Raw genomic sequence first — 288,358 nt, forward strand, 5'->3', positions numbered from 1 at the left:
CAGTGTTCCACTCCTTGGGGACTAATCATTCAAATATTTGACCCCATAGGGACCATTCTTATTCAAACCACTATGGAAAGGTAGCCATATCTGGATTGCCCCCACAGATGTCCCACTCTCAAATGGGTTGCATGTCTATCACTTACAGCAGGGCACATGCAATTGCTCCTCTTAACCCCCCCCCCCTTTTTTTTTTGTTTTGTTCCATCTGTCCCCATTTAGGAGACAATTACATTTTGTGACTTGCCCTGGGAAGACACAGACAAACATGAATTCACTTCAAGCTGAGTAGCAAAAACCGACCCAATAAATGAGTCTATCCAAGCCTAGCCTGGTGAACCAATGGGATTACCAGGGTTATGTGCAGGAGCATGAATAGCTCAAAAGCAGTGTCACTGCCACGCACAAAACTGGCAACACTGGTGTTCCCCACACAACTTATAGGCAACTCCACTAAAGAATCCCCTGTTCTCAGTAATTGTTTACTGCTTTTGTGACCTCAGGGTGGGGCCATGTGGGTATAGTAATATTCTAAGCTTCCTGAACCTTGTAAGTTTCATTAGCTTCCTAAATCTTCTGAGTTTCCCTCCTCTCTTCAGTAGTGAATGCTTCCATTTGGAGCTACACAACATCCTCAAGTAACGTGTAATATCTATATGAAAAATATTATTCCTAACACTCAAAATACACCAAAAGTTGCCAACTTATAGGCTGGACAAGGTGGAAGTAGTGGGGGATGAGTAGAAGTTAAGCATCCCACTGCTCTCATGGACACAGGAAGGAAAGTTGAAGGGAAAATGATAGTGCACTTTGATGTGCTCGTGATGTTGGGATGGAAGAAACACTTAGGGAAACAGTGTGTTAGACGTTAACTTGGCAGGACACAATGGGAGTGGTGAAAGAAGTATTTTGGAAGGAGGGGACAAATAAGACTCATGTGACATAAAGACTGGCGGTTAAGACGAGGTATGAGGGTCAACGTGGTAACACGGGGATGGAGAAAGAGAATTAACGTAAACAAATATTGTTTGAAAATGCCATTATGAAGCCTAATACGGTGTGTGCTAGCTTTTAAGTCTGAAACTAAATAAATAGAAGAAAAATGAAGTTAACCCAGAATTCAGTAGGTACTTATTTGACTTAGTTGTGAATGATTATGTAAACAAAGAAACCTAAGTCAACCACTAAAATGTAAAAGCATGGTAGAAATTCCCAAGCAGGTCTTTATAAATTGAAATGAACAAAAGTTTGATCAACCTGCAGATATAATAAGGGGTGGAAAAAGAAGTTCAAATACACTTAAAAATGGAAGGCATAAATTAAGAATGGCTGCTCTCTCACTAAAAGTAAATAGACTACATTCTGCCCTTTAGTTAAAGAGGGCACATCAAGTATTGTTTCATAAGAAATCTAAAGAGTAAGGAGAAAAACACACATACTTTAACACCTACTTTACTTTCAAAAATATCTCCAATATGCCTCACAATAATTCACGTACATTTCTAGCAAAGCACCTAGATTTAAAGCATTTTAGTTTTGAGTGTGACTGTCTACATTCTGGAAATATAAGAAAATTATGTATTATTTATACTGTTTCAGAGTAACAACTGAAACCTAGAGTTCAGCACAAAATTTCACACACACACACACACACACACACACACACACACACACACACACACATATACCTAAAAGGTAACAGCATAAAGAACAGAGATGATCTTAGCCCACACTGGAAACTCAAATGCTTGACAATTTCAAAATTGAACACTTTCATATGACAAAATATTCTAAAGCTCAGAAGGAAATGTTTGCAGTGTAGATGGTAAAGATATAATAGTTATGCCAAACAAATAGCTTTTCAAAACTTAACAGCATTTGCAACACCAGAGTGTAGAATCGTAGAAAACTTTGTCTAAATGGAAAAGAAGCATTCAGGAGAAATAATCATTTAAAAAAAGTATGCCCAAAAAAGCCAAAGCTAGTATTTTGTATCCATCAGGCTAGTAAAATTTAACAATGAGCTGTAACTCTTGGACACTTGGCTGAATGAAGGGAAAGATTGCTTTCAGTATTTTCAGTGGGAATGCAAGTCTAGGATTTCTTGGAAGGCTCTCTGGCAAGATGGATTACACTTAAAAATGAACATCTAATTTCACCCTAGTTTTCTTCAAAAAGTCCATCCCAGCAAGATAGAAGTGCTGTGGTGCCGAGTCAGTGTGAATAAGTTGTTGTAAATACACCTTAGGGTCAGACATTAGGGTAAGTGAAGTGCTGATGACCACAGCAAGGAGTGATTGAAAGGATCACATAAAACGTTTTAAGGATACTACAGTAGTTCTATTTGGAGGCTTCTGAGCAACCTTGTAATATTTTCCATGATCGTACTGTTGCATTAGCATCAGGAGTATAAAAAGGTAGCGTTTCCTTTACATCCTCCTCAATACTGTACAAGCATTTTTAATAACAGTCATTTGAATAGGCTTGTCTCATCATGATGCATATTACTCAGATGATTAATGATGTTGATTATTTTTATGTGCATTTTTTGTTTTAAAAACCAAGCCCAGGACCTTGACCATACTAAACACACCAGCAGCTTGCAATGTTTTCAATGGACTGTTTGTTTTCTTAAGACTAAGCTGCTGGAGTTACTTACACAGTTTGAATAGTAGCTATAAGAAGAAGAGTCATCTACAGATATTTTCTTCCATCTCATACATTTTATAGTCCATTGATCATTTCCTTGGCCACGTAGAAAACTTTAAACGTGATACAATCCTCATTTGTCTATTCTTGCTTCTATTGTCTATGCTTTTGGGATCATATATGAAATTAAGAAAAGAGGGAGTGGGGGAAGGGATTGTTCCCACTGATGTCATGGTGGTTTCTCTTGTGTTTTCTTCCAGTGACCTTAAGCTTCAAGTCTCCCATTTATCACTGTGATCTGTTGGAGCTGATTTTGCCTTGTGAGAAAAGGGTCCAAATTAATACCTTTGTGTACTACACGGAGTTTTCCCAACTCCTCCGTTTACCTGCCCTGACTGTCTGGTTTTTAATTATTTATTCATTTTTGAGTGGTTGATTATCACTGTGTCAACTCATTTCTAGGCTCTCCAATGATGTATTCTAACACAAAGGAATAGCGTTAACCTTAAAAAAAAAAAGAAGAATTCTGCCACTGGCGTAATATGGACAAATTCGGAGGATCCTGTGGTAGGCAGAACAGGGTGGGAATAGGAAGGCAAGCATGCACAATCTACAGGGAACCCCAAAATTCCAAACTCATCAAAAAAGAGAGTAAGACAGTGTGTCATCAGTCAGGAGCTAGCTAGGCAGTACTGAGATGTAGATCAAAGGATACACGAAGAGTAGTTCTATACCTCTAATATGCATCACAGCAATTAGAGTTAAAAACAAAGTATTACACACTGTAATTTTGATTTGTGATGTAGATCCTGTTTTTTCTCAGTATCCACAGGTAAATATGTGGATTGATGGCTGTGTTAGTAATGACATTATAGAAGTTACTTTTCAGTGAATACATATATCAAAGCATCACATTACACATCGAATATATGTAGTTTTTATTTGCCATTTCATGCAGCTGGAAAACCTGCATGGAAAATGAAAACATTCAACTTAGAGAGTGTGATTGCTTTAGAAAAACGTGTCAGGGAGTGAACGGGAAGAGGGAACTTTAGTTCAGAAATCTGAGACAAATATAAGCAAAATATTAATGCTGATTCCAGCACTGGGTACATGTGCACTAAATTATTTCCTATTCTCTTCCTTCTTCCTTATGAAACTGACTGAAAATGTGTTTATTATGAATGACATAACACGTGTGATGCACATTGGATTCCCAGCCCTGGTTTAAATTAAGGGAGAGACACTTAACAGCACAGTAGAGTCAACTCTTCTGATGAGAGGCATTCCAGAGAAGCAGAGAAATGAAATTTCAGTCTTCCTGCCCACCAGGAAGATGGAGAGGTGAGCTGACCATTTTTCTTTCAGGAGTGCAATTAAAGCATAGAGTAGACATTCAAATAACCATTGAGTTAATTATTGATTAAAATGTCTTTCCCCTATCTTCATTCCAAATCTCTACTAGTAATGCACCCAGATGTTTCTCTAGAGCAGTGGTTCTCAACCTGTGGATCATGACTCCTTTGGGGTTGAACAACAATTTCACAGGGATCACATATCAGATATCCCGCATGTCAGATATTTACAGTTCATAATAGTAGCAAAATTACTGTTGTGAAGTAGCAACGAAAACTATTTTATGGTTGGGGGTCACCACAACATGAGGAACTGTATTAAAGGGTCACAGCATTGGGAAGGTTGAGAACTACTGCTCCAGAGCCTCTGGTATTCATTCTTTGTTTTCCAACCCGCCTCTTTTGTTCAGGGAGGTCATCTCCTGGAGTTCTGTTCTGCTAATTCAGACTCAAGGATATCTTTGCTGACCGCCAACCCCTTCACTTTCTCCAGCAACTTATCGTTTCTTATCCTGCCTCCAAACACCAGTCCTTTTCTGTCTTCCAAGGAAACGATCGCGGAATGTGACATTCTGGTTCTCAGATAACAGGAGCATGTTAGTTTTAGATCTCTGAGAAGCAGACACAGACAGAGGCGTAGACATGTAAGAGAGAATGGGGCACAAATGTTTCACAGGGTAGATGGAAAGGACAATGGAGAAGAAGCCCTCGGGCTATAGGGAAGATCTGACTCTTGTGAAGGTGGCCTGTGTAGGGAAAGGCTCTGGGAAAGGCATATAGTTCTCTTCATCCTTGAGACAAAGTTACTCTTCAAGAAAATCTCAGTCCCTCTGGCTGTGGACCCTTCATTGGCGTCCAGCCATTGGAAAAGAGACTTTGAGGGAACCTTGGGATCAATGCAGAGGGATGGGGGAGGTGTAAAAAACCAAAGGCCCTCTGGCAGCAAACTCTGAGAGGTACATTTTCACATTGGCCATGGGGAAAGAATTTATAAATGTTCCTTTAGTGTTCCTGTCCTTGCCTTGGTAACAAATGGACATTTTCTAGTGCTCTTTGGAAGCGAGACTCGCTCTTGTTTACCCTTGTACCTCCCAGGCCTTTCCTTGTCTTGGCACACATAAGAAATGATAATGTATCAACAGCGTTCTGCAGTAATTGGGAGGGGCTGTTAAAGACTCAGGAGCCAAGCTATGAGGAGGAATGATGAAAGCCGACTCAAGGCTCTTTCCCATTTTCAGCACTTGGTAAAGTCAGGGTCTAAGGCATTTGTTACTTTATAAGCACTTTATTGGTTTGTCTATGAAGTTATTTTCATATCCAGCTGAACACTAGAATCACATGAAGAATGTCTAAATTATTGCTTCGGCCCTCAGTCAGACAATTCAAATTCTCCACAGTGGACTTTCCATATTCGTACTGAGTTTTTTTTATTAGTCAGGGCTCTCTAGAGTAACAAAGCCTATGGAATATATCTCTATTTATAGAAAGGAGATTTATTAGAATGGCTTACAGGCTGTCATCCAGCCTGTCCAACAATGGCTGCCTGTGAATGGAAGGTCCAAGAATCCAGAAGTTGTTCAGTCGTGAGGCTGTATGTCTCAGCTGGACCTCAGCTGGAATCCTAAAGAAGTGGATTCTAGTATCACTGAACATATGGACTTGCTAGGGAGGGTAAGGGCAAGCAGGCAAAGAGAGAGAAAGAGAAAATTTCCTCCTTCCATGTCCTTTAAATAGGCTGCCAGCAGAAGGTGTATTCCAGATTAAAGGTTTATCTTCCCACCTTGAAGAAGATTCAGGTTAGAAGTAGGTCTTCTCATTTCAAGTGATTTAATTAAGGAAATATCCCCCAAAGCTGTCCCCAGTCATTTGGGTTTTAGAGAATTCTAAATATAGTCAAATTGACAGCCAAGAATCGCCATCACAATTTTCATGTATGAAATGTACAGCTCGTGTTCAGGTGTCCATTAAAACGGAGGGATAATGGGAAAGAGAACATAGATCGGTCTTTAAAACTCACAACCTTCATCTTAGTTAAAGGTAGCCCTACTTAGTTAAAGGTAGTTCATCTTAGTTAAAGGTAGCCATGCTATGATAATAATGGACATGAGGAGAATCATGGTTTTCACTATCTTTTCTTCCTATTCTCCCTTTTTTTCTAGGTTATGCATGGTATAGGCAAGCTCGGTTCCATAATGGGACCACTGCAGTTGACTTTCACCTAATATTTCAGGAATGAGTTCATGTGGAATAACATAGACCCAGAGTAGTTAACACGATACTGGGAATGTCTTGTAGCACTATAAGTCTACATTACACCATGGAAATTGTCAAACAGTGCAAACTAACTTTTAAAACCACCTAATTTAATGGCTTACCTACTCTGTCAAGTAATTTCTAAATTCCTCCTACTTACTTTTTTTATTTGTAGCTTTATTCAATATTTTTACTATTACATTTACTTATTTACTAATCAATTTTGTTCTTTGATAATTTCATACATACATATAATATATTCTGGTTACTCTTGCCCCCACCTTCCTCTTAAAAACAATTTTTTTTACATACCATATATTTTGAGAAGTCTCCAACCCCTCCCAGATCTTCCCTACCTTCCTACCCACCCAACTTTGTTATTCCCATCCCCCAATAATACACACAAAAAAAAAATTCCAAAAACACCAAAGGTCATAACAAACAAAAACCAAATAAGGCAAGACCAAACCAAAACAAAATGAAAAAGTGGACAATAAAACATAGAGTATGTTTTGTGTTGGCCAACTACCCTTGAACGTGAGGCCTGATCTGGAGTGTAATTGATTTACCCAGGGACTCCACTGGGAAAAAAAAATGGTTTTCGCTTTCCCAGCAGGGATCAATTGCAAATAGCTTCTTGGTTAGTGGTGGGACTTAGCGTCTCCACTTCCCCTTCTCTGTGCTGGAATTTTGTGTGGTTTGAATCTGTGTAGGTCTTGACCCCATCCTCTGTTATCTCCCCCCAACCCCATCATGTCTCCCTCTTCCCTCTGCACCCCTCTCCTACATTCATGTCTTTCTAACGTTTTAAAATTTGCAGTTTATTCATAGCAAATAATTTTTGGCTGTTTATAATATAACATTGTGTGGTTTTAATAGTTATTTCCCATGAGTACCACAATAAGGAGGAATTGAATTAGTGGTTCTCATTTGCTTTGTGATTTGTCAGCTCATTAAGGGTTCCTGATTCAATACTTCCTCATTGCCAAAGCTGGGGCACTTCCATAAGAAAAAAAATTCTCTTTATCTACCATGTGCTTTTTTTTTTTTTTTTTTTTAGGGGTACTGTGTTATAGGAAAGGGAAAACGTGTGTTCAATTATGTCCTTCGTTCAACAGTTCTCAAGACAATGAGTTTTATAGCGTCTGCTCTAATGCGGCCACTCTCTGGTGTTTTAACATTATTAGAACTTGTGTTGTCAAGTGTCTCCATGCAATGCAGTCATCTTTGTGGATGTTCCATCTTCGAGCGGCAGAGGATACTGAATCCCTTTCACACAATTCTAGTGCTTGATAGGTCCATTGCCGCCTTGTAGGATTACAGGTTCCAAGCCCAGTTTATACATGGCCCCCTTCGGAACTTTCAATCATTCTAAGATACATTCCTTTTCCTGAGAAGTATTATTTAAGGCCTATAATCTTGGCTGGGAGGCGCTGCTTTACTACTGTTTATTTCTAGGCATTTTCAGTGAATAGAGATACAAAATATAAATTAATTCTGACAAGTCCAGTACAAATTCAGAACTGTGTTTTTTCACAAGTAATCAACTGCCTTTTGGTTACAGGGGTTTTCACTTTTATCTACCACCAAGAATTCTTTTCCAAGACATTGGTAATTCTAAAATATAAACATTACATAATTATTCTTCTAATTTAGTTCACTTGCCCCACAGAACACTATTACATACAATTACTGTAAACAAACCAAAATGCTTAATAGGCTCCTTTTGACTCTGTATGCTCACTGGAACTATATTAATCACTGCATTTTAAACTTATTTCAGTGATATTGTTGTACCACCAAGTGGTACATTTTCCAAAATATTTTTGATATAAAAGTTTTGTTCATTTAAATTTTATTTTGTAATCATGTTGAACAACATACATACGTAGTTCTAAAATCAAAGCCACAAGTAGATAATATATTCAAAGAAATATGTCTCCTACCTGTGTCCTGTATACAGCATGTTTTTGATCCATTTATTAATAATGACTTAAAGTAATTAAGATTCATTCTTCCATTGTCCTTTAAAAAATATTAGGTATGCCTTCATAGCCAAATATTCTCCTTTCTATAAACAATAGCATTCTAGCATATATTGTTCTACTTTGTTTTTTTGCACAGAAGTCTTGTAGATCATCCCACAGACTGTAAATACCATTTCTTCATTTTTGCGCTCATGAAATAATTCCATTGTGTTTCTTTGCACGGTCATTTTGATGCAACACTAAGGTATTTCCAGTCTCCTGCTGCAAGATGACTCTGAAATAAACACGTTTTTTCTTGTACCTTTTGGTAGTGTGATGTCATAATGCTGAGTTGTGAAACTGCCGATTTAAAGGGTATATGCATAAAAGATTATGTGAAGCATTGACAAAGTCCCCAACACAGCCATTATTTCACTCCCACAGGAGAATGCAAGAGTACATGTTGATGCTGCCTTTCCAGCCATCCAGATTGCCAGTTCAATTTCCCAGCGTATCTCTGTAAAATTTCAGTACTCACATCTCTTTTGAAAGTAGTCTTCTTCCTCTTTTTATGTAAGAAAGAACTATATCTATTTCTTCTTATACGACCTGTCAGTTTCTCTAGCCTTGTGTTCTACAGAACCTCTCTTCCTTGTTTTTCTGTAAGTTTGATGTATTTTTAAACTTTTCTTTGTTGCATAAATGGAACAGTGTAGGTTGAAAAGATATCAGAAAATAAGATCCCAATTATACTTTGGCTAATGGTGATGAATGATGCCCAGAACATCTTTACCAATATAGTTGTAGGCCTCCATCAGACCATCTTTTCAGCTGTCAATAAAATAATACACACTTATTTTACTACAGTGGCATGTACAGTTTTCTGAAGCCCTGGGGGAGGGATGTTTCTTCTCTTAAGAGATCCAAGATGCAAAATTCCTATTCATTTTCTTCTGGTTTTCAATATTACTAAAGTTACACATTTTATCTCCTGAATATAGATACCTGCTGGTGGAAAAATTACACCTTTAAGGTGCTACTTTCAAATCTTTTCCAAATCATGATGCACATAGAATATTATAACATGTATATAATATACTAACAAGATACAAGTGGTTTGGGTGCACTTATGTAGGATTGCTGATATTATCTTTATGTTGGCACAAAAACATTAGAGATAAATGTGCTTTGTGTTCAGCTCCAAAATTAAGAATCTCAAATGTGTGAAACTTAACCTTCCTTTTGTGAATGTTACTTTTTAAGGTCAGTTTGAAATAGCAACATAGAATTCCAAACCTTCAATAGAGATAACTTCATTCATTAAGTGAAGTGACTCAAATATTCAGAACTCATAACCATCTAGAAATTTCTACTTGAAATTAGGCAGACTCCGGCTTTCACCTCTTCCATTGGTAAGCGTAATATGAAATGTCCTGTAATTGGGGGGCATACTATTACAGAGGCATCACTGGTGCTGCTGCTGCAACCAATTGATCCACCCAAGCTTCCCTGGGCAGCTAACCTTGGCCTTCAGATCTGAGCGCCACCAGAGGCTGGGCACTGGCTTCTCTGAGACCAGTTGCTGAAGCCATTGTCTAGAGAGTCGATTGACAGGTTGGCTTCACCAGCTACATCACCAAGGGGCCCTGAGTGCTAGAAAGAAATGCTCGGAGTGGCTCATCACCCTTTCCCTTTCAGGGAGAGGAAATGATGTCTTTGAACCCTGTGCCACTTAGCTGCAACTTGAGGACCATGGTCAGAACACCTCATCAAGGCCTCATGCTATGCTGATAGCTGAAAGGCACCCACTAAGAGTTGTTACCATGTCCTGTGAATAAAATACATCGAGAGCAGATGCAGTAGCTCTATCTACCATCCCAGATACTCCAAAGAAGGAATATTGCTTAAGCTTAGGAGTATGAGATCAGCTTGGACAACATAATTAGATACCATTTCCGTGTAACAACAACCAACCAGGAAAATAAAATTAAGCTAAACACACACACACACACACACACACACACACACACACACACACACACACACACACCTGAAAGGAAGTCCAGTTCTACATATTTCCTTACCACTCTCTGGGTAGCAGGGGAGAAACAAAAGCATTGAACAAACTGTTTTTATATGGAATGTTTGTGCAACCCAGTGCAGATTGTATCTTACTCATTTGAACGGAAGAGAGAAATATTAGGTAGAAAAAATATGCATGTGAGAGCTGTATTTCCCAGATTCCTGCACACTTTGGCAAACAGCTACATAAAAATGATCGCAGGCACATGCAGATTGCAAAACGCACCATGGCCTTGCACAGCATTCAGTTCCTTACAACTACATTGTGATGGATGCCACTAAATGAAGCAGTCATCTGCAGAGGGTAGACACCTGAAGTCACACACCTTCAAAGTGACTTTTCCTTTACTTTCAGCTGAAACTTTATGGCGCATGCTGAACATGCCCAGAAGCACTCCTGTCCATCCAATGACATGACTTTGAATTCGGCATACATTTTAATAGACCATCTTTGGCATGAATTTGGGCTCCAGGAGTAGAACCTCCAGGCTTCCTTGGAGGAGGGCGTTGCTTTGGCAAGGATTCAGTCCTCTCCTTGCCGCTTAGATGGTAAGTCTTTCACCACTCACTCTTTTGTCTTTGCACTGCTGACATTGGCTCTGCACTCACCATGTTGTGGACCTCCTGCATTCAGTCACATAAAACTAAAGGGGAAGTACAAGGAGCATGAGATTACCACATCTGAGTTTGTCCCTTTCACAAGAGAGGTGTCTGATTGTCTAGGATGCTATAATGTCTGCAGAGGGAACTATGGAGTGTTACCCCTTAAATGTGTGTAGAAACTAGATGGCCCACAGACACAAAAACCATTGGAGATTTATGGAAAACAAGAAATTTAATTTTCTGGGTCTTTAAGCAGATCTAAAAAATAATGTAATGAGACCGCCCCCATTTTGGGGGTGTGGTATATGTAGATTATGAGAGAGCTGGTAAGTAGGCCAACAGGAAAGGAAATGTAGTGAAGATGGTGTGGAATAAGAGAGAAGGAAGACTAAATCAAGTAAAAAGTGATGTAACACGAATTACTAAACAGTCTTATTAATAAAAACAAAACAAAACCTGGAGCCAGATATTGGGGTGAAAGCTGAAAGATCAGAGGAATAGAACAAGCTAATCACAAGTTCTTACTGCTAGGAAATCCTCAGCCCAAGAGAGTTACTTCCTTCACATCTTATACCTTTCTATGCCCTGCCATCTTACTGCCTCTCTCTGCGCAGGTACATCACTTCTTCTTTCTGCCCGGCTCTATCACTTTCACCTCCAGACCACTATATTTAACTAGTGCTGAGATTAAAGTCATGTGCCACCATGCCTGGTTCTGTTCCCAATGTGGCCTTGAACTCACAGAGATCCAGATGAATCTCTGCCTCCCAAATGCTTGGATTAAAGGCGTGTGCTCGCACTGCCTGAACTCTATGTTTAGTATAGTGGCTGGCTTTTTCCTCTGATCCCCAGGCAAGCTTTATTTGTTAGAGCACAAATAAAATATCACCACAAAGTGGAATTAACAGAAGCATGTGGTTACAGATACAGACCATCATTACAGAAACAGAACTAAAAGCTTATAAATTATTATTTAATTTCATAAAAATATGAAGTGCCTATTGTAGTAGGAGCTGGAATGCAGAACTAAGCAAGACTAGACAAAATTTTTCCCGTTCATAGTCCATGTCCTAGAATAGTGGTTCTCAACCTGTGGGTCATGACCCTTTTGACAAATCTTTATCTCTAAAAAGTATTTACATTATGATTCATAAGAGTAGCAGAATTGCAGTTATGAAGTACCATTGAAAAAAAAAATTTTTTTTCAAGACAGGGTTTCTCTGTGTAGTTTTGGTGCCTGTCCTGGATCTTGCTCTGTAGACCAGGCTGGCCTCGAACTCACAGAGATCCACCTGGATCTGCCTCCCGAGTGTTGGGATTAAAGGTGGGCAGCACTACTGCCTGGCTCATCTTTCCTTTTTATGAAGAGAGCATATAAAATCCACTCTCAGCAGATTTCGACTATATCCTATATTATTACCAATTGTAATCCCATGTTGTAGAATAAAGTCAGTGACATAGACACTTGTGTAGCTAAACCTTTATTTCCTTCAGCCTACATCTTTGCCCTCCCTGCTACTACCTCCCAGCTCTGGTAACCACCATTGTGCTCAATGTTTCTGTAAATTCATTTTTTTTATTACATGTGTAAGAGAGACCATGCAGTATTTAGATTATTAGATGTCTGGTTTATTTGACTTAGTATGTTATTCAGGTCATTCCTGCTGTCAGAAGTGACATGCTTTTTAAAGGTTGAATGTCTTCAGCTGTGTATATACATCACAACTCTTCATCAACACTTATGTTGACCCCATGTCTTGTGAATCTTATTGTAAGCAGAGGGTTTCAGACAACTTTTCAATTTAGGCATGGCTTTTTGTGTGGCTGAGAATTGAACTCAGGGCCCCATAGATTCTAAGTGCAAGCTTTACCACTGAACTACACACTTAGCCCCCCACATAAAGACTATGAACCCAGAAGTGGTGTTACTTCATCACAGAATGGTTGTGTTTAGTGTTTTGAGGAGCTTGTCATGGTCAGACCAAATCACATGTCTAACAACAGTGACAAGTGTGCCTTCTTGTCCACACCCTCTGAGCATTTGCCAACTCATCCTAAAGGCATCACTTCATGATGCTAACCATCCTAACAAGTGTGTGCTTTGCCTCTTGTAGTTTTAATTTGCATTTCCATGATGTTGACTGCCAGGTGTGTTGAAATTTTACTTTATTTCCAATCTTGAGAAATGTATAAAGAATGAAAGAGCATTTAATTTAAATGTCAATTTAAAAATAGGCAGTGATTTCTTTTTTCAGGCTTGAGGCTTGAACCCTGAGCCTTGCATATACAAGGCAAGTACATGCTCTCTTACTGAGCTACCACTCAGCCCATGATGATGTTGAAAAGCAAAGAACAGAACAAACAGCTTCATGAAAAGTCATAAAGAAAAATTCATCTCTTCATTACTATTTCCCGCTGTCATTTTCAAGAGTGATTTTGAGTTCTGTGCTTTCAAGGAGCCCATTTTAAGATTGTCTCCAGTCCTAATATGTGTAATTCCTTCTTAAATTATAAAGCCATACACAACGGGCAGGGCAATTTTATCCCGCACTCATTATACTTGAGGAAACTCCCCTGGGCTCTCTGAAGCCTGACTCATACCAAGTTAGGCTACACTGAAGGCCATGCTCTTGATCATTAGTAAGTGGAATAATGAGCTAGGGGTCTTGTTGGAATAACAATAACAAAGAGCTACAGGAACTACGAGAGACAAGTCAAAAGTTTATCCTGAAGGTCTTTAATGCAAGATGTCTTCTTCCAGGAAGTACCAATTTCTGCCAATTCTAGATAAGTGCAGAAGTAGAAAGCACCCAGGACCTCACATTTTGTCTATTCATGTAGTTATATGGGCCTGCTTAGTTGCTCGTTAACCTAGAGGAACTAATGTGGGTTAGTGAAAGACCTGGAAACCCAATGTTTATACAAATGAACCAAGTCATACCATGAGCCTGTCCTGCTAGACACTCGGGTCACGAATAAGGGACTCCACAATTTGTATTACGGCTGCTGCTGTTGCAACTATGGTATCAGAACCTAAACACACCCCTCTCCCACATCCCTCCATGCTACCATGGCCCACTCTCCAGATTCAGAACCTCTGTCTTCGTGTTTCATTGTAAAACGTAGTGAGGCTCAAAATGGATGCCATACAGCAGTATTGGATGACACATCACCAAGCCCATGGGAAAAGGCCAAGGCATTGCGAAGTCGTGCATGCTGTCTTTCTCTCTCGGTCGTGAGCTGGCCCTTTCCTTCTTTCCTGCTTTCAAGTCAGAGTGAGACTGTAAGCTGCTGAGAGCCCTATAGTAACTCCTCAAGGGAGGAGAAGGAAATAATGGAGTAAGTGCTACATGTTAGTTTTATTTTTCTCATTAATCTTAATAATAACTGCATGTATCATTATTTTTTAATATAAATAATAGTTTACAGATGAGCAAATGAAAGCTCAGAAAAATGAGTTGAATCTCATTTGCTAATACATGGGCACACAGAATCCACATCTAAATGGACCCAGGGCCAGAGAATATGCATGTATGTATGTATGTATGTATGTATGTATCTTTTTCAGGGGCTTTTGTTACTAAACCACTGGTCTGTGGATTAGACTATGCTTTTTGGTATTGGACAAAGTCTATGTTTAGAAGCTGTTTCCTAAGGCTGGTAAGATGGATCAGTGCATGAAGCATGTGCCAGGAAAGTGTGAGGGCCTGAGTTCAAATCTCCAGAACTCCCCCTCCACACACAAAACAAACAAAAACAACAGCAAAACAGGCATGGGGACATTTATCTGTAATCCCAATGCTCCTACGGTGGAATAGTAAGGGGGAGATGAGAAGGCCCAGAAGCTTGCAGCCAACCAATCTGACTGAGCCAACCGGGAGTAGCAAACAAGTAGGAGGCGAGGCTGATATACGACTTCCACATGAACATACTCTCTCTCTCTCTCTACACACACACACACACACACACACACACACACACACACACACACACACACACACCCCTAATGTACATACATACACACAGCTTACACACATAAACACAGAATAAAAAACTTAATATCTTATTTCATTTATCTGTGGGGCGGTACTACAGTGTGTCATTGTGCATCTATGAAGGCTAAAGGACGACTTTTGTGAGTGAGTCATCTTTTCATTTCACCCAGGGGGTCCCAGGCAATCTGACTCAGGTCTTCAGGCTTGGCATCAAGCACCTTTACCCAGTGAATCATTTCGTTGGCCCCTGATTTTTTTTTTTAAACCAGGCTCTGTCACTTTCCAGTAAGTGATTATAGAGTAAATATTCTCAACTCTTCCATGGAGATAACAGGAACACCTACTCATGGGATCGGATCGCTGTTAGATTGAATAAAACACCATGCCTGTAATCAGGGCAATGGGATCACCAGAGCAGGGTGATTCTACCTGAAACAGTGCTTGCTTGAGGGGGCAAAGCATTGCTATTTAACTTTTCATGGTCAAGGGTCCTCATCCTGATTTTAAAAATATGAGCCCATCTTACTGCTCTGAAAGGTCACAGTCTCCCTATGGATAGTTCTTTCTCCTCTGAAAAAGGCAGTCTTCGTCATAAATAACAGAACTGCATAGGCTCAGTTCTGTTCTAATCTTAGCCACACCAAACAATAACACAAAAATGTCCATTTGTCAAGGGCGATGACAGCTCTTGAATCTCCCTATTCCATGGTGAGTTTGTTTGATCCTTTTCTTCTACAGCCATGGCAGCCAAAACAAAAGCTCTTCACTAGGATATTTCTGGGCTGGAGAGATGGCTTTCGGGGAGTAAAGAACACTCACTGTTCTTAGGTTCAGTATCCAGCCTTCATATCAGATGGCTCACAAACATCTGTAACTCCAGTTCTAGAATCTCTCTCTCTCTTTCTCTTTCTCTCTCATTTTTCTGGCTTCTGCACACATGTAGTGCATCTACAAATACTCAGCACACAAAAACACACATAAAACAAAAGATTAAGTAAATCTTTTAAAAATTTAAACTATAGTCCTGAAAAAAAAAAAACCAACAAAATAGGATTTCATTCTGAAGGCTAAGGCATGGAAAGAACTCAGTTTTAAACCTGAATAGAACTTTTGACAAATTTTGAAGCAAGCTTTATCCTTCTTTTTTTTTAAACATTTAGGTAAGCTTGAGTGGATTTGTATGTACTTTCATCTAGCAAGGACTTTCAATGGTATTTTAAAATTCACCGCCAGAGAAACTTTTCGTGAGAAACTGAGGCTCAGGCTTTGGTATTTGTATTAGATCTTCATAGATATGGGGAAAAGAGAAGATGTATGAGACCACTCTGATGTGGAGATGAGATCAATTCTGAGACTCTCTTGCTGTCAAAAGCCAGAGGGGTCACCTTTAGGAAGCTTCTGTATCTGGCATCCTGTCCTCTTAACAAGCATGTCCCTACTCACCTCCTGAAGTGAAAGGGTTGTCTATGCACCCGATGAAAGATGCTCCATTTGGTGTCCTTGTATTTCCAGCATGCTACTCAGCAAGATAGAGATTAGGAAGGGAAGATGAGGCCAAAGGTCCCCCTGTGATCTATTATCTATCTATGGGGTTGGTGAGTTGTTTTGTGGATAAAGACACTTGTCTCACAGATCTGATGTGAGATCTTCTGAACCCTCAAAAAAGGAGAAGGAATGAACCAACTCCATTATCTTGTACTCTGACCTCCACACCCATACTGTGGTGCATGCATGCCTCCTCATACACACAACACATACACTCAATGATAATGAATAAAAATTTAAGTAAGATAATTTATTATTAATCTATTTGATTGTTTGCTCATATTTTTGATAGACTTTCTCACTAGATAGTCATTGTGTAGCCCATGCTGGTTTTGAATTCATAGGTACTAGGATGATAGGATTGAACTACCACACTCAGGCTATGCTCTCAAGGCAGGACTGAGCAACCTTTGGACATTGTAACATAATGTTATTTTCTAGAAAGTTCAGGCTCAAGAATCATGCACTTGAGTTTACAGAAAGAAAAATTTAAGTAAGTATGATTCTGTATCAGGCTATGTTCATAGCTAGCCTAGGGTACACATGGCCTGCAGCAATCATTTAGACATGACTGCTAGGGATTTTCACTCTAGTTGAATTGAAATTATTCTGGAATTGCAAGATCCGTTCTTTAAAATCAACACTACTGCCTGCTACCAAGACAAATATGTTTAGAATTTTGGATGATAAAGCATGGGCATAAGAAATTAATAAGGGGGATGGAGGTGGATCAGTGTTAAGCAAATCCACTGGAGTCTGTCAAGAGTACCAAGGTTTCTCCCTATCCTCATGATGTCTCCCTCTATATGATATCTCTTTCATTGTTTTCCCACTCCATTTGTTCCAGCTCGACCATCGCATTTCCTTATGTACTCATCCCCCATCCCCTACCCTGTATTGCATCATGGGGATAGGGAGAAACCAGGTGCTAGGGAAGTTCCCAGGAATGCACAAGGATGATTCCAGCTTAGACTACTAGCAATGATGGAGAGGGTGCCTGAACTGGATTACCCCAGTAATCAGATCGGTGGGTACCCTAACTGTCTTCATAGAGCCTTTCTCCAGTAACTGATGGAAGCAGATACAGAGATCTATAGCCAGGCACCAGGCTGAGCTCTAGTAGTCCAGTCGAAGAGAGAGAAGAGAGATTCTGTGAGCAAGGGACATCAAGATCATGATGGGGAAACCTACAAAGACAACCAAACCAAACTAGTGGGAACTCATGAACTTTAGATCAATGGCCATGGAGCCTGCATGGGACTGGACTAGGCCCTCTGCATTGTGAGACAGTTGTGTACCATGACCTGCTTGGGGGGCCCCATGGCAGTAGGATCAGAGTCCATCCCTGGTGCATGAGCAGGCCTTTTGGAGCCCCCTTCTATGATGGAACACCTCGCACAGTCTTGGGACAGGGGGAGGGGCTTGGACCTGCCTCTACTAAATGTACCTCCCCATGGTAGGCCTTAACCTTCTTGTAGGAGGGAATGGGGGGTGGGTTGGGAGAGGGAGGCTGGGTGAGTGGGAGGAGGGAAGAGGGGGATCTTTGGTGTGTAAAACAAATAAAAAAATTTCTTAATAAAAACAAGGTATCAAGTATTTATTAAGATATAAAATGGGGGGAAATATACTCTTGGATACAGAACAAAGTAAACAGCTATTGTCTTCTTCCATTCTGCCTGGGACGTGAATGGAACCAGTCTTTGAGTCTCCGAAAACCCAGAGAGAGAGAGAGAGAGAGAGAGAGAGAGAGAGAGAGAGAGAGAGAGAGAGAGAGAGAGAGAGAACATGCCCTCTCCTCAGTTTTAAGCAGTCACATACCCAGAAAAACCACACCTCTATTGCACCAGACACTCCAAGGTCACTGGAGGAGTAAATTCCCATAACGGATCAGTGAGTAAATTGCTTACTGTGCAAACATGGGGGCTGATTGTGGACCCCCGGAACCTACAAAAAGGCTAAGCATCGCTCCTTGAGTCTTCAGTCCCTATACTAGTGAGTAGAGACAGGTAGGTCCCAGAAGCTTTATGGCTATATGGTCTAACCCAAACCATGAGCACCAGATTCAGTAAGCAACCTTGTGTAAACCAAACAACAACCATAACAATACCAAATAAGTTAATAGTGTGTGTTACTGCTCTACCAAAGGACCCACATTTTGCTCCCAGGACCCACATCAGGTAACTCACCGGGGCTGTAACTCCAGTTCCAGGGGTGCCAATGACTCTGGCCTCAGAGGGCACCTGTACTCACATACACATACCCACACACAGATGCCCATGCACACATAATTAACAATGAGAAAAAAATAAATACCAAACCACAACAAATTTAGGGAGTGATTCAAGGAAACACCAGATCTCTGGCTTCCATGTAAGCCTGCATGCACAAGCATAACTTCACATACAAATGTACACATGCATACACGCCCCCCACACCCACACCCCCACAGAGAAAGAGAGAAAGAGAGAGACAGAGACAGAGAGAGATATGAGTGATCTATTCACTCAGATCAGTCAAGAAACCTTAGCTTTTCATACCATTTTGCCTTTAATTTTCTAGGTTATCTTACCTAATCACTTAATTTTTTCTAATCTTTAACCTGTTAATTGAGCCTTGATTAAATCATCTTTTAGTCTCTTCCATAAATGTGTTTTTACAATTCTGAGTGGAGATAATAAATCAAGGCAACAGAGTCCACTGGAAAGGAAGACTAAGTAAGAGCATAGACCCCATAGACAAGGGCTGGTCTTTACTGTACACTCAGGATGCATCTGTGATGACATAACAAAATGGACCAATGGTCTAACAGAGAGGAAAGAGTGGAGCTTGAAATATACCATTGATTTTATATATTTTACTTACTAAGGCACTAGAGAAAGTCAAAAGACCTCCCACAAACTCATTGCTTCTTCTTGACCTAAACTTCTATTTATTATCTCAATATACATGAGATAATATGATAGACACTCTCTCCCAACTTCTCCTCCTATATATATCTGTGTGTATATAGTGATATATGCGTGCACATACATATATCCATATATACATCATGCATGACAGACATATTGCTTTTTAAAATACACTAACCCATGTTACAGATGACTTCAGAGAACTGCTGAATTTGTTAGGATTTTTCTGTTACAAGCGATGTAAACAGATTCTTGACCATGCATGGTGAATGTGAGTTTGTTTGTTTGTTTTTTGTTTTTTAAGTTGCTAGTGAGGCCAGAGTTGAAGGGGAAACAGTAGACCAAGGCTAAAAAAAAGTTCAGGAAGTTGTAACTCTGGGGGTTTCTGTGGTAACAAAACGTTCCATTGACTTCATCATTGAGCCATCGAAACTCAAGGGTGTGAACTCCAACTGTCTTTTCTGACGTTAGACTCAAGATTCCAGCAGAGAAAAGCCGACTCGTGTGGCTTTAGCTTTGTGCTTACCTCCTGACAGGCTGAGGCAGCTTGCTTTTCGCTCTGTCAAGAGGGAAGATGGAGGCTGTCTCAGTTACTGTTCTAGGGCTATGATAAGACACCGTGGCCAAGACATCTTACAGAAGGATTTATGAGGGTGGGGGTGCTTACAGTTTCAGAGGGTTTGTTCATGACCATCCTGGTGGCAAAAAGCATGGGCAGCAGGCAGGCAGGGATGGTGTTGGAGCTGTAGCTGAGAGCTCCTCTTGGCAGGAACCCTGTGTCGTAAGTTCCTGAGGATGGATGGCTTTTTATCCGTACCTTCCTTTTGGAATCTCAGAGGCAGGAGAATCACAACTCACACTCCCTTTATAAATCAGAAGCCTAAAGTGGGGGTGTGGGTCATGAGTTTTCAGTTTTCTAGTTGAAGTAGATTGTACCAGGCCTTTGTCTACTGTTCTGCTTCCTTCAGGAATTCGCTGTTACAACTTAGCTCGGTGGGTTCCCCCCTTTCTTCAGTTGCTTTCTCCTGATGTCGTTCATAGTTCAACCAAACCTGAATGCTGCCTGGAGGCTCCATTAAAAGGCTTTCTTTTCCACATAGAAGCACACTGCCCAACACAAGTCTTTTCATAATTTTATCTCCAGACATGCACACTGCTTTCCACAATGTTTTTTTCAAGTTGCTCTGGTTTCAATTGTAACCGCTGCATTGTCCTGACCACCCACCAGTTCCTTGTTTTTCATACAGAATACATGTTTCAGCCAGCATTTCTGATGAAGACTCCTACCTCCTAGGGAGGAAATTGGGTATTTTTGCATTTTTTAAATTGGCCATTATGCATAGACATTTCAATGGAAGCAGAGAAGCAGGTGCTATGACGAGGTGCAGGTGCCCAAAGACAAGTTTCCTGTAAACAAGGAAAAACAGAAGAAGAAAGACACCCCAGGAAAACATCATCAATTGAGGGAGGGTTTTGGAGGGCATATCCTTTTTATCCTGAAACACAGAGGCAGCACAAAGAATTTTTAAAGAAATTCTGGGCATTTCTGCTCCCTAAACCAAGAGGCTATTTCAAGAGGAATGTCATCATGTCTTGGCAATGACATGTGGTATAGGGTTCCCATTTTACAGTATTCAAGGTTCACAATGACTCATACATCAAGTGACTGCAATTTACACATCTAAACACCTTGAAGAACCACAGATAAGATTTTTCTCTCAGTAGCGTTTCCTCATGATCAGCTGTCCCAAGTTCTACACCCTCTTAAGAGAGAGAACTAAAAATTAAAAAGAAGAGTCAGTTTAATGCCACTTTCCTGAAGTGTTCCAGTGTGGCCCAGTAAGACTTTGCATTAACGTTATATACTACCTTGCTTGTGGCAATTCTTTTTTAAAACAAAATTTTAGGTTTTTGTTTTATGTATAACTATCTTCTACATTTTTTCTCCTGGTATTTGTATTTTCTACTAATTCCGAAGGAGGGCTACTCAATGTGGGGGAAGCCATTTACACAGCAGTGGATTCTGGAATGAGGAGGTGAGGGGAAAGGACAAAGACAGTCTGTCCTGAAAACAAATGATGCAACCTCAGAGCACATGTGAGCCGCCTCTGGCTATAAGAAAAGTGTGCTGGAAGCCAGAGAGCAGCCTTGGCTAAGCAAATAATCCATGAACAGTATACGTGTGGTTTGAATAATAACAGTAAGAATCATGTTTGCATAGGGAAGGTCTTTATCCTCACTGCAAACCAGGGATTCTATGTTGATGTCAGGATTTGGTTAATCTCTAGTTCAAACACACACACACACACACACACACACACACACACACACACACACACACCCTTTGCTTTTTTCAAATACATGATTGGGGGAAACAAAAACCAACCCAAACCTTCCCTAAGGAATAGTTTAGTGGGCTCACTACACTGTGATATAAAGAAATAGAATAGAATAAAATGCCGTCCGGGTCTCTTTGAAGAAAAGAATGCCTGCCATGTCTTCAGCAACTCACTTGGTTCAACCAGCTCCAAACCTGAGAAATATTTTATCTCCAGCTTCCGCCTCAGGATCCAAGTTCCCTGGATTTTACTTAGAGCCCCAAACATCATTTAGATTCAGGAACTTGAGAAGTACCAAGTAGTTAAAACAAAATAGGCATCTCATGGGTCTGCCTTCTAAGCAGCAGGCTTCATCCTTCCTGTTAGCTCTGTCACCTTTGACCTCCCATCTCAGACAGGATCGTTTTATCCCCTTACAGTCTCAGTATCGAATTGCATTTAATTTGCTCATGAACTGTTAAAACGCAAGTCATTGTGTTTAATGAGGATTATTCATCTGCAATTTGTTGCCTGCAATGTTTGCGGTTGACTGCGTGCTGATAATTGTATTGAGGTGACCTAGCTTTGTAAAGTGAGTTGGGACATGGTCTCCTTTCCTTGGTTTTCAGGTAGAATTTGGGTAGGATTAATGTTGTTTTAAAGTGTTGAACAGAACATACCAATCAAGGCACATAAGCCGAGGATTTTCCTTGTAGAAAGCATTTTAACTGTGGCTTCATCATTTTTAGTTGATGTCGACTGTTCAGATTTCCTGTTTCTTCAGAAATCACCTTTGCTCCTTCTCCCTTTGGTTTTATTGTTGGTCTGTTTTGTTTTTGTTTTGTTTGGAACAGGATCTCACTATGGAGAGGTTGGCCTAGAACTTACAGAGAGCAACCTGACTCTGCTTCCCAAATTCTGGGATTAAAGGCATATGTCACCACACAGGCAACTGTTTTTTGCTTTGTTTTTGTTTTGACAAAACAAGACTTTGGTAGTTGTTTTTTGTTTTGACCTTTGATGGTTGTTGTTAAAAATTGTATCCATTTGCTCTAACAGTACAATTGCCCTTCAGTTATGTTCCCTTCTGATATCTTCATTGATATCTACTTTTTTGTATCTTCTGTTCTGTTGAGATGGTGATTAATTTTAGCTTTTTTATGCCCTAAACTAGAAGTTGACACAGTCAGTTCTAGCTTTTCCTATCTATAAAAATAAATATTGAATGGTGGCACGCACCTTTAATTCCAGCACTTGGGAAGCACAGGCAAACACATCTCTCTGAGTTCCAGGCCAGCCTGGTCTACAAAGTGAGTTGCAAGACAGCCAGGGTTATTACACAAAGAAACCCTGCTTGGAAAAAAAAAAAAAAGAATTGAATACCACAAGTTTCTCATGAACTGCTTAATTTCATTATACAAATTTTAATATAAAATATGCTAATTATCAATCATCTCAAAGTATTTTTAAATTACTTTGGTTTCTTTTTTGACTAATGAATACTTAAAACCATGCTGTTTAACTTGCAAATACTTGGGCGATTTCCAGATATGTTTCTGTTTTAAATTTAAGCTTCAGGGGAACACGTTTTTGCATGACTTCAATCTTCTTATATTTGTCAAAAACAGTGCTGTGGCCTGCAGTCTCTCCATAGGTGTGCCTGCTCAGGTTTGAAAAGTAAGTTCATCATGCCATTCTGTAGCATCTTCAACATGTGTCAACTGATCGGTAGTGTTCAAGCTCTCCACACTTTTCAGGAGGTTATTTTCTCTAACAAATACAAAGAGGGATATAAAAAAAAAAATCTTGGATGGCTTCAAGTGTTATTATGTCTCCTTCTAATTCTGCTAATTTGGCGAGCTTTGTTATCATGTAGATACACATTTAAAATTGTTTTTGGAATGACTTATAAATGGTTTTGAAATACTTTGTATTTTTCCAAAAGATATTCAATATGTTGATAGCTTTTAAATCTTTTTAAAAGTTACATTCATTTTATTTGGTGTGTTTGTGTTTGTGTGTGTGTGTGTGTGTGTGTGTGCGCGCATGCGCTCGCGCGCGCTATAGACGCAAATATGTCTTGCTTTTTTCTGATACAATTTGACAATCGCTGCTCTGTCGGGCTCTGAGAACTGTTCCCCCCTCTGCTAGGTCCATGGGTTAAAATATTGGCACAGATGTCATTTTTTACATCTTCTTGCTCAGCATTGCCTCTTCATATAAGTGGAGTTCACAGGCTTCAGGCAGGGCTGTCCAGTCAGCCCCAAGCTGGTAGTTCCAAACAGTAACACATTGGTTGCAAGGTTGAGGCGTACTGTTGACTTTGAAGAGCTCAACATTTTGCCAGTACTGCGTAAGGACTCTGCATTCTCTCTTGCCGTGGTTGGGAGCATCCTGCACTTAGCACCTCTATTATGTTTCAACAATATAAGCATTTCCATACTGCCATCAGTACGGAGGATCTTTTCAGGCCTTCCATCTTAAAATTAGAAAGGAAATACGCTGACCTTTTAAGAAAGAAATTGAGAGGAAGAATTTATGAACACATTGGAATTAGTTAACTCATTTGTTGGCAGGTACTGGTGATTATTTTAAAAATAAAGAATATGATGAAAATTAATTCTAGTACTTTTATTAGCAGTAATAATCACTATAATTTCTTTTACACCTATCTGTGCCAGACTATATAGTTATCAGGTGCTTTAGTTATATCAGCCCTTCCAATTATTGTTAAAAAAGGAAATTTTACTTAACTCCCCAAAAGCTGATTAGTAAATAAATAAATGAAAATAAAGGTAAATAAATAAATAAAGTGAATATTGGCTTTAAATATGAGCACACATGCAAAACCAGTATTTCATTGACAGGCTATCCTTCCGATTTAGAAGAAACACCACCAAATACCGCTTATGAGTTCTGCATACTTTATAACTCAGGACATTTTAGTTTGCTAATAATTAAAAATCAAAATTCCTAATTTGTTTGCCAATCTATCTCCAAAGATTAAACACAAAAGAACACCACAAAAAATGCTTATTTTTTTTTTACAATAGTCCATTAAAAGAAAATGTCTCCTTGAAGAGACAATAGCAATTTCAAGCATATTGGAAGAACAAATTTAGTCCTTATGCAATACAGTTTTGCACCATGTCAGCATGAGGAGACTGACCTCCTCAGAAGGCCTACCAGCAGTTGAACAACGGTCCCCTTGAGCTCTCCTGGGATCAGTTCCTCACTCAGCAATGGCCTAGGCCTTGGTTGTAAGAGTAAAACTTCGTTGGGTGTAGCTGATCTGGGAAAGGGAGATTCATATTCACTTAGGGAAATCATAAAAACACAACCACATGTTCACAGACATGAACTTTATTAATCCTGGCAACAGCTTTCACTTAAATCAATGACCAGATTAAAAAAAGGTGTTTGGATTTTTACAGTCAATTTTATTAAATTTCACACCATGTGGTGTGTGGATACTAACAAAGTAAAACAAAAATTGATTTGCAGTATAAATGATCATTTCTTTGATGCTGGTCATATTTTCAGAGGGCGATGAGAAACTGATAGCAATGTTTATTAATACAGCATAATTTAATTAACAAAAATCAGTATGGACACAGTTTAATTTCACAGTAAAAGAAACCTTTTTAATGACACTCATTTCAAAAAACATTTCATTGGTTGAATCAGCATGGTTTATAGATATAGTTGCCCACATCCAAATCCTCTAGCATTTTTCCATGTAAAAAACTTTTGTTCCTGAGACTATTAGTTCTTCCCACATGAGAATCACAGGATTGCTTTTACTTTGTGTGTATGTATATGTATATTATATGTATATATAATATATAATAAATATATACAAATATATATATGTATATATATTTCGAGACAGGGTTTCTCTGTGTAGCTTTGGTTGAAACTTGCTCTGTAGACCAGGCTGGCCTTGAACTCACAGAGATTCGTCTACCTCTCCTTCCTGAGTGCTGGGGTTAAAGGCATGCGCCATTACCACCTAGCCAATTAATGATATCTTATTGCTTGAAACAGAGCTTTAGTTATGAATTTAATGGTAGGTCCCCTCTTACACTATACACCTTAAAAACATAACTGTTTGTTCTGTGGTACATTTCAGTAGACTACAAAGCAAAAGCTTTCATTAGGAATAAGGCGTTGCTTGCTTTTAATTCTATAGAATTCTACTTTCTCATTTACCAGGTACTGTTACAATCACTCCAAATATTTAATGAAAGCAAATGGCAATGCACAGTAAGGATCAAAGAAGGGAGTTCAAATGTTTTCCATGTTTTTTCAGAATGTGTGTGTGTGTGTGTAATAACTTTCAAAAGATGTATCTAATGAAACCTTTTTAAAGAGAATGAGAACCTTACAGAAGTTATAACACAGATGAAATGTGAAGACATTATACTAATGAAATAATAAGATATAAACAGCTAATTATTGTACAATTTCCTGATGTGAGTTTCAGGAACAGACAGAGGCATGGAAACAAAAAACAGAATACAAATCACCAGGGGTTGGAAGAGAGAACGTCAATGTATGATTTTAACTATAATTCAAAAAGCTATTTTGAAACACTTCAGTAAAAACAAGAAACTATAAAATAACTGTGCTACATAGGTAGCTAATAGACAAAGAAAACTGGAGAAATCATAAACAAGAGTTGCATTATTTGTCCTATTTGTTATGAAGACAGTTTATATAAAACTCAGAAAAAGTAGGCTCTGGAGATGGAGTTAAGCTCAGATGTACAGAACACCCACTTCACCTAGCTGTGTGTTTGTTCTCTGAATGTGGAAGCACTCAGCCAACCAACTCTGTTGTCTCCTTAGAGATCACAGCACACATCCCAAGTCGAAGTGGTATGTCCTTACTCCAGGGTGGGTCGGCCAAACCATGAAAATTTGAGATGGCAAAATCTTTTATACCACAATTTTAGGAATGCAAGCTACCAACCATTTCTGTGCTGAGAATATCAAGACATGAAACAGAATCACAACATCTAACTCATGAATTAGTAAGTACTTTTGCCTATTTGTTCTGTTAGTGAATTTTGCTTTCTTCACTCAAAGGATCTGAGGTTCTTTTTTTTTTTCAATAGAAAACCTGATTCTCTTTGGAAATTACTAATGATCATTTCTATTATTTCTAAACTTCTGCCTTGCTGATTACTTTTCTAACACTATGAAAACACAACAATCAACAAGGCTGGGTAGCATTTATTCCAACCTATAGATACAGAGCTGGACCAAGATGGGAGAATCTGCACTTGGAGGCCACTGAGGGAGTAACACAGCTTGTGTTTACATCTCTGCTTCTGTTGCTCTCAAGTGCAACTCTCCTTATAGGGCCCTCAGTTCTACAAGAGCCCCAAGTTCTTCACCGATTCTACTAGCTCTGGTTTGCAGGCCCTCTCAATTTCTTACTTTCTGAGAGCTCTATTGCATTTCATAAGCAGCTACTCTTTGTGAATCATTTCGAGCAAAATTGATTCCACGTAGCCTTTCCTAACCATTCTCATCTCTCCTTTAAGAGTCCAGTCTCATGTTTTCAATCACATTTCTTGGCCCGGGATTGTGCTTTCTGTTTCCAATTGTTCTGTCTCTGGCAGACAATTTAAACAATAAAATTAGCTTCTTCAAGACCAGCAGAGAGAAGATATGATTAAAACCATTATTAAAGAAATGAAAATGATTAAATTCTGGCCACAGCATGGCAAATAGCAAATGGATAATCAAAGATCCAGTTAGAAGTTAAACATGCATGAAATTTTAGGGGGGAAAAAGGGTTCAAAGATCTTTAACATGTAGATCTTTAAAATGTTTCTAAATTTCCATGGTGTAAATTTTTCTTTCTGAGAGAAAAAACAAAAGAGAAGGGGGGGATTTTATTTTGTTTTTCTTTTTAAATGTTTGTGTGTCTGTGTGAGTATATGATAGTGCTGACATTAGCCAGAAGAGGGAGTCAGGCCCCCTGGAGATGGAGTTACAGGCAGTTATGGACTGCCTGATAAATTACAGGGAAATAAAAAGGGGTGCTCTGCAAGAGCAGGGGTACTCTTAACCACCGAGCCGTCTCTCCAGCCCTATGATGTGAATTTTACAGTTTTGTCATTTGTTTGCTTTTTAAATCCAACAAGGACTATAAAGCCAGACCTTTGGTGAGTTTTTTTCCCCTCTAAATGCTAATAGAATTTTATAAGCTGTACACATTTTTGTGATATTTGCTAGGATTTTTAGAAATACGAGCAATTTGCCGGTTTTGATTTTTATTTATTTTGCATTTTCTGACAGAAACCTTGGCATAGCACTCGATTATTTCAGGATCATTTAGCAATATTGAAGTGAGATCTAAGAAAAGAAGGCTGTGGCGTTGCAGTCCTGTAATGCCAACACTTGGGAGGCTGAAGGAGAAGGAGTCCAAGTTCAAAGACAGACTTGGTTAGACATTTCCTCTGTTGGGACATTTCCTCCATCCCATCTTTTTGCCCCAGAGCATTAATACTTTGCATCTTCCTTGGAAGAGCAAAACATGTCTACTACACTCCTCAAGAAAATGTTTCATTGGTTGTTTTTCTATTTTAGAGATAAATTCATTGTAAAAAATTGATTATATCAAATTGTCTATCTTCTTTCTTGTACATTTGTCTTAATTGGCAAATACTAATTGCTTATATTTATAGGCTTTAATATTATTTTTTTAAAAAATTTTTCTCTTGTATATTTTTAATTAAATTTTTTAAATTAATTTTACACACCAATGAAAAATCCCCCTCGTACCTCCTACCACCTCCAGCCTCCCCCTCCAGACCCACCTTCCACTTCCCCTCACAAGAAGGCAAGGCCTCCCATGGGGAAGTCCAAGCCCTTCTCCCTGCCTCAAGGTAGCGAGAGGTGTCCCATCATAGGTAGTCGGCTCCAAAAGGCCCGCTCATGGGTTGGATTCTGATCCTACTGCCAGGAGGCCCCCCCAAGCAGATCAAGCTACACAATTGTTTCGCCATGCAGAGGGCCTGATATATTTATATACATATATATTAGAGATTGTTGCATTAAGAAATTACAAAATCCAACAACTTGTGGCCTTTTTTTTTTTTGTCAGTAGGGGCAAACTTTACATTTTTTTCAATCTGTGTATTTGTGTATGTGCATGCAAGTGCTCAAGTGTGAAGGTCAGAGGTCAACCTTGGCACTGTTCCTTAGCAGACCTCCACCTAATTTTTTTGTGATGGAGTCTCTGATTGGCACCTGGAACTTGACAAATAGGCTTGTCTTGCTGGCCCACAAGCCCAGAGACCCTCCTGTCTCTGCCTCCCAAGAGCTGAAATCACAACTGTGCACCACTATGCCTGCTTTTTACACAAAACTGGACAATTAAACTAGGTCCTCTGGCTAAGATACCTTCTCAGCCATGATCTGCTTTTAAATAATTTTGAAATAAATGAACATCATTATTTCGATTGCCATGCTGTGCAACAGACCTCAAAAACATAATCTTAACATATTCCTCCCGGTTATCTGAAATTTGTGAGTGTTGGTCAATGTTTCCTAACATCCTCACATCTAGCTTCACATAGTCTAGGGTGTAGAGTTCCATGAGTTTGATTGTTTTTAGCCTTCTTATACATGTGGGATCATGCAGTAATTTTCTAAAAGAAAAAAAAAGGAAATTTTAATAGCACTGAATTTGGAGGACATTGCATTAAAGGAAATTAGCCCAGCTCATTTTCTCATGCTACTTATCATGGTTTCTGGCTCCATCATTCTGCCCGTATTGCTGTTGGAATTACTAGGGAGATCTCTGTGTCAGTATCCAAGCGTCCTCCAGTCTGACCTTGCCTTGCTAACAATGCCACATCCTTCTTCCTTCTTGAAATGTCTTCTACTACCCAACTCCTACTTTCCCAGGACTTCCTTCCCAGTCTCCTTTGCTACTTCATCTTTTTTAAGTACTTACATGTTCCATGACGTGGTCTCAGTGCCTTTATCGTCTCTATCTGTGCCTATAGATAGAGTATGACTCATTCCCAGCCCATGAAATGTCACCTGTATGTTGATGATTTCCCTTAAGCTCCAGAGAGAGGTGCCAATGATCTCTGTGGTTTCTATAGACATCTACAGGCAACTAACTTACCTTCGGCACACCCTTAGTCTTCCAAATCGCTCTTCCTCCCGTGTGAACTCCCATCTTATCTGTGGAACTCTTCTAGTCTAAAACATGAGTGTTCTTTTTCGTCCGTCTCTTTTCTTCAGGCTCCTGAATCCAAATCATCATGAATCCAATCACCCCCACCTCTAAAATCCATCCAGAACTGGGTCATCATTACCATTCACCAAAAATAAAGCAGCACCTACCAAAGTATTCATGCTGTTTGTTAGTCAGGGTTTTCCTGAGAAACGGGACCAATAGGATAGGGAGAGAGGAGAGGGGAGGGGAGGGGGAGAACAGGAGTAAGGGGCAAGAACAAGAGAGCAAGGGGTGGATATGGAGGGGAGAGAGGGAGAGAAGAGGAGAGGAGAGGGGAGGAAGGGAGGAAGGGAGAAAGTATTTGAATTGGTTCATGTATTTTTGAAGTCTGTCTAGAAGGCTGGAGACACAGAAGAGCCAATGTTATAATTGGCCTATGAGGTTGTCTGTTGTAAATATAGGGAGATCTGATGTTGTAGAAGCCTAAAGAAAACACACACACACACACACACACACACACACACACACACACACACACATTCAGTTGATTAGAGGAGAGCCACTTTTATAGAGGACAATCTACTTTAAGTCCACTGATTTAAATGCTAATCTAATAAAAATAATACCTTACCAAAAACATCCATAAAAATGTCTAGCCAAATATCTGGGTAACCTGTGTACCTATTAAACTGACAGGTAAAATTAACTGTCACATCATGTTTTTAATTATTGCCGTTTTCTCATCTGTCCTCAATTGAGTACACAATGGTCACGTCCTCACCTTAATACACAATGGTCAGGCCCCTGACGGAATCCCTTTGTAGCACACCACAGAACTATAAATAAAATTCTAGTCTGTACACAGACTTCCAAACTTTTCACTAATATAAGCCTGACCTCTGCTCTCCATCCCTGTTGTCTTCAGCTATGCCTGCTTCCTTTCCACTCAATGAGCATACTATTTTCCTTCCTTATGTATTTTCAGTAAGTAACAAGGAATGCTCGACCCTAAATCGAGGCACAGAGGGTTCTGCCTTGTGCAGAAATCTAACCACCTTGCTCACTCAATTTTTTGTAGGCGTGTCATTAAATTGTCACTCATCATTCTTGGAATTTTTTTTTCTGTTATTCTAAACACTGGCTGCTTAGTTTAGTCTTGCTAATTCTGTGGGTTCCTAATACATTCCTTTAAAAAAAAGGAATATAGAATGTGCCACAATATCTCTACATCTAAAGTTGGCTTGTTCACTTCCATAAATACACTTTTGAGCTGCATAGTTCTAAAAGAAATGGCACGAAGTTCTTTGCATTGAAGACCGTGCCTATTCTTTTAAAATGTATTCATTTCTCTAGGTGGGGAAAAATCTCTCTGGTGTTAAATTCTCCACCAGGAAGTCTCATACAGAAGACTTTTGTATTGGTCTCACAGTGTTAGCGTCAACTCTAATTTTGCCTGCTCCTGTAGGAAATTTGATCTCTCCTTCCTCCTTCTTATTGCCATTCTCTCCTACCCACCAGACACATGCTTCCTATTTCCTGGGTCTCTAGAGGACTACTTCATTTCAATTTTAAGAAGAAAACTTGCATAAAATCAAATCAGCAAAGCAAATATAATACAAACTAGTATTCATGCCCATGCTTGTCCTTCATGGGTCAGTCTTATGACTGTAATCATATTTCAGTGGACTATCTGCTGCTCAATATTTTGGAAATAATAAAAATACAGTTTTTCACATAAAATAAATAATTTCAATTGTAGGTGTAATCAACTGTCTTATTAAATAAGAAACACAGAACCAATGCAAAGAAGAAAGCCAAGATGTCAGAGCTAAGAGCTAAAACCTTATTCTTCCTCCTGCGGTGGTCCTACCTCTCCGAAAGAGAGCTACTTCCTGTGTTAAAGTCTTTATAAAGACTTTCGGTTCTGCCTTCTCATTGGTTGTAAACCCAACCACATGACCACCTCGTCACTGCCTGTCTTTAAAGACTTCCAGGTCTTCTATGGTTGGTATTGAGATTAAAGGCGTGTGTCTCCAGTGCTGACTGTATCCCTGAACACACAGAGATCTACCTAGCTCTGCCTACCAAGTGCTGGGATTAAAAGCATGCACCACCACCGCTCAGCTTTCCTATGGCTTGCTAATAGCTCTGACCCCCGGGCAACTTTATTTATTAACATACAAATAACATTTTAGTACAAAATAAAATATCACCATATTAAATGTTTTGAATACTTTTGATAACCTATTACATGTTACTTTATTTATTCTTTTTTTTTTTTTACATTTTAGCTTATTTATTCTTGACACAATAGTTCTAGCATTAGTTAAAAGCAGTTTAATCATATTCTGATAACAGGCAAGCCCAAATCTTATTAGCAAATAGCATCAAATCATATGTGTAACTTGTACAGTTTTCCCTAACATTTGGCTAGAGTACCTGCTACATACACTCTCTGCTCTGGAATCCAGGCTGACAGTATCTTGCCATATTCTAGGACAGAAGCAAGACAAGAGAATGAAGTGCACTCTTATAAACTTTAGCCTACAATGATGTGTGTTAATCACATTCTTTTTACTAAGGCAACACATTATCATGTCTAAGCAGTCAAAGAAGGAAAAAAAAAGACAAATTCTGCCATTTGAAGAGAAGGGAAAATAACCCCCCACCCCCTGGGAAAAAGTCCTTATGACTCTCATGGTTATAGCATTTGGAAAGGTTTGTGTGTGATTCCAGAAACTGATAAGAATTTGCTAACCCTACCTTGTCTACGTGATGTCAGGCATAAAAGGTTCACATACTTGTCCTACAGGGATAGGCGAGACAAAAACCATGACTCCTCGAGCTTACCTTTCCTCTTCATACATCTCTGACCTCATCGTTGGTGATAAGTAATCTTCACTGTCAACTTGACTGGATTTAGAGTTCCCATGGATACACAATCTGACTGCGTCAATGACGCTGTTTCCAGAAAGCTTTAACCGAGGAGGGAAGCCCCACCCTGACTATGGGCCTCGAGTGGGCTAGAGCCCTTGAATGAAAAGGGAGCAAGGCAAGCGGTACATCAGCATTCATTGTTCTTTGCTTCCTGCTAGCTGATGTAATGTGACCAACTGCCTCACGCTCCTGTAATGTACTGTACCCCTTCTTACATAACATATTAAAAACACCCTTCTTTCCTTATGTCACTGTTTGTCAGGTACTTGGTCACAGCAACAGGAACACTAACAGCCATTTCCAATGGCATCATGTTTTTTTTATCCTACCCATGTTGCACAGCAGCTGCTTATCCCCTTCTCTTGCAAAGGTCTTCTCTAACACCATCCGTCCTGATGAACCCCTGTAACATTTCTTGACTATGTGGCTCCCTCAAGCTAAAAAAAAAAAAAAACAGCCTAGATGCAAATGTTTGAACATAAATTTGGCTGGTTCAATAGATCTCACAGCATTCAGGCAGACTCCTATCTTTAGCCTAAGAAACTTCTAATACCAGTCAGCCCTTTATCTCCCCATCAACCTCTAAATTCCCTGACTGCAGCTAGAGTATTTGCTAAGTTTCTGGAAAAATGTTTTCCTATTTTTCATTTTCTCCTACACAATGGCTAAAATTGTTCCAGTGTTCTTAATTTTTACTGTCGATCTAAAAGTCCCAATTCACTATGGAAATTCATTCTGTAAACAACCATTCAGGAACTGGACATTGATTTCAGATAAACCATCAGAATGAAATGCTTGTTCAGTTAACAGTTACTTCATTCAAACACTTAGAAGTTCTAGGTAGCGTATAGTTGCATATGCTAGATGGAGAGAGATCTCGGACTTAAAGTGTTTAATTTGAACTTTTGTATTTTCTCTCTAAACCCATTCCTCACTAAATACTCCAGATTCGCCTAGTTGTATGGGTCTAAACCACAAATTGTATTCCTTTCTTTTATACTTGATATGCAATTTTTAGAAATGCCTCCCAAATTCAATTACTTTCATTTCTACCTCCCTAGTTAGAACCATCCATTGTTGTCTCTTGTCTGGATTGTGCAATGGCCAGCTAAGAAGTCTCCCTGCTCCCACTTTTTGAACTACTTTGTGTCTATCTCCTGTAAATGCAATCTTGTTCTTGTCCATTCAAAATCACCCAATGACTTCTACAGGTGAGGAAATAAAACCTTCCACCCCCCTTACTAAGTTCTGTGACTCAGTTCCCTGAATTAGACCTTAATAATAAAAGTTAACAACAACAACAACAAAATGTGCCTCAGGACTTACCTATTCATACAGAGAGAACATGCACAGAGGAATAATTCAAAGGTTAGAATTCGGGACTTATATCTTGCAAAGGGTGATACATTTGTTCAGAGTTGACAAGCAAGGGGAAAGATGTTTGAATTCCTAGAGACAGTGAATTGTGGGAAGGCAAATGTCTGCAGGGAAATGGATGGAAAATAGAGCTATTGCAGTAAACTTGGTGCAGGCATATCAAGATGCTTATTCTCTATCCAGTGGAAAGAGCTGTTTTGCCCCTCCCGATATAGGGGAAGAAGGGAAGAGGGGGGGAGTGTGTGTAAAAAATTATGATCTGCTATTGGGTAAACAGGTGGAGGACAAAGAGTTATCTTTGTGTTTGCTGCTTCCTAATTGTAATCTTTATATCAAAGTAATCTTTATGCCGAGTTGGCATTCGGGGGCATCCCATTCTCAGCCTCTTTACTAACTTCTTGTGCAGTAACCTGCTGACTGATCTATTGGCCACAAAGCTGTTCTCTGGCTCTTCACACTCTTAGATCTCATTTGCTCTTCCCCCTCAAGCCAGACTTCCACTTTATTCTCCTTGCCTGAAACACTCTTGCTCTACATAACTGTGTCGACTTCCTACTAATTCAGGTTTCTTAGTGAATGACATCAACTGGAGACATTCCCCCCCCCCCACCAAACATTTAAAAGAAAATTTCAGCTGTCATTTTTATTTTTTTTCCAGCCTACATTTCTCACCTAATTATAAGGACTAGACTTGCACCATCTAGTATGACAACCCTAACCTAATATAGAAGTTGTTCTTTTCTTTTTAATAGGAAAGAAGAATCCTGGAAAGAGAACCAAAAAACAATGCTGTCTTTGGAGTATTTGAAGATTGAGGAATGAGTGAGAATCAGCAGGTGTGTACAAAGAACAGTAAACAACCCGGGACCCAAGCTCATATTCTGGGTGGATAAATAAAGATTTACAATAATTTATGTATAGGATATAAAATCCATATTGTTGGTTGTTTTCTTACTCTTTGTCTCTTTGGGGGCCTGCCACCTGGCTCCCAAATAAATCACACATGGTTGCTTATTCTTAATTATGTATGTCCAGCCTTAGCTTGGCTTGTTTCTAGCCAGCTTTTCTTAACTTTAAATTATCCCTTCCTCCTTTTGCCTCTGGGCTTTTCCTTTTCTGTTCCTGTATACCTTTCTTTGGTTATTACTCCGAGGCTGCTCCCACTTTTTGAACTACTTTGTGTCTGTCTCCCGTAAATGTGTAGCTGGGTGGCTGGCCCCTGGAGTCCTCCTCCTTCTCTGGCTACTTCTCTCCTTTCCTCCCAGATTTCTCCTTCTATATATTCTTTCTGCCTGCCAACCCCATCTATCCTTTCTACTGCCTTGCTATTGGCCACTCAGCTCTTTGTTAGACCATCAGGTGTTTTAGACAGGCACAGTAACACAGCTTCACAGAGTTATAAAAAAAAATGCAACAGAAACAAAAGTAACACACCTTAAAATAATATTTCCCAACATCATATGAACTGTTTGGTTTATGTAATTGCCTATGATAATTTGGAGTTTCATTTGTGAAGTTGTAAGAAGAGATAGGTTAGCAAGCAACTGAAGATGTGTGGCCACTAACATTAATTAGCTGTAGATCAGCAGCATCATTTAGAAGGCAGCTAGCTTCTCTAGGTATCTCAATGGGTCAAAACTGCTATTTGACCAAAATGTAAGAAAGAGCACTGTTAAATTTCCACGTGACAAAATAAGTGCAACATATTGTGATGGTTGATGGCGGAATCAATTTTCAAACCGATTTCTCCAAACTGATACATTAGATCAAATGAAACAAAATAAAACAGGTTGGGTTCCCTGTATAGGGATTCACACAATTTACACAGTTACCTGAGATTTCTGACAGTTACATCAGAACACTTGGGCCCACAGTGATGGACAGACACAAGGTTACAGTATTATTAAAGCCATTCAGCATTTAGCCTACTGTTCCTTCTGTGATTCTACTAATTAGTTTAAAATGTGAACTTGTTACAACTTAGAATCATCTGAGAGCCTGGTTTGAGGAATTGCCTATAACCAGTTCGTCTATGGAAATTATCTTGATTATTAATTGATATAAGAGGGCCCAGCCCATTGTGGGTCACACCATTCCTCATATAGGTGATCCTGAACTATATCAAAAAGCCAAATGAGAATAAACCTTATGGCCATGCAGAAAGCAGGATCTTTCACTCATCTGCAGTAAACTTTGTGCAGGCATATCAAGATGCTTATTCTCTATCCAGTGGAAAGAGCTGTTTTGCCCCTCCCGATATAGGGGAAGAAAGGAAGGAGGGGAGAAATGTGTGTAAAAAATTATGATCTGCTATTGGGTAAACAGGAGGATGAGCAGAGCTTCACTCATCCTCCAGTCTGTGATTCTTTAGCTATGAAGTAAGTTCCTCACACAGGCGTAATGCTGTTTGTAATAGCAAGCAGCCTTCAAATTCCTGCCTTGAGTTCCTTTACTGATGGACTATGACCTGGAATTTTAAGTCATTTCCTCTCCTAAGTTACTCTTGGCCAGAGTGTTTTACAACAACAGAAATGAAGCTATAAGAGGTATATAGATCCATTTTAAATTTCAGTTTCCTATTTTCAAAGTGGGAATACTAATTATCTACAAAAAACCCTTGATTTTGTGAATTCACAATATTTCTGAGAGATTAATTTCATCCACATTTATTTTCCCTTGTTTTTCCTTGATCAACCTTATAGCTGATGCATACAGAAAAAGGTAGGAAGGAAGGAAGGAAGGAAGGAAGGAAGGAAGGAAGGAAGGAAGGAAGGGAGGGAGGGAGGGAGGGAGGGAGGGAGGGAGGGAGGAAGGAAGGAAGGAAGGAAGGAAGGAAAGAAGGAAGGAAGGAAGAAAGGGAGGGAGGGAGGGGGAGGGAGGGAGGAAGGAGTGGCTCCTGAGAGTTTTGAACCTGCTCTCCTGCCTCAGAGAGAGATCCATTGATTGGTTTTGGAGGGGTCAGGCTGATGAAGAAAGACATGGGCCATCAGGGAATGGATAGATTACCTGAAGACCCTCACTGGCCATACTGTACCAATTACTAGTGATATCCGTACATACAGGCAAGTCAATTATTAGCTTTCTTTTCTCTTCCTTGCTGGAGAAAGAAATAAACTTGGTGAAAAGGGAGGAGATAAATTGATTATCGAAGAATAGAAGATCTAGAAATTTCCAGTTGGGTTTGAATATTTATAAGTTATGATACATGTCTTGAAAAGTCACACTTATGAAAAAAGTTTATATATATATATATATATATATATATATATATATACCAATTTATTATGGCTATTTCTGCTGCATTTTTATACTTCTTCTCAAAAAGTCAACAAGAGCTGAGAATTATATGTAAGAGTTATACCCAGTACAGGGAATGTAAGAATCCCATAGTTATGGTGTGTAAACCACTCTGCATACTTATCACTGATGTTGGTTTAGTTGAAGACAGGGAAGGAAAAAGCCAGACATATAGTGAAAAGCTGGGCATTAAATGGTTAAAATAAAAACTAGAGCTGTGAACGCTGAGTCCAGGAAGACTGGACATGGAAATGATCACTGCCTTCAGACATCTGAAAGACTCATTGTGAAAGGCAGAATGTCCCTGCTATGAATGGATGTTAAAGACAGGAATGTTTAAGTCAATCAATAGAAAAAGGAAGTTTCTCACAGCCAAGTGTTCATCAGCATTAAGGATTTGAACAGATGTCCAAAATTCCTTTTGTCTGGAATGCCATCATAGGATTCCTGAACGCAGAGGAATGTGGTCCTAGCAATTTCAGTTTGAGGATGATAGGGTATGCGGAGCAGACAGTGTAAGTGATACCACCAAATTCTGGAAATCACAGAGTGTTCTATGTCCTTAGCTTACTGAATCTGACTGAAACATAGTTACCCTTATTTTATAAATTGGGATAAACTGCAGAAGTCCACAGTGATAACATACTGTTTTAACATGGGCTTATTGCATTAAAAGACTGCACTTTGCATCATACACTGTTTCCCTCACATGCTCTTCCAATGATAAAGAACAAATCCTTTTTGTAAGAAGAGATTTCAAAATATACAGACAATCCTAATATACTGGCCAGTGGCCAGAACACTGGAATGTCTTAGCGGTGATTCACATTTCTCTGTAGAAACCTCAATGTGTGAATTATGCAGTAGCACATAATAGCTTCTTCTCTACTTGCTAGAATAATGTCACCTGGTTTTGTTTAATGTGGGGATTAATTTTACCTGTTAACTTTGTTTGGTCAGGCACTCAGATATTTGTCACATATCATTTTGAATGTGCCTCAGAGGTTGGTCTGGGGATGAGATTAACATTTAAGTCAGTTTTCTTTCATGACATCTTCTAGATTCATTGGTGTTCAAAGTGGAAAATTGTCCTCATTTTACCCATTGTGTGTGTGTACTACATTTTCCTTATTGTGGTGGTCTGAGTGAAAATGGCTCCCCTAGGTACACAGGGAGTGACCCTTTTGGGAGACGTGGCCTCCTTGGAGTAGGTGTAGCCTTGTTGGCGGAAGTGTGTCACTGGAGGTAGGCTTTGGGGTTTCAGAACCTCAAGCCAAGCCCAGTGTCTCTCTCTCTTCCTGCTGCCTGTGGATCAGGAACTCTCAGCTCCTTCTCCAGCACCATGTCTGCCTGCACACTGCCATGCTTCCTGCCATGATGATGATGGACTAAACTTCTGAACATGTAAGTAAAGCCCCAAGGAAATGATTTCATTTATAAGAGTTGCCATGGTCATGTTGTTTCTTCACAGCAAAAGAAACCCTAACTAAGACAATTATCTATTTATCTTTTGAAGGACAAAGACAATTGGCATGTGGTTTCACAATATGGAGAATATAATGCCGACACTCAAAGAGGTAGGGAGTAGGATGATGGTTGCCAAAGGTTAAGGATCAGTGGAAATGGGAGCTGTCAATCAAAGGGAACAACATTTCAGTTAGTAGAAATTCCTCCCCCCTCTTCCACATTGTTCTTTGAGCCTTAGAGGTGATTATATATATATATATATATATATATATATATATATATATATATATATATATTATATATATATATATATATATATTATATATATATATACCTTGTTCAGGCTGGGCACTCACCTGCAACTTGTTCTCAGCACCTTACACAGCCACAAGTCTCTGCATTCACCACCATTCTGTTCTGCAAAATTCATCAATGGAAAAAAAAAAGGTTCTCTAATAAAGGCTGAGAGTGGCATTTGTCTATGGATATTAACATAAACATTTACAGCGCAGTTTGATGTTATGTCAATTTAGCTAAATAACAGTATTAAGTTTCCCCCCTAGGGTCCATGACCTCCCAGTCATGGATTTTTGACCAGGTTTACAGAACCAAGCATGGATTCCTTCTATAGAGCACGCCACAGATCCCATCAGAGTGTTGTTACCCCCATAGCAGGAATGCCACTATTGCGTAAGTCAGCACATCCTGTCTGGAAGGTTGGTCTCCTATCAATAGACATACATGGATGGAGGAGGAACTCAGGAGGCACTACCACTAATTTAGGAGGCACTGCCTCTAATTGCTGAATTATTTGATACTGATCAATTCAAGGAGTGCGGAGTCATCGCTTTTAATTGTGACCCCACAGTCTCCAATGGATGGTTTGAATCCAACAATCACACAGAGGGCAGTGGGTAAAGGAAAGGGGTCACAAAACTAAGCCAAAAGACGTGGATCTGGGGACATAAGAAGGACTGGGGTTGGTAGGGATGAGAGGGAGATAAAAGAAGATGAGAATAATCACTGTCAAAGAATAATCAAAATAGAGTTCTGCTTCATTTTACATACCAACCACAGATCCCCCTCTCATCCCTCCTCTCCCTTCCTCTCTCATCCCACCCTCCAACAACATGTAAGTTCTCCCATGGAGAGCACAGCTAAGCCTAGTACATTCCGTTGAGGCAGGACCAAGCCCCTCCTCGCTGTATCAAGGCTGAGCAAGGCGTCTGGCCATAGGCGATGGGATCCAGAAAGCCAGCTCATGCACCAGGGATAGATCCTGATCACATTGCCAGGGGCCCCTCAAACAGACCCAGGCAACACAGCTTTCATTCCTGTTTTGATTACAGTCTTATTGGACCTAAGCGGCGGCACCCAGTTTCTAGACCCACCAAACTGTGAAATTATGTTGTTTTGAAAAGTTCTGGGTGGAACATGTCATATATCCTTGGGATAATCTGGTGTCACAGAAGTGGACTTGAACTGAGAGCCTGTGGGGCTGAGTCTCAAGTCCTGGTCTTTTCTGAATAGTTTGTGCAGACTAGGCCTCATTTCCCCACCTGAAATACTAAAAGGATCTCAGGTTTTTTTCAAGTCTCTATTAATTCTACTGCTTCCCCCTCCCCTCCATTAAAATAAATACTGATAAAAATCACAAGAACACACACTGGCCCCAAAGTGGTCTGGATTGCTGGCGGCCTTCCAGCTTCCTCTTTCTTTGCCTGTAACTGTCTGTCTTCAAATGCTGTTTCACCTCTTTGCCCCTCTACCCCAACCCTGCTCTACCACTAGCCAATCAAGGTAAATCTGCTTTTGCGGCATTTGTATGTGTTCCCACACCACCACCACCACGCAAGCAAGCAAGCAAGCAGGATCATTCTCTGAATGTGTCTCCGAGTCTGAAAAGGCCACCTCTAGCATTCAGTGAATTTACTCTGGCAAGGCACAGTGTGAAGGGACCCTCTGCCCGAGTGCTTCCCCCTCTTTTAGCAAGTGGGTGTGCCAGGTCCCTTGCAAAGCAGCTTCCCTGCAAAAGCATTGCCCAGCTGTCGTCATCCAACTTAACTTTCCCTAGTGAGTAGTTGAATTTGCACTGGTAAATTAATTCCGCTCAAAAAGAAAAGAAAAATTAAAAAAAAAAAAGTAAAGCAAGCATATTGCCCCAAACCTCCTAAGCCCTCCGCCCCATTAATATTTTAATATTTTCCCCCTTTCTTTTCCTCTTTTCTCTCTCTCTCTCTCTCTCTCTCTCTCTCTCTCTCTCTCTTTCTCTCTTTCTTTCTCTCTCTTTCTTTCTTTCTTTCTTTCTTTCTTTCTTTCTTTCTTTCTTTCTTTCTTTCTTTCTTTCTTTCTTTCTTTCTTTCTTTCTTTCTTTCTTTCTTTCTTTCCTTCTTTCTTTCTTTCTTTCAGAAGGGGGAAGGAAGAAGAGGAGAGCTAAGAAGAGAAAAGTAAGAGGCGGCCTGGGTGCTTGGCTGCAGGCAGAGCAGATGCCCACTTGTGCCTCTGCATTCCGAGCTCCTCTCCTTCACCCAGGCAGGCTCTGAGGGGTTCGGCGGGCGCTCGCGGCAGGCGGGTGACCTCGGGGTCAGCGGGGTCCCCTCCCCGGAGCTGCGCCTGGCCTTGTGCCAGTCTCCCAACCCCGCCGCCCGCGCCGGTCCCGCCCCGCGTGGCGACTTCTCTCTTTCCCTCTGCCCTCGGGTGGCCGGCCCTGGGTGGGGCAGCTTGAGCCTTCAGGACTGTCCTCTGCCTCGGACCGCCTAGAGCAGAGGCCACCTCGGGCGGAGTAGAGGGAGGGAGTTGCGCGGAGCCGCACCTGAGCCCCAGGGGGGAAACTGAGGCCGGCGCCGCGCCGCAGGCTCTGGACCTTGCAGGTCGCACCGGTCCAGCCCGGCAGGCTTGGATCGCCCGCCTCCTGGCTCGGCTCGGCGGAGCACTTCGCCCCAACTATTGGGAAAGTTCTGCGCCGGGCGGAACCTGCCGCCGTCGGCCGCGCCCCTGCGCGCGGGACCCGCTCTTGAACTCCGCGGCGCGCGCCCGGGGTCCACCTTGCGCCGCCCCGCGCGCAGCCGAGGAGCAGCTGCCGGGAAACCCTATGAACTCTCCAGAAAGGGCGTGACGTGACGAAGGGTCCTGCGGGGCGCGGTCCCGGCCGCCCGGGTCCCCCTTCCGTAGAGCTCACGGGCGGCAGAGCAGAGGAGCGGTGGAGGATGAGCGAGCAGCCTCTGGGGACCTCCGCGCGGTAATGCCAGCATGTAAGTCGCCTCCCAGCTCCGAGTCCATCGCACCTCCGTCTGTGTGTGTGTGTCCCCTTCTCCCCTTAGCTCAGCGTTTCCCTGAAAGGTACCAACTGCGGTAACAGGAGCTTCAACGTGCTCCTCGGGGTACCGGGGACTGGCCATTGCCAAAGGGAGCTGGGGCGTGTGTGTGTGTGTGTGTGTGTGTGTGTGTGTGTGTGTGTGTGTGTGTGTGTCTTGCTTTCTCCCTTTCTCCCCCTACAGAGAGGTAAACTTCACTGGAAGTCCGTGTAAGGCAGAGTAAGAAGGAAGGGCTGGGCTTCAAGTATGGGGAGAACGTGGTTTTGATTCAAATTAAACAAGGACTAACCGACCGCGCAGCTGTTCGCAGGGCTCTGGCGCTGCCAAGCCAGCGCTCCCTGGATCAACACCTGGGGCCTGGGAAGGTACTGCTGAGCGGGGGAGATGTTGGCTCTGCGCTGTCACCTTTGCCTGTGGAAGTCGTTGTTCTTAGATCTCTGAGATATTTAAATGACTTTTTCCCCCCATTGAAACTTCCCCAGCCCTGCGCCTTTTTCTTTAAAGAGCCCAGGAAAATGTTCCCAGTGTACTATGTAGATTAAAAAGTAATTAAGGAACGTGATAGGGGCTTCTGGTAGAATTACAAGTAGGAGGCACGGAGGAGAGGGTGAGAGGGTCAGAAAAAGCTACAAGGTTGTGCTTGGATGGAATTGCCGTCTAAACTGTGAGGTGCTCTGAAGGACCCGATGAAAGGGCAGCCATGCGCACCGCCTGGCCTTCCAAACTGGACAGTGGTTCTCCGAAGTGCCACACTTATCTTTGCGGCCAAATTAGCAGGATTTTGTTTGTTTGCTTGTTTGTTTGTCATAGTGTTATTTTTCCCTCTGCCGTTTTATTTACTCTTGGGCAGACACCTGACAGACTTTTTACCCACTTCCACTAACTTGTTCAGGAGCTACAGAAATTGATAAATTTCCCTCACTCCACGACTCCATCCTTACTTATTTTCGCTTCTATTTCTCTTTCCAAGTTAGCACCCAGGGTCTTGAGTCCCGTCCCCCCTGCGCCCCCCCCCCCATCCCGCCATCTTCGCTGCTCTGTTCTCCTCTGCAACCCCAAACACATCTTTAAAGTAGAGGATGGAACAGAGCACGCCAGCTTCACCCTCCCCGCTGCAGCTTTGATCTCGGCTCTATGCCGTGTACTGAATACCACTTATTTTTATTAAAACTCTATGTGAAGTATTGACGCACCTGAGAGTTTTACATGTTGCTGATGGCAGAGGAATGGGCGGATGGATCACTTGTGAGCATTTGTTTGGGGACACAGTCAGCCACTTAACATTAAGACTCGTTCCCTTATGCAAGCAACAGGTTTGGAACAACTGGTAAGTTTGTTTCCAACTTCAGTTTTCCTGAAAACGTATCCCAGCTTTACACAGGAGATAATTAGCAGCTTTCTTTCCGCCTCCCTGGATGTCTAGTGCTCATGGGATCAAAAGCAACACACACACACACACACACACACACACACACACACACACACGCACTCACGTGTGTGAATACCTTTTTTAAAAGTAAAGGATGTAAAACTGATCAACAGGTAATGTAAATTTTTCTTGATAATGCAATTAAATTATTTAATCCACTTGAATTTGGCATGATTAAATTTATGCCTTCTTGGATGGAATCATGAATAAGCAGTCATCTAAGGCTTTTAATTTTGATTTAAATTTCTTTGCTGAATTCTTTTGATGGATTTTTTTTCTGTGTCTTTCAAGATTATTATGCATATTTTTTGTGCAATGGTTTAAGTTGTTTTGACCCTTTTTGACTGATGGGCAAGTTAGAATACATGGAGATAGTGATAATCTGCCCAAGGTAACTATTCCTATTATTTCGTTGAAATGGTAAACAATAACTACACTTTAAAAATTTTAATTGAGTAAATAAAAATACACAGGCTACTTAAATGTCTTGGTTGTCTCTTCCTTGTGGAGAACAAACTTGTTTATTGTTACAGTCACATTTTGAAATTATAGACTTTATAAATATACTTAGGAGTTGCAACAACTGCATGTTTTGAATGCTCCGAGAATTTTAGAAGATTTAGGGAGGCTGGCTTTTGTTGGTCTCACAGTGCATGAAGCTACTGTTCTACTTATGGCTTATATAAGTTACAGGACATTGTGCCTGTCCAGTGTGAATGGTGAATGAGGCTATTGTCTGTTTGCTTATGGGAAATATTAGAAGCTCATAGCAGTTACTGCCTGACTGAAGGGTCACTATGATTTCTGGAAATAATGAATTGAGAGACATTTCATTTCTATATTAAAAATAAACTGATGATAATGTCTTTGGACGCAGTCTTATTTCTAACTCTCCACATGTCATATAGAATTTACATGTCTGATGAAAGGAATGGAAGTTTCTAGAGACATCTAGTGCTTAGACTAAATAGAAAGTGTGTGTAGTATTTGTGATAAGATGTATATTTCCATGCTTATTCCTAGTTGAATGACATCATTACCTTATCCATGCTAGATGACATTATAATGCACACTTCTTGGTGGAAATGCTAACATTTAAAGGATTTACCAACTCCAACTAAGAAGTCCAGGATAACGAGTGTGGCTACCTGGAATCATCTTACCTCCCTTTTATGCAGAGTGGAATTCTTTGGAATGCCTTTCAAGATTATTTACAAGACGGCTGATATAGTGAAAGCTTACATGTTTATGATAAAATTGGTTAAAAAACACAATCAGAAAGAAAAATATTTATACTGTAATAGAAAAGTATGTATATGAATTGGTCCTGCCAATCCAAATAAAGGAAATCCAAGAGAGACACTTCTGTCAGCTGACAGAGATCAAAGCAGTGCCACTCACAGTGTGGGTGGCAGCATTGGCATCCCCCCGTGGATATTGTGAGTGCATTTAAGTTGTTTTTAAAGTAATTGTAAACCTACAAAGAAGTTTCAAAGTATAAAAAAGAAAAATACAAAAGGGGCTGGAGAGATGGACCAGCACTGAGGAGCCTTACTGCTCTTGAAGAGGTCAGGAGTTCAGTTCCCAGCCCTCAGTTAGATGGGCAGCTCATAATCACCTGTACCTGCAGCTCTACAGGGTCCAACACCCTCTTCTGGTCTCCAAGGGCACCTACACACAGGTGCTCATACACACACATAGACACACACACACACACACACACACACACACACACACACAAAGTAAATAGTAAAAAATACAAAGAACAACTGAGTATCCTATTTCCAAGAGTTGTATATTGTAAACAACAGCCTCATTGGTTGGATCTTTCCCTGTGCCCTGCTCCCCTACAATTTCATCTTTTTCAGAATCTTCTGAAATTTAGTTGCCCATGTCAAGGCTTAGGAGTTTACTTTCTCATTGAAGAGTTTTAAGATAATTGTAGGTCTAATTATAGTTGTAAAAAATATGACACTATCCCATATATATTCTTTGGCTAATTTTTCACTGAGAACACTTTACAGAACTACAGAGCAAACTAAAAAATACAACGTTGATAAATTACAGCTCTCTCTTTCCCAGGTTTATTCAATGCCTACATGTGCCTGCACTCATGTGTTTGTGCCTATATGTAGCCCCCCCTTCCCCCGTGTGTGTGTGGATTTGTATAAGTTCTCAAGTTGAATTTATGGTATGAGTCAGTCATGCATATTCGTGTTCAAATAAGGCAAGCTTTGTGAAGACCTGAACAGTAAGTGAGATTTTTTGTCGTGGAGGTAAGCCAGCCTAATGAAAGGGTCTGAGTTCAGTAACAGGATAGCACACTCTCTCTTTTACACATTGCTGAGTTTCAGGAACATGACCTTTCACTGCAAGAAGAAATGCTGTTCTAAGAGGTTTGAATACGTTGAATTACTGTTCGTTTTCATTCCTGTAAACTCTCAAGGTCTTCTCTGCCACTTCCAAACCCTTTTAGGAAAAGATTTGTCATAGAAACACAGTAGGAATATGGTCAAGGACGTGAATTCTGACTGTTTCTATTAGTAGGACTAATATCCTGTCAACCTCTCTATTAATTTCCAAATGTCTTGACTAACTTCACTTGAAATTATGACGTTGGGTGAACCACTAGAAGTGATAGGAAATGGTAGGTTTTGAAAATGTTTTTCTCATTTTAAAGTCACGTCCACCAGTGCTTACACCCCTAGCTCAACCAATTCCTGGGAAATGTATTTGTTCTCCAAAGCTTTCTGAAATGGGGCTCAAGCATATTGTATTTTGTAGCCTATTGTTTTGATATAGGGTTGCAGCAGAGGTAAACCAGTCGTCACAAAGGACAGCTGGAATGGAAACCAGGGAACACAAAGTGTTTGGGTCCAACTGCTGATTCTGAAAGCTGGGCAAGTAGGTTAATCTCTTATTTTCTCATCTGTGAGATAATAGGTTTATCCACAGAATGAAAATGATTCTTTTCAAATTATACAAGGCTATGACTCCACTTTCCTTTAAAATATGTTTCTTGGAGGCTGGAGAGATGACTCAGTGGTTAAGAGCACTTGCTGTTCCTCCAGATGACCAGATTCCCATTCCATTATCCACATCAGGTGACTCAAACCACCTGTAACCCCAGTTCTAGAGCATCTAACACACACCCTCTTCTGACCTCCATAGGTACCCACATGCACCTGGCATATACACACAAAGACAGAGATGCATAAATAAAAAGCAAAGTAAATCTTGAAAAACTGTTTCTGTTCCCCTTGGTTGAGCTATGAGACTGTGATCAAGCCTGTACGGAGTTGAAGTCCCTGTTTAAAACCTTAGTAACCCTGTTTGGGATTTTCCATTCTTCTGAGAAAGTTGTTTAAATTTCAGGGATGTATCTTTGCTAAGTGATCCCCTGAGAAGACCCACAGTGCTTTCTTTTCCCTGTTCTAAATTTATTTGTTTCTGTTCTTCAGTAAACAGAAAAGTAGATGAAAGTTGGCATGTCACATGGTTTATGTTATGTTCTAAGTGCTTACTCTGTTCTTGCTCTCTTTGTGTCTAAAATGATGGAGTCTTGAGTCCTGGAATGTGTCAAGCCCTGGTCTTCCTTTGCAGCTATGGCCTCATAGGATTGCAGACAGCTTTGGTAAAACAACTCAAGGATTAGTTGTAGAGTCCCTAAATGTGAGAACCTTTTATATTCAAGGAGAAGTTGCATGGAAAATAAACGGTGTTTGGTATCCAGGCTAAGGAGTGTGCTTCTGTCTGAGAGCATGTGTGAATTTAAGAGAGGGGACATTGCTCACATGTTGATGGAGGGAGAATCTCCCTATGACACAGAGTAAGAAGCTGGGAGGGTGACATGCAGCTCTTAGAAAGGCTGGCAGCCAGCTCTATTTGTTCTTTTTGATTCTGTTGGACCTCAGTTTCTTCTTCTGTGAAAATCATGAGCTAGACATCATCTTTTGGATTTGCAGCTCTCTAAACTTCTTTCAATGTGTAATTGTTCTTTTGTTTTAGAAGCACAGCTGATTCATCCCCATTATGAATGGGGAACACTTCATTCATACAACATCAATAGGAAACAGGCCCATTCTTCCAAATAAGTGACTTTTCTCTGTGACAGACTATATAGTTGCCTCTTGTGAAAGCCCCTGCTGACTGAGCTAGAGGTAGCAGTTCTTTCTGGGTGGTAGTGGCCCATTTGCACAAATGTGACAAGGCGGACAGTTTAAAAGTCCCCCAAAGTGCCCATCCCCCAAACCATACAATCAACAGAGGAGCAAGATATAAGCCTTGGCCATTCCAGAGTCCATACCCATTAATATTATTGCTTACTCAAATATGTTCTTCTGAATTGGTAAATGCTTTTAGCTTCAAATATATTGGATGAAAATATCTGGGAACATGATTTCCATACCAAAAAATCCTCTTCTGGTCTTAATCTTGTCTTAGTTTAGAAATTCCCAATGGACAGCTACCTGTAGCTGGAACTTGTAGAATGTGGAGTGCACAACTGTGCCATGAACTTCAGGCACTACATAAAATGTATCCATTCATAGCAGGCGTGAATAAGTTTATCTTGCTCCCAGGTGATCCCTGAAGTGGCCCCAGAGTCACTCGATGGATGTTGGCATAAAAGATTAAGCCTATCATCTGTTATTGTTTAAGTGTCTTCCTTTTATTATACAGTGGGTAGAATAGACACTCACATGCGGGGCACGGCCGTAATTATGATCACAGCTATTATTTATGGAATGCTTGTGAGGTATCAGGTACTGGCTTTTGAAGACATCATCTTATTTTGAAGATACCAGTCAGTGGCTCTATGGGCTAGGTGCACTGCTGTTCTTTACAGGTGACACACAGATGCAACAGGTCAAATAAAATTTTGGGACTGCACAGGCCTTAGGTAGCAAACCCAGACCTGTTTTACTGTAATCCATGTTTTCTTTGATATAACATTGTCTCCAATATAAAAAAAAAAAAAAGAGAGAGATTCAAAATGTATTCTTAAGGCAAGTACAGGAATCCTTCCATGTATGTTGTCTCATCTGAGTGTCTTCTTGGCTTCTCATTTAGTGTTACACACTTTACCCATGTAAACAGACTTTAGGGTTTAAGACAGTATCTTGCTGTCATTCTCGAAATAAAATTACTTTCCGGTTGTAATTGCGACTTTACTGTCTCTTCGGGGATTTTAAGACCTGGTGATTTCTTCCCATCGTTTCAGTGCTTGCCTGCTTGCCCCTGCCTCCCCTCAGTACCAGTCCTTTTATGGTCCCTTTGAACAAATGGCTTTTATTCTTATTGCATCCTTCACAGGCTTTCCTCTTTTAACAATGCTGCCTCAACGAAATCTGTTGTGAGCCATGGTAACATTGATTCCTTTCTTTAGGAAATACATCTTTCAATGGAGATATGACACTGCTGGTCCAGCAAGATGGGTTACTAACCGGGTAAAGGCATTTGACACTAAGTCTCATGACCCAAGTGTTTGATCCCTGGGACCCACATGATGAAAGGGGAAAACTAACACCCAGAAGTTGTCCTCTGACCGCTACTTGCCTGTGTGTGCAGACATACACAAACACACAATAAATAAATGTCATTTTAAAATGGAAAATGATAACACAATTTGCTATACACAAATATTGAAGGTTTTCACCTGCATCTAACATTACTTAGTAGTTTTTGAACTACTTGGTGATTACTAACCATTTTAAAAAAAAACAGAAAGGTATTGTTATATATAGTGGGTTCATTTTTTTCTTTGGCATGTAAATGCTTTAGTTGCTTCATTTTAGAGAAGAAGAGAAATTTTATTTTATTTTAAATGTTACCCTCTGACAAGAAATGTTATAACATGAAAACATTTTCTTAAGATCTAAAGCAATAACTCCCACAAAAAAGATCTAAAACAATACAGAGGAGAACAATATAATTATCTATTAGATGTACATACATGACTGCTTATGCTGCAGAGGGCAAAGTTGAAATAGGTTCATTTCTCAAAGAGCTGTGCTTTATTCATAGAATTCTTTGAATATTTACCCATCTTCATTAAGAAAACACCCACCATATATATTCTTGTAAGGAAGGTACAAACAAGTGTGCGGTGATGCTGTATTCTGAAAATACCTCTTTCATTCCAGAACACTGGAACTTCGGCTGGACCTCATAGCCAGAGTTAATGACAGACCTTGGGGTCACTTAAGACTTAGGGCTGCTATCCTACTGTATGCTCAGCCTGTTTGTTTAACCTGCTTTTAAGAGAACAATGTAAAACACCAACCTTACTTGCCTTGGATTTCCTTTGTAATTGGCTTTCACAACCCAAGCTAATGCAGCGCTGAAGTCTTAACTTACGGATTCCTCCATGCCCGGGGCCCAGAACAATACACATGTATCGTTTGCTGAAAACAGCAAATACCACAAGTTGGAAGCAACTTCCTAAAATCTATCATCAAAGCTGAAAGCCACCATGTATGGATATTGGTTGATAATGGTTTTCGTTGTCTGGGTCACTTGGGGTCAGTTGGAGCCTATGACTTAATCCCTTTTCAAACTTTGTTAAAGATTTCTGTAAAGCATCCCATTCCTTCCCCATGTGATGCTTCCCCTGCTGTTCAGTAGGGCCAGATGCTGCTCGTACTCAGACACACAGACTTCACACACACACACACACACACACACACACACACACACACACACACGTCAGACACAGACAGACATAGGCAGACTCAGGGACAGAAGCAGTCACAAGAACAATCAGATTCTCAAGACAGCCTCAGATTCTGACTCATACAAGAGACAGACAGGAGACAGAAGGCCCCAGGGATTGTTAAATAGAGAATTCAAATTTGGACCTGTACCAAGTGTATAGGTAATAAATAAATAAAATGGATGAATTTGTGTGTGTGTGTGTGTGTGTGTGTGTGTGTGTGTGTGTGTGTGTAGGGGGTTTGTGTGTTCATGTTTGTACATGTGTGTGCAAATGCCTGTGGAAGCCAGGGGTCAGCATCCTGTGTCATCCTTGATCACTATCCATGTCATTTTTTGAATCTGCCACTGACCTTGAAGCTCCCTCACTGGGCCAGTCTTGCAGGTCAAGGTCTTCCTGTCTCCATCTCCTCAGGCACTGCCTGGCTTGTTACAGGGGTGCTGGAGATCTGAACTCAGGTCCCTAGGCTTGCCCACCAAGCACTTTACTAACCCCCTAGCCCCTGGATTTCTTTCTCTCTTGCTTGAAGGCTATGATTTGGTCCTTAACTATCTTTGAAGACTCTCCTGTGGACATGGCTGAGGCCACCTCCTTCATGCTCCTGGGTTCTATCCCTTATATGTTAAGTTCCTTATTTGAAAATAAGACTAGCTGGGCAGTGGCGGCACATGTCTTTAATCCCAGCACTCGGGAAGCAGAGGCAGGCGGATCTCTGTGAGTTCGAGGCCAGCCTGGGCTACAGAGTGAGTTCCAGGAAAGGTGCCAAAGCTACACAGAGAAACCCTGTCTCGAAAAACAAAACAAAACAAAAAAAGAAAGAAAGAAAGAGAAAACAAGAATAATTTTTTTTCTATATTCAGTCCCTGCTGGGAATCACACTTTGCATTATTTGTTGTAATGCCTTACTGAAGGGTACCTGTCCTTCACCTGACTGTGACGTTCTGTCATTAATTGTAGGATGGTTGGTGCACGGGGGATGAGGTGCTGCCATTGGAGATGGAAGCCCAGTGCCCTTCTGCTCCTGTGTGCTGCATGGAGTGTTTGGATTCCTCGCTCAGGTAGGACTCTCTTCAAAGCCGGATTGGTAATGATTTCACTCCCTTCTCTGGAAGTGTGCATCTTCGTAAAACATTGTTTATCAGTTACATTCCCCTCCCCCTTATGGCCATTCTTCTGGTTTTTTTCTTTGGTCTCTGGTCTCCCCATTCTGTGTGAATTCTATCACAGCCATCATTGTTTTGTTTCCGAATGAGTTTATTTATTTATTTTTTAATCTTTGCTGTCTTCCTTCTCATTTTATTTGTTGATTTAGCCCATAGTGAGTGACGAGATAACCACATAACAGACAGGGAAGAAACACTGGTTGTTTCCTCTGTTGATAAATAGACCGCACCTACTTCTTGCAAGTTTTCATGTCAACATTTACAGAAAATGCAAACTTAGCCATTTTCTTTGATCCTGATTTGATTAACTTTTTGTAATTTGGATTTTATAATTTTCATTGAGGGAATCTGAAATGATGCCTTTTAGCTCACAGTTTATTTAGGCTATTTGGTAAGAAAAAGTTCATTTTATTTACAGTTTTTTTTTTTTAAAAAATAATTAGAACACTTATTTTCTTGTAATTGAAGTTTTTCTTAATCTTTGAAATAGGATTCTCTGGATGTTGAAAATTAAATTTTCTATAAATAGTTACACAAGTAAACCACCTAGACTGTGCCATATGGACGTTTTAAAGGAAATTGTCACCTTGTTTGATTTTCTATTAAGTTCACTGTGTTTAACTCTTTATTTTCTCTTGATATATTCACTTTGTTATATTTTTCCATTAAAATGAGCCAAATTGTCAATTAAGAAAGTAACTATTTAATTTTCATGTGATCATGACTTAAGATTTAATCGGGAGTTATCAGTTCCATATTACTGTGTCTGTTATAAATGATACGTTCAAAGAATCTTCGAAGTGGATTATTCACCAAAATTGCTTACTCATGAATCAAGATACACAACTTGTTTTCAGTATACAAAGGCTGTTTTCCAAGTCGCCAAGTGTTTAAAGCATTTTCAGCTACTTGCTTGGAAAATCCCTGGCATTTTTTTTTTTTTTTAAGTTTTCAAAAAGCAAAGCTGATTTCTGGGTGCATTCTTGTGCATGTTCTCTAGAATATCTGTGTAAAGTCAGTCTTTCTGTTCCTCAGTCATTGCCAAAAGAAAGTGCTTTAAAGAGATCTGAAAGTAAGACGTAGATGGAATTTCTGTGATGTATAGTGCTGAACTATTTCTTAACCTTCAAAGTGGTTTTTCAAGAACCAGTTGGATGATGTAAGATAAATTATGAGGTGAAAATTAGTTGAGGTCTGTTTACTTTCGTTTCTGTGAGCTCATGCATTTGTAAACTTTGAACATTTCTGCAAACCAGCATACCTCAAATTGGGCTTTTGTATTTTACATGTCATCGTTTTAATTGACGGATGCACATTCCTGAATTTTTGTCTTTTGAATAAGTGAAATGAAACATATACTTTGAAATAAATTAAAGTAAGCCAACCGGGCTGCGCTGGGCTAAGGCTAGAGAAACCTAGAGGGTGCAGGCCGTTAGGAGGCATCCACATCTGGGACAAGGCAATCAGTTACTCTCTGACCTCAAGTGTCCATTCTTTTAACAAACATCTATATTGACTTGCCCACAGAGTGCATCAAATACAATTTCTCAGCTCTGAGGGGTTTGTATTTGCTTTTCTCTACCCTTCTCTTACTTAATGCGCCACAGCTTCACACACAAATGCCTAAACTCCCCACGTTAGAGGTTACTAGGGACATTTGGATATAAAATTTCTGCCTTTTGTATTAACTCGTCAGTTGTGTTCCTTAAAAGGAACTCACTTTTAAAATGATTCAGATTACACCTTAGAGAACGTAACTTTCAGTCTTGCCATTTGCAGAAGTCAGCTTGACACTGCATTTGAAGAGAACATTTAGTGCATAACTCTGTTTCTTATGTGCACATTCCAACCTTTTCTGCCTTTGGATATGACTAGACCATCTCAGGTTGGGGGTGGGTGGGCTTTTAATGGCATGTTGATGCTAATGTCTCCTAAGTCCTCATCTTCAGTCTTGGATTGTAGAGTCACTCCTCCAGTTGCTGATGACTTCTCCTTGGGTTTAGAATACTTCTCAAATTTCACATGGGTAAACAGTAATCTCCATCCCCCGCACAAAGTTCCATGTCTATTTTCTTGTCAGCCTCTACAACCCACCACACTACCCTAACTTCTCTCAACCCTCCCTGTTCCTTAGACACACATCTATCTATTCTTGGACTTTACCCTCTCTTTCCTGGATCCCCATGTTCTCTCTGAGAATAGACTTGCTTCTTTTCATGTTCCTGCCTGTGTAATTGTTCCTCTAACACAGTGGTTCTCAACCTTCCTAAGGCTGTGAGCCTTTACTATAGTTCCTCATCTTGTGGCGACCCCCAACCATAAAATTATTTCCATTGCCACTTCATAACTGCAATTTTGCTGCTGTTATGAATTGTAATGTAAATATCTGTGTTTTCCAGTGGTCTTAGGTGATCCCTGTGAAAGGGGCGTTGCACTCATCAAAGGGGTTGTGATCCACAGGTTGGGAGCTTCTGCTCTATGAGATGATGTCTTGCTAACTCCAAATTCAGAGGGTCTCCACTCTCATTCTTTCCTATTACCCTTAATGGTCATCTATACCTATTAGAATCTTTTAATTGCAAATGTTTTTGCTAGTTTGATTGTAATAGTTAGGATGGATGATTGACAGATCTCTTTAGACTGTTACAAGTGACAGTTCAGGTGATTAAAGTTAAACTTTTATAGTTTAATTCTAATAACATCCATACTTTGTATAACAGAAAGACAATGTCAAGAGTTCTAGTAGGTAGGCTAACAATGTGTTTTCATGGAAAAAGCAATTATTGAAAGTAATATATGAAAAGCAACTCATTGTCTCTTGACTAGTGATGAACGTAACTTTAATAAGAACTACAACATAACTGGTTCCACATAAATAAAAATTCAAACAACAAATGAACCTTGTTTACATACTATCTTACCAAAGTTTAAATATTTGACAACATCCAGCAAAACTGAAGGTGATGGGAAAACAACTAACAACTTTCATCAAAGTGACTGGAAAATATATTATAAAACTAAAGAATGTGTATGCTGTCTTTGGATACCACTTCTACATGTAGTTGTCTGTCCTATAAAAATTTTGAAGTGCATGTGTGGATATGTGTGTTAGTGTATTAATGTAATAACATGAAATTGGAAAATGCTAATTGCTCATCAACAAGGTAATGGTTATATGAATTATTTTACATTCATACCATGAAATACTACACAGCTCTTTAAAACAATGAAGTTAAAACCATGCATATTAGTTTACTATAATGACTTGTCTGAGATAATAATGTGTAATTAGAAATCAGATTATAGAGGAATATTAAATTATCCCACATTCCAATGGGTACTATTACAGAATTGGGGCATTTTATATTGGTATGTTTGTATTACTTCATAAACATAATTAAACATGAAGCAAACTACATCAAGCTTTCAAAATGAGTACTCTCTCAGGGAAGGGAGATGACAGTGTTTATAAACTTGTGGAATAAAAAAATAATTGAACTTTTTTTGTACATGGTAGAAGAAAGACATATGGAGATCAAAGGCTACTTTGTGAGAATCTATTCTCTCCTTCCACTGTGTGGGTCTTAGAGGTCGAACTCATGTTACCAGGCATGACCAACTGTCATTTTTCTCTGAGACATCTCACTGCCTCAAATGCTTTGTCTTTACAGTGACCATGGATTCATTCATCAATTGGAAAAAAGCTTAATGAATTTTGTTTTCTTTTTTTTTTAAGAGCCACCCCAAAACTGGACAAAATGACTGTTTAAGCACATGACTAATTTTCTGAGTCACTTAACTGTTACTCTTTCTTCACTTGAAGATTCTTAGAAATGTTTCAGATAATAACTTCTTTTTATGCATGACGCTCTATGACTCTGAAGATAAATAGTGATATAAAAGTAGGCAGAAATTATGGCTTCAAGTAGAGTACAGAACAAACAGCCATGAGCCAAGGAATTCCTAAGCAACCAAAAGCCAGACTTAGTCATGAGCACTGAGGAAGGCGCCTCCCTTCTCCCCTGAAAATCAGTGGTATCAGCAGGTTGGAGTTCTGACATCCATGAGACATCAACTACAGAAGGGAGAAGTAATTATGAAAGTAAATTTGGCCCCAAATGCTGGGTACTTTCTGCCCCAGTGGACAACATAAGCTCTAGAAGTAAGCTGATTGGACAGATGACAAACTGTATGCTTTCTGTTGTTACCTGAGTGTTAATGTTTTCATGATCACAGAATGAGCAACCGCAATCTATTATCTATTGCACTGAAGTCTGCATTGATAGTAAACTGATAGCATACATATTTTAAGATTTAATCAAAAGTATCCAGAGAAATAATCATTTTATAAAACTGCAAAAATTTAAGCCATTTTAGTCTTAGTGTATACATTGAGTGATTAAATGCTTTTGCAGACACTGATACATATGTCGAAGTGTATGCATGTTTTGGTCACTGGCACAGTGGTCTGACTCTCTTTTAGACGTTTTCAACAAAAGGACTGGGAGGACCATTTTCCTATCCAAGGCCTCAGTGAAAAGAGCCAGTGTGATTGAATAAATAAAGCTTAGAAAGTGAAATCTGATGAAGTCAAAGAGGAAATTCTACAGGAGAGGTTTCAAAGTCAGTTACTTAAACATGCAATGGGAGTGACTTATTTCTTACTGTAGTGACAGTCCCTAGTGGATAACTAGTAGGATGGAGTCTCCAGAGAGACCAACACGACATAGTTGGTGTTATGGAGAAAGGGATACTGGCATAGAATCCTCCTTTCCCTGGTCAGGCCATGCCTGGCACATCACAGGTGTTATTATTTAGAAAGAGTTCATATACAGAACTCTATCTAGACCAGAGGAGTCAGGGCATGGGTGAGTCTCCAGCCATCCAAAAAATATTCCAGGGCTCTCTCTGCCTATAGTAAGCTCTGTGCCATATCTTTGTGTGTGTGTGTCTGTGTGTGTGTGTGTGTGTGTGTGTGCGCGCGCGCGCACGCGTGTGTGTGAAGGGGGGTGCACCGGCAAGTGTGGATGCCTTTCCTATCAGGAACAAAATATTTGCTTTTGTGTATCTATTTTGACTCATTTTTTTTTTATAGAGAAATATTTATTTTGTCCTTCTTTAGTTTAAGTAAAATTTAACATTGTATAATTACATGGAGAGACTTATATATACTATGAAACCATACTCAACAACTTCTGTTCTTGTAAGACTTGCATTTTATTTCCTCTTAAAGCATGACACGGTGCTTCTGGCTTGCTGCTTCATGATTGATACACCCCGGCTCTGTGTGCAGACTCTGCTCACAGTGAAAACTGAGCTCCTAGAAACTCTAAGCTGCCTAAAATGAAGAGTTACTGAGAGCTTGGTTCAAGGGCAGGGATGAGGAGATGTACCTCATTAACTTGGAGCAGGGGCTTCTTCAGAAGCCAGAACCCTAACCATGGCAGGGAACTTTCCCCTCTCAGCCAAGCTGAGGAGACTCTCTGAGAAAACTATGGCTAGAAGCTTTTCTACAGCCTAAGTGTGAAGCTACACAGTGCAAGTGAAATAGTCAAGAAGGGGCATGATGTGAGAACAGCTGAAGTTGTGGGATGTGCAGAAAGCATTTCCCTGCAAGGTGAGCATCGCTTCCCTATGGGATAACAAGATCGTTTCCAGCATCGCTTGGTTCATAATTTCCCCAGGACCCAAAGGACAAAAGCAGTGAATGAATCACAAGCCACGTCTAATGAATTAGAAAAATACCAGACACTGCATGGCTGTCATTTTGTTCAAGTCGAGCTTTGGGAGGGACTCGAAACAGCAGCGGAGGGCTATGCCTCCCACTGTTCTACAGTCGCCTGGAAAAGTTTGCATAGTACACTACAAAGATCATTGGCTTTCATTGGCAGTATGCAAAGTATATGAAAAATATCAGCCCCTTCCTAACCTCTTGACCTGCTTCCACTGACAGATGAATTAAATAGGCACCAAAACAGGCAATCACATAAAGTCTACCTATTTCACTGATGGCTGGTGTTTCAGTGTTTCAAGTGCAGGGAACTATTAAAAGAAGGAAATGATTACTGAAGGGCCTTTGCAGTTTCTGGATTTTCCCATAAAGAAAAAGCAAATCTGAAACCTCAATTTTGACTCATTTTTAAACAAAAAGCTTATTGACATTAACGGAAATGAAGCCTAAGGGGATGACTGGGGTAAGGTGTTTGCTGCAAAGTCAGGAAGACTTGAATTTGGATTCCCAGCACTCAGAGAAAAGCTGAATATGGAGGTGCCTGTTGGTAATTCCAATGCTTGGGAGGCAGAGGCAGGAGGATTTTCTGGGACTTTCTGGTCAGTCAGTCTAGCCAAACCCGTGAGCTCCAGGTTTAGTGGGTGACGACACTTTGTCAAAAAGTAAGGTAGGCCGTAGTGGAGGAAGACAGCAGACATCAACCTCTGGCTTCTACCAGCACGCGCGCGCGCGCGCACACACACACACACACACACACACACACACACACACACACACACACACACAACTGAAATGATGCTCTGGAATAGTAAAATTAATAGGAATAGGAAGGTGATCTAGATATTGCAAAGTGGCCATTTTGAGAAGATTGGTGTATTCAGGGTTGTATGTATGGCTGTAGATGAAAAGTAGTCATTTGGAAGACATTTATCCTAAAGAGCAAATCTCAACCCAGATAGATGCTGCTGAAAGTTCCATACAACTCTCTTAACAATCGGTTACCAAGAAAATAAAATCAGCTGTTATTCCCATTCCCTATCATCGGGTGGCACAGGAGGGAAACTCCCATTGGAAGGAGCTAGTGCTAGGAGCCATGAGCATGGCTTTGGCCCACTCACCATCTATTAAGTGTGTGAGTTATGCAGATGGTGTTTTCTGTATGAAGACACATATTTGTTTTATTTCAGAACTTTCTCTGATGTGTCTTTCTGTTCAGTTTTATTGTATCATTTTGTCCAGCAAACTAGTGCTAGAGATGGACAGACAGGTAACTTTCTTGCACAAAATAAGCTTGGCAAACTCTCGACTTTGCTTTTGACACTGTCCTCATTGAAACTGTAATATCATGGCTTACAGGAAGTAAAGAATGTGGAAAAGAGTAAGTGGAAAGGAACCAAAGAGAGAAAAACACAGTCCAGGTTTTAAAAGCAAACACAGTTTAAAGGAAGAACATTGGTGGTTTAAATGAGAAAATATACTCAACCCATGATGGGTGATGAAGTCACATAAATACCCTTTGCCCACCATTGAGCTACAACAGTTTAATGCCTGGAAAAAAAACAAGGCTTTTGGTTTCTACATGGATTTTCCTGTCATCAGCTTAGACCAGCTTTAACCTTCTTCTAATGCACAAAATCCAGGAGCAATGAATTAGTGCAATAGGAGCTATGTAATGTACTGACTTTGTAGTTGAAGCTCATTTTCTTGCTTTAAGGAAAAAAAGAATTTCAAAGCTATTTTCAATCATTTGTAAGATTTTCTTAAGAAGATTGTTCAACTTACTATGTATTTATGTCAAAATATCTTGACTTGTAGTCATTCCCAAATCAATTTCACCCAAGCTTGTTGCCTAGAAATGATCTGCTTTAGAAATAAGTACATTTTTTTCTTCAAAAATTAAACTACTGTGAATCCAAGGTGATGCACCCTCTCACACATTCTACTTCAAGCCTGGTGCCTCTAGTTTAGAAAAACAGAGGCCATTTGCTCTGGAAGCTAATGAAGAGCATGAGTCAACCCATTTAAATAATCAGGCACTTTTCATTAACCATGTGATTATACTAGATGTTATTCTTAGTTTTAGACAAGCCGAAGAATAGACAAATGCTCGTCATGCATGCAACTGCCCCGTTAGAAGATCCTTTCCCTGACTAAAACTTTAAAGACTATCATGAAACTAAAAGACAGATCCAGAAAAAGGGAAAGAACTTCAATCAGGACTCCACATTATTCCCTGCTTTTGTGTGCGTCCTTGGTTTCTTCTCTCCTTCCCTCTCATTTGCTTATCCATCAACTGTATGCACAGACATTGTGTATATCATGCACCATTAATACTGGCCTCTGCTGAGAGTGATGAGTTGTGGCCTTACTGAACAAAATTAAAGATGAGAAATGAGGTTTCTCTGGTCAAGGGGGTACCACTGGCTGTAGTAATAGTGCTAGAAGAAGAAAGCTAGGCCTTTAAAGATAATCTACCCTTGTGTTATACCTCCATCTCCTTGAATTCTCCTAGTCAAATTGTGTGTGCCTGTTGCTTTCTGGCTGGCTCTACAGAAGTATTACCTTTCTATTTAGACTCCAATCTCATCTCTTGAGAATGGTGACTTGAAAAATCTGTTGTTTGGGAGAAAGTCATGACCACAAAGTTTCTGTTTCAATACCAGTGAAGCCTCAACATTTCAACCAAAACTAGGCCATGGGGTTTTTCTCTAGTAGGCTTTGTTAAGATGATGCAGTACCTTTGATTTTCATTTTTTATAGGGCCTGATGTCATAGCTGGTGTGTGGTTTGATGCTTGTTACGTCTCCTTTCCCAACTCATGTTTGCGTGTATTATACTGGCATACTAGACAGGCCTGCCTCTTCTGGAGCCATGTCAGAAGAAAGGATTCAATGGATGTTAAGTCATTTCTTCTATTCTAAGGTGGTGTCCATATGCAAATGTAATGCTATGTAGATGGTTCCACCACTGGGGATATGTTCCGTAAACCTGCTCCAAAGGAACTGGGTTATTTTCCAAGCTGCTATATTGAGATTTTGTATTTCTCCTAGCAAGATGAAACTTAGTTTATCTAAAAGTTAGGTGTACTTAATCAAAGTCTCCTCCTTCCCCCACTCTTATTGAAGTTTCAGAGTTAATATTGACAATCATAAATTTTAAAAGCTAGAGGCTTTGTCATAATATCATCGTCTTTGAGATCCATCTTCCTTTCCTTCCTCCCTCCTGTCTTTTCCGTTTTCTCCCTTCTCTCCCTTCCTTTTTTTCATGCTTCTTTTCCTAGCTCTGCAGAGCTAAATCCTAATCTAATAGGGAGACTGACAGGAGACATAATAGCAGGAGCTAGGCTGACATGTGCTTTATTACTAGAGTGTGATTTACATGACATCAATTGATGACAAAATATCTCAGAAAAGTTTGCACAGAGGGGTAATATAAAATGGCCTTCCAGTAAGGGCTATGGATGAAACATTTAAAATTGTTATGCCTGCATCATTGAGCATTCTAAAGATTTTTTTTTTCAATTGAATTGACTGACTGTAAAACTGCTGCCATGGGAGTGGATTGTATCCACCAAGTGTCAACTTGACCTTCACTGGTAACAGAAAGTGAGAAGCACAAGACTGGATGTGACATTGGAAAAGGGTGAATCCAGGTGGGGGAATGGGCTAGTGCAAATGTAGATGCATTGAAAAAGATTTTCTAGACATAGGAGGAAGAGCTGCAGAAACAAGGCTTCATAGGTAAGCATCACTGATGATGTTGAGAGGCTAAAGCAGGAAAATACTAGGTCTAGGTCAGTTTGGGCCAAAGTATACTCCTGCCTAAATATTTTTTTAAATGCTTCCATTCCATTTTATTCCGTAAATAAATATGACATGCCTCTATTTGAAATTCTCTAGTAAGTTGAGAAAGGATTCTGTGAGTTGATTTGCTGTGTTATACTCTAATCTTTTAAAAATAATTTAAAAAATTTGAGGTTATAATATAATTACATCATTTCTTCTTTTCCTTTCCTCCATATAAACCCTTCTATGTACCAACCCATTTGCTCTTTTTCAAATTCATGACCTCTTTTTCTTTAATTGTTTATGTATATAAAACAGCCTTCTCAATCTGTTAATTGTATGTATATGTTTACAGAGATGACCATTTAGTATCAGATAACTAATTGGTGTGCTCTACTCTGGGGAAGACTATTTCTCCTGCTCTCAGCCTCCCTTAGTTGATTTTAGTATTTTGTGTAGGGGTGAGCCTTCTTCCATTCATGTTAGCTGTCTGTTGGTGTTCAGGTAATGTTTAGACAGCCATGCTGGTGAGACTTCATGGCTGTATCTTCTGGAATACTATTTAGTTGTTAATAAAAATTAGATCATGAAATTTGCAGGTAAATAGGAAGAACTAGAAAAGATCAGATTGAATGAGATAACTCAGACCTAGAAAGACAAGATTTCATGTTCTCTCTCATCTGAGGCTCTGAATCTTCAGATGTGAGTGCATAGCCTGGAATAACTACAGAAACCAAGAAAGAAAAATGGAATTATTGTGGGAGCAGGGTGCATTAAAGAGGTAAATAGCAGAGTACAAGTGATCTGAGGGGAAGATGGGGAACTAGAAAGGGCTGTAATTAGGGAGGAGAAGGGATACATACTGAATAAAGGAAGGAGGGTAACAGTAAGAGTGTCTGAAAAAGTTATAAGGAATCAAACTGTCAGCTACGTACCTAAAATACCTATAACACATGTATGTTTGTGTATAAATATTCATTTATGTTTTAAATGAAAATTTCCCAGAAGCCATAGACGATCTAACAAAAAAACCCAACACCAGACCAAGAATTCTTTTTTTAAGTTGATGGTCAGAGCTGTCCAAGAGACTACCAAAGCTTTATAGGTTATCACTGCTGCACTTGGTTGCCCCCCAGGAGTGGAAGGTAAATCCCTTTTGCTGAAGACACCATGAACTTTGCACACAGGGTCCAGAGGAGGCCCATCAGCTGGATATTTTAATTTTTCTGTAAATATATATTAGTATCATATCACATTTCTAAACACTATTAAATTCCATAATATCTTTCAAGCTTCTTGAAAGTATTTAGAAGTAAGCTGCTAAAAATAACACAGCATATGGATTGTCATAAAAAAAACTGGTTGTAATAGTTTCCCATTGAGAGAATTTAAGTATCCAAAAGAAAGGTTTTAATAATTATATTTCATATACATTTTCAAAGATACAAATATCCCTATCCTTATCAACCATAATGGGAGAAAAAAGTGACATAAAATTATGAATTGCGTTATTTTTAAAACAATAGCCTAAGTTATAAATAATTGAATAAAATAAGAATTGAAGCAAGATAGCAATCTATGTTTTTATCATTCAGCAATTTCTTCCTTTTTTTTACAGAACAATGTTTTCAATAGTAAATATCAATTTCATAAAAATGTAAAATCAGTGCATATTTTCTGTTCTTATGAATATATATACAATGTATATTTATATTGCTTAGCTAAGCTAGTTCTAGCAATTAACATTTTTGGATAAGAAAATTGGTTTAAATAGTGATAATCTTGTCTTAAAAGCTGGAAGTACTAATTTATTTTTACAAGATTGGCTATGATTAAAAATACCAAAAGTTACTCTTTTTCATGAAGATGTGGGCTGACTGTAACTTTGATGAACTACATATTCAAATGTGAAAGAGTATGCTCAAAAGAAAATAGTGGAGTGGGGTGGTTTCTGCTAAGTCACACACACACACACACACACACACACACACACACACACACACACACACACACACTATGGTACCACTGAGTACTTAGCTAAATGAAACAAAAACCCTGTTGACAAAAGACCTGCTTTATAAGGATTTCATAACACCGTGTTTCAAATTATAGTCCCAAGCTGAAAACTATTTAATTCCCACCAACTTATAAATGGATAAACAGATTTTTATTATTCCCATAAAATACAGAGTTACTCAGCACAAGTGGAGTGACCTATGGAGACCTGAGGACATGTGAGCTGTGAATCTTTCAGGCGTGTTGAACAAAGGAAGGGACATAGAGTACAAACTCTGTGATTCTGTTTCACAGAGTGCAATGATAAAATCAGAAAATCATTGCCTTTACCGAGCAACTGACTGCAAGGGAACTTAGTAAGATGGGCTGGGTGGATGGAATGCTCCAAATGGTAGTTACTGCCTTAACAATACAAGGAAATATATTTAATTATCAAACAGCACACTTAAAATTTATAATTTCATTATATATAATGTATGTATTCATATATATATGTGAGTATTATACTTCAGCTTAAGAAATCTCATTAAGTAGATGAGAAAATGTATTTGGAACTGATTTAGTGTATAGGAATTCCATTATCCTCAAAATTATCTGTATTTTATTGGCTCAGACAGTAAATAAAGGAAGTAAATTATAATGGCTTTCTAAAATCCAGCTTCTTTGCTATTTGCTGGAGTGTTTTCCTTTGGCCAGCAGGAAAGGGACATGTGGCATTATTGTATTTGTGTGGATGAGACTCATTCACATATGCAAAGGGGGCATGAGTAGTTATAGGGGTAAGGACCAACGACGTCTGCAAAGGCTAGTGACTAGCTCTGTGGGAGTCCAAGTGATCACATGACTGTTTGGAGACCCCCTTCTTTCACAGCTTCTTTCTTTTACTTAGCAAAATAATGTAATAATCATCATATCTCTTATATTTAGTTATCATTTCACATTTATGTGGTAGATTTTTGCCTTTTAGTTGGCCTTACATGAGGTTGAGAGGTATTTTCAATTTGTCAAGTTTAATTAAAATGAAAAACTACAAGGGAGTGCCCCAAGAACACTCCCTATTGTGGTATACATTTTTTTTGTCTTTCTTTTGACCTGTTTTTTTTCTGTATTAAGTAGTTTTTCACTTGTTTACTATAAAGTCATTAATCTTTATTTTTGAAAAGCCATGATCTTTGTGAAAACTCCACAATTCTCATTGTAAAGTAGATTAATTACTCAACAAATATAAGGGATGAACCAGAATGGAAAGTCCAGTCAAACACTTGAGATTTCTGAGTCTAGAGTTGACTCAGCACCTGGTGAGTGGCTACTGAGGGGTTGTTTGTTCTTCCATGGTTACTGGCTGGAGCCATTTCATGCTAAGTAGAGAGTTGAAAGGATCAATCAAGACAGTCTATTTTCCAAAGAACACCTGCTAAGAGCATCTCATTGCTAAAGGTCATTATTTTCATTATGATGACATAATGAAAACAGAGCTATTGATGGAAGCCAAACAGTAAGAACTTATAATCATCAGCTCCTAATATCTATGTCCCAGATTGTTAAAAAGGAACAAAACCAAAACATGTGAACTTGGAAGACCTTATATGAATGGTGCAAGGATAGATTGTGTCTAAAGCAAGAAATCCCCCAAATGAAAGTGGTGTAATTTTGAACTTTGATAAATGTTATGAAAAGATGGAGCTCAACTTTTATATCTTATCGTTTGACCATCTTTGTGAATTTCATACATGCTTAAAATTAAGCGTATGCAGCAGATATCTTGCTATTAGGATCTGTGACAATAGCTTAGTGTCGTTGACTGTATCTCCTGAGTAGGAAAATGATTTCTTCTCGTAGAACTATATGCATGTTATGAGGTATGAAAGATACAGTTGTATCTTGGGATCTAATCTATGTGATTAGGGAAATGGGTGTATCTTTCATGATTCAAAACGACTGTTCTTTATTTGTATTTTAGCAGAGTCTTGGCAGAAAGCTGGAGAAGACAGGGTGCTTAGCCCATGGACTTATTTTCTCTCAAGAATCAGTCTTATTTGGCTTTCCCACAACTGAAAACAGTTAAAGATATTTTACCTACTTTTATTGTTGCTTGTGATACAAGGGAAAAGACAATATTTATTACTTAACTGTAGCTGAAACCAGGAGTGTTTGAACCCAAATTGCAAGGTTGCGTTCATTTTGAATCATTTGTAGAGGCAGGTCATTTTTTGCTGTGTGTAGATATATTCATTAGACCTCAGGGTTTTCTGTTGTGTCTAAATCATACCCCTGACTCATCATTGGTAATTTTTAAATTTCAACTCCATTTATGAAAAAGAGGGACTGTAAAAACTATTATTTTATGAGTCTTACCATCAATTATCAAGGGTCATATTACCAACATTTAATTTAAATCTTTATCAATAAATTTCACCCATATAATTTTCTTAGCCATTAAAGTAATATTTCAAAGAATTATATATTTCTTTACTCTCATATTTCATGGCTCATGTATAGATGATAAGCTTTATTACCATAATATGAAGTACAATTAGCAAAAGTTTGAAAACAGATAAAAATGGGCCAGGCGGTGGTGGCGCACGCCTTTAATCCCAGCACTCGGGAGGCAGAGCCAGGCGGATCTCTGTGAGTTCGAGGCCAGCCTGGGCTACCAAGTGAGCTCCAGGAAAGGCGCAAAGCTCCACAGAGAAACCCTGTCTCGAAAAACCAAAAAAAAAAAAAAAAAAAGAAAACAGATAAAAATATATCCATTGCCAGACCCATATCCAGTACATTTTACAGAGGAAGCTGTGAGAGGATGTCAATCAATCAACTGTAGATGGTTAGGAGTTACTGGTAGACTCTGTAGCAATCTAAGCTCTTCAAGTTAAACTTCCTCCTGACCTCGAATGTTATTCATAGCAGAGTCATTTTCTTGTCATACAGAATCAACATTTCAAAGATTATCTCTGACACCTTCTTGGCAGTGACTGTGTGAAATCTAGCCTGCTGCTGATGTGGTGCCTACCATCTTTTGTTTATCTTCTATTTTTTTGCTTTTAAGATGCACTTCATTGTAGTGCAGGCCCTGGGTACTTCTTGTCTTGCCTTTCATGATGGTAGAGACGGATGGCACTGGTAATCTAGCAAGAACTTGCATTCTATCAAGAAACCACGTTCATACAATAGTTTCTTAAAGTGTGATTTGCCTAAGAACTTTGACATTTTTAATTTCTGAATTAAGTAGGGCCCTTACTGACTATTACTTGAGGTTCTTCTCTATCATGATTTATCAGCTAATATTTTCAAAAGCATTTTTATTGCTTATATATATGGCCTAGGGCATGAACAGATTGGGAAACATTTTTTCCCTCCTGGCATTCCACATGCATTCCTGTTTCCATATTTTGGTTTTTTTTTCACTCTTTTCTGCTTCTTTGTAACCCAATAAAACCTTCTTCATTTTAAGACATTTTTCAAATACTTCCTTATGCAGGCAATATGTAAAACAAGGCTAGACAGATAAGTAGGGGCTTTCTTTGTAATTTCTACCCAGCTACCCATGCTATAGAATTTTAAAATTAGAAACAGAGTAGTCAAGTATTTTTATAGATATCTATTTCCCTCCATATCTTCTTTGGAATGTCACAATAATTTGTACTTATTGAATGTTTATTGACATACTATACTTTATGATTATTAATATATTTATATTTTCTTCTATATTTGTTACTGGGCCTAAAGTTACAGGGTGTGTCTTTATTTTTATGCTCTGCATAAAAGATAGAGAGTCCATCTATTGTGCTAAGGATGAATGAAAGCACAGAATGTAAATTAAGGGAGGCATTTGTAAGTAGGGCTAGCCCACCTATCCATAGACTTGATGTGAGTAAACTCAACAAGATACAACCTGCATTTTGGTTATACTGGGAGCAGAACTGCTTGACTTATTCAGCGGGCTGTTAGTTTTGTTGGCTTATTGTGTGTTTCATTAATTTTATCTTTCTATCTAAGCAGTTGTCATTTACTATCCACATGGAATTGATTTCAGGATCCCAGTGAGTATCAATCTATAGATGCTCCACTCTGTTATATAAAATGATATAGTACTTGCATAAAACTCAAAAACTCCCCACATCCTTTAGAGAATATCTAGGTTACTTATGTGATGTTAATACTATATAAGTAGTTACAGTATCTTATTTGGGGAATAATGACCAGAAAAATGGTCCGCACACATTCAGTACAGAGTAGTTTTGTTTATTGAATATTTTTGCTCTATGATTTTTAAGGGACAGCTACACCTAAACTTATATTAACCTTATGGGAGATTTCTCAAGCAGTTGATCATATCAGAATCCTAGACTTGGAGACAACATGTCTACAAATGGTCATGCAGTTTGCTTCCTGTATTTTCCTGGCTGAGCCCTCCCTGAGGCACTGTTACTTGCCCCTGGCTCTAAGGCACCTCTCTCCCCTTTTCCTAGGAGATCAGAAGTACTAAAGCCTTTACCCAGCCCCACCTTTCACCTCCCAAGAGGCTGAAAGTTCAGCAGAATCTTGACTTGAAGCTCCATAGGAGTATGTGGAGTTGGAACTTAGGGCTGTTATTAATTTTTTAGCTATGTTATGAGTTGGCCTGGGGTTATAACTGAATTTTATATTATCTCCATGGGGAAAATAATTTTAAAATCCAAATAACGAACTTGAACCACATTTTTTGAAACATGATGAATTAATATATTTTAGCTGAGTTTTAAACTTATCAAAGACAAGATATATGGAAACTCCTTGCCTCATTCTTTAAATTAAGACTAAAATATAATTTTCTTTATTTATGTCATTATTTAGACACATTATGATAATGTTTCAAATTTTTTTTGTCAGATCTCTTTCCACATAAGTCTTTTTAAATTTGAAATACAACTTATCTATCCTATAATTAATTAACATTTTAGTTTTTAATAACTAGAACTTCATAGACTGTTCATATAGAAAGATGTTATTATATCTTTGGATTAGTTACTGGAAGGTATGCATAAAAATAATAAAAACCAAGGCTTTATATATGAATGGTGTTCATAATACTTTAATGCTGTGTGCAGAAGGAAAACAAAATAACAGCTAAATTCCATTAATATAGAACAACTTTACAAACAATGGCACACTAATGACAGTTGTGTACTGGGTGGCTTTGTGTGTCAACTTGGCACAAGCTAGAGTCATCAGAGAGGTAGGTACCTCAGTTGGGGAAATGCCTCCATGAGATCTAGCTGTAAGGCACTTTCTCATTTCCTGATCAATGGGGGTGGTACCATCCCTGGGCTGCTGGTCCTGGGTTCTATTAGAAGGCAGGCTGATCAAGACATGGGAAGCAAGCCAGTAAGCAGCTCCCCTCCATGTCCTCTGCATCAGCTCCTGCCTCCAGGTTCCTGCCCTGTTTGAATTCCTCTCCTGACTTCCTTCAACGATGAACTGCACTGTGGAAGTGTAAGCCAAGTAAATCCTTTCCTCCCCAACTTGCCTTTTGGTCATGCCGTTTCGTTGCAGGAATAGAAACCCTAACTAAGACAAATTGTAAGGTAGAAACACACAGGTTTGCAATAAGATGTCAATACTAAGCACTGGGTAGGTCATGTTTGCAAAGTAGACATGTATCTAGGTGAAGGGAACATGGCATGCAGGCATTAAAATAGAGGCAAGGGGATTAACAATACTAGCTCTGCTAACTGTTCGAAAACTTGCCTTCAAAGCAGTTCTACTTGACTTTTCCACAAGTACCTTCTGGAGCACTAAGGTGGGGTGGTTTGCAGCAGGGCCTCAGGATGTGGCAGGAGAGGAGAGACTGAAGTGAAAAATCCACGTCATCCTTACAGCGTGAGAGAAGGAAGCCCACCCCTACCCGGGCTTCATATGTGGAACAGAGCACGAGAGAGAAAAGCCCAGGATCTACAAACATGGCAGAGGAGATGATCCTCCGTATGTGGTCACCCATTCTTTGTCCTTATCCCTCCCTACACACACCCTGCCATTCAACTCAACTGGTAACCCAGGTGTTTTCGACTCGAACTCACAAGGTCATGAGTTTCTTTTATCTCCATCTCCCTCCCAGAAGCCGCCAGGTTTTACAGCCTTGCCAGCCCGTGGTCTCTCAAGCTCCAATAAAAGTAGTCATCTTGCTTCTTTCCGAACCGCCTTTAAATTCCATTATAAAGAATACTAAGAACCCACAAAAGGGAATCCCAATAGCCAGTCACAAGGACAAACTAAAAACATATTTCTTTTCCTCTGTATCCTGCCCAGTAAAAAGTTATTCTTACCAAGTAACTCCTAATTGTTGGGTTTCCCTTTCTCATCCTTGTTACAAGTTGTAGATTTTCAAAGCTGCATACAAAGACAGATGGGCATTAAAATATAGTGAGAATTTTAGAAAGACAATCAGCATATCTCATTGTGCCTAATTATTTACAGTATCATGATTTCTCAGGCTTTTGGACTGTTTTTGCCTTTGAATATGGTTCAGGATGGGTGTCACACTGAAAGCGCCTGCGCTTTCTGCACACAGAACAAAGTTGTTTTGTTCTTGGGTGCCCCCTGACTGTTCACTGAGCTTTCAAATTAATGGTGCAAGAACAAATTCATTCTATGAGACTGAGGTCATCTGTTATCAGAACTGTTATTAGGTGGAGACAGACCTCATGTCTGAAGTGATCACATCTGCAGAGGGGGCCATACAGTGGAGCTGGGAGGGGGGGGAGCTCAGTTTGTGCGCACAGATGCAAGGAAGCGTGGCTTCGTTGGCTGGGGACCCTTTGTAAACTTCCGGGTCTGCATGTATATTCACACACTTTTGATTTGTACGTTTTTCACGTCAAGAATCTTCTGAAGACAAATTGACATAGATCATTGTTTCAGAAACTGATAACATCCAGAAAAATCCTAGTCCATCATTTAATGATTCAGTACCAAATCCTGGGTGTTGTGAAAGTATTATTTCTCAGCTTGGTCTGATTATGAAAGACAAGGATCCTGTCTTTAATATTTTTTGGGGGGTATTAACTTTGTTGTTTGCAGATGTAACGCATCTGTCAGTGGGGACATTATGACTTTTCTCAAAATATTTTATTGTTTAAAGCCTCATAAAAATCCAAGACAAAGCAAACGGAGCGTAATTTCATGACAGGAAAAGATGAAAAAGAGGAATTCTTTTAAAATAATGTTTTGAGCTCCAGAAGGAACTAGAAAAATGACAGCAGAAATTTTTTTGTAAACCAAAAAATCCCCAGATTCAAATTTAGCCAAAGGAGCTCACTTTCCATGGTAGGAAGTATTGTTTCTGAGCTCAGTATGGAAATCTGCAAAAAAAAAAAAAAAAAAACAGATTTCACTTTTTGTCGCCAACGCGTTAAACTTCTGCAGCTGAGTGCTGTCACTCAGTTCAGCTTGAACATAAATGATTAGACACTTAAAGGGAATGGCATGAATTTCTCTGTAATGGGTTCCTGCAACCTTGTTTGGTAATAAATGCAGATTTCCTTATATCCTCTCCTTTCTTTGTCTGTAAAGGATTAAATAACCATGAGTTCAAAAGTCTGTTATTTCTGTAAAAAGTAAGATTTGAAAATTACTTTCTCACTATCCCCTCTGTTTCTTCCTCTGATTTTTTTAAGGGAATATTTGACTTTAAATATCTCATTGGAATGACCACTAAATAAAACCAATAGAGAACTTAATGTTCTTCAAAGGAAAGAGTTCTGTATTTTAAGGTAGAATCAAACTTGATCAGTACTAACAATACTACTTTGTCTTGCATATTATTTTTCGGTGTGCAGACACAGGTTTTATTTCACCAACTGCTCAGGTTATTACAAACACACCACTGCCACCACCACAAAAAGAAGGGAATTCATTTCCTTCCTTTCTTCCTTTCTTCCTTTCTTCCTCCCTTCCTTCCTTCCTTCCTTCCTTCCTTCCTTCCTTCCTTCCTTCCTTCCTTCCTTCCTTCCTTCCTTCCTTCCTTCTTCCCTCCCTCCCTTCCTTCTCTCCCTTCTCTCCCTTCTCTCTCTCTCTCTCTCTCTCTCTCTCTCTCTCTCTCTCTCTCTCATTTTTGATAAATGAGGATAGATTGAATTTAGGAACAGGTGAGTGACAGACAGTTGTGTGTAGTAATACCAGAAAGCAGCTCTTCAGATTTCTAGTCCTCTGTCATCATTCCTTCATTTCCTTTAGACCCAAATTTCCAAAGAACCTGCCAATATCAAACCAAGGCTATGAAATACCACCCAACCACACATGATTATTACTTATTTCACCTGGATAACTAAAATGAGGGATGTGATTTTTTTAAACTCAATTTTAACCCGGTAATTGTGCTCAATGCAATTTCTCAGCCATGGTTTACTTATAAGGAGTTTCAAAGAAATACTCTATACCAGCGGTTTCTTCCCCCCTTTAATTGTTATTATTGTTGTTATTGTGTGTGTACATGTGCTTTTACCCACTGAGCCATGTCCCCAGCCCATATAACAGTGGTTCTTACAGTGTGATCTGGTCTTGAGTCTAACAGGACAATAGCATGGGTGAACTTGGTGAAAATGTACATTTGGAACACCATCCTAGACCTACTGAACAGAAATTCAGGGGTGGACCCCATAGGTCTGCTTTTACCAGCTCTCTATGCAACATAAAGGTCAGAGGGCTACGGTTTTAAAATCTTAGTCACTGCAATTAGAATTTAGGCCAACATGGCTTAATTCCCATTCTCCCTCCCCTGAGTACCTAAGGAGTTAATCCAGCATTTTTCGGTTATTTATGGCTGCACCCCCTCCTTGACTACCTGAAATGGTATGGTACATTGCTCAGGATGTGAGCTCTGAAGACCACCTGTGAGTTGGAACAGTGGTTTTATTACTTGTAAGTTGCATGCATGTAGGAAAGTTACTGCTCTGAAATGAGGCTCTGAGAGGTCCAAACTCTTTGGATCACGGAGAAATAAGTGAATCTACCTAACGTTTTCGGTGGAGTCTGACTCCATAGGAAGTACCTAGGATACATCATGACTTTTATTGTCAGTCAGTGCAATGATTAGCATAGTGAATAAGTGTATATTATTTTGGAAAATGTTGTAAGTTTTAGTCAAGGACTTTGTAAACAATATTCTGGGGGAAAACAACCCATTTGGAAGACTTTGCAATTGCAGCATGTAATGTCCATGTCCCATTAGCAGGCTCCTTTCATTCAAAATGTTTATTTTGTGTTAATAAAATTATTTGTTAATAATAAAGGCAAGCATGAAGAGTATGTTGTTCTAGGTAATTTATTTGAAAATACTATTCACTTTTTCTCTAAAACTTTCACATTTAAAAGTGAAGAAAACAGGTTATTTATTTTCTGGTCAATCTACTGGCATATCACTATCCTTACTGAAAAAAAAAAAAGAAGAAAAGCAATTCAGCAAGTGAGTTTAATATACATCATCTAGCAATGCATTCTATCCTTGTAAAAAAAAAAAAAGCCTTCATCGTTTGCCTGTGAGCAACCCAAAGTGGCACGTGGATCGCCAATAGGCTTCTTTTTGCCCTGAGTTCTTTTCTCATCTAAGCACAGGAGGCCGGTATTTAACATTAGGCATTCCCAGCTACTCCTTAAGAGTGCAGGCTCCTCATGAGTTGGTCTGAGTGCTGTGTAGTGCAGCAAGCATGGATGCCCCCTGATGTAGGAGCTTCCTTCTGTCCACACCCCAGAGCCCACAGAAGCATGCTCCTTTCAGTCTTCCCCCAGGCTCGGGCTAGGGAAAAGTGTCCTTCTGGGAGAATCTTTCTATTTTCCGCCGCGATCATTTTAAAAAGCAGAACAATAAGGGGTTACAGATGAAGTGGTGAAAACATTTCTTTCCCCATGATGGCATTCTTAGCCAAAAGGGCTTATGCAAGCTGAAAAGGGGTGGGAGTGAAGACAGCCAAGTCTTCCCTTATTCATGAAAACCATATTAAGGAAAGGGCTTTCCCTAACCTTCCGAGTAGTGTACCAGGCCACCAGATCCTTTCTGTCTGCTGCTCAGCCATGAAACAGATGATGTGTTCAAGTGTTGCCTGGCCTTTCCCTCCAGGAAAAGAAATAAAATATCGATATGAAGAAGTCAGTTTTGATTTATCAAAAACTCATAGTAGTGAGTGCATTTAGGGCCTTGCACATTGACAGTGTTTTGTATGCCTTTCGGTTGTGCGTTTGATATACTGAGAAGGAGGAATTCATAATATACTCTTTTCTTTTTTCAATCTGCAACTTTAAAGCAGATTTCTGGCTTGAGAAGTCATTTTCAATTTATTACACATTGGAGGAACTAGACCATAGTCCAATAATTTTATTAGGGTGTAAAACCCTTGCCCCTGTAAAGGATGCTCAAATTTTGTTTTAAAAATGCTTCTTAAAGTTATATTTACGTAACTAGGCTTGTTCAGTGGTTTTGCTGTGTGAGTTCAAAAGCAGAACTTGTCTTTGCCTGGAATTTGGAGTAAGGGCAGCCATGGCTGTGAGTATCATGTTCTATTGAACATAGCAGACTATTCAATAGAAAAGGGCAGTAAAAATGAAACTATCAAACTAGTGTTTCCAATTGTCTTGGCCTCCCCATCCAAGGTCTAACCTTTGCCATCCCTCTGCATCAAGGTCGAAGCGACAGATAGACTGGGCTCTGCGTTTTCTGCCCTTCCACCCCTCCCCCTCCCCCCTTGAATCTTAGGACTCCTTTAAAGCATGCGGTTCAAAGACCAGCCCCAGTGAAAAGCACTGTGTCCTTTTAGGCTCAGTGAAACATGTCCTGCAGCCCATGGGCATTGTGGGAAGCTTTCTGTGACCTCATCTCGCCGAGTCAGAAATGAAAGGGGACCTTTCTGTCCTGTGTTTGGCTGAGCTGTGCCCTCGGCACCCTGTGTGAGGCAAAAGGCAGTTGGCCTCCAGCAATGATAGGGCCCTCTGAAAAGATGCAAAAAAAAAAGTCTTTCGAGAAATGCTGTCCACTTGTCCTCTTGTTATATCCTTGGAGGAAAATAAAACCTGAAATGCAGTCTCTTATTCCTTGCATATGGTTATAGATATTTCTTTTTAAAAAAAATGGAAAGCAACAATATTGACTGTTTGTTGCCAACAGAGCTAATGGAGCAGAATAGTAGATGAAAGCAATTGCCCGCCCCAATTGGGTAAACTGCTTTTTTTATTTTTAGTATACTTGTGACTAAGTAGAAAAATATGTATTACCACCTCTTTCCCCTCCCCCTATTAACTAATCATCTTTATTCACAGCTTGTGGAATTTGGCAAGTTTTCTGGTTAACTTTTTTTTTTCTGTCTAATTGTTGCATCATATTTTTAATGAGATGTGAAAAAAAAAGGCTCCCTCCAAATAGCTAATTGCATTTTGATAAATCAGTAGGACTGTGGTATTCTGTTGTGTTAAGAACCCCGTGAGGAGATAATTAAATATAAATCTCTAGAATAACATGACAGATCTAAAATATAAATCATAGATTTTTTTTTTAAAAAGAAAAGGCAGGAATGAATATTGGCAGTAACATACAATTCTTCTGAAAACAAATAGACTAGAATTAGGTATCACCATATGAATGATTGTCCATTAATGATTATGAAAATAACTCTATCTATAGCACATTTAAGTGTTGTGAAAGGTCAAACATTACTTCTACAGCAGAGGCCATTGTTGCCAGCATAGTCATGAGAAAGGACTAGAATATTAGTGATATTTCTTCTAATTAAATTCAAAGATATTTAATTATATATAATTATTACATGGGCACTGGTATTCATTTATTTTTAATAACAGGAAATTTTGCAAACTATTGACTTGATGACCTTAATCGGCTCTCTGTTCTCCACTACACCAGAATGTTTTTGACCAGGATGTGTTTTTGTGTCTTTTTGTGAAGGAAGCTTGGGTTAGGCAGAGTTGACATTCTGCTGGCTCACATAATGAACCACCTCATTGTAAGACATTTTCTCTAGGAAATGATTTCCTCTCCTTATAAATCTTGCTGTGGTCCTTGGATGCTGTAGAGACAGAAAACATTATCATTTTTAGCAAGGTATTGCTAAAATCATTGTTAGCAATAATTGCTTTTGCAAAAGGCAGAAGATGCTATTTGGATTATGTTCACTGGTTCTTAGCTTTGGGGCTGTACACGAGTGGGAATATCCTCGAGCCTCTGCTCCCTGAGAGAAACAAGGGTAGGGGCTGAAGCATCATGGCAGGGATAGTGGTCCCGAAGAGCCTATGAACCTCCTGGAGGATGATTTTGGTCCTGGGGCTTAGAGAGGTAAGTGTGTGGCAGTGTCAGGGTGCTATGGAAGTATTTTTGAAGTCTTGCTACACTAGGCGACTGAGTATAAATGTAGTGTGGCATTTAGTTCTTGACTGACAGCCTTTCTGTGTCACAAGCTGTACAGCACAGATTGTCACCAGTATCCACCATACAGTGGAAGAACACGATCCTGTCACGTACTCTCAAATTTCAGAGTGAAGAAAATACCTGATACAAGATGTTGTGGAATAGAATATCACTTTAACTATGTAAAAGCTGTGTTACATTTGTTTATGCTGCATTTGTTTAATTGCATAAGGATGTGCTGCTGTTTTTACCTTGCCTGCCTAAGGCACCTGATTGGTCTAATAAAAAGCTGAATGGCCAGTAGTGAAGGCAGAGGAGGGATGGGCAGGGCTGGTAGGCAGAAAGAAAAACAGGAGGAGGAATCTAGGCTTGAGACAGAGGAGAGAGAGAATGAGGGAGAGAGGGAGATGTCTGGGGCCAGACAGAGATGGACGTACAGAATGAAAGAAAGATAATAAGGCCGGCAGCAAAAATGTAAATGAAGAAAAACAGGTTAATTGAAGTTAGAAAAGCTAGCCAGAAACAAGCCTAAACTAAGGTTGAGCATTCATAGCTAATAATAAGTCGCCTTGTCTTTATTTGGGAGTTGGTTGGTGGCCTGAAAGAAAGCCTGAAGCAGCAAGACTTGACAAAGATCATGGTAAACTATTTTCCTTCTTGAATGCGTAAATTGGTCAGTGTTTCATTGAGCAGACTCCTCACCCTGAGAACAAATTTGGGTAGAATGGAAGACCCAGATGAGTATAGAAAGGGCCCTGTGCTGGCTCGTTGGCTTCAGTTCCTCACCAAGTGTGTGTGTGTGTGTGTGTGTGTGTGTGCCTTGTCAGAGCGCCATGCTCCCAAATTAACTTTACTGCTCCCTAGTTGTTTGCATTGTCAAACAATGAGGTCTGGCTGACCTCGGCTGTCAGCTAAGGTGCCTCCCCACCCTAGTGTGCATCAGACTGAAGAGGGTGTTCTAGTCAGACCCATCTGTCGGCTCACCTCTCCCACTGTCCTGCGACAGCTTCTGGGAACTGAGAAATATTAGTTAATGGCCTCTTTCTTCTTATTTCTGAGAATGGAGCCCATAATACATCTGTTATACCATAGAATGTAGGACACAATGCACTATAATGTTTAGGGACATTATAGTTTGTCATTGTTGAGAGATGAGGAAATTGCCAGGTTGCCTGGGATGGGGAAATTGAACTCAGTGTCAGAGAGGAACTTCAATGGAAGCTTTCTGTCCTGGTTCTGTGTCCACCTGTCCTCTCTGTCATTCCTCTGAGTTCAGATATACCTGGTGATTTTTAAATGGATAAAACAATAAAAACACTTTTATTGAAAGTGAATAGGTATAAATGGTTTGTCATTGCTGATGGGGGATAAGTGTTTCTAATAACTGGTTTCAATGAGTTTGTCAGATTTTTCTGTACAAGTTTCAGACTGATGCCAGGTGAATATAAGACATAACAGTGGAACATGAAATTCTAAAAATAACATGGTCTAAGAGAAAAATATAACATCCCTAGACACAAATGAAATAAAGAATTTTAAGGAGAGTGTGAGAAAAAGTGAGAATATTTCATGTTAAAAGCATAAAAATCAAAGCAGAGCATTTAGTGATAGGGACAAGATGATCGAGAAAGAAAACAGAATAGAAAGCCAAACTATTATTCAGCATCACCCGATATGGTGGCTAGACTGTCTAGATCACCGAGTCTATAGCATTCTGTGCATGGAGCAGTAACATGGGTCTGAATCTTGACAAGCAGGAGAAGCCCAGGTATTTGTGGACCTGTGCCTGGGGACAGCAAGGCAAGTTTACCAGGAAGTATGTCGTGGTCCAAAGTAAAGCAAAGCTGTCAGCAGTAGATTGTTCTCCTCATTGTCCCTCCCTGATCACAGCGTCAGGTAGTCACAAGAAAGTCTTGTAGCTGGAGTGTCACTGAGGGGCTCTAGCATGAGGTCACAGTGTGAATCAGAAGAATCTGCAGGTTCCTTGCCAAGATTCATGATTCTATGATTGTTTTGGTTACACCTTAATTATCTTTCATATTCAAAGTCCTACTGATTTTCATAAATATCCCTCAATACACACTGGGGAAGATTTGAGGTTACAAAATAAGATTAGCCATGACAATCTTTTGAAGAAGTAATGAGATGAAATTTAAGTGATCCATTTTAGAAGGAAAAATAAAGTATGAGATTCTTCAGAAAGTGTTGTTGTGTGTAAAGCCATGGGAATCATAAACCTCAGAAGAATGAATTAAAAATTGGCAACGGACACAAACACATGTAGGAATCTATCTGTCACAAACTGCATGATCTTAGCACATGAAAAAGTTTATGCAGAATGCAGTAATAAGAAAACAAAAGGCATGAATAAAGAACTCCAAAAGGCTAGGTCCATGACTTTGTGGATAAAGTGCTTACCCTATAAATGCTACAACTAAAGTTCAGATCCCCAGAACCCACATTAAAAAATGCTAGTGGGCTTGGCAGCCTTCCTGTAATCCCACAGGAGGCAAACTTAATAATGGGGAAGAAAGTTAGATAAGAGAAAGATTGGAAGGGATGAGAATAAATATCTAGATGAGAAAAAATAAAGCCTACATCATAAGTGCTGAGAATCAGGCTGTATAGGAGGAGCCATAAGAGAAGCGTTAGAATTAGGAAAAGGAAGATTGAACACCTGAGAAGATAGAGTGGGCTTCCAGGAAATGAGAAACAGGAGGAAAGAGTATTGGAGACTTGAGTTGCAAGGAGGCCTGTCTTGATTATTAGTGACTCCCAGTGCAGAATTAGTAAAAGAGCCAGATATCAGGCATCTGAGGCACAGATTCAGGAATTTTGCGGCCAATGGAACTGAAGTCATGAAAACTGTTGAAACTGCAAAGGCAAAGAGTATAGAGAAAAAGAGAAGAGACTTCTGACCTGTACTGTGCGCAGCAGAAGAATATAGGGGTAAGGGAGGAAGAGGTCATCAGAGGAGGTGAGAAAAGACTGTGATGAGTAAAGGAGAAACCAAGAGTAAATGAATACAGGAGAAACCAGGAGTGAATGAACACAGGAGAAACTAAGAGTGAATGAATACAGGAGAAACTAAGAGTGAATGAACACAGGAGAAACCAAGGGTGAATGAATACAGGAGAAACCAAGAGTGAATGAACACAGGAGAAACCAAGGGTGAATGAATATAGGGGAAACCAAGAGTGAATGAACACAGGAGAAACCAGGAGGTGGTGTTTCTTAGAAGCCAACAGGTGAGAATGAGAAACTGAACAGTTGAAGTTAAGAAAGCCCCAAGATGGTCATTTCTAAGGAGGGTGGTAACCCAAGAGCTTCAAACATAGGTGAAAATACTGTTTTGTAAACATAGAAGAACAAACCATAGCAAGATAAGGAATTAGAAAAAGTTTGCTGTTCCAAGGAACTTGATATGATTCTTCAGTTTTCCCTTCTAGACGATTGAGGGATTTCTCTCTGCCCAGTTGTACACTATTCCTCTCTACATGGCAGTTCATGCTTCTGTCAAGGATAGACTTTAACTAGGAGTGATTATATTGTCTTGGACCAAGCTTCATTAAAGGGCAGAGAAGTGGATGATGGGCTGTACATGGACGAAGCATTCAGTGTACATATTCGGTCCTTATTGTTTGCTGTCTGGGGATTGTGAAAGTAACTGCAGTACGTTGATTCAAATAGTTCATTTTTAGAACAGTAATAACTATGTATATGTATATACTTCTCTATGCACACAAAGTGAGGACCTTACCAACTGAGCCATCTCCCCAGCTCTGCTATTAGATTTTTACAAGAATTTCATACTCTGTCTTTTGAAGGCTGTAATGAAAACAACCAATCATTTATTCAATTTTAACCTCATAGGAATTGTGTGAGTGAATGTTGTAGTTTAACTCAAGCAAGAAGACCAAAACAAATTAGGTAAATGGCAATGGGGAACATTAGGGGAGCTAATAGCTTTATGCTGATAGCAAGTCCTGTGAAGGGAGCTCTTTCAGTCCTGGGGGATGAGGAAAGAGCAGTGGATGCTTGAATGAAAAGGCCTTTGTAAAAATTACAACCTGACTGTCCTCCTCTAAGGGAGCATCTGCCCACCAAGGGAGGGAGATTATACATTCCAAGGCATTCTAGTGCATTCCAGTAATATTTCTTCAGACCTGTTCCTGACACCTTTGTATGAATTGTTGCTGTCAGAACTTTGTGGGGCCTGGTTGTGGGCTAAGGACTAAGCCCTGCTCTGTGAAGAATCATAATGTTGTTGTAACTCTGCTCTTACTTTAAATTTCTCTTTCTATCTGAAGATTAGGAAAGAAGAGTAGGCCCTGAAAGGGACCCTTACAGAGAGACAAACAAACAGATATACAGACAGACAGTGAATAATTCCTATCTAATCAGGTCATATATAAATATGATCCTAGTAGCCAGGTGTGGTGGTGCAGGCCCTTAATCCCAGCATATGGGAGGCAAAGGCACGCAGATCTCTATGAGTTCGAGGCTATCCTGGTCTACAAAGTGAATTATAGGACAGCCAACACCACACAGAGAAACCCTTCTTGAACAACAACAAAATCTAATCCTGAATTTATGTGTATTTATGTTGAAAATTAACAAATATCTGAACAAATATTTCATATTTATTAATCATGTAGAGATAAAAATACAAATTTGAGTTTAATAATTTAAGGTTGTTTCTTAAACTATGTTCAGATTATTTTTGTTTATAGTTCAAATTTGTCTTTTTAAATTATGGCTCTAAATGAGAGAATTCGTTATATTCCATAAATTTGGCCATTTAAATAAAATACTTCATGATTAAATAGTATTTAATAGTCTGACGTTATATAGCATCAAATTTACTTTATTTTTTTAAGAAAATGTGTGTTTATATGTGCCTGTGTGTTGTATGTATATGGCACATGCCCACCTGTATGTGCAGGTATATATGTGTATGGAGGTCAGAGGACGACATGGGGTGTCCCGCTCTATAATTGTGTGCCTTCTTGCTTCAAGACAGGGTCTCTCACTGGACCAGGAGCTCGGCTTGTAGGCTGCAGTTCATAGGAATCTTCTTGTCTCTATGATGTAGACAGTGTCGGAGATACAGGCATTCATAACTGTACTATTCTTTTTTCATATGGATTCTGGGGATTTGAGCATAGGTCCTCATTCTTATGATGTTTGTGTTCTTAGTCACTGACATATCTCCTCAGCATCAAATTCATTTAGATATAAAATTCTATATATTATTGTGTGGTATTTTTGTTTGTGTTTTGACAAATAAAGCTTGCTTAGAGTTGGAGGAAAGAACTAGCCACTAGGTAACCATAGAGGTTTGGAAGACTGTGGAGAGAGGGGCAGGAAGTAGTAAGGCAGGGCTGAGACAGGATCTGGGTCCTTTTGATTGGAAGAACAGAAGAGGCAGGAAGTCACCGGTGACTGCTCCCCTGCTTCTCTGATCTCTCAAGTTTTTAACCTTGATATCTGACTCCTGGTTTTTATTGATGAGATTAATTAGACCTACACATCAATATAAGCCCAAATTTATTTTGTCTAGTTTTTATATACAATATAATCAACAAAATTTTACTGAATTAGAACTTTATAAGTAGTTATTAAGTAGTTTTATTAATTACTTTTTCTTGACGTAATTAGCATTGCATAAGTAGTTATAGAGTAGTTACTTTTTTGTTCTTGTGTCCAAATACCTCACAAGCAACTTAAGGAAGGAGAATTTTATTTTAGTTGGCAATTTGAAGAGATACTCTCCACCATGATAGGTAGTTAGGATAATAGGAGGCCCAGTGGTAGCATGAGTATGTGGGAACTACTTGATCTCTGAATAAATGAGGGAGTAGAGACAGGACAGAAAGGGCAGGCCATAAATGTTATATCCCCCAGCTGGGCCTTACACCCCCGAAGTTTCACAAATTCTCAAGACAGCACCTGCAGCTGGAAACCAGGCATTCAGACATCTGAGCCTGTGGGAGATACTTTATATGCAAACTGTAGCAGTAGTTAGCATTGTTCCATTCATAATTTTGTAATCCTCCAAAAGAAAATAGAGTACAGTGTGATTTTTAAATCATTTCCTCCATATAATTGAGTAATTTGAAGTTATTTTCTCTCAAGAAACACATACTCATCCATCCATCTATTTTATTTGTTTTCTACCAGTTCCCAACCCCCACATGTAAACTTGAAAATAATTAAAACATAAATCTTGTTTTCTTTTGAAAATTAACAAATTGTTCTTATATTTACCGTATCTCTTCCTATCTCCTTATAAATGTGTTCCACACCTTGCAAGGTATAATTTATACTATACTAATATTCTAAATGAATGGAAGAATTTTCTATCTTTACATCCCTAAATCATCCCATCAGGATAGTCATTAATTCTTAACCTGTCTTATCCAGCCACAGTGCAAGTACACATCTCAGTATATATGGTGTGTGTGTGTGTGTGTGTGTGTGTGTGTGTGTGTGTGTGTGTGTGTGTATACACACATATGAATGTCTGTTTGTTGAGACTGGGTCTTGCTATGTTGTCCAGGCTGTCCTTAAACTAATAACTACCCTCCTGTCTCAACCTTGCCCATTCTGGGATTAAAAGTACTAATTTTATTTACTATTTATATGAATTTTAGGATTTTGTGGTTGGTGGGGGGAAGAATATACTCAGTTGGTCGAATGTTCTTGCAAATATTGAGTGTCTGGGTTTCTTTCCCAGTGCTGCCAATTAATGATATTCTTCACATTTTTAAATTAGGTTTGCTTTTAAGAACCCAACATCCAGCTGAGTAGTGGTGGTGCACTCCTTTAATCCCAGCACTTGGGAGGCAGAGCCAGGAGGATCTCTGTGAGTTCGAGGCCAGCCTGGTCTACAGAGTGAGATCAAGGACAGGCACCAAAACTATACAGAGAAGAAACCCTGTCTCAAATAAATAAATAAATAAATAAATAAATAAATAAATAAATAAATAAACAAAATAAAAAGAACCCAACATCGTCCTATGCACAAGTTCTGATCACTTGCCTTAGCATAATAGACCCTTCAAGCAGGTAGATACAAGACATGGTCAGAAGGAGACTCCCATTACAGACTGCCCATTAGCTTTAGGAGCATGCCAGAATTGAAAATGCCTCCCAAAAAGCTGGAGACCCGAAGACAGTAAGAAATTGGCATGATGCACACTGAAATGAGGATTTTGCTTAGGAATTGCCAAGCATCCTTCAATCAGGGCTGACTTAGATTTCCAGAAACCGCACAAAAATGAAAAACCCTCCTCTCCTTCCCATTTCCAAGAATGAGAGCTGATATGAATCTGGCTATTTCTTGCTCTCTGCTGCTCTGTCTGAGCAACCAGATTTCTCCTGTGGATTGTTGCTGACAATCCATGCTCTTCACCATGATCCTTTTACGGTAACAAGGGACACACACACACACACACACACACACACACACACACACACACAAAGTGCTTATACTTGACAGTGATGATACTTCCAGATTATTCATATTTCTAGAATGTTTTCACTTCAAGGATTATTTTGTGTTCAGAAGATAATCTATAATGAAATGGACTGCACCAGCTTTCCATTGCAACTTTCTACGTTTAATACCAGGTAGCTGTGTCTGGATGACATTTCATCATGAAAACTGTAGAAACCCGGTGATTTCCCCCCTTCTATTCTTGTGTTTTGCTTTTCAGCATAGCAGACTGAGTATTCCCTTCTTCATTTGCTTGCTGCACATCTGTATTGCAGGTGCCGTTGACATTGGGAATTCAGGCTTCTGCTCCAAAGACACAAATGTCTTCAAATATGAGATGTAGATGGGTGGTGCTTAATGAATTTCTTATTTTTACCTTGCTAATAAAAAATACTGAATATTCACCAGCACTTTTGCACATAATGGGACCAGGCTGTCTCTCCTGGAAGTCACTCCACATCTGTGGAATGAAGAACATTAGAAGTGGGAGGTAGGTTAACAAGGGGTGGTGTGCTGACGCACCAACAACCATAAAACAACATGAAATACAGATGTATTCACAGGAAGAAGTCCATTCACAGCAATTTATATGTCGCCAAATGCTAACTAAATATTAAGTACAAATCTTTCTGCTCATTAATAACTTGCATTTATTTAAGTACCAGTATTTGCATTTAATTTAACATAGGGGTGATTATAGTGAGAAAGTGAGAAGGAATTCATGTAGATATTGATATATATAATTTCAGAACATACAATTGTATATGTATCTACTGTGTAAATTCATCTTGAGTGCATCCTGATTCCATAATTAAGATGAAATGTAAATAGAGATTTCCATTCTTTTTATTCTGAAGCCCTTTAAGTGGTATCTTTTTGTTTTATTTTTATTTATTGTTTCTCTTATTTTTGAGATTATAATTACATCATTTTCCTCTTTTCCTCCTTCTAACTTCCCCTTTTACTCCTCATTGCTCTCTTTCAAATATTCAGCCTCTTTTTCATTATTTACTACATGCATGTATGTATATACATATAGATTCCTAAATAGAGCATGCTTAATCTGCATAATGCAACTGGTATGCATGTTTTCAGAGCTGACCATTTGGTGTTGGGTAACCAATTGGTTTACAGAAAGGAAGAAACTTTGTCTTTTCCACTTTACTTTAAGTATAATCAGAGAAATCTTTAACTCATAATTAGTGAATCTATAGAACTTCAGCGAGAGGTAACTTTGGTTAACATAGAGAACATGCCTAGCTCTGCAGATCAGTGATTCTGTTATTAGCCAAAGTCTCCAAGGAGAGCTTCATGGTGAATTAAAATACTAATTACTACATCATTTCCGCTGGCTACCTTGGGCTTTAAGACACTGTAGGATTGCTTGAAATATGACATTTTAATATGTATGGGGAATGATAGTCTCAGTATCTGTAGGAACATGCCAGGAAGGTGAATCTTTAAAAATTAAAAAGGACCTGGGTGTGGTCGCTTATTCCTTTAACTCCACCACTCAGGAAGCAGAGGCTGGTAGACCTCTGTTAGTCTGAGGCCAGCCTGGTCTATGGAAAAAGTTCCAGGACAGCCAGAGCTACCTAAAAGAGACTCTCTGTCTCAAAAAATAAAATTAAAAAGAGAGCTGATGTAAAGAACAGTGTTTGCTACAGAAATCTGAGGACCTGAACTTGATCCTCAGGACACCTGTGAAGAAGAAGGAGACAATTAACTTTACAATGTTGTCTTATGCTTCCATGTGGATGAAATGTGTATGCATGTGTGTACACACACACACACACACACACACACACACATTAAAATGAGCTTCAAAAATTAAAAGGAAATGTAATAAAATAGTACCCTTCTTGTTATAGGCCACTGAGGATAAAACATCTTTCCAGCAGGTGAATTTCACAGTCTTGAGTTGGCCTCTGTTTTCTAAGCATGTCACAATGGTGTTTCTGTAGGGATGGGGAAGCGACACTGTTTTCTAAGTATGTCATAGTGATGTTTCTGTAGGGATGTGGATGCGGCACTGTGTAAGAGAGTCTTGCTAGAGTGAGACTCAGGAAATCGGAATCCTTGTTTCACATTTTCTAAAGTATGACTTGGAAATTTCTTAATTCTTCCATGCTTTTGATTTATTAATTCTAATAGGGTTGTTTAATATATACTTTCATGGGGAATCATAGTATTGGCTTGTGGCTTGTTTAGAAATATTTTCCTCACTATTTCTGAAGTGAGCAGGATCCCCACTGTACTTATACTACTGAGCGACCATGTAACCTTGGACTGGTTGCACCTCCCTCTCCATTTCCTGCTAAATTAAACATGAAGATGGCTGTCTATATGCTTTCTAATTCTATTCCAATGAGAACTCTGTAACTCTATGAGCATTTTACCAAATGAATAATAAATTATAGAAAGTGAACACTTGAAAACTTGACCCACTGAAATTGCCACCCACAAACACACACTTTATTTTGCAAATAGAAAAAGTAGAATCTGGGATCCTTTTCCTATGTCCCAAAGGCTCACTATTTAAAGTTAATCTTGGAAGTACTTTTTTATGTGATTCACTTCTTGAGATGCACAGTGATTGTGGTGACTTGGTTATAAGAGCCTGTGTGCAGAGTAGGAATGGAAGGGAGTGGAATGTAAGCATGGTAGTGGGAGTGTTGGGGCTATGTGGCCAGTGGAGAGAGACAGCCTAACCAAGTGGAAAATCTCTCCAAGAGGCTGGAGAACACTATTGAGAGGAAGATGAGAAGAAGTGAATTATATCTTAGGGATGTGTTCCAAGAATGTGTGTTTCCACGATGCTGTTCTAGACCATACTTCTTACTCTGTGGCACTGCTAGGTTTATTCCTTAAAATGGGGAATTTTAATAGCCCACATTAACAAGGAAATGCAGATTATTTTCATTTTCTCATTGTTCCTTAGAACATAGTATACATATATGTGTGTGTACCTATGTATGTGTATATATATGTGTGTGTGTGTGTGTGTGTGTGTGTGTGTGTGTGTGTGTGCGTGTGTGTTGTATATACATTTTAAAGTATATGTATTTTAAAATGATTTTTTAGGAGGACTCTACCATTATCTTAAAATTAACTTGAATATTTATTTTTGAGGCCTCAAATTTGCTCAGCATTTCTGATATGTTGCCACCTAATAAAATCATGGACAGCAGCTATGATGTTTTACTCAAATCAACATTCATAAGCCCCATGGCCAATGGTCCTGTCTTTCCAATGCTCTCTTGCAATAATCTCTTTACAACTTTGCAAATCTTATAAGAAAGTTTAAAATGATCCAAACTTCATAACAAAGTCAATCACACAAATGAAAAGTAGATGAAAATATATACATCTGGCATAAATTATTATCTCCCAACATTGTTTTAAGGGGGGATAAATAATGGAATTTTGGTATTTTTTTTTTCAAAAACATATTTGGATCTCACTCTGTAGACCAGGCTGGCCTTGAACTCACAAAGATCTGCCTGGCTCTGCCTGCTGAGTGCTGGGATTAAAAGCATACAGAGTGATATCCAGGACAGGAACCAAAAACTACACACAGAGAAACCCTGTTTTGGAAAAAAAAAATTGGGGTAGGTAAAATTTCTGCTGATAATACAGCTGATATTCATCACATTGCATTAAGTTTATAGATATTGCAATATATGCTTAGATACATATAATGCTAGATTTTTTATATTGAACTGTATAAAATATCAGTTTAGCTCTATGAAAATAAGGTATCTCTGTAAAATATGGTGCCTGTTTCTGACAAATTTATCAATTTTCACTTATTCTGTATTTTTACTCAATAACCCTCTGTCACCTAAATGAGTGCCCTTCAAATTTTCATTATCATCAAGAATGTAAGCAAAAAAACCAAAACAAAACAAATGACTTGGTTAGATCAGTAAAAACAGAATATGGAGGGAAGAAATTAGCATATGGTTAAAGACTATTAGTAGAGGCTATGAGCCAACTTGAAACTGATAAATAATAAATTTAACTCTTTACCATAACATTCAGAAAACATAAATTTGTTTTAATAAAAATGAGACATGATGTTGATATTTCCAAATAAAGACTTGTATTTATTTTTTGTTACATTATTTTTCTCATGAAAGATGGAAATATTCACGGTATTTAGAGGTGCACATTTTGCTATATGCATCTAAATTCAGTTTCTTCTTGAGATCATCAAATTACAAACCTTTAAAATTATGGATTTTAAAATTAGAATAATAAGAAAATATTATTAATATTACAGTTAACATTGGAAAAGGTGAGAAATAATCAAGTAATTCTAAAGTACATTTAGTTTTTATGCATAGTAACGGAGCTTCCACAACTTTTTCATGGACAAATCTAAAGCCATGGAAATGTGTCGTTCACTTGTTTTAGTAAAGTGCTGAAAGTCAAGAGTTAAGAAAAATGGTCTAAAAGGAAAACAAAATTTGAAAGAGGGGTATTCTCAGTATATATGCTCCTGAACTGAAAGACGAAGATCCATGATACACTGCAGTGTTTAGCTTGGTGCAGTTCATCAGCTCCTGACATTTACAACATGGGATTTCTGTTTCTAGAGCCTGTCCAAATGCCTCATGAAATATATGAGGGAGAATTCTGCCGAATAATAGTTACAGTTCCTACTGGACTTTCTTTTGGCTGGAAGACTGGACCAGTGTTCAGAGAGACGTAGGAGAGATCCAGCTCACATGTTTTATATAATTTATTATTCTAGATTTATTGCTCTGTGAAATGTGAAAAAAACGTTATCTAGTAGGTGGTATCACTGATCGTTTTGTTTCCAAATTATCAGTGAGAAGAAATATTATGTGAGTCCAAAATTATAAAAGGAATAAATTCTTGGGAAAACCCTGTTTAATGGTGTAAGGATGCATGTACGATTTTTTTCTCGTTATAATTTTGTAGTCAAAGGAAAAATTTATAGTCAGGAGGAATACTTCATTTCTTTAGTCTGCACATGTTACTGTTTTAGCCCATCTTACCATGCCACTCTCAATTATATCTACTGTGTTTTCAATGTGCTCAGGCAAAATCACCTTAAATACGTTTGATGTGACTGGTCCTTTGAATGCATTCAAAATCATTAATAACTGGATATTTCTTAAAACATGTTTTTAAAATAAAATACTACAGAGGAACAATTAAAACCCTCTAAATGGGCCTAGGGAGGTGGATCAGCAGTTAGGAGCACTTGTAGAAGACCCAGATTTGGTTCCCAGGACCCTCAAACCATCCATAACTCAAATTTCAGAGGACCTCTAATGCTCTTTTCTGGGCTCTACAGGTACCAAGCATGCATGTGGTGCATGTGCATGCAGTCAAAACAGCCAGACACTTGAAATAAATTATATAAATAAATAAGTTTTTAAATTAGAAAAATAAAGTGCTCTGGTTGCTAGGACTTAGAAAGGAAATTTTCTGAGGCTTAGGAATTATAAGCAACTTTTATCCTGAACTTAGCAAATCATAGTTTCTTTAGACATCTGATACTATGTGATATAGTAGCATGTACTTCAGCCATCAACTCATCTGTTAAAGTAATTTGATGCCTTAAACAGAAAAGAATAATCCCTGCTTCCATTCTGTTTGAGGAAATGATTGATAGGTAAGAGTTTATAGGAAGGAGTCTTAGAGTAATCATGCATGCCGTATACCCCTAGGAATAATGTGTTAAACAATGATGTTCAAGTTGCATCTGAAATTGCAGTTACAAGTCAACTTTGCAGTAAAAAAGTGATGACTATGAGAATATTTAAAAGTCTCTTTATCTGTTGGATGTCAGAAAATGAGCGGATTCTACCCATTCTTCCACTAATCCCAAAAACTGAAAGCTAGAACATAGGAAGAACAAAGTGTGGGATGTAAAGAACTGAGAATCCAGTCTGTCCAAAAAAGTTCAGAACTATGGGTCATTCAATAATAGGATTTTAAAATGTCATTGACTATTAAGGTCATGGAATATGGGGAATATTTATTTTGTATTTTTAAAGTTTCACACCGCAAAGCTTTTCAACACAGTAGCAAAGGAGTAAGATATGTATCAGAGACTCACTGAGGAGTCAACATTTTTAATATAAAAATGTAACTGCCTGGGTTGACTAGATGGCTCAGCCTGAAAAAACGAGAGAACTAACTCTTGCAAGTCAGTCTAACTTCTAATTTCCACATGTGCAAGGTGCCATGTAGGAACCCATTCTTCTCTCTCTCTCCCTCCCACACTTTCTCCCTCTTTCTCTCTCTCCTTCACACACACACACACACACACACACACACACACACACACACACACACAATAACAAATGCCTTCTATTTTTAATTATATTTATTTTTAGTTAGGAAATAACTTAGGGAAAAAAACATGAGAAAGTTGAAAATAGTATCCTGATATCTTTGGCAGACAAAGTAAAGTCTGTTCTGTCCATACTTACTGTCCATAACTATAAACATTGTATATATAATGGAAACACTGGAACAAAGTTTGGTTTGTAAATATAAAATTAAACACTATATTAAGCAATCAGCCTTTTGGTTTAGAAGTGTTATTCACAGCATGGTCAACTATGAGTTCAAAAATAGGCTTTTTAGTTTACATGTCAGCTAAATGCATCAGTTTTTAGTGAGTGTTTCTGACATGTACAAAGAAAGGAAACAGAATATCATAAACATTAGGTCTTCCATCTTCCAACAGTATGTTCTGGAATACTCTTTGAGATAGTTTATTTTGTGTAATGTAAATATATGATCAAATCATTTCATCAACTAAAAATATATTTCCTGATTGCAGCAAGGGTGAGGCTAAAATATAACAAATTAAAAAAGAAAAAAAAAGTTTTCCCTACTACATGGGAAACGTTGACTGTTTCAACAATCAAACATGTAACTACTAACCAGATTTTAATTGACAGCAAAATTGGCTTATTACATTAATCTATTAAATTAGGTAGGTTTATACTTAGGTTAGCAACATAAAGGAAGTTGTTCTTAGGAAAAGACATTAGTCAATGCCTTTGATGGGGGACTTTTAGTACTAAAGGTTATTCTGGGTCGATTTTCCTTGTGGTTTGTAGTCAAATGGAAGGCCCTGTATGATCTTAGGCAAAATGCTTGTGTCTTAGGGGAGCAGCATAGTATAGCGAGGCTGGTTAAACTCTTTCCCAAGAGACCTTGTTGTAGACTATTCCTCCTTTCTGGTTAAATTACAAGGTGGTGAAAGTGACATCATTCAATAAGCGTGGATTTAGCTAAACTAAACTTGGTGAATGACATTATATATGTATTTGTTCATGAATTCTCAGGGTGAGACATTTTACCAGTCATTTTCCTTGAAGATACAATAATAAATGAAGCATAACCCTTGTGCTCACAGACTCAAGGTTTGAGAAAAGTAATGGTTGACAAGTAAAAGTTTAGTTAGAAATCAAGGAAAGTTTAGAACCTGTGTAGTCAGAGCTGATATTCAGCTCTTTTTAGTGGCCTCACCTCCATGTCAGCATCTACTCTGATGAATCAAGATCTTAGTCCACATTCTTTCATGTTCTTACACATATCTGCTGTTACCTGTGTTTCCCCCACTGTAATAAGGCTTCCCTCTCTACTCAGGAGACCAAGTTTAAATGGTCCAGTTGACATTAAGTAATGAATAACACTATAGAGGAACCAGAGAGAAATAGATCATCCCATATGTATAGGAAACTGAATGGCAATCTGAGTGAGCCAATCTTTAGTACTGACAACCAAGTGAGCTTCCTGAATCCATCCAGCAAAAGGCTTGATCTGATCAGTGTTACATGAACTCTGGATCATTGCTGGCTGATGCCTTCCAGCTCTTGGATGGAAATGACAGTTAAACTCTTTGAGTCTTGGCTTTTACTGTGTACGGTGTACTTCTCCACATTCTGTCTGAAAACAGTCAAGTCTTATCTTCCCCTGAAAGATTTTCCTTCTGAGATAGCTGTCTGTTGGTATCAATACAGATTAGTTGACTTTTAACAATCAAAGCACAATGTGATGCCTCTGTTCCTGGAGAAGTCTTCATCATAGCTCCCAAGTGCTGACAAATTTCTATTTGAATAAAGTAGCTAAATATTCTCCTGGATCCTATGTTAGCTTTTTATACTCTGGCCCAAACTGCCATGTTTTTTCTGGCCAAGAGATTTAAAATATAAACATAAAGGTTTATTTTTCATAAATATATTTTGAGTTTGACCTTCACAGGGAACATTTTAAGTGTTGTAATCAATGAGGTTTCAGGTACCTCTTTACAGAGGGCTACTGTGATTATGTTTTTTGTGGTTGGGTTTTTCTGAACCCATTAGCTACATGGTAATGGAGTGGTGGAATTAAGGTTTTGAGAATCATCACAGTACCCGCTTACCAGAAATTCAATAAAAAACAAACATGAGTGATAGATTGATGCTCTAGGCACAGTATATTTTTAAAATTGGATTTGGTAAGCCTTTCAAAGGATGTAAGGATACATCAAAAGGACATGCAAATCCAACTTTGATCAATTGAGCATTCTTATAATTGAACTGGACATAACATGTTAGAAGATCTGATGTGCAAGCCAATATTTCGAGTCAGGGGGTGATGCTGTTTATGTTTAGATTGATCTAAATAGGAATACAGCAGATATCATTTTCTAGTGCCCATACATTGTTAGACTAGACCCTTCCTCATTTATATATAGCACCATTGGAAATATATCTGCTTTCTCATTTTGAATATAAAGCATAGTTCAGTAACTAACTCCCTCTATATGTTTTAAAAACATGTGTTTAAGGGGTCATGATCACAAAAATATTTGAATAAGGGAATATTTTATTGATAGACCTTGTAGAAAAAATGGTATCCTTAAATTTAGCCTTGATAAAAATGTAGGAAATTTTATTTCTTTATATGTAATATTTATATTGCTTATTTATGCAACAAAATACATGAGTGAAGTAATTTAAGAAAGGAATTGTTTATTTTGGCTCATAGTCCCAGAGTATAGTCCATCGTGGTGGGGAAGTCGTGGAGGCAGGAAGTCCAGAATACTGGCCATGTTATATATACAGCCAGGAAGCAGAGGGAGATGAATGCATGTATTCAGCTCACTTTCTCCTTTTTATTTACTCATTCACTCTGGAACCTTAGCCAATGGAATGGTGACACCCACACTTAAAGTGGATCTTCTTACCTCAATGATGTGAACCCAGATAATCCTTCCCAGGCTTGCTCAGAGGTTTGTCTCATCACTGGGCTCTAAGTCCTGTAAAGCTGACACAGAGTGTTAATTCTTACAGTATTCTACAATAAATTAATGAATTTTCACTTGATTAAATTAATATACAAAGTCTGTGTTCCAAATTGTTGAAGAAAACATCCCTATTTTTTTGTTGTAAAAGTAGAGTAGGTATTGTTAAAAATATAATGATTGATATGTTTTAAATAGAAGAAAAAATGTTTTTTTAACCTGAGGGAAACCATTGAGCCCAAAGAGAGTTCCAAAATGAAGAGGGCTAAACTTTGTGTCAAAGTTATAAGGCTATCTCATTTTAAAGCCTTAAAGCTGAAATACGAAAGGTGTGAGCCAGGCTGTAAGTAGTGACTGGAATCAGAGCTCACATCTCTGGTTCTCAAGTAGCTCTCTCCTCTCCACTACTGTAGTTTGAGCAGAGTTCTTTGGGGATTGTCCCTGGTGCCTCTTGTTTCAGTCAAATATAAGACCCAAATAATAAGAGATTGCAAGTTAAATTCCAGGAATGCCAGACTCCAAGATGGAGGTTTGCCAGCTAAGAATGTTGGGCCAACTCCTTAGACAAGGGGAGTAGGCCTTGCATCTCCTGCTTTGTTCAGTCATGGGTGGGATGTGCTCTGGAAAGGAAATATGCCTTTGGGGGGGGCGGTGCTTCTGAGGTTGTTGGCCATTTTCCAAGGGATACTCAACAGTGAGCTGTCAGTCTCAGATTATCTGGAACCATGATCCGGCTTATGCTCTGCTGTGCCCACTGCCTGTGTTAGTGGAATGGGTGCCCACTGCTGACTAATCCACTCTGTGCAGGGCATCACTAGCTCATATAGCCACTCCAGCAAAAGCCATGATGTTGCCCCTGCTCTAAGAGGAGACAGATTTAGACTTGCAGAAGACTGTGTTGCAAGTCCAAAGCTCATGATGTTCTTCCCAGAAGCTGTGTTTTAGAATAAGAGATGCAGTGATGGATGATCTCATCTTTAAGGGTCTTTGAATCATTTGATTCTGGAGAAACTTTGAATATTGACATGTTGTGATTGTTAATACTGTGACCACCAACACTACCACCACCAGAGAGCAATTTAGTGTTTTATACTGACTAAACCACATTAGATGTCATCCCTGACTTTTAGGGTACAGACTAGACTAGGGAAACAAAATAATTCATTAAAAACCTATTTTCTCATTCACACCTCCCAGTGTGTATGGAGGTTATAATAATTTAATTTACTCTGGCAAGATTCCTTATTAGGTACTCTAAGGTCCATTTTCTCTGTTTTCATTCAGTACAAATAGGAATGTTAGACCTTATATTCACCTTCCTCAGAACACAGTAGTTGATTTTTATTTTTACTTTTATTTTCATTAATGCTTTCTCCTTAGGAAAGTCAGTAGATTATCTCTGGATCTTAAACTTCTCATCTGTAAAGTTGAGATGACAGGGTAGTTGAAGCAGGTTCATACTTCAACAATAACAGACTAAGTATTAGGCAAGCTGTGGTTCCTAGGGAAGCATTATTGACCCAAATGATGTAACTTCATTTAAACTGTATGTATGTATTATATGTGTATTTTTATTATATTATATATAATTATATTATGTATAATTGTAGGTAAATAAAGATGATTCCCTATGCCCCTTTTAAACATGCTTATTGTTATTAATTCCACCTCCTTCCCTCTCCTGTATTGTCCTACCCTACCCAGCTAAAGCTCCTCCATTTTTATATTTCTTCCTTCATATCATTCCTATTCATTTCTTTGCACAAGGCATGAGAAACTTCCTTTCTTGTGGTTGGTCAAGGCAATCCAAGGGACTTTCCAAACAATATAGGTTATTTCTGTTGCCCTAAGTTGCCTCCTAGAATTTAAAGGTAGTTAAAGGCAGATATTAAAGGAAGTTAAAGGCAGATATTTCTGAAGATATCATGTATTTTGGACATAGGACTCAGAAGATTCAAGCTGGATCTGACCTGAAAGCTTCCTTTCTAGAAACTAGCTTTCATAAGACCAAAAGGTAATGTGTAGACTGCCAAAGGAGGAAAGCAATCAATAGTCTTACCCAGGTATGATGCCTATGGACCTCAGTAATGACCAGCATGACAAGATGTTGAAAAGAAGCAATAGTGGCACTCTTATCTTGGAGGTAATCAACAGCTGCCTGATTGGACTTAAGGTCCACTCAGTAGAAGAGAATTCATACCCGATACTGTTAAGTCTACAGTGTAAAACTAGCCAACAATATCTGGCTAGTGGGTCTGTGGCTAGTGATGTCATGGATCCTGAAGGACAACCTACTACTTTCCTAAGCCAATATAATTCCTAATCAAATGATGAATGCTTATCCTGATACCCACAGAGAAATGTATCTCTCACCCCTTATCAAAGAGATTTCTTTTTGCAACAGGCAGAGACCATTACAGACAGTCACTACTGGTTAAAAAAAAAAGCAAGAAACACTGAATGTGGAGTGCTCAGCTTCAAGATATCCACAACTCCTACACCTAAGGCTCAGGGAACATCACAGAAGTGGAGCAGGAAGATTTTAAGAGCCAAGGAGTCTGCTGTGAGATTTTGTATTCTAGAATTGCCAGGAATGTTACACCCATGAAATCTCAATGATTTGTCCACCCAAGTAAAATCTGAATAATGACAATACCAAGCTGGCATGTCAGTGGGGGTGAGGGAAACGTAAGAGGCCCCACTCCTGGATGAAGTGCTACAGACAGTCGAAACCGAGAGAGTGAAAAGTAGCCTTCTCCAGGGATGAGCACCCAAATGGGTTAGCCAACACCAATTGCTCATCCCTGAAAACATATACATACAAGCAAAATTAAGTGGACCCTGTGGGTTTATTATGTAGCAATTGTAATTAAAGAAAAAGGAGCTATAAATTTGAGAATGGGTGGCAGGAGGTATGGACAAGGTTAGAAGAAAGAGAGGAAAGGGGGAAATGATGTAATACTTTAATTAAAAATAAAATAAACAGACTAGCTGTTGCTGATGAAAGAGGTCTTGGTGGTTCAAGATAAAACAAAGTTAGAAGCCAGCCTTAAGTTGGGGGCCCTTCTCTGCTGGGGAGGTTTGCAGCATCACACTCATGGCTTCCTGTCTTTCCCACACCAAATCCTTCTTCTCCTTGATATTTACAATGTGTGTGTCATACATAATATGCATTGAGAATACATAAGTTACTATAAGGGGTAAGTGTACAGTATGTAAAAGCAAATATAGTATCCACCATGGATGGAATTAAACTGAACTATTATGACCAGCAGAAGGAGGATGAAACCTACTCTAGCATTTTTTTTCTACCAAGTCCAAAATCCTGACTTATTTTGGAGAAGTCTTTCAATGTATACCTATCCATTGTAGATCTATGTGGATGAAAGGTATGTTTTGATCACTTTTTCTCAATTTCTACACACGTGAACGTCAGGTCGAATGCCAAGCGCTGGAGGTTTAGAAATCAACCAAGTGTTCACGCTGCCTGAATACACCCAGAAAGCATACAAGTTACTTTAAAAGAATGTTCTTTTAAAACTTGATTCTTTCTGAGTTTATGGTCCTCAATCAAGGAAAAAAAGTAACCAAGAACGAAATAAGTTAGGCAAAACATGCCAAGGAAAACTGTCCTAAATTTCAGAGAGAGTGTGGCACTGTGTTTAGATAATCTCTATTTCCCTTTTCCCTCCTCCCTCATATGAGAAACTTCCAGGCTTTCCCTGTGGGATGAAGGAAATCTGCAACTCTGCTCTGGCATCGTCCACTGTCACAGTGTGAACTCATGATAACACCACTACTATCTCTTAGATAGCTCCTTGCTGTTTATTCTTTCTCCTCTGCTTCCATTTTTATTGGCTGAAACCCAAAGAATCAAAAAGGAAATAGACAGCAAATATTTCTACCTAATCTATGCCCAAGATTCGTCTTTTTTTAAACTTCTATATTCCTACTGTCAGTGACCAAAGAATATCACAAGTAAAATGTGATATTGTAATCAACCATAATGCAATTCTAATTATATATAACAAAATCCTTACAATGATTTAATAATGATTAGCATCAAACACTCTTATTGGGTAAGATTTTCCAGCTTTTTCCTAAAATAATACATCAGATACATTGATCTTTGTTATAATCTTTTACTTATTATTTTTAACTTCTATCTTTTTTTAATCTATCAAAGGATCAATCTATGAGTATTTTCTGGACATAATACCTATCAGAGTAGGATTTGTTTGGTTATTCCACTAAGATATTATTAATATTAAAATTTGCCTTTGTTAATGGTCTTGTTTCAAAAGAATGATAGAGCTTAAGACATTCTTTCAAGCAAAGCTTTTAAAAAAAATATAGTTTCTGAAAAGAGTGACCCAAGGCAGAGAATGTGCATTTTTTTTTTTACATGGCTTCTAACATCACTAGAACGTGTACAAAAATCCGTGCTTTAATTGAAAGACAGTACCTAAAAATGACATCACTCATGGAGCACATGGGTAGAGGGAGATAGGATATAGTACTGCCTTTGTCTCCAGCTCCAGCAGCCTGAATCTAATGATTGAATAATGTGCTTTGGAGGACAGTGGTGTCTTTCACTGAAACACTGAGCTGGAAGTTCCAGGCAGGCAGTGTGCTCTTTCCACTCAAGCAGCAGAGACGTGCCATGCTGAGAGCAGCTGTGGAGAAGTGGAAGTTGGGGCAACACAGAAGCAGTTCAGAGAGAAATTAAGACTGGGAGATGTGAGATACAGGTGTTTAATATATGTAGCTCTCCCCTGAGCAGATGTTTAAATATAGACGATTGAAATAATGAGGTGAGACGACCCCAGAGTGGGTGCCTTGCACATAGTCTCCTATACAAAGGGATTTTTGTGTACCTGAGATGTGATTGATCAAATATAATCTTCCCCTGCAGTTACACAGCAAGTCTCATTTGTAACATTCTCTTTTCTGTCTTAGGCAAGGGCTTGAGATGAATTTTAAATTCAATGTGAAATATTTTGTATTATATTTGTGGTAAGATAGTGACCAAGGAATTCCATCCTCCTTGTTTGCTTTTGAGTCATGACTTAATTTTTCTATAGAAAAACTTATAAAACATTATAATAACATTTATATTATAATAACATCACATTATAAAAGAAATTGATTGGAGAAAAATATTTTTGCCAGTGGAAAAAAATCTATTCATTTGAGAAACAATCATGTACATGTCAAGTATTTCTATAAATTTCTAAGCTAATGTTCTATTGGAATTTCACTTCACTTTGTTCTAGGCTGTTTTGTGCAATGAGGCTCCAAGTTCTTCCACTTAGAACTTCTGCCATTATCCAGTGACCCTTTAAAAAAAATGCCTAATGGCATGCTCTCCCTAAAGCCAGAAAGGATAAAAAAAAAAAAAGTCATATGGAAGCTGAACTTGGTGGTGCAGGTCTCCCATCCCAGCTACTCGGGAGTCTGAAACAAGAGTGTAGCAAGTCCAAGGCCTGCCTGGACTACAAAGTGGATCTAAGGCACCCTAGCAACTTAGTGAGAATCTGTCTCAAAATACAAATGCATATGAGAGCCTAGCATGTGTGAGGCCTTAGGTTTGATATCCAGACACACACACACACACACACACACACACACACACACACACACACACACACACACACACACACACACCACAGAAAATAAGAAAATAAGGAGGAAGTGGAAAGAAATGAGAAAATCATATTGATTTCCTTGGGTAGAGAGTGAAATTATTTTAGTAAATAGAAAGAGCTGTCATGTAAATATCTATGTATTTTCATTCATTAGTGGAGAAGCCATGCCTTGGATTCCTTATCTTTTCTTGTAAAGATTTGATGGCTTAATATTCTTGCCATCAGAGACACCATAAGCTCCTCCCTAAGGAAACAATGTATGTGTCTCAGCTTTGTCATTACATGAGAAACCAAACTGCCTTTGCTTGAAATTTTTCTTTCATTCACACTATAAGACAGTGAACCCTATATAATACGTAAACATGTCAAGTATGTAATTATGATGTATAATTCCAGGAAACATTCAAGCTCATTCTCTTCGTCCGTGTTACTGTCATGGAGAATGGGGAGACTGAATTGTGTTACAGTCCGTCCTGACCCTGAGGCTCATAGCAGCCAGCGCTTTACCTACTTGTTGTTCCAAGGGGACCATGGAAGGAATCTATTAATATTTTTCTTTCTGCAAACACCCCCACAAACCTAAATGGTAATCCAGAGCACAGAGGTGACTTGGCCGAAATCGTAAATTCACCTCCTCCAGCAGAAAGGGAAACAGATGCCTGCAGCTGAGCCTTCCTACGCTTGCTCCCAGCAACAGGGAGCACTATGGTTTGTCTCCACCCAGACTGCTCAGGCTCTGACGAGCTTCTGCTTTTAGGCCTGGGCCTCAATTGGAAACATGCTGGGCTGTTTGCTCTGCAGCCCACCCAGCCCACCCACTTTTGGTGGTTTGGCTTCTGTCCTGTTTGCCTGCAGGTGTGACCTTCCCCACCTAGAACGAGTCTCTCTACCATTTTCCTGAGGGTTAAAAATACAACTGGCTCAGAGAAGACAGTAAGCAAGTAGATTTTTATACTCTCCTGGAAACTTACAATTATAAACTTCCGTGACCTCTATGAACTTTTTCAAGCGTGTTTTTGCTGCGGACCTGGGATTGATGTGGAGGATCCCTGGGACACAGGAAAAGCAGTCGAATGGCAGGCAAATTTAGTGGGTTGCCTCCGCGTCTATAACCTGCCAGGGACTAGGTTAACACCTCCATCACCTGGCCCCCAACCTGTAATTAGATAACCATTTCAGCAGTGGTGTGGCAAACCCAAGTGCAGCCTGCTTCTTAATAGGCATGTTAACCCCATGAAAGTAATAAACTCTTTTCTTTGTAAAGCGAGCTGGTTGGCATAGAGAGCACACTAACTTAGCTATATTAAGTAGAAAGCTGATTTTTTTCCCTAATGTGACCACACTTTAAATCTTCATGATCTGTCATAGCTTGTTCTATAATTCCAAGCCAGCGATATTCAAAATAGCACAATAAGTACTGTTAGCAAGACGTGGAAAATTTCTTGAGCAGCAGCGATGTACCCCAAGAGCCAGGATGTTTGCTTACCATTAGCTTCACTTGTATTCAACCTGTATTGGCTGTCCCTCTGGGACCCGGACTTAGGGCTTCAAAGTAGACAGATGCACATAAATAGGCTGGGTCTCATGAACCCTCAAAAAAGACCCTCTTGGCCCCTGACCTTATAAACCGTACATCATGTTTCTTCTCCTTAGGGAAACTCCAGATTTCCTTCTTAACTCTTCTGCAATTTTCTTTCCTGCAAAGAAACAGCTGGAGCTCCACTGTGCATAAAGAATGAACCTAAAACCCATCGAAGTTTTTTAGAAACTAAAGACACTTTTCTTTTGAGACTTGGAAACCCAGGCTCCTGTGGCTGCTTACTGTCATAAGATGGGTTAATGGAAAGGCCAAAACGAGAACTTCTGTGATGTGCCAGTAATATGGCCGACTCCCACAGTCAACATAGATGGTTTCAAGTTGACTCAGTCTGCCTTCGCTCATCTGGGAGAACATAACCATCCACTACATGCTGTTTGTTGTCATTTTAATTTCTCTGCCTTTCTACCTATTATTGTGCTTCATGACAGTGTTGTAGGGGATTCCATGACTGTGTTCTGATTTTAAAGACTGTGCCTTGAATGGAGTATTTTTGATCCGGAGGGAATCTGGAGAGTTTCCAGTTCAGCTTCCTGGTTGTATTTGTCCCCCACACTATGATTTTCCACAGTGATGGAAAATATTTAGTAGCAGCTAGGCCCTGTGATATACTTAGAATAAAGTCAGAAGAAACTTTTAGAAGTTCAATTTGAGACTGCAGGAAATTTTAAAATCATCTTCTTCTCTCTTTTGTCTTTCACAATGCACTCTGATAATATAGTTGAGATATATATGGAAAGTTAATATTTTATAATTTTTTTTAAAGTAATTGATTCTGATAATGAAGGAAAGCAAATGGGTAGCATATTTAAACAAGAATTCTTCATGTATAGATTGCTCATACTGAAAAAAATCCTACTTAAAGATCTATATTATAGAATTTTATACCAGCTTTCCCTTATTGCTAAGAAGTTTGCAAAAAGAAATATTCTATAATGAGACAGAAAGCATTTCAATTGTGCCTGCAGTTTGCTGTTCTCTAGACCTTCACTATTTAAACTGATTCCATTTATGTGCACAAACTGGGGTGGCTTTTTTATGGCCTCAAATTAAAGGTTCATGTGGAAAACTTGAGCTAACCTCCAGACCTATCCTACCAACTACCATCCTCACACATGCCCTCCCACCTTATTGGGAAGATAAATTTGCAAACCCCAAATTTGCTCTAGCTGTTAATTTCAGGTTCATCACCTGTACCGCATTACATGGAACAAATAGGAAATAACAACAGTCACCAATTCTCAGTTTGTTTTACCCATACCTCCCGTCTGACCACACTTCTGTTGACCGCATATGAAAATATCTAAAAGAAGACTGAATATCATGAAATTAGGCACCCAGAAAACTGAATGAATAGATGGGTAGATGGATGGGTGGGTGGGTGGGTGGGTGGATGGGTTGGTTGGTGTATGGATGGGTGGATGGGTATATGGATGGATGGATGGATGGATGGATGGATGGATGGATGGATGAATGGATGGATGGATGAATGGATGGTTGGGTGGATAGATGGATGGGTGGGTGGATGGATGGGTGGGTGGATGGATAGGTGAATAGATGGATGGATGGGTGGATGGATGGATGGATGGATGGGTGGGTGGATGGATGGGTGAATAGATGGGTGGATGAATGGATGGTTGGGTTGATGGATGGATGGGTGGGTGGATGGATGGATGGATGGATGGATGGATGGATGGATGGATGGATGGATGGTTGGATGGGTGGGTGGATGGATGGGTGAATAGATGGATGGATGGGTGGATGAATGGATGGTTGGGTGGATGGATGGATTGGTGGGTGGATGGATGGGTGAGTAGATGGTAGAAATGAATATAACTAACAAACTGTGCTATTAAATGGCAACCACAATGAAAGGATGCCACATTTGAGCATCCCATTGTCGGCCAAGAGTAGTTCCAAAGTGGACAGCTCATGCTCAAGAGTTAGTAATGTGCTCTGTAGCCAGTAATGACATCATTGCTTTCCTGGGTGTAAGAGCAGCAATTATCTTTTATGAAGCCAGGATTGTAACTTTTGTCAGTGCTATTTGGCAGTATTTTTTTTTCAGGTAAGCCAGTTTGGCCCTGTAGTGGTACCTAGACAACTCATAGGAAAAGCTTCTTTTTTCTGGAAGGTAGTCAAGGGAAATGGACATTAGGTGAGTGTTTCCCATGATTTCTCCAGTCTCTCTGTGTGGGTAACAACACACACATGGACGATAAGTATGACAGACATTTGAATGTCACTTTGCTGTCCCTTAGTGACCAGGTTTTGCTTTGGTGAGTTGTGTCCTTGTGAAACTAGTATGCCCTGCCACTGAGACCACCATCTCCTTTCTAAAGCAGATTTCCAGGGTAGTTGGTCATTCTTTGCACTTCTTGTCATCTGGCAAGTCCCCAGAATGAGGTGGTTGTGATTGTCAGAAGCATGTTGTTCCCAGGTAGCATTGTGTTCAGGTAACTCTGTGAAAATTTAAAACAATTGTTGTTAAACAAAGTTCTGAGGATTTTACTTTCCCATAATTAAACCCTTTTTACTTAATTTTTTTTACTGATCTTATTGGGGAGGCAGAGCTTGTAAAAATGCTATAAACTCTACCTCTATTTATTTTTTGGTTCTCTATTCCCCCTATTTCTCCCTACTTTGCACATTGTATTTCAGCTGAGCTAACCTTTTCTGTTCCTTGAACAATCCAACTTCCTCCTTACACATAGGCAGTCATCCTTGCTAACTGCACTGACCAGAATTTTTCTGCTCTTCCTGTCTTCCTCTCTACTTGGTGCACATCTAAAATACATGTTTATGTCTCAGGGTTTTGCTTAGCCATTAGACATATATCCCTCCATCTTTTAATCCTTTCCTCTCCTTCCTTATTTTCTTCTATTTCCCTTTTGCATTAAACTCATCTTTAGCTTTTGCTTTTCTGTCATGCTGGGGATCAAATCTAGGGTCTAGTCTAACATTGCTAGTGAAATGGTCCTGCACCATTGCTTTCTTTTTAAATTTTATAATTTTATGTATATGGGGTTTTGCCTGTAGGCTTGTCTGTGGACCACGTGTGTGCAGTGCCCACTGTAGTCAGATCCCCTGGAACTGGAGTTATAGATGGTTGTGAGCCACCTTGTGGGTATGGGAATTGAACCCAGGTCCTCTGGACAAGAAGCCAGTGCTTATTTGCTTAGCCATCTTGCCAGCCCCCTGATCATGGCACCACCTCTACAAAACTTAAACATAGGCTATTGTACTAAGCTACTTGTTCAGTTAGAGTAATATTACTATCTGAGATTATATATATATATATATATATATATATATATATATATATATATATATATATATCAGGATTTCCAATACATAGATAGATGATAGATAGATAGATAGATAGATAGATAGATAGATAGATAGATAGATAGATATAGATCAGCATTTCCAATAATATAGTCAGGGATGCTCTCTTATATGTTATTATACTTTTAGAACCTGGGACTGTGCAGACACATAGAGATTTCAGAAGCATTTACTGAAGGAGTGGATGTAGGAGATGAAAGTATGAACAGGGCAAAAACATAGTGCTGTGTGTTATTCACTTGTGGCACTCAACCTTTTTAGAGTTAGAAATGAAGAACTCTCAAGTTTACATTTGGATTTTGATAGGTCTTTCTAGTAGTGATGTGGATGGTGACTTGGAGTTGGCAAGAATATTAAGTAACTGTGAGACTAGCTGCTGAGCTTAATCCCAGAGGGAAAAAAAGGCAAATCTTAAACTGCCTGGTAATAGAAGAAAATTCGATGAAGGTGTGGATTTGATAACCACAAATAAAATAATAGATAACATGCTTGGAAAAGGAAGAGAGACGAGATAGACAGAGTCCTAGCCTGGATGTCTGTCATGCTAACAACAGTATTGGAGAAGATACAAACAAATTATTTGTGGAATGGTGTTTGAATTGTTGGGCCTGTGGGATATCCATGTAAAGATGTCTAACAGACATTTGCAAACAAGGGCAAGGGCTAGCGTGTATGCTGCCAGCATGTGAGTACTGTGGAGGCCTTTGCTCACATATGATCATGCAAGGAGAATGAGTAGAGAGATAGAGCTGGATAGAGAAGAGTGCCTGGGAGGATGTTGGCTGCAGGCACATTTGGCTGCTATGGCATTGGACATCTGCAATGAAAGTGTGCCAGCCTCTCAGGTCTACACCACAGTCATCTGTGTTCTCTACATCCACCCCCTCATCCCAACCCCCACTGCCCTTTCTTGGCCAGCCTGTCAGCTTCATTCTCTGTAAAAATAAATGATCTGTGTCTCTATCTCCCACTTCTCAGAAAGAAAATCTCACTGAGGAAGTCTGTGCTTTGGTTCCCATCAGGTCAGGCTCCACCCCCAGGAGCAAGCTGTGCAAATATGGTAGCAAGGGCTGCAGAGGAAACACTTTGAGGAGCAGCCTTGTGCCTGGAGATTGTCATTAACTGTGGTCCAGCAGGCAGAGCCCTGCCCTGAGGGAAGGAGCTGAGCCATAGACTTAGCCGACCAGTTAGATTCCCTCTTTCCAGAACTTGAAGCTGGAGACGCAGATCATCTGTCCAAGAGTACGATGAGATGACAGCTTCCTTGTCCATATGAACAAAGGAGGAGTTCCTTGCAGATATGCCCTGCATTAATGAGAAGAGCTGATCCTTAGTCTCTGTTGAAACCCTGTTCTATCTACTTTCACCTAGTTCTTTGGATCCAGCTTTAGGGATATTTTCGTTGTTTCCCTTTTCTCTTTCAGTTTTATGCTTGAGAATATAACCATGACATTTCTTTCCAATCCTCCCTCCAAACTCTCCCAAATACCTGTCCCCACTTTCCTTCAAAGTTATAGCCTCTTGTTTTATTGTTATTGCATGCATATATGTATATACATATATACCTAAATATAGCCTGTTCAGTCCATATAATGTTACTTGTATGTATGTTTTCAGGAATAACCATCTGTCACTGGAGAACCAGTCGGTGTGCTTTTCCCGAGAGAAGACCACCTCTCCCATTCCCAGCTTTCCTCGGTTTCCTTGAGTTATTTGTGTAGGGTTGAGAGCTCGTGGGCTTTTCCCTGTCCACTTCAGCATGTCCATTGGTGTCATCCTTGCTCAGCTCACATTTGGGCAGTCATGTTGGTGAGATTTTATCCTGTAGCATCTGACATTACTAGGAGACAATCTCGCAGCAAACTCCCTGATATTTTGGCTCCTACAATCTTTCCACCGCCTCTTCTGCAATGTTCCCCGAGCCTTAGGTGTGAGAGTGTTTTATAGATTTTTCTTGTTTTCAGAGCAAGCATGACACATGTTATTGTTTAAAGGAACGCATTTTAGATTTGCTTGAAAAATCTTAACTTGAAAGTTTTGCTTAGGCAGTTCTTAATGTCAGTGATGCTGCCACTGCTCTGCTGGCCTGAGGATCGCACTCTCAATAACAAGGTCAGTAAGATGAAGCCTAAGAAAGGAAGGCTACGAGGACTGAGAAAGTAGGAGGAGAAAGTTAGGAGTGAAGAGTGAACAGACTTACAAGTCGGAGTGTTCAAAGGCATCAGCACGAGAGAGCATGAGAGATATAAGACTGGAAGCTTCATTGTGAATAATCACCATGAGTCTATGCAGTCTCTTCGGCAATACACGAGCTTACTAATTAGCTGGTAGAAGGTCCTTGACTTGATGAATCCAGAGTTGTGTGTTTGTAGGCTGTGAATATGAATGAGGGAGGGACGTGCATGAATATGCTAGTCAAGAAGTAGACTAAGTAATATAACATTCAGTTCATGTTGTCTCAAGTTATCTGTTTTTTGAGAGATGGGAAAGACTCAGCCATGGCTTGAGGGAGAAGAGTTTCCCATGAAAATGAACGTGGGTGTGGGTGTGCATCTGTATATGCATTTGTTTGTGTGTCTAATCCTCTTTAAGGGATCGGCCGTATATCTATGGAACAAGCTGACTCTAGTAGGATTTATAACAGTTCACTTGCTTAATGAAATATTATCTTTTGCTGTGGAGTATGGAATGTTCTCTTGACAAGGCGATTAAGGAAAGACAAGGTTGGAAGTTGAAACATGAACAATATTACAGAAGACCAAGATGTGTTTCAGGGTGGGGTGCATGGGAATATATTTAGAAGCTGAAAACCTTATCAAGCTGAAAGCTGCCCCATCAGAGAACTTTCAGTTCCACATCTTGTTAGGTTTCGCCTTGTGTCAAACCTAGCTGAACCGATCCAAGAAAATGATTTCCTTTTGAACTCATGCTTAAATCATTGTGATAACTTCCTATGAATGCTGCTTCCAAAGAGCTTTGGAGGTTGGATAAACACAAGAGGAAATGAAACAATCATCTGGTTAACTTTGGGGGGACTGGTGTCATAAGGGTGTGAGAGTAGTGAAGTGGTATTGTCACGTGGCTGCTGGAAGCTCCAGTAGATTGAGAATGGCCAGTATCAGCCTGGTGTGCCAGAGACCCTCCCCAATCTGGGAATGCTCTCTCTGCAAGCAAAGCTTAAGGAGAGTGGTGAGGCTGGGCTGCATCCCTTGCCAAGTCTGTCACATTAACACAATTACAGATGTCACAGCCAGATTGCCTTCAGATTCCTTCCCATCCTGAAAATGTGCATAGTAGTCGGAAATGAATGAAATACTTGCTCTGATGAAGTTGTCCATTCTGATGTTATCAACATGCAGGTCATGTCATCATCTAGAATGTTATTTACATTTCATTGATGTTACTTCCATCTGGCAGCTGTTGACTTGAACTGGAGAAACACGTGACTAGCCTGACCCTTTAATGATTAAACTGGCACTAGAATTCTCAACTATTGGCTATTAGGGTTGATCTTTGGAAGCAGTCAGAGATACTAGATATTTTATACTTTCAAAGCATCAAATGAACTCTGAGTCCCTTACAACTTCACATATCACCACTGATACTGCAAACAACAACTTAAAGTTATCAGTGAAGCAGGCAAGTTAAGTAGCATTTTTCTGGAGATGATTTTAACTAGTCACCTTCTCAAAGTGATAGCTACAGCTATCTAAGAACTCAAATAAAAATATTTAAGTGTATACATTTTGTTTGCTTTGTTGTTGTTGCTTTTGATATAGGGTCTCATGGAGCACAGGATGTTCTAGAAATTTCTACATAGCAAAGGTTGGCCTTGAACTCTGGACTCTTCTGCCTCTGCCTCTCAAATGCTAGGATTACAGGTGTACCTGACACCTGGGTTTTGTTTACAGTTTAGCACAGTATAGAAAAAGTAGATCTTAAAAATCAACTACAGAGGATTTACAATTTGATTTATTTAACAATTAGGATCAGATGTTCCCATCTGGGGAAGATTTAAAGAACACATGCTTTGTATTTCACAGAGAGTAAGAATTAAAAACTTTGAAATAAAAAAAAACTATTAAGTTAATGTTCATTGGGACTGGCGAGATGGCTTGGTGGTTAAGAGCAATTGGCGTTCTTGTAGAGGACCAGGGTTTTATTCTCAGCACCCATATAGTTTCCACAGCTGTCTGTAACTTCAGTTCCAGGGGTCCAGTACCCTCTTCTGTCCTCCACAGGCACCAGACATACATGGTGCACAGATGTACATGCAAGCAAAACATTCACACACAAAATAAAATGAATAAATTTAATTGCAGTATTTGAAAGGTGTTGGCTAGTTGGCACACAGGACTCCTGGACATGATTTAAGATTAAATGAATAGGCTTTCATAAGGGACAGACAAGTTAGTGCTAGGCATTTATTGAGGCACATACACAAGAGCTAAGTGTGGGCTTTGCTTTGTTATTGTTCACATTACCTGCAAACATTTTTCTTTTATTAACCAGAATGGAGGACACATTACTATGTATGTCTTTGAGAACACAGTTAAGTTGGAGATGTTTACTTGGGTAGATTTTAAGGAGACCCGTTAACTATGGTTTTACCAAAGACCCACTCAGGGGCTGCTTCAGTGGCCAGCTTTTTAGGAGAACTTTTCTGTAGGAGAATATATTAATTTCTTGTATACCTGTGTGTGGATGGTGTGTGTGTGTGTGTGTGTGTGTGTGTGTGTGTGTGTGTGTGTGTGTGTGTGTTTGTGTGTGTGTGTTTGTGTTTGTGTGTATGTGATATGAATGCTTGTGGATGCATTATGTGTGTAGGAGTGCACCCATTGGTACATATGTTAAGGACAGAAGTTGATGTTGGGAGTTTTCCTCTATTACTTCTCCAACTTATAACATCTTTCACTGAAGATGAATCTTGCCATTGCAACTAGACTCACTGGCTCCAATGTGGTTCTTACCTATCTCTAGGCCCCTAGCATATGAAGTTACAGATATATGCTCTGTACCCAGATTTTACATAGATGCTGAGGATTTGAAATTACATCTAATGTTTGTACAGCAAGTACTTTAACCACCAAGATATCTCTCTGGCCCCAATTAATTTCTTAATGGAATAGCTCATAGCATAGGAATCAGCTAACATTTGATTATTCCATGGTCACATCCAAAGCAATATATTGTAAACTTTCTACCATTTCAAGTGAATCTCCAGAAATATACTCATTGTAGGCAATGGCACTACTTACTGGAACTTTCCCATTAATAACTTCTATCTCCACATTCCACTTTGCCCTGTATTCTTTCATTGTGCTCATCTGTCTTCCACAAAATACTCCAGGCTCATATTCAGAATAATTGGTTTGGATTTTGATTGTGCTGCATCTTAGAACTGTAACTTCAAGCATGTTACATGATCTCTGCAAGTGGTATTTGTTTCAACCAAAGCTGGGGATGGAGATAACTTCCATGGTTGTTATGTTGCTGAATGAGAAAATACGTAGCAAAAACTGTTTAAAGTGAAGTGATTTGTGACCTTAAGGAACATATTGCCATTGTCACTGGCGGGACATTCTGCCCATTGAGACAACGGCTTTGCGACAGCACTGTCTGGAGATGCCACGGCAGATGGGTCACGTGGAAGAATGATTTAAAGTCATTTTAATTCTCTTTACTGCTACAGTACTTGTCTCTTTCCCCCGTGACTGCCTGAGGGCTCGAGACTCTACCAAAGGGCGCGCTATTTCAACTCTTGTAAATTGTGCACCGATTTTGTGTTCTAGGGATGGGCAATGACACTCAACACTTACATGTTAGCACCATGTGTCTTGCCCAAGTCCCAAGATGCTCCAGTATTAATCCATGTCACACTCCCAACAACCTTGTGAGTGGTACAAGTTCTTTATTACCCCTGGTACAAAAGAGGAAAAACTGAGGCACAGTCTTGTGTCAAGGGCTAACAGGCTGGTTGGGTGGACAAAAGTGCTTGTTAGGCAAGCCTGAGGACCTCAGTTCAATCCCCAGATCCCACAGTGGAAAAGAGTCTTGATTCCTAAAAGTTGTCCTCTGTCCTCCTCAGGCATACTGTGGCATACACACACACACACACACACACACACACACACACACACACACACACACACACACCATACAAACAATTTCTTAAAACTGGGTCAAGATATGTAACTAGTTTTATAAGTCAAATTTTAATTCTTCATAATCTCCATTCAGCTTTTAGGGAAGGATTTGGTGGATGGATACAGGAAGTGTGGCGTGTTTGTAAATTACTTGGGTCTTAGATATAGGGAAATGTCTTCTCATCTTAGATGAATGATGCCCCCTGTCTGACTGCTCATGTAGCATGGAACTTGGTGGGATTTTTTTTGTTGTTTGTTTGCTTGCATTTTAAAATTCTTTTTTTTTTGCTTTCCTTTTTTAAAACTTGCATGTCTATAATTGTGTATAAATTATAGGCTTAGGATGTCTTCTTTCTCTTCTGAGCCCAGGATTCAGTGAAAGAAACTCAACATGTCTGAGAGGCCCAGTCATCTCAGTCATTGCTATGCTTGAATTAATTACAAGAAAGAGTCCCAAACACTATCCAGAGACGTGCCACAGCCCATGTATTCTTCACCCGTTTTTCAGACTTGCATTTCCTTTGACGTGGGTTTACACACTGTGTGTAGTCATTCTTTAAGACACATTTCTGTTCATTTAAGCTATTCTTTCATGTCTTTACAAATTTGACCACTGATGTCTCATGTGTCAGGAACACCCTGGAGTATTTCCAGAAGCCTGGCTAACATACCCAGTAAGTAGCTTTTGTTTGTTGAGCTTATGGACTTATGGGAGAAGACAGACAGAGAGCAAATAATCCCCCAAGTTGAAGTAACATAACTTCCCCGGGTAGTGCTACAAAGACAGCCGTGGAACCTGATGCTCGGGGGAGAGATAAGAGAAGGTTTGGGCAGACACTTGACAATCACAGTTTGTTTTCTTCTTCCTGTCTTTGACCATGCCGAAGATGTTAGAGACTCTAAAAGAACAGAGGAAGGCTTGGACCGACCAGATGAGTTCACAAACCCACATAGCACAAGCGAACCCCAGGGAACAGGAACAGGGAAATCCTGGCTTCGGCAGGCTGACATGTCTCAGGCTTCGAGTGAGTCACTGTATCACAGAAGAATTGATGACATGGGTAATAGCTGCCACTCTCGAGAAGAGTGATTGCGTAGCCGTTCTCTTCCACCCAGGAAAAGAGAGAAGAAGGTGGTTTGCATGACCCAATTAAAGTATTATTGTTTGAAACTTTATGTGTTTGTAGTAATTTATTTAGAATGCTGTACACATAAGATTGTTATCCTTATTACTACACTTTTTTTTTTTTAAAAAAAAAGCATGAATATTAACTGAAGAAGCACTTGTAAATGAGGACCCAGGAAACCTTGTTTTCTCATTCCAGTTGTTGGCCAGGCCGTAGTTCAAAATAACCACAAAGATCCTCACTATTCTCTTACCAAAAAAAAAATGCTATAGTAGCATTTCTCTGTCTATCCAACGAGACTCTCTTACATGCCTACATTCATTCAGTTAACATTGGTTGTGGTCTCCCTTAGTGCATTGAGAACATAGTAGTGTGTTATGGAGACCTCGTCTGTGGATATGGAACTGACAGTAGTTTAATGTCAGAGACTGAAAATTCATTTACAGTAGGCGTTATTTTTGCTGTATCCTTTGACTGAACTGTTTGTCTCTTAGAGTGCTTATGACATGTTCTGTAACTTCAGTGGAGTTTCTATTTAAGCATCACCTTTGGAGAACGGCACGATGTCACACTTACCACGTGTTTTCTTTGCTTTACACTTCCTCCCCCCTTTTGTCACTGTTTGTCTTAGTTGTATTTCCTGTCACTGTGATAAAATTCCCTGACCAAAGCTATTTGGAGGAGAATGGGTGTATGTTAACTAACAGTTCCAGGTTAAAGTCCATCATTCCCAAGAAGTCAGAGTAGCAAGGGCTTGAGACAACTGGTTACATTGTGCCCATGGTTAAGAAGTGGAGAGGAATGGATTAATGATGCACGCATGCTTGCCCTCAGCTCCTTTTACATATGGTTCAGGGTACTCTATTGGGAATGGAGCCATTCACAATGGCTGTGTCTTTCCACCTCAATTAACATAATAAGATAATCCCCCAGGCAAGCCCGTAGACTTTCATGATCTGGAAAGTCCTGCACTGGAACTCTCTTCCCAGGTGATTCTAGATGGTATCAATTGGAAAATTAAAACAATCACACCACTTTTCAATACTGTTTAGCTCTAAGCCTGAAGTGTTAATCTTTCATATAAAGACTGTCTTGATTCTTGGTATTCTGTATAGAACAATTTTTAGCATATAGTAGACAATAAATATTTGCTGAATGTTTGCATAAATGAGATGATCACATAAATGATAATCACCAACCACGACAAACAAAAGGGATATTGATAACAGTTATTTGAACTTGAAAGAAAATTACTGCTGGGCAGTGATGACACATGCCTTTAATTTCAGCACTTGGGAGGCAGAGGCAGGTGGATAGCTGTGAGTTCGAGGCCAGCCTGGGTTACAGAGTGAGTTCCCAGAAAGGCTCCAAAGCTACACAGAGAAACCCTGTCTCAAAAAAGAAAAAATAAAATAAAATAAAAAAATAAATTACTAAAAGATAACTTGTCTAATTTTTGTGCTTTTTTTTATTCTGCTTTATATTTTATTTTAACATTTATTTCCTGTGGGAGACCAGCTCCCACATTTATTTATGCCAGAGATTCTTAAGGAGTGAGGAATAAGAGATTTATATAGAAATAGAAGGGAGAGAAACTGATAGAAACACAGAATAGCCTTGAGTGGGCCTGGACCCTTATCCACTAGCCCAGAACTTTATTCCAAAGGACTTTTTATAACAATGCCAAGGGAAGAGGCAAAAGACCTCCCCCTTGCTAGATACAGCCAAGTGTAGACCCTTCCAAACACCTGGTACTCAGGCCCATGGTCCAATCATTCTCTTCTGCAGTCCTGCTGGGTAACTCCACGAGGAAACCTAGGTGAGCTCCAACAATTTCCCAGGCAGCATTCAGCATTTCTCTCTCTCTCTCTCTCTCTCTCTCTCTCTCTCTCTCTCTCTCTCTCTCTCTCTCTCATATATATATATATATATATATATATATATATATATATATATATTTATATTTATAATATATAAAATAATGTTGAGTGCTACCTGTGTGGTTTTATCCCTTTCTCTGCCCCACCCCCCCGAAGTGTCTCTCTGAAGTAGAGATTCCTAGCAAACTCGGTGAACTTCAGTGAGATCTCCTGAAGGCTCCTTGGTCTTCATATCCTCTTTGAAATCATCTTCCATGTGTGGTACCTACTGGGCTCCTCCTGTGCATCTTCCATGAGAGATTCCCTCTTCCCTTCACTGGGTTCTCAGAACCTCAAATGCTGCTCTCTAAAATTTTGTATGTGTCTTTACTTTTTGGAATACTACTGGCATTTCCTTTTCTGCCTGAGAGGCTTTTATTTCCTCTTAATTTTCATGATTTTTTTAAAAAAAAAATGTTTACTGTTTGGTTGTTCCCAGTGAGTGGTATTCTTGTTGTGTTATCCATAATCTGATCCCAGCCCTTCTCTGTCTCTCTCTCTCTCTCTTTTCTGACCAGCAGTGTGGGGATGTGGCAACTGCAGAACTGTCCTGTCCAATCCTTCTGGAACCTTTACTTCTCCGTGCTACCCCAACGACTACCCCAACACCCAGTCTTGCTCCTGGACCCTGCGAGCCCCTACCGGCTACATCATTCAGATAACGTTTAATGACTTCGACATTGAAGAAGCTCCCAATTGCATCTATGACTCACTGTCCCTTGATAACGGAGAGAGCCAGACAAAATTTTGTGGAGCCACTGCCAAAGGCCTGTCATTTAACTCAACTGTGAATGAGATGCATGTGTCTTTTTCAAGTGACTTTAGCATCCAGAAGAAAGGTTTCAACGCCAGCTACATCAGAGGTATGTAAACCACAGATGCTGCCAACCTTCTGCTTCCATTTAACATGTGCGCCAGGGGAGGCCAGGGCTGGAGGACAGAGCTGTGCTCTTTTATGTGAAGGTGAATGGTCGGGATCAGGATTTAAGGGTGAGAACCTAAGAATGGTCTCTGAGAATCTTCACTAGCAAACTAGAACTACAAGATCCAAACTCTGGTTTCAGAAGAGCTGAATTCTAGATTGCCTGTCTGTCTGCAGAACATTTCTTTCCTTTTCTTTTCTTCTTTAAGTCAAGGTCTTTCTTTATAGCCATGGCTGGCCTGGAACTTGCTAAGTGGACCAGGCTGGCTTCAAATTCACAAATACCTGCCTGCTTTTGACTTCCAAGTATGGCACATACCATTGGGGGGAAAAAGGAATTTAATGGTAATAATGAAAATCTATAATTCTAATATCTCTCTACTAGAAGATTTAAACACCCCCATTTTAGAAATTATTTTATTTTAGACATATAAGATGCTACCATTAAAATACATCCACTAGAGGACAAACAGAAAATTAGTGTGTAAGGGAAAGAGGAGGGTACAGAAATTCTGTATGGATGAGATTTGTCTGGAAATGGTCACGAGAGTGAGAGGCAATGGTTAGTGCAAATAGAGCTAGTGTGTGTCCAGAAAGTATCTTTAAAAACAGATTTGTGCAGAGATTTAAAAAAAATACCAACAGGGCTGTCACTCATTTCATTGTGAGATGAAATCATAATTAAAGATGAACTGGATGGGGTTGCTTATTGTTATTTTTGATATCAGATCATTGGTAAAACATTGGTGATAGAGGATGGGCAGAGAGGGGGTTAACAAAGGCTCACAGACTAAGTAGATAGGTAACTAGAAGAAAGTGGCAGAGCGACGCTAGACATTTTACATCTCAGGTCCTATTATGGAATGATGCTGTGACTCTGTGTTTTTTTCCTAGTTGCTGTGTCCTTACGGAATCAAAAGGTCATTTTGCCCCAGACACTAGACGCTTACCAGGTATCAGTTGCCAAAAGTGTCTCCATTCCCGAGCTCAGTGCTTTCACACTCTGCTTCGAAGCCTCCAAAGTTGGCAATGAGGATGGTGACTGGATAGCGTTCTCCTACTCAGACGAGTCCCTCAGGCAGTCGCTCAGTTTTGAAAAGGCCAACCATGGTTACTTCCTATCCATTTCTGGCTCAAGATGCTTGCTGAACAGTGCATTGCCCGTGAGGGAAAATGAAGAGATCTTCACAGAAAGCTTTGAGCAGCTCTGTCTTGTGTGGAACAATACTTTGGGCTCTGTTGGTGTAAATTTCAAAAAGAACTATGAAACAGTCCCATGCGATGCCACCATGAGTACAGTCATACCTGGGGATGGGGCCTTGCTGTTGGGCTCTGACAGAGACGAAATTGCCTCTCTGAAGGGCAGCATCTATAACTTTCGACTTTGGAATTTTACCATGGATCCGAGAGTCCTCGCCAACCTCAGCTGTAGTGTGCCCGGGAATGTTGTGGACTGGCACAATGACTTTTGGAGCATCTCAACCCAGGCTCTCAAAGCTGAGACCAACCTGAGCTGTGGTAAGCCTATGATGTAGACTTAACATGCTTCATGATTTTGGCATTGTTCGGTGAAAATATTCATTAAGAAATTATTTATACATAGGCGTCCACAGAATTATCATGTAGAGCTCTTTTAGCTTTGAAGGTGTTACCACTTTAACCATTCACAGCATACATTTGATGAGGAACCATGTTTACTTAGTAAAAGTGGGCTTGCCATTCTTAAGTGTTCCCTAGGTCATAAAATATCACAATTTATCATTAACAAAACAGTCAAAATGATTGGCCCACGGGTGAAAACCTTAACACTAGATTTGAATGGTGAGAAATTAACAAGTTGTAATTTTTACTCACCAAAGTATTACCCTAATACATTGATCTTTATCATTCTGGAACAGAATTTTAATTGCATTACCTACATAAACAGTCATTCCATAGGGTGTGTTTATTCAGTCAGAGTCAAACATCCAGCTGTCTATTGTATGGAAATTTTTGATTAATCTAGAATTACCATATTTTTCTTTGAACTTTTATCTCTATAATTTTGACAGCAAACATTTGTGGTTCATTTCCAATACCTTCTTTTTCCCTCCTAGGTTGCCCTTTAAGAGGCTTTAACTGTGACATCACTGGAAATAGCTGAATGCAAATTGTTATGGGAAATGATTATATGTAACAAAAAGTATATCGAAATAGACTTATTTCTATCCAATATTCTTTATATCATGCAAGTTAATTCTAGAAGTCATATTTTATTATAGGACTGATTAAAACACCTATCAATGGTTCTGTTATCAATTTAAAATGTTATAGCATGAATTCTCAGGTCATGATAGCATACATTTTAGTTAAAGAGAGAGGCCTACTATTCAAAGGAATTTGTATGTGATATTGGAAAAAAAATCCTTTATACCAAGGTTTGGCAAAGTGGGAGGGCTCATTGCAGACAACTCGCTGTATAAATAAAGTTTTATAGGAATACAGCTATGTCCATAGATTTACATACTCTAAGTCACTGTGATTGTGCTAACAGGGCTGAATTGTCTGATACTGACAGACATATCATGGCCCATTATCCTAAAATATTTGCTCTCAGTTCCTCTAAATTCCATCATCCTAAAATATTTACTGTTGATTGTCATGAGCAAGTTTACTGAGCCCTGAACTAGCCCAAAGAATCCTAAGATTGTTGAAACTTACACTTTGAACAGCAGTGGGAAAGGCACCCCAGATGTAGGGAAGCGAGCACCCCCCTCATATGCCTTAGACTTGGGAGGTGCCAGTAGATTTATTTATATGTGTTCTTCACCTGCTTTGTCATGCACTGTGCTTTCAATGGTGACTTTATTTCCAACACCGAAAGATTAGATTTCACATAAAATGAATGATTCGATTCTTTGGCAAACACAAACACCTGGCTAGTATTTCTGCATGGATAACACCACCAGAGCTACCTTGTAGCAACTCCCGTTGAAGAGGCTTAGCATTCACTGCAGCCCCCATTGCACTTACATCCGCTCTCTCTGGCTTGCTTCTTCCTGGCATCAGGCTTACCTTCTCCCACTGGCTGGCATTTAAGTTTTGAAGATCTCAGTTTAGTCCACTCCTTTTGCTTTAAACAGGGAGGAAAATGAAGTATAGAACACATCAGCTGCTGAGGTGGTTAATTTGTTACCATACACACCATTAATTCATACCTAACAACCTCACCTTTTTAATAAAATTTAACTCATTAGTACTATTTTTAATTGACAAAATTGTATGTGTTTATGTCACACGATATTTTGCTAGATGTATTGTGAAATGGCTCGTTCAAGTTGCTACATCATACTTTGTCTTTTTTTTTTTTTTTTTTTTTTTTTTTTTTTTTGGTTTTTCAAGACAGGGTTTCTCTGTGTAGCTTTGCGCCTTTCCTGGAGCTCACTTGGTAGCCCAGGCTGGCCTCGAACTCACAGAGATCCGCCTGGCTCTGCCTCCCGAGTGCTGGGATTAAAGGCGTGCGCCACCACCGCCCGGCTATACTTTGTCTTTTTAAGTCTTCAACAATTCCCTTTCAGTGTTTTACATCCAGGGAATGGAACACAGAGACAGGGTACGTCATCAGCGTCCTCTAAGCGACTTTAAGCACATCACTTTCAACTACATCACTTTCAACTACAACCATTATACAGTTTAGTAGACCTCTAAACAGATTACTCCTTTGCTTGTAATTACTCCTTTGGCTGGTAAAGGCCTGGTGGACCACCCTCTGCCCTCCAGCCCCTGTGAATCACCATCCTACTCTATTTCTTTGATTTCAACTTCCTGGGATTCCACACATAAATGAGATCATGCATTCCTTCTATTTTCTTAAACACCACTTCTGAGGTTCTCATCTTAAAGCCTGAAGATTACCAGGATGCACCAAATGCGTGCTCACATAGTTTCGTCATCTGCATCTGTAAGACTGCAAAATGATTTCCTCCTAAGAGAAGCACAGTCTTACAGACTCAATGCATTTGAGTCTCATTAACTCTTGACATTCCTATTCCCCTCCCCCACTCCCCCACCGTGTGCACCGAGATGTCTTGCTGTACATGTCAGTTGGATTGGTGGGAGAAGGAATTTCCTGCTGCTTAATCATCAGCCTGGGGCTGAAGAATCCAAGTCACTTATGAACAGACAGGAAATACCTGTACAAAGATTGTATCTTGGCCACATTGCCTGAGCAAATCTTCAATAATCAAGAAAAATAAAGCATGTTCTATTAACATTTCAGCCCCCTGCCCCCTCCAGAAACTATTGTGGTTTGCTGTTTATGTTAATCACAAATCCACACTCTTTCAGTGAGTACAGTAACCAATGGGAAAGTGCAGCCTCATTCTTTGCATTCCAGTAGACTGGCAATGTCTGCCAAGTATTGACTATTCTAGTATCTGCTTGTGGTGGCAAATGAATATGTTTTCCATCTGTGCATTACTGCATGAATTATATAAAGGGAAAGTACGGGGGTAAGACAGAACAGACTGCATTTAATATTTAAGTATGCTGTCACTTATCTCATGTAGTCAATGTAACACCAATGGCATTAATAACTGTTTCAATAATTTTATAACCCCGCTGCTTCGTTTTCCTATATTTTTCTAAGTATTTGGAGACTATCTCTGAATTAAGAAATTTTTGGCTGGTTTGTCTTTTTAAAAATCAGTCAATCTTGTCAGTTCTTTACTGATGCAAGTGTAGCATCAATAGTTGTTTTTTTTTTTTTAATATTATAGCATCTTTATTTTTCCTAGAACAATTTTCAAGCATATTCAGTTTTATGACCTTCAGGAAGGGGTCACTTCCTTTTCTGACCCTTTAATTGTAGGTGCAAGCATTTGCCTGTGTTAGGATTACAGTTTAGACATTGGCCAATGCCCATCAACTTTCACAAAGAACAGACAGTACTTTCTCTCTGGCTTTATTTATTTAACTGATTACTGCTCTTTCCTGAGGAGTGGTACAGTATAGCTCAATGAGCAGTCTAAGTTCACGCAAATTACATTTATTTGTCTAGTGTTTCCTAAGCACTCCCATCTCTTAGTCACTGTGGATGTAGAGATAAGACGCAAGTTTGTAAGTTTCCAACTTTATTTTCACTCTTTTCTAGAAATTTTCACTGGACTTTAGTTCTCATCTCTAAAATTTTGCTCCTGATCACTGAGCCCCATTACTCTCTAATTCCCATCCTTTCATAATTAACTATATAATAAACTACACTCACTCCTGACTTTCACAGGTCTGAAATTCAATTACTTGTCCCTAGTTTTATGCTCAACAAATTACTAAGTTCACCACAGTTTGATTATTGGATCACTTTTAACTGAAAATACAATCGCTTTATCATGACATCACAATATTTTTGGAGGGTGCTCGAACTCATTATGAGCATAGATGATGTTCAGAAATAATTGTACATGCAAAATAATAATAAAAATGTCATAAAATAAAACTGGAGAGCTGGCTCAGAGGACCTGAGTTTGGATCCTGGCACCGACCTAAAACACCTCTAGTCCCAGCAGTGGAGAGGCCTGGACAGGAGCATCTCTGGAGCACACTCACCAAGCAGTGTTGTGGAATCAGTCAGTTCCTGGTTCAATGAGGGTCTCCATATCAAAAGATAACCTGGAAATCGGTCCAGGAAGATACCTGGCATCCACTTAGTGGCCTTCATACACATGTGTACATAGTTGGACAGGTCTGCACATTCATGAACATACATATACCACACAATACAAGAGGAGAAAGATGTGAAATAAAAACCATAAAATAATTTTGTAATATATTTACTAACAGAAAATTATAAAAGTCCCTCTTAGGAACATCAACAAAGAGAACCTTGGAGAGGATTATATTTTTCTGAATTTTTTTGCAGCTTACTGTACTATTGTTAAAATTATTAATTAAGATATGAGACGCATGGCTGGCTGCACATCAGTGAGATCTATCACAACCTGTATAGAATGACTCCTTGCAGTATCCTGGCCGGGAGAAGAATGGTAGAAAGAAGTAAAGCCCAAAGCCTTTGAGGTGTTTGGTTTTGTTTGTTTGTTTTTCCCAACTGCACATTTTCCTTTTTTTTTTTTTTTTTTTTTTTTTTGCAACAAGATCCCTAACTGATGCTGTTCTGGAAGTCCCTGTATACCCCAAATAAGCTTGATGCGATCCTCCTGTCTCTACCTCCCAAGTGCTAGGATATACATGGCCATACCAGTATAATGCAGGGGGACTAGAAGCCAGGGCTTCATGGGTTCTTGGCAGGCACTCTTCCTACCGAACTGTAGCCTAGTCCTAACTACCCATTTTCAAGATTTTTCTTTTAAATGCATAAAATGCGACTCTAAAGTTTGCTGTTAGATAAACAAGCTTTAAATACCCCTAGTAGATGCAAAAGCCAGACAACACACAGAGATCACATAAGCACCATTGATGACCGAGACGTCACTCTCCCAAGAGAACAGTTTGTCTCTCCCTTCAGAGTCTCCCCATTTGCAAATCTGCAAGCCTAGAACACTGGGTAATGAAGATGCACATGAGTAGAAATGAAAAGTTTGTGTATGTTTTGGGTATTTACTTATTTATTTGAGGTGGTATCTTGCTGTGTTCACTGGGCTAGCTTTGAACTCCCAGGCTGGAGTGATCCTCCTGTCTCGACCTCCCAAGTAGATATGCCTACAGTGGCATTTCCCCATACCCAGCAGTATTTACTTTCTGTATTTCATATATTTGTTTACAGAGTCCCAGGCTATTTGTAATATGAGATTTCCTTGACCAGTGTGATTTCCTTCTAATTAAATTATGTCACTTGTTTTTATGCCATTTGCACTAAAAAAACAAAACAGTACAAAACAAAACATGTGATTTCTATTGCTCCATGAGATCATAATACAATGGTATCTATTCAGTATTTATACAACACTAGCAATTTGATAAACTTGACCTTCCCCTAGAAAGAACAACTAATTAAAATATTCAGGAGCAAATGTTTACAATTTCTCCTGAAAGGAAGCCACAGATTGAAATGTATACAATGAATCTGATAAAATGGTCAAGATCTTGTTCTAAATCATGGCTCCTCTGACATTTCCCCATATTCCCACCTCTGAATTCCTAGATATACTAGAGTGGAAATGTAGTTAGCCTAAGAACTTCTTTCCCACAACATTGTCCCTTATCGCTCTTTGTCTTGGAGAGATACCATATCTGAAGCCTCTAAGGAGCCCTGGACTGCCAGCATTGTGTGTAATCTGAGAACTACAGAACCTCATCCAAGGGTCTCCACTGTGCTGTGTTACAATGGCTGAGATTTCCCCAGTCACATGAGTCTGATAGGGTTGTGGTTTTCAGAAGTCCTTTCTAAAACCTAAGTGCCTGTAGAAGTGAGGTCCTGAAAAAAGTGGACATGCACAAGAGGCAGAAACCTCTCAAGATAAATTTCCCCCCTATCTCTGCCCTCCCTCAATGTTACCACATCACATGCCTTTCCCAGGGCACATGCTCGCTTAGGTTTTCAGTCTTCAACCCCGCCCCCCTCCCTATCTCTGCTTCCTTACACAACCAGGCTTCCTCCTGATGCAGTCACTCTCCCAAGCTCTGCAGTCTGAGTTTCATTGTTCCCACGAGACTGACACTCACTCCTGTACAGCGGAGTTAAAGGTCTTTTCAGTCTTTATCACGTCAACCTTTCAGTTCCACTCATGGTTGCCACATCCTCCATTCAACTTTCTTTACTTAAATTCTGTGAAGCCACCTTCACCAAGAGCTGCTTTTATCTCCCCAAATCTCAGCATTAAAAACTTAAATATATAGCAATGGCTGTAGTTCAGTCTGTTCACTTCTTGAACCCATATTCTACTGAACATAATCTCATAGGTACCTTTTGTTGACTAGTCCCCTTACAGAAAGACAGCTTCTCACAGGTGCATTATTGCTGTCCTACAGGCAACTGGCTTCCCTTGCCAGGCAAAACAGAAGATGACATTTCATGCTCTTTCTGTTTCCTTTCTCCATCTGTGATGTCATTATGCCCAGTTCCTCAAGTTGGAAACCAGCAAAATGCCCTCTCTATACCTCGCTTTCTCTTCCTCTTTCCAATTAGTCACGAAATCTTACACAATCTATCTTCATATCACTTGTGCCCATCTCTTTCAGTCTATCTTCTTGAGACTCATGATGTCAAACCTGAATGATTAATATTATTTTACCTTCTTGCATCTCCCCACATCAAACCACATCTATATGAATAACTGCAGTTATTTTCAAACCACAGTCTATAGTTTTACCCAGTACCCCTTCATTTATTCAAATTGCTTTTTAAAAAGAGTTTAGACTAACTTTAGCCGTCATTCATGTGTTTGGTAATTTGTTTAGTGAAGCTTGAGAAAGGCGCCGAGCCTTGATGTTGCCGCTGTTTGTATTCTAGAAGGCCTTCCATGGGTTGCACTGATGTATCTGCTCATTCCCACACTTCTCTGTTATCACTCTAGTACAGTGGGACCAAGTGTGTTCATCCCCAGAGCTCTCAGCGCCTCCTAGGCACGTGTTTCAGAAATCCTGTCTGGTTGCCTCAGAGCTCTTGCAACCTCGGTGCCTGTGTGCTCTATTTCCTGTTCATTCTTCTCACCAAGCTGATGTCACAACTTCCCGTTGGCCACCACCACCATCGAAACTCTTCCCTGGGCTCCTGGGAAGTAGACATGGCAGTGGGAACTTTCTGCCCTCCACCTCTCATAAGCTGTAGGTGAAGCGTCTGTGTTTTAGCAGGAATCCATGAAGTCATTTCTTGCTGGCAAATGTCACATCATAGACCTGCCTGAAGGGCTGGCCCTTTCTGATGTAGCAGAATTCTTTCCACAAGCAAAAGCTTGAAGTCTCTGAGAAGGATGACACCATACATCCCTAGATGCCATTAAACCGTTGAGATGTTTTCTGTTTGTGTCTATCACTTACCTAATTAGACATACTTTGTGAGCTCGGGCACCTGCTCTGCCTCCACACACTATTCCCGTGGGAAAGTTAGACAAATGTTTAAACATTAGAATGAATTCACCACTACGTAAAAGCCTTTCAAAATTACATACATAGTATATATGTATAATGTATGTATAATGTATATATTTGAATCAATTCTTTCTTTATTCAAATGTCCTATTATTTGCAATAAGTTTAGCTCATAATTAGCACAAGCAGATTTAGAGCAACAGAGTACCGCTAATAGTTCTGCTAGGAAAAAAGTTAGCTCAGTCTCTGTTTCCTGTCGAGTAGGAGTCAGTGAAAGCTTGAAGTGAAAAGGAACAAGACAGACTTGAAATCACAGAAAGACACTTCTGGAATTGCAGAGTTTATACATGAACCACAAATTTGCATTTCATGAGTAATTCATATTACCCAAATTCCATTTTGAAATGTACCCTGAATGTTCGTATTATTTTATTTATGTAAATTCCTGCCTGAGTCTCAGAGTTCATTATCCAAAAAGGCCTCAGACTTTTTTGTTTTTGTTTTGTTTGTTTTGTGTTTTTGAGACAGGGTTTCTCTGTATAGTTTTGGTGCCTGTGCTGGATCTCGCTCTGTAGACCAGGCTGGCCTTGAACTCAGATCCACCTGGCTCTGTCTCCTGATTGTTGGGATTAAAGATATGTGCCACCACCACCTGGCCTCAAACATTTTTATGCAAAGGTAAAGGGACAGTTGTGCTTCTTTCCTTTCATGGGTGAATGACTGAAAAATAGAGCTCAAGATTTTGAGGATGATGTCGGTTCTTCAGTTTTGTATTTGAGGAAATTAAGGTAACCTTACGAGATGTTTTCATGTTGGAGCACTGTTGGTTGACTGGGACTGTTTCTACCTTACCAATGACACAATTCATAGTATTGACTTTGGGGATAATATCAGAAAATCACAAGTTAAATCTGCATATGCTTCTGTGTTGGCGTAGGTTCCTACCTGATCCCGCTCCCCGCAGCTGAGCTGACGAACTGTTCGGATCTGGGTACTCTCTGTCAAGGTAGGGAGCCGTTGTCATCTTCCTGAACCTTTTTGTGTTCTTATGCTTGCTGTTTGGGATAATGGAGTTGCCGCTGCTTTGGTTTTTAATCTTAATTTTCACCCGAAAACACAGAAACAGCAAAACAAGAATGTGTGGGGGTGTTTTAGCTGGGTGGGTGCACAGTACCAGTGTGTACAAATAATGTACTGTCAGGACATATCGGCCACATTGGCCATATTTCCATAAAACGCAGGGTTTTCTAAATGTGAATGGTTATATGCTGCTTAAAAGGATTGGTTTCATTTCTCCCTATGTTTCTTCTTAATATTATTTCAAGCATCTTGGATATGCAGTCATGCAGTATTTTAAAGAAGTGCTCATATCCATAAATGGGAGAGAAAGCACATATTGAATATTTACATAAGATTTGAAGATGAGGCTATGAGGCAATTTACTTTATATTATTTAACTTGAATCTTAAGATAAAAATAGTTAAAGTAAGCTAATGTTAATATTACTGTGTTAATTATTTTGATGCTTCATGGTTATATTGTGGATACAATTGTTTTACTATTAAGTAGTTGCCTGGTAATAACATATAGTTATATATGTATGTAATATGCCACAAAAATAATAATATAAAAATGTTGTTTCAGTTTATCATTGCTCCTTCTGATTTTTTGTGACCAGTTTTCATCCATTGTCATGCTAAATTCCTCTATTAAATGTAACATCTTCTATGTTCCACATGAGCATCATGGGTGTATGCCTTTCCATAGAAGGTGGCTTTGTTAAGAGGTTCATGGCACAGAAGCAACAGATTATAAGTAAGGTCAAGCAAGTGGACTTTAGGCGCTTTGCAGTCTGAGAGTCAGCCAGACAGGGCAAGGAGGAAACTCACTATTTTTGGATTTCCCTTCTAAGATAACGTGAATATTATTACCAATCAATTCCCCATGAAAATTACATTGTTTGTTTTTTATCCATGAACTCTGTGAAGTTAGGAAATAGTTTTATAAAAATATACCAGAAGACCTTTGATCCAAAGGTTTTAAAAGTTCATTAATTATTTTTTATTATTTTAATATAAGTATCTAAAGTACTCATTCTATGGACCAAAGGACCAGAAACTCAATTTTCTTCTCATTTAGTCTCTGTTTTTTCCTTAATGAACAAAAACATTTTCATGATACATTTGCACTAAGGATGAACACAATTATTCACAATTTTGATTTTAAAAAAATTAAAATTATTTCCATTGTGTTTTTATATTTATTCTGGAATGGAAAATTAGTGTCGTCACCTACATTTTGCACCAAGGAGATCAGCATTTTCTCTGGTGCATTTGGAAAGCAATTCTCTGAATCATCTCTTCATTGTTTTATGCTTAAGTAACATTTAATTACAAAGATATAACAAATCATCATTACACACATGATTGTGCTCCAACACAAATGCATCCATAAGATAAAATGAAGGACAGTTATGTGCATGGTTAATTTTCTTCTTACAGAGCCATACAATCTCCGAGAAAGGAGCCGTAAAAGCATTACAGGAGGGTTGCCTGTTTGTGCACTTTCAAGTATCACATGAACAGCTCAGACATAGGACTTAGAAAATACCTCCCTTTAAGGGTTGCCCTTGCAGAATATCCCCCCCCCAATTAGTGTTTGTGAAGCTTTTGGGGCCTCCAAATGATTGATTTAGTCCATTCATACCAGTCCCTTGTTTTTCTTTTGCATTTATCTTTTCCAGGAGAGATACATTTTACTTTACTATTTTATTTCTCCAGTCTCTGTGTATCAGTTCAGACTGACTTAGGGTAGATAGCTTCTAAGGTGTAGAGCTATGCAGATTGCCTGTTTTGAACTTCCTTTAAACAGTCTCTGGGAACTAGTTTGTGGAAAGAGTTAGTAATTTCCCATGTGATTACTAGCCTGGTGATAGCAGATGTAAGTGTAGAATCCAGCTGTGCTTTCTCCAGCTCATCTGTGCCAGCCCTCGGCCTCTGTGCAATGTGGCACCAAAGCCATGCAAACGGATTCTTAATTTACCCTAGAAAACCTTGCTTCATTTTATGCACCGTAAGCTTTTAGCCTATTGTATTAGTAGCATGAAATAGTTTTGGCTCTCTTGTGCATTTTCATGTATTAGCTGTAGATTGCTTATCTGTATTAACTGTTTTATGCTCTTTATAAAATTGCATCTTTCTCATCTTTATTACCAGCTACTGTAAACCCACCTAGCACTACACCACCCACAGTCACCACTAACATCCCTGTTACTAACAGAATCCATAAACAAAAGAATGGTAAGACTCATTGGGTAAGATCCTATGTGTAGTATGTCTAGAGTATGGAAAATTGTGTTCTGAGAGTGGAAATCCACTGTTCCAGCAAAGTTCTATGGTTGGCAACACTTGGTTCATTAGCACATCTGAAGACTAACTAGTAAAACAAACATCATTGTGTCTTGCTTCCCAACTGAACTGATAGCTCTGAGTACTTTTCTTCACTTGGAGTTGTTTCCTTTCAAAGAAAAGTGTGGCTTTTTGGAGCCCATTCCCTACCGTGGGACACCTTGCTCAGCCTAATTGCAGAGGGGAGGGGCTTGGTCCTGCCTCAACTGAATGTACCAGGCTTTGTTGACTCCCCATGGGAGGCCTTACCCTTTTGGAGTTGTGGATGAGGGATGGGAAGATGGAGGGCGGGTGGAGGAATGGGAAGAGGGATGGGAGGGGGAACGGTGGTTGGTATGTAAAAATGAAAAAAAAATTAAATAAATAAAAAAGAAAAATATTTAATTGAAAGGAATTAATTTTCATTATAATACATCCAAGAGGAAAAAAATGTGCTTTCCTTTTTATAGTGTTTTGTCAAATTATAACAACTGAAAACTTTCTGTTTGAGAAATAGGATTTCTCTGTGCACTTTAAAGAGCAGCAGGCTGGATAATGCCCACAGTACCACCTGGGGAAACGGGTTTTAAAAGGATGTTATGATGTGTCAGAAACCTGATTCTTGGCATTTAATTTTTCGTGGAAGTCACCTTTTGTGCTTACACACTTACGAGATTTAGATCTGTGGCCATGGTAACAACTTACACCTTTTTATCACTTCTTGAAGAACACTGATTAGGATGTGTTATCAGTCAAGTTTCCAATCAGTTTGGGGGTAGCTTTGCTTTACTGGGCCTTGAATCCAGGGTTCCACACAGTAGAAAAGTACCCTAACTCTGAGCTCCACTTGGAGCCCCAATTTTTGAACAAGAAAATTTCCAGGAATTCCAGCATTCCCTGCCCCTTTTTCTCCATTTATGTTTTTCTATTGGTACTCATCATAATGTTCAACTGTGACAGTTATGTCTTGTAAGAAATCAGTAGAGTGAAAGCCAGATGGCTCAGTTCTTTATTTAATTTCCGCCATACACATGGATCACATACATAACCATTTGCAATTTGGAGTTAGTGGTTTCAATTTCTTGTAATAAAGACACATTCCAATCAAATGAGTGCCCCATTGCCTTCAACGCAGTAATGGTCTCAAATATGAGATACTAGAGGAAAGGATTTTTATAAAATCTGATCCTGTAACTTGTAAGGTCAAAACATCTGTAATATATCACCAGGGGCCCAAAACCCCAGGGAAAAATAAACCCACATAGTTCACTGATTTTTTTTTCCTTATAGCTTCAGAGGTTACATCAACTTCCTCTGTAGGGACATTTACATTGGAAGTATGGAATATTTTACATGAAGCGTAGATATAAATTTCATTAGGGTTATAAAGACATCGATTCAAGGAAGTGTTTATGGTTTCTCTGCTAGTTACACCACAGATATTTATGATTCCATCACCGCCCCCCACCCCAAGCAAGCAGCAGCAGCGTAAGTTTCCAGTGCATATTCCACATGGACTCCTGCCATCAGATGGGAATATTATAATTCTGAGTGTTTTCCTCTTTGTATGAGTGTACAAAGAGCCTCTGTGGCACTCTCCCTTCAGAGCTGGCACATCCTCTGCTGCCCAAGAACACTGACATGATGCTTCAGAGCCCTGAACTTGGTGGATTGGAGCTGTATTCATTTAATCATGCAGTTTCTAACACACTTGAAGAGACCCTTGTTCAGGCCATCCGTCTCTGCGTCATAACCTTCACTGGAGTTTCAACAAAGCAGGCAAATATTACAGTCAGTTAAAATGGTTTATCTTGACCACACTAATAAAAAAAGAATCTCATTCAGATGACTTGTGATTAACATGTAATTTTAACCATTAAAATATTAGGTCACTGTGGGGTGAAAATCATCCCAAAATTTTGTGCTCCAGCTATTTTCCATCATCTTAGCAATTTTTTTATCATATATGTCAACTATGTGCTTTTCATACAATGCCTGACACACTTTTTATCTGTACTTACATGGGATTTCATTATTATATAATGAAACCATAGCTACAGAAGTGAAAACTAGAAACAAGTACAATACCACAGTGTTCCACAACTACCTCTTATATCCTACTGGATTTCTGAGGGCTTCCAGCCTGAGCCTTTCAGTATCTTTTCTAAAGATTAAGTAACAAAGTATTACAAACAAAAATATTCAAATAAAGCTTTCCCTTTGTCTAAATTTAAAATAATTGAGAAGAGATCATTTTTCTTTGTCAATAAATCACATGTATGTCCTGTCCCAGGCTCTCTAATGCCATTCACATACTATCAACCATTTGTTATTCTTTGAGAAACTGGCAGAGGAAACATTCTCAGGCTATCTGATATATTAGAAAATCCTATTTTTTTCCATTGTCAGAAAGACTTGGACAACTATCAGGTCCATTATCTACCTTATCCAGTCCTCTTAACTCTGGGCTGTCAGAATTTTCCTGAGTTCATCAATAATAATCTGCCAGTGTAGGAAGAGAGAGCTAGCTCGCTTAACGGTCAGATATTCTCCCTCACTATAGTAACTGGATTGGTTCTAATTGTCATTGAAAGTCTCTTCTCACCATTATAAACAGAATTTGCACCCCATACCTCATATTATATACCAATAGAGTCATCTTTTAGGCGACTTTTCACAAGCATTTCAGGATGTCATAGATAGTCTAGGTATTCCCACAAGTAATGAAACTTTGCCCAATCTCCTTGACCTTTCCCGAAGTGCTCCTGGTATAATGATTATTTCCTTTTTTAACGATATTGTCTGTCCTCGAATCAACACCAACCCTACTAAAACAGTGAACTTCTGTGGTATAGACATTAGCAACCCAGTGAAGGAAATAGCTCCTTTGGTCCTCATCATTTGTTCTGAAAATCCAGTTCCCAAGTGCAAATTGCAGTGTTCCTTCCAATTTCTCACATGTGCTTAGCTAGTCAAATAGCAAATTTGCTTGCAGGACCTTTGTGTGGGTCCAGCAAGCTTTGTAGATTCATATGTCAGATGTCTTAAAGAAACTGGGTGTGTAAAGGTCTGCAGATTGCCATTCATAGTATAAATGCAATTGATATAATTGCCTCATTGTCAGTTTGGAGGAATAATGTGAAATCTAAAACAACATGTGAGTTGGATTTTATTTTGTCTTTTCAAATAAATACATTTTCATTAAATTCCATCATCTCAACCCTATATCTCATAACTTTGGAGATAATTTCTGTATTCCTCAAGAAACTTAGATGGTTAACTGAAGAGAGAACTACAGTATGGAATCTTCTTCTTCTTCTTCTTCTTCTTCTTCTTCTTCTTCTTCTTCTTCTTCTTCTTCTTCTTCTTCTTCTTCTTCTTTTCTCCTTCTCCTTCTCCTTCTCCTCTTACTCCTCCTCCTTCTTTCCTCATCCTCCTCTCCCTTCTCCTCCTCCTCTCCCTCCTCCTCCTCTTCTCCCTCTTCCTCCTTTTCCTTCTCCTCTCCCCCCTCCTCTCCCCCTCCTCCTCCTATTAGAAGGTCTTCTGGTCTATATGATATTGTGAGAGCAATGCATAACTCTTTTGAAGCCATGGGGATGCATGAAGATTGATGGATGGCTTTGCTACTAGAAGATCATTTCTGTCTGTAGGAGATGACTTGCTACTCTGATAACATGGGGGAGCCTATTTGGTTTCTTAATGGCATTTCCCCAATAACAATGTTTAAGTAAATTAATTTCTCAATAAAAAAAATCCCTGTCACCAGCCTACCAGTAGACACTTCATGTTTTTTTATTCCTTTGGTTCCTTTCCTTAGTTTCATATAATTACTCATTGAAAACATAATTTAAAAAGTTTTAAATAAGTACCAAGCTGGCCCCACTAAGTTTTTAGCTAAATTTGTAATTCTGAAGTTTCTGAGCAGAGAATACTTGCAAATTCTTCATAATACAAAGTAGTCTGTAACACGAGACACTAGTTTATTTGAGCTACTAATCTTGTCATAAGCAATGCGAAAAAGTACTAAGGTTATCTGATGTTGAATGTCCCATTTTATGAAAATAATGAACTGCAGAAAAAAGTGGGGCAGGAAACATTTAAAACTGAAAGAAACCAGGTTAAGTATTTGGGTGCTTCCAAAAAATTTCAGAAATGTCAGTGGTTAAGATATTGACATTTTTACTGTTTTGTAGTATTTTCAAGCTAAGTAAAAAAACAAAACAAAAACTTCTACTTAGCGCTCCATCTAGTGGTAGCTTTTGGAAACACTACAAACATCTGTGACAGTTTCTAGACTGTCCCTTGGATATTGGGACACTCAGACACTCCACTCTAAGTTTCCTCTAAGCCACTCAGTAGGTCCATGATTTCATGGGAGGAGACATACAGTGTAAAATGTTTTTTAATCCAGGTTATTATCATCTTCTTTACATGTGTCTAAACAGTTACCCTTCAGAACATGTTTTGAAGAAATAGAAAATTCAAGATCATTAAAACAATAGGAATTTTAGACATTGAAATAGCCTTATCTCTATAAACTAAGCTCACTGACCTTTGAACTTATTTTTGCATACTTGTTTAACTATATTATAGGGTAGAAATTTCTATTATTTCACAGGAGACTTACAGGACTGAGATTTGCAGTTTTGGTATAGCTGAGACTTTCCAGAGACATACTTTTATATATAGTTTAATACTGCCTCCCCCAAATTTTCATTGAATGTACTCATCAGCATTATTTAATTATACATTTCTAGATATTTATGCTTTTTAATTAAGGCTCAAATAAAGCATGGATAAATATGGCTAACAATAATAGATATCAATTTTCCCCTTCTCTTTGACTTCGATTTTCAAAGAGTATTTTTATTTACATTTGCTAGTTTGAGTCAAGTGTGTCTTGTAGCACACAGTTAGCTCCTGTGTTCTAACAAAACTTTTCGGATGAGTTCAGTTTTCATGAGGACAAAAAAAGACTCAACTACTTTAGATAACCACTGAGAAAAACAGTAGAACCATCTTTTCAGAATATGTTTTTCTTTATAAAGCCCATTAAGCCAGTTGACATTCTACCTGTAAATATTAGCTTTCCCCTTTCTTTTGGTAAAGGGGCTATACTTGAAAATTTAGATGAAAAAAGAATTTGGTCAAGTCCCACCCAATACCTCAACTACAAGTGCATACTTCACTGGGGAGAAGCAGAGCAGGGAGGGAGGAGAGGATCGCTGGAGAGAGGACACATGGATGTCTATTCATTTCCAGTGTCAATCTGGCCAAGGTTTCCACTTAGTGCTTCTCATTCCCAAACTACCATTTTTAACTACAAACAAAAAAGCATAATTTCTTATTAACAAAAATTAAACTTCACATGCAAAAAATATCACTTTATCGACTTTTGGTACCAGAAATCCATAGAATTAAAAAAAAATAGCTTGCAAGTGTTGCAAAGGTCATAGCCAAGTGATAACTTAGAAACAATGAAATATTTATGAGTAAACTAATCAACAGCTCCTTTTAAACAGTTGCAAGAGTAATTATACCATCAAAATTGGCCCAAACTTCCTGTGCCTATGTGTCTTTAAACATATATGAAATGATGTGGTTATGAATTTGCATTGTTTGTCCTGAGTGTAAAATATAATTAAATATTAATCCTATTTCCAATGTGCAGACGGAATACTGTATAGAATATCTGTTGTGATTCACAATGACCTTAATCACCCTGAAGTAAAAGTACAGAGCAAGGTAGCAGAATGGGTAAGTAAACTTATTCTATTGCCTCTTGCTTTAAAACTATCTTCTTTATAGATAGTAAAGATAATGAATGAAACTATAGATCTTATTACTGGACAAATAACACTCATTATAAATGCATGAATAAGGGGCTAGAGAAATGGCTTAATGGTTAAGTGTGGTGATATTTTATTTGTATGTTAATAAAGTTTGCCTGGAGATCAGAGGTCACAGTCAGCCATAAACAGAAGTCAGGCGGTGGTAGCACACACCCTTAATCTGATCACATAGCAGGCAGAGTCTCTGTGTGTTCAAGGACACAGCCAAGTGTGGTGACACACACCTCTAATCCCAGTACCAACCATAGAGACCTGGAGGTCTGTATAGACAGGCAGTGACAAGGAAGTGATGTGGCTGGGCTTAGAGCCAATAAGAAGGCAGAACAGGAAGGCAATAAAGGCATAGGTTAGACAGGAAGAGGCTCTCTTGGGAAGCTATGGTAGAGTGGTGGTAAGCTAAGGTTAGTTGGCGACTATTACTCTGATCTCTATGGCCTGCACCTCTGTATTTGGCTCTGTGTTTCTTATTTAATAAGACTGTTTAGAAATTTGTCTACAATGCATATTGCTCTTCCAGACCATCCAATTTCAATTCCCAGCATTCACATATGGTGGCTCACAACTGCCTGGAACTCCAGCTCTAAGGGATCTAATGCCCTCTTCTGTTCTCTGTGGGCACTGCACTCATGTGTGCATACCCTCCCTACATAGACACATATACAAACACATAATTAAAAGTAAATTGAAAACTTAAAAAAGTGTATGACTAAACAGAAACAAGGTCTGTGTTTATTTACAGGAAGAGAGATGTGTTTGGACACAGGATATAAAACTGAGCCTAATAGTCTCCTTGGATTGAAACAGGAATTATGTGCTTAGTTACCAGATAGAGTGCAGGCTGTGGAGAAAGGATGCCTTCTTGCATCCCATTTTCTTTCCACAGTATTCTTTTATTTGTTTTTACAAGAAGAATGATTTCTAAATATTAAATTATTTATTCTCATTCTCAAGTCATGGCTAGTATTACTAATCATGAAATGAGCACTAACTGGGGAGCGTGAATTAGACAGTATGCAATTTTACATTTACATCTTGTCTTGCATAGTTTCTATCCCAACACCATTGTCATCTGAGGCTAAGCTTTATTAGCTACCTTTCATTTGTGATGCAAACTCCCAACGAAGATGCTTGAAAACAGCATGTATGAATGATGTTCCTAGTGCCCATTACGGAAGTTGTTTAACCTGAAAACTCAAAATCTGACAGACCTCTCAAGTATTTTGAATCAGTGATGATAAACCAGTGAAGTCTATGCAAATATTCCAAATCCAGAAAAAAAAATCAAAAGTCTAAAATGCTTTTGGCCCCAAATACCAAACTTAGATAAAGAATACACAATCTAAGTACACAGAAAATAATTATCATTATTTTGCCAATATTTTCTAAAATTTACATTGCATTTTAGTAATGTTTACAACAAGACTAAAGATGTGTATGAAATATGACATAAATAAACTTTGGGAAATGACTTAAAGGTAACAGGATTTCATGTGGTTGCACCATGGAAATTTGTTGTTCTTATTGAGACCCATACCACTACTAACCACAGGAAATTGGCATAGTCCCAATACCATTGAGCTTTATCAAAGATGTATTTTTCTACTCATACTTTTTCCTGTCACTGATGTTCTTATGAGATGGCAATTACTACGAAACATGTTTGATTGCGTTTCAGCACTTATTAAATGCAAACTAAAGAAGGTGTTTATTGAAGGATTGGTAGACTATTACCTAGAAAGAAAGTGGCAGTGTTTCCCACCACACTGCCTTGAATTCCAGTGTGAGATCTGCTGCTGATTAGCAGATGATCCTGAAAAAGCTGTTTCCTCTCTCCAATCTTCCATTTCTTCATAAATAAGAGGGTGGAGTTGGGGTGGGAATGTAGTGTCTGCTTCAATGATTAATGTGCAGATGAAAAGAAGTGGCATTCATTACATCCTTGGCTCTCTGGTCTAGCAACCCCTCCTTTATCTTTCACTCCTGTGGTTCAGCAGCATTTTCCCAAGGTCCTTTTTTTTTTATTTTTTAACCAATGACAGCTCATGTTTTGGAGGGCAGACAACATTGACTCAGAAAAGATTGTTTTTAAGCATTACTGAAACTCATCCTTTTCCATTGTGTCTTCCAGCTCAATTCAACCTTCCAGAATTGGAACTACACGGTTTATGTGGTTAACATAAGGTAAGTGCATGGATTATCTGAGCAATAGAAATGTTTCCTTTACCACTCCTTCCCTGGCTGGATCTGAGCACCCACATGCATGGTTCTATATGTCTAACTGAATCCATACACTATGTGTTCTAATGTATCAAAAGTAAAAGCAGGTAATCATAGACAGAAATTGTTTGGCTTTCCTTAATAGATCACACTGAGTATGCTTTGGAGATGTCACCACATTTTAGAGAGCACATTCTCTGCAAAATAAGACATCAACAATCTGATTAAAACCTTTTTCTTTTTCAAAATAAGCTTTCCTTGTGTTTTTTTTTTTACTTAAAATTTTCACTAAATAATGCCCATAGGGGCACCTGAGATCCTGCTCCTGTAATCTCATGCTTAAGCCTCATAGATGTAATGGTCCAAGAAAGAGGTCAAGTTGCTCAGTACGTCCGGGAGGTAGCTCACTCAACAAACAGAATCAGGTTCCTTCTCAGAGTGTCTTAGTGTCCGTGGTCTACTAAAATGTACTGTGGATCTTCATGAGAGCGCAAAACCCAGTTGTCCAGCTCTGCAGACCAGGAACCTCAGAACACATATTTGGGAAAATTGTCTTAGAGCATCCATTCTGCCCCCCTTCTTTCACCTTCCCCAGTTTTGATGTTGAGGACTGGACACAATAGATGGAAATGATAATGGATACATGTGTCTGATTATGACTGGACACAGTGAATGGGATTCATACTGGATACATGTGCCTGTCTATGACTGGACACAGTGAATGGGATTCATACTGGATACATGTGCCTGTCTATGACTGGACACAGTGGATGGGATTCATAATGGATACATGTGTCTGTCTATGACTGGACACAGTGGATGGGATTGATAATGGATACATGTGCCTGTCTATGACTGGACACAGTGGATGGGATTGATAACGGATACATGTATCTGCCTATGAATAGACACAATAGATGGATTGATAATGAATACATGTGTTTGTTTTTACAGTTTGCATCAAAGCACAGGAGAGGACAGGATTAAAGTCAAGAGAGACACCATGGATGATGACAAAAGGTAACAGGGGGAGGCCTGGAAAGTGTGGTATTTTTTCTCTTACTCATTACTTTGGCTGTCTGGAAAAAAGTGAAACAGTGGCCAGAGAAAAACCTTTGAATTGTCTAATACATTCAAATTATTTCTTCAACATGAATGCACACATTTTTCTTATATCTGAAGAAAAAAAGCAACCAGTGGGGTTGAAAAGTCAGTCTGTGAAAAGTCCTTAAGAAGCAGAGCAATAGGAGGGATGAGTGAGCAGGGTGATCATTTCTATGTTTTCAAAATCCATCACCCCCTATTCAAAATTCCAAAAAGACCATAAATGGAAACAGTTTTAGGGCAAGAGGCAAAACTCAATAGTGTATTGATAGCACCTACCTAGGCTGTGTTAGGTCCTGGGTTCTAGCCCCAGAACTGACCCCCAAATAGCCCTATTGTGAGTAAGGTCATAATTACATGTAATAGCATATAAAGATATAGACATTATGAACCTAATATTTTTAGTATATACAATCGTATCTATTTTTTGAGATCTCCATCTTTAAATTTATATCAGGATCATGACTTAACACATAGGTGATTAATGGCTATGCCCAGCATGCATAACTAGTTGGCATATAAGGATCAGCATTTCAAATGGCTGCAAAATGAAAAACCATTAAATCTTTGAGTGTAAAAAAAATACTTGTTGCTGGGCGGTGGTGGCACACGCCTTTAATCCCAGCACTCGGGAGGCAGAGCCAGGTGGATTGCTGTGAGTTCGAGGCCAGCCTGGGCTACCAAGTGAGCTCCAGGAAAGGCGCAAAACTACGCAGAGAAACCCTATCTCGAAAAACAAAAACAAAAACGAAAACAAAAAAAAAAACTTGTTTTAGGATTGTATATTGTATTTCCATAGAATTGTAACAAATCATTTAAAAGGCTAAGTTCTTAGAAACCTTGCTAGGTTTTGATTTACTGACTTGATGTTATGAAAATGTAGTCATTGGGTGATGAAATGGTTCACTGGGTAAAGATACTTATTGCCAAACCTGATGACCCAAGTTTGATCCCCAGAACCTACCTACACGGTGAAGGAGAAAACTGAATCCCACAGGTTGTCCTCTGACTTGCACAGGTGCTCTGTGGAGCACACAACACACACATACAGACACACACAAACACACACACAGACACACTCCAAAATATAATTAAAGACTAAAAGAAAAACTATAAACAGCCATGTAGACTATGATGTTTTGCTACTATGAAAGATACAAGTAAAACTGTATTTGAGAGTTGACCAGAGAACTTTATTATTATTTTCCCTTTTTGGTTAATATTAGAATATTAGAAAAAAAATGTTTTTAACCTATCAGCTTGTCATTTCTATATAAATTCAATAATGTGATTAGGAGAAGTTTTTATCTTGACAGCATTCACTTTCCTTTATGATCTGAAAACAGAGTAACATATTCCAGGATAGTAAATGACAAGACTTTTCTCCTCTTCCTAGGAAAATGGTTCTTTCCCACACCTACTACTACATCGTGTTGAGCCTCCAACAATGGATCCAGCAGCAGCTAGGATCCTCTGTGGGTGCTTTGTCTAGCATTTGGGACAAACCTAATTTTGAATGTAAGCAGTAGTACCCTTCCTTAGGAATTGAGCGTGCCAATTCCAGCTTACTTACAGAAGTTATTCTATCACTGATAACACTAAAATCAGCCACAGTTAGTATATGCCAGCATCTCACAAGCTCTTGTTTGAAAGACATTTAAATAAATAAAATCTCAATTTCCTGGTCTGTCAAACTAGTGAATAGTGTCACAGAAAAGTATAGGAAGAATGATCCAATCTTGCCTGTGGGAAAATCCACTTACTTTGTTTTCCTTTGAAATAAATTCTCAGCATTGTCTTTCTTTTTTTATAGCTTCCCTCTCTTTGAAAAAACCTATTCTGTCTGCTTTTATGTCCACTGACAAGGCTTCAGAGCCTCTCTGCTACCTTCATACCACAATCTACTTATTTCACATCCATTCCTTTCCCCCAAACTCTTCTTTTCGATTCAATCTTGCAGCTTAAGCATCAGATAATGTTGTATTCCAATGTCTAGACAGACAGGGAACCTGAAACCACAGAGGGGTTGGCTTAAACTGATGATGCGTAGCCAATGGCAACAAGAGATAGACCTTGATGGTTGTAGAACCACAGTTTCTGTTTTCAGATGGGAAAGAGAAATGACACTGATAAGGCTTGTGAAAATGTAGGCTTCTTCTCGAATGGTTGAGTCTGTGTATTGAGTACAACCACAATACGTAGTGCTGATGTTGCCCTGGACACGGCTGTGGATTCTCAGAAACCAGAGTGGCAGCATTTTTCTTCCAACAGCCATTTGGTCAGAGGAAACCCTGCCATATGCCATTCAGAAAATGATCAAGGGTTCACCATCCACCATATGTTCAGATCTATACTTGCCTCATCCTCAAATATGGCTTATGTAGGAGCATTAGGCAGCATATCATTTTAGAAGTAAAATGGTTTTCAGAGTCCATTAGGAGAAGAGCACACTTTGTCCTGGAGATTGACACGCTTACTAAGAGGGTAAAAATCCAGCTACGTCACCTAACCTTAAGTAGCAAATACTTAACTTATTGCTTGATTTTAGCACCACAAATGTGCTAGCTGTGTATTTACCTCTACTCTTACCAACTCAATGTCATCGATAGACTGTTCTGTCCTCCATACTTTGAGGTTGCCTGCCTCCTCTTTGCTTTGGCACAGGAATAACAACCAATCAGAATAATATTGTAACGTCTCTTCAGAATGAGGAGAAAATACAAATGCAGCACTCTCATAGAAGGAGCAAAAAAATCTCCTTTCCCTGACAAAATGGCATTATGTACTTCGGCCTCGATACTGAGTTACCTTTAGATTTTACTATTGAGGAAAGCTACAATTATGGATCAGCTGTACATTTTGAGATATATATATATATATATATATATATATATATATATATATATATAAATTTGTTCTTCCTCATGAAGATATTTTCAGGGTCACACATTCTAAAACTGTTTTACTAGCCAAACTGGGTCTATTTTGAGTATTTATTTCACAAATTTTCACCATACAAAGTACTTGTAAAAGCTCCATCTGTGGGGCATGCACCATATTTGTAAATAGTAACACACAACAGTTTCCAGAGTCCAACCTGCAAACCAACTGTTCCCTTTGAAATTTTAAGTTTTGCCAAAAAAGAAACAAAACAGAATTAACTATACTATGTCCCCTTTTGAATGGATGTTATAGATATTATTATATAACATATGAACTGTTGATATTATTTAAATATTTCTGGGGAAAGAACACGGGGTGCTATGGTAAAATTCTAAAGAACTATCTCATAAAAATCCAGTCCAGGTGAAACAATGTCAACATTGTCATTTGTACCACAGAGAAAGGCCAGGATGCTTCGGTTAATCTTTTCAGTCTCCGTGTGTCATGGCGTCCACGTTCTATTTCTCCCAACCAAAACCAACCAGTCCAAAGGAAACCTCGGGAACAATAGTTCTCTCTGTCATCTTTTCCTAGGTTGGTTCTGTGGGCTCTTCTCGTCTACAATGCCACCAATAATGACAACCTGGAAGGAACAATGATTAAAGAGAGGATCCTAGGAAACAACGCATCGCTAGAGCTTGGCATGAGGCTGTGCAAAGTCGATGTGAAGCAGCTGGGTACGTGAGTTCAGTACATGGGATTTATGTATTCAGGGTTAAGCAAGCAACAGCCCAAGTAGTCTTCTTTTGCTGTTTGTCTGCGTAAAGTACATTTTTAGGGATGGAATTTGCTATATTACAGATTGTTAAAAAAATGTGTAACATGGCATAAAAATCAGCTCAACACCTCTGAATCTAAGGGCGTGAAGGAGGCAGGCAGCTTGCATTTATCCTTTCTCATCCTAAAATCAGCGAAATACTGGAATAACCTTGAGCATCATTGGCTTCCACTTACAGAATTTAAAAATGCATAGATGCCTTTACGAGAACTCTCATGAAATAACTCATGAAGAGAAGTTCCTTATGAGAAAAACATCTCTTTTCGTTGTGTTCTTTGCCCATTAATGATGCCACTGGCTTTACAGGAATAAGCCACGGATCTTGAAGGGAGAATCAGTTCCCAGCAACACACTTTCCATGTCCCAGACTCCCATGATGCATGTGGTGCAGCCTTTCCCAAGCTCCGATGCTCTTTCATAGCTAGATAGCGTGTACACCCTCTGCTGTAACTGCCTACTCACCATCACCTACATGTCTTTAATGATTGCCACAAAGCCACCTCTTCCTTAAGGCCTTGCCTGACATTGTCATACATAATACACATCACTATTGTTGAGCTCTGCTTCGTGTTTAGCTACCTTGAACTTCACATACCTTGGAAGACTATAGTCTTTCACTGGACTTCTCTGCATTCTTATGCATGTTTTCTCTGAGTAGTCTGATCTTTAGCATGAGGTGGCATCTTATTCTCTTTAAATGCTTAGCCCCCAGCACTTGAGTACTTGTTGAATGAATCAATGACTGGATGAATCTTCATGGGGATATTTTTACAAGCAAATGTGTGAAACTATGCACAATGAAAGTAATTGTTCTGATGTCATTCTGTGAATAAAGTTAGAGTGTCACTAGGGGATTTTGCTGCTTTGCCTCAAGCACACTAAGGAAGCTGAGGTGGGAATGTGGGCCAAGACCAGACGCAAGTGTGATGAATCCCCACTTCTGTGAACATCTGCTCATCTCTATCTACTGTGTCAACATTCAGAGTTAATGAGAGCCTCAGAGAGGCAGATAAGTATAAACGGCAGCCACAGTAGCGACAACTCCTATTAAACAGTATCTGGGGCTTTGCAAAGTATTTGCTTCCTCACAGGCAGGGCTTCTAGAGAGGAGCAAGAGCTCCCATTTAATACACCAGAGTCTCTTCAAAGAAGCAGTGTGACCAATGGCAGGCAAGATCTGACCACACAACCCCAAGGCACCAACCCTATCTGCCCTCAAAGGCTGGAAAATCTTAGGACAGCCTTCTGTGCATACATGGAGATTTAATTTACACTACTTATTTGATATTGTTTTATGTTGTTTCTCTAGAAGTGACTCTGTGAAGAAAGGTTTGTGGTATTTGAAAACGAAAGCTTAAAACCTCTCAAATTCAAAGGGCAGGTTGGAAAAGTCATTTGAGTTTTCAGTGGGGGCCTACAACACTGGTTCTCAGAAAGACCAGTAGCTCGCTGCTTTCTCAGTACTTAAGAAGGTTTTATTGTAGTTGTTGCTAGCTTGCTGTGACTCAGGCGTTTTCAAAAGGTAAAATCGGAATCATTTCTGCCACTATAGTCAGTTAGCCAAAGTGTTTTCACACAAGTGGAACAGGTTGAGAACAAAGACGGAAGGAAAGACAGGGCTGGCCTCGGGGAGCGTCCCCGGTTTTTCTTTTCCGGTCAGCCTGTAAAGAGCGTCCAGCACGAGAAGAGCTAGAAAACCTTCCATAAAATGTGCTTGCAACTCAGGAATGTAGCTATTCACCCATGGTTTGCCCTCCCACCCCCTGTTTTACGGAGATTTTGAAATTTTCAGGTGTTTTCTCAATTCAAAAATCCTATCACGTTTATTCTCCAAATGACACTCATTTCCTGATATTGTAATGGTTTACATGAGTGATAATATATATTACATTATGTCCTTTTATTGTAAGATATAATAATTTTGATCTGAAATATATATTTATTTTTCCTAATTTTTAAAAATTCTAAATATAAAACACTGATATTTTGGTAATATATATATTATATATGATATATATGTCTCATATATATTATATATGTAATAGTTATTGATTTCCTAGGGTTGTCATTAATTTTCATCCTACACCTTTAACTTCATAAAATTAAGTGCTGGTCTGTCTCATGTTGACTCTTCTTTTCTCCTAGGTATATGTAGTGCCTTAGAGGATCCAGAGGGCTTTACCTGGCCAGCCTCCTCCCCTTCTGTCTACAAACAACCATGTCCAAACAAGCCTGGCTATTTTATGATGCGGACATGGTAATTCTTTCTTTGACTTGCAAGCTACCTATCCAAGCTTACTACATAGGTCACAGCAGTACTCATTCATTGTGCTGATTTGAGAAGCCGGGCAGGAATCACACACTCATGGGTGGAAATAGATGAGGAAAGAATATTACCCACAAGGCTGTTTTCCTCTGAGCAGTGAGTTAATCGAGCTCTCTCCAAGAAAAGATTGAGGAAGTTGGAAACCAAAGTGTGGCTCCAGTGCAAAGGAGCTTGTGGTCTACTTGATCTCAGAACATGCACCTAACCCCCATAACTTCTTACCCATTTGGGGAAGAGAGAATTGGCGAAAGGGGAATAAATGCCAAATCCAGGTTGGGCAGCCTGTTGACAAACACTGCCAAGACACAGGATTTCCCTGCTTGCCTAATAAACCTTTGATGAGACAGTTGCCAGGGTCCGCCAAAGCTCCCTGTATATCTAGTTCTCCACCCTCTGCCTGGGGCCCAGTTAGTTCTTTGGGAAGGAATTCAGGAACAGAAAGTGCCGAGGCGTGAGTACTCCGCATCAAGAGCTGTTTGACCCTTGGTGAGGAGGAAAGACAAGCGTTGGGAGATTTATGGACTCCAGTTTAAAATGGGGCCCTACCTCTTCCTGGCTCCCGTTCTTGGGAAAATTCCTTGGCTTCTCTAAAATGCATTTCCTCTTTCGTAAATGTGGGTTGAAATCTGCTTTCCAGAGTTATGTGGAATTGAAATTCTGAGTTTTCCAGTAAAGTTCTTAAAGCAGCCACTTGACAGTGTAAATGAGGTCAGGATGCGGGAGGCAGCTGGTGCTTCCCTTCAAGAGTGCAAGCTACCGACGGGTTTTCCAATGAGGATTTTTATTATCATTTTTAGTATTCTTTTAAAAGGGAATCTAGCTGGATAGCAAGGCAAATCCTGAAACATTTGAATTGCTTTTGTCAACTATAATTTCATCGGTGCCATATATTTACTTGTCTTTTTGTTGTCTGGTAATTATTGCAGCCTTTCTAATGGCACATCGCCCTACTGGAGCCCCATTGATGCCTCCAACTGCTCAAGTGAGTACCATGTGTCTTCCATTCCCAAAGACAAAGTAAAACAACCTCCTCATCATCAAGGTTTTTATTCTCTTTAGGTGTGATGATCCACTGTGTATTATATTAAAACTTGGGCAAATGAACCTTTCATATAATTTAGGTAGAAAATATACTTTTCTGCATTTTGAATTTCTGTCATATTCATAACCTAGGGAAATAAAAATGGTAAGAAAATTACACGGAGGGTTTAAAAGTAATGCGCAAATTGCTATTTCTATCAATGTTTTTCATATTTCTGAATTATTTTTAAGTAGGAAACATGTACTTGAGTACTTTAGGAAACACTGGTCCCTCTGAATCATTTGTATTAGACTTAAGAAATCTGTCACTGTGTGTAAAGAAACATTACCTTATAATGATGGGTGTGGGGTCTGCATGGGAATCCCACTTCTTGCAGTTGTATAATAAACTACTCACAACATCTGTCTCTTTCCCTCTCTTTAGGACAGTCAAGTGAAATGGCCAATGCGATATTAAATTTAACTGGCGATGGGCAGAACCTAACCTCAGCCAATATTAGCAACATCGTAGAACAGGTCAAAAAGATCGTGAACAAAGAAGAGAACATTGATATAGCACTTGGCTCCACTCTAATGAATATATTCTCTAATATCTTAAGCAGTTCTGATAGTGATTTACGGGAGTCGTCTTCAGAGTAAGTATAATTGAGTGTTAAAGTGTGTCCATGGTGAGAGTACCACTCCCTCTCTGAATGCTGTGTGCCCAAACTCTAGGGTTCACAACTCCAGAAGATGCAGGGCTATTCCCCAAGGTCATTTACAAAGTAAACTTTAAAGCTCTCTAACTATTTCAAAAGTATAGTTTACAAAGCGATTATAGTTTTCATCTGGCAGTATATATAAATAACCCCCCACTAAAGCATGCCCCAGTATGTCATAATATATTTTTTATTCTAAAACATTGGTTATCCAGGGCTATTATAACTTGACCACTTGTAAATCTATACAAAGTTCTATACATTGTTATAGCTATATGAACTAAGATGAAAATGCCCAGCTGGGCTTGGAGGCACAAGCTTTTAATCCCAGCACTTGGGAGGCAGAGACAGCCAGATCTCTGAGATCGAGCCAGGCTGGTCTACAAAGCAAGTCCCAGGACAGCCAGGGCTACACAAAGAAACTCGGTCTTGAAAAACAAAACAAAACAAAATGCCTAGGGTAGGTAGGACTACATTGCTTTATATTTTATTATTCTACTTGATAGTACGGTCTTTAATTTCTTCTATTTACTTTCTTTAAATAATATTTCTTTGACAAAATGTATTTGTTAAACATACTCTCTAGGTTATTTTATCTCTATCACATTAACTGCAAACACCTTTAGAGTAGTATCTTCTGGCTTCTCAAACAGTTTACTGGAAAACAAAGTTTCTGATAACTTAGTTGCTGATTTTTGCTTAAGTAGGTATAGTTCTTGAAGATGCATCAACTAATTACTATGATTTTTGTGTTTTAGCTGATAGCACTGGGGTTCAGGATGGTTTCCTGGCTGTGTGTTCTAAGATTGGAGGACTGAAAGATCATATTTTTTATTAGTATTTTGTCATGTGGCAAGTGCCTAATACACAGTGTAAATTTAACAGTGATGTCGTTTTCGTTCCTTTAGAGCTCTAAAAACAATTGATGAGCTAGCCTTCAAAATAGACCTGAATAGCACACCACGCGTGAATATTGCGACACAGAATTTGGCTCTCGGAGTATCATCCCTGATGCCAGGGACAGATGCACCTTCAAATTTTAGCATTGGCCTTCCAAGCAATAATGAATCCTATTTCCAGGTAACAAACCCGTGTTTGTTTTCCTTTAAACTAATTATTGACACAGAGAACAAACTTATTGATTTTTTAAAATTAGATAACCTCAAGGAAGTCTTGACCCAGGAGATGGTAGACAGATCTGAACATTGGCTACAATGACATCCACATCCATAGGAAAAGTAGATGTGTAGAGGGCGTATGATTCATAGCCAGTATGATGAATGGTACCCTCTAAAGGAGGGGAGACAAAGATAGATGCTAGCATATGGGTAGAGACCACCATACTGGAAGTATGGTTTGGGAACCAGTTGAAAGAGAGAAAAGTCTTCCTAAAGAACTTCACGTGGCTGGGCTACCAAGTGAGCTCCAGGAAAGGCGCAAAGCTACACAGAGAAACCCTGTCTCGAAAATCAAAAAAAAAAAAAAAAAAAAGAACTTCACGTGGGAAGAGACAAGGGAGAAGCTGTCTCCATGCCACTGCTTCTAAAAATAGAGTTCAATGTCCCAGGGAAGACATGTCAAGAACAATTCTGGGCCTTGCCCTCAGAGCCCCTAAGATGACAGGTTCTATATAGGGCCCTGACATGCCCAGCTTAATCACATGCTCAGATATGGCTGATACTGCTGATCTGAGGTTTGTGTGGTACAGAGCCACCATGTAGAGGCTGGGCAGTGGCGGGCAGCAGATGAGGCTGGACGCATCATCTGGGGGTCTCCTAATCCTCTTGACTATGTTAAAGTCACAGTTTATCCAGTCATTTCAAGTTTCTGCTATGTTCCTGGCACTGTTAGCAAGCAGAGAAAACACAATGAATACAGCACCATCCCTGGCCTGGGAAAGTACCTGTGGAACAGAGCTTGTTTCTTTTTCAGCTCTCCAAGTAGATCACATTGAAAACAGAAAAGGTCTAGTCATGAGATACAACCAAGACATTTGTTCTCTTTAGGGGATTGGGTGGGGGGCATTAGGGGTCTTCATATTTAAACAGTGTGAGCTCCATTGGTCCCAGCTTCACGTTATGTATAGGAAATCTCTATGCCCTGAGTTATAGTTTCAAGAAAAAAATGTATCTGAGGGTGTTCATAGTACTGGCTGTTTTTCAGTCTGTAGTCCATAAATTAGCCAGGGAGTGGGGAGGGGGTTGTCAATCAAGGCTGAGGCATACATACTGTGTAATTCCTCCATTTAAAGTATGTTACTCTGCTTGTCTCATTTCAAATGAAGGCCATGACATCAAAATACAACAAAAGCAGCTGTTGCCCTTTGCAAAGGGGACTGACCTTTGCTGTTCAACAAGTATGCCTACACCCATAGTAACTGCTTTCTCATGAGGTGTATGTAGAAAACATCAAAATCTGACACCTTTAAGTCCTGCCCTCCTTGATGAAACTGTTAATTGGTCTCTAGAATTGTCAGTGTGCTCTAAAAATCAAGGTATTCTTGTGTGAAGGGACTTATCCAGGAATTCCAGACTTCTGTGAAGGTCAAGGGCAGCCCTGGTTCTGGCTAATATGGTCCTTTCAGATGTTATCGCATTTAACTCCACCTGAGGACTGTCTTCCTATGGCCCTCATGATGATTTTTCTACTGACATATTTGTGTATGGCAGATGGACTTTGAGAATGGACAGGCAGATCCTTTGGCATCTGTGATTTTGCCTCCAAACTTGCTTGAGAATTTAAGTCAAGAAGATTCTGCATTAGTCAGAAGAGCACAGTTTACTTTCTTCAACAAAACAGGACTTTTCCAGGTGAGAACTCATTAACTTTTTCCCAATTTCTAATGAAGTGTCTTTGTTCAAAGGCTAAAATTTTCAGACTCTTTTGAAATACACCAGCAATTACATAAAAATGAATCTACTATATTTTCAAAATTAAAAAATAATGTAAATGTTAAAATATGCTATTTTAAATAACATCCCTTCTAACAGTATTTACTTACTTGAGTTTTAAAAATAAAAGTCAGGCTAAGACTTGTATTATATAATGAGAAACTGAATTAGTTATGATGCTACTATTTATTGTTTGTTAATCCTTTTGTTCTCCAGCCCTTGAGACCTCTAGAGTTAAGCATTTGTGCACCAAAGGAAAGGATTTGTTTTAACTCAGCAGGAAGCACCTTTTACATAATGAGCAGCATTCTTGGCTTTAATCATTTTTCCCATTAGTATTTCAAATGACCTTTGGCATTCTCATATCCGCAGAGTACGGTGGCATTGTGCTGAGCACATATTATCATTTTTATTGGCATCAGCTCAAATACTAAGATGATCCACTGCCAGAAAACATGAATGACCCTTGGTTGCCTTTATGAGGACAGCCCTGTCTAGAGCATTTTGCTGGACCCTTTCCTCAAATGAAGAGTTACCAGTTAAATTCAAGATAGCAGTGTTTGTCTAGCTGTGTGCCCTGTGCAGGAGAGCATTTTGTGTCTTGATTATAAAATAGAATATTATCTAGCTATTAAACTAAATGAAATTTGCAGGTAAATGGATGAAGCTAGAAATACTCATCTTGAGTGAGTATTTGACCATATGACCATATGACCATATGAATCACTCAGTTATAAGAAAAGAAAATTGCTGGGCCTGTTGCCACACTTCTATAATCCCAGCACTTGGAAGAAAGGGGAAAGAAAAGGAGAGAGAGAGATAAAAAAGATAGATAAAAAGATAGAGAGTTATAATGAGAGAGATAGTGGATGGATGGATGGATGGATGGATGGATGGATGGATGGATGGATGGATGGATGGATAAATGGATTGATTGATAGATGACAAAGGGGATGAATATGGTGAACTATAACTTCAAAACTTAAAAAATGTTATCTACAAATGTTTTAGGAACAGGCTTTGTAAAATATTCATGTATAATACAAATGAAAGTTAGACTTTTATACAAGCTTTGAGTTAGGAACCAGCTTGACTTCTCCATGCGTGATGAGATATGTGTTGTCTTCAGCAATAGGGCCTGACCATCAGCTTTTGGAGAGCAATCAATAGACTTGACAGTAGCCTGTGGTGCTTGGAGTGTCCAAGGGGTCCCTTTGACTAATGACTCACTCAGTTCCTAGAACTGGAGATTTTTACTTGGTGGCGTTAAATGTCTAATTGGAGTTTTGTCTTCCCTATTATTTTGTGACTCCATTTAGATTCCTTTCATATATGTATATGTTGTAAGCTACTATGGTAGTACATTTTTTTATTTTTAAAAGTAAACTTACAGAAAAGTAAAAAATAAGCAAACAAAAACCAGTAAAGATACTGTGGTCTTTCTCCCCATACATTAGAGAAGGTAGAGGAATTTTTAATAAGCGATGGTTCTCTCCAATTCAAGTCAACTGTATTGATAATAACAACCATACAAAATTAATCAAATGCTATATTTTCAAATTATAGGAACTTAAGAGACTTTATAATAATTTTAATACAACTGACTTCTAAACTGTGATATAGAGCAATTCATGGTTTGACAAGAAACCCAGATGATAGAGAAACCCAGAGAACTTGTTAGAAAGACAAGCTAGCGCTCTAAGTCTTTGGCCACACAGACTCAGGAACATTTCTGGCCACCTAATTCTGTGCGAAATCTGCAGCTGCTGTCAAGTCCAAAAGAATAGAAGGCAGAAGTTCTGGGTGGGACTTCAATCCAATAGAATTACATTTAGGTTTAAGCTGGTAAACATGTCAGGCTGTTGGCATGGGTGTGAATGATGAATTGCTCCTTAATTTTTAAAATGTAAATAACTTCATCTGTTTTCTAGAGTCGGGAAATGATCTAATTGTTTCACAGCTTTTTATGAGTTTGCATGATTTATGAGTCCTAATTGTTTCAGTTGTCAATTGGCTGACATCAATCATAGTGATGGAGAATGGGGTATGAACATTCCCTTATAACACTGGTTCGTGCTGTCCCCTCAATATATTTATTATAATAAGGGAAATAGCATAGACCCTTCAGGAAAGCCAGCGATTGGAAGTTATAAACAGGATGTTCTAGAATTGAAGATCTTAAGTGTAAAAGTTGCTGACGGTTTGCTTATTTTGGAGCCCAAAAGTGTGTACTTATGACTAATGCACGCGATTTGTTCTTTTCTTTAAAAGGATGTTGGATCTCAAAGAAAAATCCTAGTGAGTTATGTGATGGCATGCAGCATTGGAAACATTACTATCCAAAATCTGAAAGATCCAGTTCAAATCAAAATCAAACATACCAGAACTCAGGTAAGAAGATGCCAGAGAGTGGTTGAAGAGTACACACTGTCTCAGAACTGTACAAAATAAAGAGTAACCAACACATTTTATCAGGGGCAACCTCCACCCTCGACAAGGGAGATGTGCTGATCAGGCTAGGAGCAGTATATAGGCACAATGATTGGCAGCAGCCACCGGTGGGTTGGTCCTACCTGGTACCCAAGAATCAGAAGAGAATGGAAGTAACCAAGAGGGCTACTGTTCTTAAGACAGGACTTGAGGATCTTCAGATACAGGGATGCAGGCACAATTTTTGATCAGGGGTTGTGACTGCCTCTTTATGATTTTAAAGTCAATGATAATTGCAGCTGAGAAAGCTTGAGGAGCAACAGAGAGTAGACTTGTTCTTTGAGAGATGTGCAGAAGCTTAAGATAAGCCACGTGTTAGCATTCTTACCTCAGGACGCTCTCTGCCATCCAGTTATGTGCTACAAGGAGATGGGTGTTCATACTCTCCCCTGAAGCTCACAAGCAAGTTTTCTCACTTTTGTAGAACTTCCGGTTCATGTTCTCACAATAGTCAGGCAGGAAGTGAGCAGGCTGGTAAGGGCTGAGGACTGGAATTGAAACGCTGAAGAATCTACTCACCATTGTGATGAACCCTCAGAGACCTCTTTGTTCATCTTTAGCCTCGTTTGCTTCAGCATCCATAAAGGAAGACTTTGGTTTATGGCCCATAGTGAAATACACTTAGCAGGACTTACCATTTTTAGATATATAGCTTCCTTGCATTTTTGTCAACAGATATACCACCTATCTCCACTAGTTTTTTTTTTTTTTGCTGTTGTTCATCTTTTCCAATTGAAACTCTGCCCCCATTAATTAAAACATCAATTCTCTGTTCTTACCTTCCAGAAATCTCTTGTAACCTCCATTCATTATATCTTCTTGTAGTACTAATTTGATTCTAACAATCACCTCAGAGAACCAGACAGTAACTGTTCTTCAGAAGTGACTTATTTTATTCAGCAGAAAGTCTCCAGGATCCATCTGTGTGGTAGCAAATGCCTGGCATGCCTTTCTTAAAGGACTGGTTGATATTCCATTGTGGGAACATAACAGATTTTCTCCATTTATCCATTGATGCTCACTTGGGCTGGTTCTATTTTGTCTACTTTTTGTGAATAATGTAATCTGGCTATGGGCATACGACTGTCTCTTGAGGCCCTGAATTTAGGCGTATAGAGAGTTTTGAAGATGTTATGAACATTAAGTTATAAAAATCTTTGCTAGACATGAAGAATAATAGTAGTTCCAGCATTTTACAATGGAATAGAGAGTGATGACCTGCAAAAAAAGTGAATGTAATTCTTCCCGGGCATCCTTGCTGATTTTCATTTGAAGTCTTTAGGAGAGGAGGTTCATCTAGGCTGCTGATCTTCTTAGGTGGTACTGACATGTCTGGTACTGATCAGTAACTTTATGAAGCCCTTGACATATTTATTCTCTCATCACATTTCAGTTGTGATTTTTTAAACAGTTTAAAATGCAATTTTTCATGTTTATTCTTATGTTAATACAGGAAGTATATCGTCCCATCTGTGCCTTCTGGGATCTGAACAAAAATAGTAAGTTGTAAAATACTGGGGGATTTAATATAGATTAACAGAATTTCAAGCGTGGTCAAGCATTCCCAGTGCCTCTACCCCCATTTCACCCCACACCACAACTTAAGGGCGACTGAGCTTCAAACTATGGTTTAGATAGCTTTGGAAATCAATTCTCACTTTTAAAATAATGTTTGTCACTGCAAAAAAAAATGTATTTGACCCATAGTTTGAATGAGTCGACCACTTCCATTTTAGGTATTTGTGCAATGTGGCATATATTTTTATTACAGCCACTTTCAGTTAAACATAGGCTCAAGCTCATTCCTTTATATATCTGATGAGATAATTTGACATTCACAAGGCATAAAAATTATGAGGTGGGTGAAAGAGCCTACCAAGGGAAGGTGAATGCAGGAGCAATTATAAAGAACACAGATTACTTGAAGAAAAAATGACCTCTAAAATGACATTGAGCAATCAAAACAGGGAGGAACGTGTAAGGAATCAAGAAATCACCAGATAGAGAGTATAGAAATAAATAAGGGGATGTACAAAAGGAAGCCTCAGATGTTCATCCTAAAGAGTCCTTTTCCTTTTAAATTCCTCAATGCCATGTTGCTACTAAAGCCATTCTCGTTCAATGCTAATAAAGGTATTGTCATGTGGCAAGAGTCAGTAAGTAATATGGGTTAGCTTAAAATGTAAGAGCTTGTTAGTAATAAGCCTGAGCTATTGACCGAGCATTTATAAGTAATCTTAAGTCTCCTTATTGGTTATTTGGGAGCAGATGGTTGGGACAAGAAAACTCCACCCACATATTGGCTACTTTGCCTATGAAAAATACAGTTCAGTGGTCCCTAAATCTCTTCTTGTCAGTTCTTATGTTTTAGTTGCATACTTATTGAGATCCTGATTGACTTGTATACTTGGTCAAAAGTATTATCTTGTGCCTATAAATATTAAAATAAATGGACAAATACAATGCCAAAAAAGTCAGGTAAGGTGTGTTCAAGACATTTGCCCTCGTCTTCATAATGATGACCACTGTGTACATTACAGAATGTTCGAAGAAAGCTGACCTCCTTTCCTCATACGTCTTCACAAAAAGTTAACCTGATCCTCAAGAGGAAAAATGTGTTGGTCTTCAGAGAGCTCATTAGCACATAACATTTGAGAAGGAGTCTTAGTTTTTATAGAAGTTTATTTCAAACTTTGTAAAAAATTCAATTTGAGCATCTTCAGAAACTCTGAGGCAATTCTGTATTACACAGTTTGAAACCTCTGTCTGGATGATTCTGAAAGATCGATCAAGGATTCCAGGAGCCTAAATCATTCTACATCTTGGTTGCTACAAGAATGATGCCCATATTACAGAATAGCTCTTTGAGGCAGAAGGACGTGTCCCTTGCAGAGGATACTGAGCTGCTGCTGTTCTTTACTTGTTGTTTCTTCCTGCAGAAAGTTTTGGAGGATGGAACACCTCAGGATGTGTTGCCCACTCGGATTCAGATGCTGGTGAGACCATCTGCCTGTGTAGCCACTTTACTCACTTTGGAGTCCTCATGGTAAGGGAAGTTTCTTGGCTCATTTTGACACATTATAATTTTAGAAGACACACTTCTTTTGTATGAACCCAACTTTTTAAAGATTATATGTCTTAGAAATTGTTTCCTAATCAATTTGTACCCAAGACCTTGAGTCTTAAAGAAGCATCCACTTAGCAGAAGTCATGTATTTACATCAAGTGACAGCATCATACAAAATAACTCTATCTTATTTTCCTTGTTGCATTAACAGTGATGAGAAATAATTTCAGAACAACAACACAAAAAAGTCCTCATGAACCCCTTTAGTTAAGGGAGAAAGAGTAGGTGAGACAAAAGGAAAGAATGAAAGAAAAAGAAAGCATTGGGTGTTCCTATCATGAAACAGAACTGTGCCTAGTCTGATCAAGAGTTTTCTTCCTTATGTGTTATTTAATATGCTCAAATACCAGCTGATATTGTGTCTTGCACCAAGTGATTTCTCCCCTGAAGAGGACAGTCTGTTAGGACAGCTAGTAATTAGAGTGAGTAACTTCAGTCCTGCATGAAAGATGATCTCTTGAGGTTTCTCTCACTTTGGGGATTTCATGTAACCTGTTGTATTTCTCCTTTCTCTTATCCTTAAAATAAATCTACCTAGCCACCATACTCAAGAGTTTGCATAAAAATTTAGAGCAAATCAGTGTTTTGTTTTATCCCATTCAGTTTGGAAGACTCATTTTACTTCTGAGGGTGTGTTGGAACTCATCCACGAGTGAGTCAGTAACATTTATCTGGTACACTTGTGTTGTGGAAGAACCCATCCAGCACACAGAACATCTAGAATGTACCATAGCCATTGTTTTGACAAGGGTTCTATGAAGGGATCAACCACACCTGCTTTTTCATAGGAGAAGGGAGTAATGGGAATTGGGGTGATTCAGGTTTTCCAGTTGGAATCCCAAACATGAGGTTGTATTCATCTCCCCTCAATCTTATGGCCTTCTTCCTGTGAGGTCTGGGAGGAAGCAATGAGCAACTGTGGCTACAGTGTTTGGCCCATGAACTACTTTTCCTATGCAAATGACCATTGTCATACAAAATTACCACTCTGCAAGTTGTAAATTTCCTGACAACCTGGGATACACACACTCTGGGCAAGAAGAACCAGTCATTGACAAAGGTGATAAATTACACAAAGTAACTTTGTCGTGCTCTCAAAATATGTTTCCCCCCCAGGAGATTAAAATGAACAACTAAACTCTAATGTGTTTTCCCTTTGCATTTTAAACAGAAATTAATATTTCCTCTAATTTTTTCTTTTCTTTAAAAATGACCAAAGGTATTCTTCAGAACATGCTTATCTTGCCTATTAGTCATTCAGATATGGGCTTAACGTACTTATTTTACTTAATTTAATATGAGATATAATTTAGCTTAATTAACCCAGGTATTTCAGCAGTGTGCATGTATGTTTGAAAAATGGTTGTGAGTTTTACTCCTGATAAATAGATGCTAGTAAGAAATTGACTTCTCCAAGGTAATTTATATGCAGCCAGATGCTACCTGCACATTACTCTGATAGCCAGTTTTACTACATGTTATTTAAATTTTATTATGGGTTTATAAATGCACATTGTGCTTTCTGTTGCTGAGTAAAAAGTTAAGTTTACATGTGTGGAAATTTTCGTATTAGTGAATTACTACACTTTCCTTTTTGGCCTCTTTTGTAAGATTATAAACTGCTGGAAGAAACACTTTATATTCATCCTTTCTGGCAATGTGTCTGTATCCTTTTGGCTCTTCCAAATCATCAACCCTTGAGTCATAGTTTTTTTCTTCTAGATTTACAAATTCTTTGTTCACTTGTATAACATTGTCTCAGAGTCTGAAACTTCCCATGACATACAAACATATCTTTTAATCAGTAAATGCGAAAAATGTTTAATGCCCTTTCCTACATTTCTCTGTAATAAAAGTGACTCTCCTGTGATTTTACATACTTCTATCTTCATGTTGGCTGGCTTAGAAGGATAAAATTGTCTTGTATCATTCTCAGAAAGCACCACATGATAGGAGAATTATGTGAGAATTGCTATCAGTTTGTAAAATGACTTCATTTTTTTCTTAAATTCTTCATTGAGTTACCAGCCATTTGTCTTACCTAGATGGAAATAGTGCTTTGAAGAGCTCGTCGTGCTTGGTGATCCTTCAAAGCTCCTAATTTCTCTACTCTAGCTGATCCTGCAGTGAGTGTCCCAGATGGGCGCCTCTCTGTAGTCTGCTGGCACTGACCTGAGTTTCATCCCATGTGCCATGGGCACATATCTTCCTGTGTTTTGAGGGACTCCTGGGCTGTTGAGGAAGGAGAAGGCTTTTCCTGGCTCAGAGCACCCAACTCTGCTGATTTCTGCCAATGTACAATTTGCCAATGCCTTGAAACTACTGCACACATGAAGTGTTAATTTAATTAATCTTTATCAATAAAAAATCAGAAGTCAGATATTGAAGTATGAACCTGAAAGATCAGAGAACAGGGAGCAGCTACAGTCATTTCCTACCTCTCCAGTTCCCTTTACCAAAAGGGCCGAGATTCTCTCTCTGCCTTACCTTACCACTTTGTGTCTCCTCTCTCTACAGTCCTCCAAACCTCTATGGTTAGCTAGTGGCTAGCTCTGCCCTCTGACTCCAAGCAAGCTTTATTTGTAGAACACAATCAAAATATTACACAACACACATGCTACTGCATTAGTTGTATCTAGAACTGTCTCCTGTTTGTTCATTTCACACACACACACAAACACACACACACACACACACACACACACACACACACACAGACTGCTTCTATAGGAATGTGGGAGAGTAGCAGTTTTCATGACATTTGATAAAAATTAAAAGAAGCTGACATATAGAAAGAAAAACTTGCTTTTGCCATAAGATTGAAATATTTAAACTATATGTTCAGCAAATCTCTTCCTTCATTTTTAAACACCTGTACATTGGAAGTAATTTCATCTCACACCAGGACAGGTTAGTGGTCTTACCTCAGCTTTTGTCCCTACCTAATCCTCCAGTTAAGGAGGGAAAGGAAGTCCAGAGTTTTCAGGTTCACTTAATCATGTGGAATTAGTGCTTCATGTTCATCCATGTTGGTGTCTTCACATTCTGCACAACTCCTGACCCTTTAAATTATATCCATCCACATCTATAAAGACTAAAAATGCTAGATCCCAACACACATGTGGCTTTACTTTTATGAAAAATAAAATACAAACCAACCCTACCAAACACATGCCAGGCTTTGAAATGACCATAGAAATCTCAAGACCACCTACAGCAACTTCTGGCTGTCCTTGGCTTAGCGCCTCTCACCTAGCAAACCGTTTAGGGGCCTAGGGATTGGCCATGTTTGCATAGTGGCCTCCATTCATACCCATGCTCCTATCCTTGCAGAAACAGGTGTGACTGTTGACTTATTATACAAGACAATTGTGCCCTCTACCATTTCTATTGGGGCCTCCCATGGTTTCATTCTTTATCTTACACTAGGCTACCAAGAGCTTAGACGAGGAGGTACTGATTTAAAACAGTGTGCACCTACTTCTGCAATAATGAATGCTTCATTTGTCTTTCTTGGATCGGTCCACAAGAGTGCAGCAAGTGGTTATGTCAATGTTGGTGGACATTGTTGTTTTTAGGCCCCAAGATTGAGCTGCTCTAATGTTAACTGTGAACTTTCTAGCAACATAAAGCACCACTGTCATGGAAGAGGAATAATACTTACAGCTGCTTCCCTTGTTTTGTTAGGATCTTCCAAGGAGTGCCTCACAAATAGATGGAAGAAACACAAAAGTCCTCACTTTCATCACCTATATTGGGTGTGGAATATCTGCTATTTTCTCAGCAGCAACTCTCCTAACATATGTTGCTTTTGAGTAAGTATATTTCCATCTGCCAAGCCCAGGGATAGCAACTGCGAATGTAAGCATGAAAATTGTCTCAGCTTTAAAAAATAATTTTACAGTTTATGAATCATGTCGGTGTCTCGCTTTTAATCCTCATGTTTCTTATAAGATCATGCAACATGAATTTTCCAGGTATAGAATTTTAGTTTCTAATTACTATATCTCTACTTGTAAAATGGATTCAAGTCTGTGAGAGATTATTGAGACTTATGTAAATAAAAATGACATGAAATACTTGCTACATTGTAAAAGGTAAAGATTTTTTGCTTCATGAATTGTATACAAGCATTCTTGAAACAGGAAATGTTTTCAAAAGGGATATCTGACTCATAAAAAAATCAAGAGCATCAAACAATTCTAGGGAAATTACTTTTTAAATAAAAGTGTCAGGGCTAGAGGAAGAGCTCAGCGGCAAAGATCACTGGCTACTCTGGCAGAAGGACCTGAGTTTGGATCCAGTTGCTCTCATCAGGCCACTCATGACCATCTGTAACTTCAGTTCCACGGGCTTTAATGCCCTTTTCAGGATTTTGTGGGCATCCATGTGAAGGTACACACACACACACACACACACACACACACACACACACACACAGGCATACACACATGAACCAGCACATAATTTAGTTGATTAAATATGTAATTCTTGTATCTGAAAAAAAAATCCTAAACTTAAAAAAAAAAATGTGAGTGCGGTGGCTCATGGCTTTAATCCCAACATTCAAAAGGTTCAAACAGGAGCATTTCCATGAGATAAAGGATAGCCTGGGCTACATAGTGAGTTATAAGGCACCCTGAGCTGCAGTAGAAAACCCTGTCTCAAAAACAGAGCAATAAATAAATAAATACAAACTCTGTATAAATAAGTCGAGAATTTTGGAAACAGTTTTGAAATGGAAATCACATTGAAAAACTCTTCGTAGCCTTGCAAATACTAATGAACATCTTCGCTCCTCCACACGGTGGGGCCATGTCTTCTATATGGAAGTACCTACTACCAAGAGTGGTAGGAAACTGGAACTGACCCCTGCTTTTTAAAACAATGGTGTGCAGTGTTACTCCTTGCATACGTTCCTCTTCTCCGTCCTTAGGAAACTGCGCAGGGACTATCCCTCCAAAATCCTGATGAACCTGAGCTCAGCCCTGCTTTTCCTGAATCTCATCTTCCTCCTGGACGGCTGGATCACGTCCTTTGATGTGGCTGGCCTCTGTACGGCTGTGGCTGCCCTACTGCACTTCTTCCTCCTGGCGACCTTCACCTGGATGGGGCTGGAGGCCATCCACATGTACATTGCTCTTGTCAAAGTGTTTAACACTTACATCCACCGGTATATTCTCAAATTCTGCATCATTGGCTGGGGTAAGCCTCCCTCAAACATCCTTCCTCATGCATCGTACTCTAAGATCCTTAGGAAAACTGTGATTAATAACATGTATCAGATAAGAAAATCCCGAGAAAGGGACATCCTCTGTTCCCCAGCACTGTCAATTTGTGAAATTGTCACCGGTACTCACTGAAAGCCTTAGCTCCGAAGTCACCACTAACTCATTTCCTGAACCCTGTGAAAGCCCACCCAGGGCTAAGGAAGCAACTGACAGCCCATTATGCTTCCAAATATAGTAGCCAGCTAAACGCCAAGCTCTACTCATCCCTGTTGTGGAAGCCAGAAAAAGAGGGCCATTTTCACGTGGGCAACCAAAACATTTACAAAAGTATTGCCTTTAGCTTTTTACCATGGATCCTTGGTCAGATATTCAAAGGCCATTCATATTAGCCTGTGTAGAATCTTTTGGTTGAACAACTTTCTTTATCTGGGTTTTGTGTCAAGGTAGGCATCTTAAAGCTCAATCTCATACCTTTCTCACATGGAAATATTCAAGGCTGAGCCATCCCTTAGTTTTCCACATTCCCCCACCCCCTCTATGAGAACAATCAAAGGCTCTCTTGGGGAGCTGAGGAGGCATAAACTGGTTAAATGAAGTAGACATGGGAGTACTGCTGATTCTCTGAAGAGAAAAGAAAAGACGTCACACACTCGCTGTTGACCCCAACTTTTCTGAAAGGCTTTGTTTCATATATTTTTTTTTAAAAAAAAAAGGGTAAAAGTGACTGCATTCACCTTATCTTTCTGAACTCTGGTGGCCCAGTGTAGCATCATTTATACAACCACACTGACTGGTGCTGCATTCCATCTGGGTCTAGATCTCCAGTGAGAATCACTAGACCCAGAAGAAGACGAAAGCATCATTAAAGAGTACGTTTTAACTATTGCCACTTAGAGTCATATGTTCCACACTAAGGAGGGAATTCTGTTGTTGGTTTTAACCAACCAACTTAGCCATTCTAAGAAAATTGAGTCTCTGTTGTAAAGGGTTTTCTTTTTCCTACTTCCTTAACAGTATCAGTCCCATGAGGCAGTCCCAGAGTCTTCAGGAGATCTCTCAATACCATGGTCTTTTTTTTATAACAGGTCTGCCTGCCTTGGTGGTGTCAATTATTCTGGCGAGCAGAAAACAAAATGAAGTCTATGGAAAAGAAAGTTATGGGAAAGAGCAGGATGATGAATTGTGAGTAATGCACATTTGCGGGAGATCATGATGGGATATGTACTTTGTTCATAAAGTTTAATATAAGTTTGCATGGTGACAATAATGCTCCAATTTCAAAGGTTTTAGTTCACCTGTGAGAATCTGTCAGGGGTCCTTCTTCCATAGTTTAGTCATTTCAATGCTCAGAGCTGCCTTCCTTTATTTTAATAACACTGTGCTTTATGGTCTAGAGCATTCAGACACCTGAGATGTGCTCTTCTGAACTTAGAAGACTTATTCAATTTGAGGAGATTCTGTACTTTTCTTGCCTCCTTCAACCCATACATATCAGCAATAGCAGAAGTCACCCAATGCTAATATGAGTGTTTTGCAGAACACAGGAATATCCATGAGTTCTTGGGAGAAACTTTCCTTCACAAGTTGAGGTTATTGAGATTAAGGTCATTATATTATTTAAGCAATTAACTCTCATGCACCTCATCGACCATATTGTGAATCATCAGTATCTATTGATTTGAAGGATTACTGATTGGTTGATGAACATTTTTTATTATGCGAGACTCAGATATATCATGTCTGTGTAAACTTTGGAGATAGATAACATGTCTATACCTGATCACTTCTCACCCTTCATGGCCTTCCCTTCCTTGTGTTTCTGAAGCAGCATTATGAAACCCTAACAAGTGGGACCTGTAACAAGAATTGCAGGATCTTTGGGAGACTTCGTGTTTAAAGGAAATCTAGTGCCACAGACATGCACTGTTATTTAGGGGATCCTTATAAGAAACACTAAATCTTAAACTAAATCAGTTTTAAATGAATGACTAGGAAATATATCTTACGCAGTTGTCATGGGATTTTGAAGCTCTGTTTAAGGTTGTGCTGTCACGCAATCTCATTTAGTGAGCATTTATGGTATGCTAGAAACCATGTTGAGCTCTAAGATCCAAGGATGTTCAAGAAAGCATTTACCTCAGTAGCCAGAATAAGGACAATTCATTTGAAGATGAATTTAATTTCCTGAAATCATTGAATTTTTTAGGTACTTAAGAATTTCCATAGTCTACAGAAACATTGGGACACCTGCAAATTCAATTGCTTTTCAACTTTACCCATGTCAGACTTTGTAACACAGAACAGTTAGAAGTTTTCTTCCATCTATTATCTGATATATTTCTGAAAATCAAATGTATTCTTCTTAATGAAGATGTGTTATAATTTACCTATGCCTTATAGTTGTGTGCAAGAAACATCTATTCACAAATCTTTTAATTTCATAATGTCTTGTTCCAACTAGAACAGTTATATAAATAATAATTGCTGTGTATCCTGAATCCTTAATTCAATGAGACAAAGTATTAATTTGCTAATCATAGATGACAAGGAACTAGGGACATAGGTGACCACTAGCATTTATGTTGTAGCTAAAACTCACCAGGGCCAACATCTCAGCAATTCTCCTGCCTTCTTTCACATGAACATAAGCAGACAGCTGTAATACCATAGCTCTCACACAAATCTCTTAGCAAACTTCTGCTTCCATGTTATTTCTTGGAATGATGTCAACACAGCCACTCCTTGACAGGAAAGGACAGCAAAACTAAATGCTGAAAATCCCCATTGTTAGAGAAAGGACACACAAAAGAAAGAAGGTCAGATGTGGCTTAGAACCAGCCAAACAAGCATGTGCTCATACCAATCAGAATTCAACAAGCAACCTCCTTTGCTTTTTAATATTGACTTAAATAACGAGATCAAGTCAGCGGCCATCCAAAACCACCCGAACGAAAAACCACCTATGAACAGATCAAAGCAGAAACTCGAGTTCACGGATATGAGCGGGCTTTTCATAGGTGTTTCAGAAAGAACTTAGTAAGCTGTGCAAACCAGGCCAAGGAAAGTCACCAGTAAACAGGGCGGGGTAGGCAAACTCTTTTATCTTGTTCTTGTTTCTGTTCCTTCAAGCTGCTGGATTCAGGATGCCGTGGTGTTTTATGTGAGCTGTGCCGGGTACTTTGGAGTCATGTTCTTCCTGAATGTTGCCATGTTCATTGTGGTCATGGTACAGATCTGCGGAAGGAATGGGAAGAGAAGCAACCGGACCCTGAGAGAAGAGGTTTTAAGGAACCTGCGCAGTGTGGTCAGCCTGACCTTCCTGCTGGGCATGACGTGGGGTTTTGCTTTCTTTGCCTGGGGACCCTTAAATATCCCTTTCATGTACCTCTTCTCCATCTTCAATTCTTTACAAGGTAAGATAAATGGTGCCCAGGCAGTGGCTGCTTTCTAAATTGATCATATTTGCAAACACCTTCCCTTTGGACAGAACAGGTCCAGTTTCTATTACTACTCTAGGTGCGTAATTCAGGCACAAATGGTCATTCATGAAAAAAGCTCTAGGGTAGGTAAAGAGGTAGAACATTAGCTGAGTTAGTTGACTTTTCTTCCTTTAGTAATATACTCCAGGCACGTTAAAACAGTGCGTGGTAGACAGTCGGCATTTAGTAAATAAGCATGATGCAAAGGAGTATGGAGCAGGGTGAAGTGACAGCTGAGAGCCTAACCTGAAGTTTCAGGGGCACAGTCAACAGTTGTCTTCTTTCTAGTTCAGGCTGCTGCTGCTGCTGCTGCTGCTGCCCTTCACACAAACTGTGTAGGTTTCCCATGCATGGACAGAGCAGTTCACCTTACCTCCTAAGCAACTCGGGTTTAAAAATGAAATTCAACTCTGATTCAGAAAGTTGTCTTTTTATGAGATACAGAAATTAATTCAACCTATCAAACATGTGTGCTCTGTTTTGGAGAAAATATAATATATATATCAATGAGAGAGACGGAGAGAAATGGTCTGACTATGTAGCCCTAGCTAGTCTGGAACTTGCTATATAGACCAAAGGCTAGCCTCTACCTCACAGAGATCCACCTGCCTCTGCCTAATGCACCACCATACCTGGCCATACAACCATAAGTTTGATTCCATGACACACTTTCTAGTGTCCTCTAAATGAACTTATATCAGTTATATCTTGAAAATTAAATGCCATCCTTTGTTTTGTGGTGCTGAAGGTTAAACCTAGGGCCTCACACATGTTAGGCCTCTGAACCACCTTCCAAGTCTTCTGATTACATTCTTTAAGATACCAGCCATTCTCCATCTTTATGACAAAACTCTTTTGTGTACTGAAGCACCATGAGCGCAACACATCCTAAGAAATTAAATGGCACAGTCTGGAATATCCACCCCCTTCTCTGTGGTGTGTGTGTGTGTGTGTGTGTGTGTGTGTGTGTGTGTGTGTGTGTGTGTGTGTGTGTTTATTTCACTGTGTAGTCTCAGATGGCTTCAAACTCAAAGTCCTGCTTCAGGCCATGAGTACTGAGATTATATGCCTCCAGCACCATGGCCTTCAGAGCCTGGGTTATTTTCAATGAGAACACTATCAATTTTATCAAAGCTACCCTAGTGCTCATACAGTTGTGAATGTGTGGTAGAACAGCTAAATATATCCAAACAAGTCTCAGCTGGGGTAGAAAGCAGGATTATGCTACTCAAAATTCAGTCACCTCACTGGGTGTCCCCTACTGCCATATCTAAGATGTCTGTACTTCTCTGAAGGAAAGTACTACTCAACACCCTGCAACTTCTGCAAGCTTTTGAACTGAACCAATCACCACAAAGTAGATGTTCAGGGACTGTGAAATAAATGAATTTCTTGATGAGGGAAAGGAGAGGCCTCAAGCATGGCCTAGATCCAATCTAAGATGCCTCTGGCATAAATACGCATTAATTAATTCAGCAAATTTATTCAAGCTCATAACAGACAAAAGTATGCAGGCTTGTTATCATGAATATATGAAATAATAAGTCTCAAGAGTATATCCTTAAGTTGGAGCATACGAACACATCTACACAGGAATCCAGCTCAGCCAAGTCAATATTCCTCTATTTAATCTCTTTTAAGATACACTACATATCAGTGCCCAAGTAAATATTGACAAGAGTGTCCACTCGCGTTAGGAATTCCATGGTTTTATACTTCAGGATTGTACATGAAAGGCCCAGTCATCTGCCAGCCCAACCTTGGTTTCACTGTTAGAGTTTCCTGGCAGCGTCAGTACTTCCACAGCACAGCTGTCTGTAAAGCTCCATTTCCATTAATGAGAATTGGGATGCTTTAATTTTCCTAGTATGGGTCTCCTGATGAGAGGGGAAAATGTCAGCTGTCATCAAGTCAGTGTTCTTCATAAATCCCTGACTTTGGGACTGATTTTTAAATCACACATATTTAGAACAATTTTATCCACACCCAATGATAATCAAAACATCCTCTAAACAAAAACTTAAATTGCAAAGACCTTGGTACTAAGGACATGACCCTGTGGACTATTATTTCACCAGCCAGATCATATGAAAACTTTCTGGAATAGTATATAAATTTTTAGTGGCTTTTATTGGTGAACTAGTTTTTACCTTCAACATGATGCTTTACTTTTATGAACTTTATGCTTTATTAGAAGCATGTAGCATCTTGTGTGGTAGTAATCCCAGAGCTCAGAAGGCAGGAAAAGAAGGATAATGAGTTCTAGGTCATTCTGAGTTATATAAAGAGGCTTTATTTATAAAGGGGGAACAAAGTGAGCTCCATAAAGCAATGAAACTGAGAAAATCCTCTTTTTTTCTGAAATGAAGAGGATCAGAAAGAATGATTTGATTGAACTACTGTCTAAACTCTATATGATCCCTTCCCATTTTATATTTCTCCAACACATGGGAAATTTTGACTTTCCTAACAAGTTATAAAGTTTAATTCATACCTGGAACTTGATCCTCCATTTTCTATTTTCAGAAAAAAGACAACAGTATCTATTAGCAGTCGAGTACAACCAGGTCTTCTTATTTACCCAAATGTGAGAGCCTAATAAATAGTTCTGTTATCAGAAGCTGCCATGGAGAACACAAAAAAGGGATTATCAGTCTGCTCAGAGGTGTCTGCTACTATTACAGTGATAACATTAAGATACCTGGAGCAAGAGAAATCATGTATATTTGTGTAGTGCATGGGAGTTAACAAAACCCTTTCATCTAACATCTGTGATTTTACTATCAGGCTCGTAAGTCTGAAAAACAGTAACTTCAGATACAGGACATAGTCTCCTTTTTAATAAGTAAACTGTTGGTAAGAAATGCTAATGACTTGCCAAAGATCAGTTTTCATCTGACAATGAAATACTAATATTAGATAGATAGATAGATAGATAGATAGATAGATAGATAGATAGATAGATAGATAGAAGATAGATGATAGATAGATAAATAGATAGATAGATAGATAGATAGATAGATAGATAGATAGATAGATAGATAGATAGATAGACATATGAAAATTAAAGAGCACATTAATAGGTGACACAGTATAAAATGTATAGTTTTCAATAGAAAATGAACTAAAGCAAATTCCTCAACTGTCCCCTCAGTTCATGTCAGTGTTCTCAATTAGGAAGTGACTATCTACCCCCATTTATTAAAATGCTAGCAAATACACTTTTACTCGGTTAATGGGAATTTAATTTGTTATTCAACAGGAACTGTCATTAATCTCAATCCCATCAGCAGGCAGACTAAGACATTAAGTTAAACTTTGAAATGCACTAAATTCAATGCCAGCTGAAGCTCCTTGCCCGGTTAGGAGCCTCACAGACGTTAAGCTGTGACACAGCAACACATACACACTCACAATGCACATGTGTTATTGCTGCCAAGGTAAAGATGACCCACCTTTCAACTCCAGACACCCAAAGCGACATCAAGCAGGGCTGAAACATGACACACTGCAAGGAAATATATGACTCATCCTTTGACCAGACATGCTGTGCCACAGAGAAATAATTTAGTAAAGGGTGTCTTTGTAATATAAAAAGAAGACTCAATACAAATTTCCAAAAACAGCAGTAAACCCAACTTCACAATAGCTGGCTTTGTTTGAGTGACAAGTGACCCCGGGAAGTGTTTAGTCTTGGGTGCAGAGTCATTTAGGAGCTTAGACGCCATCAAGGCTATTTCACCGATGGTCACGAATGTAGCTCATACTGCCTCTTCTTCCCAGATAGCTGGTTTGATGAATTATTGGCTGATTTTCCCATCAAAACTCCAAAATGTATAGTCATGATCTAAGATACAATCACCTACCGCTGCTCACCTGACCCCGTCTCGAACCCCTGGCGTTGTTTACGCTATGATATAGTAATGCTTAGGTCATCCCTCTGTGTTTCTCTGGGTTTATCATTCAGGTTCAGAAAAGGTGAATTTCGGGGTAATCATAATCAGCAGCAAAAGAGTAATAAATGATATTGTAATGAGACAGCATATTTATTTAACTAGATCTAAAGTTATATGATAGTATGATAATACTACTTATCTAGTGCCTGGTGGATACTTTTTTTTTATACCTCTCAAAGCTAAATATCTTTGGGACTAGTGAGATGATCATCAGGTGAAGGCCTTTGCCAAAGCCTCATAACTTGATTTCATTCCTGGGACTCACATGATGGAAGGAGAGAACAGACTCCTGCAAGTTGTCCTCTGACCTCCACACACGCACCCAAACATGTACACATGTACAAACACACACACTAAATAAAGATGATGTAATTAAAAATTTAAAGTAAATATGCTTGAATTTGGCATAAATTTTAGTAGGCTAATCCTATTTAAAATCAGTGACAAAAATGACAACCAATATATTTCATATTAGCATTCTCCACAGGTCAGAATAGGTAATAGGACATATTAATAGGAATTTCCAGCCACCAAGTCCTCAGTTTAGGCACCGTGCTTGGGGCTGTCTGATGGACATGGAGAAGCTAAACACAGAGGAAAACAGCCAGAGTTATTTCATTAATGTCAAGGCTAGAACAGAAATCCAACAAGCTTCATCCCTGTTATCATTTATTCTAAAATCTAATTCTGAATTGTGTGACATTAGGATGGTAGCTACCATATGTGAGTTTGGTCATAGTCTGCAAACTTAACTATACGTATCGAACTGTCAAACCTTTCTTGTGCTATGTTTTTTAAACTTTATCTTGTTTATTATTGGTGTATGTGTGTATGCTTAAGGGGGACACACATGTCCTTGAGCACACATGTGGAGGTCAGAGAACAACTTTACAGAGTTGTTTCTCTCCTTCCACCTTGACATGAATTCTGAGGCTCAAACTCAGGCCTCCAGCCTTGTGTGCCAAGCGCTTTACCCACTCAGCAATCTCTCTTACCTGCCCACGCTTTTTTCATTGTGCAAGCTATGGTATGATTTAGTTCCTTAATGGACACTTCATATTCAAAAGCACCTGAAAAGTATGACTGCCCCTTAGCAATACTGTAATAACTTTACTTTCATGCCACTCTGTGGACCCAGGAATAGAAGGATCAGCCTTATTCTTCTTGAAAATTCCGAATGTCAAATTCAGTGCTTTACGGATAGTCACTGCACAAATTAACCTTCTAGAAGCTTCCTTCACCTCCCCTCCACTCCAAGCATTTTAAAGGTTCCATTCCAGCCTCCATCTTCTGCAAAGCTCTTCCTCCTGTAGACATACCATCACTGTCACTAGTATAACACAAGACGAGGGGGTTACCTCAAAATTCATCGGCATGTTTTTCAGAAACCTTTGCCTTATTGTCATTACAGTCCTATCATCCTTTACTTTGCATAGAACTCAGTCTGTTCTATTTTTATTTGTTTTGTTTTGTAAGAAGAGTTCCCAACGTAGCCCAGGCTGGCTTTGAATTGATTCTCTTGATTCAGTCTTCGAAGTTTGGGGTGTAACCCTGCTGTTCTAGTGTCAACTAATGTGTACACATGTGTATTTGTGTTCAAGTGTGTGTGGGTGGGTGTCACACACACACACACACACACACACACACACACACACACACACACACACACATATTCGTACATCTGTATAGGGCCAAGTTTGGTGGTGGATGTCTTGCTTGCTTTCTACCTTATTCATCGAAGCAGGGTCTCTCATTTGAACCTAAAGACAATCAGTATAGCTAACCTGGCAAGCCAGCTTGCTCTGGGGATCCCACATCTCCACCATCACCCTGACCACCTGGCACTTACGGAGGAGTATCTGGGGATCTGAACTCCTGTCATCATGGCTTCACAGCAGGTGATTTACCCACTGAGCAATTGTTCCAGACCATCATAGGTCTTATTTTTAACTCCTTGGTTCTAATCACATGTCATCCACTAAAATGAGCCTATGTTCACTTATTGAGCATAGGCTGAATTCATCATATTAACCTGGCTACTATGATTCACTCACTAAGGAAACATTCATTTATTTGCTCTAAGATTCCTAGCATCATTCCAGGAACAGCTACAGCACACAGACAAACAGACGAACAACTCTATTTGGAGCTTTATTGTCCACTAGTGAAAGATAATGACACAAACAAATGACCACACAGGGAACACAAGGCCACCATGTACTGATCAGTGGGCACCAAAGAGGATGAGTAGGGACTAAATTAAGGATGAATTAGATCTTCAGACTGTGGCCTCTCTAGGGACTTAGTGGCTAGTCTGAGACAGGAGACTGGCTACTAGAAGATCTGAAGAAAGTGTGGTCAGAATGGTGTTGGGTAAGAACAAGTCTGATACACTGAGAAACAGAAGAACGTTCAAGTGGTTTTGGGGGTCATAGTCAGGACTTCTGCTAAGAACATCTGAAGTTTGAGATGGAAGAGGTTCAGCTAAGGCAGGATGCCCTAGAAGCTGTGTGGGTTGGAACCTTGTGCTAGGGAGAGATGGGGATGAAGTCAAAGATGAACAGTGTTGTTGAATCTTAGGAGTGTGGTTAAGTCATAGGGCATGCTGAGCAGGCAAAGCCAGAGTCAGATCCATGTACTTATTCTGAATTTACCCAAGCCTCTGTGTTCTTCTGTAGAAGATTAAACTGCCTACTGTATATACTAAGATTCCATTCCTTAGCGTCTTTATCCCTCAGTGACTTAGTTCTAAAATACGAAGATAATTCTACATGCTTCATAATGTTTATCCTTTAAAATGCGCCACTTGTCTTGAGTATTCCCATGTTCTCTTGTCACAGGTTTATTTATATTTATCTTCCACTGTGCAATGAAGGAGAATGTTCAGAAACAGTGGAGGCGTCATCTCTGCTGTGGCAGGTTCCGGCTAGCAGACAACTCAGGTAAGGACATGGAGTTAAGTGGGCTTCATTTGGAGAAACCGTAGAAACCATTCACATTCTGCCTTACACTGTCAGAGCAGCGAGACCCACTGAGAGTGCTGTAGAAACAGGGCATGTGAAGACGCTGAGTTGGAACGGTCAACACTGGACGCCATCTTTGAATGTTGTAGAGAAGAAACAGGAATCCTGGACAGGTTTAAAAAAGTGCTCAAGCCGGGCAGTGGTGGCAAGAGCCTTTAATCCCAGCACTCAGGAAGCAGAGCCAGGTGGATCTCTGTGAGTTCGAGGCCAGCCTGGTCTATAGAACAAGATCCAGGGCAGGCACCAAAACTACGCAGAGAAACCCTGTCTCGAAAACAAACAAACAAACAAACAAACAAACAAAAAATCTCAAGTTTTGATGTTTAATTTGGCAATTCATATCTGCAGTTTCCACTATCGTAGATCCACCTTGGCATAGTTTTAGACTCTCAGTTGAATTTTAGGTGAGGAGACTGTTCTTAGGATATATAACATTTGAATGAAAATGCCATTAATTTTTTAAACACCTGCAAATGCTTCCCACCAATAGGGTATTGAAGTGGGATACTAAATACTGTATGCTTGGGGTCAGAGCAAGACAGTTCTCTCTCTCCCTAGCCTCTTACTGTTTCCATGTCAGTCTCTTAAAGTCACTGAGTATACTAGGAAACTGGCTGTGCTGGACAGACTAAATGACACAGCAATGGATTTCTGGGACAGCTTGTAGTTTCTATAAGCCCACTCATAAAGTCCTGTTCTTTCAGATTGGAGTAAGACAGCTACCAATATTATCAAGAAGAGCTCTGATAACCTGGGGAAATCTTTATCTTCAAGTTCCATTGGCTCCAATTCAACATATCTCACATCCAAATCCAAATCCAGTTCCACCACCTATTTCAAAAGAAACAGCCACTCGGGTGAGTCTTTCTTGGCCATGTAGAGCTTCCCCCTGGTTTTTTTTCCCATCTAGCCATTGTCGTCTCAAAACTGACTTACACTGACTGGATGATCCCAGTGCCTTCTAGAGGGTGATTGTAGATTTACATGCACTACACTGTCCACTGGAAGACTTTACTCATCAGCCTCATAAATTTTAAATTTAAAGTATTTTCTAACCCACCCATGTCTAGTCTGCAGCTGTCCTAGCACTAGCTCTCAATGTTACTATAACTTCAAAGTTTAACTTGAAAGAGTTTTCTCTTTGAAATCGGGATGCTTCATTTGTAGAATAATTTTTATTTAGAAACATAGAAATCAAATAGCAAAACATTTCCAACCCAGGACGAAGCTTGCCTGGATGACACCTGGCAAGTTGGTATGGAGACAGGAAGGAGCACAATGTAAGATGTACATTTTGTTTAAGACTTAATTCCTTAACTATTGGAAGGGATGAGGAGCAGCAAGTGGTCACTACCCTTTAGAAAATAAAATATGAAAGAATGGAGAGCACAATGCTCATTAATTCATAAGGACTGTCAGAAACATTGCTTTTGTTTGTGCTCTGTTTGTTCAGCAAAGCTGCTATGGCCACATGTTCTGACACTAAACATATATACAAATAATTCTGATGATAAATAATGTTTTGCAGCATAGTGAGATATGTTAAGGGCTCAAACTTTAGCTTCAAGGGGAAATGATTGGATTTCTAGTTTTAGATACTAATTATGCCCTTGACAGACAGCTGTAGCATCTTGGCACATGTGGCATTCTTTAAAGATACATCTAAGAGTATAATGGAGATAAGTTAAAAATGTTTACTCCACTTAGTTATTACGTATGAGCAGAGGTGAATGGCACAGAAAGGACTAATATGTGACATTTTTCTAAAAAAAGGAATGAGATATGTGAAGTGTCTATACTTGTTCATGTTGCAAACACTCAAATTACAGTTCATTTGCAAGTCTAACTTGCTGCCAGTTGTTAGTGGGATGGCTGTCTACTGGGATGTGCAGAAAACCTCCACATAGCCTCAAAAATACATAGTTGGTTTATTTCTTGGAATTGATCTGGACATTCATATGTTTATGGTGTAGATAATTTCTCCTAAGAGAATTCCTTCAACAAAAGTGGAACATTCAGGTAACTTATACTGCTGTTTTTTGGATGCATGAATTTATACAAGGTAATGAGAACATCTGCATGGACTAAGCTAAGGTTCTTGCCACACCAGCAAATGGCTTATTCTCTATAGTACTTCTCAGCTAGCACAATGGTACTCCTGCACTGAGCTGGAATCTGAAATTTCAGGGCTGTGCTGGCTCTTCTCTGCATGGGGTGTGCAAGCCATGCCTTCTAAGAAATGTACCATATGTCCTGTGCTCCAGAAGAATGGGTCACATGTCATCTAACATAATGACAAAAAAAAAGGAAGTGCTTAATAAACTTTTCTTATACGATGTGACTTTTTTTTTCTTTTTTTACTTTCCAATGTCTTTTGGATTACTGGGCACGTCATGGTACATTTATAGAAGTCTTGAATGAGAAATTTGTCAATTGCAAGCTGCTTTTGTGGTGATTTTTTTTATCTGCTTGAGCCTTCGATATATGTCAAATAACAGTTCATATCTCTAGCCCCTGGTTTTCAGATACACAATCTAAATCTTTGCTATTCATAATGTGATTTTTAACCAGAAGCCCTGAGACATCATGTATGTATATGATGTATTGGATTCATACACATAGAGTTCTACTGTATGAGAGTATGGAGAACCATCCAGTGGGATCATGTATTTGGAATGGGGTCAGTTACACTCTCTAAAAATACATGCCCTTGGAAACTGTTCAGGAAGCAGAAAGGGTGCATCTTCAACATTTCTCTGAGGACTTGTGGTTTGCTAAAAAATGTCAGGCACAAATTATTCATTATTTATATTTAATTTAATTTAAAAAATCCTCAAGAGAAAACCAGTGGCTAGGAGATCTCTGAACCTGAAGGAAGCACAAAATCAACCAGCTTGCGGAGAGCCTCATGGGCAGGAGCTTGTCTGTGACTCCTCCAAGCTTTTTCTAATCAGTGCTAGGACATGCTTCATTCTGTGATTCCATCTGCCCATCTTCCCAAGAATCATCTCTGTTTCTCCCTGGTTGCCTTTAGTATGGGATGACACTGCCACTTCCTGTGCTAGGATCTTTTGATTTGGTGTTTGCTCTAATACAGAACAGTGGCGGAGCAGCAGATACCACGGAGATGACTTGGACTGTGGTCACTTATTGATGCATTTTACAGGTCATTTCACATGTAGGGTCTAGTTTACTCAAAACATAAAAGGCTTCAAGTAAATACTGCAATTTGGGAGCTCTGGCTACTGAGATCAGTGTTTTGTCTCTCTCACAAAGTACAGAGGAGATATGATGAAGTGAAGCAATTTTTTTTCCCTTTATCATCACTCTGAAGTCTGTAATTTGGGTAATCTGAGGGTAAACTTTTCCCAAAGTATATCAGGATGGGGAAGACAGACACTAATTATATTCATAGAAACACAAAGGTTTACATAGATAATAAAGGTGGTATAGGTTTTAACTTTCAGACATTACCTGAGCCAATTCTAGAGGTTTATTTTTTTTCCAACAATATACATACCAAATGACTCCAAAGTCAGGAGTGAGTTAAAAACTGAATTAAAATGTGCTGAAATACTCATGAAAAAGATATGATATCAAAGATATGTTTTACAAATAATATAGAGTGGGGAACATGAAAATATAGAGTTCAGGGTGCAAGGAGACTCACTACACTCTACTTCATATGTAAATTTGACACTGTCATGAAAAATTTTGATAAAATTTAAGGGCTTTTGGAGAGTAAATGTCAATCAAAATAAACATGGACGACCACTCTCCAGAAGCAACTGGAGCTATTTTATTCATTAACTCTGAAAAAGTGGCATTGAGGGGAATATTTTCTTATACAAGCTACAAGAGAAATTACTTGAAGGCAAGTAGACATTCAGTGAATATTAAAAGTGCATTTGAAGGGGGAACGTATTTGAGTGCTGCCCATTCCCTAACCTGTTAGGGAACCCAGAGCTTCCATTCCATGGTGTGCTTCTTGAGTGTCATGGCCTTGGGCTTGTAACGAGCTCATCCCGCAACTGAATCTCTTGCATCATTTCTTACAGACAGCACATCCACGGACAAGTCCTCATCAAAACTGACCCATGCTGGTGGAGAGCAGACGTCAATCATCCCTGTCCATCAGGTTATTGATAAGGTCAAAGGTTACTGTAATGCCCATTCCGATAACTTCTATAAAAATATTATCCTGTCAGATACGTTCAGCCACAGTACAAAGTTTTAATGTCATTGATATGAGGGGGAAAAAAAGAAAGAAAAAAGAAAACCTGTCTGGAGAAGTGGGAAGCCCTACAAGCAGCAAAAACTCCATCCAGCAGAAGTCAGTGTGCTGTTCCCTAGGTAACTACAGAGAATCGAGGACTGGATGTTGTTAGGGAAGCTTTCGTGAAATGCAGAATTCATCTTCTCCGAATATTTCTTCCGTGGACAAGCTGAGAACACTCTGAACACGCAAGAAGACGGGACTTTTCAGAATGAGTAGTGGAATCAAACTCATCAGAATTTGAGGAAAAAGCATTAAAATTAGAGGACACAAGAGGAGGAAACTCAAGAACGATTCTAGTTTAGATCTCATCTACCCCATCTCATATGTGGCCTGACTTTCATAAAGACTACGTAGAAAACACACTAATGTTTATAGTGATGTTGGACACTGCCGGGTTCTGTTCCAGTGCTGTTTTCTATGAATATAGCAACATCTTGTTCTTGTTCAGTGAAATGTCAACCGTAAGTGGAAGAGATGTTTACTATTTGACCCACATAATATTAAATGTGCTTTTTTTCCTGTTATGTCAAATATTTAACTTTCATGAACATACCTTGCTAAAAAAAGTATTTCAGAAATTTGATCCAGTTAATATATTGTATACATTTCTAATATCTCAAGACATACACCTTAAGTATCACCATCATCCCATGCACGTGAATCCAGCTGAATGTGGACTTTGCATTAAAGCAGGTTTCCAGAAAGTTAAGAAGAAACTTGGTGCACACCTCCCCCCATTCACCCCCACCCCCCTTCACTGTGCATTGGGCTCACAGGCCCAGGAGAGGAATGCAATGGCCTCTCCCCATTTAAAGGCCACGTTTTTGAGCCTACCCCTGGTTTAATGATTTTAAGACATTTCAGATCACATAAACTTCAGAGACCTCTGACTTCCCCTGGTGATCATCTTGCTCCAAGGACCATTAACTGACTCAGTTAATCAATAATTTATAAATATGTCAGTCTACAACTGCTAGTCTTAAAACTATTTGCACTGAGCCCTCCAGTCAGAGTGTATAAGAGCCTAAAGAGGGCTGGCAGATACACTACTCTACGGTGTGATATTTACGAATCAGACTGCAGCATGCAAGTCATGCATAGCATTAAGCAGCTTACCTAACTCCTACATGACCCTAAACAACGTGTGCTTGCTAATGAGGGTATAGGTTGTTCTCAAGTGGTGGAATCCTATCCACTGGCCTCAGTACATGCTGGCTTTAGCCTTGCTCGGGGTTCTCTGGGAAGTTCCAGATTTGGCAGGCCAGTAGCATAGTGAGAACAAGGAAAGAGATTGCAACAGAGCCCGTCAGAAGGCAGAGGCCAGACCTGAACCTCTGTGCAGAAAGCAGATCATTCTCAGCTAAGATAGAGGAAACTTGCAGGCTTTGCAAGCTGAAGGGTCCTCTAGTCTCGCAGAGTGTCAATCATAAAGCCGTTTGCCAGGCTGCAAAAGATGTTGATAGAATGTGGTGGTGGGATGTTGTTGTTCCGTTTTGTAACAGGCTGGACTGCCGTCGTGGTGGACATGAACTTTGCTAGGCCTGGCTTTCACAAAGGAGGAGGCCGTTCAGGACAAAGGGATAGGAAATCTTAAGGTCACTATGATTCGCTTCAGTAGAGCCAATCCTTTCCTTTGGGCTTATATTAGCGGGCTGCTCAGTGTGCCAGAGGATACATGTAGTAAAATTTAAGTCACTAAATATTCACATATCCCCCCCAAACTTAGGTGTTCATGATAGATTTTAATTAGTTTTCTATTGTGAGATTTCTGCACAAGGTGCATATTTAGTTAATAAAAATTTTGACATAGCTTTAAAAAATGGCTTTGCTTTTGATTTCTACTTACAAGTATTCAGATCAGAGAAAACCTTTTTGGTTTTTTTGTTTTGTTTTGTTTTCATATCTGGCAATAATGTCAGGTCAACTTTAAAAATGTCTGATGACCAGGTAAGGGGAAAAAAAGAAAAGAAAAGAAATACCAGACTAGAAATATTTGCAAATGGGTTTAAAAGACTGATCCAAATTCTACCTTCGGTTCCAAGTATGTGGCTCTATTTGCATTTGGCTCCTCAGAAGAATGGGGCAGGAATTCCACGGGAGAGCCAGAAGTCAGCTTACACCCACTCAGACATCAGCCTACACCCACCCATAAAGCAGAACCCATCCAGAGCCCAGGTCCTCGCCTCCCGACCCTGTCTTCCCACTGTGTTGCGTTCCAGCTTTAGAGTCCTGAGATAATGTCCATTCTTGTCTCTGGTTCTCACTGAATGAAGATTTTGTCATTGGCGTTGTCTCTCCTGTACATATTTATTTATTTGTGTCCATGTCAGTTTGTTTCAGATCTTAGCTTTCCATTGCCCAGCTTTATTTTTCCGTTAGAGAGACTGTATTTTTTTTTTTCTAGGAAAAATTGCGAAACGGTTTTCTGTAGCAATATCTTTGAGGATGGTGGACAGGAGCAGCTGTGAGGGCAAACTAGGATTAGTAGTGAGAAACTGCTAAGGCTGATTTGCCGTTTTACTGAAATGGAAAATGATCTTTCAAATAAATACTTACGTTGTTCATGTTCCAAATTATTCATTTCCTTTATGAGTGAATGTTTCTATTTCTGACTCTCAAATAGGAAAAAAAAATTATTTGACAATTGGAAAATGACCAATAAGTCCAATGACATGGAGTGACTTTGCCAAAACACTAGGAGTGAATATGTGACGAAGATCCAGATCCTGGGATTAATGCAATCTGATGTTAGAATTTCTTAGGATAACTGATACAGAGCCAGGCTGTATGGCTGCTTAAACATAACTTGTTTTTGTTTTTTAAGGAAAGTCTAAAGCATTCCTCCCACTCCCCCACCCCCCAAAGAGAAAAAGAAAATAAAGAAATAAATAAAAGGAACATAATAGTGTTATGTAGAATTTGGGGCTTGAGGTATATGTCTCACAGTTACAGTGGCTGTTTCCATTATGGGGGACCTGGAAACCGGTCAGTTTTAGTTAACTTTACTTGCATGATCAGAACAGAGGCACCCCACTCCCCTTTTCCTCTGGTAACTTAGAATCATTCCTTTCTGCAGAGCCAAGGCCAATTCTGGCTCATGATCTTCCTCAGCAAAGTGTGTGCCCAGCACTAACTTGTGAGGCTCTTTGGCAGGTCACTGCAAAACCAGACCTCCCGAGCCAAAGTTGACAACTCCGAGCCAAGTCATGTTAAGAAAGCAGGAGTTGCTCAAGGCCCATCTGCAGAGCTGGGCGACCAGGTCGCTTCTGAAAGCATGGGTGAGCACAGCAGGGAGCTCACAGGAAACTCCTGTTTGATGTCTACGCTAGTCCGTGTTCATAGCATTTTTGAAGTCTGCAGGAGTTGGGCTTTGTAAATGCAGCGCCTTGGCTAGGCTTCAGAGTTCCCAGTTAAACAACGTACCACTCTTTCATACCCAAACTTAATCTTTCTCCTTCCCACTCCTTACTAATCTTCCCCCACTTCACACCTGTTTCTTTTTCGTTTTGTCTCTCTCCTTTATACATTACCTCCTTTCTTTTTTTTCCAGGAAAAGTGATTTGTGTTACACTTTTTTTGTTCTGCCTCCCTTGAGAAAAAGTAAGAATAAAACTGAAAATTTTAAAATATTTTCCTTTATAGTCTACTTGCTGTTAGGAGATTAAGGAAAAGGGAAGATTTAATATTTTCTTACCCTAGGAAGCTCATATAAAAATATGGAGTAATTTGAACTTCATAGGAAAGAAACTCATAAAAATCCGCGAATGCCTTTCTTTGGATGTCAGTGGTTATCAGTCATCATGTGTAATTTTTATCATTACTCTATGAGGAGATGCTAGTACCTGTCTTCCATCTGGGGGAGGCTAGCAATTAAAAATAAGTACTCTGCCCAGGACCAAGCCAAATCCTAAGACTTTGCTTCCCTCTCACCTCAACACACTTAGCAGCTTTCTTCCATGACTCTAGATAGGAAGGAACGATCCAAGGTCAGCATGGCTGCAGGGAACGTTGAAGAGAAGCTTCTAGAATGTCAGACAAAGCTATGAGGTAGCGAGGCTTGAGTGAGGGTTTGGTCCAGTCAGTTGAGATCGTAAGGGTGTAAGGAAAGTTTTTAGGCATGGAGGTCAGAGAGCCCAGAGCACTGAGTAAAAACGTAGTTGGGAAAGCCTCAATGGCAGAGTGTGGGAAGGATGCTACCGTGGGATGGCAAGGCTGAGACCAGGCTCTTGTGGGAAGAGCTCCATGTCCTAATTGGAGAGGGGTGAGCTTGACAGAGGGACAGCCTAGTCTCAGAGACTGCTAGTCAAATGAGCTGAGTCCGGTTGGGAATTAGGGAGGCGACTGGAGGGATGATGAGAAGGGAGCTGGACTAAACTTGGGGAGGACAGAAAAAACTTCAGATCTCCACAGGAAAGGACAATTGAAGGACTAAAGAGCAGAGAAGCAGTGACTCTGTCGCACGCCTACAGAGCATAGGCGAGGCAAGCCTGTATTTTGGTAGAAGTGAGGTCACCAGGACTGGAGCAGTAGCCACAGACCTGCTTGTGCTCAGATTCTCCAGGACCAAAAGAACCAAGAAAGTCAGTCTTTCCTGAGAAGAATGCTCTGTGCTACAATGTAGAAACGGAAGGAAGGAGGGAGGGTGACTGATTAAGGGAGTGTGCTCACAAGGAAATGTTTCTCAGGGAACTTGCTCTGTCTGCTTCTTTAAGGAGGGAATGCAGTATTTGAAGGGGACTGAAAGGCCACTAGATGAGAGTGGGTGTCTCATACAGGCCCTGCAGGTGGGGCTGGCTGTGGGTGATAGATGGGAAGCATAGTGATGATAGCTATTATGTTTTGAGTGTGTTCTCCAACTTTGACCTCCAGTGCCACGGAGTTCAGAGTTAGCATCTAACTAAGCAGATTAGGAGGCTGGCAAGATGGGTCAGCAGTCTAAAGAGCATACTGGTTTTGCAGAGGACCCCAGTATGGTTCTCAGTACCCACATAGGGCACCTCACAACCACCCCAGCTCCAGGGGGATCAGATACTTCTGGCCTCAGGAGGCACCCACACTCAGATGTACTTTCCCATACACAGATAAATAATTAAAATTAAATTAAGATATTTTAAAAATTAGACTATGAAGACTCATGCACAAATATATGTCATCACCACAGTTGGTTTAGGCACCACAAGAGCAGGCTTGGTATAAAACCATGTTCTGCTTCCTCCTGATTACAGATGATCTTTCCTCCCCTTCTGCCTTTTGCCATGACTCGATTGAGGATGAAGGCCCTTGGCAGGTGCCAGCACCTTGAGAGGATTTCCCAGGTTCCAGAATTGTGAATAATATGCTTTTCTTTATAAATTGCCTAGTCTGTGGTATTCTGTTTAAACACCACAAGACAAAAATAATACTTTTCTTTTTAATACTTAATATCTCACTATTGTCTATTTATACTAATCTTTAGGCAGACCTTCACCTGCTGAAAAACATGTTGGCAGCTTCCAAATGTGGGCAGCTATAAATAGAGCTGCTATGGTTGTCTATGTCCAAATTTTGGTGTGGACATATTTTTCATATTTTTTGGCAAAACATGAAGCCATGAGGCTGGATCACATGAAGAGAGAATGTTCGGTTTATTTAGATACAGCCACCTGCCTTGCCAAGATGTGATTGGATAGTGGTTAAAGGTTTTTTTAAGTGTGTGTGTGTGTGTGTGTGTGTGTGTGTGTGTGTGTACATGCCACCCATGTGCAGGTACCCACAGAAGCCAGAAGAGGGTATTGGATACCTTGCAGCTAGAGTTACAGGCCATTGTGAACCAAACTCAGGTCCTCTGCAAGAACAACAAATATTCTTAATTTCTGAGCCATCCCCAGCCCCCTGGAGGTTTTCACTTACAGTTGTTTCTCCACATTAGTAGCAGATAATAGCCTTACCAAAAGCTTTTGGTTTCTGTTTTGTCTCAGTTGTGTGGTGTGTGTGTGTGTGTGTGTGTGTGTGTGTGTGTGTGTGTGTGTGTACATTCATATGATACAGGTGAATGAGTGCACAGCATACATGTGGAGCACAGAAGACAACCTCTGATGTTAGTCCTCAGGCATTATCTAAGTTACTTTTCTCTTGCTATGATAAAATACCTCAACAAAAACAACTTGAAAGACAGAGGGCTTATTCTGGCCGCTGTTCCAGAAGGATGATACAGGCCCTCATGGCAGGGAAGACATGCCAGCCAGCAGGGAAGGCATGGTGGCAAAGTCAGGCACCTTGCTTTTCACAGTGCATCCACACTCAAAGCTTGAACACGAAGAGGGACCAAACTATAAAGCATCAAGGCCTGCCACCAGTGGCCTCAAGCTTCCTCCATTTGAAGATTCCACAACCTTCCCAAACAGCACTCCCAGCTACAGATGACGTGACCAATCACGTGAGCTATGAGGAACATTTTACAATGAAACCACAGCAGGCACCTTCCACCTTTTTGTTTGAGATAAGATCTCTCAGTAGCCTGGAACATCACCATATAGCCCAAAATAGGTGGTTCAGGAGTTCCCCAGGACCCACCTGTCTCCACCTCCCATCTGGTCTTTGCTAGGATTATAGGCATGTGCTACCATACCCAGCTATTTACATGGGTTCTGGGGTTCCAATCTCAGGTCTTCACACTCTCAGAGCAAGCTCTTTAACAGTGGAACCATCTCCACAGCTCACAGCTACATTTTTATGAAGTTTGAATCATGATTTCAAGTTTGTCTTTGATTCTAACCATGAATTTTTAGGGCTGGTTCTCAATACTATACAACCGTGGTTTCAAGAGCTCTAAATTTAAATTCTTGAGAATTTGGTGGTTCGTTTATTCAGAGAACAATGGTCAATCAGAGAACAAAAAATACAGTAGTTTCTAGACAGTTTGGGGGTGACCTTCTGTTATATTAGATAGCTGACTGCAATTAATCTCAACTAGGTCTCAGCCTAACGTTAGCTTGAATTCACTTAATCCCTGTCTAGAAGTTTCTGTACCTGAGAAAGCCACATTACAGCCTTCAGGGAAGCTGGTAAGCCACGAGACGGGTAACCAATTAAATGAGAGGAACTGGAGAAAACAGTGGATATGATGGCTGTCGGGTTCAGAAAGGCAAGTCGATCCCATTTTGCTAAAGCCAACAGCACCTTTATTCTTAAGGGGTCACACAATGCAGAACAAATGTCATAGAGTCATTTTGTAGAAAACATTTATTCTGCTAGTGAATGGCCTTTAGTGTGGGACATCTGTATCTCTTACCTGTTGTCAGCCTCAGTTTACTTGTGAAGAAAGGAAGGTGATAACAGCACAAATATTTCCAGCACGGGAAGCCCATGGTGATGTTTAATTTCGTTAATGTTTGAATCCTAGCAGTTTCCACTGAAACTCAAAATACAAAGGCTGAAGGCCTAATGCCAGGAAGATATTTAATTTTATTTAATGTAGATTGTTTCCCCAAGGACTACACCCATTCCATACCTCTTCATTTCTAAAATATGTATCTCCTTTGCACATATGACTTAGTCCCTTCAGTATACTTGTTGTTTCTAAAGATTGAGTTTGCAGGAAGACTCACTGCCACACGCAAAAGAGACGGTGGTCTAGTAACCGCCAATGCCAAGTGGGCACCAGCGACAAAACCCCATTTCCTCCCACCACCGGCTGTGGGTTACAGCAAGGTGTGAAGCCCACAAGGAGAAGTGGAGAACAGCAAGAGGCCAGATAGACACTGTAGGGGGAAGGGGGAGCGCCCCTGGGCTATTGAAAAATGCACGAACAAACGATTAATAAAAAAAGAAAAGAGAAGAAAATGCAGCATCCATGGATGCCATTTGGCAGGCCCATAGCTTGGGCCTCGCAGCAGGGATAACTGTTCTTACTTTTCTCTCTGAAGAATGTTAAGTTAGAGGCAGCTGTGTGCATGCTCTGGGGCATTGCTTTCCATGGAACGGCTTGCTGGAGATCCAAAAGCACTTCAGCAGTCAATGCTGTGTGTGGTTGGCTTTCCGGGACTCAGAGTGTCTCCTTGTAAGTTGTTCAAAAAGGAATTTACAGACATTATGACCATAGGGTCTGTCCTATGGTTCTGGATATTAGTGGAGTGGCATGAGAAGGATGCATAAATGACCAGGAAATGGCATATTTCATGGCTTAATACTTAGGGGGGTAAGCATGCCTTGTGAAAAAAAATGGTTGGCATCTTGACAGACCCATCTCCAGTTAGCATTTCCATCTGCAAGTAAGTCATTTCTTCAAAAATTTTGGTTAACAATACTACACGTGTTTATACACCACACAGAATCTTTTAATATAGTACTAAGAATCTTTTATTATATTGTTTTCATTGAAAATTGAAAGGTTTTTATATAGTATATTCTGATCACCAGTTCCCCTCCCTCATCTCCTCCCAGATCTTCCCTACCTCCTGACGCTTCCAATTCCAAGCCTTCTTTTTCTCTTAAGAAAACAAACAGGCAAATAAAAAGGACAAATAAATAAGGCTAAAATAAAGTGAACAAACAAACAAAAAGAAACAAAGAAAGAGCACTAGAAATGCACACACACATACATATACACACATGGACACAGACACACACACATACATATACACACATGGACACACACACATCTTCACAGGGACACATACATATACACACATGGACACAGACACACACACACCTTCACAGGGACATACACATAGACACAACACACACACACACACACACACACACACACACACAGATGCAGACACAAAACCCATAAAAACACAAAATTGGAAACCATAATATATAAGTAAATGACAAACAATGCCCCCTAAAAATCAACGTGAGACTAAAAAAGAAAAATCTTCAAAAATAGCTTTGGGCACTCAGAATATTAAAATGACATTGTCCTTTCCAGAATAATTCCAAGCAAATATCACAAACATGTAAATTAAAAACATTTTACTAGACCTTTGCCACAGTAACAGAGAAGTCGGTAGCAGTTCTGGAGCAGAATTCTTCTTCTCTAGTACACAAAGCCTGTTAAGGGATGGCTGGCATGGCTGTGGCTTTTATTTTTCCAAATAATTTCCAATTCACTGGGAAATGCTTTTCCCTCCTCAGAACTTTTCTCTGTCATTTGCTCCATGGGTTGACACAGTCTGTGTTTCTTCAACAAAAGCTCTTGGAGTCAGAAACGCTTTCCTTATTTGCTTCCCCTTTTCAGACACATTTTTCCTCATTTCCTGAAGCACTGAAGTCTGGGCTGATGGGGCCCCCTGTGCTGGGACTCACGAGGAAAAGACAGATGTCCCTTCCTGGTCTTTCTCCTTGGATGACTCTAGCTGGTGTCATGTCGACAAAAATCCTAGCAAGGGCAGAATCCAAGAGACATTGCTTCTTTTTAACAACTGTTGCATACTGTCCAAGCCAGTGAAAATGGTCCTCCGGAGGCCTGGACGTTCAGCAGAGGACAGTTGCGTGTCCCTCGTGGATAACAAAGCAGTGCTGAGGCCCAGAGGAGATTGTTGCTTTTACTCTTCCTCTTGCCTGAACTTCAAGCCTAAGAACACCAGGGAGCGTCTGGCATCTCCTGGAAAGGGCCATTTGTCCCTTAATCTAATTTAACATCCCTTAATAGAAGCTAACCTTAACTTCATGTGAAGACCACAGACTTGTTCACTATAGTTGCTAAAGTAAATGTGTGAGTATGTACATGTGTGTTTGCGTGTGATTGAATGATTGTGAATGACTGCATGTGTGTATGTCTATGTGTCTAGGTGAGTATATGTAAGAGTGAGAGTGTATTTAAGAGTATGTGTATCACAGTGTGAGAGTGTATGTGAGTGTTGTGTAAGTGTGGCTGAGTATATGAGTTCAACTGTGTGTGAATGTGTTTGTGTGAGTCTGTATGTATAGAACCGTGTGAGTGTGTTCACATGTTTCTCATATACTATATACTATAATATTTAACATTGGGTTTGGCTTCAAATAAAAATAGAAACAATAGGATGTGTATGTATAAGTGTATTTATATAAGTATACATGTGTGAATGTGTGGTTAGATGAGATTGATCAGTAGATAGATTATGGATGAGTGGATGGATGGATGGGTGGGTGGGTGGATGAGTAGATGGATAAATGTGTGGATGAGTGGGTGGTTGGGGGGATGTATGGATGGATAGAGAGACAGATAAGCAGATAACTATAAGCACCAATCTCTCTCAATAAAAAGAAAGGTAGATGGGTACCTTATAAATAGAGGTAATATGAATGTATATATCTGTCAAAAAGAGAGATGGTACCTCTTCCTCTCTAAGTAAATTCAATAGCCAACCCCTACAGTGTGATAGTCTGGATCTGAATTGTCACGCAAATGTCCATGTGAAGGTTTGATCCTCAGCTGTGGCCCCATAGGAAGATAACTGAAGGTTAGGAGGCGGGGCTTCGTTGGAATAGTCGGATTACTGAAGGTTTAGAAGGCGGAGTTTCATTGGAGAAGGTGGTCCACTGAAGGTTTAGGGGGCGGGGCTTCATTAGAAGAGGTGGGTCACTGAAGGTTTAGGAGGCGGGGCTTCATTGGAAGAGTTGGGCGCACTGACGTTTTCTTTTTCCTTGTCACCAGGAGGTAAGCCCTGCCATGAGCTTTTACCAGGTTGTACAATCTCACTGAAGGTATAAAAGGCACCAGATTAAACTATCATGAGCCAAAAGCCCTGAAACTGAGCCCCAGAATACCTGCTCATCCTTTACGTTCCCTTCCTCTCCTATTTTTACCATGGCTGTTAACAATGATTAACACCTGAAAAGGCAGTGCTTTTTCTTCTCGGTGCCCAGCACTCTCTTCTCTTCAGTTTTCTAGAGGAGCCCATTGGCCTGGATTTTACTTTGGGATCTTACCTGTGGTCCTTTGCAAGCTTTCTCTTACAATATACGTGCTAAGTATAAGGAAGACTAAAACAGCTCAGAGCTTATTCTCCTGATTTCAAATAAGCCAGGAAGCCTTTGCAACATTTAGTGATCCATGATTAAAGCTAACAAAATGGATTTTCATGGATTACAGCATGATCTTGTGGGAAAAATAAAGTCAATAAGCTAAAATTTCTTATGAGAAATGGATTCATTAAAATCCTGCATTAAACACACACACACACACACACACACACACACACACACACACACACACACACACACCGCTTTTAATCACTCAGCCTTTGATCTTCCCTTTCTTGCCAGACTACATGGTTCCTTGAATCTTTTTATAACAAATGAGAGGGAATGGACAAACCCAAGAGTGATGCTCAGATTTTATAGACCTATAACCCGCCCCCATCAAATGTGAAGGACAAGTTATGGTTAGATTGCCTTTACCCTGCTCTCAGCTGTTAGTGTTCTCAGTCAGCCTTTCAAAGATGGGAGTAGCCAACGTCCAGGCAGGTGCTCTGCCTGACCTGATGATACCTGCTCCTACAGGAGGCTGATGCCAGGGCAGGTGTGTCTGTTGCCGAGCTGAGTACCCTGTAGGAGCTGAAGGAAACCCCTCCCACCACAATCACAGGACATTCCATATACAATACTGTGGGTCTATGGCTTCACTTGGACTTCGTCCCATAACTCCTTGGTGTTTATGGAGGTATTTATCCTTAAACAAAAGAATAAATATACTAGAGAGTTCAACATAAACCCAAAGGGTCCCTAAACAAAAACAAGGATGCTTCAGGTAGAAGCCAAACATGGTTCCTACACTTCTTGGCCCACAGGAGGCAGAAGCAGGGAAATTACCATAAGGTCAAAGCCAACCTAAGCTATACAGTAAGACCCTGTATCAAGCAAACCAAAATAATAACAATAATAATAACAATAATAATAATACCTTCAGAAAGGTTTTATTCAAGTGTTTGTCATCCTCTTGAGGTAATCTTTTAACAAAAGGAAGGCATTTGCCCATAAGTAGCAGGACTTACATGGGAAACTTTTCTTAAGACTTATCAGTATTCCTTTTTCCTATAGAAAGTTCGAGACAAGAAACAAGGCAATGGGAGATTCGGGCTTCCATAGAGAATGTTCTAGATGCACCATGGCCTGTATTATTTTGTTCAGCTTTGCCCATGGGACTTCTAAGTTTTTCACTCTGTCCTCCTTATAGTCCAGCATCTCTGACACTGGAATGACCTTTCTACCAAACACCTGCTCAGGTCACTCCGAAGGTCAGTGTGCTCACCTCCCTGCCTGCGTGCCTGCCTGCTTTCCCGGCATTCCCCACACTGTGACCTTTCCTTCCTCCACACTGTCACACACACAGTGTCTAAACTTACTAAAACTTTTTCACTTACCTCTATGTACTCTCTACCTTATCATGCTATAGACAGCATGTGACTTGATATCCTATCTTGGGATGATTTTTTTGATCTATGGCCAATAAAGAGTAGTGAGTCCAGCTCAAAATAACTTCTGGAACTTGCAATGCAGCTCAGGGATAGAGCAGCTGTTGAGGATGTGTAAGACCCTGAATTCCATCTGAGTGCCGCAAACAAAAATCCTGCACTTTGTACCAAGTGTTTATATTAGTGTCATAGCTCAGCGGCTCTCAACCTGTGGGTTACGACCCCCTTTGGGAGGGTTCAGACCCCCTTTGGGAGGGTTCAAACAACCCTTTAACAGGGGTTACCTAAGAGACCATCAGAAAGCACAAATGTCGCCGGGTGGTGGTGGTGGCGGCGGCGGCGGCGGCGGCGGCGGCGGCGGCGGTGGCGCACGCCTTTAATCCCAGCACTCGGGAGGCAGAGGCAGGCGGAACTCTGTGAGTTCAAGGCCAGCCTAGACTACAGAGTGAGTTCTAGGAAAGGCGCAAAGCTACACAGAGAAACCCTGTCTTAAAAAACAAAACAAACAAACAAACAAAAAGAAAGCACAGATGTTTACATTACAATTCATAACAGTTATGAAGTAGCAACGAAAATAATTTCATGGTTGGGGATGACAACATGAGGAACAGTATTAAGGGGTTGCACCATTAGGGAAGTTGAGAACCACTAGTTATAGTTGGTTTCAGAAACTTACTTTCCTTCTGACTATGTTTTCTAAATGGGAACGGGGAGTGGCAGTCATATCCTCAGTGTCTGGATCATTGTTTTCGTGTGCTCTTACTTAAACTGTGTGTAGCAAGCAGAAAAGACAGAACAGCACACAAGTAACTTCCGTAGTGATTTCGATGATGTCTCTGTACTTACAGACTCAATATGATGATAACATTTTTGTTGAAAATTTAGGCCATAGAACAAATGTCAAGAAATAGGTGGCAGAGTCGTTTGAAAGTGTTACTTTTGGTAGCCTGATCTCAACCTGCACTTAGCTGGGTATTCAGCAGGATTGGTTCGTGTATCTACACAGGCACTCAGGTTCCAATCCAGTAATAGAAGCAACTGAATCCAGGGCAGAGATTATCCCTAAGACTGAGCAGGCAGGTGTACTCCACTAGAAAACCTATCCGAAAGACAAATACAACTACAGATTACAGAGCCTGAATCCATAATTATGTGTCTTAAACAGAACACTGACATAACTAAACACACTTAGTGTCCCTTCCCTCTAAAGCAATCTCGATGGTATTCCCAGCTTCCTCTGAGACACCAGTTTCTGTTTGGCAAAACAGAATTCATAGTAATTTCCAGAGGCAGGTTCAATTAAAATTTTAGTAAATAAATTGTCTATAATTTATGTAAACAATGCTTCTAATGTTTGGACAATTTGATGGCACCTGGAATAATTCATGAAGGCCCCTGCTCGGTATGCAGAAATTGAAAGTAGGCATGTTTAATTAAAACTAAAAATACCATTTCATTTCCTCATCTTTAGTCACCAAAATCTCTTATAAGAACAGTCCTTAGCATGAAAAAAAAAATCCTAAGCGTCACAATACAACATCATGGCAATGAGTGCTTAAAACAAGAGCTCACTGCACCCGAGGCTGGAACTTGTTCGACCAGCAATAGACTTCTCTATACAAAGGAAAATTCTGAATTGTTATCTCCTTCTAAAAGTAACCAACTTACAGATAGTGGAGGAGAGCTGTGGCGCAAACTTACCGGAAGTGTAGAATAGCTGTGGCGCAAACTTACCAAAAGTATGGAGTAGCTGTGGCGCAACTTTACTGGAAGTGTAGAATATCTGCAGTGTGAGCCTGTTGTCTCAGATCTGCAATTCTTTCTTTTGATTAAAGACTCTCCAGGACACTGAAACGTCCTACTCTGGGGGGGTCTAGTTTGGTGCTATGGTAGAGTACTTGCCCACCATGAGCCAGGCTCATCAAAACTATCATTGATGAAGTTCTCTGGCACTGAATTGGCTTGTTCTTATCACATACACACTTGGTATTAGAACCCTGGCACTGTAAGGGATCTGCTTCTAGACAGAATGGACCCCTCACTTTGACAAGCTCACGCTCCAGTGGGAAAAGCAGATGCGTTAAATTGGTAGTGACATCGACAGATGAGCAGAGCCAAAAAAAAAAAAAAAAAAAAAAAAAAAAATCAAGGAAATTTGAATATAATATCTGCTGGTGATGAGGAATTTCATGATCTTGTGACAGCATAATGGTGATGTAAAAAGGCTGATTTATTGAAGGTATGCAACCCAGTCATTCCTTCCATTGCCGAAACAAATCACCGCAAACTCAGTGATTTAAGACAACGAAGATTTATTCTCTTGAGGCTAAGAATCAGAAATCTGAAGTGGATCTTCGGAGAACAAAATCAAGACAATGGCGCCCAGGGTAGATCCAGTCTCTGCCTCTAGTACAGGTGGCTGAGGCCTAGGCAGGGCTGAGCAACTCCTTCCAACCTCCTTTTCCTCTCTCACAGTGCACAGCTCTGATAGTCCTCTTTCTGCTCCCTCTTATCAAGGATCCTCATGATCACAGTGACCCCACCACCACCCCAGCTGGATAATCTAGGACAGCTGTTTCTCAACCCGTGGGCCGCTTAAGACCATCGGAAATATCAGATATTTACATTACAAGTCATAACAGTAGCAAAATTACACTTACGGAGTAGCAACGAAAATAATTTTATGATGGGGATGGGGGTCACCTCAACACGAGGAACTGCATTAAAGGGTCTCACGCAGCATCAGGAAGGTTGAGGACCACTGCTCTGGGAGGAGCCTTCATCTCAAAGAGTCTGATTTCAGCGCATCGGCACAGTTCCCTTTGTTAAGGCAGAGCCCTCCTTCACAGGTGCCCCAGCCTAAAGAGGATGGCGGGCAAAGGCATTTCTTGAGCGAGAAAACAATGGGGGAAGCACTTGTTGGAGTTAATGTTTGCCCGAGCTCCTGTGGCCTTCGAGGGTTTTTCCAGGATCACCCATGTTTGAATGCCATCCAGCGGACGAAATCCGGAGAAGCCTTGCATGACGGCAACCTGTCTTGAAACCTTTACACCGCTCTTAAGGGAGCAACAACGTGATTGGGAAACAGCTGGTAGGGAAGACATGGCTTCTAAAGTCACAGCAGTCTAGGCAGCTAGAGACACTTGGGCTTTATTTCTCCAAAGGTTTGGAGATCTGTGAAACCCAGCTTCACCCTTGCATTCTTGCCCATACTGTATGGGTCCACTGGGTGGCGCCCTGCTGCCTCCTTCGGCTCTTCTTTTCGCCTGGCAAATGATCTGCACACTCAGGCACATTCTCCCTGGCTGGTTGGGCTCTCTGGCGAGGGCACAGACCCCGTCATTTTTCACAGGAAATGAAGAGGATTTCTTTTATAAGACAATGAAATTATCCTATCCCTCCCCTCACTCCTCTAAATACTGTTAAAGCCATATTAAAAACAAAGAGGAGCCATCCATCACCTCCAGGATTATCTATTTCAGGCAGGCAACTGTAAACACTTCCATCCACCAGCAGATGGCACTGCACTATTAGCAATAGGCTAGCATCCCTAGAACACCGCGCGGGTCCTTCAATCCTGGGAGGCTGGTAGAGCTAGCTAGGTACTGCACAATGTCAGGCTGGTAGTCTTTAATCAAACAGCCGAAAAAGATGCTCCGTGCTCCCAGTGAACACGCATAGACAATGAAGAAAAGAGAAATGTCTCGACCTTGTCTTCAAATTTCATCTTGCCCTTCCCTACTTGATTAAAATCACATTTCTGAGAGAAAAACCTACTGAAAAGAAAGGAAACAAAATACAGCTAAAACACATTTCTTTCTTCTTCTTTTTTTTTTAATTGAAACAAATTCTTCTCTTATACAATATACATCCCACCAACTGTTTCCTCTCCCTCCCCTCCTCCCAGCCTTCTCCCGTCCTGGATCCACTCCAGCTCTTGTCTTTCTTCAGAAAAGTGCAGGGCACCAAGAGACAACAACCAAACACGGCAAAACAAAATGCACAAGACAAAGCAAAAGCCCTCACACCACAGCTGGACAAGGCAACAACCCACCCGGAGGAAAAGAGTCCCAAGAGCAGGCCAAGAGTCAAAGACACACCTGCTCCAAGGTAGGCGTCCCACAGAAACACCAAGCTAACAGCCACATCATACATGCAGAGGACCTAGTGCAGGCGCAGGCAGGCATGGAGCTTGCTGCTTCAGTCTCTATGAGCCCATCTGAGCCTTGCTCAGTTGGTTCAGTGGGCCATATTCTCCTGGTGTCCTCCATCCCCTCTGACTCCTACAGTCTTTCCTGCTCCTCTTCTAAGAGACTCTCTAAGCTTGAGAGGAGGGACCCAATGGAGACTTGCAATGTAGACTCTTCTCTCCACATAATATCTGGCTGTGAGTCTGCATCTGCTCCTATCGGCTGCCAGAGGAAGCCTCTCTGAGGACAAGGCACCAATCTATGAGTATAGCATAATATCATTAGGAATCATTTCACTGATTTTTTTTTTCTTTAGGCCCCGTCATATTTGGTTCTATCCTAGGTCGCTGAGGTATCTAGTCTCAGGTTCCTGGCCATCCAGGCAGTGAAAGGCATGGGCCTCTTGAGTCATGGGCCTCAAGTTAAATGAGGACATTGGTTGGCCACTCCCACAAGTTCTGCGCTACCCTTGCCCCAGCACATGTTGCAGGCAGGAAAGATTGTAGGCCAAAGGTTTTGTGGCTGGGTTGGCATCCATGTTTCTCTTTCAGTAGCCTGTAGACGACTTTCCCACACCAAAGAAAGTGGGTGAAGGCTCCATGCAGGTACCAGTTCAACCCCCTTCCCTCCAATGAGCTGTGTGGATGTTGTCCTTGGCAACGGGGCCCTAACGCCAATTTGCAGAAAGCAATCCTCTGTCTTAGCATCAGCCTGGGGTGTTTGGAGCATCTCCAAGGGACCTCCTTGGCTAACAATTCAACAGAATGCAACCCCATTCCATTACTGAGCACCTTCCCTGGCTACAAGAGTTGGCCAGTTCTGACTCCACATCCCGCATTACTAGGAGTCCTCACTAGGATCACACTCACAGAATCCAGGAAGTTTCCACTGTACTGTTTCTACATCACCCTTCCCCCCAAAATGTCCCCTAATTCCAGCTGTCTGTTCCTGCACTCCCCCTCCCACACCTGATCCTTCTGGCTCCCTTCCCCATCTACCCCAGTCCATCTGCAAAATCTATTCTATTTCTCCTTCCTTGGAAGATCTGTGCATCTCCCCACCCCAACCTCCAAGCCATTCTCTTTACCTAATCTCCTTGGGTCCACATATTGTAGCTTGGTTATCATTTACTTAATAGCTAAGTTCCACTTATATGTTAATATATGCCTTACTTGTCTTTCTGGATCTGGGCTACCTCACTTGGGGGATTTTTTTCCTACTTCCATCCATTTGCCTGAAAATTTCATGATATCATTTTTTAAAATCAACTGAGTAATACTCCATTGTGTAGATGTACCACATTTTCTTTGTCCATTCTTTGGTCAAGGGACATCTAGGTTGTTTCAGTTTCTAGCTATTAAGAATAATGCTGCTATGAACATAGTTAAGTAAGTGTCTCTGTGGCAGGATGGATCATCCTTTGGGTATATGCCCAAGAATGATATAGTTGGGTCTTGAGGTAGATTGATTCCCAATTTTCTGAGGAACCCCCATATTGATTTCCATAGTGGCTGTACAAGTTTTCACTTGCACTAGTAATGGAGGAATGCTCCTTTTGCTACACAGCCTCCCCAGCATGAGCTGTAACTTGGGGCTAAAACCCATTTCAAAGGAAGAAATCTTCCAAAGGCAAAATGAAGAGCTCAACTGCACCTCCAAGGAGGGCTGAATCATTCAGATGACCTGGCACATGGTACCGCAGGGGTCCTCAAGGTAACAAGTTGGGTTTTCTTTCTGGTCCTCATCCTCACACTGACGCTGTAGGATCTTGGGCATATTGTCTGATCTCTCTAGGCCTTAATTTATGTTTATGTAAATATTGAAGCATCGGAGTAGGTTGGTCAATACATTTTTGTCAGGGTAAATTTTCCTTCCTTTTAAAAATTGTATTTAGATGCTCAGCACAGTTGAAGAAATACTTGAGAGGAAGGAAGCCCTCTCCTCTCCTCAAGATCTTTCTCCCTCTCTACCTGATGTGATCTTTCTCTCTCTCTCTCTCTCTCTCTCTCTCTCTCTCTCTCTCTCTCTCTCTCTCCCCTCTTGATCCCCCCCCCACTTATCTTCCTCTCTCTGTCTCCTAGGGGCTTGGGCATCCTCAGGGTTCTGTCTGAAGATGACCAGGTTGTTTTGTCAGGATAGCGGAATTCTAAGCAGCCACAGTGAAGTGCCTCCTCTGGTTCACAGTGTCAGGAATGAGAAGGCTGCTGAAGAAATCACTAGGTCTCCTGCACTTGAACACCAAATACAGGCCTTTAGCAACAAAAGCCACAAAGTCAAAGGTGGTGCCGCTCCCCCGACCCCCAAGTCCATAGGATCAAGAGATCTGGAAACTGTTCAACCACACAGCTGTCAGCAGTGGTGGGAAAAGCAGCTTACACCAAAAGATTGTGGGCAGTGACTCAAACTTCGGGATTCAATTTTCTGGCTTGACTTCCTACCTCTATCACTTTGGACAAACAGTTTTCTTTCCTATACAGTACTTTTGAGAAGCTGCAGCTACTTTGCATGAATGATAAACTCTCATAGGGCCAATAAAATCAGTGTATGGACACCAAATACATGTAGATAGGCTCACAGGTTTCGAGCAAGGTTATCCTGGGCCCTCGGTTCCCTCGTGTCTCTTCCCAATCCATTCAATACCACAGACTCACAGACTGGAATCCTTGAACACCTATGCCAGATGCCATCACCCTACTTTCAAACCCTTCAGTCATTCCCTCTCGCACTTGAAAGAAAACCCACATTCCTGACACTGATCTTCAAACCCCACAGATATCCCTTGTCCTCTGCTCCTCTTAACTGACACTGGTTGACCACACTCCAGCCAACCCTCCCCGCCTAGCGGGCATTGGAACAACCAGAACCTCTCTGCTGACTCCTTCCTTTCCCAGAACAAACCTGCCTTCCTGAAAGTCTCTGCTGGAACACCCTTCCCCCAGATGGGTCTCCTCTGCTGATCCAATTGCAAGTGTCAAGAGAACATTATGCCTCATTTTGTAGCACCAAGGTTGGAAAATTTTGACCCGGGCCCACACCTTAGCAAATTTGTACTGGGTATCAGAACACAACTTGTCTTACTCATTTGCCTGCTGTCAATGATGTAGTTAAGCAGCACAAAACCAAAATTAAATCACCTCGCCTTCTATAGAAGAGGATTATTGATCACTGGTGCAGCAAACAGTCACGTCTATTTGTTTTATAAATCTGTTTCATCACCTCAGCAGGGATTTATCTACCTGTTTATTTGTTCCTTGACTCTCTTCTCTGTTTCTCTTTCCTCAGGCTAAGGACCACTCCTGGCCCCTTCTATGTCCTGTCGAGTCTGGCGCCGTGCTTAGAACAATTTCTAAATCTCTTCGCATTGTGAATTGCATTCTTTGAGGAAAGAATACTTAATGGAGAGAAGCGGGAGCATCCAAGTGACAGCATGTGACAATTGAGGTGGGAAGGGAGCCAAGGAATTCAGGGCCTGAAGGTCAGTGCAGGAGTATGCTTTACCTCAAGTGCAAGGGTGAGTTACAGCAGGCTTGCAAAGAGAAGCAATTTCATCAGGTATATATTTTAGAGACCAACATTTACTAAAAATTATTTTTAAAATACTAAGTTCTATTTTGTGTATTTGGATAATTTGCTTTTCACATACATCCGTGCACCACTTTTGTGCCCATTGCTCGCCCAGGCCATAAGAGGGTGGCTGATCTCCTGGAACTAGGGTTACAGATGGTTGTGAGCCCCCCCACACCACGGGTGCTTGAAATTGAACCCAGAACCTCTGGAAGAGCAGCCAGTGCTCTTCCTGTCTGGACCATCTTTCCAGCCCCAAGGAAACCAACACTTTTTAAACTGAGGTACATTATACACACACACACACACACACACACACACACACACACACGGGAGGGGGGTGTTGCATACTGGCTTTGAAGTCTCTCTGAGTGGCATAAGGGGGAAATCCAATTTTATGCACACATGCTTGAAGTACGTCTGAGCTCCAAATGGCCGGCGAATTGATGAGCAAAGCACAACTGGGAGGGAAGTGGAAACTGAGGCAGCAGCACGGCCTTGGTGGAGGCACCGTGTACTTCCACAGTCCGTGGGCACGCCAGGCCCTGTGCCTCACGGGAAGGACATGCTCTGCCCTGTGTTTGAAACTGCGCACTGGGTATCAGCTCTAGACTCAAGTCAGGCCTTTTGCTCTTTTCTCAGCTTTACCAGAGTCCACTCCCCGAGTGCTATCCAAGGGTCAGCCAGGGGTCAGCCAAATGTACTGGTGGTGCTGTCAATGTTATTCATAAATATTCTTCTTTTAAAAAAATGTATTAATTATCAGGAGTAGTTAACCAACGTAATATGGACTCTGCAGTTGTTTTTCTGTTTGTTTGTTTTTTCTTTTGTTTTTGTTGTTTTATGTGCTTTTAATTGGTTACAGTTTGGAGAACTTCTTTGGGGTTCTTTTGTTTGTTTGTTGTTTGGTATGTTTTGTTTTGTGTTTGGGTGTTGTTTTCTTTTCTTGCTTTATGTGGGTTTGTTGTATTGTTTATTTTGGTTTTGGTTTTGGGTTTTTTTTTGGAAAAAGTATTTAAAGAAGAGGATCTAAAAAGACTTGGGGCAGGAGGAATATAATCAAAATATATTTCAATTTAAAAATTGTTTTAAATAACAAAATATATAATAATAAGAACAATATGGTTTTGGTGGGGTGAAGACTGAGCACAGGGGCTTGGCAGATTCTAGGCAAGCCCCACACCACCCAACTACAGCATCCCCTCTTAATCGTTATTTTGAGATAAGGTCCTCATGAGTTATTCCGACTGGTTTCAACATCACTACAGAGCTCAGGCTGGCCTCAAATTTGCAGTCCTGTTTCCTCAGTCTCCCCAGTAGCTGGAATTACAAGTGTATGCCCCCATCCCTAGCTTTGGTTTTGATGGTTATATAGTAATTATATATGAGAACTTTTAGGAAATAGACACTGAAGTATCCATAAAGAAATTAGCAGTATTCCTGGAGCTTACAGCCTACTGACACATAACAGGGGGGAAATGTGGGACTCTAAGACATTGTCACATAATTAGAAACACAGACACACAGACACAGACACAGACACACACACACACACACACACACACACACACACACACACACACACACACATTTAGTTCCTGGTTTGTAGATGAACAGTCTTATTAAATAAGAAACACAGAGCCAATTGCAGAGTTAAAAGCCCAAGAGGTCAGAGCAGCCAGTAGCTGAGAGCTGAGCTTACCCTTTGCTGCTGCTGCTGTTCTTCCTCTCAGCAAGAGCACTACTTCCTGTGCATCTGTCTTTTTATAGACTTTCTGTTCTGCCTTCTCATTGGTTGTAAACCCAACCACATGACCTCCTTGTCACTGCCCATCTATACAGACCTCCAGGTCTTCTATGGTTGGTATTAAGATTAAAGGCATGTGTCTCCATGCTGGTGGTATCCTTGAACACACAGAGATCTGCCTGTCATGTGATCGGGATTAAGGGCGTGTGCTACCACTGCCAGACTTCTGCTATGGCTTGCTATCAGCTCTGACCCCCCCAGGCAACTTTATTTATTAACATACAAATAAAATCACATTTCACTGTCCCAGGTAACAGCAGTCTAGGAGCATCTTTTGTTAAAAACATTTGGCATTAGTTTTCATTTCCTGGCACAGGAGCTTCTAAGGCTCTAGAAGCTCTGCAGTGGGAAATAGAGACTCTTCTCATATGCTAATGAGCTGACTGGATGCTTAATGCCTCCAGGTAGCTTCTGGCCATGGGCTGGTTGCCAGGTGAACCAATCATGGCATCCGAAGGTTGCTCTGCCCACAACCCCAACTTCTGAGATGGGAAAGGGGCTGGAGATTAATTAATTCAGGGGTCAATGACCAGTTAATTCATCATGCCTATTTAACAGAACCTTCTTAAAATTCCCAAAAGAAGGGGTATGGAGTATTTCTAGGCTCTTGAACACATGTATGTGTTGGAAAGGTGGCGTACTGAGGAAGGGCATAGAAGAGCCATGTGCCTCGTCATGTTTCACCCAACATAATTCTTCATCAGACTGTTTATCTTTCTGCTTTACAATACAATGATGAATGTAAGTAGAATGTTTCCCGAATTCTGTGAACTCAGAGCAAATTAATGTACCCGAGGAAGGGGTCATGGAACCCTAATTTATATCTAGTAGGACAGAGAGGCAGCAAGAGACTTGAAACTTGCTCCAGGCTTGTGAAATTGGGACAGTCTTCAGGGACCGAGATCATGATGGAGTTGAACTATGAATCACCCAGTTGGTATCTGCAGGGAACTGCGGAATTCTTTGGTGAGGAAACCCATGATTTGGGGGTCAGACAAGTCAGCCCATACAGCAAGAAGAGGTTTTTCCTTTGTAGTCTCTATTTATCTGTCATCTGCAGAAACAAAAGTAAAACCTTGAATAAATAAACAAATGTGATCAGCTGTTGACACTTGGGAACTGGAGTTCAAGTCCTACAGAAAACAACTTGTATATAAAATAAAATTATGTGAATGATTATGTTAACATATTGAGCAAGAATATATATTGGTATGGACACTGCAAAAATGCTATAATTTTGTGCCCAAACTTTAACATTATTTCATGGTAAACAGTGGGTAAATAACATTTTCTTTGCAGGATTAAGCATGCTAAAATATTAGAAAGGATTGACGGTATTGCATGCACACAGGCAAACAGAAATAAACTCAGAAATGTATGAACAGTACTTATACTTGAACTTTATGTTCCCTGCTATCAGTAATTCTCTTATTTCCACATTTCTATCTTTCTGTGATTCTATAATCAGCAACTGCTACTTTTAATATTTAGTCCTTGGGTTTCTTCTCTTCCCTAGCCACAGAAAAGAAAGAAGGGGACAAAAGGGATGAGGGGAGAGGCCAGGAAGATAGAAACAAGAGGAATAGGAGGGAAGAGAAAGTGATAGGGAGAGGGCAAGGAGGACGGAGAGAGAGAGAGAGAGAGAGAGAGAGAGAGAGAGAGAGAGAGAGAGAGAGAGAGAGAGAGAGACTGGAGTTCATGTGGAAGGTGTTGACTGAGGCTGGACAGGAAAACTCTGGGCGTCATACAGTATAACCTGATGTAAACTCTGGCCTCCAGGCCTGTCACAATCCATCTGTCTCAAAGGCAATGTCACTGTTCTACTTTCCTGTTAAAGGGTCACCGAGATACAGGGTGGTGACTAATCTCAAGTGCTGTTTATCCCACTACATGAAAACAACCTTGACTCCAAGGACCCAAAGTGGCATGGCACACCTAAACAAAACCAGAACGATTTCACTGCCAAATGGAACACAACACAGTGGTGTAAAGGTGAAGAATGATTGCAGACATAACGCTAGATAGGTTACAAGTGAGTCTGTGCAAATAGCCACAATGGTTCAGCCAAGTGAATGGTGTTAATATAATACCCAGAGTACCATGGGACTCATAGTTTCCTGGCCTGGGGAGACTTTCTCTGGTGAAAAACACTGAGGAGCTGGAATAAAGCCTTTTCTCCATTATCCTCTCTTCCTGGAAGTTATTCAAAGACACATGAAGAAGTTCCTTCCTCCACGCCTTGTCTCTAACTCCCGTAGATAGATTTACACCCCACACCTGGTGCTGCTAAACACATTAAAGTGCTTTGTGTTGCCATTAACAAAGCCCACGTGTCCATGTGGGAGTCAATGTGGGCGAGAGAACTTCATTTGATGTAATTTACTTAGTAGAAAGTGAAAGCTCCCAGTACCTGGTCTTAAGAGATCTTCATAATGTATGGTTAAGAAATGTCTGGACACACTCACCGCTGGGCTCGCCAAGCAGTGCCACTCCATGACACCTGCATGGAGGATGTTTTATAGACTGTGTGGGTGGGTGTGGGGGAAGCACTGCATTGCTGCTTTCATTTCACGAACGAACTCATTTGTTGGCTCTTCGGAGTCATGGTTTCAAAAGCACATGCCTCATAAAACTTATTTTTGCTGTCATGGCTCACAGGCAAAATCAGGATCCAACCAACACCTCTTTAGTATCAGTGAAGCCAAGTACTTCGGGAAATAACAATTTACTCTTGAGTTAATTAGTTGTAGCTGGAAATACTCCATTTTAAAAACCAAATCTACAGCAAGCCTGGAGAGCTTCAGTTTCTGAGTCAGACCTTAGGGTGTTGGGAAAACTGCAGGGCACTCACTGGGCTCCCTTTGTCCCTCCCTCCAATGACAGGTCAACTCAAGGTCATTCTGTGGCCTAAGCAAATTCCTCACCCCTGAGAGTCTGCTCTCAACAACCATGAGATAGGATTAACACCAACTCCGTTCTAGATTGTTATTATTATTATTATTATTAAGAATAGAAACAGTGCACAGAAGAGTACCAAGTAGGTGCTTAACAAAGGTGTTATTACCTTGTGTGAGCATGGCTTGTCTTTTTTACAAATTTGAGAAGAGTTTCTAAAACAATTTCAGTCCAACTGAGAAAAAGGATTAGAAGGAAGGAAGGAAGGAAGGAAGGAAGGAAGGAGGGAGGGAGGGAGGGAGGGAGGGAGGGAGGGAGGGAAGGAAGGAAGGAAGGAAGGAAGGAAGGAAGGAAGGAAGGAAGGAAGGAAGGAAGGGAAGGAAAAGGAAGGGAGCTAGAGTGGAGAGATAAAGGAAGAGAGGGGAGGGGGAGGGGGGGGGAGAGAGAGAGAGAGAGAGAGAGAGAGAGAGAGAGAGAGAGAGAGAGAGAGAGAGAGAGAGAGAGAGAGAGAGAATGTTCCCTAGAGGCCAGGAAAGTTAGTGGTGTAGCCCCAGGCTAATCTCAAAGGAGAAAGTTAACGATGTGTGTTCCTATCTCAGTCTGAAGGCCCCAAGTCCAAGAACCATGGTCCACAAGGCAGGAAAGGACAGCTATCGCTGCTCGAGAGCAGAAAAATACTTGCCACTCTTCTCCCATTGTGCTCTATTCAGACCCTCAACAACTTGGGTCCTGTTCACCTGAATTGGTAGAAGCAATCTTCTTCGCTAAGCCTTCACATTCACATGTTGGTTTCTCCCAGAAACATCTGTGGATACATCCATAAAAGACACTTTCTCAGCTGTCTGTGAATCCCTTATCTCAGTGACTCAAGGAAGTTCATCCCTTGACACTGAGAAGTTCCACCCCAAATTCTCTTCAGGAAACCCTTGCCCGCTGCCTCTGAGTGAAAGCACTCCCCAGAGGGACCCTGATATTTCTACATTTTATTAAAAGGAATGTGTGGCCGTTTGGTGCGATCGGCACTTGATTTTGGCTCACAGCACTGCCTTTTAATCTTCTTCCCTGGAAAACGTGGAGATTCTTTTTCCATGGTTCTGGTTTTAAATGATTCCAGGGCACAGCCAATCATGAGGGACTGACGCGCCTCCGACGTTGTATAGTTCATTCTACATGCTCACTGCCCCATGCTACAGTCCACCACTGAGGGAGAGACAGACACAGCAGCAGGAGGTGAAGCAGCTAGTCCCATCACATCCACCACCCACCACGAAGAGAAATGCATCTGAATGCATGTTCACTGGCTTGCTTGCTTGCGCTTGCTTGCCTTAATGGCCCCGCCCCTATGCAGTTCACAATCCAGCCCCCAAATGGTGCTGCCCAAATTAAGAATTACCCTTTCTTTCTTTCTTTTCTCTCTCTCTCTCTCTCCCTTCCTTCCTTCCTTCCTTCCTTCCTTCCTTCCTTCCTTCCTTCCTTTTTTCTTTTTTCTTTTTTTTTTTTTAACCTACATTAGCTCAACTAAAAATAATCACACACAGGCATTCCCATGGGTCAATCCAACCCAGACGATTCCTCACTGAGACTCTCTTCCCAGGCGATTCTAGGTCGTGTGAAGCTAACAAAGCTACCCATTGAAGGCTTCCTCCTGAAAGGATTGTCAACTACTGTAAAGCGCAACAGACTGAAACAAGAAAGCTATTTTTTTTAAACAGACAAAAACTCAGTAAATGCCAGTATAGAATGAAAATGAAGAGTATGGATTTAAAGGCCAGTAGTTGAGTCCCAGCCCTGCTCATTATAAGACATTCATCTCTGAAATAATACTGCCACGTAGGTTGTTAAGTATATAAGCAAGCAGACATTTAAAAAGCATTTACAAGATTGCCTTGTACATAGAAAGTGCTGGATTCAAATATGTGCTAGTATGCTGGGTATTTTCTTAGCATTGTGGCCCAATTACCTGTCAAGAAGCAACTTTGGGGAGAAAGGACTAATTTTGACTCATGTTGGAAGGAATACAGTTCCTCATGGCAGGAAAGATATGGTTAACAGTAGCAGTAGGTGGCTGGTCAAATGTGTTTTGTTTGTTTAGCAGAAGCTGAAAGAAAATAATGGCACAGTCCCTTCTTCACAGGACTTCTCACTTTCTCCATTTTTCCAGTCTTAGTCCCCAGTCACTGGGATGATGCTTCCCATGTTCAAAAAGAGCCCAGAGATGCCTCTGAGGTGATAGTAAGTCCAGACAAATAGAAAATTATTAATGACCACAAGCCCACCCCTAGGCAATTTGGCACAAAAATGTATCAGTTTTTAAACCATAGCATTCTATCGCTGGTCATCAAAAATCTCAGGGCCATTTTATAATGCAAAAATATACTCAGTTAACCTCCAATAGTCTTAACAGTTCCAACAATACTCAAAAGTCTAACAAAGCATTCTCTGAGATTCAAGATGATATCCTAATTGTGAGATCCTGTAAGTTTTTCGGACTTACATACATCTAACACACAATGGGGCAGATTAAACAATCACATTCCAAAAAGAAAGAATGGGGGCATAGGAAAAATAGTGCCCAAACTAGAATTAAATCCAGAAGGGCAAATGTCAAATCTTGTAGCTCCACATCTGGCATTTGGATTCTTCATAACATCTTGGGAAACTCCACCCATCCAGCTATGTTGTCTGTAAGGCATATGGCCTCTCTCTTGGACCAGCACTACTCCATAGATATAACTTTCCTTGACAAATCTCCAATGATTTTTGTGTCTCAAATATTCTGGGCTCTTCATTGCAATGTATTACCTCCCAAAACTTATAGCAATACTCTCTCGCAAGGAATCTGACCCTACCACACATTGCCTTGCCTCAGAGGCCTTCTGAAACCATGATCGAAACCGCTATGAACCCATCAATTGCATTTTGTATGTCTGAGAAACCAGAAACATATGGATACCATCATGTGTTGCCAGATAAAGATGCAACCTGGCCCTCTTGGGCCATACCTATAGTGAGTGGCCTCTGTGTGTCTTCTCTGGTGAATTTTGGGAATTTTTTTTTTTTAACAGTTATCAGTTTTCCATTAGGATACTCTGAAAACTATTTTTTCTGAAGCTTCTCTTTTACATAAATTTGCATAGTTATACTCTTAGAGATCTTGGTAGGGTCCTTCCCTCAAAGCACTTTCCCTGTTGTTCCAGGGCAAAGTCCACAGTTTCCCTTTAAAGGTGCTAACTTTTTAACAATTATAGGCTCCTTATATGCATCTTGCAAGCAGTGTTAAACTCTCTTACTGTCCTTTCTTTATCACATTTTTTAAACCTTTCTGTTCTACCAGGCACACACACATACACACACGCACACGCACACGCACACGCACACGCACAGTAAGCCTGGCTAAAAACACCAAGCCATAATTTGAATTCAGCCGCATCTGAGTTCTCAAGACAGAGGCAGCTTATTTGCCCAAATGCAACATGAATAGCCCTTAATAAAGTTTTTGGCAGAGTCCTTGTTTTTCTTTGAAACTTTATGAGTGTAATCTTTTTGTATGTGACTCTATCGGGATTCTGGCTTCTCAGCTCCCACCCGAATGTGCTCCTAAGCTCTGCTTTTTAGTACACTAGGGCTTTGCTCTAAATCTTTCCATATTCCTCTGGCCAATCAATTTTAAAGGCATGGCCAAGACTCTTTCAGCCAATGGTTTCTTCTTAGAACTGATTTTCTATTAGTTATTATTCTAACTTCTGTACCAAATGCTTGACAAGAAACAATGAAGGGAAGCGGGGGAAAAAAGGAGACTAAGATAAGACAATCATGGTCAAGGGATCCTAGGGGAAAGTGCCCCTTCCTGGGGGTCCTTTTCCTATTAATAAAGCAACTTAGGGATGGATTCAAACAGATGTTTGGGGGCAATTTTTATTAGAGTTTAAAATAAAGTCTCCAGAGCAGGCAGGCTGTAAATCTCAGCAGCTGCACTGAGAGGAGAATGGAGAAAGGGGAAGGCACACATTTTAGTTAAGAATGGAGGTCAGATATATAGCAGAGAAGCAGCCAAACATCACGGAGGGAAACTTTAGGTCATGGATAAAGAAGCCCACAGTGCCAGAGAAAGCATACTTAGGCTCTGGCCAGTATCTGAAAGAGATGGAAAAGAGGAGAAAAGAGTTAAGCTTGAGTCAGGACTCTGAAAGGTGGGCAGATCCATGAAAAACTCATGGCAGATTGCCGGGAATGTGCTGGGGGCAGGAATTCTGGGAAGGAAAAACACATTGTCTCATTAAAAATCTAACAATTCCTCTTATCTCTTTAGCATGATTTAAGATGAACTTGCCTTCCTGGTGGCAGTCCCTTATCCAGGTGTTCCTAAAATTCCTTCCTAGGGTATGAGGCAAGCAGCATGTACCCCTTCCCCTGAGGTCCCAACAACAAACTGTGGCATGATTCCATCAAAGTTAACCCTAGAGAACTAATCATTTTATTGGACTTTCTTACAGAGCGTTAGTAAAAGGTTAATTACAGGGGTGTGGGTGCTCTTCCCCACCCTAACTGGCCACACCTGGGAAGCTTTTACCTAGCAAGCATGGAGGTTTTCTTGTAGCTGCATAGCTGGATTCCCAGATCCAGTCCTTTGCATCCTCTCAACACTCTAGTCCCTTCCCCGGACCACATTCAATTAAGGCAGGGTTGCATGAAGCAGGTAGTGGGAGTCAGCAGGTACACATGCCACACTCTGCCCTTCTATGTAGAGTTCTAAGTTGTCAAAAAGCTCAGCTGGGGTGACCTTTTGCAAGAAGGTACAGCTGAATGCCCCAAAATGGTGGCTACTTGGCTGAGATGCTAGTCACTCGCTACAACTAATCATTGACCTGAACAACTGAAACATTAGGTATCTAAACTGGCTAGAGTTTTCATTCTCTTGATTAGAAGGAAACAATTTTTCCTTAATGGGGGGGGAGACAAGGAAGCCTGGTGTAAATTTATGGGTGGATGAAGTCCTGAGTGAATATATATTATCACATGGTCATGGCCATGGACATACCGAGAATTCAACACCTGAGACCCATGGGAATGGAAAAGCCTTCGCTGTACAGGTCAGGCTCAGAATGGTAAAGGCTTCCTCTGGTCTGAAGAAGAGTAGTTATAAACAATTGGCCAATCTATGACAAAACCAGCAACTGAAGCATCCCACCTCCCAGGATGTCTACAGCCCTAGACTGCTCACCTACAGACACCTTCTACGTGGACTTGCTAAATCCTCCTCTCTGCGATGCACAAAATAGACATGGTTAACAGGATGAAGCACCCAAGGGTATGTGGCGACACATTGTCAGTAATCGCAAGGCACAGAGAAATGAGTGTTGTTAAATGTCTGGCTTTTTACATCTTCATCTTTTTTTTTCTTTTTATTTAGTCTGGGCCCTGATCCCATGGGATGGTGTCCCCTATAATTAAGGTATCTTCTCTCTTAACTTGATTCCTTTTGAGAATGCCCTCATTTCAATGCCATACATTGAAAGGTATGTCTCTCAGATGTTTCTATATCTATAGTCAAATTGAAAATTATAATTAACTATCAAAGTTAGGTAAAAGCCACTATCTCTAATACATATAATTGGAGTAGAATATGACTGTATCTAATGAGTTTCTGACACCATAAATGAAAATAATTGGAGATCTTTGTTAGTCTTCTAAATTCATGTTCTCTGACTCTCTTTCTTGTGTGTGTGTCTGTGTGTGTGTGTGTGTGTGTGTGTGTGTGTGTGTGTGTGTGTGTGTGTGTTCACAATTTGTTTAGGTCCTGTAGTTTTTCATACATAAGTCATGCTTGGTTGGTGCTGTGGGATGTCTTTCTATATGCTGTGAATATGAGTGGCCCCCATTGTATAATAAATAAAGTTGTTTTGGCCTATGGCAAGAAAGCTTACAACCAGGCAAGAAATCCAATCAGAGATACAGAGAGAAGAAGGGCAGACTTTGAGGAGATGCCAGCCCACCATCAAAGGAACAAGATGCCAGCAGGCCAATGATGCCACAGCCATGTGGCAACATATAGATTAATAAGAATGGGTTATTTTAAGATGAAAGAGCTACCTAGCAAGAAGCTGAAGCCATAGATCATACAGTTTATAATATAAGCCCCTAAGTGATTATTTATAAGCGGCTGTGGGACCATGGGGCCAGGAGGGACCCAGGAACTTCCAATGACAGGTTGGTACTGTTATCTGTTGAAACAAGAGACTCACAGACATTAAGTGATGGTTCAGGGAACAAATCTTGAGATTCACACACTTTCAGCAGCACCCCAAGCCTGACTATACTTTTTCATTCCCCTAAGATTGACTTAACACCAAAAGCAGATGTTCAAATTCTCTATCATAAGGAAGATTCTAGAGGAATTACCAGATGGTATTGAAAAACAAATGATCCATCACAGAAAATAACACCAAAGGTCCAAAGTGGATTTCTATTTTTATGTTTATGAGGATTTTTCCTTTTCTCTGTTTTTAAATTTTTCTTTTATAAAGTTATTACTTCCTCATAAAACTATACATTTATCTTTTATAGAAGCAATAGTTGATAAAACTCTTTTTGTGTTCTATATTTAGACTACATCTGAGCAAACTGTTTCACATCTAAGGAAATGGTTTGTAGACTTTCTCCAAACACAAAAACTCAAGAATCTAGGCCTAGGCTTGAGGTGGAGAAACAAGATCCTTCACACCTAGTCTTATATGTGAATTTTTTTCTAATTCAAATTCCTACATTATTTCCCCCATTTAGTCAGCATTGTAGAGACTTTGAAGATTACGAAAATTACCTTAGTTCTGAACAGGTCAAATAGTAGCTCTTCCCAGAAGTGTTCTAAGAGCACAAAGAATGAGCCCCATGGACAGTCCAGATGTCTCCCAGACACAAGGACTTGGGCACTACATACATGAATTATGTTGCAGAATGACTAACGTAGTTGCCTTCAGTAGCTCATACAACTACTCAATTTTGAGCCTGTTTGTACAATAATGGACAGACACTAACCAAAAACTTTGTCTTGTCAGACTTTTCTTAGGCTACCTGTTCTTTGTACTCTGCCACTCAGTGAATCGTGGTGGTTATGGCCAACTGCTACTTGAAAGTGAAGAGGTTCTACTTTTTTGGACATGTGTACCCAGACCTCTAAATCTGAAGACTGTCATGCAAACAGGAAGACAGACCTGTGAACATATCCAGTCAAGGAACAGCAGAAACACCAGACACTGTGAAGAATTGTCGAGGCTATGCCCAGACTAGGACCAGCACCAAGTGTGCAGTAGTAATGTCAGGTAGATTCTGGGGTACGATCAACTAAAGGATATTTTTATAATAAGCACACATCACAAGACTGAACATGTGCATGGACAGACACTTATCTTCATCAATCTTACTGTGTAAAATTCTCTCAAGTGTTTTCTGGGTTAGGGTGGGTTGGTGGAAGGTAATGCAACTGAAGACTGACTTGTGCTTTTGAAGGGCAAATGTAAGTGAAGGCAGATGCTTCACAGAACAAGGTCTGTAGGCCAAAATATAGCAACATCTGCTCTCTGCCCCTAGTAGAACTTGTATTGTTTGGCTCATGAAGAAATAAATATTATAGGTCCCCACCGGCTAATTAAGAGCATGCACAATACAAGCATTGAACAAATACAGATCAAAGACAGAGCATCTGGCTTTTTGGCAGTGGGAGGGTACGCAGTCAAAGGCAGTGGGAAATGATTCAGAAAACTGCAGAGGAATCAAGCGGTGTTGCTCTTTTCCAAGGAAGCAGCAGCTAACAAGGTCATGATATCATACAATAATTAATAAATAAATAATAAATAAATAAAACAAATGTGCATAAAACACAGTCACTGCAGTTTCAATAATCTTGACTTTTATTGTGTGCCAGGTCATATATTAAATGCCATGGTCTCAGAAAGGCACTTACTTTTTTTGTCATCTAGCTTCACCCCTATAAGAAGAAATTCTGTTCTATATTCACATAGATGTAAAGATGTACATGCGCCTGTTTGTATGTGGCTCCTGTGATTCATGGTAAGGTCTCTGAGGCTCACCATGCACTTGTTACTTTGATGTTGTTGTTACTGTTGCACTTTGTAGTGCTCCATGAGATAAATTCATCACAGTCTATTTTTTTTCATCCTCCTGTTGATTGGCATTGCATTGTTTCCAGTTTGGAATTTTACAAACAGAAGAGGTTTTATCACTATTTACTTCTTTCTCTTAGATATGAAAGAAGGGATTGATAGGGCGTGTTTAAATTTACTAGAAGTGGCCATATGCTTCTCCAAACAGCCATGTAGTTTACTTCTATCTCAGCTACGTTTCTGTTCCTGTGATAAAACACACTGACAAAGGCAACCTCAGAAAGACAGGGTTTATTTTGAACCACAGTCCCAGAGGGGTCCAGCACATCGTGACAGGGGAAGTATGGCCAACAAGAGCAGGAAGCTGGCTGATCGCATCACATCTGTAATCAGAAAACAGGGCTGAGCTGTAACACCTGAAAGTCTTCCACCAGTCATCCCCATCCTCCAGTGAGACTCCCCCTTCCCCAAGGATCCACACACTTCCCAAGCAGTGTCACCAGCCAGGGACCAAGTGTTCAAACACATGAGTTTGGGGTGGAGGGTGGTAATTTCATACTGAAATCTCCACAACCCTCTGGCAGTATGGAAGAATTATGGTCTCCCCTGTCTTTGCCAACCTCTTAACACCCCCTTACGTTTCAACATTCAAATGGGTTGGAGGACAGGGAATCACAGTTCAATTTCCCTGTATATCATACTGGAATGAATCTTATTTGGTGAAGTGGCTGTAATGGTTTCCTATTGATTAATAGGTTAGATTTGTTCTTTAAGCCTCTGCTCCTCACCTGTAAAATAGTCACTGGTAATAGAGCGTCTTGTAATTGCTATGGGAATACAAAAAGATACTGCATTCAAAATTATGACTTCCAACACCTACTGTACTGGCTGGTTTTATGTCAACTTGACACAAGCTAGAGTCATCAGAGAAGAAGGAGCCTCAATTGAGAAAATGCCTCCATGAGATCCAGCTGTAAGGCATTTTCTCATTTAGGGATCAATAGAAATGGCACAGCCCATTGTGGGTGTGCCATCTCTGGGGTAGTGGTCCTGGGTTCTATAGAAAGCAGGCTGGGCAAGTCAGTAAGCAGCACCCCTCTGTGGCCTCTGCATCATCTCCTGCCTCCAGGTTCCTGCCCTGTTTAAGTTTCTGTCCCGACTTTCTTTGATGATGAACAGCAATATGCACGTGTAAACCAAATAAACCCTTTCCTTTGCAACTTGCTTTTTGGTCATGGTGTTTCATTGCAACAACAGGAACCCTAGCTAAGACACCTAGCAAATGCAATTAAGAACTTGTACAATTTATTTCCTAAATTAGTATTATATATACATAAATATGTATATAAGATTATATATACATATATCCATATATACATACATATATACATATATATATATATATATATATATATATACATATACATATAAAAGACAACTGTAAGTAAACATGGTCCTGGACTTTTGTAGTTCATAGACTGGTAGGAATTGGAGGCATACGTCACCTAGAAACAGACGTCCAGATAGATGGGAGGGAACACTGTCCAACAGAGATAGAGACAAAAGCCATTAGGTGTATGATGTTTCCAATTTGCTAAGTACATCTTATATGACATTTTCATTTCAGTGTAACCCGGAGGGTAAAGGTATTTGACTCTCCTTTCTTATGCCGACCTCATGAATTATGAAAGGCAAGCCAACTAACTGTAAAGAAGTTGTGGCTAAGCTGAAAAGACCTTTGGGCCATCAGCGACAAAGTGGAGGGACTGTCACAGCGGCTGACACATAGCATGGCTTCATGCCACTGGACACACTCAGTTGCAGAAAGCAATACATTTTCAACAGGAGCCAAAGGTGAAGAAGCGACAGAGCTTTTAGCAGTCTGTGGAAGAATGTGAGAATTCAGGGAAGTGCAATTTACCATGAATAATCCATGGAGGTGTCCACCTGCATGCAACTACATCTTTGAAGGCAAAACACACCTACTTATGAACTAGTACACACACTTCCAAGTCTGTTGGAGGTATAATTTGAGGTATCCTTAGCAAGCAATTAAACACATATATTTGAAATACGTAATTGAAAATTATTGTGAACTATCTGTAATTTTAAAGTTTAGAGGTGGGCACACTACTGTGAACTCATTGCCTCAAACAAGATCAGGAACATGTCCCTCCTCACCAAAGTTCCTTTCATTGTCCAGTGTTTTACATCCCCAAACTTGTACTGTGTTTTCCATCCCAAGGAATCACTGATTTATTCTCTGTTGTTTTGGATTAGATTAGCCTTTCTCTAATTTTCCATAAATGATGTCCTTTGCTACATATTTTGTGTTTTTCCCTCCGTGATGATAATGTGATTCCTCCATGACAGTGAATGACATCAGTAGTTCATTCCTGTTCATTGCTGCATAGTTTTCTATTTTAAGGAAGCAACCACAGACTATTTATTGAACCACAGTTAAACATTTGGGCTATTTCTAACTGCTAGATATTATACACAGGGCTGCTGTCAGCATTTATGTATATCCCTTTGTATGAGTGAACGCCTTCTTTTCTTATATTTAAATAGCTGCAAGGGGGATGGCAAGACCCTGTGGTGTAAGTTTTGAAGAAGCAGGCCAATGTTCTCCAAATGGTCACACTGTTCACAGTCTCAACAGGTAATGTGAATCCCAGTCTCCCATCTCATTGAAAATGCTGGGTATAGACATTTTCATTTCAATCATTCTACTATGCATCTATAAGTATCCAATTATATTTATGATTGTGCTTCCCTAGTGATAAAAGAGAGCCTTTTCAGGTGCTTATTTCTAATCCCTGCACCTTTGTTGATGAGATGTCTATTCAGTTATTTTGTCCATATTTTTAGAAGTTGTGTTTTCAATTGTTGTTAGTTGTTTTTGTTCTTTTAGGGGGGCCTGCCACCCAGCTCCCAAATAAATCACACACAGAGGCTTATTCTTAATTATGAACATTCTGCCTTAGCTTGGCTTGTGGTTGCTGACTTTATTTAACTTAGATTATCCTGTCTATCTTTTGCTTTTATGCTTTTACCTTTCTCCATTTTTGTATACCTTTTATTATTTCTTACTCTGTGGCTTGCTGTGCAGCTGGATGGTTGAGTGGCTGGGTGGCTGGGTGCCTGGCCTCTAAAGTTCTCTGCCTTCTCTGGTTCCTAGATCTTTCCTCCCAGATTTCTCCTTCTATATATTCTCTCTGCCTGCCAGCCCCACCCATCCTTTCTCCTGGCTTGCTATTGGCCATTCAGTTCTTTATTAGACCATCAGGTGTTTAAGACAGGCACAGTAACACAGCTTCACAGAGTTAAAAAAATGCAACATAAACAAAAGAAGCACACCTTAAAATAATGTTCCTCAACAAATAAAATATTGGGCTTTCAAATATTCAATACATAATGGATAAAGTCTCTTCTCTTATATAACTTCTGAATTTTTCTTCAGTTTGTCATTTCAGTCTCTTAATAGTATCATTCTGTGTGTTCATATGTGTGTAAATGCACATATCTGTGCTCCTGTGTGTGTGGGGGGGTAGGAAAGAGGTCAACAGAGCTCAACCTGGGATGTCTTTTCTCCTCAGGTGCCATCTTCCTTCCTCTTTCCCTCCCTCCCTCCCTCCCTCCCTCCCTCCCTCCCTCCCTTCCTTCCTTCCTTCCTTCCTTCCTTCCTTATTTCTTAAGACAAAGTCTTTCTTGAGGACCTGGGGCTCATGCAATAGGCTAGCTTGTCTAGCGAGAAAGCCCCGGGAATATGCCTACTTCTGCCAGTGCAGGGATTATAAACAGTGCCACTCTTGACTTTTCACATGGCTGCTAAGGACTGAACTCAGGTCCTTATGTTTGGATGCCAAGCACTGTACTGATAAAGCCACATCCCTAGGCCCTCTTAATTGCATCTTTTAACCACATAGTATTTTCTTTTCTTTTTCTAATACAATATTTGTATTGATTATTTGAAATTTCACATAATGCACCACAATCACATTCACTTCCCAGTCATCCTAGGTCCACCCCCAACCCTTGTGACCTCCCCCTCCAAAAAAAAAAAGACAAAAAAAAATACTAAGTCCAAATTGTGATGCCCATATACTCACTGGAACATAGTCACACTCCCAGTGGGCAGCCCCTTAAAGAAAACTGAATCCTTTCCCACCCCCACTCCAACCAGAAGCCATCACCTGTGAAGAGCTATACTTCATCATCCCGATCACAATTTTGAAGAGTTCTCTTCAATGGCTTCCTGTCTAGACTGTTTCCGTCTCTCTCACCCTCAACTGTGAGTCTGCAGTCATTAATACCACTGCAAAAGAAGCTTCTTTGCCCTTTACAGTCAGCAGCATAGATCACGGAGACTTCCACATGGTTTCTGGCTACAGCATGAACCATGGACATCAACATGGATGCAGGTAGCAACACAGACCATGGTCATTGCCATGGCTTTTGGTGGTAACATGGACATGGACATCAACACTACCCTTGACCTCAGCATCAACCAGACACCATCATAACCCTCAGTGGTAGCACAAGCCATAGGCATCAACATGGACCCAGCTACTGCTATGGACATCAACACAGTCCCTGGCCACAGCAAGGTTGTGGACACCAAAATGGCCCTCTGTGACTACATGGACCCTGGATATTAACATGGCCTCTGGTGGCAACTCACACCACAGACATCCCCACAACCTTCAGTGGTAAAATGGGCCCAAGACACCAACATAGCCTCCAACAGGAGCATAGATCATGGACATACAGCCTCTGGCCTCAGCACAAACCACAGACACAACATGACCCTCAGCCATATTTTGGACTACAGACACCATTGTATTTCTTGGTGGCAGCATAGGCTATGGACATCAGCACAGTCTCTGGCAGCAGCGTGGGCTGTAGACATCAACATGGCCTTCAGTGGCAACATAAATATGTAAAATTGTCTATGTTGATGAAAGTCAATTACAGTCTTTGTGCATGTTTAGTGCTTTAGGATACAATCTGATGTAACTGTGGTAGTTTGAATGTAACTGGAACCCATAATCTCACAGGGAGTGGCACTATTAGGAGGTGTGGCTTTGTTGGAATGGGTATGGCCTTGTTGGAGGAAGTGTGTCACTGTGGGGGCAGGCTTTGAAGTTTTCTATGATCAGGATACCAGTAGCCAAGTGTCTCAGTGGGCTTCCTTTTACCTGCAAGATGTAGGACCCTCAGCTACTCCTCTAGCACCATGCCTGCCTGCATGCCACCACGCTCCCCACCATGATGATAACACATTGAAGCTCTGAAACTGTATGTGAGGCCCTCAGTTAAATGTTTTTCCTTACAAGAGTTGCTGTGGTCATGGTGTCTCTTTACAGCAACAGAAACCCTAACCAAGACAGTATCTGTAGCAGGAATCTTAGAGAGTCTTATTAATAAAATCAAACCCGAGTCAGGTATTGGGGTGAACTGGAAGATCAGAGAGACAGAACAAGCCACAGCTTCCTCACCTTGCCAGTTTCTCAGCTGATCCTGTTTCCTCAGACTGGAATCTTCTATGTCCTCATCCCAATGGCTCTCAGCTGAACTGCTGCTTGAAAGCCTGAATGCTTAACTAGCCAAAATGCTTAATCAGGCCAAATGCTTAACCAGCCAAATGCTTCCAGTTCCTGGTGTTCATGCCTAATATACCTTTCTGCTTTCTACCACCACTCCCTGGGATTAAAGGCTTGCTTTCTGGGATTAAAGGTGAGTCACCATGCTTGGCTGTATCCTTGAACACATGGATTTCTGCCTCTGGAATGCTAGGATTAAAGGCATGTGCTACCATTGCCTAACTTCTATGTTTAATATTGTGGCTGTTCTGTCTTTGACCCCAGATAAGTTTATTAGAGTACACAATATTTTGGGGAACATAATACCACCACAAGTATCTTTGCCTAATTTGTCATAATAATTTTCTCTTATCTCTATTTTCTTCAGGAAATTGTATAATTTCAGGTTTCTAACTTAGGTCAGTGATTATGTTTGACCTATTTTTGCCTATAGATGTATTTCTCAAAACCTGATATTGAGGAAAAAATGTAGGAGTGTCCAATTGCTCTAGCATCATTTGATCAAAGTGTATTTTTCCCCACCAAATTGCCTGCATAACTGCATCAGAGAGGCACAGTCTAGAATGAATGGTCAATCTATCAACATTATCTGGTTCATTTATATATTTAGCCTTTTTCCTTTGGTTCTTTGAGACACGATATTTTTATGTATCCCAAGCTGGCCTTGAACCCACGAAAATTATCCTGGTTCTGTTTACCATCTGCTGCCATCATCAGCTTATGCCATCATACTTAATTTAGTCACTATTTTTGTGACATTGCTATGCTGTTTTGGTGACTGTCACCTTATATTAAGTCTTCAGATAGGTACAGCACAGGCACCAATTTGTTATTCTTCCTAGTATTAGTGTAAGATCTGCTTTCTTGTTTGTATTTGAATGAATTTTTGAATCTGATTGCAAATATATGCTCGTAACCTGTTTGAATTCTGATTGGCACTGACTGGAATCTGCAGATCTATTTTGAGAAAAACTGGTATCTTCTCAATGTTGAAAACTAACTCACAAACATGATTTGTCTTTATATGTATTTAAAGTTTTTTTTTTGTTTTTTTTTTTTAGTTTTTACTGTACAAGTCTTGACCCATTTTTACCTGGTTTATCATTAAATTGTTGCAATTTTATGGTATTACTTTAAAATTTTCATCTTCTGGTTGTTCATTCATCTTGGGTAGTGATTTCATTATCTGCCGTCTTATGTGATTCAAGAATAAGACTTCCAGGACTCCTTTTAGTTGTTTATCTAATAACTTGCTTGTTCTAGGTGTAAATTTAATAACAACTAAAATGATCTTCAAACTAAAGAGCAACAACTATGCCTAGGATGAGATATAACATCCAAGTAATAGGCTTGTGCCCATGCTAAGACCACAGCATAGCCAGGCACGGCAGTGCTTGTCTGTAATTCCAGTACTCAAGAGGAAGAGGCAGGAGGAGCGAGAGATGAGGGTCATTCTCAATTCCATAATATATTGGATGTGAGCCTGGGGTACGTGACACCTTGTCTCAAAGAAATTGAAAATAAAAAGAAACAAACAGTGTCTGATGGGGAGGGCAGGCCTGTGACTCAGCATAGGTAGGAAAGTCACCATGGAACAGCGCAAATGGAACTTTCTGGCAATCTCACCTCCTGGCTGCCAGGAAAAGCTTCTGGAGAGGATATTCTTAGCCTAGAGAAGTTCCACTAGGAAATGGCCAGTGGGTTTTACAGGAGCTGTTAGTGAGCTGGGCATTGCTGGCCAGGATATATTGCTGGAGCTGACTGGGGCAGAAGTAGCCATGCCTGAGGGGCCTGGGCTGAAGAAGCTACCAAGCTCTTATTCTCACAGATACCACATTCCTCTTTCACATTTTGAACACACAGAACACATTTGTGATGGTTGCCATGCCCTAACCTGCTGCTTCTACCAGTTATGAGGTATTTTTCCCTTCAGTATGGGCCTTGCTTCCTTGCAGGCCCAATGTCTTTGGTAAATGATAGATACTGAATTTCACACTGTTGTGTATGTAATAATTAATATTCTTTTTATTAAGGAATTTTTAAATTCATTTTACAAACCAACCACAGATCCCCTTTTCTTCCCTCCTCCAGTACCTCCAACCTCCACCGCCAACCCACCCCCCATCCCCTCCTCCAACAAAGTGTGGCCTCCCATGGGGAGTCAGCAGAGCCAGATACATTCAGTAGAGAAAGGTCCAAGCCTCTTCCCCTGCATCTAGACTGTGCAAGGTGTCCTACCATAGGTAGTAGGCCCCCCAAAGCCACTTCATGCACCAATGTTGGATCCTGATCCTACTGCCAGGGGGCCCCTTAAGCAGATCAAGCTACACAACTGTCTCAATTATGCAGAGGGCCTAGTCCAGTCCCATGGAGACTCCACAGCTGTTGGTCTAAAGTTCGTGATAATTAATATTCTTATGAATATTCTTGAGCTTTATTCCAGAATGTGGTTAAGTTACTTGGAAACAGCTTGGTCCTTGGAACGGCATACATTTAAAGTTAAAAAGGGATGACAGCACTTTCACTTACACTTCTGGTGTAAGGTTGATTATTTCCTTAAAGCTAATCAAGGGCTTCTGAGTATTCAGCAAAGCAGCTTCATGAATGATGTGGTTTCTCAGTCTGACTGGTGGCATCAGGCACTCACTCTTCCTGGCCCTGTGTGAGCAGGGGAGACTAGTTCTTCTGAAGCTCTCACGTGAGCTTTTTCTCATGACTTCTGTTGGTTTCCTTTCATGAATTTGATCAATGTATTCCTCATCTGGACTCCTAAAACTTCCAGTTCATACCCTGTGCTATAGCATGAACTGAGCAACTTAAAAGTAATGGAAATTACGCTAGAGAGATGGCTCAGTGGTTAAGAACACTTGTTGCTCTGGTAGAGGTCTGAAGTTCAATTGGCATCATCCATGTGGGGTAGCTCACAACTGCCCATAACTCCAGCTCCAGGGGATCCAATGCCCTCTTCTGACTTCTATGTGCAACACACACACACACACACACACACACACACACACACACACACACACACACATATATGAATATAGATACATATACATGCACACATAAACAAAATATAATTTATGCAAATTTATATTCTATAGTTCTAAAGTTATTAAGTTAAAAACCAGGTGTCAAGAGATTTGGCGTCCTGTGAGGGGTTTCTCTCTACTTCAGTTATCACCTTGCTCCTCCTTGTCTGGCTTCCTCAGGTCTTTTTCATGAGCATACAGATTCCACACAGGAAGGCAGAGCTTGCATGGCCTAATCATCTCCTTCAGGTCTCACCTATCGATATTATTACATTGGAGATTGAGTTTCAACATATGAATTTTGGGGAGATATCAACATTAGATCATAGTAACCCTCAAGGCCACAGGCTGAGGTAGTCATAAAAAATGACTTAATTTATTCTATGTCTCAAGGATTACTCTCCTAGTTATCTGTCATCAAGGGATTAAACAAAAAAAAACTTGCTTTATGTATCTTTCCTAATTTTGTTCTTACTTTCCCAATGTGTGTATAAGCCAAATCCCTGTTACTCCAATCTTGGAATATGGATTCTTCCATATGAACACTTTCGCCTGAAAATTAAGACATGAACAGAAGATTTTATGGAAAGCTGTTAGTCTCAAACATTTTGCCCAGACTAGTGGAAAATCTAAAATTTCCTACGTTTTTAGAAGAGGACATTTTATACCAACAAATAACAATTTGTTGATGAATTAACATGATTTTTAAATATTTGAATGCATCTTTAAATATTTTAGTTCACCTAATCCACTGGGATTTGAAGGTAATTCAGTGTACATGAATAAATTCTAGTCATTTGAAATCCTGTGTTCTAATCCCACTTGTGACACTCATTATCAGTGAAAACAATAAATAGACTCAACATCTCTCTATAGGTTGGCATCTTTGGGGGATTTTCCATCACCATTACACTAGCAATTTATAGCAACACCCAATGTTCCAATGATGGAACATTGAAGGGCTCAGAGGATCAGTCCAAGTACAGCACCACTACTCCCCAGCTGCATAGATTTAAGAGAAATTGGACTTCATGGTTTCTTACATTCCTCCTGAAATGTGTGAGAAAACATCAATTACCTCATCGAATAGACTGATGTTTGTGCTGCTGCGATCACTGACTGAACAAGAATTCCAGGCTCTTGAACTCTTATCCAAAGAGTTGAAGAAGTGCACACATATAGCAAAGCAGCAAGAGTTTTTATTCCAAAGTAAAGGAAGAGTACAGAGGACAACCGCAGGCCACAGTGGACCTGAGCAAGATTTGCCCAAGTGCCCCTAGTTATTGCTCGGGGCTTCCTTTTCTGGGTCCAGGAAGCAGAGAAATTGCTTATCGAGGGGTGGGATTGTTTCCTGTTTTGACTGATAGACATGGGTCATGTAAGCTGTTCACAGTTCACGTCCTTTCCCATGATGCATTAGATTTTAATCATTCGCGTGTCCAATCCTTTCAATGTATAAGAGAGCAAATATTTTCCCTGAAGTTTCACTCAAAAGACAAAGTTTAACTCACTGTGTATGCACGCCAAACCAGTTCAGGATAGATTGGGTAGCTGCCTCTACTTCCAGGATATGTTCTGGACTGTTTTGTTACAGAGGAGGGGGTTTGGTTGTTAGGGGGATATTATTATTGTTAGGGAAAATAGGCTAGTTGATGTGTTTTGTGGGGGAGGAGTATGTAGGTTGCTGCAGGTGGGAGTCCTAGGTTGCAAAGCTATCCTTATTCTTGCCTGTTACAAAGGGGCCAAGTGATGCTATATTTATGAATATGTCTTCTTAGCAGGAAAATGAATGTTTTAATGATCTTTGATAAGCCATAAGAAATATAACACTACATCTAGGATTGAAGAAATAACTTACTTCGATGCTATAATTACGGAAACAAGACGTAGCTCTATGTGCTAGATCTAAGAGAAAGATCCTAAGACCGTACAGCATGAAAATGTGATGTAACTTTAAAGATGACTCCTGTTCAGGTCCCCTTTAGCTGACTTAACGTGTTTATAAGGATTGTCGGGTCAAGCTACACACAATAATGAGTCCGGCTGGAAAGCGCTTTGTTCCCTTGACAGTAATAGGCTTTACAAAATTGCTCTAACAAGGCAATTTTGTATGATGTGAAAATTTTAGTGGGCATAAAAGTCTCATGACTTCTTTATCCCCACTTTGTGTGTTTGAACATTGCTTGTCACCAGTCTCTACTCGTCTATCTTTTTATTCTACATGAGAATGATTTCTGAGACTGGGAGTGCCGTGCCCGTGCTAGATCTAGATAGGGACAAGACTAGAAAATTCTGAGTGTGGTAAGAGAAGTTCTGAGGAGGAAACAGAGCAATTAATAAAATCTTAACAAAAACAGCCCCAGAACACTCATATGTCTAAATCTGTGAAGGAAAAAAAACCACGTTACTGGGAAATGGTCCTTTCTATGTATGCATGTATAACCAGACAGGATTTTAGTATCTTCCACATATCATTAAAAAGAAATGATATGTTTTGTTGGGAGAAAGACTGAAACAGATTATCAGATATGCATTTTTCTAAAAGATACTGGATTTCTACATCCATAACTGTAGCACCCTGGATGTTGTTTAACTTGTGTGGAAGGACTGAGTGCTCATCTTTAACTAGCATCTACCAGCTATTTTCAATGTAATGGTAAACATTTTGTACACACTGACTTGTGCATCCCTCATATGACAGGAGGTAGGGTTTCCATATCTGTCCTCTGAGATACTCAAGTCAGCCCTGGTGGTGCATGCTTTAAATCCAAACACTCAGAAGCAGAAACAGGGTCTTTGTGTTTTTGAGGCTAACCTGGTCAACAAAGTGAGAACCAAAAGCATGCCAGGGTTACATAGTGAAAACCTATCTCAGAAAAAAAATGGGGAGAGTGTTTTGTTTTGTTTTTTTTGCCCAAGACCAAAGGTAAATTCTTATCTTTCTGCAAAATGAAAATGGGATATATACAAAAATAATAAAAATATTCTATGAAAAAACATCTTTTCTGTGCCAATGCATTCAAGGCTACTTCCTTCTTTCTCTTCTATCAGGTTCAGTGGAATTGGATTTATGTTGAAGTCTTTGATCCACTTGGACTTGAGTTTTGTGCAGGGTGATAGAAATGGATCTATTTGTATTCATCTACATGTTGGCATCCAGTTATGCTAGCACTATTTGTTGAAAATGCTTTCTTTTTTTTTTTCATCATACAATTTTGGCTTCTTTGTCAAAAATCAGGTGTTCATAGGTGTGTGGGTTAATGTCAGGGTCTTCAATTAGATTCCATTGATCTTCCTAAATATAGCACCAATAGCACAGACACTGAGAGAAACAATTAATAAATGGGAACTCCTTAAACTAAGCAACTTCTGTAAGGTAACAGACATGGTAAATAAGATAAAATGCCAGAATAGGAAAAGATCTTCACCAACCGACGTCTGACAGAGGGCTGTCTCCAAAATATATAAAGAATTCAAGAAACTGAGCATCAAAATACCAAATAACTCAATTAAAAATGGGGTACAAATCTAAACAGAGAATTCTCAACAGAAGAATCTCAAATGACTGAAAGACATTTAAGGAATTGCTCGACATCGTCAGCCATCAGGGAAATGCAAATCAAAATGACTCTGAGATACCATCTTATACCTGTCAGAATGGCTAAGATCAAAGACACTGATGACAGCTTATGTTGGAGAGGATGTGGAGTAAAGGGAATCTTGGGAGTGCAAACTTGTACAGCCACTTTGGAAATCAGTATGGCAGTTTCTTAGAAAATTGGGAATCAATCTACCTCAAGACTCAGTAATACCATTCTTGGGCATATACCCAAAAGATGCTCAATCATACCAAAAGGACACTTGTCAACTGTGTTATAGCAGCATTATTTGTAATAGCCAGAACCTGGAAACAACCTAGAATGGTTGAATAGGGGGACAGACAAAGAGGGAGAAGAATGAAAGAGATATCTTGGTAGAGGGAGCCATTGTGGAGTTAGGGAGAAACCTGGTGCTAAGAAATTCCCATGAATCCACAAGGATGACCCCAGCTAAGACTCCTAGCAATAGTGGAGAGGGTGCCTAAATTCACCTTCCCCTATCAGATTGGTGACTACCCTAATTGTCATCATAGAGCCCTCATCCAATGACTGATGGAAGTAGATACAGAGATCCATAGCCAAGCACTGGGCTGAGCACCTGCAGTCTAGTCAAAGAGAGGGGAGGGATTGTATGAGCAGGGGGGATAAGATCATGATGGGGAAACCCACAGAGACAGCTGACCTGAGCTAGTGGGAGCTCAAGGTCTCTGGATTGATGATTGGGGAACCTGCAGGGGACCAAACTAGATCCTGTGAATGTGGATGACAGTTGTGTGGCTTGGTCTGTTGGTGGAGCCCCTGGCAGTGGGACTAGGATTTATCCCTGGTGCATGAACTGGCTTTCTGGAGCCCATTTCCTATGGTGGGATTCCTTGCTCAGACTTGACACAGGGGGCAGGGGCATGGTCCTGTCTCAACTTGATAAGCCAAGCTTTGTTAACTCCCCATGGGAGGCCTTACCTTCTCTGATGAGTGGATGGATGTGATGTAGGGAGGGGGAAGAGGAAGGAGGGGAGGGAGGGGAAACTGTGATTGGTATGTAAAATGAAAAAAAATTAAATATAAAGAAAGAAAGAAAAACATCTTTTCACTGACTTTGAAGATTGGCAGGTACTGTTTTCACTATTGAACATCCTGTCTCCTTAAATTCCCAACAACCTCCCTCATCCTGATGCTCTGGATGCTCATATTTCATAAGGGTAGACACATTCATATGGGAACACTACTCAGTGATTATTCATGCATCCATTATTTCTCCATTACCTGTCTTCCTAGATAGGAAACTTCTTGGCAGCAAGCACTCTCCAGTTTCATTCACTTCTGAATTTTTAGCATCTGTGACATAGGAAGAAAAATCCTAGTTATGGTGCTACGTTCTACTACATGATTACCTTTTTAATTTCCAATCTGAAACAAGGCTGGACAATACATCGTTGAAGTGCACATGAGCATGGGGGAAGATATGTCAGCTGTTAGTGTGATCATACCCATAGGTCCATGTAAAGCTTCATTTTCCCAAAGCCCCTGAGTAAAACAAAGGACTCAGACCTCCTTTTGATACCAGATGGCCACTTGGCCATGCTATAATGTGGTCAATTACTTAACTAGTACCAGTTTCACTACAGACAAGTGATGTTTAATATCTTAATTTTTGCAATCCCATTAATTACCTTAGTCATCTAATTTAAAAATAAAGGAACGTGCTTTCTTTGTAGTAACTATAAGGTAAAAGATCCAAGCCCACTTCCAGGTTTGACAACCTACCAAAACCCACCAATCCCTGAGTTCAAAATCCCACCAATCCCCAGGCTTGCCCCAAACTCAGAGCTTGCAATCTCACCAATCCTCACCCTGGGAATCTCCAGCCTGGAAAACTCCTCCCCCAAGGAAACCTCTATAAGCCTGTGTCCTGCTCAGTTCCCTGATGCATCTTGCCTAAGCAGAGGCAGCCACTCACTTGTGTCTCTCTCAGTAAATCTCTTGTGTGAGGTTTGTTGTGCAGTGTGACTCTGTGGTACTCCTTGGCTTCCATCTGCCAGGACACCTTTCCCTTCAGAGCTGTAACACTTAAATAGAGGGAACCTCTCTCCTCAGACTTGCTATACTTGTATTGCAGGAAAACTTTTCCCTCAGAGTTCTAACACTTACAATAACTGTAAACTTATGTACAAAAATTAAATTTAAAGACCCAGCGCTCCCCCTTATGTCCAGTATTGAAACTGGACCTTTAAGTAACTTCTTGGCCAAGACGACATCCTTAGAGTCTTAAGTTTAGAACTGAGATGAGCTACCTCTGTTCATGAGAAAATATACAAATTAAGATCATTCTTGAAATAATCATTTAATGACTTACTGCTACTCTTGGCCCTTATGAAATATCAGGTTTTTAATATATGGGAATAAAATAATTAAAAATGTGTATAATTTTACTAAGTTCATACAAAATTTTCAATGGCTACATTAAAATGTTCATTTGGACTAAGAGAAACCAAAGGGAAACTCATTTAAAACAGTTGTCAAAAATAGATGCATTGTAAAGCTGTGCCCGCCTGGTTGCAGAAGGCCTTGAGTTTGATCTTCAGCACTTGCCCCACACCCTGCATTGCACTTTCATTAAGGTTATTTCCTATTCTTTCACTTATTTTCTAAAGTTAACATCTAACCCCAGCAATGCTCTGGGGTGCTCTCTTGTTCTTCAGAACATTTCTCATTTGTAATTGTTATAAATTGCTGTCTTTGAAAGGAAACTAAACCCGAGAGAGCCACGAAGATGATGCCATAACAGGCCGCTCAGTCTTCTGTCAGAGATCAGGCCTCAGTTTCAGTTTTCTGAGACTGAACAAGCAGTTTCTGAAAGAACCCTGAGCAATGGAGAATCAGTCTTCAGTGTCTCTGACAGCAGGGACAAGGGAGACAGCACATACCAAGCCTGGGCCATCCCCTACAATATCACAAGGCAATGACCAATGGGAACAAATCCTCTACTCACCCCCTCAGAACTTGACCAAACTTACCCAAAGATGGTGAAACTATAGCCCTAGCCAATGAGAAGTGTACTAACATAGTTGCCACTTGCTTAAGCCAACCATAGATAGAATGACCTAACTGCCTTAGAATTCCTTTAGCTGTGTATAAAAGGAGCCTGCAAGCTTTTCTCAGGGCCACCATTTTGCCTTTGTCAGATGTGCCAGCCCCAGCATGCTGGAACTCTCACTCTCAGGACAATAAACGCTCTTGTTGATTGTATATGTGGATGGTGGTCTATTGTGGGACAAGTCTAGGACCCTAACAAACCAAGCTATTACCTAAGAATCCTAGGTATAGCTCTGCAATTCCATATCCTTATTTGGATGTGAAAAGATCTGAGACAGATTTTTAAAAGGAGAGTACAAGATGCTAAGTACCCCCTTTAAAGCTGTAAACACGTTTCCTGCAAGTGTGTGTGTTCATGTGCAGGTGCATGCATGTTCATGTAGAGGACAGAGGAAAACCATGCCTTTTATTCTTCAGCTACCATCCATACTGTATTTTTTACACAGGACCTCTCATTAGCTTGGAATTTCCAAGTAGAACAGACTGGATAGCTACCTGGACTCAGAAAGCCTCCTGTCTCCACCTTCCCAGTTTGGGATTACATCTGGCTTTTAAAAAAAAAAAAATTCATGGTCTCTTGAGTAAAAAACTCAGGTCCTCATTCTGTCACAGTGTTTTCTGACAAAACTTTCCCTGGGAAGACACAGCATACATGTCTACTCACTCTAGTTAGGGCCCATGTCAGACCAAAGTATAGAGCACAATGAAATCCAACTTGGTAAACCTATGGTGATATATTGTGTGCCCTAATAAATTTGCCTGGGGATCAGAGGACAGATCCAGCCACTAGATTAGATATAGAGGCTAGACAGTAGTGGCACATACCCTTAATCCTATCACTCCAGAGGCAGAGCTCTGTCTGGATCTCTGTGAGTTCAAGGCCATACTGGAAACAGAGCCAGGCAATGGTGGCACACACCTTTAATTACAGTACTGGGAAGCACACAAGCCTTTAATCCCAGAAAGAGATGTCTGGGCAAAGAAAGGTATATAAGGCATGAGGAAACAGGAACTGACCCTCTTAGACTGAGTATTTTGTAGAGGTAAGAACTAGTGGCTGGCTGTTCTGCTTCTCTGATCTTTCAGCTTTCACCCCGGTATCTGGCTCTGTGTTTTTTATTATAAGACCATCTTAGATTCAAACAACATGAACTAATGAATTTTATTATGGTAATATATATATATGGTTGAGGGGTTACCTATAGGAGCAGAAATTGAGAGGAACAAGCAGACACCCTAACATGCTAGTCAGTCTTCTCTCAGAGATCAGGCTTCAATATTGGTTTCCTGAGACTGAGCAAGCAGTTTCTGAAAGAGCCACAAACAAAGGGCAATTAATCATTGGTAACCCTAACAACAGAGACAAGGGAGATAGGATTCACTAAGCCTGGGCCACTGAGCCAGCTCCCACAGTGAGTACATACTAGGCCAGCCAGCCTCCACAGCAGCTCAAGGACAAAGCCTAGGACTTGTCCAGGCCTGCCCCAAAAAGGAAAACTGTAGCCCTGAGCAGCCCCCACCCCACTAGCTCTGGCCAATTAGAATGCACTAATATGATTGCCACTTTCTTGAGCCAATCATATCTAAAGTGACCTAACTGCCCAAGAAACTCCCCTTCTGCTGTTCTTAAAAGGGACCTATGAGCTCCTCCTGGGGTCTTTGCCATTTTGCCTTTGTGTGGGATGGCAGGCCCCAGCATGCTGGAATGAAAATGCTCCTGCTGATTGCAGAGGTGGCTGGTGGTCTTTTGTGGGACTTCTCCAGGACCCTATCAGAAATGACTCAAAGACAGCTGCATCACCAAATTTGCTTGGCCCCAAATGCCCTGGGATAAATGCCCACGCCCCCTCTCCCTTGTTTGCTTTCCTTTCTCTCTCATCTTCTGTCTCATGTCTTTGTCTCTTATTCCCTGTCCTTTGTCCCTCTAGGGCAAATAAATCTCCTTTGTGCTGAGAACCTGATCTTGGGGATCCTGAGCCAATACTGATCCTTTCAAGATTGTGTGTGTGTGTGTGTGTGTGTGTGTGTGTGTGTGTGTGTGTGTGTGCACGTGCATGCTCTCGTGTGTGATTTTTCTTTACCTCCATTACCTCCACTGGCAAAAGAAAGGCAGATTTTTTTTCTTGGTTTACTATTCAATCATACAATCACCATATGCCCAGTGTCTTGTATATTACACTATTATGACATTCATCTCAATGTATTAAAGTTTGAAATTCAGAAAACAGTTCAAGCCTACACATAACATGAGAAACACTGTGATAAAACTATGTGTAAAAGAAAATAACCTGGGAAGACTGAGGCTGGAGTGTGGGAAGCCATCATAGAAGTGACATTGGGGTTGAAGTCCAGTGAAGATGTACAAGTCTCTCAGATAGGAATATGAGTGACAGTTGGGGCTGAGTTTGTGAGATCAGGGATGTAAGAAAGGAAAGTTGGTGGCCTTGCCAATTAGAGAATTAATAGGCTGAAAGACATGACATAAGTCAGCTATTCTCCAAGCACTTACTTAATGCCCACTAGTAATTCTAGACCAGATCTGAGATGCCTGGAGAGAGTTGCATAAAGCAGTTCCTGCTCCAATACTAATTGATCATCTTAGAAATGAACAATGGTACAAGACAATAACAAAACTTCATGGCTGAGAAAAATTCTCATTGATAGAACAGTTGGTTTGCAAACCTCTTTACTACTTGGTCCTACTGGTAAGACATATCTCTTGTGCACATGAGCATTTATTTTTCTATATGTTGGATCTTGAATGTTACTCAACAGCTTATATATTGAAGGCTTGGCTCCTGCCCTATGTATTATGAGGAGGTGTTGTGGGATGTTCTGTATGTCAAATTTGTTGCTCTGATTGGTTAATAAATAAAACACTGGTTGGCCAGTAGCCAGTCAGAAAGTATAGGCAGGACTAACAGAGAGGAGAATTGAGAGAACAGGAAGGCAGAGAAATACTGCCAGTCGCCACCATGACAAGTGAGATGTAAGGTACCGGTAAGCCACGAGCCACATGACAACTTACAGACTAATAGAAATGGGTTAATTTAAGATATAAGAACAGTTAACAAGAAGCCTGAGCCATTAGGCCAAACACTTTAAATAATAGAAACATCTGTGTGTTTATTTTATAAGTGGGCTGTCTGTCTGCCGGGGCTTGGCAGGACCTGGGGGAAAAACTCTATAGCTACAAGGAGGTAAATCCTCAGTGAAGTGGGGACTAATGGAAGAACGTCAAGTTGCTGGGGGTGTGTGCTTTCATGGGACATTTCAGCCCTTCTGCTTTGACATTTGGTTGTTTTTATTATAAGCACTGAGCTCTGCCCCAGCCTAAGTAAAGCTATGAATCCATCCACTTCTATACATGGTAACTGTTATGGTTTGAATATGAAATTGTCTCCATAGGCTTATAGATTGAATGTTTGAGCCTTAACCTGGTGGTGGTGTTTTTGGATGCTGTGAGAATATTAGAAGATGAGGCATAGCTAAAGGAAGCAGGTCCCAAGGAACATGACTCTGGAGGTTATACATGATTCTCAATGTTTTCCTTACTTTATGCTTCCTGTCTCCCATGAAGTAGGAAGCCTCCTTCCTGTCATGCTCCACATACACCACGTTCTGTGTATGCAAGGGTGATGAGCTAAAATCAAGCTTTTCTCCTAATTTTTTCTCTCAAGTGTTTTGTCACAATGACCCATATGTAACTAATTGTTGGGATTCCTGGCCACTCCCCCAGCTGCATGACCAAACATGCGCAGTTCAGTAGCCAAGCAAAGGGCCTTATGTCCTGCGTAATCCGTGTGCTGCATGATCGCGTAATTTGCACACAGCATGATCACACAATCTGCAAATGTGTGGCATAGCTTTGTAAGCCCATATGTGCATGTGCAGGGGAATCCATAAGAAGTGGGACACAGACTCCTCCCCGTTCCTTCTTCTTCTCCTTCTCCTCCCCACTCTCTCTCTCCCTGCACGTGTCTTCCACAGGTCTGGTCACATTCTCTTCTGTCCCTCTCTTCTCATAATAAAGCTCAACTCTGGTAGTGAGTTTTGTCATGCTTTGTGGCTTTTCTCTCACAGTAACAGCACCGCTTAATGAATAACACTGTTTCACACCGCCTCATTAAAACCAATGCTAATATGGCCACTGACATACACCCTAAACTAAAAGTAGTAACTGATATTTAATAGGTTTATCTATTTAGATGAACTGATTCTTGCTAAATTTAAACAAATTGCTTCATAATTTATAATTACTTTGTAAATCCCTAAAAAGGAAGGATTTGTCTTCCAAACCAGAACTGTTGGACATAAGAATCTAAGCCAAGATTCCATGTGCCTCCCATTGTTGATCCATGTCCACTTTGTCATTCTGCACTGTGTTTAAGTCTCAAATTTATGGAGCAAAGCAAAATATTTACTATGAATCTCTGGTTTGAATAAGAAATGCCCCTGACAGGCTCACGTGTCTGCTGCTTGGTTCCCTCATGTTGCTTTTTGGGATTTTCTGTAAACTTTAGAAAAAAAAAGGAAGGGGGCATAGCTGGAAGAAGTCTGGCCACTAGGGATGTGACTGTGAATGTCATAATTAATATCAGTCCCTTCCTTACTCTCTGCTACTCTTTATGTTGAGATAAAGAATGTTTTCTTTCCTTCACACACTACTAGTAACATGATGTTCTCTGCTCAAGAACATGGGATCAGGCAACCATGAATCAAACCCATCAGAATCTCAATAAATCATTCCCCCTTTTAAGTTGCTTAGATCATGTGTTTTTGTGATAGCTCTGCTAAGGTAAATGATGCAGAAATTGCTATCAGAAAGGGGGCCCCTGTCATAACTAAGAATGAGGACCTGTTTCTTAAATCTTTGAAACAGGTTTGTTGGAAGAAACCATGAAAATTTGAAAATGTGGGCTGGAGAAAACCTAAAATACTTTAAATGGAGAGTAGTGGATGATTCTGATGGGAGCTAGGAATACTAGAAGACCTCTGGACCTTGTAGTCAGCATAAATCATGAAGTCCCTGTCCACAGGCTTTGGGTAGAAATGAAAACCTTGTTGACATTTGGACTTCATGTTATTTGTGTTATATTTTCACAAATATCTTATCTACTTTTGTCCCTGATCTGAGACTTTGTAGAAGGCTGAGTTTGAAGGCAATAGACTAATTGATCTGGTGAGGAAAATGAAGAAATCTCATCATTTGGGCTAAAAACACAACATTTCTGTTATGTTTATAAGAAGGACTGGGAGGGATAAGAATAACAGCAGAAAAGCTTTTAAATTTTAAATTTTGCTGAGAAAGGCCGGGGGAAATTTGGATCTAAGGAGGCCATGACTTCTCAAGACATTACTGATGTTAAAAAGAATCCAAGCTTTTTGTATTTGGACACTAGAAAAAAAAAATGCTTTGAAGGCATCTCAGAAAGTGGTCACACCCTGTCAATTGCAGGTCGGGATCATGAAAAAGGAGTTTCATTAGAAGGAATTTCCTCTCAGAAATGCCAAGTAGATTGCTTCTCTGTGACTTTTTTTTAAACCACGGTCAGCGGCTAAACTAACCAGTGGCTGCTTCAGTCATAGCACAAGGCAAGAAGCTACTGGGCAGTCTGGCAGCAGACCGTGGCATGGTCCACATGAAGCCTGTGCAGACATGCAGAGTTACAAAGCCATGGAGACTTCTACCCACATTTCAACAGCAGGCCCAGGAGGCCAGGCAATGTCTAATGGTATTGGAGTCCTTGGAGTCGGCTCTTGGGAAGGCAATGTGTGAAGCTGTGAAGATGAAGTCTAAGCCGCAATGGAGGTGCCAGAAACATGGAATGACTGCCAAGAAAAGCTGCAGACAATGAGTGGAGACACTCCAAGGCCGAGGACATGTGCAGAGCAAATGGTAGGCCTGTAGGGGTGGGGATGGCCAAGCCCGTGGTTGCTCATGTCATGACACCACCAGACCCAGCTGCAGGACATGTAGGCACAGGAGTGAATGTTTGTCTCCCTGCATCATCTCAGACTTGGCGTGGTACAATCCTTTTTGCTATTGTCCTGTCCCTTCCTCTTGGAACTGGAATATTTGCTGTGTGCCAATGAATACTGAAGTATATAATTTGTCTTTGGTTTTTGGTGTTTTTTTCCCTTTTTCTTTTTAACAGAGCCTCACGGCAAAGAGTCTCAAAGGAGCCTGACCTTAGATTTTTTGAGCAATGTTAGAACTATTAAGACTTTGGAGACTCCTGGAGATGGACGAAATGCATTTCACGTCATAGAGTGGCCATGAGTCGGCCTTTGGGAGGTAATGCTGTATTTTGAAAATCAAACATTCCTTCCAGTGTCAGGTGAGGGAGAATCGGTACATAGTTGGAGATGATATTGGGGAGGTTGTGGAAACTTAGGAGGTAGGGCCTAGTTGGAGGAACCAGGTCACTAAGGACCTTCTTCACTCTGATTTGCCCATTGTGAAGTAAGCAGCTTCCTCTCCCATGTATCTCTGCCATTAGGATGTCCTACCTCACTGTGACTCCTGAGACTCAGGCAAGCAAAGGATGGGTGAAAGAATTCTCTAAGTCATGTGCAAAACTATGTCTTTTCTCCTTTACCTTGTTCTCTCTTCATTTTAGCCACAGTGACAGTAAACTAAAACAAATATATTTGTATTTTCAAAGTAGTTAATACCCATCATGATGTTTCAACTCATCTGTGCATTACATGGTTTGTCAATATAAAGAGAGAAGGATGCCAACTGTGACATTTATTAAATTATTCTCCAATGTCAGAGCAAACAGAGAAATTCAAGGAAAGCTACATTTAAGGCTCTGATGTGCTTATAAGTTTGATTTGGTGACCATCCACCATAGATCTAGCATTGCAGTATACACTTTCTGTATTACATTACACAAAGATGAGTGCTACCATGCCCATTTTAAACAAGAAAAACCAAAGATGCAGGCTGGAGCCGAGGATCAGGGGAAGTATAGGTATCTTGATGTGGTAGAGTAAGAAATTCACCCTGAGAAGCTCCTTCCAAAGCTTCCTTAAATCCCAAAACTACATTTTTTTCTTGCTTTTATTTTCTGCTGGTTTCAGTATAAAGTCTGCCCCCCCCCTTGATAGAAGGGTAGAAAAAGGTGCTGTACATGAAGGTCTATTATGAGGTCTCATAGCTCTTCTGTGTTCTGTTTTTAATTTTCTATCATGAAAAGGCTCTATGAAGCACCACTTTGTACACAGAGCTCTCTGGCTACAGCCGGCATTTGCTGAATGAGCCGCTCATTCAACACACGTCTTACCTGACAAAATTGTTCTCTGCGTCTTTTCCTGTATTTATGTTTATAATAATAAATGTTAATAAAGCAAATGTTAATAATTCTGTTACCCCCACTAATGTGGACATGCCTCCCATCTCTTATTCTACTTTTACAGGTGGTTTTCCACTCAGGCCTTCCTTATTGCATAGCTTTGAATCACAAGGTGGGTTTTGTCCTCAGACCAGTACCAATGAAAATATGCAGAGGAAATGAACCGACAACCTCATCCTCATCAGCCGGCTTCTGGAGAAGTCCACACAGTTAACCAAATTCCATCCTAGAGCTGCAGGAACTGTGACCATATAAAATATTAATAGTTAAAAGCCTGCCCCCTACACATCTGTGACAATTAGTCATTTTCCCAGTGGAATTTGAATTATGCCTAGCATGCTCTTCACAGGGGAGAATTTTACTATATTCTCTCTTTTCTGATTATGACCAAGAAAACTAGGAAAGGAAAAAAAAGTTGCTATTTTGGTGGTGGAGGAGGCTATATTTGGAGAGGAAGCTTGTGTTCTATTGGAGGCTAATTTTGGAGATGATTACAGTGGAAATGCAGGATAACTAAGTTGGAGGGCATTAAGCACATGAAATTGAAAATGGTTACTTTTACCTGTAGGTAGCTAAACAGGAAAACACCAATTGCAATCAAGGCATATCCTTTGGTGGCCTTTTGATGATACTGTAGATTCTGCATTAAGACTAAGTACATTCTTCAGCTTTATCTTCTCTCGGTCGGAAGGGTGAGCCTTCTTTTTTTAACATTATTCTTGCTTTGGAGAAAATGAAATTTTATGAGCAAATAATGACCAGTGGATTACCACCTGAAGAAACAGCTACCTGACTGCTGAAAACTCACAAAACAGACAGGACATCCAGAGATCATAGCACATAAATCTCCTGCTCTGGGAAATAATGAATGCTTATCTCCCTCCTACATGACTTCTAGATGAGGACTCACATTGTAGAGTCAGAATTTTGCTTCAGAGAAGATTAACAGCAATGTTCAATGTTCATGTTTTGCGTGTGAGATATGGAAGGTAATTTCTCTGCCAGGATGAGTGATGGAGGACTGTGGGCCATATTGGCATCATGTTGACTACTATAGGAGTTTATAAAGTAGACAGCAAACCTTTCCTACTCAGTTAACAACACTTAAAAATTAAAAGCAATACAGTTTCATTGTAGAAATGTAGAAAATTTATATTAATGAAATAGAAAGTTGAAAAGAATTAGAAAACAATTTAAAAAGCACTCATGATTTCATGTGTCTGGGAAATGGAGACACTACACAAGCCCCCAGGAAATTTTTAATGCATTGATGCATGGTTTTCCTTCTGTAATGATTGGACACATGATTGGTAAACTTTATGTTTTCTGGTTCTAAAAACTGGAGCCATGGGCTTCATACATATCAGGTAAGCCCTCTACCACAGAACTATATCCCCTGCCATGGTAAACAATGTACTTAAAAATACTTATTCACTTTAATTTTATGTATATGGGTGATTTTCCTGGTTGTATATCTATGTACCATGTGCATACCCAGTGCCCACAGAGACAAGAGGAGGGCATGAGATTCCCTGGGACTGGAATTATAACGCCTCTCAATAGTAGACTGGCATTTAATAGAGGGATGTGGAGAAGAAGGGGATGCTGAGATGAAGCCATATATACACAGCCAAGAAGAATGGACAGCTAAATTAAAAAACCATCAACAATTTCCAGAATTTAAAATCCTGAATCATGACATGACACTAGTGGAATTCAGGTGTTTCTGGTACATGGACTGCTCTCACCCAGTGTGAGGTTGATCTGTTGACCTTGTGTACAACCTACTTCACAAATGAGTCTGTCAGATATGCTAAGCCTATAGGCTGAAGATGATGCCCCAACACTGCGAAGAAACCTCAGGTGACTGTCCAGGCAGCTGGCTGTTTCTGTCAACTCACAAAATTTTTGGAAGTTGCTTTTGTGCACTTCCTGTTTTTATTTTTGTTAGCTAATATTATTTCCTTCTTGGGTCTCTGAGGGAGTTGAAGATTAGTTAGTTATAGTTAAAGATTAATTAGGATAGAAAGTGAATTAGATACATTTTAGACTTACTAAAATAGGATAGATAAGGGAATTATTTTCTCTGATTTGTCAAATATAAATGGACTAGACATCGTTTAGGTATTTGTTACTTGTATATATTGTATATAGTTATTGTACTTTTGTATATAGTTTTTCTTTTGTTAGTTATAACCTTTTGCCTTTTTTCTTTTTATTAAAATAGAAAAGGGGAAATATGGTGATATTTTATTTGTACTGAAATGTGATTTTAATTTTATGTTAATAAATAAAGTTGCCCTGGGGTCAGAGCTATTAGAGCCATAGCAAGAGCATGGTGGTTAGAAGAGCTAGGTAGATTTCTGTGTGTTCAGTGATACAGTCAGTATTGGAGACATATGCCTTTAAGACCTGGAAGGCGGTACTTACAGGCAGTGATGAGGCAGTCATGTGGTTGGGTTTACAACCAATGAGAAGACAGAACAGAAAGACTATTTAAACACAGACAAACAGGAAGTAGCTCTCTCTCGGGGAAGCTAGGAGCACTGCAGGAGGTAAGATTTTATCTCTGAGCTCTGACCTCTCGGCTTTCTCTTTTACATTGGCTCTGTGTTTCTTATTTTAATAAGACGATTGGTTACATCTACAATTGGACACATGATTGGTAAACTTTATGTTTTCTGGTTCTAAAAACTGGAGCCATGGGCTTCATACATATCAGGTAAGCCCTCTACCACAGAACTATATCCCCTGCCATGGTAAACAATGTACTTAAAAATACTTATTCACTTTAATTTTATGTATATGGGTGATTTTCCTGGTTGTATATCTATGTACCATGTGCATACCCAGTGCCCACAGAGACAAGAGGAGGGCATGAGATTCCCTGGGACTGGAATTATAAATGGTTGTGAGCCACATGAGGGTGCTAGGTATTAAACCTGGCTCCTCTGGAAGAGCAGCCAGTGCTCTTAACTACTGAGCTATCTTTCTTGTCCCAGGAAACAATTTCTTTAACTTAAACATAGACAATAGTCAAGTTTTCAAATAATTAAGTATACCTTTATTTATTAAGTCTCATGGAGATATAGTATCCAATGTATATTTTTACACAATTTCTTCTTACAAATTCTTTCATTTATAGTTTTATTTTATTAATAATATTATGATGGAAATATTACAATTAAATCCTTCAGGTGTAAATGTTATCTTATTAGAGGAACCATTCAAAGTAAGCATTCAAGCTGTCAGAGTTTGAGGGGTTCTCTGTAGAACAAGAAACTTTGAAATAAATGTATAAATAGGGCATGTAATCATTTTCTTAAAAGTTATAAAACTCTTTAAATTTACTTAAGACTCAACTTACAACAAAGAAATGTATAAGTAAAATTTTCAATTAAGAGTATTTCGTTTTATTTACTTTAATTGGTAGAAGGGAATACATGTGATTACGAAATATATGTTTTGAAATATATGTACTGGGTAATAGCTAAATCAAGCTGATTAATGTATGTATCTCCTCACAAACAAGTCGACTTTGCTGTGACAGCAGGTATAATCTTTCCATAGTAAGTTTATATGCATAATGCATTGCTATTACAGATAATCACCATGACATTCAATAGAGCTCTCCAACTTTTCCCCCTGTGTAATCAAAGTTTCACATCCTTTGACTAACATCCTCTGGCCTTTCCTTCACCACAAACCATCAGGTATTCATCCATTCTGCTTCCCCGAGTCCAGTGTTTCTAGATTTCACGTGTAAGTGACGTCATGTAATACTTTTTCTTTCTTTTTCTGCCTGTTTACTTTAAAATGTTCTAGAGAATATTTCAAGTTATTACAAATATGAGGTTTCCTTCTTTCTCTTAATTAGATTGGGGGGAGGGCAGGGAGGGAGTGTATAGATGCTCACACATGCACATCTCAGCTTCTGTGGTGGTTCGAATAAGAAACATCTACCATAAACTCATATATTTGAATGCTTGGCTCCAGCTGGTGATGATGTTTGGGAAAGTTACAGATGCTAAGGCAAACCCTTGCTGGTGGAAACACGTCACTAGGGGTGGACATAGAGGGTTTATAGTCTCAACCCACTTCTTGTTCTCCCTCTCTTTGCTTCCTCTCTGCAGAGGAAAACATGATGACCCAGCTTCTGCCTCCCATCTTCATGCCTTTCCTGATTGTTGCCATGCCTTCCTTTCTGTAAGGGATTCTATACTTCTGGAACCATAAAACAAAATAAATTCTTTCTTCCTTCAGTTGCCCTTGGTTGGTATTTTTCAGAGCAAAGAAATAAAGGGTATTATTTACTTTTTGTATGATATATATCAGATACTTGCATATATGGATATATTTCACATCAGTGTGTATATACTGTCTGTATGTACTATATATTCCATTGTGTTTACACATTTTATTTTCCTTATCATTCATCCATTTATGGGCTCTTAGACAATTCCATATCTTGGTAATTGTGACTAGTGCTGCCTTGAACATCAGAACATAGCTATCTCTCTGATATCCTTTGGATTTCATTTATTAAAAAAGACTGCTGGGTCATAAAGTAAATTGTTTTTAATTTCTTGAGTCTTGTTATCCCCATGATTGCCATACTAAATAATATCCCATGGACATTGTACAATTTTTCTTTTTCTATACCCTCACAGTGTATATTTTTTTTATTTTTCACAGTCATGTTTCTATCAAGTCTGAGATGATGTTTTATTGTGATTTTAATTTGCATTTCTCTGGAGAATTAATGATGGTGCACATTTATTTTGTACGTACCTTTGCCTATTTTATATATCTTCTTCTGGGGCACTTCTGTGCAGATCTTTTGTCCATTTTAAATTTCATTATTTCTTTTCTCATTATTGAGCTGAGTCCTTAACATTTCTTGGATAGTAACTCTACACACAATGTACAGATTGCAAATATTTTCCCACATTTTGTATGAATGTTGATGTTTCATTTCATTAGCTGTTTCCACTGCCATTCAGATGTTTCTCATTTGACTAAATCTCATTCATTTATCTTTGCCTTTGTCACCTGTACTTTAGAGCTTGTCTTCAATTTTCTTTAAGAATTAATTGTCTAATGTTACAACCTTTTAATTTTCCATTTTGTTTTCATCTAATAATTATGGTTTTACATCTCATATATCAGTCTGGTCCATTTTGATTTGATTTTTTGGTATGATGTGTGAAGTAAGGACTTAATTTCATTTTTCTGAATGTAGCTATCACACCATTGATTTGAGAAATCATTCTTTCTTCATCACGCATTCTTGGCATCATTGCCAAACACCATTTGGATATGAATATGAGGATTTATTTCTTGGCTACCAACTCTGTTCCATTGAGTTGTCTGGCTTTGTGTCATTTCAGTGCTGGTTTTATGACTATAACCTTACAGCATATTTTAAAATTAAGGACTGTGGTACCTCTGGTTTTCTATCTTCAATCAAACAAAATTAATTTAAAAGTAAATTTAGCCAAAGAAGTAAAATAACTCTAAAACACTGAAGAAAGCTGTAGAAGATACAAATAAATAAAAAATACATTGTTTCATGGGTTGAAAGAATTAATATTTTTTCTAATGTCTATTCAAGCTAAATGCTCTGTATATTCAATTGAATCTATCAAAATTTTATTAGGATATTTTACCACAGCAGCAGGAAATGTCGCTTAAAACACATACTAAAGAACATTATGTGGAAACAATAAAATGTAATGTGGAATTCTCAGTAGGAAGTGAGGACAGATAAAGGAAACAGGCAGCTGGTAAAATTAAGAGTCTTTAGCTAGAAGTACATGCCAGTGTTCATGTCTGATGTTGTTCACTGTATTGTGTTCATATGAGATGCTATCATCAGCACAGATTCAGGGAGGAAAATGGAGAAAAATCTTTGTACTAGTTTTTCAACATTTATGTTAGCTTAAAATAAGTTCAGCATGAGAAATTAAAAAAATTAAAAGTATGTTAATTAGCATCCTTATGTTATTTGGGGCCTTACAGAAAAACTTTAACATAAAAGTTGGACCTGGTAGTGTTGCTCGAATTTCTAAAGATCTTGTAATAAAAACCTGGAGCCAGATATTGGGGTGAATGCTGAAACATCAGAGAGACAAAGGAACAAGCCGCTGCCATGTCTTACCTCTAGGACTTCTCAGCCTGAAAAGTTTCAGTTCCTTTGTCCTCACGCTTTATATACCTTTCTCCACCCAGCTATATCACTTCTTTCCTAGTGCTGTGATTAAAGGCGTGTGATTCCCAAGTACTGGGATTAAAGGTGTGTGCCACCATTGCCTGGCTCTGTTTCTCTCCTAGACTGAATCAATCTCATATAGATCAGGGTGGCTTTGAGCTCACAGAAATCCAGATGGATCTCTGCCTCCCGAGTGCTAGGATTAAAGGTGTGTGCCACCACTGCCTGGCCTTTATGTTTAATCTTGTGGCGTGTTCTGTTCTTCAGGCAAATTTTCTTAGGGTACACAATATATCACTACATTTCCCCCTTTTGTCTAAAATAATAAAAGATTATAACTAATATGAGAAAAACTTTATACAATAAGTACAGTAAGTAAGTATGTAAAATATATACAGTCAAGAATTCAGTCCATAAACATTTGACAAATTCAGAAAGAATACTCCATTATTTATTCCATTTTGGTGAGTACAAAATGTTGTACCTAATTCACATTCTATCCTAACTTGTATTACTAACCCCAAACTATCTTTTGATGTCTTTCAAACTTCTACATTTTATTCCTCTTCAGTGAGTTTCTTTGTTCCTTTTCTGAATTTGTTAACAAGAAAAACTGTAACTATAACTAGCTAATCTTCAATTCCCTCAGAGATCTGAGTAGGAAATAATATTACCTAAGTAAGCAGGAAGTGCAAACAAGCAACTTCCAAAAAAAAATGTGAGAAATGACAGAAACAGCTGGCTACCTGAACATTCACCAAAGGTTCCTCTGCAACATTGGGGCATCCATCTCTAACCTGCAGGGTTAGCATATCTGGCAGACTTTTTTGTGAAGCAGGATATTCTGAAGGACCTCCCTGTCTTGTCCTGGTAAGATTCTTTAGTCCTTTCTTTTGTATCCTGCTTGTCCATTTGGACAGCATACTGTCAGAAGTCAAGGCAAGGGAACTTTCTTGCCCAGTGGCTAACTTTTGTCACAAAGAAAGAAAATTCCATGTGGAGTTTCTTCAATGTCCACCATCTTCTTTGAAGTAGATTGGTGCTGCCAGGAGTAGAAATATCTCATAGTCATTAAAAAAACTATGTTATTAAAACATCTTAAATACCATATTCTATAGACCTCTGAAATATTTGAAGATGACCTGTCTGTCTAAAATGTATCTGTTTGACCTTAAAAACACACCTAACTTGACTACAAGTTCAACTGTAATTATTAACTGCTAGCTTGCATTTCTTTATAATGCATTTATTAGTTGATAATAACTTTCAAGGACAAGAAAATTGCATTACATTGTTAAGTGAGTTGTATAGGTACAATACCTTGAAAAAGATTAGAAATATATTTACCCAGTATGTTCCAACAAAAATAATCTCTACTTTGTATCAATATACACAACTTGTATACAATATACAAAAATCTAATCCAATATAAAATATTTAAAACTAGTAGTTGTTTTTTTAAAGTAGATTCAATAATATATCTTTTTAACTTATCATATCTATATTCTCTCTTTTTTTCAGAGTAGATTCAATAATCTACACTTTTATCCTATTATTTCCATAGTCTTTAGAGTATATTCAATAATCTACTTTTTTATCCTATCATTTCTATATAACATATTTCTATATCATATCATCATTTCTTCTTTTAGAAAGAGATTGACTATGACCAATAACAATTTTTAACTAACCCCTAAACAAAGACAAACATCCATAATCCATATTTTGGGAATGTGGACATAATTTTCTAGGCTATTTCCTGCTGATTGGGGGTCCTGGTAGTCTTATGGGAACACAAAGAAAAGTTAGGATTATAATCAAGTCCTTACTGGAGTAGTCTGTGAAGTTGTATCATCTCAGTTAGCCATCTCAATATTGTCCTGACCAGTTTGTAATTCAAACAGATGTTTGGGTGATGTTTGTTAGCTTAATGGTGTTATCATTGTCTTGATGGAATCATTGTTGTGGAGCCCCACCATCCTTTTGGAGACCTCAAAGTTGCTGTTAGTTGTTGTCATGGTTCACTGCAGAAAACCTTTATTGTGGGACATCCTTTTCTGGATGATTTGTCTTTTTTCTTCAGTGTCTCATTTGTTTGGTGTTCTTCAGATTCCTTAGCATTCATTGTCATGAAAGACAAAAAGGAAACCCTTCCCCAATCCTAACTTTGGAGAGGTTCCCTTTTGGAACATTGTCTGATCAAATGAAAAGCTTTTATTAGTTACATAAGTTAATTTAAATTGAATGTTCATGCTGGTTGATGAACTATCACCTCTTCTAATTAAGAGGTCTCTCTTGTTCAAATTGAAACTTTATCAATTTTGATGGTATTCATAGCTTTTTTTCTCCTGTAGAAACAAAAGCAAAACCTCATCCCCAACATAATACATATCCTAGTTTCTATTCTGAGGTCAGTACATCTTTAAAGTATATAGGCTGATTTAATTCTGAAGGTTTTTTTCCTATTATCCAATATCTCTCCACAGCTGATGTTCCTTTCTTATAGCATTGAGAAAATTCAAAGTTAATAAAGTATTATGTTATCTATTCCTGGGGGCCTTTATTACTCCTTTCTGTTTTAGCATATCCTTTAGAGTTTGATTTGATTTTTCTATGACTGCTTGACCTGTAGGATTGTGTGGTATACCTGTAACATGCTTTATATTATAATAAGCTAAAAAGTGTTTCATTTTACCAGAGACATATGCTGGAGTATGCAGCATGAATCTTAAATGTTCTTATTAATAAGATCAAACTTGGAGCTAGATATTGGGGTGAATGCTGGAAGATCAGAGAAGCAGAATAAGCTACAGCTACCTCACCTTTCCAGTTCCTCAGCTGCTCCTGTTTCCTTAGACTGGGAGCTTCTGAGTCCTCATCCAAAATGGATCTCAGCTGAACTGTGCTGCTCAAAGCCTAAAAACTTAACCAGCCAAATGCTTAACCAGCCAAATGCTTAACCAGCCAAATACTTCTAGTTCCTGGTCTTCATGCCTTATATACCTTTCTGCTATCTGCCATCACTCCCTGGGATTAAAAGCTTGCTTTCTGGGATTAAAGGCGTGAGTCATCATGCCTGGCTGTATCCTTGAACATATGGATTTCAGCCTCTGGAATGCTAGGATTAAAGGCGTGTGCTACCACTGCCTATCCTCTATGTTTAATATTATGGCTGTCCTGTTCTCTGATCCCAGATAAGCTTATTATTAGTGTGTACAATATTTTGGGGAACACAATATTACCACAGGAGTATTGTTAGTTTTAATTTGTGCAGTTATCCCATGATGGCCATAACTTCTAGCAAATGCATGATTATAGAGTCATCCTTTCCATTGAAATCCTTAATAAATATCAATGGTGTAGTGTACATATTATAATTTTCCAAATTCTAAAAAATGAAACACATCCATCTGCCAGATTCTGTCCATTGGGAACCCTTTGTGTTACATCCTGCTGGTAGTGGAGTTTGATTGTATAAAGAACATGTAGGACATTTCCTTATAATTTCCTTGGCTTGTTGCCAGGTTATGGAAAAATCCTTTTTTAAACCTTCACTATTAACATGACTTTTTAAAATGAAATTCTGAGGTCTCCAGCATATTTCCTATGAATAGTTGATCAATCTTTTTTTTTTTTTGTCATTACTTTGTGCTAGAGGGCCTGGCAGACCCATATGGGATCGGATGTGAGTTTTATATATCAGGGATGATTCTTATTCCTGATTATTTCTTGTAGCTGAATAAATAACAAAGTTAATTCTGACTCATCAGGGATAAATTCTGTAGTCTTAATATGTAAGAATAAGTTAATTCTATAATCTTAATATGTAATAAGTAAGAATAAGTTAATTCTATAGTCTTAATATGCAAGAATAAGTTAATTCTGAATACTGAGAATCAGTAACTGTGTTGAGGGGTTCCAAAAAAAATCCATTAATACCATCAGAATGGCATATAATTCTGATTTTTGGATAGAACTATAAGGACTTTGAACCACTTTACTTAAATTTTCTGATTTATAACCTGCCTTTCCTGACTTTTGTGCATCAGATGTAGGGGTTCCAGATATTGGTGTTTCCTGTACATTGTGAGGCAGGATGAGGTTCGTTCTCTTTATAAGTTGAATTCTATTGTTTTTGCAATATTTGTTGTTAATCTCTCCTAAAAAAAATACTGCAAGCTCTTTGCCAAGGTTAATTTTCTGCCCATAATTTGTCAATTTCATTATTAGTTAAAGGTACTACAATTTCTGCTGGGCCTATCCCTGCTAATTGACAATGTCTCAATTTTCCTTTTAAAATTAACTCAGAGAACTTTTCCACATAAATTTTTAATTTTTTACTCTGTTTATTTGGTAGAAATATTCATTCCAGTATAACATCTTCCCTCTGCACTAAAATTCTTGTAGGAGAATGCTTAGGGGGTAAAATATCCAAAATTCAATTAAGCTTTGGATCCAAACAATGTACATCCTGTACTTTCTTTTCCACCAAGGCCAATTCTATCTCAGCTTTGGCTGATAATTCTCTTGGACTATTTAAGTCCTTGTTACCCTCTAAGGTTTTCAACAAACTACTCAGTTCATCATTTTTTACTCCAGTTGGAAATGTCTACTAATAATCTTTGAAAGTCATTAAGAGTCCATAACTGATCTCTCCTAATTTTCACCTTTTGGGGTCTAATTTTTTGTAGACCTATTTTATAATCCTAAATAATTAAAAGAATCTCCTCTTTTTATCTTTTCAGGAGCAATTTATAATCCCTAACAAGGCAAAATTTTCTTTACTTCTTCAAAATTCTTTCTAAATATCTACATTTGAATCAGCTAGTAAAATGCTGTTCCTGTAATGGTAAACTATAGATTGAGGGAATTCTTTATGTATTACTTCCAATGGCTGTCACACAAAATCTTGGCACAGGGTTGGACTATTTAACATTCCCTGTGGGAGAACATTCCATTGATATCTCTTAACAGGATGAAAATTATTGTAAGTGAAGGCACATTTTTCTCTGTCTTTTTCTTATAAGGGTATTGAGAAGAAACAGTCTTTTAAATCAATAACTATAAGAAGGCATCCTTTAGATAATAGAGAAGGCAAAGGAATTCAAGATTGTAGAGATCCCATTGGCTGAATTACTTTGTTAATTACTCTTAGATCTGTTACCATTCTCTACTTACCAGATTTCTTTTCAATAACAAATACAGGTGAACTCCAAGAGCTGGTTGATTCTTCAACACGCTGAGCATTTAACTGCTCTTGTACCAGATGTTCTAAAGCCTGTACACATGTAATTTCAGCCTTTGTTTCAGGCCTGTCTGGCCTGTACAGTGAGAAATTGTCTCAAAAGAATAAAAATACTTGAACATTTTACTCATCAAGGTATTATTTACTGTAAATACCAAACATTCTCCACCTATTCATTAACCATCTGTTGTGGGTACCCATTATTCATTGTGTGTGCCTGCATATGTGTGTGTGGGGTGTGTGTGTGTGTGTGTGTGTGTGTGTGTGTGTGTGTGTGTGTGTGTTTGATCACATCAGGGTGTGCACTTTAATTCAAAACTTAGTATATTGACAGGGATATTAAAGTATTTTGATCTTCTTTAGAGTGTGTATGTTCAATTGTATCTATGCTTAAGTATGTGTTTGTACTCCCACATGTGTATGCATATGTGTGTGCCTGTGGAGGACAGGGGTCTATGTCAGACATCTTCCCTGGCCACTTGACACCCATCTTTTGAAACAAGATCTGGAGTTTGTTGATTTAGTTGGACAGGCTGGCCAGCAAGCCCTGGGTATCTGCTGTCTCTGCCTCTCCACTGCTGAGATTCCAGGCTCTCATTCCTTGTACTACTAATCAGTAAACTAATCAGTTTTTATATCTCTGTCCATCAGGAGAGGTGGCTAATGATTTTCCTTCCTGTAATTCCTATTGCTTGTCCCTGTTTGCCTCTCTGTTCCAGGTTTCTTCCTTTAGTTTATCTGTCTTTCACTATTCATTCTTGGAAGACAGATCAACTGCTGTGGAGTCCTAGCTGATGGTCACTTCTCTAGGTTTTCAGTTTTAATTGACCTGAAGTATTGTTATTGCCACTGGCCTTTCATTTACTAACATGAACACTGGTGGCTGGTTTCATTACTAGTCTTTATAGAGGTAGCTACATCATGTGGCTTTTTTCTTTTATTCCTTTATTCAGAAATTTCTCTTTGGTTTTGTCCACATGATGAATTCTGTAATCTCTAATGTACATGGGTTGCTCAGTGCCCAACCCAGGATTCCTTAATCTTAGAAAACAAATGATTCATGTGTATGTTGTACAGCTCTGCCTCACCTACACTAACTATTCCTGGAATCAGTTTGGATGTGTACACTGTCCACTCTCTTCAGCCTTCTACACCTTCACTATTCTTCTTTACATTTGACTCCCTCAGTGCCTGTGATGACACATGGCACTTGCGTTGGGTCACCATATAGACTTTTCTTTTAGCTGTGCCTAACCTGTCCCTGAGCCCAGGTGTTCTTTGTTAATTTTAAAGATTTATTATTAAAATATCCCCTTTCTTTCTCCCAAGGTCACATTATTCCCTATCTACCTCTGACCGTAACTCCTGTGTCTTCCTTCCTTTCTTCTGCCATATTATAGAAGTACTTTCATAATCTTAACTCCTTAAGGGTTGGTTGGTTGGTTTTTATTGCTTCAAATTCTTGTTCCTTATCTGGTGAAACCTCCTTTCCTTGTGTTCTCTGTATTTTGTGTTTTTGGAATATGCTTGTGTGTTTATATCTATATTTGGAATCATGCATATGTTCATGGGAGATTTTTATAGATCTTACATTTGCTTTGTGGTGACACAGATTATAGTACTCTCTGTTGACCTTTTATATCCATGGCATTGCCATGAGCTGGTGTATAACCTCCAGGACTTTGTGACCCTCTGGTATCTATAAATGTGACCTTATATGGAAATAGGTTCTTTGCACAAGTGAGCAAGTTCAAATAAGGTCATATTCAGATAAGACAAGCCCTGATCCGATCACTTTGTAAGAAAAAAATGAGGGTGTTTTTAAGTCATGTGTGCATGAGGGCATGTGTGTGCCTGCATGTGTGAGGGTGGGAAATGTGCCTGATCTAGTACACATATGGAGATCAAGAGACAGGTTCATGTTCTTGCCCCTTACACTTTGCTTGCATTGGTCTTTTTGTGGCTTGTCAATGTGTCAGCAAGCCTTTGGTGCCAGTGGATTCCCCCCTCTCCCAGCATGGCTGTAAGACCTCTGGGTTATTTGCACACTACTGCCCAGCCTCATGTGGGCTCTGGGAATCCAAACTCAGGTCCTCACGCATGGTGGCCTGTGCTTTCCCAATTGAACCATCTCCTGGCCCAAGGAGTTTGAATCCAGAAAACAGAAAGACATAGTGAAGGTCATAAGACAAAAGAGAGTGATGTAGCCAACAGGGAAAGAGAACAGAGGATTGTCAGCCACAGAAACTGACTGGGTGAGTGGCTGGCTAGAGCCTCCCCTCAAGACACGGGAAGGAACTAACACTCAGAAAATGTCGGATTTCAGACCCCCTCCCCTCTGCACTGTGACAGAATAAATCCCAGCGATTTCAGACTATGCTATTGACATCCTAAAACAGGATACAACCTTGGGGGCTTTGTGGTCTTCTAAGATGACACCCATATTTACTTTTCTGTTTAGAGCTTTTTTTTTCTGCCTTGAGGCCCCTTAGCACAGGATTCCATTCCTGCTGCTTTGATATTGAGCTCCCACTACATCCCAGGGACTTGAGGGTCTTCTTTCCCCTGAGCTACAGGTTTTAATATTATTACAATTTTCAGTATTTTAAAATCATACCCAAATATAACTAAGAGAAACACACATATACAAAGTCTATGTGTCCCATTCCAGGCACAGAACATGGACTCTCCTTTACAGACAGAGAGAGGAAATCAGAAACCCCTTACTAGTAAGGGAAAGCAACAAACCACTTTGGATGTGGACCAAAGTGTCTAGAAACACACACACACACACACACACACACACACACACACACACACACACACCTATTCTGAAGGTTCTTCATGATTGTGGGGAGTTGAAATGTTGAAGATCCACACAGATCATCTTGGGTTATCTTTAGCATGTTTATTACCCATCTGTTGCCCACCTCTGTGTCTTGCCTAATATCCTTATGTCACTCAAAACCTTTTGGATTGTAATGAATTGCTAAACGGACTTATTAATAAAAAAAAAACAAACCTGGAGCTAGATATTGGAGTAAAAACTGAGAGATCAGAAAAGCAGAAAGAAGCTAGCCACGTTCTTATTACTTGGAAATCCTCAGCCAAAGGGACCTACTTCCTGTATACCCAAGCCAATATGTTCTACCATCTCATTTCCTTTCTCTGCCCAACTACATCACTTCCTGTCTGTCTGTACAGACCTCCAGACCTCTATGGCTAGTGCTGGGATTAAAGGCGTGTGTCACTATGCCTGGCTTTGTTCCTCAGTTTGGCCTTGAATTCATAGAGATCTGGATGGATCTATGTCTCCTGAATGCTAGGATTAAAGGCATGTGCCACCATTGCCTGACTTTATTAGAATGTACATTGTATTATCAAACCATCAACTTCAATGAACCCCCAAACAAAGAATGTGAACATATATCATCTGAGATAGCATCAACAGGTAACATCCAGATCAGAATTAACCCATGACTCAATATCCCTGTGTTAGTCAGTGTTCTATTGCTGTGAAGACACACCATGATCACAGCAAGCTACTCTTATAAAAGAAAACATTTAATTGGGGCTGGCTTACAGTTTCAGAGGTTTAGTCCATTATCATCATGGCAGGAAGTATGACAGCACAGAGGAAGACATGGTGCTGGAGAAGGAGCTGAGAGTCCTACATCTGGATTGGAAGGCAGCAGGAAGAGAGAAAGACACTGGGACTGATTTGAGTTTCTGAAACCTCAAAGCCCACCCCCATGTGACACACTTCCTCCAACAAGGCTACAGTTACTTCAATAAGGTCATAACTCCTAATAGTACTACTCCCTATAGGTTGATGGAGGCCATTTTCATTCAAACCCCCACAACCCCCACTAATGTATCTGAAACATGCCGTGATTCACAACCTTCTTTTGTTCTGTAACAACTTCATGAAATCTTTTCCACATAGTAATATGCATGTGAGGCTACTGAACCCCTGTTTCTAGGCTAGGGTTACTCATGTGTGCCTCAAGAATGATCTGTCTTATTCTCTTTGAGATGAAAGCTATGTTGTCCAGACAGTTCTGGCACCCAATGTAGTATCTCAAGAACAAGCTTGTTTCACCAGAGGACTCATCGTGTTCAGCACCAGGTACTGGCATGGGCCATTGTTTCCTACTCCTCAGATAGATATCTGGATTCTCTGGGACTCAGCTCTCCCTGGCTTGGTCAATGGTTCATTGGTTTATTCTGAGTTGATAGTTCAGCTAATTCACTATTTTGTTTTCAGAAAACTTAAATATAACATGAGTTTATTTTTGTCTGTATTCAGTGCACCAGAAAAAGCTTTCATTTATTTGCTGGCTGTCCATCTTTCACTCCCACCACACCTGCAATAACTATGGCTGCATTTTTCTGTGAAGCCTGCTGCTTATTGAAATCTGGCTCTTTGAGTTTAAAAATTCTATGAGTGACTAATAATAAAAATACTAAAGGTAAGAGGTGCTTGTCCCCACTAGCCCAGGAGGATGAATGTTTTGGGGGTATGCCCCAGGATGCTCAACAGCCTCATAAAGAAGACTGACCATGTGTCCCACCCCAGGTTGGAAGCAATTTTTTTGGCTTAAGTGGTCAGCATATATAGAGCGATAACCTGATGTTTTGAACTCCCCCACATTCTTATAAATGTTCAGGATAAACCGAAGACAGTTGGAGGAGCCAACTTGAGGTGAAACCTGAGGGAGCTGATCCCACAGTCAGCATGCAAGCTCGATACTAAACACAAAAGCCACTGGCCACACAGAAAAAGTTAAGATCTTCAAGAGAAAATGGAAAACAAAGGTTCCAGGAGAACATGTTTTGGAGAAAAAAAAGAAAAATTCCATTTGGCACTTGGCTGATTTTGTGTTGCATGATTAGAATGGTTGACACAGCACACCTTTTCAAACTTTTCCAGACCTTCAACTACTTTCATTTTGAAGAAAGCGCCTCCTATAACCTGGGAGTCCTGTTTATACCTCCCATCAGCTGGATCCTTCTCTGTTCCCTCTGTTCAGCCCCAAGGACAAGTTTAATTTCCTCCAGGATACTGTCTGCTCATGATACAAGAGTATCCAGAACAACAATTATACAAGAAGGAATTACATACAGTCAAGCGTTTGCTAGCGTGGAATGGGCAAGCTCACATCTTTCCCCAAACTCATGATTACAGAAGGTGATTATTTTCTCTGAATCTCTAACTCTTTCTGGATCTATGTGAAAGGCTGAAAGATTTCAAAGTGCACTTTTGGGACTAGAAATGATGGCTCAGAGATTAGGAGCACTCGCTATTCTTCCTAAGGGCAGAAGTTTGATTCCTAGCATCCACATTATATGATACACAAGTACCTGAAATTCTTCCTCCTGGAGATCCAAGGATCCGTACCGGCACTCACTCACACACACACACACACACACACACACACACACACACACACACACACACACACACACACACAATCAGGGATTCAGATTTTTTCCGCTGCAGTAGGTATTCGCAAAACCATAAAGTCTAAGGTTCATTTTTTTTCTGAAACCTCCAAGGTCACCAGAACCCACTGACAGGAACTGAGCATGCAGCTCTAATTTTTCGCCTTTTCCCAATCGTGAAAGGAGTGAAGTGTGAAGGGAGATCATTCGTGCCAAAGAGCTGCACCTCCTCATTCCCATCGATAGCAAATCCCATCTCAAAAAAATAAAAAAATAAAGAAAGAAGCAAAATCAAGAGCCAGCTACCAAACACCTTGTCTCCATCAACACTTCTGGCTGAATCAGCTGCTTTCTGATTCTAATTAACTCTTTCCAAAAAGAAATTATATGTCAGCAAAAGTGAGAAATAAGGAAAGCATGTTTATTTGGCAACCATGAGACTTTTCATCAGCCAAAAAAATATGTGAATGAAATAGGCTTTTAAGACCTTACAGTTTCTTTGTCAATAGAAGCCTAATAAATTAAAGTTGGAAACCATTCCTGCTATCCCCACAGGATCCCATCAATCACCTATTTGCTTCATCTCTCGCCACTCCATCTCAAAGAAGGGAGGACAGCTGGAAAGCTCTGGGGGCTTCGTTAAAGCAAGCCATATTATTTGTGAAGAGACAGAGTTCTTGCTACAGGAAATTGGAAGTGCTAGCTTAGGTTTGTAAATGTGCAAAAGCAAAGGAGATTTTTTTTTTTTTTGAAGAAAGAAAGAAACTTGAAGCAAAAAAAAAAAAGGAAACCTTCAGCATCTTCAAAGTTGGTGTTTGGCATCATACCCAAGGCTTAGAACAAAAACCCCGAAGATATGGAAATGAGAGGGCTGAATTAAGTAACATCCCCCTGCCACATTCTTTGGTTTGAGTGGCATGTAGCACCACTTAGGTAGACAAAAAGGGTGCTCTCTGAGGACAAACATCAAAAAATCTTTGACTAGGTGAAACTCGTAGTAAATCACAAAACTATTTTTCACAGACGGATCCTTATTCTACAGTATTGATAACCCATTTGGGTTTGGTCTAAATATAATGAAGTCTGAAGCCCGGTTTATCTTCTTTCTTGCTTTGAAAAAAGAAAAGAAGATTAAATGACTTTTGCATTTGGTCACCAAGCCTTAGACCTACCAAAGCCTGGAACCGTGACCACTGTCAGCAGTTCCTGAAAGAAAAGACACAGAATGGCTGTCACACACTAGGTACCTGCTGGTTGGGAGTGAGCTGAAGGTCAGTGCAAGATATGGAGGAGAGGGGAGCAGGTGTCGCAGCACAATGAAGAGTTCAATTTCTGCCTCAGGACAGCGGTGTTTGAAAGTTGTACAGTAGGTAAAATGACCTTCACAAAACACATCAAGCCAACAAAAGTTTGTTTGTGAAGTCTGTACCTTTCGATATGCAACCCATCACCTGCATGAACTGGGTGCAAAACTCCTGGCTTTTTTTTTTTTTTAATTTAAAACTCAAAATGTGTATTTTGGGTCTCTTAAAAGGTTGCATGAGACATGCTGGTGCCAACCTGGCCTCTGCAGCCATGTTACATCAACTGCAGAGCACAGCCCATACGTCTCCCTATTGAGATTTGAATTATGCCACTGACCATAAGAAAATTTTTTGCTACAAATATCCCACCCTTACTTGGAGAAACCTCGAATAGTTTTTTAAACCAATGAGAAAAACATATGACATCACAATGGCTCCCTAGGATGCTGGAATCCAGAGCCCAGAAGTTTCAGTTTGATCCTCAGGCAACGTTGAAGCTGACTACAGGATACAGATGTTAACTGGCAGTGCGATGTTGCCTGATGATGATGTGTGGAAAGAAGACAGCTATGGGTAAGATGGGCGTAAATTCAAATTTGGATTCTCCATGCTTATGAAGAGACTGTTACTTGGGCTATTCTTTCTTTCTTCTTTTATAAGACAGAGTAAGTGACTGCACCCATTTTACTATGACTTCCATATCAAACTGTCCACCTCTGGTTGCCTTAAACAATAGAAATTACCTCACTGCTCTGAATCTTAAAATTCAAGGTCAAAGGGTCACCAGGATTGGTTCCTCTGAGAACCATGAGGGACAATGTCTTTCATACCTCCTTTTTCTTTTATTCCTCCTCTTCCTCCTCCTCCTCCTCCTTCTTCTTTTTCTTCTTCTCCTCCTCTTCCTCCTCCTCCTTCTTTTTTTGTCTTTGGCCTCTCTGCCACATCACCTTAATTTTGGCCTTTACCTCCATTGGTGGTCTCTCTGTGTACATATCTGTGTTCACGATTCTTTGTTATCATCATACAACAGGACATCAGCCATATTGAAAGAAAAGCCTACCCTATTTCAATATGACCTCATCCTTAGCCGCCATATCAGCAATAACTCTATCGTCAAATAAGCCAAATATTGAAAGATACTGAGAGTAAGTATTCCAGGGTGGAGTAAGTATTCCAGGGTGTGAATTTGGGAAGGACACAATCAAACCATACTCGAACAATCAGCCCCTGGAGGTTGCTATTAGAATGAAATGGAGTCTATGGTTAAAAATCTGAAACAAGCTGGATAAATATCAAGCACCATTTATATGATCCCTCAGTTGCAAATGGCTCTCCAGATGGATCCTTAACTCTGAAATAGAGTTAGAACTTTATATTCTGCCATGTCAAGTCCATCTTCCGCCTTGGCATCAGAGTGTGCTTCTTCAGTTCAAACACAGTCATGCCTTTCTCCGGCTGACTGTTCCTCGGGGGACAGTATACAAGATCCCATCTCCGGTTTCACTTTCACCTCCATCTCCAGCCTGCTCCCCCAGCTCTTCTCTTCAGAGCCTCCACTCCAGCCAAGTTGAGCCAGGCAGTGTTTCCTCCTTTCTTTTCCATGCCTTGATGATTTTTCCCGCTCCCCTTTCATAGTCTGGAATGCAGGTGGCTCACAGTCCACCTGTAATCCTCCGTCCCCTTTTGTGGTTAAACTCAAAACTTCTCCAGCGAAGTCATCCATGACCTCAGCCTTGCCAAGATGGCTGTTTTTCTCTCGTGTGCTTCATTGGGTCAGCGAGGTTTTTCTCTCGTGTGCTTCATTGGGTCAGCGAGGTCACGCTTCTCGTGGGATAGCTGTGCTGTGTGCTCTTATTTCAGTTAGCTCAAGTGAACCTCTCCTTTCATTCTCAGGAAGCTGCACTGCCGATGGTGAATTATTTCACCATTTTATCCAGCCAGAGTTTTTCTCAGCATAACCCTTGACTTCCTTCTATATAATTCAGCACATTTTTAGAATAAGTTCTTGTAAAAATAGGACATTGTCATTTTACTTCTTTATACTCACTTCCTAGTCCTAGCACATTTTTAGTAAAAGTAACACAAATTTTAGTAATGGCTAATAATAAGTATTTATTAAATTAAGACATCTTTTTTACTCTTCTATTAAACTAACCATTTAATTAAACACAAAACACAACACTATGACCACAAATCACCAGTCCATATTGAATTTCTTTTATACCTTACTTTTCCTTTTATAGTAGCTGGTCATGATAACTCAGACTAGCAAGAAGATGAAATAATTTTTTTAAAAAATGGCACAGTCACATTCTCTATTCTCTCCAGATGAGTCTATGCCCTCATCACCATGCCTTTATTAGGCTGAGCTGGTGGTATTTTTTTTCACTTATCAACAAAGATGGTTGGGAAATAAGATACTATCAAGTAAGACATTAAACATACCCCTTCTGTTCCATTGTATATAAGCAGTTCCAGTGTTGATAGCCTTCAGAAGACAATGATCTTTTACATCCTAGTTTCTCAGCATGGGGAGCCTTATGCTTCCCGATGGTAGCTTTAGCATTGTATTCAAACAGATGCCTGTTGTATTCCCTGACAGAAGCATGTCTTTCTAGGGCATCAGGAGCTCAAACCATAAGGTTTGTGCTGCGAGCCTCAGGTTTGTTAGAGTCTAAGCTAGGCTCAAACTCCATAAACATGTTCATCGTTTGGTGGTAAGAGAGGTTATTGTTGCTTCCCTATTATGGTTCTCATACAGTTTATCTGTGGGGATTATACAGCACCATATCCTGGCTATATATTTAGTGTGTGTCTTACATACTTCTGGAAGGCTGATGTCCCATTCATGTAAGGTTATGTCACCCAGCTTGTCCCCAACCATGCCTTCCCCAAGGTTTCTGTCATGACATTCGTCTGACAGGTTTTGATTCTGTAGAATATGGCAAGAACAGTTACTTAGCCACTCTTTGCTGTATAGTTGACTGTGTCATTATGGGTAATGACATATTAATGCACCAGTCACTCTCTAGTTTACAGAGAGTGACATCCTCTGGCAAGAAAGGTAAACCCATGTTAGAAATGTGGATTAATTCCTTCCAAGATCTTCCCAGAATAGAAGATGTTAATGTACTCAGTGTCTCACCAAGTGAATGGTTGGTCTTAAATGTTAAAGCTATTGGCTGGATTCTTGTCAGGAGTGGCTAGAACAATGCTGTGAAACAGAATAATGTATTGATGGATCCATGCATAAATTCCATTCCTTATTCCATATATTCAAGCACTATTGTTTGAAGGCTGGCCTATAATGAGCGTAGATAATGTCAACTGCCCTATTTTGTCCTATCTGCTTGGGTTGCTTTTATAGAGAGGATTTTCTTTGTAGACTACATGGAATAAATACAAGGATCTTCAACTTCCTTGGATTTCTATATATCCATTCCCAATTTTGTAACCAGGATCTCCTTAATCCTGATTTTCTGATCATTCTTAACCAAAGATGAGCCTTTTTCTTATCTTTGATTTTTTATATCATCACATTTGTCAAGGATAAAGGGACTATAAGAGGAAGGGATAAGTTAGAAAGGAGTAAGAGAGAGTGTTTAGAACACTGATCATTTTAAGAGACTACTTGAGCAATCAAAATGCCTGGCAGATTATGAACTGCATAGTCCCATATAATTCATCTTTTGAAAAACTCAAAAGATGATTTCATCTTCTTTTTAGCACTTTATTTCACATTTGAAATATTCAGCAAACACACAATGCTGATATTTGTTCCTTCAAACATGAATTAATTATTTGACAACCTATAAATCATCTTTTCCAAAAATCTCAGCAAACTGAAGACATGCAGATAAGAAACAGTTTTCAGAGTGAGGTAAACAGTTCCAAGCAGGTGTGAAGGAATTCTAGAAAGAAAGGATGCTTCATTTTCTGTGAGGCACTAAGTTCAGGGAGGAGATGGTAAAGAGTGGTTCATGGGATGAGCTGGTTTTTCACTAATGTAGGACATGTCAGCTCACATTTTACAAGAAGCAGGACACAATATCTTGCCACATCCTTCCCCAGGACAAAGCATCTTGAGGAGCAGAGCATTTTCTCTAGGATGCTTCTCCTGGCATTTTCAGCCTTCTTTGCCAGCGCAAATCAGAGATACACCTCATAAATCAGAGTTAAAAAGCAACTACTCAATACAGTGGGGATAAACATTTCATTCCATCTTGGTCATTTATTATGAACGTTATTAATAACTTTTGGTTGAGTGCTTCACAAAAAACAACACATGTTTGAGTCCAAATATAATAGCATACTTATAATAATATAAGAAGTACAAATGAAATTAAAGTAGCATCTACCAGGGACATTTGTCCCAGCCTGGTGGGAGAGTGAAGATGGAACCACGGAGCTGGTGTTCAAGATGACACCAAAAGGTGTTGTATTCGTTACCTTTCTGTTACTGTGGTAAAATACCATGACCAAGAGCGCCTTAAGAAAGAACTTATTTTAGCTTACATTCATGGGCAAAGATTCCATAACAGAGGTGAGAAGCTGGCGATCACACTTTGTGTCACACACAGGAAGCAGAAAGAAAGAACAGGAAGTAGGGTGAGGCTTTAACCTCCCAAAGCCCACCCCCAATGACATACTTCCTTCAGCAAGGCTCTACCTCTTAATAGTCCCACAAACCTCCCCAATCAGCACCACCAACCTGGGACAAAGGTTCAAATGGAGCCTTTTCCAAAAGTGCCAACGCTCTAGTCTGAGATACCGCCTTTTTTTTCCCCTTGGATTCCTGAAGTAGCTCCCCAGTGTGTCTCTTTGCCTTCACCCTGCTTGCCAATAGTAAACAAACAAACAATAACAACAACAACAAAAATGGCATGGTTGCTTCTGTCACAGAAATACCCTATTGCTGGTACCAACTTCTATGTTGATTTTTTTTCCCTGGACTGTGTGATGAAACACCTTGACCAAGGCAACTTGTAGAAGAAAAAATTTCTTTGGGCTCATTATTCCAGAGGGTTACGATGCATGATGGTGGAACAAAGCATGGTGGCTGGATCAGGAACTTCAGGGCTCACATCTTGAAGTATGAGCGCAAAGCCGAGAGAGAGAGAAAGAGAGAGAGAAAGAGAGAGAGAGAGAGAGAGAGAGAGAGAGAGAGAGAGAACTGGTAATGGTATAAGGATTAAAACCTCAAAGCTTTCTCCAGTGACATATTTCTTCCAGTAAGGTCATATCTCCTAAACCTCAAATCCCAGTTTGTGGAACTGGGAAAAGGATATTTGTTAGGTTGCAGGAAAGAGCAGTAACATGTGACTTGCTACAGAAAAGGCTCACTGAGACATGGCAGTCCCCCACTTCTATCGGCAGAAGGCATGTCACTACGCATTGGTAGAGCACCAGAGCATCTATCAAGTCCAGAAGGGCATGTTACAGATAGAAAAGACAGCGTGATAATCCAACTTGGGGTAGAGACCTTCCCGTGCCTGAGCCTAGGAGGCAGCCAGTGTTGCTGCTATTAAATTCAACCAACCACGCAATGGAGTCAAGATGTGTCTAGAGGGAACTCCTATTAATTCTACTCTTGCCTCCATTCCAAATCCAAGCCATTATTCTCATGCACACAAAGCAGTTAAGAATGAATGTGTTGGGCTGGAGAGATGGCTCAGGGGTTAAGAGCACTGACTGCTCTTCCAGAGGTCCTGAGTTCAATTCCCAGCAACCACATGATGGCTCACAACCATCTGTAATGAGATCTGGTGCCCTCTTCTGGCCTGCAGGCAGAATACTGTATACATAGTAAATAAATAAGTAAATCTTTAAAAAAAAAAAGAAACAAAAGAATGAATGTGTTAGGTTTCAGGATATGCTCTTCTAGGTCCTTGTTTTTATTTTAAAATGACATATTTATTCAAGTGTTACTTATTAAAGATACTTTAGTGAAATCCTTGATATGCTTTATTGAACTTTGTACAGATTCTCAGAGCATCCTCAGAGTGAATTTATCTCTTGTGTATCCCTGGCAGCCTGAATCTGATTGAGGAGTCTGTAGGAACTGTCACACTGGCCTTGTCAGGAGGTCGCCTGTGAGGCCAGTGCTGAGACAGCAGTCCAAGGTGTGTGTGTGTGTGTGTGTGTGTGTGTGTGTGTGTGTGTGTGTGCTGCTCATGCACTTGAATGCACACATTTATGTGAACACAGGGTGTTTTAAGGATAGTAGGGACTTTTAGTCTGTAATCCCTCTGCTAAATTCAAAGCATATGTTTAAGTTCTAATTTTTTAAATATCCATTCTATGTGATTGCTGAGCATTAAGTTTGACTCTGCTCAACTTTCCACAACTGAAAGCTCTCTCAGTTGAGCCATCAGTGAAAAACAGATTAAGACATGGATTACAAATGAATGCTTGGCACTCTCTTCTGAAAGGAGGTAAATAGAACACCGCACCCTGGGTTGGTGTTCACAAGACTCGCCGTCATCAACATGATCCTTATTCCTCAGCATTTATTTAATAGCACTAAAAATATGCTGGGCTGTGAAATGTGGCCAAGCCCACACCATGGACACATCAGGGTCACATCCTTTACTGGAATATAGTTACTTTTTTGCACATAAATTGCCTACACATCTATAGATTAAATGTACCTTCCAGAAGAAAATCCCACATCATTACTGAATTGCAATTTCATACTCCCAAGCCTGAAATTTCCATTCTGTCAGAATCACTCAAGTTACCCACAGTTTCAAAAGACCAAAATCATTTTACTGTAACTATATTTTTTTCAATACTAGGCCAAGGATAAATGTGGTTACATTGATTTCTCACAAACGAACCTGAAACCCTTGATTTGAAATGAGAAAACCATTGTGTGCAATTATTTTCAGTCTGAGGGTGATTTAATTGGATCTCTCTCTCTCTCTCTCTCTCTCTCTCTCTCTCTCTCTCTCTCTCTCTCTCTCTCTCCTCCTCCTCCTCCTCCTCTCTCTCTCTCTCCCCTGTGTGTGTGTGTGTGTGTGTGTGTGTCTGTCTGTCTGTCTGTCTGTCTGTCTGTGCATCTGTAGTGTGTAGTGCAGTGTGTGGACAAAGTAGGCAAGGAGACCAAGGTGGACATCAGGTCTCCTGCTCTGTTGTTCCCTAACTTTAGTTTTGGAAAACATGGTTTTTCAGCCTGGATCTCACTGTTTCATCTGCCCAGCAAGCCCCATGGATCCACCTGTCTCCCTTAGTCCTAGTTCTGTGGTTACAGAAAGGTGCTATTACAGCCAAGTTTTTTGTTGTTGTTGTTTGTTTGTTTTGTTTGAAACATAGATGCTGTGGATCTAGACTCCGGTCCTCACTCCACAGACACCTTACTGTTGAGTCACATCCCCAGCCCAGTTTAAATGACTTTAAGGAAATATTGCCACCTCACTTGTGAGAAATGAAAATAAAAATAACTCCTTTGTTTCCTGTACTATCAAGAGATAGAAGCTTGAGTGTGGAAGAGCCCTTCCCTTCTTTGTTAGTTACACTCATTTTACTTTTGTGTTTCCCTAAAATAATTAGACATGACCAACTCTTTGTGAGTCTTCATTCTGAGTCCTGTATGTATGGACCCTGGGCAACCAATGACTAAAGCAGGTTAGACTGGTTGCAGTAGCTCAAACTTCAGGTTCAGGACATTTGCTCTTCAGACGGCAATGTGTTATCAACCACAGGTTTCCGCCCCAAAGAGCTTTTGTTTTAGAGCATAATTGTCACATATTTATCAGCAGATGCAGTGGAGACCTCCTATTAAGAGGAGTCTGCCTGTGCCTCTTACAGCATTCACGAGCTCTGAGTCCCCTCTGACTGAAGGTACTTCCTCCCAGCTCTCCTGCTTCTCTGAGTGCCCCTAGAGCTTGATCTTGAGATTTGCATCTCAGACCCCTTGCCATCTGACTTTTGCCTGGGTTCAGCCCCAGGAAGACGCTGACAGGAGCCCGTGGAGAGTAAAGGGAAGAAGCTTGGGTTCTCCTGGTCCTGTCCTGTTGCTTCTGCACTGTCATAAGGTGACAGTACCTCTGTCACCCATGCAGTTGTTTTGTCTGTTTCCTAGAGGCAGCAGCTCCCGCCAGACAGACCTCATTTACACCTCCTCCACCTCTGAACTTCTCCCTCTCTCTGTGTTGTAGGTGAGATTGCGCCAGGGGGCTTTACATCTTGTTTTTTTTTCTTCCAGTCTAACAAATCCCTTTATGACTGGGAATTCTGTCCACCTGGGACCAGCACTGGTTCACTACCATCAACCAAGCCCCACTTCTTTTCCTACATCTCCCCAGAAGAGAGTGCTGTACCACTCCTTGGAAACTAGCAGACGTTCACCCCTTGCAGATACAGAACCTAGTAAGAACCCACACAGGTGTAGGAAAACAGCAGGTCAACCACATGGTAATTCATTAACCTGCCTGAAGTAACCCAAGGTAACATGATACTTCTTTAATACTATTTCCTAGTTTTAACCATAGACCCTAGAAATAAAGTTCATTTGTCTGTCTATTCCAGCATTTCTTTTAATGACACATTATTACTATTTTCAAATATTAGTTTAAGAAAGATATGCAGCGTTGAATTTAAAGTTACAAATTTGAGCAAGTATGGATGTTCTGACTTAAATGCATATTTTAGGGGAACATCCCTGAACACCCTGAGTTTCTGTTTTGGAAATGAGCAGAGAGCAAAGCAGAGGAAGAATCATAGTGATCTTATAGATAGGACCAAAGGACCAGGTGAGGTGAGGGAGGGGTGTAAAATTTGAAATTGATGTCTGAGACCCAGAAAATCTGAGTACAGGTCCGACTCATAATAGCTATGCAACTTGGTGCAAGTTAAGGAGATAAGCAAGTGGCTTCTATGAGCTAATGCTGCTGTCTTGTGTCTGCATATGAATTTGCTCTCCTCCAAGCAATCACTACTTCAAATCTATGGGGATTCCCGACTCTGCATCCTAATTACTATAATACCTGTTCTATATCTCAAAATAGATAAATGAGTAATAGACCTTTACTTTTCTATAATACACTAAACTCCAAATTCCTTGATTATCTATTTGAAATTACCTCAAATTATAGGCCCCAAACTCACCTCAGCACAATAAATATAAATGTATAAATTCAACATTTGCTTTCACTAAGCCTACATTAAAGGCTTCCCATATTGAAACATAATATAATGTTTCCTCTACACCAAGTCAAAAATATCCTTCAGTCTTCATGTTTCTGGCATCTGTCTTTCCTCGCAAAAACCTGTAGCAGGATGAGGGTTGATGGAGCATTTTAGCCTAGATTTCAAGTAGAGAGTTGGAAGATGGAGAGGTGTTCAGGAGAAAGGCACCTATGAGGATGGGCAGAGACTTCTCCAGGAAGACTCACAGAGACTAAGACGTATACTCAAGTGTGGACATGGGCTCCCCACGGGCAAGTTGTCTAAAGACACTTTACATAACCCAGCAGCCCTTGGTGCTGCAGAGATAGATCATAGGCCAAGAGCACTTGTAGATTTTTCAGAGCACCCAACGTTGAGTTCCCAACACCCACACCAAGCAAATCACAACTGCCTGTAACTCTAACTCCAGAGCATCTGACATTCTCTTCTGGCCTCTAAAGAAACTTGCACACTCACATGTGCATACCCACATGTATATCTGCAATTAATTAAACAATACAAAACCCAATCTTTAAAAAATGAAACAAAACAATCTTCATTACTAATTTCTCTCACTGAGACAAGCAGAACCCCAAATCTCTCTATATGTCTAAATAGCACTGTGCCAAAATTCTGAAATGCTCCAAGATTGTTTGCTATGACCTAGCCTAGGTCTTTGGTGTTTTTCCCTAATGATAGTTAAGTCCAATAAAGATCCTCAGGAAGGACCTTGGGACCTGTCTCTCTTGACTCTGCCTTGCCTTGACAAGATAGACATGACCCATGAACATACTCAGGAATGATGGGGTTTAATGTCTTAATTATTTTATTGTATCAATATGAAATACAGTAGGACATCATTCTAACAGGGAAAACTAGATGTTTTCCCGTTTATACCAGGTCAGTTTCTATTGAATCCAGATTTGTAGATCACTCCATAGAAGATTGCTTTTGGTTCACTTGGATGGTAGTAGAAAAATTGGGATCAAGTATATTTGTTAGTGGCAATTGAATGAGTAGAGTTAGGGACTTGGTCTGTACTTTCAATGTGGTGTATTCCTTTGCAAACATAAACAGAATAAAATATAGATATATGTATAGTGCCCTGTTAACTGTCTTGTGACATTTGTCACTTGAGTAAATAATATTCACAACTTTCTCCTTGAAATTATAATACTTGGAAGTAGAGATATTGTCATACTTGGGTTGGTAGCTCACAGATCAAGAACTGTTGCTCTGTGCCCTGATCGGGCTCTTATCTATGTTATCTATGTTAGGCTAACTAACTAAAATCATTGCTAACTGGGTGAGAGACCAGATTCAGTCTTAACAGGAAAAAAAAAATTCTCTCTGCAATTTCCTTAATTATTATAGAAATCTCCATTGTCCTCATTTTGCAAAATATGTCACATTTTTATATCTCTACCTGTCTTTCATTATGCGATCAGTTACTGGCCCTAAATTCTAATTGGTGGAAAGTTCTTTAAAATGTGTATCATCTTTTTGCAGATGAAAATTATGTTCTAAGAAGACTGTACCATTGTTAAGAGGAAGTGAGTTAGAACAACAGCCTGAGAACTGTCAAAGATGACATTCCAGAATGTTCTAAAGTACATACCAGCTGCCAGCATAATTATAATGCATATAACATATTGATAAAACAAAGTGATTTAAAGTTAATGTTTATTTAAGGTTTTGTATAGTCTTATATCTTCTGACATTTTTGACAAGGGTTCTTCTTAGGGAATTATTCAACTCCATCTCAGTTCTTTTAACTCTTTTTTTTTTTTTTGAGGTTATCCCACTATATTTTCCCATCTAGTGTGGAAAATATTATAAAATATAGGAAGAAATTTTTTTTGCAAAGGAGAAATAGGGTTTTATATTCCTCACTTTGTGGCTTTATATGACTACACCATCACCCCATCTGCCTGCCTGGCAGAGGGTCTAATTAAACATGTTGATTTGTACCTGCATAAAACGACCCCTCAGCACCTATAGGAAGTACTACTTCCAAACACATCTATACTCTAAATTAGCCATCAATCAAGAGGAATTACAGATGGAAAATTATTTCCAGTCTCTTACTAAAGAGCTAGTAAACCATCACGGAGGAAGAACCTCATTGTCTCAGGACTGTCTCTTTTCGTTCTCCTTCCAGCCATGCCCTCATCCCTCTTATTCTACTGATTAAATCCCCCTCTTTCAAAGTACAGGGAAGAGCTGGGAGAATTCCTAGATAGAGTCATACGTCCACACTGATTCTGGCCAGCCTATGATGGCTTCAGCCTACCACTGCCCATTCAGTTCCATCCTGTGCATCCCTATTTCCATCTTCTAATACTTCCTTGCTCTTCTTGGTTTCTTCCTGACAGTGCCATGTGATTTCACACCTCACTTAGCACCTCCACACAGAACTAATGCATGTGTAAAGGCTCATCTCTTCAAGCAGATTAATAAAAGACTGTGAGAAAAGTTATTTGTTTTTAATACATCTTTGTGTGAAATTAAACTTGCATTAACATATGTTGCTATAAAAGTAACTTTGGACTTTTCATAAGATGCTACAACATTCACCACCATTGGAAACTGGTCCTCAGAGGCAAGACATGCATTAGGTTCTCTAGTGGAGTGATCACACATAGGATCCAGAATCTCAGAGCTGTGGTCTGCTCTGAGAAGAGAAACTGGCAGTTCAGAAGAGTTGTTTTAATTTAGGAAGTGGTTCTCAACCTATGGATTGTGACTCCTTTGGAGTCGAATGACCCATTCACAAGAGTCATCCAAGATCATCAGAAAACACAGATATTTACATACTTTTCATAACAGTGGCAAAATTACAGTTATGAAAGTAATCTTATGGTTGGGGGTCACCACAACATGCAGAATCGTATGAAAAGGTTGCAGCCTTAGAAGGCTGAGAACCCCTGCTCTAAGGGGGAAGGATTTAAGATTCCAGGAAGAAGCCACTGAGAACCTCATGATACAAAAAAAATAAGCAACACTAAGTAATAGGAAATGTTTGAACCCCAAGCAAAAATTGCATTTTAGCTCTTTTGTAGAGCCTTTGATCATTTGGGGTGGAAGATTTTGAGAAACGTGTAACAACCAGTGGCAGAGAAAGAACTGAATCAAATTTATGTCATTCCATATCTTACAAAGAGATAGTATACAGCAAGCAAGGAATGTATTGTGTGTATTGGGAGTGAAGACCCAGCAGTGAGCAATGGGAGAAAATAGACATGGGAAAACGGAGGTACTGCAAGTGTGTAATGACAGAGGAGGGGTGACAGGCGGGTAGGCTGAGAGCCAACAGGAAGAACTCAACAGTTACTCATGTGGTTGGAGTTGAGGGTGGACACGGAGCTTCTTAAAGGTCTGGAAGGAGCAAGAAAGATGCTGGCTCTACAGGAATTCTGGAATAAGGTTGAAAGCAGGTGTCTGTGTACTGTGTAATGGACCTCAAGGTAGGGCTGAAAGTTGGAACTAGAAGACTAATCACCGGCCATGGACCAGTGGCCCCATGATGTTCAGTCTGGGAGTAATGAGAAAGGGGACTGGCTTGAGAATAGGGAGGCTGCCCAGATGACTAGCATGACCACTTCCTTTGAGCTGTCATCTGAGGAAGCTTAAGTGTTTGATATGTGCAAAGGGCACTAAGTAAGTTAGCTTGCAATTATTTGAAGATTTTTTTTCTTTCTCTTGCTGTATGTAACCTGGAGTTGCTGGAATCACCTACTTATTGGACACCAAACTTCCTGTCTTCCCCTTCTTTCCTGGTCAATGTTCTGTGCCAACTTGAAGGGGTCATATGATGTGGAGCAAAAGGTAGTTCTAGGTATGTTTGTGATAACATTTCTCAGAAAGATAAGCATGTAAACTGGTAAACTGGGAAAGACAGTGTGGGAAAGGGAATTCTCACTGTGCTTCATTCATCCTATCAGTTGAAGGCCTCAACAGAGTACAAAGAGAGAGGCAGTATGAATTTGCACTCTGACTGATGACTGACTCAGGATAGAGGTCTTCTTCTGGTTCTCAGGACTTCAGCTCATACCAGAACTCCATCACTGCTTCTAAGACCTCCCAGTCATACCACCAGCCATACTGAGTCTCTAGCTTGTTCATGAGAGATCATGGGACTTCTCAGCCTACCATCGTGCAGGCTAAGATCTTATGGTAATTATACATACATTTATATATATATATATATATATATATATATATATATGATTCTATTATGTATGCACACAACATACAACATATGTATATCAAGTATGAATGACACCTGTATCCTATTCGTTCTTTTTCTCTCAAAGCACATCTTCTGTGTTGTGTTTTCCTTGTAAAGGCATAGCAATACCTACCCTGGGAGCTGTGAACAGAAATAATGAAAGGTTCAACAGAAAACCTATGATGCCCTAATAGGCTTGGACTAGGCCTTTGACACACTAGCCAAATCCCAGAGACCCTTTTATTACTCTGTATCTCAACCCTTCTTTTCTCCATTACCAGGCTAAGCACATGTCTGGTGCTCAGTAAACAGTGGGGGGTCAAATCGTTCCCACAAATGATAAAGTTGTTCTTATTTGCAAAGTTTGCATGTGGGAGCCCATTCACTGAATAAAAGATGTGTGCCTGGGTTGCAAGAATTTAAACGTTACCATCTTCGTCGGAAGGTACAGGTTTTCCTCTAGATCCACATGCATTATTCATCAGCTTTAATTCTGTCGTGTTGACCTAGAATTTCATGGCCCTGCAATGCTGCTGCATACCAAGCATCCTCGAGGAATAAAGGCCTGTCTGAAGCTTCAAATAACATAGAGGCTTCTCTATCTCTATTTCCTGGTGGATTATGTGACGACACATCATAAGCCTTCCATAAAGTCATCTCCCCTCCAGTGGAGGAAATTCATCTGCCAGAGCTGCTCTGAGCAAAGAATACATTCCTTCCCTGGAAATATATGCTTTAATATTTAATAAAAGCATGAATTTGAAGAGCATCTGTCAGCTGTAGAGAAAGAATCTGATGGGAAGGTGAAGACGAACTGAAAAAAAAATAGCTACAGTGGTATTATATAACTCTATAGGAAACAAACACTCAAAACTCCCCCCTTTTCCCCCTCCACCCCCCGCCCAAAATAAACCAACCCACATGGAATGCTTGTCCCATACAAGAAAGTGAATACAGTGTGGAATATTCAGGAGGTTCCAGTCTGAAGTAAAATCCAAGCTAGGACACTGCCAACCACTGTCTATAGCCTCGCTTATAAATCAGCCCTGCCCCTGGGGAAGACAGATGGCTTAGCATCTAACACAGACATAACCACAACCGAGCAGACTGAGACCTGCCAGAAGCCAAGGAACAAGGGCGCCTCAGAGAAAAGATAAATTGAGCTCTCTTTAAACCCCACCGAAACTGTTTCTCTGGCAACTCCAGGTACAGCAGGGGGCACCAGCATCTTCCAGCACACAGGCTACCAGCTGTACAACCTTGGCAAGGCAGCCTGTAACCACAGCCATGTGATGGTGTGTCATTAACTCAAGCCTTCAAGCCCCAGGGTCCTCCAGACTGTTCACAGGCATGGCTGGAGCTGCCTTTTGAAGGTTGAGAGCATCTGCATTCCAGGGCTCTGTTAGTCAGCTTCCTCAGCACAGAAAGTACCAGACTTATTCCCTGCCAACTTATAAATAAATGATGTAGGCGGAACATGCAGGGTCATTGCTACCCAGGCTAAAGGCAGCACATGCACTTCTGTTTCCAGGAAAGTCAGAATGAAATAACAGAGCCCTGAGAGAACCCGGGGCTCCTCAAAGCCAGGAAGAACCTGTGGAGTCAGAGGAGCCCAAAGCATTAATCTCAGTGGTCACTTAAAGCAAGCCTCTCATGAATAAGACATTCATTTTTGTGCGGCTCATTTTGATGAGCTTGTCTTGTGCATATATGACATCTTGTACACCAAGAAAATCTGTGTTAGGATGGGCTTTGTGGCGGGTATTTTTTAAAGTTCAGCACTTTTAGAGACAGAATAGATCTCAGATGAGACAATACAATGCCTTAAGATAAATGGTAGATTATCAAGTAATCCTTCTTCAGAAGACATCTAAGAACTGATCACACACAGGAAAAAGCAGACAGACACATTCTGATACTGCCATTCCTGGATCCAGATTTTAAACTTATTAGGTGAGTCTTCATTCTGTAATATTCTCAGTTACTATAAGTTTCATAGCTTAAGTAGGAAGCTACTCACCAAGATGAGAATGTTCCTCTAAGAAACTTCAAGTTCTCTACAGATGACTTAATGAAGTGAGTATTTGGACAGAAAAGCTTTTAAATAGTGAGCAGCCTGTAACTACTGTAGCATGTCACCTTACCAACCACAGAGCATGATACATACAATCCAACAGAGTGCTTCGAATCTCGTCATTTATTATCTGATAGTTTATTGGATGCTTGCACAGTACTGTGAATTGAAAAGCGTATGAGATATGGTCCCAGTTCTTAAGCAGTTTGCACTCTTAAGACACAACAGCCACATGATACATGAAGGATGGTTATACAATAAAGAAGATGCTCCTTGAGAAGAGGCCTAAAGGGGAAACTTTTAGGAGGAACCAGCTCTACCACTTTCTTGAAGAATATTATGTTAGATGCTGTGGTTTGACTGTGCATGTCCTCCCTGAATCCATATGATCAAATTCTATCCTTAAGGTGATGTCATTAGAGGTGGGGTCTGAGGAGAATGATTAGGTCATTGGAGAAGAGCCTCACTAGTGGGGTTAGCATCTTTATGAAGAGCTCTGGAGCAGGACATTTGTGGCTACTGTGTGAAAACACTAAGAAAGTGGCAGCCTCACTAGAACCACTGATGCTGGAGCTTTGTCTTGGACTTCTCACCACCCCCACCCCCAGAACTATGAAGAATAAGTTTCTATTGCTCAGAATCTGAACCTATCCCAGGAACATTCCTGAGTAGTACTGTGCTCGAAGGTGTGGTTTGAGTCTACCCCTCATAACCATGATAAACAACCATTGAGTACTGCTGTCATGGGAACAACCCTGGACAAAGCTCTGTGGCCACTTCTCCTCAAGACTTTTTCTGAGGCCAGTTTGATCTATTCTTGGAACTCACCTGGGGTTTGTCTTTGGAGATAATTAAACAGAAAAAGGTCTAGCTAAATTCTGTTAGTCTGAAAACAAGGAGTCTGTGGTTTAGAAATGCCCAGGATATATTGTGTGTCAAATTCCCTGATTCCCTGAGGTCTCCTTGTGCCATTAGGATCAATAAAGCTGCTAAAACTCAGAACAATCAATGACACTTAGGACTTTGGAGAATATTTATGCTTACTCATTAATTTGGGGGACATATGATGTATGATACAGGTATGAATGGTTTCTCAGCAGGTACATGTGTGGTTCAACAATATGTTCAGATGCCTCCTGACTTATGATGAAGTTGCTTCCTGACAAACACACTATAGGTTAAAAACATCCTAAGTTGAAATGCATTTAATACATTATAATAATATTCATAACCTAGCAAGCATCTTCACTTAGCAAGATAGCCTCCCTCCCATAGCCTATCAGAAGTGTCCCCCCTCATGATCTGTTGGCTGAGTAGGAACTGCAGTTTGCTTTTGCCCAGCATTTCCAGAAAGCATACTGGAAATACGGAAATACACATGTTGGAAAATCAAAATGCAAACCACATTATCACCGTAAAGCTGAAAACTCATAAGTCAAACCACTGTAAGGGGAGGACCATCTATAATTTCAATCAGTGTTTCTCAAGTGTTCTCAAAGGACAATGCTATGAATGGGCCACAGGCATGCTTTTAGGGCAGGTAGGTGAAAATCAGGAGTTGGGCTAACTTCCTGGCATCTTTATTTGTTTTTTTTTTTTCAAAATGCCACAAAACTCTATCATTTTCTCAGTTAGTGTAATTTAAAAAAAAATCATAAAACTCCCATTAAGCTTGTAATAGATTTGACCATAATGTGCTTGACTTCACATTGTGTTGGACCCAGGACAAGGCACCAATCAACTCTCATATCTCCTAGCAACACGGAGTTGAGCATTGAGATTGCTGATTCTGACCATGTGCAAACCATGTGTCTTAGTTTATTTTCCCGTGGCTGTGATAAAATAATGACAAAAGCAACTGAAGAGAGAAGTGACATGTGTCTCACAATTTCAGCTTATAGTCCATCATGGCAAGGCAGCCATGGTGGCAGCAGCCTCAGAGAACTGGTCGCATCGCTTCTTAGCCTTTTAGCTAAGATCAAGTGTAGAAATGGTCGCGTTTCATCTACCATCAATAATAAAAACAGTGAATTAATGGCTTGCACGAAAGTGTTCAGGTTGCCCTCTCCATTTTGTGCAATGCAGACACTCCAACCCATGGAATGGCCCCGCCTACGATTAAAACGGGCCTTCACACATCAATGAAGACAATCAAGACAACCCCTAACAGGTGTGCCTGAAAGCTTGCCTTCTAGGTGTAGAGTTGACAGTCAATACTAACCATTCCAGTCCCACCCATTGTCAACTTGACATCCAAACATAGCACCTTTAATCCATACCCTCCGCCCTTTGTTCCCACAAACTCACCCTTTGTTCCCATAAGTTCATGACCAACTTACATGATAAAAATACACTCAGTCCCACTTCAGCTATTCCCATAGTCATTTTATTAACAGCTACAGCTCTTTAAAAGTCCATCCTCTTAACCATGTGCTCTCACAAAATGAAAAAAAACAAGTTACATACCTCTAGGATACAATGGCACAGAGCAAGAATTCCTGTTACAACATAAATTGGCTAATCAGTGCACAACAAGCAACTATCAAAGCAAAACACCACCCAAATCCGACAGGGCGAACACTAAATCTTACAGCTTCACATCTAGTATCTCAGACTTGTGATGTGACCAAGTGGATGCCAAAAGGATTGTGTAGCCCATTCCTTCATCTCTGATGTGTGCAGCATACAGATTCTCTCAGGATTAGGCCAGCTCCACTCTATACCTGTAGCCTTTCTTAGTAGCTGTTCTGTGGTCCTAGTATCTCCAATATCCAGGGGTTTCCATGGCAGTTTGGGCTTCACTTTCACAGTTTCATATAATATCTGTTCAGTGCCTCACAGAAGAGAGTCAAACCCTGCCACACAAGTGCTTGGCCTCATCTGCTATCCATGACCTCAATATTGTGTCTCTGTCTTCAAAACCAGTACTGTGTAGACGTCATTGCCAAGTTTGACTCCCAACTGAAGGTGTAGCCTGTGTGTACACCTTAGACTAAATTTCTATCAGCATCTGTGTGCTAACCCTGAGGAAACACTTTCATGTTGTCTTAGGGCAGAGTGACAGGTTTCTCTTTAATGGCATCAATATCTTCAACAGTTACAGGTGCACTGCTATCTGTACTATCCTTATTGGAAGCTTGAAGTTCCCCTCCCATCTTTATTTTATTAAGCAAGTTAGCAGATTAGGTTCACGTTCAACTTCTTTCAAACTCAGTGCAGTGAAAGAATGAAGCTAGATACTTGGTCAAACTATCACATAAAATGAGCCTTAGCCCAGTTCCTGATACAGTCCGTTGTAGTGGGTAGCTGTTCCAGCTTTGACCGGGAAGTACTACCCCCAGTGAGGCTTCTGGTAACTGTTATGCCTACTTATGACCTGCCCCTGAGGCAGGGCTGAGACGGGAGCCCTTAAGACCTAAGATTTGGATGTGCTGGCTCTCATGGTTCTTGGTGATCCTGGATGCTGGATGGTGGACCAATCAGAGTTCTCCAGAGAACACCGCTGGACTGCACTTTACCTCTCTCGGATCCTGTAACCTATCCCTTTACTTGTTGTAAGTTATCCCACAATAAACCTCCCTTTCAACTATGTGGAGTTGCCTCAATAAATCCCCCACTAGTCAGTCCTTGATACTTCTGAAATCTGATGAGCAGGATCTCCACTATTCCTTTCTCTCTCAGCATCACTGTCATCAAAGCTCCCCATAGAAAGGCTCATTAACTTCTGCTTCCAGCATTTAAACACTTTTAGAAGGTTTAGAACGTCTAGCTCTGAAGAGTCCAAACTCTTCCCACAAGCCAATTCCAAAGGACCTTGTGGTCCTTGATGTGGTCCAGTTTGTCATAGCAGTGGCCCCACTTCTTGGGACCAATTTCTGTCTTACTTTCCTTTCCTACTGCTATGGTTAACTATTCTGACAAAGGCAACAGAAGGGAGAAATTATTTGGCTTACAGCCCTGGATGATAGTCCATCATGACATTAAAGTCACAGTAGTAGAATCTTGGGAAACCTGTTTTGCTTGATTATGGTGATGATGAAGGCAAGCACATGATTGTGTTGGATAGTGATGGCGGCAAAGTCTGAACTTTGAGTTCTCATTCAGATTCTCAGGGACAGGGGAGGTAGATCATCAGCACTAGTCTATTCATTTCTCTCCCGTGTGGCTCAAGACCCACCCACTCAAGTTGTTCAGTTCCGAGGGAAGAGATTGAAAGGAAGATCTGTGCTACAGGCAGATGGCTGATTAACTCACAAAGAGTCAAGTATTTCAAGATGCACAATGTAGAAAGGGGTCCATGCTGTCAGCTCCAATTCAGTGATCCATCAGAAACAAGCTGTCACTGTCATCCCAGAGGGGATAACAAATGGAAGACGGTGATGAGATGCAGGGACATCCGTCAGTGTAGGTGTGTGTCAGTGGTAGTGGCTGTAGCAGCCTCTATGGATCCTGCCTTGACAGACAATAGAAGCTTCACCAAGACGTTAGATGCTGAAGATTACCATTGGCATAGCACCATCGTCACCTTCGTTCCTTAGCTGGAACTCGGAGAGTTGGTATCTAGTTCTTATCGAGTGCAGGGGGGTGGGGGGAGAGGAGCAAATGGAGAGGATCAGAATTGACTTCGTTTTGGCTCTTTGTGGCCAGTCTTCATCTCCATGTGTTCTTCATTTAAAGTTGAGGAGTCACAGTCACTCACACACCATACCTAGCAGTGGGCTGCACCTCTTGTGCCTCTGAAATGAAATAGGATGGATCCTGCACATGAAGAGTCTCCAGATGATCCCATAACCAAACCACAAGGGTAGGGTCATCAGCCTGACTAGAGACAGATGTAGTATTAACAGGTAGATGAACACATGCTTTCAAAATGGGATGGATTTGTACATTATGAAGATATAGACTAATAAAATTTTTTCCTGGGTCTTTAAAGATCATAACATGCCAGAAGATAAGTGTGTGTTTGTGTGTGTTCTTGATATACATTCATATTCTATGTCCATGCATACATTGTTAATTTTTCATCAACACTAATAAGGCTAAGGAATTCCCAGGTATCAGTAAAACATTATTTCTAAGCGTGTCTCAGAAATATTTCCAGAATAGAATTCTCTTTTTTCTCTCTCTTTTCCTCTCTCTCCTCTCCTCATGTGTGTGTGTGTGTGTGTGTGTGTGTGTGTGTGTGTGTGTGTGTGTGTATGTCTATCTGTCTGTCTGCCTGTCTATCACTATATTGGCAAACTAATTGAATTATAGGAATAAATGCTTTAACTTCTGTAACACATATACATTTATATGTATATCCATGGGTAGTTCTTTTATTCCTTAAACACAATAAAGGCCATCTTTTAGAAAAAATAAAGACTTGCAATTTTATTTTTAAAGTGATTTAAAATGAAAAACTGTCATTCAGTTGCCTCAGTTCTTCAAAGAAGCCTAAAATTGGAATTTAGAAAAATCCCAATAGTGAAACATAAATATTAGTTGTTGCCTAACTTCCTAAGGACAAGAATTGATTTGAAGATGAGCTTTACTAGCTGCAAGATATTAGGTGTAATGCTTTCCCACACCTTTTTCTCACGTTGGGCTCTTGAAAACAGGTCGAAAATTATGTTCCACCAACTGAATGCTAAAAGTAGAAAAAGCCAACAGTTCTAGACACTTCTCACCCAATTTGCACTTACCATGGGGTGGAAGTATCATGTTTCAGATAGCAGAACATAGGCTAGGGCATCAGATCAATTTGAATTTAAATCACGGATTCATCACTTACTGTCTTCTGAACACATTGAGATTCAAACAAGTTTTCTAAGTCATAGACTCCTACCTCACTGGGTTATCACAAGTAGTAGATAAAATGGCATTCCTTATGGATGCATTATATACTCAATACATGTTCGTTCTTTCCCCCCAAATCTCCCACCCTTACTTGATGAAGATGAAGGTTGGCTTACACATCTAAAATAGCATGCCAAAATATCCATAAACTGAAAGCTTTCACAACTGAAGTGACCTTACTTGATATTTGTTTTGGCCCTGTAGGACTTATCATCCCATTTTATAGGTGAGTAACTTGAAGGTCTGAAGCCCACCACAAAGGTCTTCTACCCGATGTCAGTGACCTTCATCTCCTATTGGAGAGACACGTAAGGCAGTACTTTTCCCATCAGCTGCAAGGATGTCTGCTTTCTCCTCTGAGAGCATCACAGTCCCCCATCTGAAGATTCCTGCTTGGCCTTACCCAGGCTGGTACTCCTGCAATCTTCCATGCAACAGATAATTATGCCACACACTGTCCCATGCTGCACAGATCACTACGATGATGTATAGCTATTGTGGTAACTTGATACCTAAATCTTTAGTTCTTTTTTTTTTCTTATTTCATGCACTGATAACCAGGAGATCTTTCCATGATCCAACAAGGCTCCATACCATGTGACACTGATCCTTTTGAGTCTCTGTGGATGCCACAAGATCATAAGACATCATTTGGGGAACTATAAACTTGACTCCTAAAAGGAGCTCACCCTTTTGCACAGTCCTGCAAACTCTGAGTGAAAACTGATAAGTGGGCTTTGTGCAAGCAGTTAGCCTGGAATGGAAGTACTTCTAGTTTCTGGCACTATAATGTCTCATGCACGAAGATCCTAAGGCATGAAAGGACACCAAACAGCAAGGACGCACTGCAGAAGGCCAGATGCTCAAATGTCAGGAGTGCAGCAGAATACTTCAATAAACAGTTCCCCGAGGGGCTTCACGCAGCAGAAAAAAGACAGCAAAGAAGCGGCCCTCCTTCAGTATAAGAGCCATTAGTCAAGAGAGACCTGTGACACTCCCCTAATATTTCAGACTCTTCAGGAATCATGGAACAGGGAAGCTGTTGTAGTTGGTGACTCCAGAAATTTTGGTAGTTTGGGGAAAAAGGTTCTTCTGTAAAAAGCTTTGTAACCGATCAGAACATTATAAACTTTCTTTTTCTCCCTCTACAAGTATAGTTATCTTAGTTTCTGGATTTTTAGTCTTTCACAGCTCATTGAAACCACACCACATTACCTCTAAGAAGCCTTCCTCAGTCCTGCTGATGGATATTCAATCTTGATCAACCCTCTGGGCATTGTGGAATAAACATCTGTCCATTAGTCCAATGTGTCCACTGACCCAGAAGTGCATATTGAGGAGAGTGGAGACACAAGGTGATAAGGAACACCCCCGCACCGTTCACTTACACATCCGGTGAGCGGGACTCTTTCATCTTGGGTTAAGAAGCATTCCTTATCCATTATCTCATCACTCTTTTGATTTTTATGGATGTGTCAAGTATTGGCTCCTTTGTTCCAAATTCTGTTCCTGAAAGCTCTCTGACATGATGCACAATTTCTTCCATTTGTTGGGTTAGTTTGCATGCCATAAACCCACATATGCAACTGTGGGAAATGAGCAGGAAAATGATGTCACAAAGCAGAGGAAGCAAGACTGCTGTAGACCACAAATCAATACAGAAGCATCAGCTAGTCATTTATGGCCAATCATTAGCTGTGGGTCTCCAGGTGGAATAGAGGAGCCGTGGAAAACACAGTGAGTCCTCTCCCTGTCTTTGGATCAACTTACTTTGGTCAGGGTCAGATATTTTTCATAAGAAAAAATAAAACATTTTTAAAATGAAAAAAAAAAGTGGTGCCTTTTCCTGCTTGATTTTCTCCCTATAATTTCCCTGTGACTCTTCAGAAAATCAGACATCAGGGTCTAAGTGACAGGTTAGTCAGCAAAATACCAGTTTCGCCAAGGATGGTCTGTGTGAAGATCCCCAACACCCGTAAAATGCCAGGTGTGATAGTGCATGCCTGTAATCTAGTTCTAGGGTAGCAGAGACAGGGGGATCCCTGGGACTGTCTGACCAGCCAGTCTAGCTGAAACAGTGAGCTCCAGTTTCTCTCAGAGATAATGTCTCCATATACCCAAGTGGAGAATAATTAACAGATACCTAATGCCAACCACATACATATGTACTCATGTATGTATGAGTGAACATACACAGGAATGCATACGTACACTCAGATCAGAAATAGTGCTTGTAATGAGGTATGGGACCTGTTCTGACAACAGGAACACTCTCAAATGACTGAAATTTGATTAGAAAGATTTCAGATACCAGTAATATTTACTGTTTGGGCTACCATCACAAAAATACCAAGAAACACAGACTGGAGAGATTTTTAAATAACAGAAACTTACCACTCATAGTTCTGGATGCTGGTAAATTAAAGATCAAGTCCTTGGCAGAGTCTGTGGCTAGAGAAGATCTTCTTGCCCATCTTCTCACTCTTATGTCACGTGACAGAGAGGTGAGAGAGCTCTCTGGGGTCTCCCATAAAGGCACTAATGGCCACTTCCCAAAGGCCCTCACCTTCCAATCCTTCCAGAGTGAGGAAGCTCCCAGATGAACTTTGGAACATGACATTCAAATTATCCATAGCATATGATGAGCTGATTTCACATTTGATGACTCTGGAATTGACAAAAGAAAGTGGACTTGGAATAATGAAAATGGGGTAGTGATTCTACACACACACACACACACACACACACACACACACATACACACACCACACAATGCTCTCATCAGTTCAACGAGGCATGGTCGAGAGCCTTCCGTGACCTTTGGTGCAGTTTCACAGTTCGATGTCCTTAGAGAAAATCTTTGGGACCAAGAAGAAGTCATTAGGGGGTAACACTTTCCCACATAAACACATACGCCTTTCTCACAATGTGACTATCACAGCCCTGAAATTCATTTTAAATGCTACCATCGTGAACATTTTAATAATTTAAAAAAGCTGTTGTGTTTGGCAGCAGCAAGCGTAACATGTTGACAAAGAGAAGGCTGCAGGGTCTCTAATCAACCGTTTGGATCACAGAGTAATTATGCAGAGATAATCCCCAGGAAGCTGAGGAGCCTGAAGGGCAAATCCTGCCATCAAGGATGGAGGGAGAAGCCCCAGGCAGCCACACTTGCGCTGAACTCTTCCCTAGGGTTTGGAGGATGGCAGCTTCCTCTGAGGGACTCTGAAAACTCTCTCTCCCTGAAAATAAAAAGAGGAAGGGAGCCTGAGAGGTGCTGTTCGTCTGACAGGTCTCTCTTGCTACTTTGCCAATTTAGACATCCCTTTAGAATACTCGGGAGTCTAGCTAATATTGTACATCGATTCTCTCGCCTCTTCCCTTTGGTAATGCACTCTACCCTGAGATTATGATGAAAACTCAGTCAACACTTGCTCTCTAGGTTCCCAAATCATCAGCTAGCCACCCTTCTCCAAGCTGGCATAGACCAAAGGTTTCCTACACTCAAGGACTCTCCCCCAGAGCAGCAAATGTAACCTGTTCCTAAAACTGTCTCCTGTCTGAGGAGCTCAAGGCATGGCTCTCTTTAGACTTTGAAAGAAAGAATATGTCTGCAAGGGCAGTAAGAATGGCTGGCACCATGGAGTGTGACTTCATTGGATTACACAGGAAGTAATTGCCACGTTTATGACCAAACAGATCTGGGTTGCAATCGTTGAGGGGTTTGTTTATTTGTTTTGGGGTTTTGTGGTTACTTGGTTTTCATTTTTGGTTGGAAGTTACATACCATCTCCAGACTTTGTTCTCCTTGCTCACAGAATGGGAATAAGAAATCCTCATAAATACATTTTTTTCTAGTATTTCTGCTTTTCTCACGAACACGGATTGCTTCAGTTTGTGTGTGTGTGTGTGTGTGTGTGTGTGTGTGTGTGTGTGTGTGTGTGTGTGTGAAGTTAGCTTTCTCACTACAGTAAAAACAGCCCGCTTTCCCCTCCTTCCTTTCCTCCTAGCTCCTAGCTAACACATCCAAGTCAGCCAGATGTTTTCCAGTCCTTCACAGCAGGGTCATCTCAGACATATGTCTGTTCCCTGGGATGATCTGGTTAAAGAGAAGCTCCAGCTGCAGACTTCTGCTGGGTGGTTTGAAAGGAGAGCATCCAGCCTGAGGGTCCTGCACAGCCTTGTTAGCACACGTGAAGTCATCGTAGAGGTAAAGCCCAAAATAATGAAGAATGCGGAACCAAGAACCTAGAGCTGCAGATCTAACCATCATGGGGACTTCTGGACCCCCACTCACCTCTGTTCTCACTATATATTATCTATTCCTTCCAGTAATTCAAAGGAAAAGGGGGGTTGAATTTTATGGGGGCATTGCTCAAGTCCCTATTCCATGCAGGACTCAGTGAGGCCATCACCCCATGCATTGATGGACTGGACCGGAACCATCTGGAAGGGTGATGGGGAAGGAAAAAAAAATTGGCCAAAGGCAAAATGATGCTCTTTGTTTAAGTCTACTTTAGAACACACTACCGTCAAGATTTGCAAGCATGAGATTCCTGTGTTCATTAAATGGCTTGAGTTCAGTTTCTGCTAATCTCAATCTAAAGAGTTCTGATGAAGGCATAGTACTGTGAAGACGGCTGGTTCAAAACAACAACAACAAAAATGTCCGTTAAGATGACCAACACTAGTCTATTGGCTTGAGTTTAACCCCGTGTTTGCCCAACTGTGCCTGATGTAACTGCATCTAGATGGAGTCCAGGTGGATACACAGTCATTCTCCCTCGCCCTCTTATCGTTATCCTTCTCTCTCCTGTTTCATGAACTGGGCTTCTGAGTGAGATGCTACTTGAGGAAAGAGGCCATTGCTAAGAGGATTTGAAAACAACTAGCTTGTTCTGGAAATGAGACCCAGGGCCGACTTTCTTCCAAGAGACTGAATGGACTTTATGCAGACCTGAAAAAAAGTGCAGTGTTAGTTTTGACCGCCAGATGGCGGTCGAGAGACAGTGGCGGCCAAGGCAGGGTACTAAAAGTAACTAGAGATTTACCAAAAAGAACTAGAGATTTTCCTTTTCAAACGGGTATTACCAAGGGCTGACTGGGACTGCTTGCCACCTCTGTAATTTTTTTTCTTAATTGTGTTAATAAGAATTAGTGTTCATTGCCCAGTGTGACGGTCTTCATTCAAATATAGCGAGAGCAGGCTGGACAGGTATTGCTCTGCCTTCGCCCTGCTCTTTATGTTTCTTGGCATATTTTTTAGTCAACTATCAAGTTATGTACACCTGCTTATTTGTTTCTTTTACTAAAACTATTTTTGTGAAAAAGGAGTGGCGAACACCTCCCTCAATCTGTATGTTGCTCTTTCCAGTTTTTTCACGTCTCATGTGCTGGCCCAAGCCTTTTTCCTGATGGAACCCACACTGGATCATTACACACCAAGCATCCTTCTAATAATGAGGAACACATAACTGTCGCTCAGCTTTTCTGACCGAAGGTCCAAACATGCCAACGCGAAGGCTTTTAGATTTCCTGTAAATCCAGGCAATTTTTTTTTTCCTGGATGTTCTTCCCCGGCTTTGAAACCAGAATCCAGCTGGCCTGGTTTCCACTTAAGTGAATAAAGGCCTGTGGTGAGGAGGCCCCGGTCCCAGGCACCTGGATCTCCCTGTGACACAGGTCTTTTTAGCAGAACACACACTTGATCTAACTCCCGAGGAGAGCGCGATGCTGTCTCCTTCCCTCTTGGCTTCCCAAGCTTCCATTAGTCACTTCCTCACAGAGACCATTCGCTGCAACTCTCCATTGCCTCAAAGTCGTTTCTATTCTTGCTGCCTATTAGTCCATCCTAGGATCTGGCTTTCTTTTCAAAAGCTTTTTATGTTCCCTCTCCTCAAAAATCATTTCCACTTTGCCAAATGATACTATTTTGAATAACAGCAAGTACATGCTAGAAGTAATTTATTATTCTAAAACTGGCTTCGTCAAAATAGGAGCAGATGAAAAAAAAAATGTAAATGGATCTGATTTGAAGGGCCTGCGCCAAGGAGGAGAGGCAAGAATCCACTCAACTCCTAGACCGGATCTGCCCAAGACAACCACCTGCTTCAGAACGATTGGGATTGTTGGCTAGATGCACCAAGTTCTGCGTTTAGCATCTATTTCTAAGTCGGAATCTGTAGGAGGAGAATACACATCTGATTTAGAGCATGCTCCCTGGGGCAGTATTGTACATATAGGCCATACCTGATGAACCTTCTAATATAGCCTATCTCTCAACCGAGAAAAGCTTTCGCCATACAAATAGGAGGACTATGAGGACGGAGTTCTGTTTCTCTGTAATCACGTGCAAATGTGGTACCTGTAAGCCCATCATTCGGAGACAAAGACTAAGCACTCAGTCGAGGCTGGCTAGCAAAACTAGCCTAATTGGTGGGTGTGTATTCATTAAGGGGCTAAGGAGCATACTCAACCTTGACCTCTGGCCTTCCAACACAGGCCAACATATACAAACATACATCCATGCACACATATACACATGCCCCAAAAAAGTTGAATTTTAGACAACAGAGGGAAATGCTTATCTTTTGCATTGTTTTGCTTTCTTTTCTGCAATATCAATCGGAAAACAGCTACAATCTAAGGATCTGGGCTTTGCATTTTCCTAAGGTAATTTTTTGCCACCTCCTCCCCTGATTTTCCTTTTTGAACCTACTCTTCATTCTGCAATTGATAGAGGCTTATCTCTGCCTAAGCAATTCTGGCTTTAAATTCCCGTATCATTTCAGCCCAAGCCCCCTAAATCTATTTTTCCCTTGCACACATGAAGTACAGTAAGCAGAGGAGTTGGGCTTCTTGGGAAGGCAGAGAAAGGAAGAAAAGTATGGCACAGTGGCTCCTGAACAAGCCAGCCTGTCTCTACTGCATCCTTTAGTTGACGATACAGTCTTCATAAGTTTTTCAATTGCAGCTGACCTTACCACAATCCACTACAACTATAATGCTTACAGTTTCACCCCTGAGCTGGCCACATGGTGATGCAAAACATATACACAGAACAGTCTTCAAGTGGCTCACTCTCCAGGGGAAAGAGAGACTCAGGAGTAGGCAATACAACGTGTTCAGTGCTACAAAACCAGTGACTTAAAAGCGAAGAAAGTACTTTTTCCTCAGAAAACAGCCAGATTTTTCTCCCAAGAGTGAATAACATAAAGAAAAAGTGGGTGGGAGAATTTGAGACTATTAAATGGCACCTGACTGAAAGTGGGCTACGGGAACAGATTGGGTCAAATGTCAGGTAGACAAGATGGCAGGTAGCAGGCAGCATTTGGTGGGGAGGATATCACTCAAGTGAGGGAGGGTAGCAGAAGGTAAAATGCATGAGGGCAGAAGAGAAGATAAACATTTGATATAGAGACTAGATTTGCCACTCATAAAAATAGATCTGCATAGTGTGCATTTTGTCCCATCTCACTGAACATCGCATCAGATATTCATCCTATTCTCTTCCATACTTTGCCCCTGAGAATCTAGAAGTTTGAAACAATGAATTCTGATTCTTTAAAAATAGATTGTAGGGATTACAGTAAGTCAGCAGAAAGAGTAGCGTGACACCCTAAACCATCCAATAGATTTTAAGTGACTACGGGTTTCTCACAAAATTGCCATAGAAACTCTGGAGCCATTGTTTCAGCAATGACTGGGTGGGATGGGGAGAGAGTGTTACTGGCACTGTGGCAGGCACGAGAGCAGAAAGTGACAACAAAGCTAACACAGAAAAAGAAACCCATCGGGCTAGAAACCCATCCCCACAAAGCCTGAAATGTTAACGAGCATGCCCAGAAAGTGTGCGCGGAATACATTTGACTTATACGGGTCCCAACATGAAGGGCACGCAGGGTATGGAGCTTCTGACCTTTTCTCCCAGCTCTGGCCCACTTTCGTTCTTGAAACTGCTCTCTTCTGGACATACTACCTCTGTTCCCATCACTATCTGCTTCTCTCTGCCCAAGGGACACAAGAACGTGGAACCCCAGAGGGCGCCTGCCTTACCCTGGTGTCTGCTTGTAACAGAACCTGCTTTGGAGAAGCCAAGGATGCTGCTAAGCATTCTATAACACACAGGGGGGCGTCCTCAATCTGAAGTAACCCCTCTCAAATGTCAGTCCTACAGAAGGTGAGGAGGACTAGCTCAGAGCCTAGTCAGCAACCTTCTGGGATTGCTATAGAAATCTGTAGAATGTGGAAACTTCAGAAAGTAAATTAAATAGACAATCTGTATCAACGTGGGAAGAAAGGCTGTAGCCAGACTTTGTGAGAGTGTGTTCCGGACACGTGTATGTGAGGGCTCTTGGCCATTGGCACCCTAAAGTTTCATCCTGTAAACAAGACTGCTCATCTCTTAGTCAAAAACTCTTTTTAGGACCGTTCACATCCCCTTTCAAACTGAGTTCTGTGTTTGCCACAGAAGCACTCCGATTACGAGCTTGCTTCTTATGTAACTTAGCAACCATGAGGAAATGCTGAGTGTCTGCCCCCCACCTTCTGGAAACGTCTTTCATCTGCACTTCTAGCCAACTACCTTGCAATCTCCCTTCTGGCCTCTTGAATAAGGGTCCTACTTAACACTAAATGAAGTTCCCGAGCTACCATTTGATTTCTCAGTGCTAAGAGTGAACTTCTGCTTCATCAACGGGTGTGAATCCGAGCTGTAGAAGGAAAGACCCTGAGCAACTTCAGAGTGGCACATTTTTCTGAAATTCACAGACTTTGCATAATAAGCTACCACCTTATGTATTCTTCGCATCCTGCTTTACCCCAAGTAAATTACCAAAATGCAAAGCGCCCCCAGAGAACATATTGGATGCACATCTTCGGAAACCAAATGAACAAGAGAACGTCTGAACTACAGATGAAATCCCTTAGGTACATTTTATTTATTTAAACCAAGACTTTTTAAGAGTTCAGGCATCTATTTAAGGTTCAGAACTTATGATTAATATCTAAATTGCTGATGAGCTGTTTTTCTGATCCCAACTTTTGCGGAGCAATGGTACATCATTAAATGCTGGAGCAGCAAGATTTGCTTCTAAAGGATTGAGCTTGTGGAGAGTGAGAGGGAGGCAGGAAGGAGGAGAGGGTGGGGGAGTCTGAGCGGCTGAATGATGAGGAGCCCTTTTATTCTTCTCATTCTACGGAATCAAAGGCATTGCAGCTCAAGTCCCACACCTGAGATGTTTGTCACAAAACCACTTCCTTCTCTGAAGTGGGTGGAGACAGTCATTTCGCTGTTCTGAAATTCTCATCCTATTCTTTTTCCAAACCACCTCCATGCTGCTCTTGGTTCACCCTCCCCAGAAACACTCCCACTCGGCTGCAGGACTTGGAGTTTGCAAACTGAGAGTCTCACACAACAGATAGAGGACAAGTCAAGAAGGGAAATGGAGGCATCTAGGCAGTGGTACCCGGGTCCTGGGCTCATTGCATGAGTTGGCTGTTTGAAACCTGGGGCTTATGCAGGGATGCTTGGCTCAGTCTGCGAGGAGGGGACTGGACCTGCCTGGACTGAGTCTACCAGGTCGATCTCAGTCCTGGGTGGGGAGGCTTTGCCCTGCAAGAGGTGGGAATGGGGGGTGAGCTGGGGGGAAGGGGAGGGGGGCAGGAGGGGGGAGAACAAGGGAATCCGTGGCTGATATGTAGAACTGAATGGTATTGTAAAATAAAATAAAAGGAAAAAAAAAAGACATGCAAATATTAAAAAAAAAAAAAAAAAAGGGAAATGGCCTGGGGAGGGGGCGGATCTCTTTCTAGTGATATGGTAAGACCCTTTGAAATGCAAAGTCTCTTTTTTTCCAGGTTTCTGACCTTTCCCCAGCATGAAAGCCAAAGCAGTGGGCATCATGATAAGTGCTGTTGATCTCATTGATCTAGCTTTAAACCAAATATGTGGATGAAACTGATAATCTGACCTCGTTTCAGAGGGAAGCTTACCTGGCATTCACCTCACAGCCCTTCCAGTTACAGAATCACATGACAGGCTTGACTAGTGCAAAGATTTCTCCTGGGTCCTGAAGAGTGGAAGGCTGGTGCTTGCCTTTGGGCTTTGTTGAGCTTTAAATTTCCTTTGCTGTTACAGATGTTTTAGTCATGCTAACCTCAAAGTAAAGGATGATGCAGAAAATCCTCGCTCATTTTGCAAGTGTTGGAAAAAGAATTTGAAGAAAATGACTCCTTGAGTTTATCCAGGAAATGACATCACCCAGCTCAAGCAAGCAGCACTTTTCAGAGAGCCGATACTAGGAGGTACAAGCTGTTCTGTGTGCTTGGAACTCACCAGGTCTGAGTTCAGGGAAGGGGCCAGTCCGTGGTAAGTTATAGCAAGGAGAACAGAAAAGAAAAGTGAGGGATGAATCAGTTCTTGAGGGATTACCTATCTCATTTACTTAAACTTATGAATTTCTATTAACAAATTCTCTCTCTCTCTCTCTCTCTGATGCCTTTTCATTATATTTTCAAATATTTTCACAGAGTAAAATCATCTGTTTTTCAGCGTTGACAAAAGAAACTTCCAGTTCTCAGGTTTGCTCTAGGTAGGACTGAAGATATCTACTACTATGTGTACATAAACCCTAGGTTTACATAAAGCGTATTTGTATAGGTTACATACAAGAATGTGTGAGGAAACCTGCAGAGGAAACACCAGGAAATAGAAGCAATTTCTAGCCAGCTACTTTGCCTTCTTCCTTTTGGTTTCTTTAACAAGAGTCCCACCTAACACTAAATAGCGTTTTTGTGGTACCATTTCGTTTCTTACTGCTGAGAGGTGGCTGCTGATTCATCAATGGGTGTGAATATAAATGTAATTCCAAAGATTCAGAGAAAAATTGGTCTTTGAAAAAATAATGTTAGACAAATAGAAAAATATAATTATCGTTTTCTTAGTGACACTAAAGGAAGCAGGGCACAATGGCCACCATTCTCCTCCCCACCAAGAAAGCACAAAGTTGCAAAGAGAGAATTTATTAAGAGAAAGGCAGACATTAAAAACAAAAACTTAAATTTTAAAAGTTCAAGAAAAAGCTCGGAATGGTGGTACAGGCCTTTAATCCCCAAACTGAGAAGGCAGAGGCAGGAGGATCTTTGTGAGTTCAAGGCCTGCCAGGACCACATATCAATTTCCAGGCCAGGCAGAAATAAGGAGACCCTGTCTTCAAAGAAAAAAATTTCTACTCTAATTAATATGTCAAGTGAATTTATTAAGGAATAGACCTGATAATGAACATGAATCAGTGCTGTGAGGTATCAACTTTTGCATCTCTACAATGACAAATAGAAATGAGTAAAGTATTGACAGTTATGTGGGCTCATTAAATTAATGTGAAAGGGGCTAAGGAAAGAATCATGAAACTATAGCTATTCCAGAATATATATATATATATATATATATATATATATATATATATCCAGCAGGAATAAAACAAAAATTAAAATTTTAATAAAATCAAATATCAAGTGAGGTCAAATAGATGTAAAACAATATAATAGAAGAAAAAGCAAATAAACTAGTTAAGAAAATAATAAAAACAAATGGGGAAAAATCCCTTTTTAAGGAACAATACCCAGAGTATATACAAAACTACCAAGGATATAGTGCTCCTAACATATAAATGAAATGGAAATTAAATACAAATGAAAATAAATTAAATACCAAAGAATAAGTACAATAGTAGGCAGATATTAACTATGAAAGAGACTAGGCTTATAGGTGTCTATTCAGTCATAATCACAGTGAGAAATGGCATCTTTACCTCAGTTTATAACTGTTATTTATAGTCAATATGAAAACTAAAGCAATTAGGACATCGTGAGCTCAAAAATTAGAATCAAAACATTTTAGGCAATCAGAGAATAATTAATAAACCTCAAACACAAGTTTCTGCCAACTGTACTTAAAGGGAATACTATCCATCCATGGACTTACATGCTTCAGTACAGTGTCTGGATCAGTATGCATTTGTGTGTCCTAGCATCTCCTAAGGGTGGGGTTTAGGGTTGCTAGAATGACTCCTACCTGGCCAGCTCCAGCTTTTCAGAGTCTCAGAGTAATGGAGTCTCCTGGCATGGTTCACAGTTCCTGACAATAAATGCAATAGCAACATCAGATACTCTCCTCTGCTCAATGCACTGGGAAGGGTCCAAGAAATGCTTGTCTCCTTGACCTTTTTAATTCAACAGGAGCATCCGGTAGGGATCGACTGCTGCCTGTCATAAATGAAAATCCAGATAGCTGCTAAGTAGTCTACACTTTTGGTTCCCAAAAAATAAGTCTGTAGCTCAAAAATACATGGGTGGCAGATGGGTAAGAATAGGTGCAGGCAGCAACCCTAAAACTCTGTTAGGCAGTTTGGAAACTTTCTTGTCTTTGTGGTTGGTGTGATTTTCATGTCACCAACAATGCCTGTTCTAAGGATTCCTAAATAAACCATAAAATATGGCTTATAGTTAGTTTTTAATTTGACACAAAAACTTTGCATATACTCATCTGCTTTATCACTCATTAGGGAGGTAAAAAGTGAAAACCAACCGGTGATTTTGTTCAATTTAATTTTAACCGCTGTGAAATTTCGAGTGGTTATTTTTCTGTTTTAAAATTTGTCACCATTTATTTGTATTAATAAAGCATATTTTCAGTGTATTTAAAGAAGTTGTCCTTTAAAACGAAGTCTTGGTTGCCATTAAGTGTCCATAGAAGTAATATGTAGATTCAACTCTCCCTTGAAAACTTCACTAATCTAAAACATATGCTAGATGGGTAAATACTACAAACACACACACACACACACACACACACACACACACACACACACATCCCATAGTCTTGAAGATTACCCCATTATGTCATAGAAATAGTTCTATGTCCAGAGTCATCATACATAAAAATTAGGAAGAGTATACTAACACTATTATGAAATGTGTCTTTTAAGGACAGTATCTATTCAAAATCATGCAAGCTATTTTCTTGGTTACAGATAATTATCTTTCCACCTGCATGAGAACAAATAAACCACTGGAAGGACTTTCTCATCTAATGTGTCGCTGTAAGCAGAGAACCTACAACAGAATCACACATCTATTAAGTGGAAATCTCAATTTTCTGGGGGTGGCCTGGCTACAGTTCTATACAATCAGTCTTCCTTTCCAGGCCTATGTTTGCAACTACCATTAAGCGGTCATTTATCTTCCTTTAGAAAATGGAGACTTCTACTAATGATTGACTACTATTCTATTGCTGCTATGATTATAGACCCTCACTTTTTTCTATATTGGCCCTATAGGGATGCTTCAAAAGGATCCCCAACATTTTTACTACTTATTTAGGGTTTTAGTTGTGTTCCCTGTTTTGATTGTTTTGATATTAATTCCTCAAAATGTGCATTCTTTGTTTTTTCCCAGTCCATTTGGGATTTTCTTGCTTGTTTTATTTGGGATTCCTTTGTCAATAGCTTTGCTTTGATTACACCCTTTATTTTAACTCTGTCATCGCTACTTGTTTGTAATAGATGCCATGTATTCTGACTTGTTTCTGAGCACACACTGTCCCAGTGTACGATTTATAACATGGCATGGTGTGTGTGTGTGTGTGTGTGTGTGTGTGTGTGTGTGTGCGCACCTGTGTGTCTATATGTGCACAATGTGTGTGGAAGTGACCACAGAGTTCAGATGATGGCTCGAATTCACTACAACGAGAATTACAGACAGTTGTGAACTGCCATGTGGGTGCTGAGAACCAAACTTGGGTTCTCTGCAAGGGCAGCAAGAGCTCCTAGTGAACAATCTCTCCAGCTCCATGAGATTCTAAATCAATATGACCATTTTGTGTCATATCTTCTTACGGATGAGCTACACCAGCAATTCAAGAAATTAAAAGAATTTTAAAATTTAAGTAGCATATTCCTCTTCAGTTACTAAAAGTAATTTATATCAGATAAATCTGTACAAAGATAAAAGCTATATACTCTGGATAAAATATTCAACTAGAACTATCAAAGTCACTGTAGAACAAACAAAGTAAGACAAAAAACTGAGAAATCCTTTCTGCCTTTGAGAGTCTCTGTTGAGGTGTAATTTTAATAGGTCGGCCTTTATATGTTACTTGGCATTTTCCTCTTGCAGATTTTCATGTTCTTTCTTTGTTCTGTGTGTCTAGTGTTTTGATTATTACACGGTGAGGGAACTTTCTTTTCTGGTCCAATCTATTTGGGGTAAGCTTCTTGTACCTTTATAGGCATGTCCTTCTTTAGGAAAATTTTCATCCATGATTTTGTTAAAAATATTTTTTTCTGGGTCTTTGAAATGATATTATTCTTCTGTTGCTATTATTCTTAGGTTTTGGTCTTTTTCACAGTTCCCCAGATTTCCTGGATGTTTTGTGTCAGGAATTTTTCAGATTTAACATTTTCTTTGACGAATGTATATTTTTCTTCTATCGAATCTTCACCGCATGAGAGTCTCTCTTCCATCTCTTGTATTCTGTTGGTGATGCTTGCATCTGTAGTTCCTGTTTGCTTACTGTGGTAGTTTGAATACATTTGGCCCCCATAAGCTCATAGAGAGTGGCACTATTAGGAGGGATGGCCTTGATGGAGGAAGTGTGGTCTTCTTGGAGGAGGCTAGATGACACATGTCTTTAATCCAGACTTTGAGGCTGGAGGGCACACCTTTAATCTAGGTCATACCTTCTTTTGGAAGTGTGTCACTGTGGGGACAGGCTTTGAGGTCTTTTTCTCAAGTTCCCTCGGTGTGACAGTCAGTCAATTTCCTGTTGCCTAAAAGATGTAGGACACTCATCTGTTTCTTCATCATCATGCTTGCCTGCATGCCGCCATGCTCCCTGCCATGATGGACTGAACCTCTGAACTGTAAGCGAGCCACCACAATTAAATGTTTCCTTTATGAGAGTTGCCATGGTCATGGTGTCTCTTCACAGCAATAAAAACATAACTGAGACACTTACCTAGAATTCCCATTTCCAGAATTCCCTCAGTTTGTGCTTTCTTTATTGTTAGTATTTTCATTTTCAGGTCTTGAACAATTTTGTTTCCTTCAACTGTGTGTTTTTTTCTAGACTTTCTTTAAGGGATTTATTAATCTGCTCCAATTGTTTATGTTTTCCTGGCTTTCACTAAGGGGTTTATCCATTTCCCCTCTAAGAACCTCTATCACCTTCATCAAGTTGGTTCCAAGGTCATGTTCTTGTGCTTCAGCTTTATTAGACCATTTAGGACTTGCTGCAGTAGGATGTCTGGATTCTGGTGGTGACGTATTGCCCTGGCTAGTCTTGATTGTGTTCTTATACTGGCATCTAGGCATCTGTGTTTGTAAGTCTAGGTGCTGATTTCTGAGTTTGTCTTTGTTGGATGGGTGTTTTCTTCCTTGGTTTCTGTATCCTCTTTGGTCTTGTGGCCTTTGTGGCCTGGATTTCCGGCAGCTGGTGTGAGCTAGCAAGGAGTCTCTATCCAAGTTGGGGGCTGGACTTCTGGCAGCTAGCATGGCCTTTGGTCCAGCATGGGGTCTCCTCCTGAGTTAAGAGGTGGGACATGGTGATAAGGAGGCGAGTTGGGATTGGGGATAGTGTTGGGGGGGCACTGAGAGAGTGGAGGAAGTCACAGGGTGGGCCACCTGTCTAGAGTTCTGGCAGCTGGTGTGGTCTCTAGTCTAGCAAAGAGCCTCTGCCTAAGTTCACCTATCTGTTCTGACTGGCATGGTCTGCAGCTGTTCTTCTGCACTTACATTGCCTGAGCCTGAGCAACTGCTACCCATTGTTTTAAACTAAATTGAGTTTCCTTGAAATCCCAAAGTCTTATTCACTGTAATCTCTAACCCCTTGTAAGGTGACCATATTTGGTAAAAGGGCATTGAGAGAGGTAATTAAGTTGAACATTAGGAAGGGCCTTAATGTATCCAGCTCATTTTCTTTTAAGAAGAGATTAAGGCATGGAGGATGGAGAGCTGACATAAGTAAATGCCAAGAGATCAGCTATCTGCATGCCAAGGAGAGATGTTCAGAAGAAATGAAACCAGACAACAAGTTAGTGTTGGACCTTTTGGTCTCCATAACAATGCACCCTAAATGTGGGTGGTACTGGGGTTGGAGACCAAATTAAAATAAAAGAAATCTAAGGGCAAGCATCCATTGTTCTCTGCTTCCTGACTGTTGAACTCAGGCTATGCCCTGCTCTAAGTTTCTCCATATTGTTTAAAATTGGGAATTTTTTTTCAGGCTCTGTCTTCCTCCAGGAGACTCCATTTAACAAGCAGCTTTTCACTCCAATTTTTAAGGAGAGGGATAAGCCCATTTGCTGGTTGGACCCAGAATTGACATGGTATGTGAGTAGAAATGGAAGCATCCTATGAGTTCACTGGGATAAACTGAGACTGTAGGGGCACATGTGTGTATTAAAAGCTTATCGAAGAACATATCAGCTTGCCAGCCTGAGGATACATGCATACATACATACATACATACATACATACATACATACATACATACATCTTGGCCAGGCTACTAAAGTAGGCAGATTATATAATAAATTGCTGCCATTGAAACCACTAAGCCTTGTGAATTTATTCTTATTCAATAGTTCCTGACATTTCAGAAAAACACAACTGTGTTTGTCCGTGTACCTGGTATGATGCCCTCATGACAGACTGTGGATGTGGTGTGACCAGCCAGGTCCTACTGCTGCTGCCATAGCATCCCTGCCATGATGAACTGTATCCCCTGGAACCATGAGCCAAATGAGCACATCCTACCCCAAATCTCTTCAAAGCACTACTTCTTCTCTACTAGATGCACTGGAGAATGCATCTCCCTGTGCTTGCCTATTTCTGGAGGCTGTCCACATATCTTAACACATAGACCCATCCTCCATCTCCTAATTCACCACTGCAGAGCCTCGTCCTTTTCACACTTCATCAGTCTCCTCTGCTCTTCTGAGTGTCTCTAAATCTATGATGCTATGAAGACATGAAGCCCACCCAGGTAATCCAACGTAATCTCTCTCATTTCAAGACAACTCATTAGAAACTATTTTTTTTTCCGTAATCCTCACTTCCCATGGCCACATCATCTCAGCTGCTCACCTATTCACAGGATGTGGATCATTACTCCACCTACCAGAGTTCCACATCCTCAGCTTTTCCCTACAAGGTAGATGGATTCCTCCTTATGCAAACCTACTCCCTACCCTGTCTTTTACAAAACACCTGCACAAGGGATATCACCTCTAAAGACTAATTGGAAATTTCAAATCTTTAGCTTAATAGCTTGATTTGAAAAATAGTACTTAACATAAGAATAAAACCTCAGCATGTCTAAAATAGAATGATTGGGGTTTTCTCTCTTAAAGATGGGGAGTATAAAAGAGTCAGAATTAGAAGAGAGGATGGGAAGAATGTAGATGGTGAAGACCTACAAGTTTCACCAGATCTTTACTAACAAAAACAACCCTATCCATCAGCTCCTGAAACTGAAGTTTGTCACATTTGACCGAGTGTGCTGTGTCTGTGAAGGCCTGTTGTGAATAGCATTGCTGTAGGAAAAAAAAGAGAGAGAGAGACCAGTGGCTGCATGTACTTCTAGAAGACATCACTAAAGAGATTAAAAACTATAGGCTGCAAAGCTGGGATAATGATTCCATGGGTGAAAGGTCAAGCTGTAGATCCCAGTGAAATGGCATAAATACCCTCTCAGAAACTCGCAAAACTCTTGGGAAAGCATTCAAGTCAAATGTGCTTGGTTTTGAAGGTCTGAAAATCCCTAGCTAAGAAGCTATGACTACATCATGAGTCTGTCCTCCTTCCCCCAAATTGCATTTTTTTGTAAGCATATCTGTTTTCCCTAGCATTCCAAAGGCTCTCTTTCCATTTGCGGCCTCTTTGTCTTAGAAATATCATTTTTCCATCATTTTTATCCAGAAGGAATGGATTGTTGAGTAAGCCATGTGGGAAAAAAGGGAAGTCAAGGAAGGAAGAATGGAAAGAAGGAAGGAAGAAATAAAGAAAGGAAAGGAAGGAAGGAAGGAAGGAAGGAAGGAAGGAAGGAAGGAAGGAAGGAAGGAAGGAAGGAAATGGATGGAAGGCAAGAAAGAGAAATGGGGGAATGTTTGTAGGTACAAATCAGAACTAAAATGGAAAACAGTTTCATGGGGCAATGTGTCCAGGATGACATGAAAGGGAACAGGCACCAATTTTGGCCAGGTTATGAACTTGAAAAATATTTTTAGAGCTATTGGTTAGATGTCCTATTCTGAAATGAATAGTCATTCCTGTGGTGTTCAATTGCGCTGCTCAGGACAGAGATGTTCAAAGCAATCAGTTTCCTGAACTGTTTGCCAAATTAAAATCATGTTGGTGTCTGACACCTCGTTTTTCAAGAAGTTTGGAAATGATATGTAGTGAGAGGAGACTAGTCTCCAAGTTAGAGGGAGTTCACAGCTCTGGAGGGAGCGAATAGAAGCCAACTGCCCCCACCCAAGGAGGAAATGCTTCCCAACACCTACATATTAAAAAATAAGTTGTGTTTTATGTGTTTAAAACCAAAAGCAGCTTGGAAAACTGTCAGCTAGTACACTACACCTTCTTTTCTCACAATACTTTCTCTGATTTCTCTGGATTTAATTCCTCCCTTCGATATCCAACTCTCTGTTTATCCTGAGTCAGGGCAGTTATTCCCTTAATAAAAGCCCTGGAAAGGATGTGCGGCCAGCACTTCACGGACCTCCACTGAAATTAGTCCCAGGCATAGGGAAAGCTTTATGCTTGGCTTCTAATTTGACAGACACCTCCATATGAAACTCTAGAGGGCCTGTCCTATGGACTAGAGATTGGAATATCATATAGAATGTTAATCAATACCCTCTTTTAAGCCTGTATGGAGACCTAGTGTTAAATGACCAAAAAGTAAAGATTATGGACAAAGTATTAAGATAATGATCTGATACATTCATAAAAGAAACAGGGTGGGGTTGTTTTTAGATTTATTTTTGTTATTTTTTTTTAATTATGTGCTTGTTTGTAGGTATGTGCACATGAGTGTGGTGCCCACATAGCTGGAGTGACAGGTAGTCACGAGCTATCCACTGAGGGTGCTGGGAAACTGAACTCAGGTCCTCTGGAAAAGCAGCATGCACTCTTAACCACTGAGCCATCTTTCCAGCTCCTCCTTCTCTTCCCCACCTTTTCTTCTCTTTTTCACAAGAATTGAGTGGCCATTTTTCTTATCTATATATGTTGGGTTTGTTTTTTTTTTTACTCTTTGGGGAGCCCACCACCCAGCTCCCAAAGAAATCACTCAAAGAGGCTTATTCTTAATTACAAATATCTGGCTTTAGCTTGGCTTGTTTCTTGCCAGCTTTTCTTAACTTCAAATTACCACATCTACCTTTTGCCTCTGGGCTTTTTCCTTTTCTTAATTCTGTAATCTTACTTTTGTTGTTACTCCATGGCTGGTTGAGTAGCTAGGTGGCTGGCCCCTGGATTCCTTCTTCCCCTCTGGCTACTTCTTCTTTTTTCTCCCTGATTTCTTCTTTTATTTATCCTCTCTACCTGCCAGCCCCTACCTATTTCTCTCTCCTGTCTTACTATTGATCATTCAGTTCTTTATTAGGCCATCAGGTGTTTCAGAAAGGCACAGGAGCACAGCCTCACAGAGTTAAACAAATGCAACATAAACAACCAAAGTAACACATCTTCAAATAATATTCCACAACATCTGTAAATCTATATTATCTTTGTATACCAGGATGATGTAGAATTTATGACCCTCCTGCTTTAGCTTCCCCAAGGCTAAGCTTATAGGTATGAGCCACCACATACAGCACATAAAAATTACATTTTTAAAGTGTGGTTTATATGCACTGTTCATGGTCTCACTCTCTTTATACAGTAAGGACAGAAGTCCCACTGGAAACCTGAGACTCTGCTCTGACCACATGGCAAACAAACAGTTCCCACTCAGATGCTTGTTTGTGCTAAGAAGACTTTGGCAGCTCCTGTTCACAACTCAACATATTTTGCAGACAAATGAATTCATCATGGTCTCATAATTATTGTTTAAGAGCCTGCATTGCAAAATATCACTGTGCCTCCTAATCCTTGCTGAACACTTGACTTGGTTTATAAGATATAAAATTGGATTGGACAATACAATTTAAGATGATCCATATGTCCTCTGATGAGAAGACAGGATTAAGTTCCTGGCTTTGTCTAACTTAGGCTGTTTTCTGATTCTTTGCTCTCTTTTAAGAATCAAGGTTGAAGTTCAGGAACAAACTCTCCCATCTCTTTGCTTCTTCTCTCCTGGCCCCAAAAGTATAACCTAAAGGGTAACAGCACATGATCTAAGGTGGCTGAGACCAATATTGTGATAAATCAACTGACATGAAGACAGAAAAATACTAAGTGAATAAGACTTACTGAGAACCCAAGAGATGCTTATGGAAACCACACATGTATTGTCTACTACTAAATACATTCTTTTGCCTCATGGAGACTTAAAACCAAGTCCCTCTCAATGTGTAAATATGATTCTAAATGCAGATATTTCTAGAGGTTTCCATCTATTCAACTACCAAATTGGTCTTACTCCCTAAATATTTTTCACATTGATCCACCTGCCCCCAATTTTGTTTCTGCTATACAAGCCAAGCCTACGTTATCACCTTCACCACAGCAGCCAACCCTCACTGGACTCTGTGCTTCCAACTTTGTACTTTTGAACTGTTTCATGTGATATGCCTTCGAGTCCATCATGTCACTCCTTTAAAAGTACTGATTCTTTTAAAACAATCCTGATACTTCACTGTGTCTCGTAAACAGATGTCAAAGTTTAACAGAATTTATGTAACTCTCCATGATCTCAGTTGTCCCCTTTCTTCAAGCTCATCCCTTGACAAGTTTTCCACTCACTCCATGGCTTAGCAATAATAGAACTTCCTGAAACAGTCTATCTATAGATCGTTCTATACCTTCTATCACTTCTCCCTTTCTTGTCTTCTGGGTGGTTGCTCTTTATCCTTTAGGCTCAGTCAGATATCCTTCTTTAAGAAAGGCCTCTTTCTTAAAGGCTGTGGTGGCACACACCTTTAATCCCAGCACTTCGAAGGTAGAGCCAGGCAGATCTCTGTGAGTTCGAGGCCAGCCTGCTCTACAGAGCGAGATCCAGGACAGTCACCAAAACTACACAGAGAAACCCTGTCTTGAAAAAACAACAAACAAAAAAAAAAAAACAAACAACAAAAAAGCCTCTTTGGCCATTAGGTTAAGTTGGGCTTCATAAGCCCTTGCACCTAGCATTTTCCTTATACTATTCATCATATGTTAAAATGACTAACATTGCATTGTCTTCCCAACCAGACTATGGGTTCTATGGACACAAGCTTGAAACTGGAGTGTCTGACATAGACAGTTCTCAATAAATATGTGTGGAATGAATGTCCATGAGCTCCAAAGACAATTAAATTGAAGACAAAGGTCGCAGAAGTCTAAGGTGAGGTGGTATGCCTCAGTTCCACAACTCTGACCAGATTGTTGGTTCTTTGTTCCAATGAGGACAATGAATTCATGGTATAGGATGTGATCAGAAGCTCATGAAAGAAACTAATTAAATAATAAAATTGTTAAATCCTTTAAACAACTCAGTTGTGAAATATATAGAGAAAGCAACTCATTATTATCTCCCAGACTTACTAAAAATCAAGCATGAGTGGTCACTTATCTGATTCATAATGAATTTTATTGGATCCAAAAGAGATTTAAGGCAGATATTATATAATAAAATATAAAAAAATCTCGGTGAACTTACACATTTTATCATAAAATGTTTTCAGAAAAATTGAAGTTTGTAGGACAGCCAAAAAGCTAATTTGGCTAGAGAGCTTCCCCCCAGGCCCAATGACCTGACTTCAATCCCTAGGATCCACGTGGTGGTGGAAGAGAACTGAGTCCCAAAATTTACCCTTTGACCTCTAGACATTTGCTATGACGAGCACATCCATATGCGTGTGAGTATGCACACACACACATACACACACACACACACACACACACACACACACACACACACACACACGGGTAATAAGCAAAGATAAACCAAACATCTTAAAATTTACAGGGGCAAATTTTGACCTCAGAAATTTTGATATGGCCGAAATAACAGCAAATTAGAAAATTCTAAGGGGAAGAAACTATTTGATCAAGTTTAATGTGGATGTTTTAAATGTCGAAAATGTAAAAATCAATGCCACTGAAAACAAGTTTGTAAGATAATGTGTGTGTGTTGCTTTCCATCATGTTGGTACTACTCAGCACCTTCTT

General features: G+C 40.0%; 1 protein-coding gene across 3 annotated transcripts; it reads left to right on the top strand.

The window, feature by feature from the left end:
• Nucleotides 1-41,986: 41,986 nt before the first annotated feature.
• Nucleotides 41,987-173,397, top strand: Adgrg6 (adhesion G protein-coupled receptor G6). Of its 3 annotated transcripts, XM_015995582.3 has the most exons (26): nucleotides 42,038-42,210; nucleotides 51,372-51,472; nucleotides 112,582-112,923; nucleotides 113,877-114,500; nucleotides 122,941-123,009; nucleotides 125,219-125,302; nucleotides 131,061-131,146; nucleotides 133,370-133,422; nucleotides 134,413-134,478; nucleotides 138,040-138,182; nucleotides 140,429-140,540; nucleotides 141,536-141,591; nucleotides 142,075-142,285; nucleotides 143,257-143,428; nucleotides 145,018-145,158; nucleotides 147,511-147,630; nucleotides 149,183-149,228; nucleotides 150,669-150,775; nucleotides 154,544-154,671; nucleotides 155,793-156,061; nucleotides 157,173-157,269; nucleotides 159,217-159,500; nucleotides 166,363-166,464; nucleotides 167,250-167,402; nucleotides 168,519-168,564; nucleotides 170,604-173,397. In XM_015995582.3, coding segments are annotated over exons 1-25 (3,582 nt in total). In that variant the 5' UTR covers nucleotides 42,038-42,208; the 3' UTR covers nucleotides 168,533-168,564; nucleotides 170,604-173,397. The 3 variants fall into 3 exon arrangements, with proteins under 3 accessions (XP_015851066.1, XP_015851067.1, XP_015851068.1); XM_015995580.3 differs by lacking the exon at nucleotides 168,519-168,564 and having other exon boundaries at nucleotides 41,987-42,210; XM_015995581.3 differs by lacking the exons at nucleotides 125,219-125,302; nucleotides 168,519-168,564 and having other exon boundaries at nucleotides 42,027-42,210.
• Nucleotides 173,398-288,358: the final 114,961 nt, after the last annotated feature.

The sequence above is a fragment of the Peromyscus maniculatus genome, chromosome 16 (assembly GCF_049852395.1).
Source record: "Peromyscus maniculatus bairdii isolate BWxNUB_F1_BW_parent chromosome 16, HU_Pman_BW_mat_3.1, whole genome shotgun sequence".
Classification (NCBI taxonomy): Eukaryota; Metazoa; Chordata; class Mammalia; order Rodentia; family Cricetidae; genus Peromyscus; species Peromyscus maniculatus.

Coding starts and splice junctions, on each gene's coding strand:
- Adgrg6 (XM_015995580.3), top strand. Junction 133,423..134,412: donor GTTTATGTGGTTAACATAAG/GTAAGTGCATGG, acceptor TTGTTTTTACAG/TTTGCATCAAAGCACAGGAG. Junction 142,286..143,256: donor TTACGGGAGTCGTCTTCAGA/GTAAGTATAATT, acceptor TCGTTCCTTTAG/AGCTCTAAAAACAATTGATG.